This window comes from Rattus rattus, chromosome 1, assembly GCF_011064425.1.
Source record: "Rattus rattus isolate New Zealand chromosome 1, Rrattus_CSIRO_v1, whole genome shotgun sequence".
Lineage (NCBI taxonomy): Eukaryota > Metazoa > Chordata > Mammalia > Rodentia > Muridae > Rattus > Rattus rattus.
The window spans coordinates 119,198,074-119,448,981 of NC_046154.1; the positions used below are offsets into that span (position 1 = coordinate 119,198,074).

At 37.7% G+C, this 250,908-nt stretch overlaps 1 long non-coding RNA gene and 2 pseudogenes across 1 annotated transcript; 1 reads left to right on the top strand and 2 right to left on the bottom strand.

Moving 5' to 3' along the window:
• Positions 1 to 27,635: 27,635 nt before the first annotated feature.
• On the bottom strand, positions 27,636 to 28,400 carry LOC116900968 (annotated as a pseudogene).
• A 44,968-nt stretch (positions 28,401 to 73,368) lies between these two features.
• Positions 73,369 to 77,586, bottom strand: LOC116901070 (annotated as a pseudogene).
• A 132-nt stretch (positions 77,587 to 77,718) lies between these two features.
• Positions 77,719 to 243,553, top strand: LOC116902817. The gene is made up of 3 exons (XR_004388237.1): positions 77,719 to 77,818; positions 91,581 to 91,608; positions 243,239 to 243,553. It is a non-coding gene; the product is annotated as an uncharacterized LOC116902817 (long non-coding RNA).
• The last annotated feature ends 7,355 nt before the right edge of the window (positions 243,554 to 250,908 follow it).

The window sequence follows — 250,908 nt, forward strand, 5'->3', positions numbered from 1 at the left end:
AAGCACCCTGCAGTCCAGACACTATGTTCTGGGTTCTTAGCATGTTGCATGGTCACTGGCTCATAGTGTGATGTCTCTTACATGTAGGCAAAAAGTTGAGGATAGTATGGTTTGAACTGAAGGAAAGGTGGAAATGGGTGTACATGTAAAGCATGTAGAACACAATGGAGAAGGAAAGAAGGGGAACTAGAAAGATCAAAAATGAGAAGGGAAGACCATGGCTCTAGGAGAGACTGATGCAAGTTTATGACCAAGCTCTCAATAATTCCCATCTTCCGTCCCAGCCCCTGTGAAAGCATACACCTCCTAAAATGCAAACACTTTTCAATTAATATTTTTATTGTCTACTATGTTTCTCAGTCATCTTGACACCTGATTGAATATAATAATAGTAGTAGTAGTAGTAGTAGTAGTAGTAGTAGTAGTAGTAGTAGTAATAGCAGCTATGAATATAAGCAAGTTATGAATTGGAGTTAAACTTTAGAGTAATACAGGAGCAAAGCCTGAGTCCCAAGGTGTGTCTTTCTTCTTGCTTTGGTTTCCGCTCTTCAGTCTCCTCTCTTCTGAGCTGGGCTCTTAACTCACCATGACTTTGCTGCAGTCACAGCATCTATGACTGAGGACTGAGGAGAGCCAGGACTGCCAGCTACTTAACTAATGGATCTCATGACTCTTAACCTAATGAAGGAAGTGTGTTGTTATACCTAATTTGAAGAGACAGATACAATTTTCTTTATACTTTATAATTAATGTCTAAAGCAATAACTTTTACTTTTTATCCTTTGTGCTATTGATATTTTTGTTTGTTTAATTTCATTTGAAACAAAGCCTATGCTTTCACGGGACATGAAAATTTAAGTGTAAAGAATAAAAGAAAAAAAATTATGTGGTAAGCTACTCACCTTTACTTTCAGAAGCCTCAGATGATTTTTCTCTCTCATTCTGCTCACAAGTGCTAAAAGAACCTTTGTAAGTATCCCACAATAAATGAGCCATTGTTTTAACCAAAGAATAACGATCTGCCATGGTGAGAATTTATTGAATGTCCCCCCGGTGCCAGCCATTGTGGTAGGTGGCTTTGGGGAAGCAAATGCAAATATGCCCTTGTTAATAAACCAAAGACTTGTAAAAGTGTTTGGAACAAATGATGTAACACACACACACACACACACACACACACACACACACACACACCAGAATAATGAGAGTCAGGTAACAAAGGAACTATAAACAAAGAGAACTGTTGACTTTTTTTCACTTACAGGCGTTAAGGAGGAAATTATGCTTCTGACCAGGCAACACTTAAGTCTGGAAAAGAAAGAACATGGAGATGGCGTATGGTGCTCCCATAAGACATGCTCCGGAAGCCAGGGAAAGGTGTACTGGACACCCTGTTCAGGTCTTCTAGTACCACTAATGCATATTATACTCATTTTATATCTCCAGGGTTGTTTTGTGATCAGAACCTGAGCCATCCTACTATTGTAGCTTCAGGTACAACTGGAGATCCCTTGAATGACCAATCTTATCAATAATTTGTTTCTGTTCACATGGAAGTATTCTTTTAGAAATATAAGAATTTCATAATTTTGAAAAATGCCACTAGTTTAAAGTAAGTTTGTTGTAAACTATCTTTAAAAAATTCACAGAAAGAAAGGAAGGAAGGAAGAAAGAAAGGAAAGAAGGAAGGAAGGAAGAAAGAAAGAAAGAAAGAAAGGAAGGAAGGAAGGAAGGAAGAAAGAAAGAAAGAAAGAAAGAAAGGAAGAAAGAAAGGAAGGAAGGAACTCTGGGGAGATTATCAGTGGCTAATAGAACATACTGTGAAAGCAAGAAGACATGAGTTTAGGTCTTGACACCTTTATTACTATGTAGATCAGGGTTGATGGAAGCAGGTTGGAAATAAAAGAGAGCAGGCAGACATATCCAGAAGCAGAATTGTTCTGTTAATCAGAATAACCAAAGAGCTGCTGTCTCTTGCAGAAGTGGAGACTGTACACATGTGGGGGGCTGGAATTTGGGTATTGTTGGAAGCACCCACCTGCAGATCAGTTCCCCAATGTCTGGAAGTGGTTGAACCCAGCAGTGTTTGCTGTGTGGGTCTCCTTATCAGGACACCTTCCACAGGTGTCATCATTTAAGTCAACTCCTGTTCAGAGTTTCTGGCTTTTCAAGCTCTTAGGTCATTAAACCATCAGTGATAAGCTGGTTATGATCTCATAGGTGCTTGGACACAGGATGATTACTGGGACATGTGGGTCACAAGTGTAGATGAAAATTGTTGACTCCAGACCTGGCCTCAAAGGACTATCATAGAGAGTGATAGACAAGGACATTTGACCTATATTACTGGCTGCCATATGGGTGCATATACCATAGTCATACACTTCCTCTCCTTCCAAAAAAGGAAGCCTTGGACTGAGACTAGTTCAATGGTAGGGCGGGTTGCCTGGTGTGCATAAGACCCTAGGACATAACATCTAATATTAATGTTAGTAAGATCAAGATCAACTAGTGGGACTATAGTACTTTGCTATTATAGAAGCCATTGCCTTTAGGTAAACTTAAGAAGCCCTGCATTTGGGTTGGGGATTTAGCTCAGTGGTAGAGCGCTTGCCTAGCAAGCACAAGGCCCTGGGTTCGGTCCCCAACTCTGAAAAAAAGAAAAAAGAAAAAAAAAAGAAGCCCTGCATTTGATATAGAAAAGAACTATATTTCCAGTTTCTAAAAGTCTAACTAGAGTTCCTTGAAAAAGTGATCACAGTTAACAGAGTATTTGTAACACAAGCCCTCGATGTGGTGTGTTGTGGTATGATATGGTATGCAATATCATGTTATGAGATTCCTGTCAGGATTCGCATCATCAAAACTTTCTCTAGGTCATATACAATGAGTCATGGTTGCTGTGGAAAGAACAGAGGAACAATACCAGGTAAACATAAAGTGAGACCTGGATTGGATTGTGGAGCAGAGAGACTCATGGGAGAACTGGAGACATTGAAAAGATCTGCAAATTTGTTGATATTGTTGTACAAATGTGTGAGTTCCTGGTGTTGGTAATCATACAGAACCAGGTGTCAGATATTTGTTGACATTAATGGACCTGGGAAAAGTGCATAGAATGGTATTATTCTGTGCAACTTTGAAAAGACTAAAATTTCTCAATCAATTAAAAAAATCCTTATTTATAAATGCCATCCAAATACATAACCAAAATAAATTCAGTTTAACTTTTTGTACATTAATACTCTCAATGATTACATGTAGTCTATTTAAGTATAAAAGTATTTTGTATAAATGTGGGCAATATTGAGTTTTGAATAGTTTAAAATGTTATATTAACATGTATCTGTACTATGGCGTGGGCTCTGGCTACAGACTTTCCTCATATTTTCTGAATATTGCTCTAGAAATGCTGTTAACTTATTTACAATACAACATATTACAAAGAGTTGAAAGGCTTTGCTTTATGAATCAACTCTTTTGAGGATATTTGTAGATAAGCGTCTCTATAAATCCTTGAAAATACTGTTTTCAATATTGCTTGGCATAAGAAAAATGCTATGAACAGGTGAGAAATTGTTAAGAAAGCAAATTCAATTAGTCAAAAGATAATAGCTTGCTCTTTGGATTTAAGCGTGCACCTTGTCAGCCTCTCAGCCTTAGAAGCCCAATGCTCCTGTTTTACTGCCCTCTAGAGGCAGACTAGAGGGAACTTACATTGTTGTGGACTCCTAAATAGAAAACGCAGCTTGGAACTTTCTGTAGTTGGTGGAGATAAATGTGGTTTATTCACATGTACATTATTTTAACGAAGTATCACACTCTTAAATTTCATATCATACTGCTTGACTGTTGTTGCGAGGCTTAATGTTTATTTTAGCTCTGCCTGTCACACTAGCCTGGTGCCAAGTGTGTACACAAGACATAGCGGCCAAGGAAATTTCATCATCAATAGAAGTCTGCTCTCCAGATCTTTCCTCCCTTGCATGAAATCCTTCCGCCTCCGTAATACACAATCTTCCCTTAAGGCATCGAAGACTCTGTTTCTCTTTCCTTTACAGAAAAGAAAGGGAGGGGAGGGCAGAGAATGGCTAAACTCTACTTTAACACTCACGTGCTGCACATGGTGGAACTTTGAACGTATTCACATCAACTTATTTCCACTTGAACACTCCCTTTCTGAGCTCCAGTGTTAGCATCGCTGGCACGATGTTTGCATGGAATATCTTAATTAGCTTAAAAATCCATATATTTATATATACATGCATATATATGTAAATGTATATAAATATATCTTTGATTTTTTTAACGTTACACTTTTATTAGAACTACTAAGAATTTACCTTCTAAAATATAAAACAGATAGAATTTGTCGGGACTAACACGATATATTTTAAATCATGTAAAACTTCCCTGAAATAGTCTATGAATATTCAAAAAGAAGTATTCATTGATTAGTTTTATTTATTTATTTACTTATTTATTGATTTATTTTTAGATTAGACGTCAAGGTTAACGAGACTGACTAATGAGTTGAATGTTATTTTCAACGAGCATTTGCGATATGATCTTAAATTCTTTCCATTATTGTGACTATTATTTTTTCTTTTTTCTTTCTTTCTTTTTTTTGTTTTCTCTGAGGAGCACAAAGCTCACCACAATGGGGAACTGAATGGTTTCAATAGCTAATGACTGAACTTTTCACCTCAGGCTCCCCTTCACATTAGGCTGCAGTTTAAAGTGATTGACAGCCATTTCATAGTATCCTGCCAAAGAACTGGGGGCCAAAATCATCCAAATTATGGAGAGAAAATGCCCCTAATAGGAAAAAAAATAAAGGCAGAAGTAAAATGACCAGTGTAGCTGGAACTAATTGGCCCCCTTCCTGGCAAAGGAGTGAGCATGCACAAGGACTGAATAATCTCTTGAATTTGGTGGCAGATCCTTGCAGGTTGGAACTACGAATTGGCAGGTTAGCATAAGGGGAGGCCATATCCCCCTAGCATGTGACACTTCTGTTCTGTGAATTTCCATTCGGTGGAGCTGTCAATCTGTGGCTTTTGTAAGCCTTAAACTTTCTTTAGAAACAACATGACAAAAAAAAAAAAAAAAAAAAAAAAAAGAGAGAATGACCCCACCTCCTAAACCACCACATAAATCAGCTTGATTAGTAATCTCTATTAAGAGACACTGAGTTTTAAATAGACTGGGCATTTGAGATACAGAATGAAGGACTTGGCAGGGACAAACAGGCAAATCCGAACAGCATCTGCCCTGCCCCTTCCGAGCACTTGTATGAGTTTTAAGCCTATTCACAAATGCACTAAATTATAAAAGTACAAATTATAGCTGCCCGCAAAGCAGCCCTTCAGACAACATTGGGAGGCAATGTGTGAATGACCGTGTCTTTGCCTCTATATGTGTAACATCAGCATTTTATGAAAGACACAGGAATCTTGAGAAAACGTCTTGTGATAGGAGAGCCGAAGGTGGCAGTCCTTTAGATATGAGTCCGCTAACAGCAGCTCGCTGTGAGCATTCTTTTTCATGAACAGGAATTTGATCTTTTTTCATTTTTTTTCTACCCTGGATTTTTATTTTGAGTGCTGTGTACTAAAGCCACAGATGGGCTATTGCTGTGTCATTTCCCTGGCTTCATACAGATTACCAAATGTATGCAGCTGTCCCACAGCCCCTTAATAGACCCCCAGCTTTTCCATACGCCTTCCACTGATGGCATTTCTGTGGATAAACACCATCTCACAAAGAAACAAGCCATATGTCCTGCTGTACGCTCAGGTAGAGCAAAGCGCTGCTTTAGAAAGGTAGCCCTTGTCTCATAATGTCCTGCCAGGGCTTTTACATTTTTTTGATTATTTTTTAATTTAAATTATATATATAATTCTCTCCTTTTTATCCTACAGGTCCTTTGGGTATAAATTATGCCTTTCAATTTAGTGATTTTCTCAGATCCCTGAGTGTGTGAATGACCGTGTCTTTGCCTCTATATGTGTTTCTTGTGCCTTTTCCTGGGTTCTTTTTTCCACTGTTGATTTGTCTTGTACAATTCTGATATGATAGTCTTGTTGTATCTTATTGTAATATATCTTATTATCGTTTGTTAGACATCTGTTCTTTTCTAGTGAGAGACAGAAAGGGAGTGGACCTGGATGGGAGGGGAGGTGGGAAGGAACTGGGAGGAGTACAGGGAAGGAAACCCATAATCAGGACACATTAAGTGGAAAAAAAATATTTTCAATAAAAGGAAAAAGGTTAGAACGGCATTATTTATTAATTTAGAGGCTGATTTTTAGATACACATTAGAACCCAAAATCTGTTGGATGAAATAAGATATATCATAAGTAGTTTCTAATATGCTTGACCCTAAAAATCTCCTAGCACGTTCTTTTCTGGATCATAAGACTCAGTATTTTCTATCTTATTTTATATCTTAATGTCTCCTTCTGGGACACATAATCAATATCTCTGGCTACTAATAGGTAGTCTTTCATTGAGGTTAAACATTGCTAGATTATAGAGTTGGGACAAAAGCTCGGTGTTTATGATAAAGTGTTTGCTGTTCAAGTATGTGACCTGAATTCAGGTCTCCAGTAGCCATGTAAAAGCCTAGATTTGGTGGCATGTTTCTCTAATCCCAATGCTGGGGGTAGGGTGTGGAGACAGGGACACTCTCCAGCTAGTCTTCCTAGAGAGACCCTATCTCAACAATAAAAAAATAAGGCAGAAAGAGGGGTAGACACTTAAAAGCCCACCTCTGGCTTTAAAACTTGCAAACACAGGGTACTGCAACGGGTACACAGAGGTATGCGTGTATGCACACAGACACAATTGCTAGATCAGGAATGTGAAAAACAGGTGTGTGTGTGTGTGTGTGTGTGTGTGTGTTATTTCATTTAGTAAAGGAGTTTAGGAGTTACTCCTAACAACATGTTTAGATTTTATATTCCTAATGATAAAATGTATTATTTTCAAGTTTGCTATAGTTTTTCCATTAGGGGTCTGCAATAGAGGACCTAAATAAAAATAATATACCAGCAAGAGTAGTTAATCAAGACTGTCCCAATATCAGCATTTGATGTCCTTATACCCAATGCAACTATATTACACTCGAACATTTGAAGGCTACTGATGTGTGTCATCTTCTTTCTCTTTATTTTGTACATGACAACTTTTCTAAGGCTGCAAAATCCTTAAAATCTTTAACCGTAGGAATCGTGTGTCTCTTACCACTTTGAAAAGCCTATTGTCTAAGTCAATAGATGTTGGATTCATACCCCAATACAAAAATGATATATTAAACTCTCCAGTAAGGTACTTCACTTGTACCTCCAAGTGCTTATAGATTATGCAAATAACAGCATGGACATCAGTGTGAGGCAGTGAGCTGTGGTAGCTTGGTTGCTCCTCTCCGTGTGGAATGTACATTTTCACATTTCTTTGAAAAAATGGGATTTCTAAAAGCTGTTGAACTAATAGCTGATAAAGCCGACTCTTATGTGATCCACTGCTAAAGAAAATTGGTTGGGTAATACTCTCAAGTTTTTCAGAACCTCCAGACATCATTTAAAATACTCTGCGACATCACATAAACTAATCGTGTCTGCAGTGTTTATCCTAAGCAAAAAGAAAAAAGAATTGCAGTAAGAGGAGACAATGCCATTCTGGGGACAGTCATTTAAGATTACACTGGTTTTTGCTTGTTTGTTCGTTCTGTTTTAATTTAAAAAATGATACTATTACACTGGGTATGGGGGCACATGCCTGTAATCCTAGCTCTTGGGGATCTGAGGCAAGAAGGTTGTGAGTTTAAGTGTTTGGCTAGCCTAAGATTCATATAGTAAGAACCTGTCTCAAAACTTGTACAAGCACACACAGACACACAGACACACAGACACACAGACACACACACGGACACACACAGACACACGGACACACACAGACACACACTCACACACAGACACACACAAACAGACACACACAGACACACACACACACACACACACACACATACAGACACACACACACAGACACACACACATACACACACACACACACACACACACACACCACACACACACACACACACACACACACACACACACACACACACACACACACACACACAAACACACAAACACACACACACACACACACAGACACACACACACAGACAGACACAGACACACACACAGACACACACAGACACACAGGCACACAATATAGATAAAAAACCACAAAAACAAAAATAAAAACAAAGCAAGCAACAAGACATAATTTTTGAATCTTTAAATTTTTTTCGCACATACACTTTAAAGAAAGCTACATGAGATTTTAATCACATTTGAGATCACAAACTATTGTATATTTCCAATTTATATCCTACTCATAGCATTCATTATTATACTGTTCATTCAAATATACTGCCGTTTCAAAACATAGAAATGTTCACAGTTTGCTTTGCTGTCGGGCTTAGGAACTACAAATGAATGCTTGCAGTTCTGAATCTGGCAGATGTGTGGTTAGTTTTTCTGATCCATGGTGTGTGGCTGTCTCTGTTGGGACTGCTGTGTTTGCAGCCATGCTGTCAACATCCACCAGAGAGCAGAACAGCTCCGACACCCACATCTTTCACACTAGGAATAGATGGAGACAGTAACAAAGCCAGATCTTTGACCAAACAACCAGGAGTGCAGTTCATTTCAAAGGTCAGCGCATATTTAAGCCTGCTTCATTACTGCCACCTTTATGCCTGAGATTTTCATTAAAAAAAAAAAAAATCAGTTTACCCAGGCTCCTTTAGCAACAGGAAAATGAAAGTGCTGAGTCCTATTTTCATTTGGGGATATCAAAGTTTTATCAAATTATAGAGGTGGCGTTTCAGAGTATTTCATATCAGATCAAGAGAGAAATCCAAAAATAATTTTCTCTTTATTCAGGAGTCTTTGAGGCAGAAGGAATGTTTTATTTTTTATTTAATATTGTGCCCAACTCAATCATGTTGAATTCAGAGAGAAAATAGACATTTAAAAGCAATCTATAATAAAAAAATTTGGAGTTCAATATTTTTATTTACAGTTTTTAATGAAAACACCTCAATTTATCTTCTTTTGGCATTTACTTGCTGTTTTGTAAAATGAATAGATACTAGCTTTTGTTTTAAGGATGGCGAACAACTAAATCATTATAAATATTTACTTTTTATTTGCCTTTAAGATTAAAACAAGGATGCTTTATCTATTTTAAAACAAACCCTCATCTTTCTTACTTACTATATATATTCAGTATATATATACATATATATATACATATGGAAAAGATGATGTGAAATATATTTGAAATATAAATTAAATATATATATATATATATGAATTCCAAATGTGTTTTGTCAAAAATTTCTCTTTATACAGTGTTTATTTTAATTAGAACAGTTAATCATGGAAGAAGTTTTTCCTATCTTATTTGCAAAGACCAATCTAGAAAGTGAAAAGAAATTATCTGACCGTACAAGAGCAAAGCTGCAAACACAATGTTCTTAATCAAGGTGTATGATAACACAGTGAGGGGGGGTTGTTGGTAACTTGTTTGGAATGAAGTGCCTGTCAGGCTTCTTCAATAATGACAACATGTGTCGTGGAAAGTTTTAAAGCAGAGACTCTGTCTGTCATCTTTTTAGAACATGGAAATTCCTCAGAGAAACACACAACTCTCGAGTTGTGCACCAGAATGTGTGCACGTATATTGATGACACTTTAAGCTGGATTATTTTAGGTTTGGTATTCTTATATTCTTGAAATGAATAAATGTATTGTGAGTGAAAGAGGGAAATATATGTTTATATATACATACACACATATATGTGTATATATATATATATACTTGAATACTTTTAGATTTATAAATACATCTTGCAAAAGTATTAGGTATGTTGTTAACAATGTATCTATACACTATGTTGTAATAATGAGGAAACCATCATGGCTTAAGACCCAGTTATGTACTCTGAATCTGAACTATTTCCCTGGGTTCTGAAGGCTGCTTAGAACTGTTGCCTTCCTGTTTGATTTTAGGAGAATGCTCTGGTGAAAGACTATGAAAATGTTCTAGAAAATGTATTAACAGGGCTTTAGGCTAAAAAAAAAAAAGAAATGTAAAACATGACAAATCTGGCAGAAGCAGAACCTCGAAGTCCCTTTGGCTCTCTATCCCCGTACGTCCATCTACCTGAAGAAGTGTTGCTGCTCTCCTCTCCGACTGTTAAGTCCTGGATCTTTATAAACTGTAATGTGGCTATAATGTAGAAAATCTTTCCTAACATGGTTTTTCCTAAGAAAATCTTTCTTAAGTGCTATTTAAAACGACAAAAGGAAAAGAATGCATTGATTAGGAAGCTATATGAACCTGTTAAAGAAGGTAACCATTTATTGATTGATTGCTGCTTGCATAGCTATACCTTCTCACAGAACCATTCCGATGAGGCTGGGAGAGATGGGCGACCCAGGACACTTGGAGAGATTTGAGACTTACATCTTCAAAAGCTTAACTGGCGTCTCAGTTAACTAACCAGAACTTGGTCCTGGTTAGTTATCACATTACATTTCCTTTTATTCCCTCCCTGGTGTGTTTGAAATTCTTGTGCTTCCTTTGTGGGTATGTAATCAGTTACCTGCATTAAAAAAACAAACAACCTCCCATTCCCTTCCCACTAGTTGTTCATCCCAACACCGTTTTATCACTTGTAACAGGAAAACTTAAGCCATTTTTTTTGCAGGTATATTGCTCATGACTTGATTGCAAAAATGGAGGCTTTACATGTGAGAAATCAGTTTGTGCCAGTTTTGAATAACGGAGGTTATTCTCGTGATGTGATATTTAGTGACGATAGCAATAGGTATGTCAATCATGTTAGGGATAGAAATTATAACCAGATTGATGGTTCAAAACTCGAATTTAAAAAGTTTAGTGTGTAACCCAGACTGCAGAATTGCACTGTTATTTTTTTTTCTTCAAAATCAATTTCTGAGAGGTTCAAAGATCAAATACTAGAGGCAAAGAAAGTCAGGTGAGTCGGGCATTTCATTCTTTACTGTGGCTTTTCACTCCTTAAACCTAGCATGACCACGGTTTGAAATGACGCAAGTGAAAACAGTATTTCAAAGTCCGTTTCCTTTTCAAAGCTGAGAAATCCACTTCAAATGATGGCTTACAGGTAGAAGTGACCTCGAACCCTTTTTCAGAATTTGAGTTAGGTTCATACGTGCAGGTAGATGATCTTCGACTTCACTTTAGAATTCGGAGATTCTGGAAACTGAATAGCCCTTTATAACAGCTCAGCGCCTGCTACAGTGCAGCTGCCAGAGGCTGTGGATGGTGTTTTGCATCATATGCAATTGCTTATTAATCTGTGGTGCTTAGCTGTCCAGTTGGAAGATGACAATTTCCAAATGGTTATTTATGTGGACTGTGTTAAAATGCCCCACCGTCTTCAATGATCTGCACCTCCAGCTTCCAGTTTGAAAAATAAACACCTTAGGCTTCAAGCAACTTGATTATTTAATATAAGAATAAAGACAGAGCTGGAGTGTAGCTCGCTGGTAGAGGACTTGTTTAGCTTGCTCACAAATCCCCAGTAACAACAAAACAAGAGCAACCAGGGCAAATGGCGGGTTCCCCCACCCCCACTGTAACCCTTGCCTTTCACTGAGTTCTCAGGCCCCGTTAGCATTAAATTTGCCGCCATTCAAACGTCCTGTAAGCGCCATGATAAAAATCCGAATCACTGTGTGAAGGTTGTCAAGAAATCTGGCACAGAGAAGATAGATCTAACGTGTAGAATTTTAGAGGATTGGGACACTTCTACCTCAACCACGCAAAGACGAAGACAGACACGTTTGCAAGATATTGTTCAAGAGATACATTTACATTTGAGTTGATGCTATTTGAAGGTTTTTCACAGGCACGGAAATGATGTGTGTGCCTCACCACTCCAGGCCTCAGCAAACACGTCCCACGTAATGAAGTCGATGAAAGGAAGACAGGCACAGTGCACTTTCTTCTATATTAACACTTAAAATAAAAGGACACGGCATTGCTGCAGAGGCTTCGCGGATTCCCAGGAATCCACTCAAAAAGGGAAAGAACGTATTTTTAGGGAGAGCATTGGCTCTATCTCAGATGAAAACATATTTTAAATAATGCAGGGATTATACTTCTGAGGAATAAGAATTGGCCATTTTGGTGTTCGGCTTGACTTTCTAATACTTTGTATTTTTCCTCAAAATGAGTTAAATACGGCAGAATTCTTATTTATTCTTTCTTTATCAGAGTTCGTGCTTTTAGCTAAGAATCCTCATGTTGCTGTTTGAACGTTTAGGATTTTAAGTAATATATTTTTATCTTCTTAGCATATACTGAAATGTGGGCTCTTTCATTTGCAGGTCCCAACTAATTTTAGAATGGGAGTTTAAAATTTCACAGTGCATTATTAAACGGCGAGGCTCAACATCCGAGCTAGTGTTTGAACTATTAAAGAAATTCTGAGACCAAAATGGTCTTATCTGTAAGCACGATCTCTGTGGGTTCACTTTTAGAATCGCTTGTGGTTTGCAAGGGTTATTTTTAAGGGAAGTTCTTGCACAAAAGTTCAAGGAACTGATATTTACATGTCCCTTTTACATAGCACACCAACCTGATTTGTGAGGAAAGGAAGAAAATTTAAATTCAAGTGTTAGGCCATGAATGCAGAATCCCTGAGTATTTGCACATAGCACAGGGTCGGGGAAAATTTTAAAGTCACCCATATAGCAGTGGAACTTTTAATAAACAACAGTTGTAATGTAGTTTCTTGATGGAAACAGAGAATAGTATTTATGGGGTGACATTTTCAGTATGTTAAATAAGATAAAATAAGATTAGCTTTATTTTTCTATTATCCCACAGCCCTTTGGAGGTTTAGTGGCTGAATTACCTCTTCTAATTTGGTTTTCATTCCTGCGGGCATTTCATTAACCGGTTCCTGGCTCTGTAGCTGGTCTGCAGGGGAACCAGGCAGAAGGTTTTCTGAACAAGCTGGTGACAGTGTGCACCATCAAATGTGTTTCAGAGTCCAAGGGCACCATGATAACTTCTGCTACGGTCACACCAGAGTGTTAGAGATTTCATTTGGGTTAAATGGTATCATATAAGCTAACGCTATTTAATGACATTTAAGTAAAAGTTATGAAGTAGTGTTAGACTCTGAAATTATTTTGACGGCTTCAGATCTGGAATCGGACATCAACATTGAAGTGTGCTCCTAAATTTGGCTACTTACACAGTGAACTACTGGAAGTGTAAGTAAAACTTTTTGTAAAATGGTTGATTTCTCTCCAAATTAGGTGTAAGGCGCTCAGAGAAAGGGCTTAGAAATATTGTAAGCAGATGTAATCATACATTTCCCTGGGTGTAATAAAAACTTGCCCTTTCATTTATTAAAACTCTCAGTTATACGCTAGTAAAATAAAGCATATTAATAAAATTGGCGTTGAAGTGTGTAAAATAACTTTTCACATTAAACTTACTTTTAAAAATTATATTTCCTTCCAATTTTAGTTTTACATACTTGTATTCCTCAACAGAGCGTTTTGGTTCAGATGAGAGAATTTTTAAATGTGCGTTGGCTAAAAACAAACAAACACTTTTTGAATTTAAAATTTAAAAGCATTTCATAGTTGTGAGGAAGAGTCCAAGGCCAACTTTGAGTCTATAGTTGGAAACTAGTCTAGGCCCATGAGAGTATCTCAAAATAAATAAACAAACAAACAAACAAACAAACAAACAAACAAATAAATAAAGTAAGTAAGTAAGTAAGTAAAAAAAGGAGAGGGGAAAAAAAGCGGCATTTTGAAGTTCAACTTTCCAACCAACACCCACATTGAATTGAAGCATTGTGTTTCAAGTTTATTGGTTGTTAATGTTCTGAACGAGGAAGGGTGTGCTAACCACTGTGCACAGCAGCCTTTCCTGTGTCGGGATGTTGAAAGACACCAATTGCTTCTGTCCTTTGCTCATTTTGAGATTGTTGTCTTGCTTGCCAACTCATGTCAAGATCAAATCCACCTGGTAATAACTTTGATTTGCTAGTTTATGTTCTGCAGAATAAGAAGCTACTAGAATGTTACTCATTAAAGGGCCATCCTGTAAGGACCATGAAAACTCAGCTCTTGCTCCATTTCTTCATATTTACCCTTTGCTTCTCTGCTCTGATACAAGTTTTAGATAGAGTTCAGACACCTGTCCAGAAGGCCTGGCACTATATGTTGGAGTCATTTGTGGGAACAGGGAATGGGAATAAGAGAACAAGGGGTTGATATGCTTGCCGCTGTAAGCCCGCCATTGGATCCAATCGCTTGCCTTCACTTGACTTTCTTAGACTTGCTATGTTTGAGGTTTTTCTTTTTTAACCATCCCCAACTAGCTAACTAATGACCACTCTTTCTGTCTTTCCTCCTCTCCTCTCTCCCTTCTCCTCTCTGTCTTTCCCTATCCTCTTCAGTATTCATGGTTCTTCTTGCTGTGTTTTATCTTCTTTTCAGCCTTTGGCAGGACAGATCATACTTGCCCATTGTTTAAATTAATTCATTCCACGACAATTTCATACAATTATATAATACATTCTAGTCACACTCACCCTCCCCATCTCCTTATCCTCCTCTCACATCCCCAATCCTAGTTTTGTGTCTTTTTATTTTACTTTTGATTTCTCTTTTTCTTCTTTTCCTTTCCTTTCTTTTCTTTTCTTTTTCGCATTAGCTACTTTTCTTTCTTTTCCTCTTTTTTATTTTTTTATTGAATAGTTTATTTACATTTCAAATGTTATCCCTTTCCCCGCTTTCTCCATCTTCCATTCCCCCTCCCCTTGCTTCTATAAGGATGCTCCCCATTCCACCCAACCACTCCCACCTCAACATCCTAGCATTCCCCTACATTGGGGAAAAGAACCTTCACAGGACTAAGGGCTCTTCTTCTGGTTGATGCCACACAATGCCATCCTCTGCTACATATGCAGGTGGAGTCATGGGTTTCCCCATGTGTACTCTTTGGTTGGTGGTTCAGTCCCTGGGAGCTCTGGGGGGTCTGGTTGGTTGATATTGTTGCTCTTTCTATGGGGTTGTAAACCCCTCCAGCTCCTTCAATTCTTTCTCATACTCCTCTATTGGGGTCCCCGTGCGGAGTCTGATGGTTAGCTGCAAGCATCTTAATCTGTATCAGTAAGTTTAGGCCTGTCCTCGTGGGCATCAGTATGGAGCTATCTACAGGAACATGGTATCTTATCAGTGGCTACATCACTAAAGACAATGACTTCTTACTCAGCAGGCCTTGATGGCCAATGTCTCCCCTGCACAAGATGGAACCCCTTAAGACGTCCCCTTATCTGTGACTGAATGTTTAGGGACTCATTCTGGTGAAGACCTTATGAAGGTAACCTCTTATGAGTGAGCTCATGAGTGTTGCAGCCATGGCATGGTCATGAGACAAATCTTCACAGTCATTCTCTCTACCATGTGGCTCTTAAATTCTCCCCAGTTTCTCTTCCTTGATGTTCCCTTGGCCCCAGGGAAGGTGATATGTGAGTGCCTCACTGGACAGTCACTTGTTCTTAGCACCCTAACCAGTCTCAGATCTCTTCCATACACACCCTTTTTGAAGCAAGTTATTAATTTATAGGACACATTTTCACCAGTTAGCTGAGGGATTTTCCATTCTGCAGAAGGAACTCATGAACAGGCAGAGGCCTGCGCCCTTGGTATCAACAGCTTGTTGTGGGAGCGTCAGTTCTCCGTGTTTCAGTTTTGAGCTTGGGGTGCTCATACCCTCAGTGTTTAATGTCATAGCTGCTTGGCCGTTGGAGAAAGAAAGGCTTGGAAGCTTTCTGGTTTCTCTAGGTTTCATAATCCCCAGTTCTTTATGAACTTGGCCAAGAACACATGCATGCATACATGGGCTCACACATGTATGAAGTGAATGTATGGTGGAGACTGGTGTCTACTGGTCTGTTTCGGGGGCAGCATGAGGAGGGCTGCTTATTTATCCAGTCATACCTTCAGAGTAATTGTCGTTGGTAAGGAGGACTTCTTTTTCAGTGGACTCAGGATAGGTTCAAAAAAGTGTCAAAGCAGCTGGGGGTGGGGTGGGGAGAGGTTGTACCAGAGGGGCAACTGAAGTTCTCATAGCCTAAGTGCCTAGAATTTCTGATGGTGTGGCCATAACAGTCTCCTGAAGCAAAGTGGTGGTCATAAGACTGTCACTTTTGTGTCTGTAGCATGTCTCTTTGGGTGATCATGCTGGTTTGATATCTCTAGTATGGATTGGATGGCAGGAAGTTTCCTTCAGCAACCAGGAGATGTCTAAAGTGATGATAGTAGCATTGATGAAAACTGGATGAACTTCAAAACTAGCTGTTGCTTGACTGGCAGCTCCAGGAATTTTGACAAATGTGATGGAGGAGATGTGTGGCTGCTGCTTACCCTAGTGAACCTTGAGGAATGGCAGAAGCATCCACAAACTGACTGAATTTAGGGTCCCTGAAGATCTGAATGGAGGTTTTGACTTGGCCTCCATCCCTCCCACCTGGGTAGTTGTCCTGTTCTGTTTCTAGGCAAGTGCTAATAAGGAGAGGCAAGGGTCTGCCAAATTCAGCAGTCATTGACCATTTCAGTCATTCCAAAGTATAAAAAGTCAGGAGTGTTTAAAATAAAGGAGCACAAGATTAACATAGTCTTCAATACATTTTATTAAACAACTCCTAGACAAATAACCTTAGGGAGAACGGGGGCCTCCTCTCTGTCTCATTGGCCTCAGTTCTTGATTTACTGATCACTCTGTTTGTTCTCCGTTACCAATGCTTTTTCCTTTTCCAAGGCTCTATATGCCACAATATTCTGTTCTCTAGCCTCCTTATGTGTTCCTTGCCCTCCTCCTTCTCCACTTATACTTCCTGTGCAAGCTCAGCATTTTGTAATTTTAATGCAATCTTTAATCCACAACACTTGAGCCACTGATTATAAGGTTGATATCTGATGTACTATTATTCTCATACTACAAAAGGGGAAAGGCCTTCCAATTTTCTTGATAATACAACATTCATTGTAAAGGAAATTCCTACTTAAACATGATAAAAAATTTAAAATATCATTATTAATACAATATGGCAAATACCTTTACATTTATTCTGAGATGCACATAACTATGTAAATCTGTGTGCAAATCTCTCCACTGTTCTAATAAATGTATCAACTAATATTTCTTGGACATGCCCCTACTTTTCTTTTTGTGATAGGGTCTTGTTATTGTGCGCCTGTGTATATGTGATAACTTGTTCACTTAGACTTGATTTATCCCTACCCCAATTTAATTTTCCTAGAATGGACCCATCAATTAAACAAATCTCAATCTTAGATTTGAGTTTTCAGTTTTGTTGTAATTCTTATAATGAGCAAGCCATTTACTGTCAAAACACCTCCAGTCATTTGTACATTTCTTCTACCTTATAGCATTTCTGTACATGAATAGATCAAATTTATCACACATATATTTAACTGTGGGATGGAACAATGGTGCTGTGAATACTCATGCACATGACTTCTTTTTTGACCATTTGGGCACGAGCATTTATTTCTCAAATTTTCCTGGTGTTACCAAATTTCTCAGAGTCCTGTGATCTTCAGAAGTATAAGAAACCAACTAGTAATCCACATGATCAGAAAGTCTCACTTTTGTAAAGCTATTTTTCTTTTTGCTTATAAGGTGAGTATTAAATGATACTGCATCATTTAAATGTATGTTTCTATAATAATTTTTATATAATCATGGGTCACCCATCTTTCTCTTTGTTGTGCTCCTTTTGATTCCTTGCTAGTTTTCTTTTTTTTTTCATAATTTTCTTTTTTTTTTATTGGATTTTTTTTCTTTTTCTTTTTTATTAACTTGAATATTTCTTATATACATTTCGAGTGTTATTCCCTTTCCGGTTTCCGGGCAAACATGCCCTCCCCCTCCCCTTCCTTATGGGTGTTCCTCCCCACCCCCCCCATTGCCGCCCTCCCCCCAACAGTCTAGTTCACTGGGGGTTCAGTCTTAGCAGGACCCAGGGCTTCCCCCTCCACTGGTGCTCTTACTAGGATATTCATTGCTACCTATGAGGTCAGAGTCCAGGGTCAGTCCATGTATAGTCTTTAGGTAGTGGCTTAGTCCCTGGAAGCTCTGGTTGCTTGGCATTGTTGTACATATGGGGTCTCGAAGCCCCTTCAAGCTCTTCCAGTTCTTTCTCTGATTCCTTCAACGGGGTCCTATTCTCAGTTCAGTGGTTTGCTGCTGACATTAGCCTCTGTATTTGCTGTATTCTGGCTGTGTCTCTCAGGAGCGATCTACACTTCTGCACTTCTTTGCTTCATCCATCTTGTCTAATTGGGTGGCTGTATATATATGGGCCAAATGTGGGGCAGGCTCTGAATGGGTGTTCCTTCAGTCTCTGTTTTAATCTTTGCCTCTCTCTTCCCTGCCAAGGGTATTCTTGTTCCCCTTTTAAAGAAGGAGTGAAGCATTCACATTTTGATCATCCGTCTTGAGTTTCATTTGTTCTAGGCATCTAGGGTAATTCAGGCATTTGGGCTAATAGCCACTTATCAATGAGTGCATACCATGTATGTCTTTCTGTGATTGGGTTAGCTCACTCAGGATGATATTTTCCAGTTCCAACCATTTGCCTACAAATTTCATAAAGTCGTTGTTTTTGATAGCTGAGTAATATTCCATTGTGTAGATGTACCACATTTTCTGTATCCATTCCTCTGTTGAAGGGCATCTGGGTTCTTTCCAGCTTCTGGCTATTATAAATAAGGCTGCTATGAACATAGTGGAGCACGTGTCTTTTTTATATGTTGGGGCATCTTTTGGGTATATGCCCAAGAGAGGTATAGCTGGATCCTCAGGCAGTTTAATGTCCAATTTTCTGAGGAACCTCCAGACTGATTTCCAGAATGGTTGTACCAGTCTGCAATCCCACCAACAATGGAGGAGTGTTCCTCTTTCTCCACATCCTCGCCAGCATTTGCTGTCACCTGAGTTTTTGATCTTAGCCATTCTCACTGGTGTGAGGTGAAATCTCAGGGTTGTTTTGATTTGCATTTCCCTGATGACTAAAGATGTTGAACATTTCTTTAGGTGTTTCTCAGCCATTCGGCATTCCTCAGCTGTGAATTCTTTGTTTAGCTCTGAACCCCATTTTTTAATAGGGTTATTTGTCTCCCTCGGTCTAACTTTTTTGAGTTCTTTGTATATTTTGGATATAAGGCCTCTATCTGTTGTAGGATTGGTAAAGATCTTTTCCCAATCTGTTGGTTGCCGCTTTGTCCTAACCACAGTGTCCTTTGCCTTACAGAAGCTTTGCAGTTTTATGAGATCCCATTTGTCGATTCTTGATCTTAGAGCATAAGCCATTGGTGTTTTGTTCAGGAAATTTTTCCAGTGCCCATGTGTTCCAGACCTTGCTAGTTTTCTTAAGGGATCTACAACGTCATTTGTATTTATTCAAAAGTGATTTCTCCCCACACACTGATGTTTTTATTGTTGCTTAATATGTTGAAATTTTTACAGTACTTTTGATGAATAGTTGATGTTAACTTACAATTGCTCTATTGCTATATGAAGTATTTCTGCACATTGCATTAAGAATCATTTCCCTATTCTTATATTATTCTAAGTACTTTTAGTAATGTTCTGTACCTAATGCACATAAAAGCCCTTTTGTTTGGTAGAAAGCAACAGATTTTCATATGTAAAACCAACTCTCTTGGTATCATTTATTAAAGTACTCATCTCTTAAAATAAACTAACTCCATTCCAAGTTGCAATGTCCTACAGCTTGACTCTTTCTGAAATATTTTTCTGTCCTTGGGACATTCTGTGTGAATTTTATAATCATGTTTTCAGTTTAGTGTAAATACCTGTATACAGTATGATTGGAATATCATGAAATTTATTGATGACTATGACCATAATTAGCCCTCCTAGTTAAGTTCCCAAGCACGGCATCTCTACTATATTTTCCCAACAGAGACATCGATGTTCTGTCACAACTATTTGTTGTGGAAAGGAGTTGTAACACCTGTGACTTGGCCAGGAGTGACATCACTTTCTGTACTTTTTCTCATGACTAATTTTTTTTATTTCACTGTAAAAAAGTTTATCTGTGAACATAATATATACTGAGTCCTACATGGCTTTCAATTAGTACTTGGAATTCCTTCCACACTGGCATATTTGTCCATTGCACTTTCAGCTTTGACTTTATATTTTAATGTGTCTCTTGAGAAAGCTTTGTGTGGAGGGTTATTTAGTTCATCTCTTTGGGTATCATTCTTAAGGACCCTAGTTTTATTATATTCCCTGGATCTCCTCTGTTAATCCTCACCAAGCAAGGGACCCTGCCATGTACTTTCCACTGGAAACAAATATCTAGACAACAGGAGCTTCACAACAGTCATAAAATGTATCAGTCAATATTTATAAGCTGGCATACAGACTTTAGGTTCATAATTTCTCTTTTTACTTTTCTTCTGACAATCAATATTTCATACACATATTATTGCTATTCAGAGATTTCTGCTCTATTTAGACCTTCAGAAAGTCAGAGGGTTTTCAAAAATCATATTCTTTCCTGTCTTGTATTGCTTGATCATTTTAGGAGGACAGTGGACAATAGTAGATCTTTTATTTTCATATTTGCTGAAACAAGGAGGAAAACAATAATTAAATGTCAATTTCATGACTTCACCAATGTCTCTGTAGAACATTAATGTTTATCTAGAGAACTTTTAGCATTTTCTCAGGTCCCCTAAAAAAATCCAATATGGAGGTCCTAGTCATGTAAATTGTGCTTGCTATAACCTGTAGTTCAACTTGTTAAGTGAGCAAAACATGGGTGTGAGCATGACATGAATCTTTGGCTTTGTCCTTAGACAAAACAGTTATAGGAGACAATGGAGCTGTGGGATTAACTGAGGTCACATATATAACTCAGGGACTTGGCTAGCTTTTATTTTAGGATAATGAAGAAAGTATCTGAGGAATAGATATTTTCACTTGGGCTTGAGTTTTATGACTCAAATGTCTATTTCTACTGGAATTTCCAGAAAGTTCTTAGACTAAATTTTCAGATGTCCAATGTGATTTTAGGTCAATGGACAATTGTATTTGCACATTTTTTGATAGAGAAATTTTACAGCAGAAAAGATAATCAAATAGGTTACTTCATTGACCTTTGAGCACAGGACGAGCTGTTGAAAACCTTTCATGTGCCAGAGATCATCTTGGTTGTTTATGTTGTTATCTTATTTTGTACTTGGAAAACTCAGTGAAATTAAGCATATATATCTTTCACAGCTGAATAAATAAGACTCTGGCTAAGAAACCTCTTGAAAGCACACATTCTTTTCTTATAAACTTTACAAGTTAGATCACAGAATCAGCTCTGGAGCAAGGTAGGCCAGAACACCAGAAACTTATACACAGGAAAAACTGGACTAATTTAATAATTATATATACATATAATTTATATATACATATGAGAAAGAAATTCTATCTGGGCTTGTAATTAACTGTGGTTTGTCACATCATGGTGGAAGGCATGGTGGGAATTAGCTCCATGGTATTGGGAGCATATGGGAACTGCTTGCTCATGCCTTGCTTAGTAGGAAACCAGGGACGGATCACTTTAACTCTTCTGTCTTAGCTCAATGTAGACCTAGAAAGAAAGGCGAATGGAACTTACTGTGAGAACCAAGTGGATCCTCTGAGACTGGAGCCTGACCGCCTCAGTAGCATTAGAGCATACATAAATATGGGGAGGCATTTATAGCAGTCATTTGAGAACAGCAGGGGGAAGGATTCACAGGAAAGAACATTTGAACCAGACAGGATCATCTATCTCAGAAAACCGTTGCAAAGGATTCCTTTGCATATGACACTTGCTTGGGTCAAATAAAACCAAGAATTTTATAGCGTCTACCATCTTCTCAAAGAATACCTTTTGCATAAATTAGCTTACTCTATGGTGGAATGAAATAAATATAGAGAACAAATACCAAAGAGAGGGGTAACTAGTGAATAGATGGATTGAAGAGATCATAGCTCAATTCCAAGACTTCCCATTAATGAAAGTGTTAAAAGAAGAGACAGCAAATATTTTCAAAATGTCATATTACGTGGCAGATTTCATGAGAAAGCAATGTTTGGGCTAGTACACAAAGGTGAGTTGCAAAAGGAGGTAAAGCAATGATCAACAGAAAAATGATTCCACTTAGGATATGGCTTCCACAGACTAAGACAGACATAGTTGTCCCTGTCCACCCATTCTGCTTTCTTATCACAGCGGGACATTTATCCTACTCTGGAGGACAAAGGTTCTGATGCTTTGAATGTAGCTGTTCTCCTCTCTGCAGTTAAAGTAAACATAGTCTCGTCTCTAGTTTTAACATATTGCTTCCACAGCCACATTGATTGACATATGGCCTTTGACCAGTCAGCCCAATAAGATGTCCTGGGGTTCTAGTTCCCAGTGAAGTTCCTAAGCTAAGGATTGTATTCCTGCTGTATCAGGAACCATCACAAGGAAAGAGTCTTTCTAAAATCGAAATTTCCAAATAAAGCCAGAGCCAATGCTAGTCCAGAACTTAAGAGTGTGATTTTACTCATGTGATACAGAGCCTCTTCCCCTTTTACTAGAGTGTAAATAACATAAGGGAAATCCTGGCTTAGCATACTGGGGAAGGAGATTTCTGGTAGAAGTTGATGAATTAGGCAACGTTAAGCCTGGTGAGAAGTAAGATATTGTGATATAAGCTGACACAGCTCTGAGGATGAGATTGATATATTTTGAGCCATGAGTTAGTCCAGAGTTTCTTGGGCAATAGATTGACATAGTGAAGCATTTAATCTTTATCTTATGATAATTTCTTTAAAGCATTTGAGACTCCACCTTCTCTGTTCTGTTTTCAGATATATCCAGAGTGATAATTTTGTTCTTATGACTGTCTTCTATAGAACCTAGTTTGATTATGACTAAAAACCTGAGAATCCATGCCACTCTGAAAAAGGCAAGAAGAAATTCCTAAGGTTTATAGATAGCCAGTCCAACCACAACATGCTTCTCTCAATTGCACTCAATTTTTCCTCTTCCGAATTCACATATGCTGATTTAATATTTCTTATAAAAATATATCCAGTATAATTTGAGCTATTGTTATGTGGAAGCCTCTCTTCAAACTGCCCAGTGCATTTATGTCAGATTGTGACTTCCTTGGTGGGATGCTCCCAAACGTTATGCTTATTTTAGATTAGTTTTCCCCACCCACAGTATCAGTCCACTCTCTTAAATATAGCAGGTAGTCAAATGCTTATGGAGAAGTCTTGCTTTAAGTAGAACTGCTGTAACATTTCCATCAAGTCAGATATTGGCATCCATATTTTATTACTTTTTGAATGGTATAAGGATATAGAAGAGATTGTTTTGGATTTGTATCTATTTAATGTGAAAGGATGTGGTTATCACTAGTATAGGGGAACACCATTACTTTAATGGGTCAGAACAAAGCCTAAAATGGTTCTGGGATGCAATTTTCTTGTTTTTGTCATTTCTTCTTTTTTCTTTTCTCTTCTGTTACAAACAACCTTTTCAAATGTGAGTCTATTTGTATAGATGCTCCCTACCATAGGCAGTGCAGCTTAATTCTGCCCCATTGTTTTACCTCTCCATCCTTTTCTTTTGTGAGTGATATTGTTAAAGAGTTAGAGCGTTAGGGTCAAGCCTGGGCAACAAGAACAAGCCAGGCTAAGCTAATTGCCCTTAACAGATCAATTAAAGACACAGCTAATGGTGAAAATCAGATAAAGGTGATTTTTTTTTTCAGTGTAGCTACATTGGGAAGCTAGACGAAAGAAGTATAGTTCCTCCCATTCTGACATTAAGGTCTCGATGGAAATTTAGCTGTAAGTAGAAGGTAAGAGGCACATATGCATAGCTCAAGAGTTCTGGTCAAGGCACGTCCTGCCATCATTGCCCAGGAGGCTGCAGTCTCTTTGGTCTGACAGAAATGTTATAACTATGTGAAATCTCTTCCTGGGAGAAAGGTTCACCCTCTGCCTGACACTGGAGCTCTGTCTGTTTCCTTAACTCACTCTAAGACTTCTGGAGGAATTCCAACTTCTTGTGGTCAATTGTTTTGATGGTCTGATAGCCAAAGGAAGAGGTACAAATATCTGTATATAATATTTCCGTTCCTGACAGGATGGTTAAAAGACAGGCTTAATAGTTCACTTTTAAAGTGTAGAATAAACAAGGGAGAACAGTATAGTTATGTCCTGATTCCTAGTGAGCATCACCTTAACCAAGTCATGGGAACATCGCCACACACTGATGCCACCATGTGGTTGGCAAATGTCTCTAATACGATATGACCAAAGGGCATTTTACCTCAGTTGCCTCTTTTTCAAAGGACCATAGCTCCAATTTATCCATGAGAAAATATGGAAAAACACAAGAATAAAGGAATTTGTGGGATATTCGACCAGTACTATTTGAAGTTATGACAAACAAGGAAAGACTAAGGACCTGTCACAGACAAGGTGCATCCTGTGAGATCAGACAGCTGCAAACACTAGAAGAGTGTAGATGAGCTGAAGAAACAGAGGGAGACATTGATGGAGAAAACGGGAAAAGCCAACTAAAGCCTGGAGTTTAGTTAGTAGTTTATTATTTTCAGTTTCTCTATTTTGATAAACCAAACTAATGCAGGATATTAACTAATGTTAGAAGGGAAACGTGGGTGAAGGTAAGATGTTTACAACTTTCCCACAAGCCTGTTATTCCAAAACGTAAAAACATAATTGTTATGAAGTACTTATTGTGCAAAATTAAAAATGTAATTAGCACCAACTATCTTTCATCAAGTTTAAGAAAACTTCTATACTTAGTCTTCCGTGTGCATCTCTACAGTCTTGATAGAGTTATTTTTGTCACAGATTATTCTAAAGTGCCCTACGTTCTTTCTCTCTGTGTTTGTGGATCTGTGTGTGCTGGCCTATATGTGTACGTCAGTGTGTTCTTTTCTCTTGGTCATATGGTTTTGGATTTCATCTATAAGATTGATAAGTCCCACTGCAATAATTTCTTCAAAAAGTATTTTTCATCGTTTACCTACATGTCAGCCAAAGTCTTGGTGCTTGAGAAAGGTAGCAGGTCTGATATTCTGGATATCACTGTGCTTAGAGAGGGATATGTAAGAAGTGTCATTGAGAGATGAGTTCCACGATTGAGGCTGCAATGTGGATATTTGCTTTCACTTCTGTGTTTCTGATTGGCAAACTCTTAGAGGTTTTATCTTGATGTCTGGGAGACATGTTTTTGTTTTTGTTTTGTCTTTTTTTCATTGAACTAGTGTCTTAATTTACTGTTAGCTATAAGTACGATTTAAAGCTTGAAAGATTTCTCATGATGATTTGGATTTCTAATTTTTCCAGAAATTCTGCTTTTCCTGGGAGACTAGTCATGCATTACCACTAGGAGGAGAAAATGAACTGAGTGTCTCAGTGTACTCTAGCCTGTTCAAGAGAGTGCTGCTTAGCCTGGGAAGTTTGGCACACATGATCTGTGTACAAAATACACCCATTCTCCACATACACTGACGTGTTACCCTTCATACAACCTTCTCACTTACACAAATATCTGTTGTTATGGGTAGTGCCATTGCACAAAGGAGAGTGATACGTGTTTGCACCTATACATAGCCTGACACTTTCCATTCTACATGTATATTTGAAACTTTTTTTTATAAAAAAGAATAAAATCACTCCCTACAGATACACGAATCTGTATTTCTGTACTAAATATGTAGTTGATCTGCGGTATATTAGATACCTAATGCATGAATGATTTAGCTTTGTATGCTGAAATGACTTCAAGTATTTAATATCTCAGTTCCTATTTTCAGGATCTTCTATGGCCATCAAACACACACATGCATACATACATGTACATGCGAACACATACACACATACACACACACACACACACACACACAAATGATGTTGTAATTCAATGCATTTTTTAGCACCTGTTCTAAGCTAAGGATTTTCAGTGGTGCAGAGGAAAGCTCTTGGTGAATTAGACAATCCTTAGCCTTAGATAATGCTTAGAATGACTGGGCCGTGGTCCTCACCATGAGGAAGGATGTTGCAGGGTAGATGCGGATACTGCAATTCAGTTATTGCGGTGAAGTACAATCTAGGGAGATGCAGATTTACTGTGACACTAACAAGGCACAAGTGCCAGGGCTTCTCATTTGTGCTAGCTTTTGTGAATTCTGGTGGTCATGGGAAGTCTGAAGTGTTTCAAGTTGGAAGTATATATGAAGGATCGATGTTCCCATCAAGAATCATTTCTCTGTAATGCCTCAACTTTCTCAATGTGACCTGAATTTCTAAGACTTCACCATTTTTTTTTTTTGAGGTTTCTTGTGCCGGAGTTATATATTCTCATTGTGTCTAACTTTGATTAAAAATCTTGTACTCCTTTTTCTTAATATGACATCGTCATATTATAGCTTCAAGCTACTCGATTCAGGTGACTTTGGAGAATATTATACTTGTACCAATCTTTGACAAATTTGGATTCAGGTTTTATGGAACGGGACAGGAAATGAAATATTAACTGCCAGTGATGCCAGCATGGTGGCACAAGGTTGTCATTAGAGAGTCACAGATAATAGTAGGTGTAGAGCTGGGAAGTGATTTAATTTGAGTAGGAACTCTAGGCTTCGTGTCTCTCAGATGTGTTACTACGCATTCACAACATAGTATACGAAGGTAGTGTGGACCGCACGACTTGTTTACTAGACAAACTCCCCATATTTAGAAGATAATGTGCTAGAAGAGTCTTAATTAGAGGGAGCTGTTTAAAAAATTTTTGTAACTGTTGAATTGAGGAAATACATTTCGAGGGTAGGTGGTTCACATCCCAATTACCATGTCTGTGTTCCTTCAACCATCTGCACATTTTTAAATTTGAGTTCTGTTTTACACACACCTCCTACCTTTCTACAGCTCTAAAGGCATAGACTCTCCATTTCAGAGGTAGCTCTCACTGGGCAGAGAGTATTGGAGAATGCTACCATGTAACTGAACTTCTAGTTATGTCCATAGCCAGAGTGAATGGTAGGCAGCCAGGTAGGATTTCTAGCGGTGGCACCATGGCTGTTTATCAAGATTCTGTCATGAGTTCATCCGAAAGTACATTTGTCAAAGCTCCCAGTCTCTCATTTTGCCTAAACCCTTAGAAAGACTAGCATAGCAGAGCATACCCAAGGATTTATCTTTGACGAACTGAATTTCTCAGTCACAAGTTCTAGAAAATGCCAGTCTGTGAATATGCATGCAACCTGGTACTGAAGGAGGTCATGCAGTTATCACGTAGTTCATAGACATTGCAGTCATACCATCTCTTCTTTAAAATTATTTCTATTAATTCATTGTTACTTTTAAAAATTTTGTAATTATATCTATGTACGGAAAACTTAGTGCACATTTAACCAAGTTTAATGGCAAGTTCTTTAGTCTTTGCCTTTTCCAGCTTGGCAATATGAGTCACAGAATTAGGACCCAGGATGTTGCCTCTCCAGTGTAGGCGGATCTCATCATATCTGTCATTATAGTTGGTCCTGATAGTTTCCACCAGCTTAGCCAGAGCACCCAGTCTTCTGAGTTAACCCCGTGCATGTCTTCCTGTGAACCAGGCATCCCAGCCCGGCCTTTCCCTTGATGATGTAGTAGGGCACCCCCATCTTTCGACGTAGGGCAGGCAAGAAAACCACCAGCTCAATGGGGTCTACATCATGGGCAATCACCACCAGCTGAGCCTTCTTGTTCTCCACCAAGGTAGTGACTGTATTGACCCCTGCTTGGAAGACAGGTGGTCTCTTAGTTGGGATGTCCCCTTTGCCCGCAGCCTTCTTCTCAGTATGGGCCAGGAACCTTTGCCTCTTCTCTTGCCTTGTCTCTGGCCTGTACTTGTAGGCAAGCTTAAGCAGCTGAGTCGCTGTTTGCCTGTCCAGGGCCTGGGTGAACTGGTTAACAGCAGGAGGTACTTTGAGCTGCTTATAGAGGATGGCTCTTTGCCACTGTGGGGCCATTCGATGAGGCATGTGAGATCTCTTTTGGGCTGGATGTCCTGCACAGTGCCAAATTTCTTGTGCCTTTTCTCAAACAATGGATTGACTACATTTTTGGCCTCCTGTTTCTTGACATAGACGGGAGCTGGGACTACCTTCTTGGCCTTCTTTCCCTTGGGCATCTTGCTCAGCTGAAGGAGAGAGCAATTCCTTGTTATTTTATACAATGTATTTAAATAACATTTACGTATAGTCTTTTCCCCAATTCCTCCCAGATCAAACTCTACCACTCTACTTCCTAAATCACTGTTCTCTCATCCCTAATAACCTACCATGTCAAATTTGTGCTTCTGAGTATATTACTAGGTGTGGGACTATCCACTAGAGTGGAGTTGACCTATCAGCACTCACATTCTTTCTACTCCATGCTAGAATGTTACTGTCTTGACCTTCTGCAGGTCTTATGCAGCCAACCACAGGTGCTCTGAGCTCCTGAATGCATCCTTTGTATCATATCCAGAAGAGACACTGTTTTGCTCTGATCCTCCCTGATTCCTGGGTTTTTAGTCTTTTCATCCCCTCTTACAAGACTGACCCTGATCTTCTGTGTGTAGAATGGTGTAGATGTCCCATTTATGGCTGAGCATTCCTTACTCACTCATACTCTGCATGTCAATCAGCTGTGAGTTTTGGCCTTAACCCAAATCTGATCTGTAAAGGAACATTTTTAATGAGATCTGAAAGCTGCATTAATCTATAGGTATAGTGATATGAATTTAAAGTACAATATGACATAATCTCCATTTAGCAGAATAGTAGTGGTAGAATTGTCACTAGGGTCTATGAGATCCCCAACCATGGGCTTTGGATCAGATTTTCCATGCCAGCAAGCAGTCTCTATTTATTTATTGATAATAAATAGCTCAAGCATTGTCTTTGGAAGGCAGCTGTTCTTATCAGGGTCTTATTAAAATATAAAGCCTAAGAGATAATCCTATATTCTTAAAAAACAGATGGATATTATAGTTTTTAGTTATCTTTTGTAATATTCTAATCAGCAGAAGTTTAGGGTAAGAACTAATGAGTGATTAAATGAATGATGGGTAGTGTAAAGTTATACATATATATATATATATATATATCTTGTTTGAGTGACTTTTGCATGCTAGGTACTCAATGAATGTTTTTCATGAATTATCTTGATCTATTGTTAAGGTATTAACAAATTCATTGTACACACACACACACACACACACACACACACACACACACACACACACACACCTCTATCAGAAAAAGGATTTGGCAAGAAAGTATATCTTGCCAAAGCCATATAACCATAAAGAGAGATGGAATGTGAACTCAGATCTGAGGGACTCCCAATTCACTGTCTTTTTGATGTGTGGTCAACTGACTTATTGCATAAAGTATAATCTTCATTGGTTTGTCTTTACTGTTTATGACAATGAACAGTTTCTATAATTCCAAATATTGTATATTGATAAAGGATTAGAATTTATCAGGACCCATGGAAACCAGGAGAAAGTAATTTTTGTCAGTAGTACATTAGAAGTCCACAAGATTAGATGAGTTTATATGAAAGAACTCAGGGAAAAGGCAACACAGTTTTATCCTGATACACCTCTAGTCTACTAATGGGAGCCAGGTTTTTACTGGCCGGGAAGAAGCAAGTATATTAGGATCACTAATTAGATCCATCGAAGCATCAATCTAACTAAAGATGTTAACTCAGTTATCAAGACCCCTTATGGGCACATTCTAATTTACGTGGAAAGGAAAGTAACAGTGTGGTCGTGGTCAGTGAGATAGTTTCCTAAGGTTAACAGAGCGTGTCATTATGTGCCTGAATGTCGGCTCTGTCACTCTGCCAATTATTCCTTCAGGAAACATGTTTTTAGCACCACATCACTTGACTTACCTGCTGAAAGGTTTCAGAATAATCTTTTGGTTGTGTGTTGGGGCTACAGAAATATAATTACCCAAAGAGCTACAAACGTTGTCTTCCTACTGACTCTGAATGTGTTCTTGCTGACGTTAAAGATCATGGCACGGTTACAGAGCCATTTCCAGTGAAATGAAGCTGCCACTAAAGGCAGAAGATTGGCGTCTTCAAAATGCCATTGATCATACATTTAAAGCCATTCAACATGGCAGTACAGCCCAACACAGGATGGCCGTGCTCATGCTCTACTCACGCTTCTTTCTAGGTTTGTATTTCGTCAGTTTACAGGCTACAGGGCATCACGTTTAGCTACAGGTCGTTCTGTGTTCTCAGTTCTTAAAAGGACATGCGTTATTTTTCTTAGACCATCAAAGTGCAACTCCATTAAACAGCAGTCATCTGTAGAAGTCGAAGATAAGTAATGCGTAGCTCACTTTTGCAGCCCTTCCTCAAGGAGGTGAACAGAGAAATCCTAGAAACACCTACTGAGGCATTCTGAAGGCTGCTTTACAGTACTGCAGCCACGTAAGAAGAAAAATAAATGCTATCCAAAGCCAGATTCGTTCTAAAAATTTGGTAAAAACACCCTCAACCCCTATTTGGAGTTTCAAAAGGCAATATTTACCTGGTTTGCAAGAAAGCATTCCCAAGTACCCTGGTGGGTACCCTGAACTAGGAATTTCTTTTTGCTAAGTCTGTCACCCAGTACCTGGTATGCAGCAGGCTCTGTGAGGCAGACACACCAGTCAAACTGCCCAGTGTCTTCTGGGGTTATTCCGGAGTCCCTTAGCGTTTCCTTTGTATACTGTGAGATTTACATGGAGACACATGCACATTCATATTTACCCTTTTTCTCAGGGATAGTGCAGTGCTAAGTGGCCTCTGCACATACGATTAAATATTAATTAGGCTTCTAATATAAGCAAGTGAGTTCGCAGGCCCGAGTGTCACATGAATAATTTAAGAGGTACCCGAAGGCTCAGCCTGGAAAGCTGATTGGCCACTTTGGATTTGTATAATTACAAAGTTTCATTATTAACAGTGGAAGCAGTGGAGAGATTTGCTTAGCTTGAGGGACTTTGAAAGCATAAGCTGTCTCATTAGAGAAAAGGGAAATAAGGCAAAATATGCAAACTTGTTAGAAAGAAACAGGTGTGGCTGAGATTTAAGCCCAGCTTTCAAACGTGAGCGTGGTGTGTGTACGCTTTTAAAGTTTGACAATGAAATTGATATTCTGACCGGTAAGAATATTTGCTTAAAATGTTACTACCAAGAGCAATGCTTCAAACTTTTAATTTTAAATCGAAGGCTTAAGTCTTTAATATTTTACCAAAAAAACCCCACAGGTAGGCTAATAGGCCCAATGCAGTGAGAGGTTTGGAGGTAAAAGAATGCAGACAGTATAGGGCTCTTGCTTGAATGTGTGTTGTGCATGCAATTAAATCTCAAGGTCAAACAATTTACAGACAATTACTTTTCTAACATCTCCAGAAATGCCTGCTTACACGTCTTTAATTTTAAATGATACTGATATTCCAATTCTCCCCAAAGGTTAATGCTGACTAAATCCAGCTGTGACCTGACACGATGCGACAGCGCGGTGCCTAATTATCCTCTGGATAGTCATTTACTTGAAACCATTAAAGGAATAGACTGAGAGGAAGATTTAGGACCCTGAAAAAATGTTAGCCTGACTTCTTTCTTCTTGAGGATGGGATGGGCTGAAAAATAAAAATAAAATCCTGCTAAATGTTAGCCATTTGCTTTGATGGCAGAAAATTGTTCATCCCACTCTTGTTTTTTTACAGGTTAAATTGCTAACTAGTTCATTTTATCCATTGCCTACGGCTGGCGCTAAATGTCAGTGACAAATTTTGTACTTGTCTTGAAGAATGAATTAAGTTATGCACAGAAGCTATAGTGCTCTTTTAAGATGAGTGAATTGCAGAAGGGAAAAAAGTTGCTCTTTTGAAAAAGGATTATTTTGATTAAAGGGCTTTTCTATTGTAGCTGAAGACAGGTAGTGGTTTAAGATAATTCAGACACTTACCTCCCACAGAGGCCGCAGTCCTGTACTGAGGATTTCTCTAAGAGCAATTGTGTCAGATTATACACTGTGATTATTATCATAAGACCATTAGCGATGCTGAAAGATTACTAAAAAAAATAAAAATTAAAGTGAAAACACTTAGTTTTCATCAACTTGAGTTAAAAAAAAATCTCGATTTTTTTTCCCCTCCTATGGCATCAGCGTCCGTTACTGTCTGTAAGCTTTCACAGAGAGGGGCAGGGGAATTACAGAGCGAAAAACATATTCTCCAAAATGTTGCAAAAGGGAAACCCTAGAGTCTTCAACACATTTATAATAGGAAAATATGGCCCTGACTTTTAGCCACCTTCATTCTTCTTGATTTTTCTTGCTTGGTGGCAGAGGCCTGACTTATCATCTGCCACAGAAAGCTATCAGCATCTGCTGGTGTCCTATTTTCCAATGGTTTAGTCTCACCAGCTTCCATAAGACGAGAGCTATGTGGGTTTTTTTTTTTTATCCCTATGCTTCTCATTTTCTTGTAGAATGGATGCTCTTACTGAATTGATGAAGCTTAATAGGGGTAATTTTGTCACATTCTCGTTATATTTTAGCATCCTATAGACAAAATGAATCAAACAGAATTGCAATTTTAAGAACAACCTCACTCTAAAGGTAGCAAAGTTATATGTGCTCAAAAGGCTGTTCTACCCCCACTTTAAACTGATGGCTGTTTGTTAGGCTGGGGACAATGGCTTAGCTTTATAAGCTAGAAGAATGCGATTAATTTGTATTCTGTTAGTCCAAGAGGCTTATTTGATAAGGTAAAAATAGTTTTTGGTGAAGGAATAATGCAAGGCTATAGTTTGGTTTCAGTATGCTAAGGCACAAGTAAAGCTGTGTTTATTAATTGCACAGCACTCCAGCATACTGTGAAGAAATTGTTGAGAACGGCGCTGCCAAGAAAACTATACTGATTAGCTTAAAACCTTGTTTAGTTGCTTACTTGCTATCAGCTCTTTTAAGTCACATTTAAATTAATAAAACGAGCTGTCAGATCAGCTCTTAACCGAGTTTACAGATAAGTGTAGGTGTTTGAGCTTCTGTTATAATCCACCGTCCAACTTTGGCAAGAGATAGCTTTTGTGCCTGAATGGCTGTCTTTTTTTACCCCTAAGTCGCCCTCACCATGCGTCCTCTAACTACTGCAATCCTCTCCTATACTTATGAGTGGTGTGAATGGCCTCTCCCTCGGAGCTGCCATTAACTTTATCCTTCACAGCAAGAGTTCCAGTATGATGATGTAGCCCAAAATGTTGAGGAAGCCACCCAAGTAATAGAAAAAAAAAGTTCTTTTACATGTTACTCAGGACGTGTGTATGTGTTTGTGTGTGTGTGTGTGTGTGTGTGTGTGTGTGTGTGTGTGTGTGTGTCTATGTGTGCGCACATGCACACTTGCTGAAATGAACTAGAATTTTATCTAGAAAAATAATTCTTATGTGCTTTCCTGAGTATGGGCTTCCACAGGCTTCTAGCAAATTCTGCAAGAACCCTCTGCTCGATCACGTGTGTGTATGTGTGTGTGTGTGTGTGTGTGTGTGTGTGTGTGTGTGTGTGTGTGTGTGTGTGTGTGTGTGCCGTATTTACCTTGTTGGAGTAGAGTTCACAAATTTTGCGACAGTGAGGTTTGGATAGTACCTGAGTTCCTTTCTTTCTTTAAAATATTTTATGGCCCATATAATTTAAACAGCAAGCAGACAGGGTAAATGTTATTTAGTTTTTAATAAATATTTGTGTGATGAGTGCTTTTCGCATTGATTGGTATTCAAACTGCTCCCACTGTGACTTGTTGACATTAACAAGGTACTAGAACGATCAGAGAAGGAACATTGTTTTCCCTGACGGAAATCATCTGCACCGTCTTTATGCAAGTGGATGAGACCCGGTTCTAGAAGATATTTGATAGTTCAAGAGGTGTGTGATGAAGCCTGGAATATATTTTGGCATTTTTTGCTTCTGCATGCAGCTTCTTGTATAATCAATCCCACTGTGCTTACAGGTAAAACCTTATTATGTTTTTTTTTAATATATAAAGAAGGTGGAATTCATTTGAAATGCAGAAGCATGAAGAGTAAAGCATCTGTCAAAATGTAGACTGAAACCCCACATTTGGCATTTGGACATATAATAACAACAAATCTTTTTGTACTTTAGCTTTGAATTCTAACCAGTTTCATGTTGTCATGAGCTCACGTTTCTAGAAAGAGTGTTTTTTAAAGGTACTTAATATTCAACATAATATTAAGACATGTTATTCAAAAATATTTTTTCCACTCTATTTGACAAGGAATGTAAATTGTTTCTGTTGAAAGTATAAAGTGCATCTATACAGATTCACAACACTAAGTGTTTTCATCTCTGTCATATTCAGTACTGTTTTGTACTTCACATTTGATGTGGTCATGCGTAGGAACCACAGTTCCAAAGGATACACAGAATATCTATAGGCGGTGTGGTGTCCAGGACATATATTATCCAAAATCCTTTCGATTTTCATAGTTCTAAATTACACCTGGATTCCTCTTTAGATTAATTAATTTCCAGAGAGGCCATTCTCTTATCCCCTGGACTAATATTTAAATAATGTAATTTCAATGTTAGAGTTTTATCTTTGGAGAATTGTGTACTATATTTGATATTTCATTGTTTAAGTCTTAAACGCTCTATTGGTACTCATTTTTAATAGTCACTAAATTTAAATGATCTGCTTCTTCTTGTAGCACAAATACTTGTCCAGACAGCTTTTCATAGGTGATATGGTAAAGGAAAAAAACAGAGAAGGTGTGTCAGATCCCTAAAGGTGGCCTTCCTATGCAGACATACTAGAGCTGTCTGAACCAAACCTATATGTTATCATTGTTGCTCCAAGACCGTGCAATCCTGATTGCCATAAATAATCGTTATGAAATTCTATTAGACAAAATGAAACAAGAAATGAACCTCCTTCTCTGGTCTAAAATCATAGCTGTTTGCTTACTTGCTCCCATTTCAGAGGACCCAGGCAATGATATCTCAAAATGCAGAAGTCGTGCAGAATATGCAGCCTTGATTGACCTACTTTGATCTCTGTGTTCAACTCTGATACCTGTTTTTCTTATTTATGACATGGTATTTTGGAAAAGCCAAGTATCGTCTTTGTGAGGCTTAGATAGCTTGTTAAGGGATGCTCAACGAGAAGAGACAAATGGACCTAGGTGTTTTCTATCCACTTCCTAGTTATGTTATTATTTATGCTTGGGAAACTGAGACTGACTTAAGAATGTAGACATATTGCTTCAGACAGATCCAAGAGAGAAACCATGTGTGTTGTAGAACAGACCAGTTACTGGTTATTTTCTTCATAATACCAGAGAAAATGATAGCCGGAATCATCTTTTTTTGACATTGTTTGACTGTTAATGACATTTCTTGTGGGCCCACTTATGCACTGCAAGAGAGACTTTGCAGATGAGAGCTCTGTTGTTCTGGGTTACATGGTGTGCATTACACAAGGGGATCTGCTGTTGCTGTGTCATTGCCTTCTTGCCTTCACAGGTTAAAGAAAATGCGTGAGTATCTGGAGTGAGTGTTTGTGCGTGTTTTCCTTCCGAGAGTCTGGCTGTTGAAAGATTTCGCTGTGCACATGGGGACAGGCATCTGCCCATCAGATGTCTGTGATCATCACTGTGAATGAGGTCACTGAGAACTTGTAGAAATATTGCTTAGCATCCTGATTTTATTTGCTGTGGGAGACAAGTTGGCACGTTACTTTTTTGCTTTTTTTTTTTTTTTTAACTTGCAAAAACAAAACCCCTTAGTAAGTGCTACAGAAATTCATATTAACTTCGTTTTGGATGCCGTCTTCCAAGGCCTTCCTGGGATCTGATTTATGCCGATGCTGTGGGCACTACAGACACAATATGTTGCCATGCTCTTGCTCCTTGCCACCCCACTTCCCTTTCTAACCTAGTAAATCCTTTGAAGGTTTTATTATTCAGGGTGGGAAGATTGAAGTGAAAGCTACAGAATGATTTAACACTGTGGGAACTTAATCAATAAGAGTGTTGTGAGAGCTCCCAGGAAAGGGTGTTGTTTTCCATCCAGATGATAATGAGGCCTGGTGGTAGCAACCTCTGGAGGGGAGTGCTGGGGCAGCGATTCTTTGGTGGTGCTTTTGCTGGTTGCTAATTAATAGTTTTGAGGCCGGTGGGGCACCTTTTGGCCTTTCTGACATTTGCAAGCTTTTCTGTGGCTTGTCCCACATGTCTTTTCCACCATCAGGGGTCACTCTCAACTGGATTGGAGTCTGACAAGTCTAATTGGCTCGAATCTATGCAGATTTAAACATCTAGCCTACATGCCAAAAATCTGATGTTTTCTCATGCTGCTTCTGAGTTCCGGGCATTATGGGATCGGTGCATGCCTGAGTTATTATGTATCAGCTTACCCTCCTGTTAGCATGTTAAAGAGCAATTAGCTGGATGTGCTGTAGGAAGTAGGGGAAAGGGATTCAGTGCAGTTGAGTTGTAAATGTCTTTTATACTAAAAAACCTGTCAGACCATTGAGCATTCCTGGTTGGAAAGCAGATTGAATCGTATAGTCAAATTTTTTTAAAGAGTGAATAATTTCCCGAGAGTTGGTTTAAAAAAAAAAATGAAAAGATCCTTGCTGTGCAAACACACAGCTATGGTGTAATGTAAATCTCCCAAACACTCCTGCTTTCCTCGCTTTGTCCCCACTTCCTTCCCCAGTTGCACATCTCGCTCAAATTCTAAACTTTTACTGATTAAAAACCTCTGACTTCTTTCTGTTTAGTGGCGACTCGTAGATGAATTTTCTGATAGATGGCGCTTCCCATCTCTGAAAGATTACAGGATTCTGAATAAGTGGCAGTGTACAGAGCCTGATGCACTTACAGCCGACCAAGTCATATGAATAAGGCAATAAATTTGTACTTTTATTGGAAATAATTTATTCTAATTGACCGCCATCACATATGCAAAACAGTATAGTAACTAGGCAGAAACATTGCTTTATAGATTGCAAAATATTTTGTCTAGCTTAATGTTCCTAATAATTTTGATCATATGGTAGGTTGGGGTAGGTTCATATCTTTAAATTTATACATATAGGCTTCAAGAAATAGATGCCTTGTCCAACACAGTTGTACCACTGACACTATCACATTTCCATTGTAAAGTGCATTTTAACATCGTGCATGAAAATGCATTTTTTCTGTACAATACTTCATAAAATCTTTTTGACTGTAGGCTTCCTTGTAATTAAAAAACTGTGTTGATATAACTTTCAACCATTCAATAGGTTTATCGAAGATTACCATAAAATGATGAATAAACTTGCCTGTGTAATTTGAAGAGTTTTAAAGTAAAAGCTACAATGGAACTATTTCCACATTAAAAGGACCAAGTGCTAAAGGATTTTAGAGACCGCGTGAGCATCATTTGATTTCTGTTTTCTGAGTTTGATGTGTCATCTTTGGTAACTCACCTGCCATCATGAACTTTTTTGATATGTGCAAACGCGTATTAATTATTAAAACCTTACATTTTGAGAGGTTGGTATATAAAAGCATCTCTAGTGTGAATAATAATTTAAAGTTTCAATTCAGTGTGATTTTTAGCACTTTCCCTCCTCAAACAACCTGAGAAATCTGAGGGTTAATTTTTTTCCTTTTATCTGGAAAAATTCTTGATGTTTCAGAGTAACAGAGGTCTTTTCTGTCTCTCCATAGCTTATGAGTATCATAAAGTTTTGGAAAGAATAATGTAAGGTACAATGAGGCATACCTTCAGATAAAATGCATATAGTATGGCGACTTCATAGTATATTAAGAATTTTCTGGTAAAATTGCTTATATGAAATATGGTGGAACCGCAGCTTTTCTTGTTTTCAACTTCTACAATGTTAGATACCCATGGAATAAAAACATGGACTTTAAGATCAATTAAAAGAGAGCTTAGATTTCAATTCCTTTATGTCTGCATTGTTTAATTTTTTTAACTGTTTATCCAAGGCAACTAATTTGAGGATTAATAATACATATAGAAATCAAAAAAAATTTCTGTACCAATACCTCGCTGTCTTGCATGGAAATATTTATTTAGATGTCGTGTGGCTTTCATAATTTTCATAAGATGTATGACATTATTAAACATTAATTTGAGCAAATCAACACTTTAAAGAAATGGCTTAAAGAAACTATTACCAGATTAAGTAAAAGTTGAGGCAATTTGTAGTTCCCAAAGGGGAAAAGAATTCCAGCTTTAAACATAGCCACTATTTGTTCCACCAGATGAACAGAGATCCTAATTAGGGTGAGTGCAGGTTACCCTTGTCCTGCTTTGATATTACTGCTTGCTGTAGTTTTCATGTGAGTATATTAACTGAACGTACAACTTCTGTTCTATTTGCCAAAACATTTTTAATAGAAATAAGTTACCAGACGAAAATGGAACTGGACGTTGATTAGTTATGTCATTTAGGTCAAATGATTCACTTCTCCTGAAGTCAAGTTTCTTAGTAAAAAAGTAGAAACTGTGCCCTTTCATTATATAATACTTGCATTGTCCCATAACGTTCACAGATAATCTTTTAGCACATTTGAAGAGAAGTCTCACTATTAGTGACACTCCCAGAAAATTTCCTCCAAACTAACCAACCATCAATATACCAACCAACCACTTCACAACCCAGCCCTCTAGCCAGTCAGCAGCCAACTGACCACCCTCCACAAAGCAAATACAGACACATCATTCAAGGTGATTTCAAGACTTTACAGACTATAATGCCTTGAGTTATAGAGACCTTGATTTAAATACTGGCTTAGTCCCCCCCACCCCCACCTCCTGGAGCTGAGGACCCAACCCAGGGCCTTGGGCTTCCTAGGCAAGTGCTCTACCACTGAGCTAAATCCTCAACCCCTGGCTTAGTTCTTTTACTAAATATTATTTCTTAGGAAATTATATTGGAAAATAAATTTTTGTGGTGGTTTGGTTTTCACCTCAAAGAAAAGAGAGAGAGAGAGAGAGAGAGAGAGAGAGAGAAAGAAATGAGCCTCTCTGGTTCAGAACTGGTATGAGTCACCCACAAGATGATATCTCCTTACCCATTGCATGACAATATTGTATAAATGGATGTATAGTCAGGGAAATGTAGCTAGTATTGATGTTTTTATGGTAATGATAAAATACTGTGTTTCATCTGGCTTTGTTCCCTTGTTTAAATCCCTGTATATAAATCTTCTTTTTCATTATGCATTAGGAAGGACAAAGGCTGGCTTTTGACTCAGTATTATATGTATATCTTAAATGTAAATGACTCAATATTATAAGCAGATCTTATCTCAGAGAAGGAGCCTAAGAAAAGCTATGAAATATATTAACATCTTGTGCCAAAGAGATGCGGTTTTGATGGGTTTCAGTTTTAGAGGGAGAAATCAAAGTAAGAGTCTAGCTACCCATCTAGATATCACTGAGCAACTGCTTGGACAGAAGGCTGAGGAGGGATGTGAATTGTAATCTGGATACATCATTTTCTTTAGACAGATTTAATATATAGACTAGTCATGAGTAAGGAACTGTCTACATGGTTGAGCCTGGTGGAAAATTTCAGCATGAGCCTTGAGGAAAATTTCAGCATGGGTTTCAAGAGTCAAACTATGAAAAGTTCTAAGAGTTATGTTGAATCACTGGTGAATCTACCTTTATTATGAAGCACATTAGGAAAGAAATATAAAGGTAAATAAATGGAGAGTTGATATCTGTTGGCTTGTTTTTTTGGCAGTTTGTTATTTCAGATTACCATCACAAGTGTTAGCTAGGAGTTAATTATATGACTTTCTTTTGTACTAGGACACAAATGAATAGTCAGAACCAGCTTTTAGCAGAAGGATCAATATCAATCATGTTCTTTTACAAAGTTTATATTCTATTCAAATAATGTAGTTAAGAATAATTGTAAAATAATTATTATAATCATTTCCCTAAAAGGTGCTTGTAAAGAAAGAGATGCTTATAAGTGTGCCTAAATGACTACTTACTATATATTCAGAGTTTTCCTTTTCTGCAATAATATTCTCTCAAGCCCACAATCCGCTGTAACAATAGCCAAAACAGTAACAGTGGATGTACATTTTCAAAATTTAGGCCACTGTAAAGTATAGCTAAAAACAGTCATAATAAAAATCTCTTATCTATGTTTGTAGTAGTTATTCTGAGAACTAATAACTTCATTGGACATTGAACCCCAAATTCAATTTTATAGCTCACTGTCCCTATAAATAGAAAAAGTCTGCCAAAGCTGCCTTTATAAACACTAATGATTTCATGTTTTGTAGTATGAATTGGACTAGCAGAAATGAGAAGGGAAATTTGATATTTTTTCCCTTGCACAATAAACTCTTCTGTGTTTTCCTATAATGTTTAATTATTAGTTTCTACATTATTCAAAGGTAAATATCTGGAATTAGTTATTTCTATAAAGTTCATGAGTACTTAAAAATATTTGCTTCTTTCTCAAATGATAACTCAGCCTCCAGGATTTGAATAGACTGTCAGTCCTCATTTTCTAGTCATGGAGCAGCAAGGGTTAAAATGATCTACTCTTACCATATGGTTATTAGAAGGAAGTACATTGCTTACTTCCTGGCAGTGGACTTCACTTGAGATTCCTAGTTCCAAGGAGAAATTTACTGAATGAAACACAATGCTCAGGAAAAATATAAAGCTAGAAAGAGTATTCTGCCTCCCGCAAAGTGAGAAACTGGCAGCAGGAGGATTAGACTCTAATATTGATAGTTTTCAACATTATTTAGTAATATTTTCCAAGAAAAATTTTATTTTGTTTAGATAGTTTCATTTTTATTAAGCTTGTAACTTAAAAGTTAAATAGTTTTATCCACCAGATTTTTAATTGCTTACAAAAGATGTTAACTGGTTAGTTTAAAGTAGAACAACAATTTTTTAAAAGAATGATAGATATTACTAGGTATTAGAGGATTTATTTCATTATATTTATTTGCTTTTGTGTGTTACATGTTTTTACTTTTTTATTAATTAATTCTTTTATTTACTTCCCAAATATTGCCTCCTTCCGGTCCCTCTACAGAAGAGTTCTTCCCCCATCCCTCTCCCCTTTACCTCTGAAAGAGTGGCCCCAGGCATCTCCCCTCCCTTGAGCATCAAGTCTATACAGGATTAGGTATGTTTGCACATTTTTTGGTGTGTGTTCATGTGTATATGTAGTCCAGGGGTCAAGGTCAAATACCTTCCCCAATTGCTCTCAATCTCATTTTTATGAGACATGGTCTTTCAGCGAATCTGGGGTTCATTTATGATGTGAGATTAGCTAGTCAGCAGGCTCCAGATATTTTCCTGTCTCTGCCTTTTCAGGATCTGAATTCCAGTATTTATACTTGTACAAAGGCACTTTATGGACTGCTTTATCTTCCTGGTCCTTAAGAAGATTTTAAAGAAGCCTCTGGATAACTCATAGATTCAAGTGCAGCCTATATGGATGGACATATCTCAAAATTACTTCCTAAAATGTTTTGCTTGACCTAGACATTGTACTTTGAAGCCTGGACAATGCTCACTGGACTCAAAAGGCTGCTACTGTGCTTTATCTCTGTGGGCTTTTCAAGGAGTGGCTGCTGCCCTGTGTCCTTATCTCCACTAGAACACATTCTGCTGTGGACATTCACATATGCGATGCTTTAGGTTTTGACTGTGTTATCCATCTTGCCGTCCTTAGGCCAGGGCAGAGATTAAATCATTGAAAAATATAAACACTCATCCATCTAGTAGAGTTCACACCAGGTTAGCATATATTATGTAATTTTGGGGGCTATGGAGTAAGATCTCACTGTGTATCTCAGGTTGGGCTAAAACAGTTTAAGTCATGCACCACTGTGGCAAAGATATATTGTGGTATATCTTAAAGGAGATTTATTAATTGCATAGGGTTTGAACTAGACCAGGTTTAATTACTTGTTCAATTATTAGCTTAATCTGGGGAATTATAAAGTATATTTATACTCCAACTCGTTAATTTCCTTACCATCCACTTTTTTCCTACTTACAAGGCCATCTGCTGAAAACATATTCTGCAAATGACCATTTTCTTAGATACTCCCTGGTGAAGGTCAGATATCGTTTTTGACTAAAAACTTCCTTTCAGTTTTACACTCTAAATAGCCACTATTTCTGACTTAATAAGCCCCAAGATAATGATGATGAAAAACTATTATATATTTCATTCAATATGACAGATTGAAACCCCACAGGAAGATCAATATCAACTTACTGGACCAACCAGAGCTCCCAGAGACTAAACCATCAGCCAAAGAGTATACACAGAGGGGCCCATGGCTGCAGATACATATGTAGCGGAGGAAGGCCTTATCTGACGTCAATGGGAGGGGAGGCCCTTGGTCCTCTGGAGGCTGGATGCCCCAGGGTAGGGAAATGCTAGAGCAGTGAGGAAGGGGTGGGTGAGTGGGTGGAAGAGCATCCTCATAGAGGCAAAGGGGGGATGGGATGGGGGTTTGAGAAGGGGTAATCTGGAAGAGGGGTCATTTGAAATGTAAATGAATAAAATGATTAATAAAAAACTAACACACATTTATCTTTGTTCTGTGAGATGAATTATAGTGAAAATATTAGCAAATATATAACTATATCAGGACACAGGAGTAAAGAATCACAGGAAAGTAGATGAAAGATAATTTTTATGATGTGTTAGGGACCTTTATTTTTATTTCTTTTATTAAAAATAACGCTTGTTGCATACAATCTATTCTGATCATTGTTTCACTCTTCCTCAACTTTCTCTAGTTCCTTCTCATCTCTTCTCCTGTCTGAATCTACACCCATCTTATTAGAAAACAATCAGGCACCAAAAGCATAATAATAATATAATATATAATAAGGTATATCAAAACCAAACTAATTGGAATAGGACAAAACAAAGAAATGAGGCTAAGAAAAGCCACAAGAAACATATATAGATAGAGACATACTCATTTGCAACTCAGGAATCCCATAAAAGCACAAAGTGGAAGATATAATATACACATCCAATACATATAACCAATGTAGGGTAAGAAAGGACAAAAGTATACAAATAGAATAAATGTAAAGTTAAAGAAGAAAGCCCTGACATGACATTATGAGACAAGGAATCTCCAGAGACCTCTAAAGACACTACTGAATTTGTTTCCTGTTAGCCATCTGCTATGGGCATGCAACCTATTTTTTTTATTAACTTGAGTATTTCTTATTTACATTTCGAGTATTATTCCCCTTCCCGGTTTCCGGGCCAAAATCCCCCTAGCCCCTCCCCCTCCCCTTCTTTATGGCTGTTCCCCTCCCCATCCTCCCTCCAAGACTATGCATGCAACCTATTTTTAATAGAAAATTCTTTTCCCAGGGACACTCCCCTGGAAAAATATTAATTTTTTATTTGCAAGTGGTTATCAATCCGAGTTTTCTGGGTTAAAGGTAGGAGCTTGTGTCTACTTCTGTTTTCAGCTCTGTGCATGCGCCGCAGTTTCCGTTAGATCATACGATGTGTTGCTTGGTTTCCTTCATCTTACATTTTTCCTACTTCCTCTTCCATATTCTATGGAAGGGAGGGATTTGTTGGCGTTAGCCTGTTTAGGACTAAGAGTTCAAAAGTTACTCACTCTCTGCATATTGTCTGGCTGTGGGTCTCTGAACTTGTTTCCATGTATTCTTTGTGGAAGCCTCTCTAATGATGGTCGAAGAAGGCATTGACCTATGAATAAATCAGAGTGTCATGAGGAGTCGTTTGGTTGTAAAGTTCCCTTAGTAGAACAGCAGTAATTGGTTATCCTCAGGTTGACAGGGTGTCTAGTCTCAGGTTCTTGGTCACCCAAACAGAGTTTGGGATGAGTTCCATCTTATAGCGTGAGCTTAAAATCAAATGAAAAACTGGTGGGTTATTCTCACAGGCTTTGCACTATCACTGCGGTAGCATATCTTGGAGGCAGGACATCATTATACACTGAAGGGTTGGTGTTACTTTTCACATTTGGTAGCATGTAGAGTACATTGCTATACCAAAAGTAATGCTACAATGTAAGGGTAAAGGCTATATATAGGGGCACCATCTCAAGTTCTCCAGAGTCAATGAGTTGTGTTGGTGTTGTCTTCTGCCATGGGACCTTGCCATCAGTTTGTGGAGAGCAACCTACAACTTTTCCAACAGGCTGGGTTGTTTGGGGGTTCCCATGGGAACCCTTTGGCCAACAACTTAATTAGCTGTAACCTCTTTCTGGTACTAAAGCTACATTTGGTAATGAGAGATGTCCAGTTGGGTCTCTGTCTCCTCTAGTATTTTGAGATTTCATCTAGAGTCACATCATATATGTAAATAATTTAGGAAGCTTTTATTGCATTCAATTTTGATACTACTCCTCAAATGCCCTCAGTTTTAGTTGTCCCTTTCTGTATTTCCTTCCTCATTTCCCTCTGACCTCCCCCTCCCTTTGATCTTCCCCTTCTAGCCCCCCCACTTTTCATCTGTAAGTTGTCATTTCAAGATCTTAGAAGAATTATGGTTAATTTTGAAGGGGATTGCATTCAATCTGTACATTACTTTGGGTACAATGGCCATTTTTACTATGTTAATCCTGCTGATCCATGAGCATGGGAGATCTTTTCACCTTTGGTTTCTTATGTCTAAACCTTTTCCCAGTGTCTATTGTTTTGTTCTTTCCATATCTGAATTTGTTAATATAGATCTTCTCTCTGCCTTTAGTTAATCTGGATAAGGGTTTATCAATCTTAGTGACTTGCTCAAAAACCAATTCTCTTGTGTTCAATTCTTTTTTTTTTTTTTTGGTTTCTATTTCATCATTCATTTTATCCCTGAGTTTGATTATTTTTGCAGTCTACTCCTGTTATGTTATTTCTTCTTTTCATTCTAAAACTTTCAAGTGTGCTGTTAAGTTTCTAGTGTGAAATCTCTCCAGTCTTTTTATGTAGAGACTTAGCGTTCTAAATTTACCTCTAGGAACTTTCTTCATTGTGTCCCAAAACTTTAGGTATGCTCTGATTTCATTTTCATTAAACTTTAGGAAAACTAAAAATTGTGCTCTTAATTTTTGTCTTGACCCACTTTTCATTCAGTAGCGAGTTCTTCAGTTTCCATGAGTTTGTAAGTTTTCTATTGCTTCTGTTTGATACAGGGTGTTATTTCCAGTTACTTGTGTCTCCTGAGATTTGCTTTATGTTTGGGTGTGTGGTAAATTTTAGAGAACATCTCAAGAGATGCTGCTCTTGTATTTCATGAAATGCTCTGTAAACATCTGTTAGGTCCATTTGGTTTATGATGTTAGTTACCTTCCTCATTTAGTTTTTGTTTGGATTACCTGTCTTGTGACTAGAATAGATATAAAATAGAAATTTTCATAATTGTTAAATAATATGGACTAGATATTATAAATGCATATTATACATTTTAGTTTTCATATTGGTGAATAATTATATATATATATATTCAGGTTATAGTTGAAGAACAAGAGACTTTTATTGACAAAAGAAGGAGATGTAGACAAGATGTTTTTGTACACTGTATAAAGTTAGTTATTTTTGGGTTATTAAAATGATTTCTCTGCCCTCATATCTCCTTTCCATCTTGATACTACATTGTGTAATGCTTATACCAAGAGTCTCCTGTTTCATACTTACTTTCTGCCTTGTCAATAGATGATGATCACCCAATGGCAGGGCAGAATAGGATGGGGCATCCACCAACCAAAAGAAGGAGAGAAGGAGTATCAGGTCAGCTGGGAGGATAGAGGAATTGGAGCCATGAAGAAGGGGTCCAGAGAAATCATGGAAATGCACCTGAAGACCAAAAGTCAGATCAATATAATATGCAAGTATTAATGTATGACTGGGAGGTAGCCAAATTAGCATAGGAGGTAGAGGTAGAACATGTAACAGCTCAGCTATTGAGGTACAGTTTTAAATATATCTTGGTTTCTCTGTGTGGTTATTGGGGACCAGCATAAGGTAAATAAATGTGCTGCCAGATTAATTCACTGTTAATATTTATATTAAAACTCATTTACATCTTACTATTAGTGTGCCCTTGTGTTTGGGGCATAGCTTTTAAGAATTGCAATGTCCTCTTGATAATTTCCCCCCCTTTGATGAATATATGGTGGCTTTCACTGTCTCTTCTGATTAGTTTTGGATTGGTATATTTTATCAGATATTAAGCTAGCTACAGCAGTTTGCTTGTTAGACTCATTTTCTTGGAATGTCTCTTTCTGTTCTTGAACTCTGAGTTGGTGTTTATCTTGATGTTTAAGTATGCTGCTTGTTTGCACCAGAAAGAAATATTCTGATTTTGCATCCATTCTTTTATTCTGTGTGTTCTTATTGGGAAATTGAGACCATTGATGTTAAAAGTTATCGAAGAGCAGAATTTGTTGATTCCTGTTATTTTGTTCTTGTGGTGGGTTTCTCCACTTCTTTTATCTTTCTGCTCTTGGATTATTTGTTCCTGTGTTTCTTTGGTTGTAAGTCAACTACCTTAAGTTTTCCTTCTCGTACCTTCTGTAGTGCTATATTTATAGCTAGATAGTGCTTAAATTTAGTTTTATCAGGGAAATGTCTTCTTTTATCCTTTTATTTTCATTGAAAGTTTTGCTGGGCATAGTAGTCTGCTAGCATCTGTTGTCTCTTAGAGTTTGTAGAACATCTGTCCAGGCCTTCTGGCTTAAAGTCTCCATTGAGAAATCAGACATTATTCTAATAGGTCTGCCCTTATATGATACTTGTTACTTTTCTTCCTAGATTTTTAGTATTCTTCCTTTGTTCTGTTCATTTTAGTGATTTGATTGTTATGTGCTGTCTTAGGATTTTACTGCTGTGAACAGACCAAGGGTATCCCTATAAGGACAACATTTAAATGGGGCTGGCTTACAGGTTCAGAGGTTCAATCCAGTATCAATAAGGTGGGAACATGGCAGCATCTAGGCAGGCATGGTGCAGGAGGAGCAGAGAGGCTTACAACTTCATCTACTGGCCTTTAAGAGAAGACTGACTTCCAGAAAGCTAGGAGGTAGGTCCGACAGCCCACACCTACAGTCACACATCTACCCAACAGGGCCACGTCTTCTAATAATGCCACATCCCGGGCTGAGCATATGAAAGCCATCACACGTGCCAAGGCAACTTTCTTTCCTGGTCACGTCTATTTGGTATTCTGTATGCTTTTTATATGTTGGTAGGCACCTCTTTCTTTGGTTAGGAACCTTTTCTAACATGATTTCGTTGAAAACATTTTTCTGTGCCTTTGATCTAGCTTTCTTTTCCATATTTTCTATGCCTAAATTTGTAGATTTGGTCTTTTCATAGGGTCCAAGATTCTACTCCACTGATCAACCTGCCTGTTTTTATGCCAATACTATGCAGTTTTTACTACTATTGCTCTGTAGTATAGGATGAAATCAGATATGGTGATACCTCCAAAAGTTCTTTTATTATAAAGGACTGTGTTAGTTATCCTTTTTTTTTTTCATATGAAGATGACAATTGCTCTTTTAAGTCTGTAAAGAACTGTGTTGGAATTTTGATGGGGATTACATTGACTCTCTAAATTCCTTTTGGTAAGATGACCATTTTTACTGTGGCCGATCATTGTGCAGGGAAGATCTTTCCATCTTCTGATATATTCCTTAATGTTTTCTTCAGAGACGTGAAATTCTTGTCACTCAGGTCTTTCAGTTGCTTGGTTAGAATTATATTATGATCTATGATATTTTATATTATTTGGGCTATTGTAAAGGATGTTGTTTCTCTAATTTCTTTCTCAGCCTGTATATTGTTTGTATAAAGGAAGGCTACTGATTTCTTTTTTTAAAAAAATTTATTTTTCTTGGATATTTTATGTATTTACATTTTAAGTGTTATCCCCTTTCTCCCTCTCCTTTCCACCTGCTTCTATGAGGATGCTCTCACTCCCAACCACCCATTCCAACCTCAACACCCTGGCATTGCCCTACTTTGGGGAAATGAGTCTTCACAGGACCAAGGGCTTTTACTCCTATTGATGCTGGACAATGCCATCCTCTGCTAAATATGTGGCTAGAGTCGTGGGCCTCTCCATGCATCCTCATTGGTTGGTGGTTTAGTCCTTGGGAGCTCTGATGGGAAGGGCTAGTTGATATTTTTGTTCTTCCCATGGTGTTGCAAACCCCTTCAAGTCCTTCAGTCTTTTCTCTAACTCCTCCACCACAGTCCCCTTGTTCAGTCCAATGGTTAGCTGCAACCCTACTGATCTATATCAGTAGGGGTCTAACAGAGCCTCTCAGGAGACACTCATATCTGGTTCCTGTCAGCAAGCACTTCTTGGCATAAGCAGTAGTGACTGATTTCTTTGAGCTGATTTTTGTATCCAGACACTTTGCTGAAGATGTTTATTAGCAATAAGAGTTCTCTCGTAGAAATTTTGAGGTCACTTATGTTACTATCATATTATCTATGAATAAGGATACTTTGCCTTCTTCCTTTCCAATTTTTAATCCCCTCAGTTTCTTTTAGTTGTCTTATTGCTGTAGCTAGAACTTCAAATAATATATTAAAGAAACATGGAAAAAAGTGGACAGCCTTGTGTTATCCCTGATTTTAGTGGAATTACTTTAAGGTTCTTTCCATTTAATTTGATGTTGGCTATTGGCTTGCTATGTATTGCCTTTATTATGTTTAGGCGTGCATCTGAATCCCCATTCTCTCTAAGACTTTTAACGTGTTGTTGACTTGTCAAAGGCTTTTTCAGCATCTAATGAGATGATTATATGTTTTTTTTCAATTTGCTTGTAGAATTATATTGATGGATTTTTGTATATTGAACCATCCCTGCATCCTTGAAATGAAGCCTACTTGATAATGGTTGATAATGTTTTTGATGTGTTCTTGGATTTGGTTTTTGAGTATTTTATTGAGTATTTTTACATCAATATTCATAAGGGAAATTGGTATGAAAAATTCTTTCTTTGTTATGTCTTTGTTTAGTTTTAGTATCAGAGTGATTATAGCCTCAAGGTATGGTTTGCTAATGTTTCTTCTATTTCTATTTTTTGTAATTTTTCAAGAGGTATTGGTATTAGCTCTTTTTTTAAAAGTCTGGCAGAATTCTGCATTAAAACTATCTGGCCCTGGACTTTATTTGGTTGGGAGACTTTTAATGACTGCTTCTATTTCTTTAGGGTTTATATGACTATTTAAATAGTTTACTTGATCTTGTGGCATCTATCTTAAAAATCCTCTATTTTGTTTGGTTTTTCCAATTTTGTGGAGTTCAGGGTTTGAAGTAAGACCTAGTGATTCTTTGAATTTCCTCAGTGTTTGTTGTTATGTCTCCATTTTCATTTCTGATTTTGTTTATTTGGATACTGTGTGGTTTTTTTCTTTCTTTCTTTCTTTCTTTTTGTTAGTTTGCTAAAGATTTGCCTATCCTGTTGATTTTTTCAAAGAAAAATTCATTTTATTGCTTTCTGTTTCCAATTGATGGATTTTAGGCTTGATTCTGATTATTTCCTGTTTTATAAATATCTCTTAGATCTACTTGATTCATAACCTTGGTTAGTTTCATTGTTTCTCTGTTTAGTTTTTGTCTGGATGTCCTGCTAATTGGTGAGAGTGGGGTGCTAAATTTTCCTACTATTAATATATGGGTGTTGATGTATGATTTAAGTTTTAGTAGTGTTTCTTTTATGGATGTAGTTGCCCTTGCATGGGGGCTATGCATTTTCAGAATTGAGATGGTATCTTGGAGGATTTTTCTGTCGAAAGTATGAAATGTCCTCCATCATTTCTTTTGGTTGATTTTACTTGACAATCTATTTTATTAGATGTTAGAATGGTTTTGGAATCTTGAGGCCTTTGTCTGTTTGCTTGGTGTGCTTTTCCTAGCCATTTACTCTGAAGTAATAATACATCTTTGTTGCTATGAATCCTGTTTTCATATCCATTCTGTTAGCCTGTGCCATTTTATTGGGGGAAATAATGTTGAGAGATATTAATGGCTAATGATTATTAATTCCTGCTAGTGGTGGTGGTGGTGATGGTGGTGGTAGTGTGTGTGTGTGTGTGTGTGTGTGTGTGTATTTGTGTGCTTCCTTATTTTGTTTTCACTGGTGTAGAATTATTTCCTGAGTTTTCTTTTGTGTAGTTAATTTCCTTGTGTTGATTTTTTCCCTTAAGTATTTTCTATAAACCCGATTTGTGGCTAGATACTGTTTAAAATTTTTTCTTGGAATATTTTGTTAATTAATATATTCTGTTAATGTTGGGTGTAGTAGACTAGGATGGCATCTAAGGTTTCTTAGAAGCCGTAAGACCTTCCTCTTTTAGAATCTCTGTAGAGTTTTGTTGAGAAGTTGGGTGTAATTCTGACAGGTTTGCCTTTTTTATGTAACTTGGCCTTTTCCCCTTGGAGCTTTTAATATCCTTTTTTTTTTTTTTTTGGTTCTGTAGATGTCTTAGGGTTTCTATTTCTATGAAGAGATACCATGGCCAAAGCAACTTTTATTTATTTAATTTTCTTTGATGGCTCTGAACTGATTTTATTTTATGTGTTTACTAACAGGCACACTTTCTCCCCATTGGGAGGGAAAAGCAAGCAAGCAAGTCAACAAACAAACAAAAAACCAACAATACACTGAGGTAATAAAACAAGTAAAGACAGGTGTCTGATTTCATATCTTGATATTAGCTGAGTCTCCCGCTTTCTTTTTTCCTGCTTCCCTGGTAAAGACTCTGTCTATGGTTGGCCTGCCTGACTCTACTTTGATCTGTGAGGCAATGCCATACTCCAAGGCAACTTTTATAAGGACAACCTTTAATTGGAGATGGCTAACAGGTTCTGAGGTCCAGTCCGTTATCATCATGGTGGGAAGCATGGCACCACCAAGGCATGTATGGCACAGGAAGAGCTGGGAGTTCTACATCTTGTTCCGAAGGCAAACAGAAGACTGTCTTCCAGGCAGCTAGGAGGAGAGTCTCAAAACCCATTCCAACAGTGGCACACTTCCCTCAACAAGGCCATGCCTACTCTAATAAAGCCACATGTCTTAACAGTGTCACTCCCTGGGTCATGCATATTGCAGCTACCACAATAGATTTTGTTTTTGATTATTATGTGGCAAGAGACTTTTCTTTTCTGGTTCAATCTAATTGGTGTACTATAAGCTTCTTGTACATTTATACCTCTTTCTTTAGGTTGGGAAAATTTTCTTCCAGGATTTTGTTGAAAATATTTCCTGGTCCTTTTAACCTGGGACTCTTCATCTTCTTGTAATTCTATTATTCTTAGGTTAGATCTTTTCATACAGTACCAGAATTCCTGGATGTTTTGTTTCAGGCATTTTTTAGATTGAACATTTTCTTTGACTGATGTATCGTTTTTCTGTCATATTTACTATTCCCGAGGTTCTCTCTTTCATCTCTTGTCTTCTGTTGGTGATGCTTATGTCTTTTGTTGCTATGCTCTTCCCTAGGTTTTCCATCTTCAGGATTCCCCTAGATTGTGTTTTCTTTATTACTTCTATTTCCACTCTAAGGTCTTGAACAATTTTATTTATTTCCTGTTTTATTGCATTTTCTGTATTTCTTTATTACTTTCCACTTTAAAGGCCTCAACCTGTTTGATGGGATTTTCCTATCTTTCTTTGAGAGAACTATTAATTTCTTCTTTAAAGGTATCTATTATCTTTATAGGTTGGATTTAAGGCCATTTTCTTGTGCTTTGATTGTTTTAGTCCAACCAGGGCTTGCTGTAGTGGGATAGCTTTGCTCTGATGGAACACTGTTGCCCTGGGTCTTGCTGCTTATGGTCTTACACTGGTCTCTAGTTGTCCCTGGATATCCTTGTTGTAACAGGTATTAGGAAGCTGAGCCTAATCTGGATGCTCCCCATGAGGCAGGCCTCCTGTGGGCAGCCTTTGACTGAATGTTCTTGGTGTCGCAGGCCTAGATATCCCTTCTTTGGTGGCCTTGATGCAGGGTGGCTTAGCAGTGGCTAGATAATCCCCCGCTCTCACTGTTAGTAGTTCCACAAAAATACAAAGCTAACAGCCATAAGATTTATGCAGAGCTGGTACAGACTTTTGCCAGCCTCATACTTGCTGCTTCACTCTGTGAGCCCATGTGAAACCTGCTTAGTTCGTTCAGTGGGTCATCTTCTTCTGGTGACCTCTATTGTCAATGACTCTTACCATCTTTCCTACTCCTCTTCCACTGTGTTCCCAGGTAGAGGGACCCAGTAGAGACCTCCAATTTAAACTCTCTTTCTGCATAATATCTGTTTGTGGGACTCTGCACTGCCGCTGTGAAAATGACTGGACAGGGCACAGATCATTCTAACATTTCCTTTATCCAATTTTTTTTTTGTTAACTTGAGTATTTTTATATACATTTGAAAGTGTTATTCCCTTTCCCGGTTTCGGGCAAGCATCCCCTCCCCTCCTCTTCCTTAGGTGGTCCCTCCCAACCCTCCCCGTTGCCCCCTCCCCCAACAGTCCCTAGTTCACTGGGGTTCAGTCTTAGCAGGACCCAGGGGCTTCCCTCCACTGGTGCTCTTACTAGGGATATTCATTGCTACCTATGAGGTCAGAGTCCAGGGTCAGTCCATGTATAGTCTTTTGGTAGTGGCTTAGTCCCTGAGCTCTGGTTGCTTGGCATTGTTGTACATATGGGGGTCTGAGCCCCTTCAAGCTCTTCAGTTCTTTCTCTGATTCCTTCAACAGGGTCCTATTCTCAGTTCAGTGGTTTGCTGCTGGCATTAACCTCTGTATTTGCTGTATTCTGGCTGTCTCTCAGAGCGATCTACATCCGGCTCTGTCGGTCTGCACTTCTTTTTGCTTCATCCATCTTGTCTAATTGGATGGGCTGTATATGTATGGGCCACATGGGGGCAGGATCTGAATAGGTGTTCCTTCTGTGTCTGTTTTAATCTTTGCTCTCTCTATTCCCCTGCCAAGGGTATTCTTGTTCCTTTTTAAAGAAGGAGTGGAAGCATTCACATTTTGATCATCCGTCTTGAGTTTCATTTGTTCTAGGCATCTAGGGTAATTCAAGCATTTGGGCTAATAGCCACTTATCAATGAGTGCATACCATGTGTGTTTTTCTGTGATTGGGTTGGCTCACTCCAGGAGGATATTTTCCAGTTCCAACCATTTGCCTATGAATTTCATAAAGTCATTGTTTTTGATAGCTGAGTAATATTCCATTGTGTAGATGTACCACATTTTCTGTATCCATTCCTCCTGTTGAAGGGCATCTGGGTTCTTTTTCCCAGCTTCTGGCTATTATAAATAAGGCTGGCGAAACATGGTGGAGCACGTGTCTTTTTTATATGTTGGGGCATCTTTTGGGTATATGCCCAAGAGAGGTATAGCTGGATCCTCAGGCAGTTCAATGTCCAATTTTCTGAGGAACCTCAGACTGATTTCAGAATGGTTGTACCAGTCTGCAACCCTACCAACAATGGAGGAGTGTTCCTCTTTTTCTCCTCATCCTCTCCCAGCATCTACTGTCACCTGAGTTTTTGATCTTAGCCATTCTCACTGGTGTGAGGTGAAATCTCAGGGTTGTTTTGATTTGCATTTCCTTATGACTAAAGATGTTGAACATTTCTTTGGGTGTTTCTCAGTCATTCGCATTCCTCAGCTGTGAATTGTTTGTTTAGCTCTGAACCCCGTTTTTTAATAAGGTTATTTGTCTCCCTGCGGTCTAACTTTTTGAGTTCTTTGTATATTTTGGATATAAGGCCTCTATCTGTTGTAGGATTGGTAAAGATCTTTTCCCAATCTGTTGGTTGCCGTTTTGTCCTAACCACAGTGTCCTTTGCCTTACAGAAGCTTTGCAGTTTTATGAGATCCCATTTGTTGATTCTTGATCTTAGAGCATAAGCCATTGGCGTTTTGTTCAGGAAATTTTTTCCAGTGCCCATGTGTTCCAGATGCTTCCCTAGTTTTTCTTCTATTAGTTTGAGTGTGTCTGGTTTGATGTGGAGGTCCTTGATCCACTTGGACTTAAGCTTTGTACAGGGTGATAAGCATGGATCGATCTGCATTCTTCTACATGTTGACCTCCAGTTGGGCTGGAGAGATGGCTCAGCCGTTAAAGGCTAGGCTCACAACCAAAAATATCCAATTTTTTTATCCAATGTTTCTATATCAAGTTATTATATCTTGTCTTCTCTGCCTTAGATTCTTATTTATTTATTTATTTATTTATTCATTCATTCCATCTTTATTAAATTGGGTATTTCTTATTTACATTTCAAATGTTATTCCCTTTTCTGGTTTCTAGGCCAACATCCCCCTAACCCCTCCCTCTCCCCTTCTATATGGGTGTTCCCCTCCCAAACCTCCCCGTTACTGCCCTCCCCCCATGAAACCTGTTCACTTGGGGTCCAGCGTTTTTGCCTTAGATTCTTTCTTTTATTTTCTTGTATTCTGTTGGTGAGGCTTGCCTCTGAGGTTCTTGTTTAACTTCTTAATCTTTCGATTAAAGTTTGAAAAATCTTTCTTTTCCAGAATTCTCTCAGTTTGGGTTTTCTTTATCGATTCTATTTCTACTTTCAGGTGTTGAACTGCTTTATTCATTTTCTTCCCCTGTTGTGCAGTCATAATGTTTATCAGACATGTGAGAATATTCCAGTCTGCTATGGTAGAGTTGCTGGGCTTCAGTGGCAACATTTTTTTTCTGCCTGTTATTGATTTTTTTTTTTAATGCTGCCATCTAGGTGTCTGGGTTGGGGATGATTGTTAATCTAGATGCTGATATCTGTTTTTGGCTTTGTTGGGTGGATATTTTGTTTCTTGTTTTCTGTTGCTCTTTCTGATTCTTATGGGTGTGTGTTGGCTTTGTGGTGGCTGTATGGTAGGGAGTGATTCTGGGCTTCTGCTATGTATGGCCACTAGGAATTTTGTGTTTAATATTTTAATACGGATCAATTTTCATATAAGTGCTTATAAATGAGCTGTTCTATTGGAATGTGGTATGCTTGTAAGTGGTAGTTTATCTAGATATTCTGGGTTAGAATAAAAAAGCTATTAATGTGAAAAAACCTTATTTGTTAAAACTAATGATGATGTTAAAAAAATCAATAATGTTAGAAGGATCCTTTAAAGAAACTATTTTTTATGTAGGGAGGAGACTCGAAACTATAAAAAGAAAAAATTTCATATTCCTGAGAATTTTGTACATATATGTCATGAGATTTGATCATATCTCACATTTGCTTCTCCAACTATCCCCATATTCCTCCGACAACATATCCCTTTATCAACTTGAGCTTTTTTTTTGATAATTCAATTTATTTAATTAGTTATGCCCATGTATGAGATACCCTGAAACAGATATGATTCTTGCCTAGCATTGCTAATAGCTCCTAGGAAGGAGTGGGTCTGCAGAGTGCCTCCCACATCTATGCCAGAGTTTTGCCTGGCTTATTCTTATGGAGAATACTGGTTTTTTTTTTAACTATTGTGAGTTTATGATTGTGATATCTATGGCATGAGAAACTTTCCAATTTCCTTTGCTTTGTATTTTCTTCCCTTTCATGGCAAGGATCTGATTTAATTCTCTCTGGCTCCTTTACTGTACCCAAATGCCTAGTTTTAGAAGTTGCAATAGCAAACTAGGTTATGATAGGGGATCTATCTGTTCTTGATTTAACTGGTCTGTCTTCATAAGGTTTTAATAGTGCCATGCAGGCTGTTGGGGGATAAAATGCATAAGTGGCCTTCCCCAGTGATGAATATTCTATGCTACAGTACTAACCTGCCAGGAACAGACTGCAATAGTGGATGGCTGTTAGAGATAAGTAAGTGCTTTACTTCAGGTCTGATCCTGGTCAAAGAGTCATGGCTATGAAGGGCATAGAATACAGGGTAGAACCTAATATTGTTATTTTGTGAATGATCATGCTATCAAATTTCCCATAGACTTGAGCTTCTCTCAGCCTTCATCAGAGGAGCTTTTTCCCCCAGTGGGTGGCAGTTAGTGCCGAGATGGTCAATGTAGACAAGTGGTCAAAGTGTTGAGCATAAAAGACTGAGTGCTAAGCTCTAAGTCAGACATCTTTTCACAATGCAGAGATGGATAACTGATTAAAGTGTGGAGAACAAAAAACGGAATGCTAAACCCTAAATTATAAATCCTATCACTTCTTTTCCTCACCAAGACTTGGGAAATAGCATGGAAGGGGAGGCAGAAAAAATTATAAGAACCAGAAGTTGTAAAAAGCTGTCATCAGGACAAGATATGGCTATTATATTAATGAGTTCGCAGAAATTGTGGTTTCCTGTATGAGTCTGGACAAAACAGATCCAGTTGGGTTGAGCTGTTGATAATCTGTTTTTTTTGATGGTCATTTGATCCACTTCATATCCACTGTTCTGCATCCATAGATGCACTGGGTCAAAGGGTACATAAGGTTATGATGGTGCATCTATACTGAAAATATGTATGCTTGTTTTTCTGGTTAAATGATTTGAACAATACATCACAACTGATTACCCAGAATTTACATTGTATTAGGTATAATAAGTACAAAAGCTCTAGGAAAGTGTAGAGTTTTGTATTCGGATTGTTCAACTTGGGCAAATATTGCAAAATGTGAAAAAATGTGAAGTGTTAAACTCTTTGGTTTCAGATGTTTCAGAGAGGTGATGTTCAGCCTGTTATCCAAAAGATTTAAAGAGTGTGAAGGAGTCTAATGAAGAAGGTATATGCAGATACTATGCCATTTTATATATACAATTTTTGTGTTCTTTGAAGTCATTGAGCCTATGTCCTATGAAGAATATCTACTAGGAAGATTTAAAGGAACTCAGACTTTCTAAGCTAAGGCATCACACTGTGACAAGAAGAGACCCTGTGGATGATTTTATGAATTCAGATTCTAACTGAACAGCAGACATGGCAAGATATTGGGAAGGCATTTGAGGTCTGACTCTGGATTATTAACTAGCTGTGGTGTAATTTACTCATTAGGAAGTTGGAGGTAAATTCTGTTTCTTTCTTGTGGGAATGTTTGAAGGATTCTCCAGTACTAGGGACATAGAAACAAACCAAAAACAAACAACTAAGAAACCTTCTTTATTATTATTGTTCTTTCTTTTTCCTTTTTTTTTATACTCCAGATTTTATCCCGCTCCTGGTCCACCCTCCAACCATTCCACCTCCATACGTCATCTCTGATTCCCTGTTTCCACGAATATGTCCCCACTCCACCCACCCTACCCACCCCACCAGACCTCTAAACTTCCTGGGGCCTCCAGTCTCTGGAGGGTTAGGTGCATCATCTCTGACTGAATCCAGACCCGGCAGTCCTCTGCTGTATATATGTTGGGGGCCTCATATTAGCTGGTGTATGCTGCCTGGTTGGTAATCCAGTATCTGAAAGATCTCGGGGGTCCAAGTTAATTGAAACTGCTGGTCCTCCTCCTCCTCAGCTTCTTTCAGTGTTTCCCTAATTTAAGCACAGAGGGCAGCAGCTTCTGTTCATAGGTGGGGTGCACATATCTGCCTCTTTCAGATGCTTGTTGGGTCTTTTGGAAGACAGTCATAATAGGTTCCTTTTTGTGAGCATTCCATAGCCTAAGTAATAGTGTCAGGCCTTGGGGTCTCCCCTTGAGCTGGATCCCACTTTGGGCCTATTGTTGGACCTTCTTTTTCTCAGGCTCTTCTCCATTTCCATCAGGAAGAATTATGGGTCAGAGTCTTGACTGTGGGATGGCAACACCATCCTTCACTTGATGCCCTGTCTTTCTGTTGGAGGATGACTTTACAAATTCCCTCTCTCCACTGTAGGAAAATTCTCTTAAACATTGATACCATAGAGATGACCCATTTGACCAGTGGTAACATGGAGGTAGGCTGTCACGTAGGAAATCAAATTTCTGAATTCTAAACTTCTTGCATATCTTTTAAAAACCACCTTCTTTGGTTCTGAGGAAAGCAGCAAACAGTAGTTGCAAAGAGACGCCTATAACTCTTGGGTTAGCTTTAAGCTAAAGATCCTCCTGGCTCTGACTTCCAAGTTTTAGGATTAGAGATATGTGCTACAATGTACGTCTTTCTGTAATCTCTTCTTGCCAACAATTTCTTACTTTTTCTGTGTTGCATATGACATTAGTAATTTCGAAGCATATATATATATATATATATATATCAAGTATTGTATAAACTTCTTTGCATTTGATTCAGTTTAATGTTTCTCTTTGGCACATGTGTGTGCTCAGGAAAGTAGACAATACTACTGTAGTTTAAGTGACTTTTTCATTTCACAGTGTGATAAGATGTTTGATACCAATGTTGTATACTCATGTCTTAATTGTGATCCTTCAGTTGTCTACCAGCTATCTCCATTGTAAGCACTACTTTTCCCCCTTTCTCTTTGAACCTAGATCTCAAGTCCAGCCTACACGTAAGTGAAGGGAGATTAAGTTGTCGAGTTTATTTGTAGAGAAGCTCTTCAATTCATGAGGGAAAGTTGTCTATAACATTACTGTAGGTTGAAAATGCATCTTATAAACTGAGCCAACTAGGCACAGAAGGAAGATTAATATCACAGTATATTGTAGAATGTTGGTTTGCCCTCCTGATGGCATTGCTGACTGGGTCCTATAGCTTGTTTCTATAGTTCAGTACTGAAAAGAGAGCAGTGTATTAGTACAGTGTATTGCTTAGAAAAATATCCAAATTTAAGGTACTGTTTGTCTCTATACACATTACTTTCTTACCATAGTCAAGGTTTTAAGCTAAGAAGCATCATTCTGTCTGTCTGTCTATCTATCTATCTATCTATCTATCTATCTATCTATCTATCTATCTATCTATCTATCTATCTATCTAATCTTTTTAATTTCAATTTTCCTTCTCTTGTTGAAATTTGTTTTTTAAAAATTTATCCTTAATCTTTCTTTACAGTCCAGTCATTATCCCCTTCTTGGTCCACCCTCTGGCAGTTCTTCATTTTATCCCTTCTCCCCCATCTCCAAGAGGATCAGCGCACCACACCCTCACCTTACACTCCCTACTCCCCAAAAATTGTTTTATTTACATTTCAAATGTTGCCCCCTTTCTGGTCCCCCCTCCAAGAGTTCTTTACCCCATATCCATCCCTTTTGATTCTGTACCCCACACCCCCATCTTTTTTCACTCCCCTACTCGGGTCCTCTGCATTTCCCTTCCTTGGAGCATCAAGTCTCTACAAGATTAGGTGCAGCCTCTCCCACCGAGTCCAGATAAAGCTATCCTCTCCTATATACATCCCTGGGACCTAGGATCAGCCTATGTATGCTCTTTGGATGATGGCTTAGTCTTTTGGAGCTCCCAGTGGGGGTCTAGTTAGTGGATACTGTTCTTCTTCCTATGGGGTTTTCTATCCCCTTCAGCTCATTCAGTCCTTCCCCTAACTCTTCCATAGGGGTCCCCAACCTCAGTCCAGTGGTTGGCTGTAAGTATCTGCATCTGTCTCAGTCAGCTGGTGGTAAAGCATCTCAGAGGATAGACATGGTAGGCTCTTGTCTGTAAGTATAACATGGCGGCGGTAATAGTATCAGGGTTTGGGGCCCACCCCTGGGATGAATCCTGAGATAGCCAGTCACTGGATGGCATTTCCTTCAATCTCAATTCCATTTTTGTCCCTGTATTTCTTTTAAACAGGAACAATTCTGTGTCAAAACTTTTGAGCATATATTGGTGACCCTATCCCTCCACTGGGGGCCAAGTTTATCTACTGGAGGTGGGCTTTTCAGATTCCATCTTCTCACTGTTGGACATTTCTGCTAAGGTCATCTCCATTAAATTCCGGGAGCCTCTCACATCCGAGGTGTCTCGGACTTTCTAGAGATTCCCCTGCCCCCCACCTTCCTCAGGGGCATGTTTTTATTCATTCTCCTGCCTCTCTAGTCTTCTCTCCTGTCCTCCCCAATACCTGATCCTGTCCCTCTTTTTCCTCCCCCTCTCCTCTACTGCCCTCTTCCCTTCCTCCCTCTGCCTTCCATGATTATTTTGTTCTCCTTTCTAAATGTGATTGAAGCATCCACACTTGGACCTTCCTTCTTGTTAAACTTCTTATGACCTCTGGGTTGTATCATGGGTATTCTGTATTTTGGGGCCAATATCCACCTATCACTGAATACATACCATGAATGTCCTTTTAGGTTTGAATTACCTCATTCAGCATGATATTTTCTAGTTCCATCCATTTGCCTGCAAAATTCAAAATGTCCCTGTTTTTAACAGCTGAGTGGTATTCCATTGTGTAAATGAACCACATTTTGTATATTCATTCTTTGGTTGAGGAACATCTGGGTTTTTTCCAGATTCTGGCTATTACCAATAAGACTGCATTGAACATAGTGGAGCACATGTTCTTGTGGTCTGGTGCAGCATTTTTTGGATATGTGCCCAGGAGTGGTATAGCTGGGTCTTCATGTAGAATTATTTCCAATTTTCTGAGGAATCTCCAAACTGATTTCCAGTGGTTGTAACAATTTGCAATCCCACCATCATGGTGGAGTGTTCCTCTTTTCCTATATCCTTGCCAGCATGTGCTATCACTTGAGATTTTGTTCTTAGTCATTGTGATTGGTGTAAGGTGGAATCTCAAGGAATTTTGATTTTCATTTTCCTGATGACTAAAGATGTTATTTTAAGAATACTTTTTGTTTTCCTATTTCCTTGTCTTGTCATGTTATACTTTTAACATTTTATTTTACTTTATTATTAAATAATTAAAAATAAAGTATTTTATTTTGCATTATTAAAATTATTAAATTATTAAAAGTAAGAAATTGTAAAATAAGTGTATTGTATTTTATTTTAAAGGTATTTATTGTACTTGACTCACTAATACTCAGTTTTAGTATTAATACTGAGTATGTGTGATATTTAAGTAAATGTGCACCAATCAGATCATGGTTATTATGTCAGGCATACTCATGTGTGTGTGTGTGTGTGTGTGTGTGTGTGTGTGTGTATGTGTGTGTGTGTGTGCATGTGTCTATGTCTGTGTCTATGTAACAACAATTAAAGGGAAAGAGGTCAAAAATATGAATTTGAGAGATAGCAAGGGGCAAGTACATTGGAGGAGTTGGAAGGGAACAGAAAAAAACAAAAATTGATGTAATTATATAAAAAGTTGATGTACATGTAATTGATATAATTAAAATACATTGATTTCAACAATAGAATAGTATTCTTTTAGTACTGCTTTTGGTGCATTTCATAAGTTTCATATGCATATGTGTTTTCATTTTCTAAGACAATTTAGATTACCATTGTTTTTACTGGTTTTATTTTTAGATTTATTTATTTTATGTGTCTGAGTGTTTTGCCTGTATGTATGGATATACATCATGTCTGGTGCCCACAGAACTAAGTAGGGGCCATTAGATAATCTGGAATCAGTGTTATGGGCTACCATGTGGGTAGCTGGGTCTTTAAAATTAGTTTTTTATAAAAGCAACTTGTGCTCTTAACTGCTGAGCTAGCTGTCCAGCCAAACTGTTTCTGATTGTTTATGAGTGTAATTTCCATATATTTGTAAATTTTTATTTTTCTACGAGTAGTGATTTCTTATTCATTGCACTACATTCAGAAAAGTATCTGTCCATGTAAGCTGCTAGGGATTGTTGAACCCGTGTGTACAGAGAACTCACTTCCTTCAGTTCTGGTCTGATCTGATCATATGAAGTTGCCTGCTTCCAACTTAGCTGAATGTTTCTCCCCTGTGATACTTGGGCTATTTTATTCCTATAGCAATTTTGTTTTCAATCCAGGTCTTTATAGTACCCAGTTCCAGAATTTGGTTCTAGTCTTAATACTTTCTCGTTTGTCGATATGGTTACTACTTTGCTCATTTACTGCCTTCCTGATTTCATCTGTTCATCGTTGCCCTGTTTTAGAGAATGGGTTAAAAAAAAACAAAAACAAAAAACAAACAAACAAACAAACAAACAAACCCAAAAAAAACCCAAACAACAACTGACTATCTTCAATTGTTTTAAATGGAGATTTATGCATTTAAGAACAAAAATCTACTTCTCCCAATCTTCACTGACTAATTTCAGGAGGAAAGATTTCTGTCAGTCAGCCCAAGCGAAGACTCTGCGGAACCTTGAAATTAGCTTTGGAGGCTGCAGCTGCTCCAGTTGTGTGGGCATTATTGTCCAGATGGAGAGATTAGCAAGTGCTTCCTTTGTTTGCTCTTTGTAATGTCTGTCTGCAGTATACAGGTCCTGTATAGTAGAAACCTATCTCTCTTCCTTTTGTCTCAGTGGACTGAAGCTGTCCCAAGCATTATCCTTATCAACCCTCCAAAGCAGCTGAGAGTCATACCAGTCCTGTGTGTAGCCCACAGCAAGTAAGACAATGCCAAATCCAGTTTTCCTTTCTATACCAAGATGAAAGTTACAAATTAAACATAGTTTCCTAATTGCTCCAAGTCTTGAAGGTCCTGAGACAAAATTGTCTATACTGGTTTTGAGGAAGGATAAAATCAAATGGGTCTTCTTGTTCATGTGAATGTGCCCCTACTAGCCTTCTCTTCACCTGGGGTACTACAGTTTCTTAACTGTTTTCTGGAATTCTTACAAGAGAATTTTGGTTTCTACATTATTAATTCAGGGTCCTTTTAGGATAAAGAGCATAGAGTATTCCTATCCCTCTATCTATCAAATGCTTTATCAATTTTAAAATGAAGTTTTGTGCCTTAAAATTAACGGGAAGTTTCCATAAACCATCAAATGTCAAGAGACTTTCTTAAAGTGACTTGTTTTATACTAAAATTGCAGAAAATAATTTCCACAACTTATAACTTTTATTTAAAGGTAATTAGCTTGATATTTGTTTAATACAGATAGAGTAACTACTTAGTTTTTGTCAAACTTGCTCACTCTAGCTCTATTTGGCTTTGAACTTAACATCATCAGGGCAAACTATCTTTTGGTAGATTATCAGTGGCTAGTAAGAGAGCCCATGGGTCGCATGATGGAAAGGAAAGAGTGGGAAGAACACATCTTCATCAATTAGAGTACAAAGGACCCTGATTTCACATTTGAAAGCACACTACTAGTCTTGGTTTAAAATTTTACAATTCAATTTCTAGGAATTTTGTTCAGTAAAATAAAGGATGTAATGTAACACATGGTGAAGTCAACGGCTCGATTCCAATCACCAGCTGTTCTCATTAGCATTGTTTTGTAGTTTTTTTTGTCACCAGATAGTTTGACAATTTTAGCTGTTTCTTTGCTTTATATATTTTTTGCTCTTTTCTGGATACTTTGTGTTTCTGTACATAGTGAAGCATCCATTTCCCCTACTCAACATAGAATACCATTAGCGTTTTGAAGTAAATTGCTCTGAACACCATGAAAATTTTAATAACAGCTGTCTAAATCTTGATCTGTTTCATTAACAAGAACATATTTCATTATGTCTTTAATTTTTAAACAGTGAGTAGATTTACAATTTTTAGTGTATAGATTTTTCACCTTCATAGTTGAATTATTCTTAATTATTTTTGTTTATTTTTGTGCTATTGTAAATGGAAATGTTTTCTTGAGTACTTGTTTGGATAGCTGATAGGACATACAAATATTACTAATTTGTGTGTTGACTTTATCTTTATGACATTTTAGTTCTTACAGTTTTTGGTATCTTTATAGCTTTTCTATGTGGTATCACAAGCTCTGTAAAGAGTACATCTGACTTTGTTTTTTTTTTTTTTTTCTTATTTGGATTCTTTTTATTTGTTTTTCTTACCTGATAGCCCTGACTATGATTTTCATGAAAATATTAAATATAAATGGAAAAAGTCAGTCGTCAGTCTTGCCATGCCTCTGCCGTAAGTGAAGCCTATATATGACATTGGGTGTAAGGACTCATTTTTTTAACCTTTTATACCTAATTTGTTGTGATTTTTACTGACAGGACAATGAACTTTTGTCATAGGACTATTTGCATATATTAAAATAGCTATAGTGTTTTATTCCTCAGTACAGTAATGTGGTATATCATTTTTTAGTAAGTTCGAATACATTGAATTGTCCTTGACTCCTGAAATCCTATTGGATTACATTGACTGATCTTTTTGGTGTCTGTTAAATTTAGCTTGTCAGTATTTTGCTGGGGGTTTTTGCAGCGTGTTCATCAGAGAGACTAGCTTGTAGCTTCCCTTTCTAGGAATATATTTTCTTATGATTTAATCATGGTAACTATGATCTCATAAAACGAGTTTGGAAATTTTCTTTCTCTTCAACACTTGGAATAATTTAAGAAACATTTTTTCTAGCTCTTCAAATATGTAGCATCAGGCAGTGACATCATTAGGTCCTAAACTTCACCATGTGTGATTTTATTATAGATACAATCACCATATTTAGTCCCAATTCTTCATATTTTGTAGTCTTGATATGATATATAGCTAGAGGTTAATTTGTTTCATCTAAGTCATCAGATTTGTTGGTATGTATTTGTAAACAAAAACTACTTATGATTCTTAGTATTTCTGTGTCATCAGTTATAATGTGTCTTATCTAATTTTTATTTGATCAGAAACAACTCTTAGTGTTAAGGATCTTTTGAGATAGTTTTAATGTCTCTTATCATTCATTTATTTGCTTATATATTTCTGTTATGAGGTTAGTTATTAATCTGTGTTATATTTTGGAGACTTCCAAATATTGGCAGTTATGACTAATGCTATATGAACATTTAAGATATTATCTTTACCTAATTTGGGGGATATTTTTATTAAGGACATTAGAAAATATTGTATTATCTATCTTTTCAAAACTTGATCAAGTCATTGGGATACCTCATTTATTCACTAATTACACAAATGATTGTAACACTACACCGTCTAAATGACATTTTCTTTTTTCTGATAATTCTTCAACTCCAGCTATTTCGCTATCATAGCTAACTATTGGTAGGTGAACATGCTTCCATGCCAATTACCATTGACAGGAACATTTGTCAAAAATTGCAGTTAACTCTAAATTTGATTGTGTGCTTTGCATTATAGTTTTCTAACTATCTTCATTTTTTATTTAACTTTAAACTCCCCTACATGAATAGCATGATTCTAATTCTTATAGGCAACGAATCTGAACACAAAAGAAGTTTTGAAAATTACAAAAAGTCGCTCTGATAGACCACCAGTACATTTCTTTGGAAAAAGGTATGATAATTTTATTATGATCGAGAGGTTCAAAACTTTAGGTTGCTAAAACTTAAATTTTGAAAATGCTGCTCCTTTGAGTGTCACAATGTCTAAGCTGAGCTACATCTTCTTGGTAGATTCCCAGCGATTTCAGTGATGTCCTGAGGCCTCTGAGCTAACACATCATTGCACTTACTAAGCAACCCCACCTCTAATTGCTATATGTTTCTGCAATTTATTATTTACAATTGAATCTTGATAAAAGAATTTTTAAGCATTTGAAAGATTTTTTTTGGACTAAAGCTTTTTTTTTTCTTTATTTTTTTTTTTTTTATTTTTTTTTTTTTTTTTTTTTTTTTTCTGTTTTTTTTTTTTTTTTTTTATTATTATTAACTTGAGTATTTCTTATATACATTTCAGTGTTATTCCTTTCCCGGTTTCCGGGCAACATCCCCTCCCCCTCCCCTTCCTTTATATGGGTGTTCCTCCCAACTTCTCCCCATTGCTGCCCTCTCCCCAACAGTCTAGTTCACTAGGGGTTCAGTCTTAGCAGGACCCAGGGCTTCCCCTTCCACTGGTGCTCTTACTAGGATATTCATTGTAACCTACGAGGTCAGAGTCCAGGGTCAGTCCATGTATAGTCTTTGGGTAGTGGCTTAGTCCCTGGAAGCTCTGGTTGGTTGGCATTGCTGTACATATGGGGTCTTGAGCTCCTTCAAGCTCTTCCAGTTCTTTCTCTGATTCCTTCAACAGGGGTCCTGTTCTCAGTTCAGTGGTTTCCTGCTGGCATACGCCTCTGTATTTGCTGTATTCTGGCTGTGTCTCTCAGGAGCGATCTGCATTCACATTTTGATCATCCGTCTTGAGTTTCATTTGTTCTAGGCATCTAGGGTAATTCAAGCATTTGGGCTAATAGCCACTTATCAATGAGTACATACCATGTATGTCTTTCTGTGATTGGGTTAGCTCACTCAGGATGATAGTTTCCAGTTCCAACCATTTGCCTACGAATTTCACTAAGTCATTGTTTTTGATGGCTGAGTATTATTCAATTGTGTAGATGTACCACATTTTCTGTATCCATTCCTCTGTTGAAGGGCATCTGGGTTCTTTCCAGCTTCTGGCTATTATGAATAAGGCTTGAACATAGGGAGCACGTGTCTTTTTATATGTTGGGGCATCTTTTGGGTATATGCCCAAGAGGTATAGCTGGATCCTCAGGCAGTTCAATGTCCAATTTTCTGAGGAACCTCCAGACTGATTTCCAGAATGGTTGTAGCAGTCTGCAACCCCACCAACAATGGAGGAGTGTTCCCCTTTCCCCACATCCTCGCCAGCATTTGCTGTCACCTGAGTTTTTGATCTTAGCCATTCTCACTGGTGTGAGGTGAAATCTCAGGGTTGTTTTGATTTGCATTTCCCTTATGACTAACGATGTTGAACATTTCTTTAGGTGTTTCTCAGCCATTCGGCATTCCTCAGCTGTGAATTCTCTGTTTAGCTCTGAACCCCATTTTTTAATAGGGTTATTTGTCTCCCTGCGGTCTAACTTCTTCAGTTCTTTGTATATTTTTTGGATATAAGGCCTCTATCTGTTGTAGGATTGGTAAAGATCTTTTCCCAATCTGTTGGTTGCCGCTTTTGTCCTAACCACAGTGTCCTTTTGCCTTATGAAGCTTTGCAGTTTTATGAGATCCCATTTGTCGATTCTTGATCTTAGAGCATAAGCCATTGGTGTTTTGTTCAGGAAATTTTTTCCAGTGCCCATGTGTTCCAAATGCTTCCCTAGTTTTTTTTTCTATTAGTTTGAGTGTATCTGGTTTGATGTGGAGGTCCTTGATCCACTTGGACTTAAGCTTTGTACAGGGTGATAAGCATGGATCGATCTGCATTCTTCTACATGTTGACCTCCAGTTGAACCAGCACCATTTTGCTGAAAATGCTATCTTTTTCCATTGGATGGTTTTGGCTCCTTTGTCAAAAATCAAGTGCCCATAGGTGTGTGGGTTCATTTCTGGTCTTCAATTCGGTTCCATTGGTCTATCTGTCTGTCTCTGTACCAATACCATGCAGTTTTTATCACTATTGCTCTGTAATACTGCTTGAGATCTGGGATAGTGATTCCCCTGAAGTCCTTTTTATTGTTGAGGATAGTTTTAGCTATCCTGGGTTTTTGTTATTCAGATGAATTTGCAGATTGTTCTGTCTAACTCTTTGAAGAATTGGATTGGTATTTTGATGGGATTGCATTGAATCTGTAGATCGCTTTTGGTAAAATGGCCATTTTTACTATATTAATCCTGCCAATCCATGAGCATGGGAGATCTTTCCATCTTCTGAGATCTTCTTCAATTTCTTTCTTCAGAGTCTTGAAGTTCCTATTGTACAGATCTTTCCCTTGCTTGGTTAAAGTCACACCGAGGTACTTTAAATTATTTGGATCTATTATGAAGGGTGTCATTTCCCTAATTTCTTTCTCGGCCTGTTTCTCTTTTGTGTAGAGGAAGGCTACTGATTTATTTGAGTTAATTTTATACCCAGCTACTTTGCTGAAGTTGTCTATCAGCTTTAGTAGTTCTCTGGTGGAACTTTTGGGATCACTTAAATATACTATCATATCATCTGCAAATAGTGATATTTTGACTTCTTCTTTTCCGATCTGTATCCCTTGACCTCCTTTTGTTGTCTGATTGCTCTGGCTAGAACTTCAAGAACTATATTGAATAAGTAGGGAGAGAGTGGGCAGCCTTGTCTAGTCCCTGATTTTAGTGGGATTGCTTCAAGTTTCTCTCCATTTAGTTTAATGTTAGCAACTGGTTTGCTGTATATGGCTTTTACTATGTTTAGGTATGGGCCTTGAATTCCTATTCTTTCCAGGACTTTTATCATGAAGGGGTGTTGAATTTTGTCAAATGCTTTCTCAGCATCTAATGAAATGATCATGTGGTTTTGTTCTTTCAGTTTGTTTATATAATGGATCACGTTGATGGTTTTCCGTATATTAAACCATCCCTGCATGCCTGGGATGAAGCCTACTTGATCATGGTGGATGATTGTTTTGATGTGCTCTTGGATTCGGTTTGCCAGAATTTTATTGAGTATTTTTGCATCGATATTCATAAGGGAAATTGGTCTGAAGTTCTCTTTCTTTGTTGGGTCTTTGTGTGGTTTAGGTATAAGAGTAATTGTGGCTTCATAGAAGGAATTCGGTAGTGCTCCATCTGTTTCAATTTTGTGGAATAGTTTGGATAATATTGGTACGAGGTCTTCTATGAAGGTCTGATAGAATTCTGCACTAAACCCGTCTGGACCTGGGCTCTTTTTGGTTGGGAGACCTTTAATGACTTCTTCTATTTCCTTAGGAGTTATGGGGTTGTTTAACTGGTTTATCTGTTCCTGATTTAACTTCGGTACCTGGTATCTGTCTAGGAAATTGTCCATTTCCTGCAGATTTTCAAGTTTTGTTGAATATAGGCTTTTATAGTAAGATCTGATGATATTTTGAATTTCCTCTGAATCTGTAGTTATGTCTCCCTTTTCATTTCTGATTTTGTTAATTTGGACACACTCTCTGTGTCCTCTCGTTAGTCTGGCTAAGGGTTTATCTATCTTGTTGATTTTCTCAAAGAACCAACTTTTGGTTCTGTTGATTCTTTCTATGGTCCTTTTTGTTTCTACTTGGTTGATTTCAGCTCTGAGTTTGATTATTTCCTGCCTTCTACTCCTCCTGGGTGTATTTGCTTCTTTTTGTTCTAGAGCTTTTAGGTGTGCTGTCAAGCTGCTGACATATGCTCTTTCCTGTTTCTTGCAATTGAACCTTAAATTTTTTTCTTGAACTATCAAAGGTAATTACTTAACGGTCGATATATGATTTGAAATTGAATAATAATTCCCATTATTTTTCCGACTTTATCTAAGCACATTTGAGTTAGTTTGTATAGGCATGTCTACATGTCTTGACTTGACCACACAGATGAGTCACCTGGGAGCACTGCTGAACACAGATTCTGAATAAAAGGTCTGTGGCTGTATGGCAAGGCTGCACATCACAGATGACCCAAGACTTAGTTCACCTCTACTATTGACTTCATACCTCCTTCTGAGTAGCAGAAGCTAGTACCATGAAAATGTCATATTCACACTTAATAATGGCATCTGAAGACTATGGTGCTTCTACGGATATTGTGACTACTGTTCTGAGCCTGTTCTGGGCATTTGCTGCCTTCTGTGTGCAAATTTAGGTGCTGACTTTAATTCCCATTGTCACAAGTGGTTTGACTTACTGTCCTTGTAGTTTTGTGGTGATGGTAATGGTAGCTTGGCTTGAACCTGGGTGTGCTGGTGTATACTTTTTGGAAGGCTGTCAATTATATTGAAGGGACCTATCTTCACAGAGTGTTATGAAATGTTTCTTGTGACCTGCAGTACCTACATTTTCTAAGTTCCCAATTTCTGTCTTCAGATCCCAATCAAATGGCTGGAACAAATTGGGACACGGTGGTACAGTTTTATTATAATTGAAGATTATTTCATGCTTTGGCAATTGAAGGTTTTTGAAAGACTAAATAAAACAAAAATGGTATTTAAAAATTACACTATTTTTAAATCTATTATTTTCCTTTACCACTTTTTCTATTTTATACGTTATTTGCCCAAGTCACCCACAATAGAGCAAGGGGATGCATGGAAGGAGAAGGGACACAAAGAACCACTGTTTGCTCCAGATCCTTTTTAAGTTTAGACATGTCTGTTGTTGAAGCGATTGTTGAGACAAGCGTAGAGCCACATGGGGTTATAAGAAGTAACATAAAGGGATCTGCTTATACCATAGAAATGCAGCCCTGGAATGAGCATAGAATTATTGAAAGCTTGCCAGAAGAAGGGAATCAGCTATACCATCACTTTAATGCATTTGTCCAGGATTCAAAGTCAGAGGAGGGGTAGGGGAAAATTTAATGGTAAAAAGAATGAAAATGGTCTCAGGTGTGGCCTGACTGAAACCTAGTCAGCGGGAGGACACTGGAAATAGGTTAACTAGAGAGAGCCCTGGGGTGTGTTTGGAAGACATATTTGACTTTCTAGTTGATGGGAGTTGAAAGGAAGAAAACAAAATGAAACCCAGCCCAGTCTGAGCATTCTGAGTGTAGTGCTCCAGAGACTGAGTCAGGTTCTGGGGTCATACGTGATTTTTTTTCCATTGCCTTTGTATGTGTGGGCATTCAACAGTTCACCCAGTGTCTACCCATCTCATCACAACACACACACACACACACACACACACACACACACACACACACACACACACACACGACTATGTGATAATGATTACAACTTAACTTTTCAGGTTTCCTAGTCCTCAGTTGTGTCTGGTTGTGTGTTTAGGCACACCAAACACACAGTAAACTATCATAGAGCTAGTACATGTTCCACCGAACAGAGCATCTTCCTCACTGAATGATCCTGAGCTATTCCTTAATACTGTCACCTCACTGAGCTTCTTCCACACCCCATCCTCTACCTTTGGGAGCTACCAATCTGCGCTCCTTGTGTAAATATTTTAAAATGTTACCTAAATGGAATTACACAGTATGTGGTTTTCTTGAGATTTTCTTTTTTGTTTTAGCAAAACAAATTATCCCAATCTTCTAGAAAGTCTTTGCTTTTTAATTACCCAAGAAATAGTTGAATGAGCTCTCCTTATGCAACATTAAAACAGTAAAAATGAATTTAAAAATCCCGTTGCTAACACAGTCTCAAATTCAAGCTCATTCCTAAAAGTAATTAAATGTTGATTTAGCCCTTTTTATTGAAAATAATTATCTATTTCTTTTCATAGTTTTGCTATGATAAAAAGTCTTCAGTGAGCATTTTCTTGTACGTGTCTTCTTGTTTACATGTGTTAATTTTTCTTCTAGTTTTGGTACCTAAATGTGGCACTGCGGGTAGGTAGTAGAACTATACATTTACAGTCTAAATTTGAAGAGATATTATCAAAAGTTCTTTCTATGTTTCTATGCCCATGTATAGAATTAATAAGTAGAATAGACTTACTAGAACTTCCTAGTTTCTAATGCATATCAATGTGAGATTTTTTTCACCCAATTTTATAAGTGAGGGGTACTGACTCATTTTAGTATACATTTTATTGCTTATTTAATTTAAAGATATATTGCAATTGTTTTCGCTACTTGTAATTTCTGTTGTATTGCAATGCCTTGTGTTTATTAGTTGTTAATTTTCTTATTTTTATTCTAGATTTATGAAGAATTAATGTTTTTATGGATGTTTGTCATTTATGTAGTATGTATGTGCCTTATAAACACATCATGATATTCTTTTGGTTAAGTTCTTAATGTTGTACATGAGCCTTGTAACTTGACACTTAAAATTTTGATGTTCAGTTTATTACTTGGGTCATTTTGTTTTGAAAGAAAGTCTTCCCATCATTTATTTTAATCTTCTGTATTTTCAGAGTTACATGGTTTTTTAATTTTATGGTCTTGGGGCCATATTTTACCTGTCTCAGGCCTTTTCTCAGCTTGGTCATAACTTCACAACTTCTTTGTCTTGCATTGCTTTGGCCGTTTCTAAACAGCAAATCCTGATTGTTTATTATTATCAAAGCACTAGGTCCACCCTGCCATTGGCGCTTGAGATGATGTGGACAGTTCTACCTTCAATAAAGTCTGTGATTCTGAAAGTCCATGTGATCTTCAAGACAAAATGCTAGGAAACACAGATATACAAATAATACATTCCACACAGGGGCCAGTCCTCAACACAAATACAGACGACAATTCTGCCCAAGAGACGTTAATCCTGCCACATTTGGTCATTCTAGGTGCAACTGATATTTGGATGTTACTAGCCTCTTATCAGTTACCAGTCAAAATGAAAGCCGCATGACCCTGGCAATACATTTCACCGAAGAAAAAAACTTTCCCTGTAGCTCCCGGCCAAATACCTAGGGTCAGATGGAAAATTTTGGCAGCCTAGAACCTTGGAAATTTCCCAGAATTTAGCAGTGTTAGCATTTCAGCTAACACAATACATTTGGTGAGATAGAATAATGGCAAAAATGAAATGTAGTTTGGAATTTTAAAACATTTATTAAAAAATTACTTGCACACTACAATCATGCAATATAATATAGTTTGCTTAGTTTTCTTGCTATTAGATTTGTAGTTCTCTTCAAAAATTTTATTGTTGGGGTTGGGGATTTAGCTCAGTGGTAGAGCGCTTGCCTGGGAAGCGCAAGGCCCTGGGTTCGGTCCCCAGCTCCAAAAAAAAAAAAAAAATTTATTGTTTTTATTGTATGAATGCTTTGACTGTGTATATGTCAGTTTGACCGTGCTTGTTCCTGGTCCCTGTGGAGGTCACAAGAGGGCATTAGACCTCCTGGAATTCGAGTTATAGGTAGTTGTGAGCCACTATATTGGTGCTGAGAACTGATTCTCGTCCTCTGTAAGAGCAGTCTGGTGCTCTTAACCCCAGGCATCTCTCCGGCTCCTATATTTGTGATTCTTATGGAAGTATTTCAAGTGACAACAGGCTGCCAGTGAAAATCAACAGCAAAAGTCATTATAACAATTTTTGAGAAAAGTCCTTGTACTTAGACTAGTACTGTGGCCTTGCCTATATCAGTCCTCACAGTAGGGATTCAAAGTACTGCCCTTGCCTATGTGAGTCTTTTTTTTTTTTTTTCAATTATAAATTGGGCAGTGTTTTATTTTCCTTTACAATTTAATAAATGCTTCTTGATGATTGCACATGGGGTAAGGCTGATTGGTAGTTCAGAAAGATCACAGCGATGGTGTTTTCCTGACAGTGTGGAGTCTTCCATACTGAGTGGAATGACTTGTATGACGTCACTGTCAAACCAGCAAGACTGCATTTATGCACCCATCATTTTCAGGATTGTTGGTAAGTTGAGCGTATTTTCCCCAAGTCACCTTGCCTCTCTGTCACAAAGCCCAGCTCGCTCACATTCACTTCAGTGACTGTCCTTTTGGTGATCACACCCAGGGTTGTATATAATGGGGATGAGGGATTCTTTTTCACACCGAGTATAGGCAGGCAAAAGGTATCTTTCAGTTCAGGGTGTGTGACATGGGCTTTTTTGAAATGTTGACCCACTGACCTAATGACCTTTCATATTTAGGTGGTTTCCTTGTAAAACCATCACCAACAAAGCAGACTTTTGTAACCATTCTCTTCCATGCCTTCTCTTTTCTTTTTCCTGTTCGAATAACTTTCAATACTTCTGTTTCTCCTTGGGCACGAACTTTGGGTAGAGGGACCTCCCATTTTCCCGCCTTTTCCTTTCGTTTCCGTTTAATCATGTTGGAAAGTACTTTTGCTCTCGACTGCCCTCTCTGTCCACCAGGTAGGCAGGGACTGCTCCCTGTGGAGTCATCTTTCTGCTTGGTGTTTCTCTTTTCATGCATTTTAATGGTCTGTTTCATTTGTATTTTCTCAGCATGGCGCTGCTTATGGTAGAGTTTAGCCTTTTTTCCTTCTTTGAACGATCATGGGCTTCCTGACCTTCTTTCTTTTTCTTTTTCTCATGGTACTCCAATCGGTATCATATCATTTGTGGTACAATTCAATATACTCATTTTGTGTCACGACCTCCCGGGTTCCAAAAACTTCTTCTTTTTTCCTTTAGGCATTTCCTTCACCTACTCTGCATTTCACAGTCTGCTTCCATGGGGGACCTTTTGCAGACACTGCTCCTGTACAATTTTGCCCGCTGTAGATATGAGCGCTCTCTCTCTCTCTCTCTCTCTCTCTCTCTTTCATCTTTATTAACTTGGGTATTTCAATTGTTATTCCTGTTCCCAGTTTCCAGGCCAACATCCCCCTCCCCCTCCCCTTCTCTATGGGTGTTCCCCTCCCCATCCTCCTCCCATTACCACCCTCCCTCCAACAATCAGGTTCACTGGGGGTTCAGTCTTGGCAGGACCAAGGGCTTCCCCTTCCACCGGTGCCCTTACTAGGCTATTCATTGCTACCTATGAGGTTGGAGCCCAGGGTCAGTCCATGTATAGTCTTTGGGTAGTGGCTTAGTCCCTGGAAGCTCTGGTTGGTTGGCATTGTTGTACATATGGGGTCTCGAGCCCCTTCAAGCTCTTCCAGTCCTTTCCCTGATTCCTTCAACGGGGGTCCTGTTCTCAGTTCAGTGGTTTGATGCTGGCATTCACCTATGTATTTGCTGTATTCTGGGTGTGTCTCTCAGGAGAGATCTACATCCGGTTCCTGTCATCCTGCACTTCTTTGCTTCATCCATCTTATCTAGTTTGGTGGCTGTATATGTATGGGCCACATGTGGGGCAGGCTCTGAATGGGTGTTCCTTCTGCCTCTGTTCTAAACTTTGCCTCCCTACTCCCTCCCAAAGGTATTCTTGTTCCCCTTTTAAAGAAGGAGTGAAGCATTCACATTTTGGTCATCCTTCTTGAGTTTCATTTGTTCTAGGCATCTAGGGTAATTGAAGCATTTGGGCTAATAGCCACTTACCAATGAGTACTTACCAAGTGTGTTTTTCTGTGATTGGGTTACCTCACTCAGGATGATATTTTCCATTTCCATCCATTTGCCTATGAGTTTCATAAAGTCATTGTTTTTGATAGCTGAATAATATTCCATTGTGTAGATATATCACATTTTCTGTATCCATTCCTCTGTTGAAGGGCATCTGGGTTCTTGCCAGCCTCTGGCTATTATAAATAAGGCTGCGATGAACATAGTGGAGCATGTGTCTTTTTTATATGTTCTTAATTCCTGGGAATCACTGGCCCATGAACTTGCTTCACTCAGACCGGAACAGGAAACGCCTATGTCAGTCTTAACAGCACATATTGCTCTAAATACATTTGGACCTTGCATTTTTGCAAGCCCAACAGAAACAAACCTGAGGTAGGAAGATTACAAGTTCAAGGCCATTAATGGGAGAAGAAGCACCTAGCCTCACACAGACTTGAAATACCAGGGTTGGAGGATGAGGGGGGTACTACCTGCAAGGGAGAAGGGGAGAAGGGAAAGGGGAAGAATTAGGGAGGGAGTGACTGGGAGGGGGCAGTGATGAGGATGTAAAGTGAAATAAAAAATAGTAAAATTAAATAAAAAAATTAGTTCAAGGTCAGCTTACACTATATAACAACTTCTAAGATATAGCAAACGCTGTACAAATGTAAAACAGACACATTAGGATTGATTTACAATGTGGAACTCTTAATTAAATTTTGATTCTTTACTTCCTATCTTCAGTCTTTTGCTAAGTTCTTTTAGTCAGTTTCCTAAGTTTCTAAATTCTAATGTCTATTTTCTAAAATCACCCTCTTCATTCCCTTGTTAACTCTTGTTATCTGTCTTTTTTCTTTTTTGATCCCGAACTTCCTTGTAGCTATCTCTGCCCCACCCACAGTACTGGGGATTGAATCTAGGCTGTTACACACTCCAGGCAAGCACTCTTCTGCTGAGCTCTTCCTCTGTCTATTGCTACTATGCTGTCAGACTGGTTATAGGTTTAAGTTCTTGTTCCCTCTCTCACCATCCAACCTATTCCCACCACCCTTTTTTTGGTCTTCTCTCAAAGCAGACACCAATACCAAGGCTTTTTCTCTGTTAAGGTATTTGGGGATTGATTTGCAGGAACAGAGCTGAGAAAAGTGGAACAATTAAAATATGTTATCCACCTGGGTTCCCTCTGTAGCCCTGTGTGGTAAGTTTTTAGAATGGCACAGGGAAAAGACAGAAAAGGGGAACATTCTTTTTTTCTACCAACTTCAGTGTATACTGCTCAGGAGTTTCTCAGCAGCTGTTCACTTCCAGAGATAATTCAGCAGATAACTAACATGGGCTTGCGGCAAAGGCATTTGCAGAGACCAAGAGAACCTGGCTGGTTGTTAACTGTACACTCGAGAGGGCACAGAGATCGGACGATGTGATGCTTGGTTTAACCTTGTATTCTCACTCTTTGAAATCTATAATTATTTGTGCACAAAACATCTTGTGATTTTTTTCTTTCCACTAGGCACTATAAATTATGCAGTATGTTTTGGTACAGGAACACAGTGGCCCTGAGCTGTAGGGTTTGGGGGGTCAACCCTGAAGGCAACTGGCTCTCAGAGGAGAAGCTGTAGCAAAGAGGTGAATCAAGAGACTGTGAAACGGGGTCTAAAAGTGCTGCAGTACAAGTCCCATGTGTTGGTTCTATATATGTGCGTCCATTCTGCCCATGATACTCTTAAGCAATGATGACCCAGAAGAGGCCGGCAGACCTTCTGCATAATACAAAGCACATATTTCAACTTTATGCAGTCTGTGAACACGGGGCTTTTCTGCTCTGAGCGGTCTTTAAGGGTCGTGCTGGAGGCTATGATTTATGAGTGGCATGCTGGTCACTTAGATTAATGTGAGCATGAAGTTACAGGGTTTCTGAATAAGCAAGCCTCTCGCTTCCTAAGGTTCACCCTCAGCATTGGCTAGGAAGAATCTCCACCAATGTGAAGAAGTACAGATGGGGACCACTGTTGAAATCCTGAGCTTTTGGGGAAAGAAGGGGACATAATCAACAGAAGTGATTTAAGCCAGTTTTGCTTATTACTCTGTATCTGCATGCCTTAAGAACCACTATATGAGATCTAAATGAAAACGTGAGAGCTATCTGGGTATATGAGGTCACTCAAATGCATTGTGCCCCCATTTTCATTAGGAGACACTTCAGGAAAAACTAGAAAGCCTGGGGCGAACAGTTTAGCCTTCTCTTATATATTTAAGTGACAATCGTTTCCCAGGTTAGGGAGGCATCAAATCCTACTTGCTTTATGGTCAGGGGCGACCATACCAGGATTCAGAGGCATGCCAGGGTGAGCAACTTCGTAACCAGAGCAGGACGCGGTGTGAATGTGACCCTGTGGGTGTTCAGCTGAGTGAGCAGGTACTGTTTTGTTGGGGTGTTAGTAATACTGGAAATCACGTGACAACCGCCATTAATTAATTACGTTCTCCCTGCTTTTATTTTCTTTGATGTGCGACTATAAAGATGTTTGAGGATACAAATGATCGTTGTTCGAGGAGTAAGGAAAAACATGCCAGAATTCCCTTGTCAAAGGACGAAACTCGTTTTTGTTAGAGTGAGAAGATGGTCACGGTTGAAGATCTTCGTTTGTGTCACCCCTTGCTTAAGTGGATTCGGCTGAGCAAACCGCGAGGCTGAAGATGATTTCCTTTGTATAAATGTGTACAAGCCACGCCTCAGACACTAAGGTCACTGGATGTATGTGTGGGTACCTTGCAAGGAAAAGTAGGAATGGTTCAGGCAGGTGAGACGTTTTCAGTATTTTGTGTTCGTTATACCTTTTCAAGTGGCAAACGGTGGCACTCCAGGGAACACTGTACTTTCTTTTGTAAATCAATTCGCGAAAATCTTGACAACAGAGGACAAACTTTTTTATTTTGAAAAGCCAAAGCTTCGTTCATCATCATCGGCTGAGCTCAGTTACAGTGCAGATGGTGTTTCAAAATTCAGAGCTCTAAACTGAAATGTTTAAAAGGTAAAAACAGCAAAAACAAGCGATAAACAGCTTGCCTTTTCAGAGGTGGTGTGTGAGTGTGCCCATTTTTAATAAAGAAAACAAAGTCTGTGCCTGTTGGGGTCTTTTAGGCTCAGGTGACTGTACTCTGAGCTGCCTGGTCACTGTTCCTCAACCTGCTGCCAGGTGGCGCTGTGCGGCAGTGGGTACAGTGCGGTGCGAGGCATACAATGTGGACTTTTCAACCTGACGTTTTATTGTATTTCTGACCCAGTAACTGATTCTTCTGGAAGAGTGAACATCAACTCAGTTTTACGAATCTCCGGATCGCCTTTCCTTAACTGTAGTTAAATGGGGTTAATCTCCACTTTTGGTGAGACGCTTCTGTACTGGCAAACACATCTTGAGACTCAGCGTTTACTGGTACTTTATTGTCTTTCATTATAACTGGTGCTTATGTTCTTAAAAAACATTCTGGCTTGAGTGGAAAGCAACATAAAATTAAAACCTTTTGCCAGTAGATAATTTTTTTTTTTAATTTTACTTAGGAAGAGTAAGTGCAGAAGAGTTTAAAGGCAGTAGATAGATAAAATATACCATGGCTTAATGTGTAGTATAGACTTAGGCATAACAGGTTTTTTTCTTTTAGGAAAATCTGGGTAATGTTTTCCTTCAATGATTAGATTTTTGTCTGTCCCTTGCCCCCAATACAGTAATAGTCACTCTTAAAGTGATCAACTTTCTTGTGCTTTTTAAAATCCTGATTATGATATAATTTTCTGTTTTCCTTGCTAATTGAATAATCCTCCACAAAACCCATGAAAACGGTTGACAGTCACACTAAGACTGATCTGGTTTCCTGGTATTGCCATGATAAAATTTTGATCATTACATTTAACAATTATTGTTAAATGTGGCCCCTCTCCCTGGAAGTTTCCTCTATAAACCGTGGTCTTCTTAAGGTCATAATCAAGACTCAGGCACAATTTCTCTTTTCCTATTAACTACTGTAGGGGCCTAACTGACTTTCAAGCTACTTTTGAACTAATCTTCATATGGAAGTTTCCTAGCTCCACACAGGTGATACATACCAAATTGTTACAAATGTTTGCTTTCTACTGCAAATTTAAATCCTCCAAAATCCAAAATGTCAATGAAATTTTGAGTATGAAACATTGATAAGAAATATGTCTATGTCATTGCTTTGGAGTTTTAAATGAGAGTATTTCAAAGAAGCTAACAGTCTTGCAATCTAAATGAAGTGGAGCCATTTTTATATAGCTGTCAGCCTTCTTATATCTTCCTGTTAGAGCCACGTAGGCCCTACAGTGGTTAACAGGACTGCTGAATTTATGGATGTATTTTGGTTACAATACAGCTTAATTACATTCACATTATAGAGGAAACTACCAAGGAGAGAGGTCACATTTAACAATAATTATTAAATTTTCTATGCAAAATGAATCACACCAATATAAGGAAACCAGATCAGTATAGTATATGTGTGAGATCATGAGCTGTTGTTTCACAGGGTTTGTAAAGGGCAACTTTGAACTGAATGTCAATCAATACACACACTTTTAAAGGAGTTACTTGACTATTTACTGGAGCTTGACACACATGAACTCAAGGATGTTTTGGGTAAGAACTGTGGTTGCAAGGGTTTATTGCTTATGGGTGGAGAAAGTCTTAATTCAACAGTGCTCATGGAAGGAAAGGATGCTTACCTCAGAACTGCTGATTGCGGAGGGAGGATTTGAAACCAGGCCCTTTAGAAGTCAAAATCTAGGCCTTTCCCCCCTTTCTTTGTGGATTAGACTGTGCTCTTCTGAATGGAAGGGATTCATTTGCTCATCTCACTTTCTACCATTCATCATCATCACCACTGGGACTGGTGTTTTTGAGACAGAGTTTCGCTGTGTAGCCCTGGCTGTAACTAGCTCTGTAGACCAGGTTGGCGCTGAACTCAGAGGTCACCTACCTCTGCCTCCTGAGTGTGTGTGTCACGACTGCCTGACTCGAGACTCACTATTTTCAGGTGTGTATGAAAGACTGTGTGAGGTTGAGGTGATGCCCAGGCTTTGCTAATAGAAACCTACTGTTAATTTCTCCTAAATGGCTTATACTTCATTGAAAGTCAGACAAAGGAAACTGATAAGGTAAACTGCTGAGAGAGGGAACAGCCTGGAAATCGACCAGGCAAAGGCACTGTTTTTGTTGTTATTGTTAGCAAGTTCCGTATCACTTAATTTCACTCCCAAGACCCAGACGAACCTTTTAAATCACAAGTGAATAGGAATTGAGTGGGATTCCAGAGTCCTTCACATAACCGCAGACAGCAACATTTTTCTGCTGCTAAATTATAAATTTGGCTGGACAAAAATACATGCTAGCAGGTTTTAGAATTTTGGGAAATGTGTAAGTTCAGTTTGAAAGAAGATCCACATGAATATGATGAAAATACAAAGGAATTCATAGTGGCAGAATACTTATTGCTACAAAATAACCATGGACATTTAATGAAAGCAGTATTAGGTTAGAAAACAATTCATTACAGTGGGACCAAAGTAGAAATAATAGCATCTCATGAGAGGAGCATGGACCATGGATCTGAAAATACCTTGAGAGTATTCAGAGATCACAAACAGGAGTGAGGGAGTGTACTAGGCTGCTCTGTTCCCTGTGAATCCCTTTAAGCCACCCCCTACCCCCGCTTATGGGACACCATAATGGACTGCTGACTGGTTGAGTTCAAACAGTTTCCACATTATTGCCTGACTTACCTCATTATTGAAGCATAACCCTATGTGCTCCACAGAGCTTGAAACTGGAACTTGACCAAAATGATTTTCTAAGTTCATTTCATAATCAGTGATGCAATGCTTCGCATTCGTGTGCACAAATAGGAAAGGTCTTGGCGATTCTGCATGTAACTGATCCTACAGCCGTTAAATTTATGCAATTCATTTATTTTTGCGAAATATAAAAAAAAATGACCAGAATGATATAGAAACCCTGAAGAGCAGATTTCCCTTTTATTAGTACTGCTTTTGTCTTGGGTCTTCTACGGCACCCAATTTAGGGCAAAGACAAAACGAAAGTGTATCTTGAATATGCATCACAGGTTCCAAAAATGAAAAGAAATTGGATTTGGATAGCACTTACTAAATAGACAGATATGATACATGGTAAGAAGGTACACTGTCTGCCCTGTGATAGATTAAACTACTTTGTAGGAAAATTACTGTGAGCTAGTCACCACCACCACCGTGGCTAAATCTTTAATAAAATACTCTTCCATATTCAGGAGTGAGGTATGAAGTACACAATAAGCAAAGTGAAGTGGAGTGCCATTTATCAAACACCAGCCAGGTCTGTAATCCACTGTATCCTTTCTTTGTACTCTATTTGTCTTTTTGGTTACAGGGCGGGATATTTACCCAGAGCAATGGGCATGGGGCATGATAAGCCTCCTCTCCTCCTCTTCCCCTGTCTTATTCCTGTTGTCAGTCTTAGGGTAATTTGCTTCATTTCAGGCGGCCCTTTCATTGTTTAGCATTCCTTTCTGTCTTCCTCTCCTCTGCCTTACTTTAAAATAAGATCTTATGCTTCGGGAAATGACACCACAATGTGGGATTCAGTGGGAACGCTGGTGTCTACCATGGAGGACTGCCCAGGATGTATTTGGTAAGGACTTAGAAAGCCCCTTGACGAGACAGTGATGCAAAATGTTGTACCTAGCCCCTGGGTGGCAGTGTACAGCAAGTGCTGATGCCAACAAAAGCATTTTCAGGGTTAAGGCATATGTGCATTGTGTATGATTTATGTGTGTGCACATGTACTCATGTGCACATGCATAATGTTTGTGCAATGTGCATATAATAAATGTGTTCATCTGTTATGTGTACATGTATATATCAATGACATATATACATACATATATATTGTGTATGTTATGTATTTTGCATATATGCTACTTAGTTTCACAGTTGCTTCCAAAGTAAAGGGATTAATGAAAACTTTCTCTGAGTATTACTAACTCACTACTTTATCCCAGGATTCTCCCCTAAAACTATAATGACATCAACAAAAGTATCTAGTGCATTAGACTCTTATACTAAAAGTTTCTTGCTACACCAGCTAAGTAATGTCTGAGTTGCCATTGAAGCCATGGAAACATGTGGACATAAGTAGAAGAAGGGTCTGGAGTAGTGGAAATGGAGTTAGGGGTGTTTTGTGCCTTTCACTAAGGACACTACTGGATTAGGTAGTAACCTTGGGGCTGAATTATTTTTAGTACCATTCTAGCCCCTTTTTATTGTGTGAATGGCAATTTTATGACAAAGCACTTAGAATCCCTTCATACATCAGTAAAAGAGTGCAATCATGGAAATCTATAAGGCAACAATGTTAATAATAACTACATTTATAAATACAGAAGAAATTGAAATGGATGATCTTAAACAGACAGACAGCAGGTCTTTCTCTGAGCCTTGAACAGAGGTGGGCATGGTTCTTGTGGTAGAGGTGTTCTTGTTATTTGCTAAGAATTCTGTTCTTTGTGTTTTGCTCAGTCACTGTTTCTTCATTCCAGTGGTCATGATAGCATTGCTAAACATAAACACTCTGTTCACATTCACCAGTATTATTTTGTCACATTAGAATTCAATTAATTGCTTTCTCAACATGATAGTCCACTAAATTATAATTTCCTAAATATTTGTGAAGGTTTATTCTCATCTAATACTGCATTAATTCTCTTTTAAGAACCTCCAGTTCATGGAAAAAAAATTGTGAGGCAAGGGGTAGGAAGGCATAGATGATGTCAATTAAAATTCATAATTCAAGAAGGAGTGGTTGTTTTGCTGCCTGGTGCCAGGGGTTTGCATACACCTTATTATTTCTTCAATTTTCTTTATTTACAATGTTCCGCTTACAAGGTAAAATACAATTTCCCATTCACTTTAAAAATTAAGAACTATATGAAGTTGAGTATTGTTCTTTCAAGGTCTCTAAAGAACTGTATTGAAACTTTGATGAGAATTGTGTTGAATCTGTAGATTACTTTTGACAAGATGACCATTTTTACTATATTAATCCTACTTATTCATGAACGTGAGAGATCTTTCTACCTTCTGATATCTTCTCCAATTTCTTTTTTCTGAGGGAAAAGGGAGAGGGGGATGGAGAGACAGGAGATGAGAGGGAGGGACTGGGAGAAGAAGAGGGAAGGGAAGTTGCTATCCAGATATAAAGTAAAGAAATTAATTAGACATATTAGGACAATTTTGTTGATTAGTATATTGGGTACTACCTAATAACAAGAATGCTACTGTGTAGTTACATCTGTATACAGGAAACTAAAATTATAAAATATAGGTTAAAGAAGTATCTTTTCTTCACAAGGTCTCCGAAAATAATCTATACAATGCCCAATTCTGTATTTTGTCTTTCCTTATCCCTTTCCTTCTTCAGCAAAGTATCAAGAAAGGAAAAATTAATTTATTTATGTTTTGTCTTGTTTTCAAACGAATTTAAAATAACTTTAAAAAGACATGAAATAAATCCAACACTAAGCAAGGGCAATGTTCTGCAAGAAAGACAGGGGCCGAAGCAAAACTAGGAGCCTAAATGCCCTCGGCGAAGCCATGGATGACAGTAAGATGTGAGTTTCAGATCTAGTCCTCTCTCCTCTAGTAGTTCAAACAAAGAGGAACACAATTTCGAGAGATATCATGACAACGGCCAGCTTCCTCAGGAGATGGTAACTAGTTTTGGTACCTAGACTCATGGGAAACTTCTTACAGTGTCAGGCAGGTTCTTGTACAGAAAAAGAAAGACTATTCTTTATGTAGTATATGATAGACACACCCATTACTGTAGTAAAAAAGAGTTATAGATTAATGTAACATCTTGATAAATAAAATATCAGTGAAAGCAAGTTGTTGGCTATTCTTGTGTTTTGCATTTAGTCCTGTGTGTCTGGTGTCACAATCGGTTTGGAAGCCCCTGACCTTACAAAATTTACCATCTTACCTTGAAAATCAGCATTGATAAGTGAGAAACATGAGTGGTGGAACATCTTGAAAGTGGGTAATGTGAGAGTCCTGCAGTATCTGCAGACCAACCTAATCCATGGGTAGATGTCACAGTGGGTAGTTAAGTTTTGTGACTCCATAACATATCATTCAGACAGATGGTGATGTTTCCAGAGACAGGTTTCAATTTCTATTGTGTTGTGGTGAATTCATGATTTTGCTTCCTGTGCAGCTTGGAAAAGGAGTTGGTTTTTCTGTGTCTCATTTTAGAGGAAAGTCACATGCCACAGGTCAACTGGTTTGACGTTAGAAAGAAAAAAAAAATGGAGTTTCGTATATATTGCTCTTCTATTTATCTACATGAAGGATTTTGCCTGTTTAATCTGTCAATTAGAAATATCTTATCTTATGCAATGTATATTTTTGAAGCTTTATTTTTGAATTATAACTATCATATGAATCTATCATGTTTATTTTTTTATTATATTCTAGCAATAGTAACTGTTAAAAGCATTTTTCAGAAGTTGTTTAGAAGGCAGTAAAATATTTACATCATATTGGAAAAATAGTATTTTATGATATCAAGCATTGTATTAAAAGCTATAATTGCTCCTATTGGAGCAACTTGTCTAAATTATATTAATAATATCGAGCATGATTTTACTTTAAAATATGGAGATACAACATTTCAGGCAAGCTATCTTTTTGACTCTCTATCTGTCATGAAGGCCTTGATTCTTCCTTTAAATTATTTTCCTCATATAAATCATCTCTTCAAACAGTTTGTGTTTCCCCTTTTTGCAACTGCTTTTGAAAACACTGGGGAAAAGGAGGAAAATGTATCATACAAGGATGATGAATCTTGGATTAATAAGACAAAAATCTTCTCTGAAAATTCCAGACTCATGATATGCTAGAAAAGATATTTTATTCTTAGTAGATATTTTAGATGGCCAAACTACCTAATTTACAATGATGTCAATGGCTGTTTGACATCACTTTCTTTCATAGTATATGAAAGATCTGTCAACTCTTAAGAAAAATAATTGCCAGCTCCTACTATATGCACTCTCTTCCTTGAGTATGTCATATTCTTTGTTTTGGTTGGCTCCTTCTAGATCTAGCCTCATTTTACTTTACTAACTCAGTGTTCTAATTAAAAAAAAAGATTCTATCAAATTGAATTTGTGCTATCCATACACCTTTTTTATTTCTTTTTTACTTATTCACTTTACATCCTGCTCACTGCCCCCATCCCAATCACCCTCTCCTACAATCTTTCCCTCCAGCCTTTCTCCCCTTCTTTTCTGAGCTGGTAGGGACTCCTTGGGTATCACCCCAACCCTGGCACCTCAAGTCCTCAAGTGTAGACAGACACATCTTCTCCATCTCAGGCCAGACATGGCAGTTCAGCTAGAAGAACATAGTCCACCTGTAGGCAACGGCTTTTGGGATAGCCTCTGCTAGTTGTTCAGGACCCACATGAAGACCAAGCAGCACATCTGTTGCTGCTCTTCACCTTAATGCCTCGAAGCAGTGTCTCTCACTGAACCAAAGCCTACTCTTTTGTTTAGGATGGTTGGCCAGAAACATCACTGGACTTGTCTGTCTCTACCTTCCAACGCTGGTGTTAGGGTCCCAGGTTCTCATGCATGGTGGGGAATGTGAATTTGGGTCATCAGGCATTCCGAGAAAGCACTGTTACTGAATAAGTGACCTCCACAGCTTGTGAGACCTGTTTTGAAAATTCTTTTATTTAAAAAATGTGGGGACTATGAGGAATTACTCATACCTGATAAAAGGAATATGAGTAAAATAAGAATTAAATCTATGAAGCAGTCTGTGTTAAGACGTCAATAATGACAAGAAAAAGATTACAATTTCTTTTAAAAATTACAAGCAAAATAAATTAAGAAACAAAAGCACTTTAAGGTATATAATTTAAATGTAATGAAGATGATGTGATAAGCATTTTGAGTGGGGAGGTCATCTGACAGGAAAAGAATGTCTTCAGAGGTCAGGGTCCAGATTATTTTATAGGACTGAGAATGGGAGAGAACCACCAACCAGGAACTTATTCAGCCTGTTGGCTTGCCATTTTATAGTCAGGCAGGAGCACAGTATGGTCTCTGTCCTTGGGGAGCACTAGACCAGTAATACCATTTCTAAGACCAGGCCACTTGGTAGCACTAAAATTGCCTGCATAGCCATTCTCTAGTTATGCAGCCAGGGAAACGGCAGTGGGTTCTGTTTCTGCACTCCACTTGTCCTGGGAAGTCAGAAGTTGACTAGCCTTGTGTGGAAAAAAAATCAATAAAGCATTTATAGCCCTTCATGAAAGAAAAGATTTCTGAAAGGGGAATGTGTCGGTTACATGGAGAGATGACCCTGTGTGAAGGTGGGAAGGGTTAGTGTAAGCGGATTAAGCGGTAGTGACTACAGGGAACATGTGCCAGTATTTCTGATTTATGTTAGCGTTCACGTAGTGAGTGTTATCTGGAGAATAGTGATGCTTTTCAAACCCCATTGATGAAGGTCTGTTTACACAGCAGTGGCGTGAAGTTGCTGAAGTACCCTGTACTAAAGGATTCTTCTTTGCGTAGGTGATGAGGCTTTTGTTTCTTAAGGGAGAGATGCTGGTTCTCATTTGAGTAGGTGAATTTTTGGCTTTATCATCTGGCTCACAAAAGATGGCTAGTTATTTTTTTTACCATCAATTTCTGTACAGGCAAGTTTGTAATTGTCTCTCTTTTAGAATGGGGCATGAGAGTTTCAAGAGGAAATTGCCCCTTGCTTGCCTCCTAAGCAAAACTGTACTACTGTTCCTGCAAAGGTAACCTGCAATTGTTACCCAGTTATCCCCATGCTGCCAAAGCTAGAGTAGAGGTACCTTTAACAGACAAGTTCATTTTCAAATTGCCAGACTACTAAATCAAGTAGCCCCTTTTCTTCCCATTCACTGGTTTTCACTTTATTAAGGTTATTTGGAATAAGTTTAGTTTAGTTTTCATGGATGTTTTCAGTTATCAAATATATGACATAATTCACTTACTTTAATTTTAGCTAAAGTTTGCTTAATATTTTAACTGATTTGCCTTTTAACTTGTGCACCCTGAAATTTAAGGACTATCATTTCCAATGAAATAAATGACTCTACAGACATGTGGGGATTTTGTGAAAGGACATCTTTCTATTGATTAGTGTTAAGGTTTTAGGAACCGAGTATCTCTTCTCAAAGTATAAAAGGGTGGTATGAGCACTGTGGACGTGTGGGCATTTTGTCTTGATCTGCCTGTATAGCCCTCAAATCTTTATTGTTATGTTCTACATGATTTCTACTTCCAAAGCTACTTTGTAGGTCAAAGACTTAAAGATCAAAGGACTCCAATCCAATCTGACATAGACAGACACCATTTAAAGTCTAAATAATTCCCAATCCAAGAAGTTGCTTTCTGATTTATTTCCTCTTCCATTCACCATGAATCAGGATTCTTGCTCTCTTTCCAAGATAGGCATCTCTTTTATGCATTTTCTTAGTAACCTTAAAAAAATGCCCTTTTACTGCTTTACTTGATTTAGTAGTCTGGCTATTTGAAAATGAGCTTGTCTGTTAAAGTTAAAGCTTGTCTACAGCTTTGTCAGTGTACTGGCTGGTTTTGTGTGTCAACCTGACACAAGCTAGAGTTACCACAAAGGACCCTTGATGAAATGACTCCATGAGTTTCAGCTGTAAGTCATTTTCTCCGTTAGTGATCATGGGTGGGAGGACCTATTATGGTGGTGCCATCCCTGGACTGGTAGTCCTGGTTTCTATAAGAAAGCAAACTGAGCATGTCAGGGGAAGCAAGTCCAGTAAGCAACATCCCTCCATGGCCTCTGCATCAGCTCCTGTCTCCAAGTTCCTGTCCTGTGTGAGTTATTGTCCTGATTTTGGTTGGTGATGAACAGCAATGTGGAAGTGTAAGCTGAATAACTTCTTTCCTCCCCAACTTGATTCTTGGTCATGATATTTGTGCAGGATTATAAACACTAAGAAAAATTGGTGCCAGGATAGTGGGGCATTCCTGTGATATCCTGATCATGTTTTGGGGAGGACTGTGGAAGGACTTTGGAACTTTGGGCTAGAAGAGTCATTGGGTGTTAAGAGCTCTGGGGGATGTTCTATAGGAGCTTGGAAGATAATGTTGAAAAGAATGCAAAGGATAGAGGCCTGGCTTGTGAAACTTCAGAGGTGTTTAAAAGAAAGACTTTTTATCAGAGCCGTTGCTGTTTTGATTGTGAAGATTTTGTGGGTTTTTGTTAGCTGGGGCTGAAGAATAAACTGTGATTAACAAGGTACCAGAACTACTAAAGTGAAACCTTTGCATTACTTGGGTGATTTATGCTGGCTAGCTGGAGCTAAGGAATTAACAGTCATTAAGAAGAGACCAGCATCACCAAGGTGAAATCTTCTGGGAAGTGTTTTCTGAGAGCACTGAGGTGTGTTCCAGAAGCAACCACGATTGTACCTCATGTTGGTAGCCAGATTTGGTAATATACAAATCATCTGAGTGGTAGTGGTTTTGAAACATGAAGGGGTAGCAGCTGATGCTTGGCACTGTGAGAGACCAGGAGAGGCCATTGGTGAAGGTGCAGCCTCAGTGGCAGTTGAAGGCCCAGGACTGAAGGGGTCAGAGCAGTTGAGGCTTAGCACCATGAAAGGTGCTTCTGAGAGGCTATTTATGAAAGTGCAGTCCGGTTGCAGCAGAAGACAGCAGTGTTTTGGAGATGCCAGTACCGTGAGATGACCACCAAGAGCAGCAGCAGGCAGCTGGAGCTTAGAAGACAAGGTGTGTACGATAAAGGGCAAAGCAGGAGAAGTGACTCAACCTCTTGGAGAAGCTCAGTAGATCATGAGTGGATCCCAGACATTAAATGGTTAGAGTTTGATTTTTCTTCTGATTGTGACTGTGCCCTGATATTTTTCCCTCTTGAAGTAAGAAAGTATTTTGGTGGAGCCTACCATTAAGAGACTTTGAATTGTACAAAGACTTTGAATTTCCAAAGGGATTGGACATTTTAGAGAGATTGAAAGTTTAATATGTAAGAACTTGGTAGAGTGTCCCAATACAAGTAGGGGAGGGAGACAAGAACTCAAGGGTCTTGTTTGCCATAAGATGGATTTAAGGCTAGCCAGGGCTTCAAGAGACTCCAGATTTTTTAATGTACAATTGAGAGAGATGGGGGGATAACACTGATCTATAATTGTAACCTTTCCAACCTCAGTGGCTTGGATGCTTGCTGTTTTTTGTTGTGATCACGGACTCTGCATAGTTTGAAACAGTAATGCTATACGCTTCTACACCTCAAGCTTACACTGCCCTATTTCAAAGCCTTGAGCTTCCTCAAAGGCCTTTGAAGGAATTTGGATTAAGAAATCTTAAAACTTCTTAAATACTGCAACGAGTTGCAATAGTTGTTATAAAACGCGATGCTTTTCTATTTGAAGAAAATGTCTTTGTATGTGTCTTAAATTTTTCAATATTTTAGATGAGATTTTAAAAATTTGTCATTGTCATTACAAGGGATGACACACAGCTGGTCAACATCATCTGTATCCTACTGGTAGAGAGGGATCTTTAAAAAAACCAACCAAATTATGTAGATAATATGTTGTTTTGATTATATATTTAGTCTTGATAAGCTTCTAAAGCCTTCGCTGTGATTTAAACCCCTTGAATTTCAGTGTATGGAACAGAGTTTCTTTGGAACAAGCGCGACATGTTAAAATAGCAATTATTCTCGTAATTGCAAATAGCTGAAGCTTCCTGGATTTCTGATGCTCTTATTCTGGGCCTGATTTGCAATATGTTTTGATTGCCTTCCCTAAATTCTTTTTCATTTTCTGTAGTTACATATATATTTTTAAACCACGTTTTTACTCTAAAATTCATCTGAAAAAAGTTTTATAAAAAGGAAGTCCATAGAATAGTAAGGACAAGAAAGAAAGTATTCTCCAGTCTCTTAAAACGCTATCTGTATCTTTTGAGGAGCTTTGAAATGTCCCAAAGGAACATTTTCTTCACTATTTTATAATTAATATGTTAATAAAGCATCCTTGAGGCCTCTTTGCAAATACAAACCAAATTATAGCTAAAAGGGCTTTGCTTTGGGGACTGGAAAGGTAACTCAGTGAGTAAGCCAACTCACTGTACAAGTGTGAGGACCGGAGTTCAGGTCTCAGCATCCTGGAAAAGAAGTTGAGCATGGCTGTGCATGTGCCTGAAACCCCAGCACTGTGCAAAGCAGAGACAAGGGAGTCATGGAGGCTTACGGTGGGCTGCCACCTAGCTCCAGTTTCAATGACAGATTCCCTCTCAAGAGAATAAAACAAAGTGATGGAGAAGGATGCCCATGTCCTCTTCAGACCTTCACACATGCACCGGCATGTGGAGCCTTCATGCATATATATGTACAGCACAATAAATACACACACACACACACACACACACACACACACACACACAGACAGAGAGACAGAGACAGAGAGACAGAGAGAGACACACACAGAGAGAAACAATGCTTTCATTATGAAAAGAACAAGCTACTTTCTTATTCTCTAAAAATGACTATCTTGTGTTTCTCTACTATTCTGAGCTATTGGTAATTAGAAGTATAATACAGGATATAAAATTGTTCTCAGTGGTTACTGTTGTCCAAAATCTTTGGAGGTTATACAGGATACAAAGCCCTTATTAAAGGTTCTAGGTTCTCTCAGCTATGTCGTCACCTAATCATGGCCTTATATATTGACTGCATATTCTTAGCTACAATCCTGTTTCTCTAAGACAGTATGTTTTTAAATTCAAAGAGACTTTCGTATTGACTTCAATCAATATAGCATAAAATAGGAATTCTTAGACTCATTTGTGTGTGTGTGTGTGTGTGTGTGTGTTTTGTTCATAAATTATTTCAATATTTTATACTCAGTTGTTGCAGTGGATGGCACAAGATCACGGTTTTACAAACAGACTTGATAAACTTAATGCAACAGTATTAGAAATCAATAGCCTGTGCTTTACTGTACATTGTACCAAAATATACAATAGGGTGGCTTCCATAAATCATTTAGTCCCAGTCATGATTGATGACCTCATAACTCACGAGTGATGGGGCAAAGCAGAGCCCCAAACGAGTTATGAAATGTCATCAATAACAAGTGGAAACAAATGATTTATCCAGTGTCACAGCCCATTTTATGTTCAGTTTATGCAACAGCAGTTAATGATAAAAACACCCCACATGGGTGCAGCTTGTCTTATCTATCATGGACAAACTCACTCTTCCTACACTATTTCTCACTAGGTTAGTGGTGCTTACTGATCATGAACAAAATGATCTAGGTTTGAAGTAGGGATGTAAGTTGACAGAGAAGATACATGTGATCTTTATATATTTAAATTCTTTTGTAGTCTCCATTTAGATACTCGCTTCACCTCTTTTAAAACTGTCCTTTCTTTTCCTTTCCTGTACAGCAAAGAACACAGAAGACAATGTCTGCAGGTATGTAATTCATATTGTTTTTTCAATTGGCATTACTTTTTGGAGACAGGAAGTCCTTATACACTGTGGCCCTTTAGAAGCTGTAGGTCATTATGGGAAAACTAGGAAATGTTGTCATTTAGTATACGCTCTTTTTTCTGTGCGATTCTTCTCGTTAGCATATCCAGGGGATTTTATTTCAGAAGTTTTTATTGGCTTGATCAGGTTAGACACAAATTTATTTTAATGATGCGGAGCACATATTCAGTTGGTCACTGTCAAAGCTCATTCTGATAATTTCTGGTAGCTGTAATACTTAATATGTAATAACACATCCCGTGCTCCTTGAAGCTAAGTTTCTGTTACCTTCAGACTTTATCCGCTGACTTAAAGGGATGTATTTCAGTAGAACTCTGTTTGCCATCTTTCTTTCCTTTTTTCAGAAGATAGATGAAGCCATGTTAAGCATGTTGGTGTTTCATTGGCTGTTAATATAACAGTGCCCTTGTGAAGGGAATTGTGTTGGGCCTCAGAAAAATATGACTGAATTACATCTGATGAATTTATGCCATTTCAACTTTTTCTTTAATTTCCTTTGTAAACTACCAACCGATTTTTTAAAAACATTTATACCAACTTATAGCATACAACTGAATTTAGGTTTTAGGTTAGTAACTATATACATGCTGAGATTTGACAGAGGCTTGGAAGAAAATGTTGTATGGAATGATAACTATGAACTTCTCTTTACAAGAAAACAACCTAAAATGAGACCATTACAGAGTTTTCTTTTTTCGTTTACTTTTGCCTGTCTGGATGGAACCAGAGGCTAGATATCCCAGAGAGCCAGAATAGAACCAACCTGTCTGGAAACATTAATTAAATTATTCCTAATGATATTCTGCTATACTCATGTGTCAGTGCCTAGCCCAGTTTTCGTCAGAGATGTGTCATCTTGCAACAGATGGGAACAGAGGCAGAGCCTCCACAGCCAAACAGAGAAGGGGGGAAGGATTGAAGGAGCCAGAGGGGTTGAGTACACCAAGAGAACATGGTTCACAGAATAAACTCAGCAGGGCTTATAGGGGTTCACAGAGAATGAAGTGACAATCACAGCCACTGTATGAGTCTGAGTGAGGTTCTCTGCCTATATGCTATGGTTGTGTTGCTGGGTGTTCTCATGTGACTGATAGAAGTTGAAGTCAGGGAAGGGTGTCTTTGACTCTTTCCCATGCTCTTGGGACCCTTTTAGTCATGCTAGATTGTGTAACCCAGCCTTTGCATAAGGGTTTGTGCCTAGTTTTATTATAATGTGTTATGCCATATTCAGTTGATCTCTCGGGGAGGCCTGCACATTTTTCTGAAGGAAAACAGGAGGCGTAGATCTGGGGAAGAAGAGAGGGGTGTGGGGTAATAGTATTAGTGTGAGAAGGGGAAATTGCTTTTGGGATTTAATGTATAAAAGTAGGATAAAATTTTTAAGAAATGAAAAAAATAGATTTTTGTATCCTTCTCTCATTATATCCTGACCTCAGTTTCTCCTGCCTCCACTCTTTTCCCAGTTCTTCCCTGCACCTCCTATCTCTCCCAAGCCAGTTTTTCAAAATAACTGAAAAAAAAAACAAACAAACAAATAACAGACCTCCCAAGGATATCAAATGAACACTGCAAAACAAGTTACAATAATAACTAAGCATAAACCCTCATATCAAGGTTGGATGAGGCAACGCAGGGGGAGAAAAAGTGTCCCAAGAGCATGGAAAAGAGTCAGAGATACCCCTCACTCTCAGTATTAGGGGTACCACAAGAACAACAGGCCACGCAACCGTAATGTGTATAAAGAGGACCTAGCTCAGACCAATACAGAGTCCCTGTTTATTGCTTTAGTCTCTGTGATCCCTATGAGCTTAGTTCATTTCGTAGGCTGTGTTCCTGACATGTTCTTGAACCTGCTGGCTCCTGTAACCCACCCTCCTTTCTTTTGTGGGTTTTCCCTGGCTTTGCCTAGTGTTTGGCTGTGGTTCTCCACATCTACTTTCATCAATTGCTACATGATGCCTCTTTGATGACAATTGAATTAGGCACTATTATATACTCTATGAGTATAACAGGATATCATTAGTGATTATTTCATTAATTTTTCCCAAGTTTTGCTTGGTTCTATCCTGAGTCTTTGGACTCTGATTACTGGCCATCCAGGCAATGTCAAGTATTGCTCCCTCTCGTGCTATGGGCTTCAGGTTGGTTGGGACTAGCCATTGGTTTGTCTCTTCTACAAGTTCTGTGCCACCATTGCCATAGCCCATATTGGAGGCAGGTAAAATTATAGGTTGAAGTTCTTGTGGCTGGGTTGGTGTCCCAGTCCCACTGTATCATCCATTACTAAGAGTCTTTACTAGGGCCACCCCTGAATATTGCAGAATTTCTGCCACAATATGTTTCCACACAGGCCTGGAAATGTCCCCAATTCTAGTCATCTCTCTCAAAACTCTCTGTCTCCATTTATTTCTCCAGCCTACCTGATCCCTCCTCTTTCCATCCCCACATGCCCCCAGTCTATTCTCTAAATCTATTCTATTCCCCCTTCCCAGGGAAATCCATGTGTTTCCCCTTGAGCCCTCCTTTTTACATAGCCTCTCCAGGTCTGTGAATTATATTCTGATTATCCTTTACTTCATAAATAATATCTATTCATAAGTGAGTACACAGCATGTGTGTCATTTTGAGTCTGTATTCTCTCATTCATAATGAATTTTTTTCTTGTTCCATCCATTTCCATACAAATTTCACCATGCCATTGTTTTTAACAGCTACATTGTGTAAATGTATCACATTATTTATCCATTCTTAGGTAGAGAGACACCAAGGTTGATTCCAGTTTCTGGCTATTATGAATAAAGCCAGAGTTGAACAAGTGTTCTTGTGGTAGGATGAAGCATCCTTACAGTGTATGTCCAAGAGTGGTACAACTGGTATTGAAATAGATTGATTCCTAATTTTCTAAGGAACTGTCATGTTGATTTCCGTAGTGGCTATACAAGTTTGTACTTCCTCCAGCAATGAAGGAGTGTTCCTCCTGCTTCAATTCTTCCAGCATGAGCTGTCACTTGTGTTATTTATCTTAGTAATTTTGACAGGTGTAAGGTAGAATCTCAAAGTGATTTTGATTTACATTTCCCCAATGGCTAAAAATGTGGAACATTTCTTTAGGTGTTTCTCAGTCATTTGGGATTCCTCTGTTGAGAATTCTGTTTAGACTTGTACCCTATTTTTCAAGTTCAATTCCTTGGTTTGTTCTCTAATTTCTAGAGTTATTTATATTTTTTGGAACTTAGCCGCCTGACAGACGTGGAGTTGGTGAAAATTTTGTTCTACTAATGGTGTCCTTTGACTTACAGAAGATTTTTAGCCCCATTTATTAATTGTTAATCTTAGGACCTGCACTGTAGGTATTCTGCTTAAGATGTTGTCTCCTGTACTAATGCCTTCAAGGTTATTCTTTGCTTTTTCTTCTATCAGGTTCAGTGCATCTGGTTTTATTTTGAGGCTTTTGATCTACTTGGACTTGAGTTTTATGCAAGTCTTCCTAGGTATGTGGTTAAATGTCTGGGTCTTTGATTCAACTTCATTGATCAATCTGTCTACTTTTATGCCAGTACCATGTGGTTTGTGTTATTATAGAGTATACAGCAGCTTAAAATGAGAGATGGTGATACCTCTGGAGGTTTTTATTGTACATGATTGTTTTGAATATTTTTTCTTTTTTTATTGAACTTTTTTTATTTACATTTCAAATGTTATCCCCTTTCCTTAGTTCCTGTCCATAAATCCCCAATTCACTCTCCCTGCTTCTATGAGAGTGTCCGTCCACACATCTACTCTTTCCCACCTCCCTGTTTTGACATTCCCCTACACTGAGGCATCGAGCCTTAGCATGACCAATGGCTTCTCCTCCCGTCGATGCCCAAGAAGGACAACCTCTGCTACACATGGAGCTAGGGCCATGGGTCTGTCCATGTGTAGTCTTTGGGTAATAGTGGTTTAGACCCTGGGAGCTATGGTTGGTTGGTATTGTTGTTCTTATGGGGTTGCAAGCCCTTCAGCTCCTTTAATCCTTTCTCAAATTCCTCCAACAGGAACCCCATTTACAGTTCAATGGCTTTCTGCTAGCATTCATCTCTGTATTTGTCATGCTCTGACTGAGGCTCTCAGGAGGCAGCTTTATCAGGATCATGTCATGATGTACTTCTTGGCTTCATAGACACTATCTAATTTTGGTGGCTGTATATATATATATATATATATATATATATATTCACATATATATGTATACACACACACACACACACACACACACACACACATATATATATATATATATATATATATATATATATATATATATATATATATATGCTCTTTCCCCAGGTGGGGCAGGTTCTGAATGACCATTGCTTCAGTCTCTGCTCGAAACTTTGTCTCCATATTCCCTCCTATGAATATTTTCCCCCTTTTAAGAAGCATCCACACTTTGGTCATCCTTCTTCTTGAGCTTCATGTGGTCTGTGGATTGTATCTTGGGGCTAATATCCACTTATCAGTGAGTGCATAGCATGTATGTGTTTTTGTGATTGGGTTTTCTTACTGAGGATGATATTTTCTAGTTCAATCTACTTGCCTATGAATTTCATAAAGTCATTGTTTTTGATAGCAATCTATTGTGAGTATTGTGTAGATGTACCACATTTTCTGTATCCATTTCTCTGTTGAAGTGCATCTGGGTTCTTTCCAGTTTCTGGTTATTATAAATAAGGCTGCTATGAACATAGTGGAACATGTGTCTTTGTTGTATGTTGGAGCATCTTTTGAGTATATGCTCAAGAGAGGTATAGCTGGGTCCTCAGGTAGTTCAATGACCAATTTTCTGAGGAACCCCCAGACTGATTTCCAAAGTAGTTTTACCAGCTTGCAATCCCACTAACAATGGAGGAGTGTTCCTCTATCTCCACATCCTTTCCAGCATCTGCTGTCACCTGAGTTTTTATCTTAGCCATTCTGACTGGTGTGAGGTGGAATCTCAGGGTTGTTTTACTCTAAGGATGTTGAACATTTCTTTAGGTACTTCTCAGCCATTCGATATTCCTCAGTTGAGAATTCATTGTTTAGCTCTGCACCCTAGTTTTCATAGGGTTATTTGGTTCTCTGGAGTCTAACTTCTCAAGTTCTTTGTATATTTTGGATATTAGCTCTCTATCAGATGTAAGATTGGTAAAGATCTTTTCCCAATCTGTTGATTGCTGTTTTATCCTAATGACAGTGCCCTTTGCCTTACAGAAGCTTAGTAGTTTTCTGAGGTCCCATTTGTCGATTCTTGATCTTAGAGCATAAACCATTGGTGTTTTCATAGTGGATTATGTTGATGGATTTCTGTACATTGAACCATCCCTGCATCCCTGGGATGAAACCTACTTGATCATGATGGATGACTGTTTTGATTCGTTCTTGGATTTTGTTTGTGAGAATTTTATTGAGTGTTTTGCAGCGATATTCATAAGGGAAATTGGTCTGAAGTTCTCTTTCTTTGTTGGGTCTTTGTGTGGTTTATGTATATGTGTAACTGTGGCTTCATGGAAGGAATTGGGTAGTGCTCCTTCTGTTTCTATTTTGTGGAATAGTTTGGACACTATTGCTATGAATTCTTCTATGAAAGTCTGATAGAATTTCCCACTAAATTCTTCTGGTCCTCGGCTTTATTTGTTGGGAAATTTAATAACCGCTTCTATTCCTTTAGGAGTTATGGGAATATTTAGATGTTTTTTTTTTTTTTTTTGGTTCTTTTTTTCGGAGCTGGGGACCGAACCCAGGGCCTTGCACTTCCTAGGCAAGCGCTCTACCACTGAGCTAAATCCCCAACCCCTAGATGGTTTATCTGATCCTGATTTAACTTTGGTTCATGGTATCTGTCTAGAAAATTTTCCATTTCATCCAGATTATCCAGTTTTGTTGAACATAGGCTTTTGTAGTAGGATCTGGTAGGATCTGTTTTTTTTTTTTAATTTCCTCAGATTCTGTTGTCATCTCTCCCCTTTCATTTCTGATTTTGTTAATTTGGATATAATCCTTGTGCCCTTTGGTTAGTGTGGGTAAGGGTTTATCTATCTTGTTGATTTTCTCAAAGAACCAGCTCCTGGTTTTGTTGATTTTTTGTATAGTCCTTTTTGTTTCTACTTGGTTGATTTCAGCCCTGAGCTTAATTATTTCCTGTATTCTAGTCTTCTTCAGGATATTTCAGTCTTTTTGTTCTACAGCTTTTAGGTAAGCAGTCAAGCCACTAATTTATACTCTTTCCAGATTCTTTTCAGAGGTACTCAGAGCTATGAATTTTCCTCTTAGCACTGCTTCATTGAGCAGAGCGTTGTCCACCTTCCATGTATATGTGGGCTTTCTGTTGTTTTTGTTGTTAGTGAAGACTTGCCTTAGTCTGTTGTGATCTGATAGGATGCATGACATTGTTTCTATCTTCTTGTATCTGTTGAGGCCTGTTCTTTGGCCAATTATATGCTCAACTTTGGAGAAGGTACCATGAGATACTGAGAAAAAGGTATAATCTTTTGTTTTAGGATGGAATGTTCTATAAATATCTGTAAAAGCCATTTGGTTCATAACTTCTGTTAGTTTCTCTATTCTCTGTTTAATTTCTGTTTCCATGATCTGTCCATTGATGAGAGTGGGCTGTTGAAATCTCCCACTATTATTGTGTGAGGCGCAATGTGTGATTTGAGCTTTACTAAGGTTTCTTTTATGAATATAGGTGCCCTTGCATTTGAAGCATAGATATTTAAGACTGAGAATTCATCTTGCTGGATTCTTCCTTTGATGAATATAAAGTGTCCTTCCTTATCTATTTTGATAACTTTTGGTTGAAAGTCAATTTTATTCAATATTAAAATGGCTACTCCAGCTTTTTCCTTGGGGCCATTTGCTTGGAAAGTTGTTTTCCAGCCCTTTTCTGAAGTAGTGTCTGCCTTTGTCACTGAGGTGTGTTTCCTTTATGCAGCAAAATGCTGGGTCCTCTTTATGTAAGCAGTCTGTTAGTCTATGTCTTTTTATTGGGGAATTGAGTCCATTGAGGTTAAGAGATATTAAGGAATAGTGACTGTTGTTTCTGGTTATTTTTGTTGTTAGAGGTGGAATTATGTTTGTGTGTCCCTGTTTTTTAGGTTCATTGCAAGGAAATTACTTTATTGCTCTTTCTAGGGTGTAGTTTCCCTCCTTGTGTTGGAGTTTCCCATCTATTATCCTTTGTAGGGCTAGATTTTTATAAAGATATTATGTAAATTTGGTTTTGTTCTAGAATATCTTGATTTCTCCATCTATGTTAATTGAGCATTTTGTTGGATATAGTAGTCTGGGTTACTTTGTGTTATCTTAGGGTCTGTATGACATCTGCCCAGGAGCTTTTGGCTTTCATAGTCTCTGGTGAGAAATCTGGTGTAATTCTTATAGGTCTGCCTTTATACCTAGTATCCTTATGTTTGATCTTCTCATTGTGTCCTGGATTTCCTGAATGTTTTGCGTTACTTGCTTTTTGTGTTTTCCATTATCTTTGATGGTTGTATCAATGTTTTCTATGGTATCTTCTGCCCCTGAGATTCTCTTTTCTACCTTTTGTATTCTGTCCTTGATGCTTGCATATGTGACTCCTGATATCTTTCCTAGGTTTCCTATCTCTAGGTTTGTCTCCCTTTGTGCTTTCTTTATTTTTTCTATTTTCATTTTTAGATTCTGGATGGTTTTGTTCAATACCTTCACCTGTTTCTTGTTTTCCTGTATTTCTTTAAGGGAGTTATTTATGTCTTTTTTAAAGTCCTCTATCATCATCATGAGATGTGATTTTTAAATCCAAATCTTTCTTTTCCAGTGTGTTTGGATATCTAGTATTTGCTTTGGTGGGAGAACTGGCTTCTGATTGTGTCTTGGTTTATTTGCTTAGGTTTCTTTGCTTGCCTCTCACCATCAGGTTGTCTCTGGTGTTAGCTTGCCTTGCTGTCTCTGACAGTGACTTGACCCTCTTGTAAGCCTTTGTGTCAGCATGACTGTAGACTTGATTTCTTTCAACTGGATCTGGGAACAGAGAGCTGCTTCTGGGTTTATGTGTCCTAAAGTCTCCAGTCTGGTTGCTTGGAGTGGAAGGTTTGTCAGCACTCCAAGTGAATGTCTTTCAGTTCTGGGCTCATGCAGAAACCAGAAGGTTCCTGTTGCTGACTGCTCCTATATTTCCCTATTCAGAGGGAAGACACAAGGCAGGTTCCTCTAGTCTCCCGTGCTCTCAGGATTGTCCACACTTCTGAGAGTCAAACTCTCTTCCTCGGGGGACTTTGGAACAGAGGACTGTGGGAGCAGTTCAGCTCCAGTTGCAGCCAGAAACTGGAAGTGTCCTGTCCCAGAGGACTTCTGTCTTTCTGTATCCTGCAGCTAACGAGTGGGTTCCTTGAGCAGAAGAGTTTATCTTACCTCTGTTCTCAGGTGTGTTAGTGCTCTGGCGACTGACTTTCAGACTCCTTTCGGCCTTTGGCTCAGGCAGAAGAGTGGTTCTGCCTCTGACAGCTCTTAGGTTCCTGTGCCCAGAGGGCACAGAGGACACTAGGTGGGATCCTCTTTTTTTTTTTTTTTTTTTTTTTTTTTTTTTCGGAGCTGGGGACTGAACCCAGGGCCTTGCGCTTACTAGGCAAGCGCTCTTCCACTGAGCCAAATCCCCAACCCTAGGTGGGATCCTCTTGGTTCAGGAATATGGGGAGAAGTAGTTGTCTCCTCTGAGCTCTCAGGATTGTCTGCATTCTGTGACCTTTTTTTTTTTTTTTGACAATTATTGTTTTGATGATTATTCGCCTTTCCATATCAAGTATTTTCCTTTCAAAGTCTGTAAAACTTGTATTGGAATGTTGATGAGGATTGCATTTCGAATCTGTAGATTGCTTTTGTTAATATAGTCATTTTTTACCATGCTAACCCTGCTGATCCATGAGCATGGAAGATCTTTCTATCTTCTGATATCTTCAACTTTTTTCTTCAAAGGCATGAAGTTTTTATTGTCCAAGTCTTTCACATTCTTGGTTAGATTTACCCCAAGATATTTAATATTGTTTGGGATTACTGTGAAGGGTCTTATATTTCTGTTTTTTTTCTTAATCACTTGTTGTTTGTGTATAGGAGGGCTATTGGTTTGCTATTAGTTAATCATGTATCCAGCTACATTGCAGAAAATGTATAGCAGCTGTAGGAATTCCCTGGTAGAATTTTTTTAGGGTCACCATTTTCTATATACTACCATGCCATAATATATAGTATATATAATACATAGTCTATATTATTGCCCCTGCTAGACCTTTAAGTATTATATTGAATATATTTGAAAAGAGTGGACAGCCTTATTTTGTTTCTGAATTTAGTAGAATTGCTTTGTGTTTCTCTTCATTTACTTTGATGTTGTGCATAGGTGTGCTGAAAATTTTCTTTATTATATTAACATTTGTCTGTTGTATCTCTGATCTCTCCAAGGCTTTTGTCCTGAAGGAATGTTGGATTTTTGACCAAGGCTTTTACAGCATTGAATTAGATGATTGTGCGTGTGTGTGTGTGTGTGTGTGTGTGTGTGTGTGTGTGTGTGTGTGTGTGTTTTTATTTAAGGTTTTTGTTTGCCAGATTACTGTCTTAATTAGGGTTACCATTGCTGTGAAGAGACACCATGACCAATGCAACTCTTCTAAAGGACCACATTTACTTGATGTTGGCTTACTGGTTCAGATGTTCAGGCCATTATCATCAAGACTAGAGCATGGCAACATTCATGCAGGCATGGCTCAAGAAGAGCTGAGAGTTCTACATCTTGATCAGAATGCTGACAGAAGAAGACTGGCTTCCAGGCAGCAGGGGGAATGTCTCAAAGCCTATACCCACAGTGACAAACTTCCTTCAACAAGGTCACACCTCCTAATAGTGCTACTCCTGGACCAAGCATAATCAAACCACCACATTTACAATGAAAGATTTTTTTTAAAAATATTGAGCCTGCACAGCATCTCTGAGATGATGTGATTAAGTAATCATAGTGGCTGTTCTTTTTGATGTGTTCTTGGATTTGGTTTGCCAGTATTTTATTGAATATTTTTGCATCAATGTTCATGAGGGAAATTTGTAATTCCTCTTCTTTGTTGAGTCTTTGTGTGGTTTGGGTATCAGAGTTACTATGACCTCATTAAATGAATTTGACAAAGTTCTTTCTGTTCTATTTTGTGGAATAATTTGAAAACTATTGTCATTAACTCTTAGAAAATCTGATAGAATTTTGTGCTAAAACATCTACCAAACCTTTTTTTTCCTGGTTGGTATACTTTAAAATTTTTGTGTCTTAATACTTTATAAAAAATTAAGCTGTTACACACCCCCCTCCAGGGCTACCCTCCAACAGGTCCTCATCCTACTCATCCTATTCTTCCTCCTCCCTGTCTCCAAGAGGAGGTTCCTCTTTCCCCCACCACCAGACCCTCCATACTCCCTGTGGCCTCAAGTTTCTCTAGGGTTATGCCCATCTTCTCCTACTGAGGTGACCAGGCAGTCCTCTGCTTTATATGTGTTGGGGGCCTTGGGTCAGCTCTTGTATGCTGCCTAGTTGATGGCTCAGTGCCTGAGTGATCTCAGGAGTCCAGGTCAGTTGAGACTATTGTCTTCCTATGGGATAGTCCTCCTCTTCAGCATCTTCCATACTTTCCCTAATTCAACCACAGGTGTCCCTTAATTCAACCCAATGGTTAGGTGTAAGTATCTGCTTCTGTCTCACTCAACTGCTTGTTGAGCCTTTCAGCAGACAGCCATGTTAGGCCCCTGTCTGTAAGCACACCATAACATCAATAATATAGTGTTAGGCCATGAAGCCTCCCATTGAGATGGATCCCAATTTGGACTGCCTTTCCCTCAGTCTCTACTCCATTTTTGTCCCTGTAGTTCTTTTGGGCAGGAACAACTCTGGGTCAAAGATTTTGATTGGGATGGCAAACCTATCCCTCCATTGATGCCTTGTCTTTCTACTGGAGGTGGACTCTATGAATTTCCACGCCCCTACTGTTGTGCATTTCATCTAAGATCCCTCCATTTTAGTTCTAAGAGTCTCTTATCTCCCAGGTTTCTGGTACTTTCTAGAGGGTTCCCCTACCTCCTGCTCCTCAAGGTTGCATATGTTCATTCATTCTGCTGGCCCTTAGGGCTTCTCTTCTCCCCCCAAATATATGATCATCTTTCCCTTTTCCCCTTCCCTTCCCCTTTCCTACCCAGAACCCTCCCTACCTCTGCTTCCTCTGATTGCTTTCTTCTCCCCCTCAAGTGTGATTGAAACAGGGCCCTTTGACTTGTTAACCTTGAATTGTGTGGATTGTATTCTAGGCTTTTTGGCTAATATCCACTTATTAGTGAGTACATACCAGGCATGTCTTTTTGGGTCTGAGTTACGCCACTAAAACTAGATAAGATTGATAAACCTAAAAAATGCATGCTGAAATGGACTGGGTATAGATCTCTCTGGAGAGACCTATCCAGAGCATGTCCAATACAGAGGTCAATGCTAGCAGCAAACTACTGAACTGAGAATAGGAAGTATTGAGTTGAAGGAGCTTGCAACCCAATAAGAACAATAATGCCAACCAACCAGAGCATCCAGAGACTAAACCACTACTGAAAGACTATACATGGACTGACTCAGAGCTCCAACTGCATATGAAGCAGAGAATAGACTTGTTGGGGCATCAGTGGAAGGGGAAGCACTTGGTCCTGCTAAGGTTGGACCCCCAATGCAGGGGAATATGGGGGTGGGGCTGTAAAGGGGATAGATGGAAGGAATACCCATATGGGGGAGGGGAAGGGAATGGGGGCTTATGGACAGGAAACCAGGAAAGGGAATAACATTTGAAATGTAAGTAAAGAAATATATCTAATAAAAATAAAAAAGTAAAATCATCTTGGTGGATGTTTTCTTTGATAAGTATGAAGTGTCCTTCCCTATATCTTTTGATTAATTTTGGTTTGAATTTTATTTTTTAGATATTAGAATGGCTACACTAGCTCTTTTCCTAGGTCCATTTCCTTGGAAATATCCTTTTTTATCCTTTTAGTCTAAGGTAACTTCTTTCTTTCATGTTGAGACATGCTTTCTTGCATGTGGCACAGGGATGGGTCATACTTATGCACTCATTCTGTTTGTGTCTTTTTATTTAGGCTTTGAATCCATTGATATTGACATATATATATATTCCAATGAATGCTCATTTCATGAAGATGATAGAGGACTTTAAGAAGGACATAAATAGCTCCCTTAAAGAAATGCAGAAGAACACAAGTAAACAAGTAGAAATCCTTAAAGAGGAAACACTTAAATCCCTTAAAGAAATACAGGAGAACACAATAAAACTGGTGAAGGAATTGAACAAAACCATCCAGGATCTAAAAATGGAAATAGAATGATTAAAGAAAACTCAAAAGGAGACAGCCCTGGAGATGGAAAAATCTAGAAAAGAGAACAGAAATCACAGATACAAGCATTGCCACCAGAACACAAGAGATACAGTAGACAAATCTCAGTGGTAGAAGATACCGTAGAACACATTGACACAACAGTTAAGGAAAATACAAAAAACCCAAAAAACCCCTCATATCTCAAAACATTGAAGAAATTCAGGACACAATGAAAAGGCCAAATCTGAGAATAATAGGTATAGAGGACAGTGACGATTCCCAACTCAAAGGGCTGGCAAACATATTCAACAAAATTATAGAAGAAATCTAAAGAAAGAAATGCCTATAAACATGTAAGAAGCGTACAGAACACCAAATAGATGAGACTAGAAAAGAAATTCCTTCTGTCACATAGTAATTAAATGACCAAATGCACAGAACAAAGATTATTAAAATCAGTAAGGGAAAAAGGTCAAGTAACATAAAGGCAAACCTATCAGAATTACACCAGACTTCTCAGCATAGACTCTAAAAGACAAAAGATCTGGGCAGATGTCATACAGACCTTAAGAGAACAAAAATGCCAGCCCAGGCTACTATATCCAGCAAAAATCTCAATTAACATAGATGGAGAAGACAAGATATATTTCCATGACAAAACCAAATTTACACAATATCTTTCCACAGATCTTGTCCTACAAAAGATAATAGATAGAAAACTCTAACACAAGGAAGGAAACTTCATTCTAGAAAAAGCAAGAAAGTAATCTTCTTTCAACTAACCCAAAAGAAGATAGCCACACAAACATAATTCCACCTCTAACAACAAAATTAATGGGGAGCATCAATACTATTCTTTAATATCTCTTAATATCAATGGACTCAATTCCCCAATAAAAAGACAGACTAACAGACTGAATGTGTAAAGAAGACCCAGCATTTTGCTGCATGTAGGAAACTCACCTCAGAGTCAAACACAGACATTTCCTCAAAGTAAAAGAGTGGGGAAAAATTTTCCAAACAAATGGTCCCAAGAAACAAGCTGGAGTAGTCATTTTAATATCTAATAAAGTAGACCTTCAACGAAAACTTGTCAAAAAAGATGGGGAGGGACACTACATATACATTAAAGGAAAATACACCAAGATAAAGTCTCAATTCTGAACATCTATGCTGCAAATGCAAGGGCACCCACATCTGTAAAACAAACAAACAAACAAACAAACAAACAAAAAACCATTATTGAAGCTCAAAGCATGCATTGAACATCTCACAATAATAGTAGGAGATTTCAACACCTCATTCTCACCAATGGACAGATCATGGAAACAGAAACTAAACAGAGACCCAGTGAAATTAACTAATCATGTAGTTATGAACCACATGGATTTTACTGATCTCCCCAGAGCATTTTACCCTAAAACAAAAAAAAAATACCTTCTTTTCAACATCTCATGGTATCTTCTCAAAAATCAACTACACACTCAGACACAAAACAGGCCTCAATAGATACCAGAACATTGTATTAATCTCATGTATTCTATTGGACAACCACTGATACGACTGGTCTTCAAAGAAACAAACACAACAGAAAGCTGAACAACTATGTACTTGGTCAGGTAAGAAATAAAGAAATTAAAGACATTTTAAATTTAATGAAAATGAAGGCACGGTTTATCCAAACTTATGGGACACAATGAAAGCAGTGCTAAGAGGAAAACTCCTAGCTCTGAGTGCCTCCAAAAAGAAACAGGAGAGAGCAAACATCAGCTTGACCACACACCTGAAAACTCCAGAACCCAAAGAAGCAAATACACCCAAGAGGCGTACAGGGCAGGAAATCATCAAAATCAGAGCTGAAATCAACCAAGTAGAAATGAAAAGGACCATACAAAGAATCAAGAAAACCAGGAACTGGGGCTGGAGAGATGGTTAAGTGGTTAAGAGCACTGACTGCTCTTCCAAAGGACCTGAGTTCAATTCCCAGCAACCACATGGTGGCTCACAACCATCTGTAATGGGATCCTATCCCCTCTTCTGGTCTGTCCAAAGACAGTAACAGTGTACTCACAAATAAATAAGTCTTTAAAACAACAACAACAACAACAACAACAACAACAACAACAACAACAACACCAACACCCAGGAACTGACTCTTTGAGAAAACCAAAGAGGCAAACCCTTAGACTAACCAGAGGGCACAGAAACAGTAACCAAATTAACAAAATCAAATGAAAAGGAGCCATTACAAAAAACTGAGGAAAATAAAAAACAAACAGGATCCTACTATAAAAGTCTATTCTCAACAAAATTGGAAAACCTGGATAAAATGGATTATTTCCTAGACAGCTACCAGATACCAAGTTAAATCAGGATCAGATAAACCATCTAAACAGCTCCATAACCCCCAACAAAATACAGGTCATTAGAAGTCTCCCAACCAAAAAAAGCCTAGGTCTGGATGGTTTTAGTGCAGAATTCTATCAGATCTTCAAAAAGGACTGAATACCAAAACTCTTCAAACTATTCCATAAAATAAAAACAGAAGGAACACTACCCAATTCTTTCTATGAAGCCATAGTTACACAGATACCTAAGCCACAAAAAGACCTATCAAGAAACTACAGACCAATTTCCCTTATGAATACTGATGCAAAATATATAATAAATAATAAAGGCAAGAGCTGTTGCTTATATGTGGGATGTGTACTTCTACCTAGGCTGCCTTGTCTGGCCTCAGTGCAAAAGGATACACCTAGCCTCACAGACACTTGATGTGCCAAGGTTGGGGAGTATACCCAAGGGTGACCCCACCCACTCAGAGGAGAGGAGGAGGGGGAAATTCTGGGAGGGGGTGACTTAAGAGGGGGGCAGTGAGAGGGATGTGAAGCGAATAAATAAATTAATGAAAAAAATTCTCATAAACTGAATCCAAGAACATATCAAAATAATCATCCACCATGATCAAGTAAGCTTTTACCAGGAATGCAAGGAAGGTTCAAAATACAGAAACCTATCAATGTAATCAACTATATAAACAAAGTCAAAGAAAAAAAACACGTGATCTTCTCATTAGATGCTGAAAAAGCCTTTGACAAAATATAACACCCATTCATATTAAAAGTATTGGAGAGATCAGGCATTCAAGGTGCATACTTAAATGTAATAAAAGCAATATACAGCAAACCAATAGTTTACATCAAACTAAATGAAGAGAAACTCAGAGAAATCCTATTAAAATCTGGAACAAGACAAGGATACCCACTCTTTCCCTACCATTTCAATATAGTACTCAGAGTTCTAGCCAGGGCAATTAGACAACAAAAAGAGATCAAAAGGATACAAATGGGGAGGGAGGAAGTATATCACTATTTGAAAATGATATGATAGTATACATAAGCAACCCCCAAAAAATTCTACCAGAGAGTTCCTATAGCTGTTAAACAACTTCAGCAAAGTGGCTGGATATAAAATTAAATCAATAGCTTTTCTCTACTCAAAGGACAAAAGGGTGGAGAAAGAAATTAGGAAAACAGCACCCTTCACAATAGTCACAAATAATATAAAATATCTTGGTGTAACTTTAGCCAAGCAACTGAAAGGTCTATATGACAAGAACTTCAAATACCAGAAGAAAGAAATTGAAGACCTCAGAAGATGGAAAGATCTCCCATGATCATGGATTGGCAGGATTAATATAAAAGAAATGACCATCTTAGCAAATACAACCTATAGATTCAATGCAATCCCCATCAAATTTCCAACTCAATTCTTCAGAGTTAGAGCAATTCTCAAATTCATTTGGAATAACAAAAAACCTAGGATAGTGAAAACTATTCTCAACAATAAAAGAACTTCTTGAAGAATCACCACCCCTGACCTCAAGCTATACTGTAGAGCAATAGTGTTACAGAGACAGACAAGTAGATCAATGGAGTAGAACTGAAGACCCAGAAATGAATCCACACACCTATGGTCACCTGATCTTTGACAAAGAAGCTAAAACTAGCCAGTGGAAAACATACAGCATTTTGAACAAATGGTGCTGGTTCAACTGGAGGTCAGCATGTAGAAGAGTGCAAATTGATACATTCTGATCTTCTTGTACAAAGCTCAAGCCCAAGTGGATTTAGGACCTCCACATAAAACCAGGTATGCTAAATCTATAAAAGAAAAAGTGGTGAAGAACCTCTAATACTTGGACACAGGGGAAAACTTCCTGAACAGAACAACAATGGCTTATGGTCTAAGATCAACAATCAACAAATGGAATCTCATAACATTGAAAAGCTTCTGTAAATCAAAGGACACTGTCAGTAGGACAAAATGGCAACCAACAGATTGGGAAAAATCTTTACCAACTCTACATCTGATAGAGGGCTCATATCCAAAAATATACAAAGATTTCAAGAAGGTAGACTCCATAGAACCAAACAACCGTATGAAAAAGTGGAGTATAGATCTAAATGGAGACTTCTCAGCCAAGGAATCTTAAATGCCGAGAAGCACTTAAAGAAATGTACAACATCCCTGGTCATCAGAGAAATGCAAATCAAAACAACCCTGAGTTTCTACCTCACACTAGTCAGAATGGCTAAGATCAAAACTCAGGTGACAACAGACGCTGGTGAGGATGTGGAGAAAGAGGAACACTCCTCCATTGTTGGTGGGATTGCAAGCTGGTAAAACTACTTTGGAAATCAGTCTGGTGGTTCCTGAGAAAATTGGAAATAGTTCTACCTGAGGACCCAGCTATACCACTCCTGAGCATATATCCAAAAGATGCTCCAACATATAACCAGGATACGTGCTCTGCTATGTTCATAGCAGCCTTATTCATAATTCCCAGAAGCTGGAAAGAACCCAGATATTCCTCAACAGAAGATTGGATACTGAAAATATGGTACATATACACAATGGAGTACTACACAGTGATTAAAAACAATGACTACATGAAATTATTAGGCAAGTGAATGTAAGTAGAAAATATCACCTTGAGTGGGGTAACCCAGAATCGAAAGAACACACATGGTATGTACTCACTAATAGGTGAATGTTAGCCCCAAAGTCCACAATGCCCATAATACAAGTCACAGACCATATGGAGTGTAGAGGGAAGGAAGACCAGGGTGTGTATGCTCCAGTCCTGCATTGAGGGGGGCACAAGATGATCATGGGAGGTGGAGGGAGAGGGGGACCTGGAAGGAAAAGAGGAAGAAGTGGAAATAAGAGGGGCAGAATCAGGAACTGGAGGAGATGTGAGAGAGGTCAGGAAATCAAACAAAATATTCCGGATAGCCACTGGAGGGTCCCAGATACCAGGGAAACATCAGGCTCCTGGGACTCAGCAGAGATGACTTTAGCCAAAATGTGCAGAGAAGAGGGAAATAGTACCTGTAGAGACCACCTCCAGTAGATAGGCACAGCCCCTTGTTGAGGGATAGGGCCATCCACCCATCTCAAAATTTTTAAACCAGAAATATTCCTGTCCAAAGGAAGATCAGGAACAAAAAAAAATGGGCAGAGACTCAAGGAAGGGTCAACCAAGGACTCTTCCACTTGGGAATCCATCATGTCTTCAGATACCAAACCCAACACCATTGCAGTGGTCAAGAGGCGCTTGCTGACAGGAACCTAGTGTGGTACTTCTTTGGGAGGTCGGGCCAGTAACTGACCAATGCAGATGTGGATGTTTGGAGCAAACCAACAGACTGAACTCAGGGATCCTTATCGGGGAGCTGGCAAAAGGACTGGAGGAGCAGAGGGGAATTGCAACCCCATTGGAAGAACAATGTAGACTGTTCTGATCACTCAGTTCTCCCCGGGTCTAGACTCCCAACCATGGAGTGTACCTGGAGGGATCTTTGGCTCCAGATACATATGTAGCAGAGGATGGCCTTGCCTGACAGCAGTGGGAGGGAGGAAGGCCCTTGGTCCTGGCTTTCTTTGATTTCCCAGCATGGATTGGTGGGGTGGGAGAGTGTTGGTGGGTGGGGGTGCACCCTCACACAGGCAAAGGAGATGGGGAAGGGTGAATGGGGCTTGGGGGTTGCAAATACCCCATAATGGAGCAAAAGCCTTCTGCTGAGGTTGTGGATTCCTATTTGTTGAGGAGGGGAGGAGGAGTCGTTAGAGATAGATTGGGAAGACCGTGAGTGAGGGAAGTCCACTCATTTGCGCTCATTTGTGCGCGTGTGCATGCGTGTTGTTTTCTCTGGGGTTCTAGCTCCCGGGACAGCCTCTGGTGGAACGGGGGAGCATTGACTGGGGTGTGGCTATGTTGGGGTTTCTCAAAACTAGATTATTTTTCACATCATATCTTTTAATCTATTCTATTATTCACTTTACATCCAGATTGCAGCCCCTCTCCCTCTCCTTCCAGACCCACCATCGCAAATCCCTCCTCCCATTACCTTGTTCCCTTCTCTTCAGTGAAGGGAAGACCCCTAGAGTACCAACCTGCCCTGGGATGTCAAGTCGAACAGGAAAAAGTGCATCCTCTCTTACTGAGGCCTGACCAGGCAGTCCAGCAAGGGCGAGGGAATCCAACAGCAGGCAACAGAGTCAGAGACGATTGTTAGTGGATTCACATGAAAATTAAGTTGCATATGTGCTACAAATGTTTAGCGAGTCTAGGTATAGCCTCTGAATGTCTTTTGGTCGGTGGTTCAGTCTCTGAACCTGCATGGGCCCAGATTAGCTGATTCTGTAGGTTTCCTTGTGGAGTCCTTGATCCTACTGGCTTGCTCAATCCTATTTCCAACTCTTCCTCAAGACTCCTAGGTCTCCTTCTGATATTCAGGTGTGGGTCTTTGCATCTGTTTCCATTCTCTACTGGATGAAGCTTCTCAAGAAAGAAGCTAGGTTCCTGTTTGCAAACATAGCAGAATATCATTAATAGTGTGAGGAGTTGACTCTCTCCTATGGAATTCGTCTCTCCCATGAGATGATGGGCCAGTCATTGGTTGACCGTTCTCTTAATCTCTGCTCCATCTTTATCCCAGTGTGTCCTGTAGGCAGGACAAATTTTGGGTTGAAGATTTTGTGAATGAGCGAGGTAACCCAGACTCAGGAAGACATGAATGGTATATACTGATTTATGAGTGGACATTAGCTATAAAGTATAGGATAACCACGGTACAATCCACAGACCCAAAGAAACTAAGTAATAAGGAGGGCACAAGGAAGGATATGTGGATCTCACTCATAAAGAGCAATAACATAGACACTGGAAGTGGATGGAGAAAGGGACCTGAGTGGGAGAGGGCATGAGGAGGGGAGCAGGTATGGAAATCAGTTGTATGGAGAGGTGCGGGCCAAGAGACAGTTGTCAGAAAAGAAATCAGTGAGTGACATATCTGAGACTCGCCAGAGACCTGGGTTTAAGGGAATCTATGAGAGGAAGCTTCTTAGGAATCTATGAGGGTGACCACTTCCTGTAGTCAGGCAGAATTTCCAGTAGAGGGAGGGGGACACTACATCATATATCTCGATTACAGCTTCCCTTTTCTCTACTCCTCCAATTTGTTTCCTTTCTCCTTTCTCACCCAGATTCATTCCCGTTTTGTTTGTCATTAGAAAACCAACATCTAAGGAATAATAATAAAATATTATAAAATTAAATAAGGTTAAACAAAACTTAGCCCATTAGAACTGCACAAAACAAACAGAAGTGAGGAAGACAAGGAGAAGACAGAAAAGAGACCTACTCGTTTTCACACCTGGGAATCCTGTCAAAACAATAAACTGTAATCTATATGCAAAGGACCATTAGAGTAAAATGAGAAAAGACAATATGATAAAATTTAAAGAAAAAAGAGCCTAAGGAAAATCCTCCAAACAACACTGAGGCAATGAACTTTTGAAGATACCATTGACTTTGTTTTTTGTTGGTTATCTACGGCTGGACATTCAGCCTAACCTTAAAAGTGGTTTGTTTCCCTAGGAAGACTCCCTTGGAAGAAATTCATTTTCATTTGCAAGTGGTTATCATTGGGAATAGCTTCTGAGATAGGGGTGGGGACTAATTTTCACTTCGCCTTTCAGCTCTAGGGTCTTAATCAGTGCAGTTTCATGTAGCCCAGTGCATGCTGCCTCAGGCTGAGTGAGTCCATCTTATTGATTTAGAGGGCCTTGTTTTCTTGATATCTTCTACTCCTCCTTACATTCTGTCTTTTCTATAAGGTTGCCTGAGCCTTGAAGGGAGAGATTTGATGGAGACACCTTGTTTAGGGTTGAGCATTCCAAGGTCTCTCATATGCTGCATAATGTCCTGATGTTGGTCTCTGTATTTATTTGTGCCTGCTTTGGGGGCAACAGGGCCAAGCTTCTCTGATGATAGCTGAGCAAGGCACTGATCTATGAATATAATAAAATCTCTTAAGCCATTTTGTTAATTTTTCCTTTTAAAATTACTTTTATTCATTTATTTTATACAGTATTTGATTGTATTTAATTTATAAACCTATTATGATGATGATGACATATCTTCATTTTACATTCCATGCATTCCCCCTTTCTTTATTTTTATATATTTTTATTAGATATATTTCATTACTTATATTTCAAACATTATTCCCCTTCCCAGTTTCCTGTCCATAAGCCCCCATTCCCTCCCACTCCCCCTTATGGGTATTCCACCTATACATCCCCCTTACTGCCCCCCCATATTCCCCTGCACTGGGGGTCCAACTTTGGCAGGACCAAGGGCTTCTGTTTCCCCTGGTGCCCCAACACGGCTATTCTCTGCTACATATGCAGTTGGAGCCCTGGGTCAGTCCATGTATGGTCTTTTGGTAATGGTTTAGTCCCTGGAAGGTCTGGTTGGTTGGCATTGTTGCTTTTAAGGGGTTGTAAGCTCCTTCAACTCTTTCAATAATTCCTCTGATTCCCCCCAAGGGGGTCCTATTCTCAGTTCAGTGGTTTGCTGCTAGTGTTGACCTCTGTATTGGACATGCTATGGATGTGTCTCTCAGGAGAGACCTATATCCAGTCACTTTCAGCATGCATTTTCTAGCTTCACTAATCTTATCTCGTTTTGGTGGTTGTATATATATGGGCCACATGGGGTCAGGCTCTGAATGGCCGTTCCTTGAGTCGCTGCTCTAAACTTTGCTTCTATATCCCCTCCTATGGATATTTATTCCCCTTCTAAGAAGGAGTGGGAACATCCGCATTTAGGTCATCCTTCTTCTTGAGTTTCCTGTGGTCTGTGGATTGCTTCTTGGGTATTTCAAGCTTTTTGGCTAATATCCACTTATCAATGAGTGCATACCAAGTATGTATTTCTGTGATTGGGTTACTCCCACTTCAACACCCTGGCATTTCCCTACACCAGGAAAACCTTCATAGGACCAAAGGCTTCTTCTATTTATGCCAGACAATAACATCCTAGGTTACATATGCCTCTGGAGCCATGTGCCCCCCATGTATACTCTTTGGTTGGTGGTTTAGTCCCTGGGAGCTCTGGGAGGTCTGGTTGGTTAATATTGTTGCTCTTTCTATGGGGTTGCAAATCCCTTCAGCTCCTTCAGTCCTTTCTCTAACTCCTCCATTTGCCTGAGAATTTCATGAAGTCATTATTTTTTTTAAAGATTTATTTATTATTATATATGAGTACACTGTAGCTGTCTTCAGACACACCAGAAGAAGGCATCAGATCTCATTACAGATGGTTGTGAGCCACCATGTGGTTGCTGGGATTTGAACTCAGGACCTCTGGAAGAGCAGTCAGTGCTCTTAACCACTGAGCCATCTCTCCAGCCCGAAGTCATTATTTTTAAAGTACTCCATTGTGTAAATGTATCACATTTTCTGTATCCATTCCTTTGATGAGTGACATTTGGGTTCTTTATAGCTTCTGGCTATTATAAATAAGGCTGCTATGCATATAGTGGAGCATGTATCCTTTTTAAATGTTGGAGCATCTTTTGAGTATATGCCCAGGAGAGGTATAGCTGGATCCTCAGGTAGTACTATGTCCAATTTTCTGAGGAACCTCCAGACTAATTTCCAGAGTGGTTGTACCACCTTGCAATTCCACCAACAAGGGAGGAGTGTTCCTCTTTTTCCACATCCTCGCCAGCATCTGCTGTCACCTGAGTTTTTTTATCTTAGCCATTCTGAGTGGTGTGAGGTAGAATCTCAGAGTTGTTTTGATTTGCATTTCCCTGATGACTAAGGATGTTGAACATTTCTTTAGGTGCTTCATGGCCATTCTATATTCCTTAGTTGAGAACTCTTTGTTTAGCTCGGTACCCCATTTTAAATAGGATAATTTTGTTCTCTGGAGTCTAACTTCTTGAGTTCTTTGTATATATTAGATATTATCCCTCTATTGGATGTAGGATTGGTAAAGATCTTTTCCCAATCTGTTGATTGCCATTTTGTCTTATTGAGAGTGTCCTTTTCCTTACAGAAGTTTTGTAATTTTATGAGATCTCATTTGTCAATTCTTAGTGTATAAGCCATTGGCATTCTGTTCAGGAAATTTACCCCTGGGCTCCTGTGCTCAAGGATCTTCTCTACTGTTTCTTCTATTAGTTTTAGTGTATCTGGTTTTATGTGGAGGTCCTTGATTCACTTGCACTTGAGCTTTGTACAAGAAGATAAGAATGGATCAATTTGCATTCTTCTATTGCTGACTGCCAGTATAACCAGCACTATTTTTTGAAAATGCTATTTTCCCCCCACTGGATGGTTTTAGATTGTTTGTAAAAGATCAAATGACAATAGGGTGTGGGTTCATTTCTCTGTCTTCTTTTATTTCATTGATCAACCTGCCTTTCTCTACCAATACCATGCAGTTTTTATCATTATTGTTCTATAATACAGCTTGAGGCTAGGGATGATGAATCCCAACCCCCTGAAGTTCTTTTATTGTTGAGAATAGTTTTCACTATCCTAGGTTTTTTGTTATTTCAAATGACTTTGTAAATTACTCTTTCTAACTCTGAAGAATTGAGTTGGAATTTTGATGGGCATTGCATTGAATCTGTAGATTGCTTTTGACAGGATGGCCACTTTTATGACATTAATCCTGCCAATCCATGAGCATGGGAGATCTTTCAATCTTCTGAGGACTTTGATTTCTTTCTTCAGAGACTTGAAGTTCTTGTCATACAGAACTTACACACTTACTTTCTGGGTTAGAGTTACAAGGTATTTTATAGTATTTGTGACTATGTGAAGGGTGTCATTTCCTTAATTTCTTTCTCAGCGTGCTTATCCTTCAAGTAGAGGAAGTCTACAGATTTGTTTGAGTTAATTTTATACCCAGTCACTTTGCTGAAGTTGTTTATCAGGCTTAGTAGTTCTCTGGTGGAACTTTTTGAGGTCATTTAACTATACTATCATATCATCTGCAAATAGTGATATTTTGACTTCTTTCTTTCCAACTTGTATCCATTTGACCTCTTTTTGTTGTCTAATTGTTCTGGCTAGGACTTCAATTACTATATTGAGTATGTAGGAAGAGAATGGGCAGCCTTGTTTAGTCCCTGATTTTAGTGGGATTGTTTCAAGTGTTGAATTTTGTCAAATGCTTTCTTAGCATCTAATGAGATGATCATGTGCTTTTTTTGTTTGGGGTTTTGTTTATATAGTGGATTACATTGATGGATTTCATGGTGAATGATCATTTTAATGTGTTCTTGGATTCAACTTGAGTATTTTGCATTGATATTCATTAGGGAAATTGGTCTGAAGTTCTAGTTTTTGTAGGGTCTTTGTGTGGTTTAGGTACAAGTGTAATTGTGGCTTCAAAGAACATATTGGGTAAAATTCTTTCTGTTTCTATTTAGTAAAATAGTTTGAAGACTATTGGTAGTAGGTCTTCTTTGAAGGTCTCATAGAATTCTGCACTAAACCCATCTGGTCCTAGACTTTTATTTGTTGGAAGGCTTTTAATGACTGCTTCTATTTCTTTATGTCCTTCTTCAAATCCTTTATCATCAGCATGAGATGCGATTTTTAAATCCAAATCTTGCTTTTCCGGTGTGTTGGATACCTGCTGTGGTAGGAAAACTTCGTTCTGATGATGCCAAGTAGTCTTGGTTTCTGTTGCTTAGGTTCTTGTGGTTACCTCTTGCCATTTGTTTAGTTCTGGTGTTAGTTCAACTTGCTGTCTCTGACTGCAGCTTGTCCCTCTGTGGGCCTGTGAGCCTGTGATCTTAGAAGAGCAGTCCTGGGAGACCAGCTCTCTCTGGGCAGAATTTCAGCACGGAGGGCTGTTGGACAGCTCCTGTTCTGGGAGCAGATGGAGATACAAAATGATCCTGTTCCAGAGTGCTCTGCAGTTCCTATGCTCTGTCTGCTTCTAGTGGGTTCCTCTTTGGACAATTATTGGAGTGAACGTGATATCTCACCTGTGGGCCTAGGTGTTGGAACATTCGGGAAGACTAGCTCTTTCTAGGTAGGACTTGGGCATGGAGGGCTTCAGGACAACCCCAGCTCTGAGCACAGATGGAGACAGGAATGATCAGGTTGCAGGTTGCCCTTTGTATTATTTGATGACTTCACTTAGCTTACCTTTGTTTATATATGTATTTAGGAAACTTCTATTGTATTAAGCTTTTACATTACCCCTCAAATGGCCCATGATTTTAGCTGTCTTTATTGGCAGTCCCTTCTTTGTGCCCTGCTTCTCCTGCACACTTTATCATTCCATTCCCCCTACACTGTAGAGCCATAATTATTTCTTTTTCCTAAGGAGATCTATCTGTCTTCCCTAGTCCTTTACTCTGTACTCAACCTTTGTGGTTGTACTGACTGTAGCTTTATTATCATTGACTTAACAGCTAGTATCTACATATAAGCAAATACATAAGATCTGTCTGTCTGGGTCTGGGTTACTTCACTCAGCATGATGCTTTCTAGGCCCATCCTATTTCCTGTGATTTCCATTATTTCCTTTTTTAAAAACAGCTGAGTAATACTCCATCTTATAAATTCATTCCTTCTTTATTCATTCCTCTTGTGAGGGACATCTAGATTGTTTCCAATCTCTGGCTATTCTAAATAAAGCAAAAATCAACATGGCTGAGTAAGTATATTTGTGGTAGGATGTAGTGTCATTTGTGTTTATACCCAAGAGTACTGTAGATGGATCGTGAGGTGGATCAATTCTCATCATTCTTAGAAACTGCAATGATTTTCCCAGTGGTTGTACAAGTCTGTACTCCCAGAAGTACTGGATGAGTGTTTCCACATCCTTACCACCATGAGCTGACACTGTGTTATTGATCTTAGCCATTCTGACAGGTGCAAGAAGAAATTTCAAAGTGATTTTGGTTAGTATTTCTCTGATGGCTAAATGTTGAACATTACTTTAAGTATTTCTCAGCCCTCTAAGTTTCCTCCAGTGAGAATTATCTATTGAAATGTGTGCCCCATCTTAATTGAGTTATTTGTTTTCTTGTTATCTAATTTTTTAAATTCTTTATGCAACTGTGGATATTAGCCATGGAGTATACGACTCTCCAGTATTTCCATGTGGTATTTTGTGCTATAAACTTGCCTTTAAAACTGCCTTTATTGTGTCTCATAAGTTTTGGTATGCTGTATATTCATTTTCATTCATTCTAGGAAGTATTGGATTTTCTCTTGACCCATTTTAATTCAGTAGTTTGTTGTCCAGTTTTCATGAATTTGTATGATATTTTTTGTTGTTGATATCAAATTTGAATCTGTCGTGGTCAGATAATATGCAGGGTGTTATTTCCATTTTCTGGTACCTGTTGAGACTTGACTTGTTTTCTGTCCAAGTATGCAGTCAATTTTGGAGAAAGGTCCATGAGGAGTTGAGAAAATAGTATATTCTACTGTCGTCTTAGAAGAAAGTCTATGAAGAAACATCATGATCTTTATAAATCTTATAAAGAAAAACATTTAATTAGGACTAGCTTACAATTTTAAACCTTTAGTCCATTATTGTCATCGCAGGAAACATGGAGGTATACAGGTAGACGTGGTGCTAGAGAAGGGGCTGAGTATTATACACTAGTCTGCGTGAGGCAAAAGGGGACTATGTGCCACATTGGACAAGGCTTGAGCATATGAGACCCCAAAGCCCACCTCAACAGTGACACACTTTTTCCAATAAGGCCACACTCCCTAATAGTGCCACTCCTTATGGGATAAGCCTTCATATACATGAGTCTATTGGGACCACTCCTATTCAAACCATCACACACCATAAGAAAACATAACCAGAATCAACAAATACCATTCACTGATAATACTCACCATCAATGGTCTAAATTCTCGAATATAACAACATGAACTAACAGAATGTCCGTGGTCCTGCTGCATATGGGGTCTTTGTCAATATCTATAGCTCATGTTACCACCAAAGACCTTGTATAAGTCAGAGGTATGGTCTGCCACCTGAGACCATGTATTATCTGAGGGCCATGCTGCCAATTAGGCCATGGTGACATATGGGCCTATGCTACCACAGTGAGCCATGTCTGGGTACACGGTCCTATTGCAGTCAGGCTCTGCGTTGATGTCCAAGGTCTGTGTTACTATCAAGGGTCATGAGTATGCCCCTGGTCTAGACTGCTACCTGGAGCCAAGTTGATTTCTGAGCACTGCGCTGAGCTGAACCTGTTTCTTGTCTGAGCAACTTGGTATAGCTGGTCCTGGTGAGCAGGCACAGGGTAGTAGATGTTCTGACTAACTCAACGTCTAGCCAAAACCAGATCCAGGACTCTGAGTGGGCTTACTCCAACATTCACCCTATTTATGAACTAGAGCACATGAAGAAGCTAATGTCACAGACCCCAAACTTCACAATCTTCACGACACATAGCAACAATAGTCTATCTGAGAGGAGTCTAGTATTGATAATGTAGCAGAAGACCAATGACTCATTGCAATGAATATTTGCAAGTAATGCTGTTTCTACAAAAGGGTGTACTGTTTGACACACCATATCTCCCTTGGAAGGATGCTTTCTTTTTTAATCTTAATTAATATATTTGTATATATTTTATTGTTTTTATTGTTTGTTTTATTTAGCAGAGGAGATTTCAAGGGCTGAGGGCCAATATAAAGAGACAGGGAGATGAGTGTGATTGGGGTGCATGATGTGAAATTCACAAAGAATCAATAAAAAGATGAGAAGGACATTTATTTGTTTGTATTTTAGTTATGTATTTGTATCTATGCATGTATTAATGTTTCTGAGTAGTGTTCTCAGAAGCCAGAAGAGGGTATCTATCAGATCCCTATTGGTCGGAGTCACAAATGGGTGTAAGTCCCTTGATGTGGGTGCTGGGAACTGAACTCTGGTTATCTTCAAGAGCACTAAGCTATCTCTCTGGTCCTGATTTTTTTTTGTTTGTTTTTTATTTTTTATTCCATCCATCATCTTTTTTTTTATATATTTTTTATTATTATTAACTTGAGTATTTCTTATATACATTTCGAGTGTTATTCCCTTTCCCGGTTTCCGGGCAAACATCCCCCCCCCTCCCTTCCTTATGGGTGTTCCCCTCCCAACCTCCCCCTTTGCTTCCCTCTCCCCAACAGTCTAGTTCACTGGGGGTTCAGTCTTAGCAGGACCCAGGGCTTCCCCTTCCACTGGTGCTCTTACTAGGATATTCATTGCTACCTTATGAGGTCAGAGTCCAGGGTCAGTCCATGTATAGTCTTTGGGTAGTGGCTTAGTCCCTGGAAGCTCTGGTTGGTTGGCATTGCTGTACATATGGGGTCTCGAGCTCCTTCAAGCTCTTCCAGTTCTTTCTCTGATTCCTTCAACGGAGTCCTGTTCTCAGTTCAGTGGTTTCCTGATGGCATACGCCTCTGTATTTGCTGTATTCTGGCTGTGTCTCTCAGGAGCGATATGCATTCACATTTTGATCATCCGTCTTGAGTTTCATTTGTTCTAGGCATCTAGGGTAATTCAAGCATTTGGGCTAATAGCCACTTATCAATGAGTACATACCATGTATGTCTTTCTGTGATTGGGTTAGCTCACTCAGGATGATATTTTCCAGTTCCAACCATTTGCCTACGAATTTCATAAAGTCATTGTTTCTGATAGCTGAGTAATATTCCATTGTGTAGATGTACCACATTTTCTGTATCCATTCCTCTGTTGAAGGGCATCTGGGTTCTTTCCAGCTTCTGGCTATTATAAATAAGGCTGCGATGAACATAGTGGAGCACGTGTCTTTTTTATATGTTGGGGCATCTTTTGGGTATATGCCCAGGAGAGGTATAGCTGGATCCTCAGGCAGTTCAATGTCCAATTTTCTGAGGAACCTCCAGACTGATTTCCAGAATGGTTGTACCAGTCTGCAACCCCACCAACAATGGAGGAGTGTTCCTCTTTCTCCACATCCTCGCCAGCATTTGCTGTCACCTGAGTTTTTGATCTTAGCCATTCTCACTGGTGTGAGGTGAAATCTCAGGGTTGTTTTGATTTGCATTTCCCTTATGACTAACGATGTTGAACATTTCTTTAGGTGTTTCTCGGCCATTCGGTATTCCTCAGCTGTGAATTCTTTGTTTAGCTCTGAACCCCATTTTTTAATAGGGTTATTTGTCTCCCTGCGGTCTAACTTCTTGAGTTCTTTGTATATTTTGGATATAAGGCCTCTATCTGTTGTAGGATTGGTAAAGATCTTTTCCCAATCTGTTGGTTGCCGTTTCTTTCAGTGATCACACAAAAGAACTGGTTTCTTAGGACTCTTTCCACACACCATATACTCAACACACACTCTTCTGCTGACCCCTTTTTTGTTTCCAAATAGTCTGTCTTCCATTCCCTTCCACTTACACACACACACACACACACACACACACACACACACACACACACACACACACGTAATTTAGATTTCACACATGAGAAAGCTGTGGTATTTGTTCTTCTGAGGCTTGCTTTTTTCATTAACTTAATTATCTTCTGTTCCATACATTTTTCTACCAGAGACATAGTTTCTTTTTCTTTATGAATGAATAAAAATTCATTGTGGGTATGTGCCACTTCATTTACCTATTCATTTGTTTATGACTTTACCTCCAGTTTTTCTGTTGGCCAGTGTCAGAAGAGTTTTGTGCTCAATATGCTCACTTAACTTTATTTGTCATACAGTTCCTTGTACTGAAAAAGTTGCATTCTGATTTGGTAATTCCTGTAACATCTTGCACAATTATTGAATCTTCTCCATTTTTAAAATTAATTTTAGAATTCCGCAGTCACTGAGAGGATCCTGAGTAACAGCAAAGCACCCTGCTGCTGTCCTAAGAGGATTCTTACACTGTGTTTACGACAGCAGGTCTGAGAATATCTCTACTTATTCCCTATTTTTTTCCCCATTTTGTTTTATTTTTCCTCCCAGTTCCTATTCACCTTCCCTCACATCCATATTTACTCCCTATTTGTCTCTCATTAGAAAATACCCAGGCTTCTAAATCATATAATAAAATGAAATGAAATGAAAATATAATAGGATAAAATAATCACATCAGAGTTGGGCCAAACTAATCAACATACGGAAAGGAACTCAAGAGAAGGCACAAGAATCAAAACTTATCCATTTGCACACTCCGAAATTCCATGGGAGCACTAAACTGGAATTCATACTATATACAGGACCTAAAATAGACCCGTGTGAGTTTTCTATGTGCTGCCTCCGTATCTGTGAATTCATATGAGCTTTGCTTAGTTTATTCAGAGGGTCTTGTTTTCTTGGTGTCCTCCATTGCCTCTAAATCTTACACTCTTTCTGCTTCCTCTTCATAAGGGTTTCTTGAGCTCCGAATGGAGGGACTTGATGGAGATTTAGGACTGACTCACTCTCTGCCAATGTCTGGCTGTGGGTCTCTGTGTTTGCTTTCAAATGCATTACTTGGCTTCATAAAGATTGCCTTGTATATTTTTATAACATGTAAGAGAATAAGCAATGTAAGGTTCCATATATATATATGTATATATATATATATATATATGTAATAGCGAGTTTTCAAGTGCCAATCTCAAACCATAGTTCATAAATGGTGCCAAAATATTGACATGGTGTGCAATATAAAAGAAAAAATATATAAGTTTTAGCATTCTATAGATGATAGAGGTGAAAGACACCATGTAAGTTTTGCTATATAAATTTCTCATGTCATACCTGGAGTATGGAAAATCAGAGCTGAAGCAAATTGTTACTGGTTATAAACTGGGTAATTGTTAGTTTACTGATTCTGCTAGACTTGTTGGCTAGCAGGACCCAGGAGTGTTCTTGTCTACCTCTCCTCAGTGCTGGAATTTCAGGTGCAGCCAGCTGCGCAAGACTTTTTGTATGGGGGCTTGAGATTCAATATTAAGTCCTGAAACTTGAATGGCAAGCTCCTTACGGCTGAACTATCTCATTAAGCATTCACTTTTTAAGTTCTTAACTGTCTTCCCTTTAGGGCATGTCCCTTTCAAAGAGTTGAGGAAATAAAACATGTTAAAATAGGTTTGATATTGAAATATTTGCTGCTGTTTAGCATAAAAACTTTGAGGAAGACTTATAAATGTTATTTGCAGAATGGTTTGCTCCACAACGGCAGTGTATTAACACTTTTTAAATTTTTATTCTTTTCTTTTATTGCCCAATAACTCCTTTTTCATATTCATTGTAGTGGAGGAGAGGTGACATCTGGTGATTAATTAGTTCAGAAGTGTTAGTTCCCAAAGGATTGCCTGTTAGATACCTTCTAGGTCATTAAAAAAAAGAAATCTATTGCTTATGTTTACAGGTGGTGGCACACTGAATTTAGATTGGTTGTAAGGCACACATTGAATTTTCTACATCTGTAAGTCTCATTTCTGTTCCTCTCTTATTATAGTTCTCAGCATCAACTCTAGTTTGCATTTTAAATGGCCTTATGAACAGTTGCTTCTGATTCTATGTTCTGTTACACATTCCTTAGGTTTTCTCTTGATTCTTGTGATAACCTGAATCATTTAAGACATAACACTGTCTTAGCTTAAAGTTATTAAAGAAGTCACCCTCTTCCAAACCCTGAAGAATTTTGTTAGTTGGGTAACATTGAAAGTAGATGGCCTTAATCTTATGTGAGCATGGATTCTATCAGATTAAATAAGTCATTGAGGAACCTAAAATTTTCCCACAATATTGATATTGACTAATATAAAAGTTTACAATATTCTTTAAGACACTATATTTAAAAAAATATCTTTGAAAACTAATACTTGATATTGGTATTGGAAAATAGCTTGTCCAGGATAAAGTGAAGCAAAGACATCATTGACAGAGACCTAGATGGCAAGATAAAGAACATTCAGCGATGTATTCAGAGCACTGCTAAAGAAAACTTATGTAAAAGATTTGACCGTTTTTAAGGTTTAGAACCATCAAAACCTAGGATTTTTTTTTTTACGTGCCTCAGTGTAAAAGGACCAAGACTTGGGTTGAGTTGTAAAGACACCTATATATGTTTTGAGATCCTCACCTTACATGGTCCATCAGCTCAGATGATACATTCCCTTAGGGTCCTGCCTGTGACTCACGTCATGCAGAATAATCCAGGGAACTAGGAGGAGAAACAAAAAAGGCTATCACAGCACACCTAGGGAAGAAAGACATTCTTATGAACCTTTTGTGTCAGCTATAGTGAAGAGTGAATATGAATTTGTGAACAGCTATGATATATTCCAAACAATTGCAAATGCTTCTATACTAGTACTGAAATAGCTGTGGATACAATTATCATCAAAACCATGATTTGACCTTTATATTTTTTTTCTTATTTTTTTTTTTGTTACAAAAGGGAGGTCACACGAAAAAGATGCCCCGCTTAATTCTTAATTGCATCTATTATGCATTTATTGAGGTTCTCTAATTATAATCTTCAAAGTGTCAACTAAATAGATTAAAGACTGCCAATATTAATTTTATGTGATTCACTATTTTCAAATCTGTGAAGAGTTATTTCCTGTCTCTTGGAAAACAAAGACAGTGCTTCTGTATTATAAGCTGGCTTTTACCATTTTAATTCTGGTTCATCATATAACTACAGTGCCAGGTGATTTCTCAATGTCGTTGCTATAGAGAAAATGTGTTCTTTTGGTTTATTTCAAACCTAGATCTGTGATCTTCATAGCAAATCAGAGTTCCAGGTTTTAGGATATTGCAAAATGTATTACCCCATTCCCTCCCCACCCCCACCAAAAATGTAAAGTTCCTCATAACCATAACCATTACCACAGGCTATTGTACAAACCATCAATCTGCATTCAGTTATGTGCTGCGAAGTTAAAGTACTTATTTACTGACATGTATATTAATCCTCTCTTTGCCCCTAGCACAAAACTGTCTCAAGCTATCCAGATGTAATGAATTAAAACCACCATATGAACCTATTACGAGGTGGGACATTTTTACTGACCTCTTTGTTTCTCATCTCTGTCTTTGGATAGAGGGGAGAAGTTTCTTCTAAACGACTGACCAAACTTCGTCAGTCATTGTTTGGTATTCAGTCCTCATGCCTAATCTATTGCTTCTTCTTTACTCTGTTCACAAAGTCTCATACATTGGATTTCAATTAACTACAAATCCACCAGGGCATGAAGTCATTCTGGGGAAAACATGTCCTCAGAATAGCAGAAAGATAACCAATTAACAACAGAGCACCTAAGGGCAAAGGCATCATCATCATGTTGGGCACAACGTTTATGGGCACAGTGGTGCTCTTCAAGTGACACCCTAGGTCCCCATTCATGACAAGTAAGTTCTTTGTGAGTTCAGGAGGTTCTCCGGTGCTGGTCAGTAAGGATGTGCTCCAAATCAGAGTGAAGTGGTCTGGACCTTGAAAGCACACTGCTTAGCTTGTCACTAGTTAATTCTAAGGATTATGTATTCTCAGAAGCAGACTGATGAATGTGATAAATTTGGTGAATTCAGAAATGAATCATCAGATGGACGGTCCCGGAAATACACTGATTTGGAGACATACTGATACAGAGGTGGTCTAAACCACCATACTGATTTCAGCCTGAGTTGTCACAGTGCTTCAATTTGCCTTTCTCAACCTATAACTTTTTTTCTGTAACAGCTAGTGTGGGATTTCCAAAACCACCAGACATATTTTGTGTCTAAACCATTCACTCTTCTACCATTTCTCACTATAGGCTGGTCCTATCTGTATTAGAGTCTGCTGACCAACTAAGAACTACTTCAAGCTTGCAGAGGGAAGGGTTTTGATATATCTCATGTGAATTTACCAGGTCATCTGCTTACCTTTCTTGAGAGAAAGGTATTTGACTGAAAAATATTTAAGTGGACAAGAGATAAAAATTTTAAATTCAGATAGTAAACTGTGGGCTTTATTTTCAATATGAAAATAGAAAGAATTATTGAGCAGAGAGGCTCCATTTTTCAACGGATACCTTGAAAAGGTACCTATTTATAATCCAAAGAGCCCATTGAAATATGCAGTTCAGTACCTCATCTTGCTTGCCTCTCCATGAAAGGTCAAAAGAACTTCCTGCTGTGATGTGTTTGAATCCCTGAAAGATTGATTATATTTCTATATAATGCAGAATTTCTGAATCCAGTGAACCATAACTTATGTAATTTGTATTGTACTTTACCATTTACCTTTGAAGTGCTTAGGGATGAAACTTTCTTCAGTAGGCAATAGAGACTGGAGGAGGAGCACTTCTTTTCTTTGTGTTCCCTCAGTGGTTCATTTATCTTCAAATTTGGCATGGATTTCTTTCTTCCTTAGAAAATCCTCTCTCTCTCTCTCTCTCTCTCTCTCTCTCTCTCTCTCTCTCTCTCTCTCTCTCTCTCTCCTCCCCTGTGTATCTGTGTGCATGTTTGTGCATGTCTCTCTGTGTGTACCTGTGCATGCACATGCATGTGTGCATGTGTGGTACACATGAATACAGGGACTTGTGAATACCCAATGGGAATTCTTGATGATTTGGAACTGGAGTTACGGGCAGTTGTGAGCTATCTGGATGCTAGGAAATGAAGTTTTGTCTTCTAAGTCAGCAAGTGCTCTTAACCACTGGAGTTATCTCTCCAGCCCCTTGGATTTCTTAATAGGATACAAAAAAGACTTAATTTTGGCATTTAAGAAGGAGAGAGTTTGAGAACATGAAAGAGGTGTTTTATGATATTCAAGAAACATGTTTTCTTTACATATGATGCAAGTTTAGCCAGAGAGATAATGTTTTCCTTTAAGCGACTCAGAAAGCATCAATTGTGAACACTTTAAAATTTTTGTATAGTTTTGGAAAATCTATTATATCCCATAAACAGGACCCGTTCCTGCAGCAAAATTAGGGAAGTCAATGTTTGTAGTCTCCTCACTGCTATTCACTATATTCCCAGATGGGTGGCAAATACCTTCTCTTTCCTCCTCTGTTTTCAAGCACCACCACCACTTCCCCTCACTTGCAGATTGCCAAATGATTTGAAAGCTTGATGTAGGACAGTGACTAAACAATGTCAGGCTTCCAAGTGTTGGTCCTCCACACACGTGCATATTAGGTGAGGGGCTATGCAGATGAGAGTAATTCTTTTTTGAGCAGCAGAGCTGAGTCAGAAGTCCTTGAGGCTTTAGAGATACTCCTGGAACTTTTGGGAAAACTTCCAAAATCCTCCTCTACTCCCCCTACCATTCACTCCCCTGTCTCCATTTTCTATATTTCCCCTGTTCTTTACTGCAGTATCTGTCTATGTCTCTACTGTTTTCCATGTCTTCTGTAGAAACAAGCTTTTCAAAGATTATAACTAAACCTCATGAAACAGACTCCCCCATATCCTAGTCTTTTCTCCTAGTTAAATTCAATGTATTTCTCTGAAATAAATACAAATATCCCTCCCCCAGAAAAACCTGACTTGACTACATCAGCCCTGTCATCTGTTCTTGTATTACTTTTCTGATACTATAACTAACATAGCAGTTCTCAGCTGGTGGATTACAGTTATGAAGTAGCAACAAAAAATTATTTTATGACTGGCAGTCAATGAAACATGAGGAATCACACAGCATTAGGAAAGTTGAGGACTGCCTTAGTAGAACATGAATTTTTATCTCACAGCTTCTGAATATTAGTAGCCCACTTAGGGCTTACTGGGAACTTCTGCTCAGGTCTCAAAAGGGCACAGTCAAGTTGTTTTCTTGGGTGGTCTTGTTTAAGGTCTGGAGTTCTTTTGTACATGACCGTATTGGTGGGAAAATTTATTTCTTTGCAGGTGCATGACACAGGCTGACCTTTTTTGATGATCTGCTAGCCTGGGACTGCTCTTGGTGTCTGGAGTCTGCCTATGGTTCATAGGAGAATGCTCCAACACAGAAAGCATAATATAACTGTCAGTTCTCTTAAAGATGACCAAGAATGTAACTTCTGGTGTTTCTTTTTGTTTTAGACATCCTTTGATTAGGAACGACCCACTAGAATATTCTGAAAACAATACTTATTTTGCTGAGCTCAAAGCCAAATGTTTAGTAATCACAGGAGAGATGTTTTATAGAAAAGATATTTCATCATATTCACACCCTGTATTTATACTGAAGGAGAGAGGATTATCAGGGAAGTTACAGCAGGTGGCAGGGATCTGAGGCTGCCAAGAATCCTGCTTTCCCAAGAACCCCTCACATCATAAGTACTTACTCTCTTTTATCTCAGCATAGCTTCCCAATATACTCTTCTCCATGATTTTTCCATTCATGTAAGTCTTTCTTAATTACATTTCCAGCAGAACAGGGAATACAATTTAGGGAATGATGTCTTGGGTAACCAGTGAACCCTTGACTCTTAGCACAATTTAAGACTCTATTAATACTGAAATAAATTAGGAACATTATTGGGATAAAAAATATTGAACATTCTATAATAACTCCCTGACTTTAGATGTGCATTCTTGAATCTGTGCATTCCCTTTTTGCTATAATGAAAAGATAGAAGAGGAAGCCCTTGTGTTATAGATAAAGACTGAAGGGAATCTTTTTGACACTTCGATTATGAGGAGGACATTCTTATTCCATTTAAGCATTCAACTAATTAGTTGAAAGACATACATCATGGGGGTTAATCCACTTTATCCAAAATATACTGATTTAAATGTAAAGATTAGGGCTGGAAAGATGGTTCAGCAGGTAGAGGTGCATACTGACCAAGCCTAGTGTCCTGAGTTTATTCCTTGGAACCCTAATAAAGGGGGGGAGAACCAGCTGTACAGCTTGGTTTTGTAACCTCCACAGATGCCCTGATATGTGTGCTCACATGCAACGACATACATGACAATATATTTAAATTAATTTAAAGATTATCCAACATTTACTTTCAGAAATATTCCTAAATATTTGTCCAAGTATTTGGGCATTATGGCCTAGATAAATGAAGACATAAAATTGATCATCACAGTGCCCATATGATTTAATCTTGAATTTATAATTAAAATCACATATTTTTGAGAGGCTTAGATGTTACCTACTTTATTTATTTAAGAAATTATCACCATATATGTATGTGTACAGGGTATAGAAATGTAGGCTTATTTCCAAGGCATTTATGCATGGAGACCAGTGGACAACCTCCATTCCCATTTCCTGTTTTCCTCTCATTCCACTAGTCCTTCTCATATTTTCATGTTATTAATTTTGGTGACACAATGAATTTCAATATGGTTGCTTATAGGAACCTTACCTGTATCTATGTCACTAGAAAACTGTTTCACTCTGTCTCAGAGACTGTTAATTGGCTATAGATCCTCAGGGAGGGGTGACACCTCGAATACCATTTTCTCTTCTGTAACGGGACATTGAGGAACTCAGTCTTTGTCAGGTTTTGTGCAGGTACTTAACGGATGTGAATTCAAGAATAGAATGCTATGCCAATGTTGAAACACACAGTTTGCCAATACTCTACCTCTTCCTGTGGCTCTTAAGAGTCTTTCTAACCCTTTGCCAACTATGATCCCTGAGCGATAGAGGATGTGATATAAATGTCCCACTTACAGCTGAGCATTTAATAGATGTTTACTCTTAGCCCTCAGCCTAAGTATTAGTGCCTCAATCACACATATTCTAAGGTGTACAGAGAAGACTAGAATACTTTCTCCTGCAAGAAGAGAGATTACTTGGCAAGAATTCTTGCCATCAAGGGCTCAAGCTGGAACATTCAGCTTTTGAGACAAAAGTTCATGCTGGATAAAAAGTGATTTTAGCACCAAGGCAATATTCCCATGGACCTCAGGAGGTTTCTCTTGACTTTTCGGCTCCTATAGAATTTTCTATGTTCTGCCCACTCAATCATAAGATACACTGTTGTCAACAAATAATAAATGTTTTCTGAAAGTTGGAGAAGGTAGTAAGATAAATATATTGGCTTCTCTACAACTTCAGTTTTTAATAAATTCAAGCCTGTAAAAAAGTTGGAAGAAAATACAAACACCATCAAAGAAACATTTGATTCTAATTTCTCCTCATGGTCCAACTTCCCCTCCTTTCCTTTTTATTGGCACACAATATTATTATGGTGATAGCTGACTTCAAACTCCTGTGCTAAAGGAATCATCCTGCCTCAGCCTCCTCAGTATCTGAGAATTTAGGTATGTACCCTGTACCAGGTTACTTATTAACATTTCAACATATTTTGCAATTATCTATCTATCTATCTATCTATCTATCTATCTATCTATCTATCTATCTATCATCTTTCTTTATATTTGTAATTTGCCTGTAACAAAGAGAGGAAAGAAAGTTTGGTAAAACATTTTGAACTTATTTGCACATTTTCATTTCATATCATTTATGTTTCTACCTTGTAAATTTACAGGCTTAAAAATAATTATGACACTATTGCTAAGCCATCTATATCAATAAACAGAATTACCTAATATGTAACTCATATTTCAATTTCTCAATTAACTAAATAGTGTCCTTTGCATATTTTTATTTTAGCTTTGATCAGCCAATGAGTTTATTGGGGATGTTTATGAGAACATAGGTCCTTTACAGATATTTAATAATTACTTTAAAATATCAATATTTCAGGGCACTTAAAAATAAAACTAAGAGCACAAGATTCTATGATACCTTGAAGACAAGTGCTTAGAGAACACGTGTTTGTGCAATTAAAAAATTAGGTGTTTTCATCTTTTCAATAATGGGAAAATACAACAATCAATAAAGAATATATCAGAGTTTCTATATGCATAAGGGCAGCATGCACTTATTGGAATTACCGCAAACTTATTCCTTTATTTTAAACTGTGGCTTCATTTATTGAAAAGTAGCTTTCATATTTAAATTGTATTAATGCTTGATCTTTTGCCCAAAGCAGCAAGAGATTAGTTTAAAAAGTATGTTCTCCTTAATTTGAAGGCAGTGATTAAAAGAGATTCAGAGCTTTGAAACTGTTGTGAGCATCCTACTTAAGAAAATAAACACTAATTGAAAGAGCTAATCAAAACCCCATCATCCTGAAGAGCACTTGGATAGTTCACAAGTGTGCAGCTCTGGTAGACAAGGTGCTCTTAAGAGGACCACACTGTTCCAAGCAGAGGGACTGTGCACTAGAGCTCCTTGGGAATGAGGGGGACTGTTAGAACAATAGAATGTTCTGCCACAAATTTTCTCCATTTTGCAGAGTGACTCATCCTCATCTTTAGTCAATAAAACTATTAATACTATAATTCCTTCAAGAAAGCCTTGCTCTTGCCAATGTGTATGTATACTGCATTCACACAATGTCTGGGAACACTTGGATAAATAAACATTTTTGATAAACTCTTTAAAATTAGACTCCTAGTCTAATTTTTGTTGCTGTCACACAGACTCTCTCTGCCCCTGTAGTGCTTTCATTTGTATGACAATTCATTCCTGAGGTCCTAATAAAACTTCAGAGATGAAAAATGTACTTGAGAATGCTTTTTTCAGATAATTCTGATAATTCTAGAAGATTCACTTGTAATCTTCCCCCTTACAAAACCACAGATAATACAATTGACTACACAATCTATCTAGGTGACAAGGAGATCCTAATGACTGTTTTCTGATCAAAAGAATAGTTGCTGGTTTGGTAGAGGGAAAGGAGTGCAGCAAGCTTTGGAGAAGATAGGTTAGAGACGGTTGCTGTCACGGCTGTTTGGTCAGTTTCAATTGTCTGTGTTCAAGACAGGGTTGGTGAGCAAAGCTACAATGGTATTAATATATGGAGCCCACACAACCTCATGCGGATGCTTAAACTAGCATGGAAGAAGCCATACTCATTGTGTCTAAGCATAAAGTGTGACGATCTCCCTTCTTTTATTGGGTGATATTTTTTCCTTTGGTTCTGGAATTCCTTCTCACTGCGATGTCACTAAATTAAGCAAACCCAAGCAACTTTGTTTAATTTGACAAATTCTAAAAGAAAAGGGGCTACGAGTTTATATGTATGTATTTGCAGTATTGTTTTAGAAGCTGGTGCTACAATAATACTTAACAGGAATGGCAATCATTAGCTGTCATAATGACTAACTCAAAGAATACCTAATGATATTCTTTCATTTTACCAACGTCTTTAAGTTTGCTATAGGAGCATTGCTACTGGTTTGTATATGGTATGGAATCATCTCTCTTTCCCATAAACAAGTGTTTTATATCTCCAGGGAGGCCTTACACCTTTTCAAGTCTCTTGACACACAAACATGGTTGTCTTCACTCATTTGGACTGCTATATGAAAATACTATTTTTTATGTAGTTTATAAATAAAAGTTGGTTTATTTTTTATGGTTCTGGAAGCTGGGGAGTTCAAGAGAGAGGTTTTGATAAATTCGGTGTTTTTTAAGAATAAACTTGCTGGGTCAGAGTTAGCAAACTGTATCTGTGCCCTCACATGGTAGAAGGAATAGAGGTTGGCTATTTGGATGCTTTTTTTTTTTTTTAATAAGAACATTACTTGGGTCATAACACCTAAATATCAAAGTCACTAGGTAATGGCCTCTAATGTGTATTTAGGCTCCACCATCTTTGAGAACTTTCCTAAGCTCTGTCTAAAAAATTGTTTTTGAGTGGTAGAATGAAGGAATTTAGAATTTTGTGCCTGCAGTAGTTCCAAGTCTGAAAAGTTTTGCAGATAATATTGGTGACCTGCGTGAATCGATGAGAAGAAAAACTCTCAAAGCTAATCTCCACATTGGGTAACTTTCTCACCGCTGTGAAAAAAAAAATACCCGACGAAGTGAATTTAGGCAGGAAGTTTGGTTTATTTTGTCTTTCAGCTTGAAGCTGCATCATGGTGAGAATGTCACAGCAATAGGAGTTTGAGGCATCTGATCGCATTTCATCAGCCATCAGAAAGAAGAGACATGGACGCTGTTGCTTGGCTTGCTTTCTGCTCTGTATTTACATCAGTACCTCAGGCTTTAGAATGAGGTTGCTCACATTTCGGGTGAATCTTCTTACCTCAATTAACCCAGTCTGGAAACTCCCTCAATAGAAAGGCCCAGAGGCTTGGTTCCTAGGTTTTTCAATTAATGATATTAACTATAACCATCATATAGATCGATTGGTACTCTCTGCTTTTGAATTTCTTCTCTAAATCTTAAAGACAGGGAAAGGTAGGTTACTAGACTGTGACTGTACGACACTGCAGTCCAGGCTGTCTAGCTCTGACCTCTTCCTTTACTCCCTTACCCTACCCAATTGTTGAATCTCAGTGAGTAAGCCATGCATGTAGACTTTGGGTTGTTGGAATTAAAAAGCAGAAGTCATTATAATGCTCTGCCCATGGATGTGGGAAGGTGTTCAGAATGAAGGATTTTACACATTCATGAGTGGTAACCTGTGACACTTAGTCCATGAAGCTACCCTAGCAGATTTGATGATAAGTCAACAAGGCCACACTTAGTAGTGCCACTCACTCCTTGGGTCAAGCATATTCAAAACATCAGAGCCACCTCCAGTAGTTTATATTGTTAAAGATAGTTTAGTGCACAAGCCACCATAGCCGTGAAGAAGCCGATACTACCTATTGTATAGTGTTATTAATCTTGTTGTTTGACTCAGGGACCAAAGGGTGTGTGGGTTCTAATTTCTGTTCCATCTCCATGCATACTTTGACACAGACATTTTATTCTCAATTTCATTTTTCATATCTGTCATATTAGGAACCAATAGTGGATAATTATAAAACAAATATAAACAATTATGTTCATGTTAAATCATCTTCTAGTAGTTGTGTGAACAAGATTAATACCAATTTAAACCTTTAATCAATAAAAAGGGATGGATGCCATTTTGTATGGTTTCGTGCATTCTGAAAAGTGAAGGGCAATCAGTCAGATGCCTAGAATAATAAAAGAAGATAGGAACACACGAGATGTGTAGCTGGTTTGAACAGTGAGGTTTCTTAACAGGAAATTTCAACACTTTTTGAAGTGTACACATTTGTAATTTGTTCTTATAATTTGATAAGACTCTGTCAAACTTATTCTTCTACAATTTCATAATTGAAAAGCTTTTGCTTGCAATAGAGTGTCGAGTCAGATATACATCGGCTTAATGGACGTGCTATTTTAAAGATTGGGTAGAGCTTTTGCAAAATGCAGACAATCCTTACGATGTTTTTTAAAGGCTTCCTGCCACAAATTGCATTTACAGTTTTCATTTTGTCTTTAAATGTACAGTTAAGGCATCTCTCCTTATTTTTATTTTAAATTGGCCCTGCTGTTTCTCTCTTAGGAAGGTGCCTCAATGCATTCCTATTTCTCTCGGCTATTGTAATCTTTCCCACATAAATAAAAACAAAGTGGCTTATTTTAAAAAAAGAGTATTTAAAGAAAACTCCCTTGCAGTTATAAGGAAAATGCTTTAATCATTATCAGATTGAAAGAAGTAGGTAGTGAAGTTATAAAAGAGTTACCACTGAATGTTTTCCTTGATATTCTTGGATGCTTCCTCCCATATCCATTGCTGAAAAAGTTAACTCTGAAAAAAGTACAGGTAGAAAGAAGGGTGATTGATCAGGACAAAAATTACAATTGGGTGCCAGTGGCACACTCTTCTATATGTGGCCCACAGGAGTTCAGATACAAATTAATCGCTTCTGTTATTCTTAGACCTTCATCAATCAGATCAAAATTGTACCACTTACAATTGGCTCTTTCTGCTAGGGAGGTCCCCATGGAGAGTTGTTGACTGCCAGTTTCTATAGAGACAGCAGAGCAACAGCCCATCCCAGTTTCTGTGACACAGCACATGGATGCGGAGCTGAGTGTCAACAACAGTATTCTGATTTTGACCGTAGCAGCACCTTTTCAGGATTTTCCTTCAAAATACCAGAGACATTATTTTTAAACTAGGTATGCTTCTCAAAACTTGTGTGACCAAGGTACAATTTTTAAAATATGGCTTTAAACTAATCTAAGATTCCTAAAGCACAGGGCAACTAGAGGACAGCAAAAATAAAAATAATAGAAACAATATCGACCTCAAGACTGTTTAAGAAAAAAAGAAAAATAGATTTACAGACAGATTTTCTAAGATGTTGTGTATATCTTCAAAAGCAACAGTATTAATAATAGCAGATATTTAATTACAGGAACATTAATGACACCAGCCAGGAGAGACTATGACCATGTTTATAACTGAGTATTGAATTCACACCATTCCCCCACAAATGAAAGTTTTTCTTGTCATCACACCAATTTGCTTTGTCAAAACCTTGGCTTTGGTCGTTTATTAGATTGTACTTTAGAGGATTTCCTTGTTGTTGATAGGTCAATCTCTCCTTTACTGCCCAGCCTACTTCCTCTTTCTTTGCAGTCACAATTCTTATTTTATACGACTTGAGGAATATAAAAGTAAATGATTAATTGAGTTTATATTTGTGAAAATGCATAGTAGAGTCTGGTTTACAGTGGGTTCTGAATTAATATTAGCTGTTTAGGTTCTAGCTTTGTGTATGGAAATGGGTTCTGATGTTCAGGGCTTTCAACAAAGCTGTAATTTACCATACCACTGAATCTCTTAAATGTCCTGTGAACTGGATGAGAGGTGTTCCTTTTAAACTTTCCTTTACGAGAAATACTGGTGTCATCGTTTGAAAGTATGGAATGAGGGTATCTTCTACAGTTCAAAGAGACTGGGAACTTACTTGCCCTTGAGGAAAACTGGCTTGTAAGAAAGATGGGATAGATTTTAAGTACCTACTATGTTTGTAAGACATTTTGCTATTATTGGTTGGCCATGAGGAAGTAAGTGCTCATACTGAGAAGCCAAGGAAATACAAGTGACTTCTTGGAACTGGAGTCAGGCTGCAGTTGACAGCTGTAGGAAACAGAATTCTCAGGTCTATAACCCTAGGAAACTGAGTTCTGCTAGAGCCTTTTATCAAGAAGGTGGACCATTCTGCAGTTCGGCATCTGAATAAACCCCAGGTTTGGCCAACATCTTGTGAGAGCAAACAAAGGAACTGACTGAGACATACCTGGTTTCAGATTTATTAACATTATTATAGAACTATCTCTTGTTTTAAGTTAATCTCTTTGTGGCTATTTGTTACACAACAATAGATAACTGACAGTTTTTTCCCCTCCTCCAACATTAAAGTATAATAAATGCTTCTATGACAGTAGATTTTAGTTTAAGCTTCAATTTCTTCTTGGATTAGAATTTACCAATGATATATATGTCATTCTCTGAAAGAATGAGTTTGAATCAACTGCCTATTCGATGAGTGTGTTCTGAGTTTTTCTAAGTAAGTTTGACCTACCATACATACATAAATACATACATACATCACATATATAGATTGTTTTAAGGATTGTCTGACACAACTAAGAAAATGATTAGCACGATGTCAATTGGATAACAGATACACAATGTATAATAGTTCTTAATAATGATATATGCACTACTTATATTTTAAGAATTCGTTGAATGCTCATACAGAGGTCAGAGTGGAAGCAGTAGCTATTGGAACTTTCTTATAATTTAAAAATATTTTTATTAACATATTATAAAGGCAGGCTTTGCTGAAAAGATTTGATCCATTGATGTTTAATACAATAAACACAAAATGATTGTTCAAGAGATTGAATTTTAGATGAAGAGAGAAAACTAATGAGTGCAAGCTGCCAAATATACCACAGCATATGAAAGGCAACCACAGGTAGGAAGGGAAATCAAACCATTTTTGGAACTGTGTTCAGTATTCAAATGTCTGAATTCATCTAAATGAGCTCTCATCGTTCCCTTCTGACACTAGGTATTGCTGCAGACCTAGAGGAACTACTAGACAAATTCTGATGCTTCTTTTTAAAAACTTTTTTTTAACAGTACATGTAGCGCAATTTTCATACATTGTATTTCACAACAGGCTAAGAGATTTCATTTTCTATATATATTTATATCACTGACAACATACCTAAAATAATCTCCTTGTAATTCGGAAACTCCATCCATGCTTTCAGAGATTTGGGTCTGTGGTTGCTTTGTTCTGTTGCTTTGGGCCTATGACAACACAGTGTATTGTAACAGGCATGGTGATAAAGGAGAACCACATGTAATATTGTAGCTAGGAATCAAAGAGAAAAACAGGAATGAGCTAGGTCCTAATATCTCCATCAATGTCACATTCCCAATGTTTATGAAATTTCCACCTAGTACTTTTTTTCCCTTGAAACAATTTAATACTCACTAAAAGTGCTACCAACCTTTCAGAAGAAGGGCTTCTGGGAAATATTTATGATCAACCAAATTCCATGGTATGCCTCATGCCCAAGAATAGTTAGTTGACTATCCCCAAAAAGACTTCATTTTTTTTTATTGTTTTGTGTTTCAGTTTTTTTGGTTTAGCATTGTTTTGTTTTTAAGAGACAGGAGGAATTCGAACTTGAGTTGGTAGAAGTGGGTATATGGGAGGAGTTGGGGGAGAGGAAAGAAAATCAAAATAATTTGAATAAGAACTAAAAAATTAATTTTGAAAATATTGGTAGAGCGCTTGCCTAGCAAGCGCAAGGCCCTGGGTTCGATCCCCAGCTCTGAAAAAAGAAAAGAAAAAAAAAAGAAAGAAAAAAAGAAAGAAAATATTGAAGATGTAACATACTTCAGTTATGAAATAGAGTGTCGAAAAATTAAGTGATTTTTCCTCTTTGTTCTGTAACGCATCTAAGGATCCATTCTTTTAGGATATATGGTGCTGTGTTACATGCATCCTATATCCATAGAACCTTATCTATTCAGCTACTTTTCCATTTCTTATAATTACAGTTCTTCATGTAGCCCACGCGACATGTCCTTCCAGGTACTGTCTATGTAATAATGGAATTATAAGTGCTTGTTAGTACAGGTTGCCCCACTTTCTTAAAATTCAAGTGCCATTTTCCAACAGTAATTCAGGGCCTTGACTATGTTTACAAACCACATTAAGGACAGACATTTAGTTGTATTGCAAAGGAGACAGTTCAAGAAGTTGTTTTCTCTTACCCGAAAGTTAAACAAATACTAGCAAACAAGTAAGTATAAGTATTACACACACACACACACACACAATTGAGATTAATTAATACTATTTTGCATAGGCTTAAAATATATAATCAATCTTGTACTTTCCTCATGCATAAATATTTTCAAAACAAATATGCCACATATTCATGCATGGCTGATAATGATGTTCATGCATGGCTGATAACGATGTTCATGCATGGCTGATAACGATGTTCATGCATGGCTGATAACGATGTTCATGCATGGCTGATAACGATGTTCATGCATGGCTGATAATGATGCTCATGCTCTTGCTCAGTTTTGGTCATGGGACATATGAACTTGTCTAATACCTTAGATTTAACAGGAAGTTTATATCTCAATACCCATAAATGTCTAAATATATACTTCACATTGTCATGTGAATATGAACAGAAATCCTGATACATTAAATATTTTTTCAGACATGATACCTCAAGAACGAAAAATGTTATGGCAGTTATGACTTGAATATTAAATGTCCCATGTAGTAATGTAGCAAAGCCTTGCTTCTCAGCTTGTACTGCTATTTTGGGAGACAGAAACAGAAATGTTAGATGTAGAGAAAATACCTTATATATTGTATGGATACATCACCTGTCAATTAAAAAAATCATGGCCTATGGGAAAGGGTAGAATAGAAGGTGGAACATCCTGGAGGCAAAAGGAATTCTGGGATAGAGCCAAGTAGGGGAGATTCATCTAGAAAAATGTAATAAGACAGGTACAGGTCTACCTGAGTGATCAGAATGTACCTGAGCACAGGAAACTGGCCATGTGACAGAATGTAGTTTAGAATAAATGGGTTATTTAAGTTATGCTCTAGTCAGAGAGGAGCCTGGCTATATGACCAAGGTATTTGTAAATATAGAATCTGAGTCTTTTTTCTAGGAGCACGAGCTTGGGAGGAGGAATGACCAAAGTTCTATAGTTAGGAGGTTAAACATGGTGGTAAGGGTCACTAATGGTAGGTTCTTAAGGGCAACTTCTCCCCAGTCCCTTTCTGTCTTTCTCGTCTTCCCTGAGGAGATTGCTTCTTCCTTCCTTATGCTTCCACCACCCTGATGTTTTGTTTTGTCATGGACCCAGAACCAAAAGAACTGAGCCTATGTACCAAAACCTCTGGAGTTCTAATTCAGATAATCAGTCCCTTCAGTTATTTATTTCATATATACAGTCACAAAAATGAAATTATTAGTAAGCCCCGTTACTCTAAGAAATACTTTCTGTTTTTTCCTATCATTTATTTCCTTCCCAAAAGTTACACTTTCTACGTCACTGATGGCAGACTTATCGCGAGATTGGCTTCGGTCAGTGTATCATGGTGAAAACATTATGTACCACTTCCTGTCTGAGGCAGTAAGACCGTTTGTGGTATCCTGTCACGTTTTCCTCGTCCCACAGTCCAACATTTCTGTTAGAAGTTGTTCCTAACACACAGAAAAGGATAATTTTGATGGCTGCTACCAAGTCATGAATGATAAGTAATGTGAACAAGAAAGAAACATTTGTTGCTTGAAGTCACTGCGACTTGTTTATGTTGTTGTTACTACAGCATAATTTAGCACAGGCTGGAAAATGAAGACAAATGTAGTAAGGAGATTTGAATAGTTGTTCGAGGCAGAGAATGAAGCCTCTTCATTTCACTCTCATCGCCCATGATCTTCACAATCGTTTCATGTGTTACATTCACATCTCTGTTTCACAACTGAGAAAAATGCAGCTCATCAAATTTTCTCAGTTTCATCTAGTTAACAAGATATATGAAATATGGCTGGAAACATAAGTCTAGCTAATTTCCAAGTCTCACCCACAGGATCTTGCCACATGGAGCTTGAGAATTAGATGTCATATAGTACAATATGTTCTTTGTTCAGAAAAATAAACTCAGGCAATTGAAATCCCAAGTGCACAGTCCTACTGTTTGGATAAAAGCTACAACTGGAATCATTAATCTTCTTGACTGTGACTCTAATCCATGTACCTTTTTTATGGTATTTGTGTGTGTCATTACAGCTACATGTACTTCTTTAAAATTATATCCTTTCATCTACAGAATATATAGAACGCAATAGTTATATCTGTTTATATATCTAGCATCTATCTCATCTATCTATCTCATCTATTTCATCTATCTATCTATCTATCTATCTATCTATCTATCTATCTATCTATCTATCTATCTAAATATCTATATACCTGGCATCTATCATTTATTATATTTGAGATTAGACCAACCAACATTATAAAGTAAGAAATTGTAGCATGTACCTTTACTAGTAGAATAGTATAGTACCTAGACAAAAACTAAAAATATTTTAAGTTATGATTCTGTCTGTTATAGTTAAAGAGTCATTTTGGAAAATATTTTGATTATTTTATTGCTATTTTCTATTGTTGTCTTTTTTTTCTTGGCATTTAAAAATACGTATTAGGTAATCCTGTTTCCTAGGTGACTTGAAATTTCATCTTTAATTTCTTATATACCAGATGCTAAAATGACATATTTTCTATAATTTATACAATTAGAAATGATGTTATACCATATTCATAGAAATAATATGGCTTTATTAAATACCTAAATACCTAATTTTTTCTTAAATTAAGAGTATTTAAATAGAAGGGAAAGATTTTAAAATATGCCGTCTATAAAACCACGCCTCAGCAAACCTTGTAAATATATAAGTGTGCCATAAAGCCTATTAATAGGCACTTTGTTTACATATTTTTATCTCAATTATCTATGCCCATAGGGCTCATTCAATCAATTTTTCACTAAGTAGTTTTCAAAATATAATTACTCTTATGGGTAGGTCTATGAACAGCAGTGTCGTTTATGCTATCGTTCACTAATTGCACTTTGAAGCTATTATAATGAATTATACCAGTACATTCTTTAAGAAGATCAGTTAGTGCTAATCATTTGTATCGCGTATATCACTTAGAAGAGATCCATCCATAAAAGCCTTTCATTTACGGCCTCATTTCTTTTCAATTCTCTTGTAATGCATGCTATAGCTGTAAACATACACAACATGTGTTCTGCCTCCTATTAGCCTGGTAATCTGATTCTCAGTTAAGTACTGAGATTTGGAACCTGGTTACATTCTGTGTTAGTAGTGAAGCTATGTAAACCCTAGTGTAACAATTAGTTTTAAAAATTAAGTTATTGCGTAATATGTACATGGTCAACTTTGCTTAAAGTAATTAAAGGTTGATTTATAGGTCACTGCCAAAGTTTTTTCTTAGTGTGTGTGCAACCCTAGATTCAACCCCACTGTCATGTGTAAGTAAGTGAATGGTTGCATAAATGCTCTACCCCCTGCTCACCTTTCTACTCATATTCTTTTTTCTTTTTTGATTTTTTCATTGCTGTACTTTTTGGGTTGAAGTAGTACTTTATTTTATTGCTTATGTTAAAATTTAAAAATAGCCCTTATATTTTACTTTTGTGTTTTAGAGAATAATCATGCTATGGTCATGCCACACAGAGAAACCTCTTTTTGGTGATGGCAATGCAGTTTGTGTGTGTGTGTGTGTGTGTGTGTGTGTGTGTGTGTGTGTGTGTGTGCTGTATGTGTCCATGTATATGTACTGGTTACACTTAAAAATACTTATGTAAGTATATATCCACATGTATGTATATGGATAACTTTTAGAAAGCTTCTCACTTGCAGTAAATAAAAACTTTTATTTTGTATGGATATACACACTGAGAGCATTCATAGGAATCTGCAAATGAAATAATGGCTATAGAGGATATATGTTGTCTTAGGTTTTAGTTGCCCTGATAAATACGATGACCAAAGCTGTAGGAAAGAGCTTGTTTGGTGCTCATGGTTCAAGAGTGATAAGAGTCCATCCCCATCACAACTGGGAAGCATGGGAGCAGCCAGGCCTGGTGGCAGAAACTGCTGAGAGCTCACATTTCAAAGCCCATGCAGCAAACATAGAAAGCATACTCCGAATGGCTTTGGAACCTCAGAGCCTCCCAGTGACGCACTTCCTCCAGCAAGGACATACCACTTAACCTGTACCGAAGGACCACTCATTGTGAGCCAAATAGTTAGTGCCTGAGAACATGAAGGATATTTCATCCAAACTATCCTTTAAGTATATTGAAATTTTTAACTTTTTTTTCAAAATACATCCTAACCAGCAGGTGTAACTGTAGTTGTAGTAACATAGAAATATGTAGGGTTTTATTTTAGTGTGTAAAGGTCAGTAGTTCTGTAGCCTAAATCTTCTCTGTCTCTTTCTCTCTGTTTAAGATCCTCAACAAAGGTTATAATATATCTTTTGTAAAAGTCAAAAGCTATAAACTTTATTTATTCATCTTCTCCATATAGTTAAGTACTTTTGACGAGTATCCCTAAATATATGGGAAAGCAAGATACATTTTATGGAAGAAGCAAAATTTATAGTGACATAACTTGATATTGATAGAAAAGTTCTCTGAAGTATTTGTTTGGACTTTTAACTCCTATTGAACACTACGTCCTTTTATCAGTTCCAATTGCATCCCAATATTTTATTGCTTTAGTTTAACCTAAAAATATTTCCACTTTCTCTCCGGCATCCCCTTAGCTCCAGAGAGAAGTGGTTATGTCCTATGGTTGTTTTAGAACTTATCAGATAAGTTTTAACTAAAGCTAATAAAATATCATATACAGAGTTCTTAACCAGTCTTTGAGGGGAAAATGTCTGAGATGAAACATTAATTCCAGTATAAATGCAATAGTTATAAATAAAAACAGTAATGATTTTAAAACAGAAAGTAAAAAACAAAAACAAGTAAGTGAAAAAAATCAAAGCAATCAAATCTGTTAGGATTTGGCATCAAATGAGATGTTATCAAAGGGAAAATTTTTACTGAGAGGTAGGTTAATCTTTTTGTCTTTTGAGATATAATTTTATGTGTGTGTATATGTGTGGGTACATGTATATATGTGTGTATATGTATCTATGCATATATGTATGTATGTATGCATATGTATGTGTGTGCATGTATGTATACATTTGTGTATGTTTGCATATGTATGCATGTGTATATGTGTGTTTCTGTGCCCATGTATGTGTGTATGTGTGTTTGTGTTTATGTGTGTGTATTTGTGTATGTGCATGTGTGTGTTTATGTGTATATGTGTGTATGTGTGAGTGTGTGCACATACATGTATGCATATGTGTGTGTGTGTGTGTGTGTGTGTGTGTGTGAATGTATTTTGGAGAATGGAAGAAAAGGGTGTGAGGTGTGAGATCTTGTAGAGCTTTAAATTTGTACTTTGAATTATAGGTCATTCTGAGCTGCCATGTGGGTGCTAGGAACTAAACTAAGGTCTGGAAGATAAGCAAATGTTCTTATCAGTTGAGTCATCTCTTTGATTCTTGTCTTCTCTTTTTCTACACCCTCCCTCTGTCTCTGCTTCTGTCTCTTCTCTCTCTCTTTCTCTTCCATTCATACTTAGGGTAGGAGGCAACTCATATCATAGGAGTGTCAACATACTCAAAGTCCCTAATAAATAACATAGTAAATAGTAGACATCTAGTTTAGTGTTCAAAGTTTCAGAAGATGTTGTGTGGACAGTGCTTGTCTGTGAATGTTGACTCCTTATAATGTGATCATATAAAATGACTGGACAAGGTACCTTTGAGTTCTGAGAAGGAAGCAATTTAAAAGAGTTTAAATGTAGATAGGGTTGTTTAGCAGGCTTTTGTAGGAAAGATTCAACAACAATTCCACTATTATGCCATTTCTTTAATAATAGCACTTTTGTTACAAAACATCATCATTATAAAAATGTTATTGTAAGAAACGCTCTGTTATTCAGAATTGCTTCATCGATGAAAGTGCTAAAAACATCTTAGAGAAAATTATCACAAATTCTTCTTGCTTTGTAATGGAAAATTTTATTTCAAGTCTTATTTAATTCTCTTGGAAAATGGATCTCAAATTTTGTTCTGATGCCTCTGAGGCCTGGTCCAGATGGCAGCTGAGGACAGGAAATTGCTTGATAGACAAAAATCAGTTTGATCAAATATGCTGATATTTTAGCTGTCAGCGTCTAGCAAGTCAAATGCAGTTCACTTCTTTGCTTTACTATTTCTCAAATACTGTATATTTTGTCTTTCCAAACAAAAATACACTAATTTCTATAAAATATTCAAGGAACTGCTTTATTTAATTTGGGTGTTGTATCCGTTAATAAAAGAGTGACACAGTGTAATCATTAAATGTCATCAAGATTAAAGTATCTCTCACCAATAGTTAATATAGTGGTCAATGTAAACTTTAGCAATCTATATGTTCTAGAAAGCAAGTATGAACTAAGGAAAATAGATGTTTTAAAGGATAGATAAAGTTCTAAAATATAGCACTTGTTTTAGAATATTGAAACGTTGGCCTTATAGAAGCTTTTCTATTTTATTAGATCCCATTTGTTAATAGTTGATCTTTGAGCCTGAGCCATTAGTGTTCTGTTTAAGGAATTTTCTGCTGTGCCAATGTGTTTGAGGTTTTTTCCTAGTTTTTCTTCTATTAGATTCATCATATCAGATTTTATGTGGAGATTCTTGGTTCTCTTGGACTTGAGCTTTGTACAAAGAGATAAGAATGGATCTATTTGCATTCTTCTATATGCAGACCCCCAGTTGAACCAGCACCATTTGTTGAATATGCTGTCTTTTTTACCACCGGAGGGTTTTTGGCTTCTTTGTCAAAAACCAGGTGACCATAAATGTGTGGGTTTATTTCTTGCTCTTCAGTTCTGTTCCGTTGATCTACTTGTCTGTCTCTGTACCAAGAAATCTTAATGATTATGCAATAGCCTTCATACATATTTAAATAAAATTCCAAATAAGATTAAAAATGTTTCACTGTGCCTTCTGGATCAGCTTTGTCATTATTATATATTTGAGTGTTTGATTTTTAAAGAACATGAACTGTCTAACTAAGAATATGCACTGTCTGCCTCACAGTAAAATTGAGTGTGTGCTTACCATGTATCAAGGAAGACACCTGCCAGAATGATTCTTGAATAGGATGACTGGTGGTTCAGTAAAAAACACAGAGGTGTGTGTGTGTGTGTGTGTGTGTGTGTGTGTGTGTGTGTGTGTGTGTTCACATACACATGTATGCATTTGAATATGATTTTTTCAACTTTATTAAATTGGGTATTTCTTATTTACATTTCAAATGTTATTCCCCTTCCCGGTTTCAAGGCCAACATCCCCTAGCCCCTCCCCCTTCCCTTCTATATGGGTGTTCCCCTCCCCATTCTCACCCCATTATTGCCCTCTCCCCAAGAACCAGGTTCACTGGGGGTCCGGCCTTGGCAGGACCAAGGGCTTCCCCTTCCACTAGTGCTCTTACTAGGCTATTCATTGCTACCTATGACGTCAGAGTCCAGGGTCAGTCCATGTATAGTCTTTAGGTAGTGGCTTAGTCCCTGGAAGCTCTGATTGCTTGGCATTGTTGTTCATATGGGGTCTCAGGCCCCTTCAAGCTCTTCCAGTCCTTTCTCTGATTCCTTCAATGGGGGTCCGTTCTCAGTTCAGTGGTTTGCTGCTGGCATTCGCCTATGTATTTGCTGTATTCTGGCTGTGTCTCTCAGGAGAGATCTGCATCCGTTCCTGTCGGCCTGCACTTCTTTGCTTCATCCATCTTATCTAGTTTGGTGGCTGTGTATGTATGGGACACATGTGGGGAAGGCTCTGAATGGGTGTTCCTTCAGCCTCTGTTCTAAAGTTTGCCCCCAACCCCTCTTAAGGGTAATGTTATTCCCCTTTTAAAGAAGGAGTGAAGAATCTGCATTTTCGTCATCTTTCTTGAGTTTCATGTGTTCTGTGCATCTAGGGTAATTCGAGGATTTGGGCTAATATCCACGTACGAATGAATGCATGCCATGTGTGTTTTTCTGTGATTGGGTTGCCATTTCATCCTAAAAAACAGTGTTCTTTGCCTTATAGAAGCTTTGTAGTTTTATGAGATCCCATTTGTCAATTCTTGATCTTAGAGCATAAGCCATTGATGTTTTGTTCAGGAAGTTTTCTCCAGTGCCCGTATGTTCGAGATTCTTCCCCACATTTTCTTTTATTAGTTTGAGTATATCTGGTTTGATGTGGAGGTCCTTGATCCACTTGGACTTAAGTTTTGTACAGGGTGATAAGCATGGATCGATCTGCATTCTTCTACATGTTGACCTCCAGTTGAACCAGCACCATTTGCTGAAAATGCTATCTTTTTCCATTGGATGGTTTTGGCTACTTTTTTCAAAAATCAAGTGACCATAGGTGTGAGGGTTCATTTCTGGGTCTTCAATTCTATTCAACTGATCTATCTACCTGTCTCTGTACCAATACCATACAGTTTTTTTTTTTTTTTTTAATCACTATTTCTCTGTAATACTGCTTGAGTTCAGGGATAGTGATTTCCCCTGAAGTCCTTTTATTGTTGAGGATAGTTTTAGCTATCCTGGGTTTTTTATTATTCCAGATGAATTTGCAAATTGTTCTGTCTAACTCTTTGAAGAATTGGATTGGTATTTTGATGGGGATTGCATTGAATCTGTAGACTGCTTTTGGTAAAATGGCCATTTTTACTATGTTAATCCTGCCAATGCATGAGCATGGGAGATCTTTCCATCTTCTGAGGTCTTCTTCAATTTCCTTCTTTTTTTTTTTTTTTTTTCCCTGGAGCTGGGGACCGAACCCAGGGCCTTGCGCTTCCTAGGTAAGCCCTCTACCACTGAGCTAAATCCCCAGCCCCTTCAATTTCCTTCTTAAGAGGCTTGAAGTCCTTATAATACGGATCTCTGGCTTACTAGGGTAAAGTCACACTGAGGTATTTTATATCATTTGGAAATATTATGAAGGGTGTCATTTCCCTAATTTCTTTCACAGCTTGTTTCTCTTTTGTGTAGAGGAAGACTACTGATTTGAGTTAATTTTATACCCAGCCACTTTGTTGAAGGTGTTTATCAGGTTTAGTAGTTTTCTGGTGGAACTTTTGGGATCACTTAAATATACTATCATATCATCTTTAAATAGTGATATTTTGACTTCCTCTTTTCCAATCTGTATCGCTGTGATGTCCTTTTGTTGTCTGATTGCTTTGACTAGGAATTCGAGAACCATATTGAATAAGTAGGGAGAAAGTGGGCAGAGTTCTCTGGTCCCTGATTTTAGTGGGATTGCTTCAAGTTTCTTTCCATTTATTTTAATGGTAGCTACTGGTTTGCTGTATATGGCTTTTACTATGTTTAGGTATGGGCCTTGAATTACTGTTCTACCCAGGACTTTTATCATGAAGTGGTGTTGAATTTTGTCAAATGCTTTCTCAGTATCTAATGAAATGATCATGTGGTTTTTATCTTTCAGATTGTTTATATAGTGGATTACGTTGATGGTTTTCTGTATATTAAACCATCCCTGCATATCTGGGATGAAGCCTACTTGATCATGATGGATGATTGTTTTGATGTGCTCTTGGATTTGGTTTGCAAGAATTTTATTGAGCCTTTTTGCATAGATACTCATAAGGGAAACTGGTCTGAAGTTCTCTTCTTTGTAGGGTCTTTGTGTGGTTTAGGTATAAGAGTAATTGTGGCTTCATAGAAGGGATTTGGTAGTGCTCCATCTGTTTCAATTTTGTGGAATAGTTTGGATAGTATTGGTATGAGGTCTTCTATGAAGGTCCGATAGAATTCTGCACTGAATCCATCTGGACCTGGGCTCTTTTTGGTTGGGAGACTTTTAATGACTGCTTCTATTTCTTTAGGAGTTATGGGGTTGTTTAAATGGTTTATCTGTTCCTGATTTAACTTCGGTACCTGGTATCTGTCTAGGAAATTGTCCATTTCCTGCAGATTTTCAAGTTTTGTTGAATATAGGCTTTTGTAGTAGGATCTGATGATATTTTGAATTTCCTCTGATTTTGTTGTTATGTCTCCCTTTTCATTTGTGATTTTGTTAATTTGGACAGACTGTCTGTGTTCTCTGGTTAGTCTGGCTAAGGGTGATCTGTCTTGTTGATTTTCTCAAAGAACCAGCCTTTGGTTTTGTTGATTCTTTGTATGTCCTTTTTGTTTCTACTTGGTTGATTTCAACTCTGAGTTTGATTATTTCCTGCCTTCTACTCCTCCTGGGTGTATTTGCTTCCTTTTGTTCTAGAGCTTTTAGGTGTGCTGTCAAGCTGCTGATATCTGCTCTCTATCCAGTTTCTTTCTGCAGGCATTCAGAGCTATGAGTTTCCCTCTTAGCACAGCTTTCATTGTGTCCCATAAATTTGGGTATGTTGTACCTTCATTTTCATTAAATTCTAAGAAGTCTTTAATTTCTTTCTTCATTTCTTCATTGAGCAGGTTATCATTGATTACAGCATTGTTCAACTTCAATGTATGTGTGGCATTCCTTCCTTATTGTTATCGAAGACCAGTTTTAGTTCATGGTGTTCTGATAGGACACATGTGATTATTTCTATCTTTCTCTATTTATTGAGGCCTGTTTTGTACCCAATTATATGTTCCATTTTTGAGAGAGTACTATGAGGTGGTGAGAAGAAGGTATATCTTTTTGCTTTAGGATAGAATGTTCTATAAATATCTGTTAATTCTATTTGGTTCATAACTTCTGTTAGTCTGTCTATATCTCTATTTAATTTCCGTTTCCATGATCTGTCCATTGATGAGAGGTATTGAAATCTCCTACTATTATTGTGTGAGGTGCAATGTGTGTTTTGAGCTTTAGTAAGGTTTCTTTTATGAATGTAGGTGCCCTTGCATTTGGAGTATAGATATTTAGGATTGAGAGTTCATCTTGGAAGATTTTTCCTTTGATGAATATTAAGTGACTTCCTTATCTTTTTTGGTGTCTTTTGGTTGAAAATCTATTTTATTCAATATTAGAAAGGCTACTCCAGCTTGCTTCTTCAGACTATTTTCTTGGAAAGTTATTTTTCAGCCTTTACTCTGAGGTAGTATCTGTCTTTGTCTCTGAGGTGTGTTTCCTGTAGGCAGCAAAATGCTAGTCCTCGTTACATATCCAGTTTGTTAATCTGTGTCTTTTTATTGGGGAATTGAGTCCGCTGATGCTGAGAAATACTAAGGATTAGCGATTGGTGCCTCCTGTTATCTTCTTATTTGGAGGTAGGATTATGTTTGTGTGCTTGTCTTCTCTTTGTTTTGTTGCAAAATGATTAGTTTCTTGCTTTTTCTAGTGTGTAGCTTTCCTCCTTGTGTTGGGCTTTACCATTTATTATCCTTTGTAGGGCTGAATTTGTAGAAAGATATTGTGTAAATTTGGTTTTGTCATGGAATATCTTGGTTTCTCCACCTATGTTAATTGAGAGTTTTGGTTGATATAGTAACCTGGGCTTGCATTTGTGTTCTCTTAGGTTCTGTATGACATCTGTCCAGGATCTTCTGGCTTTCATAGTCTCTGGTGAGAAGTCTGGTGTACTTCTGATAGGTCTGCCTTTATTTGTTACTTGATCTTTTTCCCTTACTGTTTTTAATATTTTTATTTTTGTTTTCTGCATTTGGTGTTTTGACTATTATGTGATGGGAGGAGTTTCTTTTCTGGTCCAATCTATTTGGAGTTCTGTAGGCTTCTTGTATATTTATGGGCATCTCTTTCTTTAGGTTAGGGAAGTTTTCTTCTATGATTTTCTTGAAGATATTTACTGGTCCTTTGAGTTGTGAGTCTTCACTCTCTTCTATACCTATTATCCTTAGGTTTGATCTTCTCATTGTATCCTGGATTTCCTGTATGTTTTTGGCCAGTAGTCTTTTCCATTTTCCATTACCTTTGATCATTGTGTCAATGATTTCTATGGAATCTTCTGCTCCTGAGATTCTCTCTTCTATCTCTTGTATTCTGTTGGTGATGGTTATCTCTATGCTTCTTGTCTCTTCCTTTGGTTTCCTGTATCTAGGTTTGTCTCCCTTAGTGCTTTTTTTTATTGTTTCTATTTCCATTTTCAATTCTGTTACCTGTTTGATTGTGTTTTCCTGTAATTCTTTCAGGGATTTTTGTGTTTCCTCTCTAAGGGCTTCTACTTATTAACTTGTGTTTTCCTGTATTTCTCTATGGGAGTTCTTTATGTTTTTCTTTAAGTCCTCCATCATCATGATCAAATGTGATTTGAAATCTAGATCTTTCTTTTCTGGTGTGTTTGGATATTCAGTGTTTGTTTTGGTGGAAGAATTGGGCTCCCATGATGCCATGTAGTCTTGGTTTCTGTTGCTTGGGTTCCTGTGCTTGCCTCTCATCATCAGGTTGTCTCTGGTGTTAACTTTTTTGCTATTTGTGACAGTGGCTTGGCCGTCCTATAGGCCTGTGTGTCAGGAGTGCTGTTGACCTGTTTTCCTGTTTTCTTTCAGCCAGTTATGGGAACAGAGTGTTCTTCTTTCAGGCTGATAGTCATTCCTGTCCCTGTGGACAGGAATTTCAGCTGTCCCTGTGGGCAAGAACAAGAAGGGCCTGCCCCTACTTCTCCTGAGTTTCTGTGCACAGGGGCCCCAGATGGAGCTAAGAGTTTTCCTCTAGAATCAGAAATGTGGGTAGACAGTAGTCTCCTCTGGTTTCCCAGGTGTGTCTGCTCCTCTAAAAGTCTAGCTCTCTCTCCCACGGAATTTGCGTGCAGGGAGCTGTTAGACTGGGTCCATTCAGATCCAGGCACAGTCTGGACTGCAGGGCTCCTGCAGCTTGAGTGCCCCTATCTTCCTGTGCCCAGCGGCCCTATACAGTTTTCTCTTTGGACATGGATGTGGGTAAAGGTGGGCAGAAGTGGAGGTCTTTCCTGCCTTACAGTCTCAGGGGTGCCCACATGTCTGGGCGATCAGCTCTCTCTCTCCTACGGGGTTTGGGAGCAGGGAGCCGTGGGCCAAGATCAAAGAGGTTTGGGTGCTCTTGAATATGATTTTAATTGACCAATTTAAGCATGTTTTAAAAATCAAACTTATGTAAATAGATTAAGAGTACTTTCAGGATTGAATTAATATAAAGCATTCCTAAAGCACCAAGTTCTTATTTATTTTAATTTTTTTTTATTATTTTACTTATTCACATTACATCTCACTCACCTCTCCCTTTCTGATTTCCCTCTCCCACAATCCTTCCCCTGTCCCCCGACCCCTTCTCCTGTGAGCCAGGGGAGGTCCCATGGGTATCCTCAATCCTGGCTCATCAAGTCTCTCTGAGGCTAGGCATTCCTCTCCCACTGAGGCCAAGGAAGACAGCCCAGACAGAAAAACACATCCTACAGACATCTTTTGAGATAGTCCCCACTCCAGTTGTTTGGGACCACATGACGACCAAGCTGCATATCTGTTACATATGAAAACGCACCACAATCTAAGAAAAAAAATTCTTAAATAATTGCCCAAATTTGATGAGCCATCCAGTGTTTGAAACCATTCTGTAACATGTGGGATTAAATGGCACCAACACATATGAAACAACTTTAAGCAGAAAGAATCTTTGCACCCAAGGGCCCATGTATTTTGTCCTTTGAAAGAAAGCCCCTTTCTTTTTGTCCTTTCTGTTTTCATAATTTTAAATGTTCCACATTCTTTTCTTTAGGTTAACAGCAAACCAATCTTCATCTTATTATAGCATCAAATTGTTTTTATATTCAACTTCATCTCTTCATGACCAAAGTCCTGGAGGCTATAGATACAAGGGACAGCTAGCATCATCCTAAATGGAGAGAAACTCAGGATGTTTCTGCTAAAATCAGGAACAAGAACAAGTCCATTCTCTCCACATCTATATAATATAGTATTTAAAGTCTTAGCTAGAGCAATAAGGCAACTAAAGGGTATCAAGAAAATACAGCTAGAAAGCAAAGAAGCCATTATATCTTTATTTGCAGATGATATGATTTTAAAAATAAATGACCCTAAAGACCTGCTGGAAATCTTCTATAGATGATAAACCCTTTTAGTAAATTATCAGAATATTAAATTAACCCAGAAAAAATCAGCAGCTCTTACCTGGAGTCTCAATCAATATCTTTATCCCATTTCACTATTGTAATTTATTTTGGGTTTGTTTTCAATTGTCTGTTTTATTTTCTAAATGAATTACATAAGCCAAGGGGTTCCTTAAAATGGCTCCTTTGCTAAATATAGATTCAAGTACGGGTTGACTTCGCAGAATATAATAATTATTGATTTTTACATTTCAAAAACATAATTTACTACAAATATGATATCATTAATTATGTTATTCCTTCTACTTGAAATGATTGCTATAAAATTTGCTTCTTCTCAAATAATTGTATACTTTCCTATACCATGTGATGTTAGGCCTTTGGTATTAGGGGGATGCAAGATGGATAGCAATTTAATACATATTCACATAGTCTGACTTAGCCTATATATTTCAGATGAGTAATTTATGTTTATTTTTGCCACCCATCATTTTTTATGCAGCATGCAACATAAAATATATGCCCAATAAAAATATCTGTTTATTTAAGCAAACCTTTAGGGATAAATGATGAAATGGGTGATTTGGTCCTTTGGTTTCCAAATCTCTCCCTTAGGTATACTGTTGCTACTATGTTTCTAGCATATTCATCTTTATTATTACTTTATTAATTATAAAATTATATTTATGAATCCATGTTGTTATTTCCCTGGCACATTTATAAAACTGAGATAGTGCCCACTCCAGTTGTTTGGGACCCACATGAAGACCAAGCTGAATATCTGCTACTTCTGCCAACTAGTATTGTTAGAGACTGACACACAAATCAAAAATCAAAATGTCTGTATTAGTATGTGTTCTCTAGGCAGAACTATATATATATGAGATTTATTGTGCTAGTGCCGCGGTCGGCAATCTTGGAGGTTCCAAGGATCCGCGGGGGGACCCCTGTTGAGGACACGCGTGGAGCGGAGACGGGATGGCGAACAGAGACACAGACACAGAGAGAGTGTGGTCAACTGTTGCAACTTTACTGAGAGAGCATCAGACATTTATACACAATTTTCATTGCATAACAATCTTGGACCATGGCCAAGAATATTTGATTTTTCTGCAAAAAGGTACAGCTTGCTTTTTTATTTTCAGATGAGCCGCAATCAGCCAGCCTAGTCTAGTTTTCCGTTTTTCACACCAAGGAGGAAGTTTCAGGGGACCGCAAGTCTAGCATATCTTACGCCATCAGGTCTGTGCACCTAGTTCTAACGCTCTAGTTAACCCTTTGATCCCATCTTCGCTAGTCCTGTAGATGCACATCCAAGGCTTGGGGCAATAATATTGCATGTCTGATCCCTGTCTAAAGTGTCTGATGATCTGTGACCTCACCTCCCATTTCTCTTCCTCTGAGAACACACACCAAGGAGGACAGGCTCTTGTCAATCTTTCTGACCAAGGCAGTGACAAATACCTGACCCTATATCTATCCTTAATAACCCACCTATCAAAATTCAAATCATATTCTCCAGTAAATGGTAATGGAGCATCCGTTGGTCGATACACATATGGTCCCCTGTAAGTACCTGGTTGCCACCACCTGTTTCTATACTCTGTAAAATATTCATAGCCGACCCAAAGCTCAAGGAATCATTTCTCAACAATTCTACCAACACCATAATAAAAACATCACTATCCTTATAAGTATAATTCTTTGTTAAATCTTTGATTTCCTTATCTATAAGAAAACATAATCTACAACCTTGGAGTCCCCCCATCATCAGAGGCTCTGTCTGCTATAAAGAGGAAGTAGGAAAGCTTGTGGTATTAGTAAGCAAAAATAGATCAAGACCTTCTATCCTATTATTAGAGGAAGTCTCTGTCTTGCCAAGATCATACTCAGAATTAAACAAAAAAAAGGAATAAAGAAATAAGTGCTGACAATGATCTTTCCCATGACCCAGATGCCCATCAGCCCAGAGCCAAGTTTGCAGCAGGGGGCAAGTCCAGGTGCACATCTTCTTGGAGTCCGCCGCACGCAAGCAGAGGGCTTGACTGCGTCTGGTGTGAACCCTCGTACCGGCTCCCACTCAGTCATCATGTCTGCCCCGGAGCTCGGTTATCTCTGCTGCAGGCGCGGCATGCTAGTTTATATGTTATAGTCCAGCAAGTCCAACAATGGCACCCTGTGAAAGAAAATTACAAGAATTCAGTAGTTATTCAGTCCACAACTGTGGATGTCTCAAGTGCTCTTTAGTATATCTGTAATACCAAAGAAGCAGACTTTAATGAAACTGAAGGACTAGACTTTCTAAGAAAAGCAAGAACACACAGCAAAGAGAGAGAAAGAGAGTTTGTGTCCTTCTTTCACGTCCTTTATATAGTATGGTTCAAATTAAAGGTGGCCTTCCAATCTCGAGGGATATGTTTGAAAGTTTATCTTTCTGTATCAAAGATCCGAATTAGAAATGGGCCTTCTTCCTCCAAAGCGGGAAGTAGAGGGAGGTGGGACATTGGAGGGAGAGAGGAGGGGAAGGAAATAGAGGGTGCAGTATCAGGTACTGTAGCAGACAGGAGAGGGTCAGAAACTGAATAAAATATGTAGAGAAAGAACTGGAAGAGCTTGAAGGGCTCGAGACCCCATATGTACAACAATGCCAAGCAACCAGAGCTTCCAGGGACTAAGCCACTACCTAAAAGACTATACATGGACTGACCCTGACTCTGACCTCATAGGTAGCAATGAATATCCTAGTAAGACACCAGTGGAAGGGGAAGCCCTGGGTCCTGCTAAGACTGAACCCCCAGTGAACTAGATTGCTGAGGGAGGGGCAATGGGGGGAGGATGGGGAGGAACACCCCCAAAGAAGGGGAGGGGAGGATTAGGGGGATGTTTGTCTGGAAACCAGGAAAGGGAATAACACTCGAAATGTATATAAGAAATACTCAAGTTAATAAAAAAAAAAAGAAAGAAAGAAAAATATGTAGTAGGAAAGGATAAGGAAATGGGGATAGCCACTGGAGAGTTCCAGATGCTATAGAAACGAGAGGCTCCCAGGACCCAAGGAATGATTTTAGCAGAGAAGGGGAGATAGAACCTGTAGAGATCACCTCCAGTAGATAGGCACGGACTCTGGTTGAGGGATGGGGACAAAGACCCATCTCAAAATTTTTAACCCAGAAATGTTGACAAAAAGTGGATAGAGACTGAAGGAAGGCCCAACTGGGGACTACCTGACCAGGGGATTCATCATACCTGAAGACACCAAACCCAACACAGTTGCTGTTTCCAAGAGGCACTTGCTGACAGTAACCTCATGTGACTACTCCTTGGGAGGTTTAGCTATCATCAGGCTGAGCTCAGGGACCCTCGTCGGGGAGCAGGCAGAATAACTGGAGGAACTGAGGAGGATTGCAACCCCATTGGAAGAACAACATCAGCTGGCAGGACTACCCAGTGCTCCCAGGGACTAGACCACTAAGCAAGGAGTATACAGGGAGAGATCCATGGTTCCAGATATATATGTAGCAGAGGATGGCCCTGTCTGACATCAACTGGAGGGGAGGCCCTTGGTCCTGTGGAAGTTTGATGCCCCAGTGTAGGGAGATGCTGGAGGGGTAAGGCAGGAGAGGGTGCGTAGGGGAGCATCATCATAGAGGCAAAGGGGAGGAGGGAGAGGAAGTTTGTGGGGTGGGGGTTTGTGGAGGGGTAACTGGGAAGTGGGTTATCATTTGAGATGTAAATGAATGAAATGAGTAATTAAAAAACAAAAATATTAAAAAAGTCTCTCATTGAATAAGAGATTTGCTGGGGTCACTCTTGTAGTTCTGAGGGAATTTACACAGCATTAGGTTTCTATGTTGTCCCCCAATTCCAGTCATCTCTTCCAGCGCCTGAACTTGCCATCTTCTATAACTAAGTAAGACTCTCGGCAGTGGGATTGGAGCATCAATCCAGCAGGAAAAACTCCTACCTAAAATTTGTCCTACCTGCAAGATATGCTGGGGTAATGGTAGCGCATAATTTGTAGGAATGGCCAAAGAACGACTGGTCTTACTTGTGGGCAGAAACCAGAACAGGATTATCCAGAGAAGCAAGAACAAAAAGTAGTTATGACTGGAAAACAGTCAGTTAAATGATTCCTAATGATATTTTACTCTACTGATACCTTAGCATCTAGCTTAATTATCATCAGAAAGGCAACATTCAGCAACCAATGGGAACAGATACAAAAACCCAGAGCCAAACACTAGGTAGAAACAGGGGAAACACACAGAAGAGAAGGAAGCAGTGAAGGACCCCGGGTGGTCTAGGGTCCCATGAGATAAAGGCTCACATAATCAACTGGGCAGTGTTTATAGTAGACTGTTTATAGAGACAGATGTGACAGAGACCTTGTATGGGTCTGAGTTAGGGACTTTGCACATATGTTATGACTATGTAGCTTGGTGTTCTTGTGAGACTCCCCACAGTGAGAGTGAGGTCTGACTTTGATTCATTTGCCAGTGCTTGGGAACATTTTCCAACTGCATTGCCTCATCCAACCTTGGTTTATGCCTAGTCTTATTGTCACTTGTCAAGTTGATATCCCTTGGAGGCCTGCCCCTTTCTTTTTAAGGGAAATAGTAGAAGAGCAGATATTGGAGAGAAAGGAGGAATGGAGGGGGAGAACTGAGGTTGGGATATAATGTATGAGAGAAGAATAAATTAAAGAAGAAGGAGGAGGATGAGGCAGAAGAGGAGGAAGAGGAGGAGGAAGAGGAGGAGGAGGAGGAGGAGGAGGAGGAGGAGGAGGAGGAGGAGGAGGAGGAGGAGGAGGAGGAGGAGGAGGAGGAGGAGGAGGAGGAGAAGGAGAAGGAGAAGGAGAAGAAGAATAATCCCCAACAGAAACAGTCATGCCCATTTGGTTTAGTTAATTTCAGATGTGTCAAACAGCCCAAACAAACAAGAATAGCCCACAATGGAATTTAATTATTTCCAGTGCATTTGGTTCTAGAAATATCCATAGTCTATAGAATAGTTATATAGTTATGTAATTTCCCCACAGCCATTTTGGGGCTAAGATAAAATATGCTAAAAGCTGTAATAGAAGCTTAAACAACTGCAGAAAATATTATACCTAAGAATATGCAATAGTGACTGCATCAGGGGCAGATTTGCTCATTTTGTTCCACTTAAGCTAAGGTAGAATTTGTTCAACTGTCTTTGGGCTTGAAAGAAGAGAAAAAGTCCTGTGTTTGCTTTTTTAGCTGCTGGTATTTTACGTTGTCTGCAGTCTCTGGCTATACACAACTGTAATTTCCCCTAGATCAAGACAGTAAAACTTTTAAATTTGAAAATGCAATGCATTTATGTTCATTCACCTTACCTTGATTCACAACCCTACCTGTTACTAGATTTCTGGTGTTGGACACATTATTCAGCTCTCTTGACTTTAGTCTCATCATCCGTAAGGTAAGGAAAATAACATTAATTTAGAAAATAAACTATGACCTAATAAAACTATAGGTACATTCATAGTATTCCTCGTTGTCTCCCATCCTCTTGCTATGTTTCCTTCTTTTTATCTCTTTCCTTCTTTTCTTTCGTTTCTTTCTTCTTCCTTCTTCCCTCCATCCATCCCTCCCTTCCTTCTTTCCTCCTTTCTTCCATTTTTACTTAGTCCCTTTGTCCTTTTCTCTTTGTTCTAATATGTCACTCTCCAATTCCAGTTATGCTATTGTAAATATAGTCATAGTGCACCTATTTTGTATTTGAATATTTTCTTCTATCAACTCAAAATTCAACCCTGAATTTATCCACCCCATCATTTGTATGGTGACATTTTGGTATATATTGTGGTTCAGAGATTAAATTAAGTCAGCATTCATTTGGGGAAAAAGTAAAGTCTAAATAAAACATTAATTGATACAATTCCACTTTCATCTGTAATGAAAGCGGTTTGGATTTTTCTACTAGTGCAAGTAGCAATAAGCCAGAATGTAATAGGATCTGCCATGTTTATGCATTCCAAGGGTTTGTGTGGCTTTAACACAAAATATTTGGACCCATAAAGGAAGGACCAGGCTGGCACAAGCAATAGAGACCACATGGTGGACAGCACTGCATATCATATGTAGCAATCATCACTTTGCAAAAACGTGTTATAGTTAGAATGTTAGAAGAAGGCTACACAACATATCTTATATCTGTATGTTCCTTTGTTATGTTTTCTCTCTAGAGGAGAATCGCTTAGTGTGGCTCTCAAATCTGACTGCATGCTAGAATAACCCAGGTGGTTCCAAAGATTTACAGGAATCTTGAGATCTTAGCCCACTCCTAGATATTCCAAGTCAGCCATTGAAGGGCCTAGGGAAGGCAGTGACACGTTCAGTGACTGCTACAGTACTCTGGTTAGGTCTACATTGTTTGGTGTTTTTAGAATTCCCTCATATCTTTTCTCCTTTCTATCTGCAGAAAACCACATGTTACTTGGGAGATCTTATAGCAAGTCATATCATCTAACAAAATTGTGGCCCTAAGCGATGTAAATTAGATTACTGAGTTATATCTAACAGGGGAAGTGCAGAAGCTGATTGCAAAAGTCTAAAGTGAGATAGTAAGTAGAATAATTTTTAATATTTCTTTCTGAAGAAACAAAGTTTTACTCATGATTAAGCCCTAACAGATATTTCTCACTGGGGAGTGTTTTAGAGAGTGGATTTTAAAGAGGACTTCTGCATACATAAATTCTTTTATGTTTTTGCCCCCAGCTATATTTTTAGCAGTTACCCGTTAAAAGCTTTGAAACACTTTCTGAAAGTTGTTACACTGATATCCAACAGGGAGAGTGATGAAGTCACACCCACTACAGCTACAGTAGTGATGAAACTTGCTACCTGTGTATCTTGGCTCCAAGCAGCACAATACAAAGTGCTTTCTTTCCTCCATCATTTTGCACAGGTTCCAATGCTACTAAGTAAAAAAAAAATAACAAAAGATGTCAGTTCAAAACTAAAAGGGTTCCTGGTGTCTTATTCTTTTCTTGTTATTTTCTGTGAGCGATTGTGTGAACGAATAAGCATATCAATGGAATGTGCTGGGTTCATTTAGTGTGTTTGTAAATATAACTTTTAGGGCGGAACGTTTGGGATTGTGCAATCATTTAAGGTGTGTCTAACTGGGGAAGACCAATTTCTTTTCATCCAGTGGTTTTTAGGGATCTACAGCTCTTCATTTTAGGGATGAGGGCTCATATAATTCCCTCAATCCACATTGGCATTTCAGTTGGTATTATTGTTTAGGTCTTGTTTTAGTAGCTTTCATAGGAGTAACTTCTCCAAGTTATCTAGAAGACCTGATTTTGCAACAGACTTCCTAGTGTTCTGGCTGTCAGAGTATCTACCTTCTCTTCTGCCATATTCTGTGAGCCTTAGGTGGCAGGGTTGGGTTGTAGATGTATCAGTTGAGGCTGGACTTCCATAGTCAATTGCTCTCTGCATTTTGATGAATTGTGGCTTTTTCATCTGCATTGAAAAGAAGCTTCTTTGATGAAAGCTGAGAGCTACATTTACCTGAGGGTTTAGGGAGAAGTGTTTAAAGTCCAGTTAGGAAAATAGGACAGCAATAGGTTCTGCTTTAAGACCTATGACTTTGTTAGCCATGGGTGTTTGGCCAGGTTTGTAGTATAAGGTCTGGTTTCTCTCATTCAGCGGACCTTAGGTCTAATTATACAGATGTTGGTTACCACCAAGCTATAATTGCTATCGTTGCAGGGTATGACCATTGAATGCTTTGCTTCTATGGCAGGTGTGTACCAACTTTTGGTATTTAGCCCTCAGGGAGGTGGCTTTCAGGACAGATCCAGTGTGATTCCCCTGAGTGGTGTATCTAACCTGTGTGTGTGTCTTCAGCAATAGGGTCTTCAGCAGTGTGGGACACAGACAAGAGTGGGAGCAGTAGCCCTTATTTTCAGAGTCTCTTGGACTTCCCTGATTTACAACCCAAAAGAAATTTCTCATGCTTGCTTTCATACATGTGTGCGTGTGGGCATGCATGCATGCATGCCTGTGTGTGTGTGACAATCTATGGCTTGTGGGGAAACATTATCATGCCAAGTATTTTAATTTAAGTTACATGTATATGCATACTCATACATATGCATTTTATATTATTTTAGATAACTATAAAATAATGTGATTCTTGATAACTTTTCTAACATCCTTAGCATTGTTTATCCCTTCTTCCTCTTTCATCTTTATTGATATTTCTTCTGCTCTACAATTAAACCTTTCCCCACTTTTCCCATACCCCCAAATCATCTATCTATTCACTATAATCTCCACATGATAAGAGGGGAATCCACTTCCCCTCTTTTCATGTTCTCTTTCTATTTTTCTTTTCTTTTTTTTTTAAAGATTTATTTATTTTTATATGAACACACTGTGGATGTCTTCAGACACGCCAGAAGAGGGCATCAGATCTCATTACAGAGGGTTGTGAGCTACCATGTGGTGCTGGGAATTGAACCCAGGACCTCTGAAAGAGCACTCAGTGCTCTTAACCACTGAGCCATCTCTCCAGCTACCTCTTTCTACTTTCGTGGCATCTTTGGTTGCTCTATGTTATGTACTCGTATAAGGATGTGGAGTTGGGTACCACAGATTAGAGAAAACATGTAGTTTTTACTTTTCTGGTATGGGTTAACTCAATATAATATAACAAAAGGTTTCACCTATTCACCTGCAAAGTTCACAATCTCTGCTAAATAGAATTCCATTATGTGTGTCTACATATTTTTATTATCCATTTTTCAGTTAGAGGGCATTTAGGTTATTTTCATTTCTTAGCTATTATGAATAAAGCAGCAGTTATTGCTGGAGAGGTATTTGTGGGGAAGGGTGTCAAGTCCTTTTGGCATACATCTTTTAAAAAATTATGTGGTAGATTTATTTTGAGCTGTTAAATTCTACCTCACACCAGTCAGAATGGCTAATATTAAAAACTCAGGTGACAGTAGATGATGGTGAGGATTAGAAAAGGAACACTCCTCCATTGCTGGTAAACAACCACTCTGTGTCTGGCAGTTCCTCAATCTGGAACTTCCTGGGGAGAAAATATCATCCCATGTTCACTGAGGTTTAACCCATGTCTCTCAAAAGAACATAGATGGTATGCACTCACTGATAAGTGGATGCTAGCCAAAAAGAAGTTTGGAATATCTATGATATAACGCACAGACAATATGAAACCCAAGAAGAAGGAAGACCATATGTGGATGCTACAGTGCTACTCAGTAGTGGGAAGCGCATAATTTCTGGGAAGTAGAGGGAGAGAGGGATGTGGGAGGGAGAGAGGAGGGGGAGGGAAAACAGGGGGCCAGTTCAGATATGAGAGGAGATGGGAGATAACTACAGAGGGTAGAAATATGAAAGGAGATGTGTAGCAGTGGAGGAGGGTAAACTGGGGTAGCCATTAGAAAGTCCCAGATGCCAGGGACCCAAGAAGTTGCCAGGACCCAATAGGGAGAACTTCAGTCAAAATACCCAACAAAGGGGAGATAGAATCTGTAGAGACCATATCCAGTGGGTAGGTACAGCCCCCAGTTGAGGGATGGGGCCACCCACTCTCCTCAAACATATTAATCCAGAATTTCTCCTGTCAAAAGAAAATTCAGGGACAAGGAGTGGAGCAGACTGAAGGAAAGGCCATCCAGGAACTGCTCTACCTAGGGATCCATTCCATCAGCTGACACCAAACCCAGACTCTATTGCTGATGCCAAGAAGTGCTTACTGACAGGAGCTGGTATACCTATCCCCTGAGAGGCTCTGCCAGAGCTGGACCAATACAGATGTGGGTATACACAGTAAAACATTGGGCTGAGCGTGGGGACGCCAATAGGGAAGTTAGGGCAAGGACTGTAGGAGCTGAAGAGATTTGCGACCTTATAGGAAGAACAACAATATCAACCAACCAGACCTCCATGTCTCCCAGGGACTAAACCACCAACAAGGAGTACACCGAGGGTATACCCATGGCTCCCGCTGGATCCGTAACATGGATTGCCTTATCTGGCACCACTGGGAGGGGAGCCCCTTGATCCTGTGGAGGCTTAATGATCTAGGATAGTGGAATGCTAGGCCACTGAGGCAGGAGTGGGTTGGCAGGTGGGGGAGCACCCTCATAGGGGCAGGGGGAGGAGGGAATAGGCGGCTTGTCGTGGGGAAACAGGGAAGGGGGATAACATTTGAAATGTAAATAAATAAAATTACCAATAAAAATGAAAAGAAATTATCCACACTGAATCCAGATTAGCTACACCACTGTGCAATAGTGGATGAGGATTCCCCTTTTCTTCTATCGTTCCTTGCTAGCTATCTATGATGAACACTTGAGTTATATCTGAAGACATTTTATCTCGTTTTCTGAGAAATGTTTGTTCAGCTCTATAGCCTATTTTATTTATTATACCTTTCTTTACCCTTGAGAATTACACAAATATGTATACAAAATAGGATTATAGTCATCCTGTTTTCTTCTTCCTTATTCTCTAGCTCCCTTCACAACTTCATAACTTTTTTATACTTCTCTTTCTTTTCATATATGCTGTTCTATTGCTCTCCATAATCTAACTTTTAGATTCCCGAAGGAGACTTGTCTTTAGCTAAAATTCATTCTTTTAAATTTATTTTTTATCAATAATGGTGAAAACATTGCATTTAAATTGTTCTTTGAATATGCATTTATCTAAATTTATTTATTAGATATTTGATAATCTCTAATATATTTATTTTTTCAGTCTTATTTTTATTATATAAAACAATTTTAAATTTAAATCTATTTTTGACCATATTCTTCCCCTCTCCCCAAGTCCTTCTAAATCCCTCCTCATCACTACCCGCCCAACTTCATTTGTTCTAAGAACAAAACAAAAATCCAATACATTAGCCTAAAACCAAGAAAACATAATACATGCCTTCCCCCAAACCAAACAATACCAAACTAAATAAACGAAAGCATTATATATTAGTCAACTACTCCTGAGCATGAAGTCTGTCCTGGAGAGGTTGTTAAACCCATAGTCACTCTATTGGAGAAAATTGATTCACTCCCTCCATCAAGTGTAAGTTCAGTTGTTAACATTTACTCTTGTGGCCTAGTTTTTATCTATCCATCCATCTATCCATTAAGAATATAACAATAAAATTGAATAAGATAAAACAAAAGCTATCACATCAAAGTTGGAAAAGACAAGCCAACAGAAGGAAAAGAACCCAAGAGAAAGCACAAGGGTCAGAGACTCATTTGTTTGCTCACTCGGGAATCCTATAAAAACACTGAGCTGGAAACCATAATGTTAGTCCAGAGGACTTTGTGTAGATTCATGCAGGCTTCAAGCACGCTGTTTCAGTCTCTGAAATATTCTCTGAGTTCATGTAGGCTGACGTATGTTGGTTCAGAGGGTCTTTTTTCCCTGGTGTCCTCCACCCCCTCTGGCCTTTACGATTTTTTCTGCCTTCTCTAAGGGGAGGAATTTGATGTAGACATCTCACTTTGGAATGAGAATTCCAAGGTCTCAGACTTTCTGTATAATGTCTGACTGTGGGTCTCTATATTTGTTCTCATCTGCTGAAGGAGGAACTTCTCAGAAGAGAGCTGAACAAAGCCCTGATCTATGAGTATAGCAGAATAGTATTAGAAGCCATTTTATCACTATATTTTCTTTCGTATTTTTAGATCAGTATTATTTGGCTTTACTTAGGTCTCTGGACTCTCGAGTCTCAGGTAACTGGTTACCCAAGTAGTGTTGGTATGGGTTCCATCTTGTGTAGTGGGCCTTAAATCAAATCAGTTATTGGCCGGTTACTCCCACAAACTTCGTGCCACCATTACCCTTGCACATCTTTCAATCAGGAAAGCCACTGAGATAAAGGGTTTGTGGATATCTTGGTGTTGTGCTTCATCTTTGAGATCTTGCAGAATATTTTCTGTGCCAAAGACACTGGAACATAGGGGTGAATGCTCTCTTTAGGCACCGACATCTCCAACTTTAATGAGATGTAGAGTTGTCTTCAGCACCAGGGCCTTGCTGTCAGTTTGCGGACAGCCACCTGTCCTGGCAATAACCTAATTGGTTGGAGATTCTTTTGGGGCTTTGTTGGCCACCAATTCAATCAGATGTAACCCAATCCCAGCACTAGAAGTTTTGTTTGAGGATAAGAGATGTCCACTTGTGATTATGTTTCCCTGCTCTATTTGGAGATTCCATTTAGATTGCATCCATGTATGAATACAATGTATGAAACTTCTACTGCATTAGGTTTTTCATACTGCTACTCAAACACTCCTTAATTTTAGCTGTTTCTTCCTGCATTCCTTCACATCCTGTATCCTCACCTCCTCACCTGATCCTCCCTCTCCAGCCTCTGCCCATATATCCGTAGATAAGTATTCTATTTTACCTTCCTAATGAAATTTATCCATTCTATATAGTCCCATACTCTGAATCTACCCTCTGTGATTCTATGGGTGGTATTTTAGTTATCCTTGACTTCATAGCTAATATTCACATATAAGTCAATACATATAGATTAGTCTTTTTGAGTCTGAAATTATTGGGAATGATTATTTTCCTCTTTTCATTGGATATTTCTTTATTTACACTTCAAATGATATTCCCTTTCCAGGTTTCCTGCTGATAAGCCCCCTATCCCCTAACCCTTCCCTTCTTCTATAAGGGTGTTCCCCTCCCCATCCACCCACTCTTACCGCCCCCACAACAGCCCCCTACACGGGGTCCAGCCTTGGCAGGACCAAGGGCTTCTCCTTCCATTGCTGCCCTACAACGCTATTATCTGCTACATATGCAGTTGAAGCCATGGGTCAGTCCATGTATAGTCTTTGGGTAGTGGTTTAGTTCCTGGAAGCAATATTTGGTTGGCATTGCTGTTCTTATAGGGTGGCAAGCCCTTTCAGCTCTTTCAAACCGTTTTTCTAATTCCTCCAATGGGAGTCCCATTCTCAGTGGAGTGGTTTACTGCTAGCATTCGCCTCTGGACTTGACATGTCGTGGCTGTGTCTCTCAGGAGACATTTTATCAGGCTCCTGTCAGCAGGCACTTCTTAGCTTCATCAATCTTACCTAGTTTTGGTGAATATATATATATGTGGGGCAGGCTCTGAATGGCCATTCTTTAAGACTCTGCTCTAAACTTTGCTTCCATTTCCCCTCCCATGTACATTTTTTGTTCCCCTTTTTAAGAAGGAGTGAAGCACCCACATTTTGGTCATCCTTCTTCTTGAGCTTCATGTGGTCCATGGATTGCATCTTGGGTAATTTGAGCTTTTGGCTAATATCCTCTTATCAGTGAGTGCATACCATGTGTGTTTTTCTGTGATTGGGTTACCTCACTCAGGATGATATTTTCTAGTTCATTCCATTTGCCTGTGAATTTCATAAAGTCATTGCTTTTGATAGCTGAGCAGTACTCCATTGTATAGATATACCACAATTTCTGTATCCATTCCTCTGTTGAAGGGCATCTGGGTTCTTTCCAGCTTCTGGCTATTATAAATAAGGCTCCTATGAACATAGTGGAGCATGTGTCTTTGTTGTATGTTGGAGCATCTTTGGGTATATGACCCAGGAGTGGTATAGCTGGGTCCTTACATAGTATTATGATCTTAGAGCATAGGCCATTTGTTCAGGAAATTTTCCCCAGTTCCCATGTGGTCGAGACCCTTCCCCACTTTTTCTTCTATTAGTTTGAGTGTATTTGGTTTGATGTAGAGGCCCTTGATCCACTTGGACTTATGCTTCATACAGTGTGATAAGAATGGATCGATTTGCCTTCTTCTACATGCTGACCTTCAGTTGAACCAGCACCATTTGTTGAAAATGCTATCTTTTTTTCCATTGGATGGTTTTAGCTCCTTTGTCAAAGATCAAGTGACCATAGGTGTGCAGGTTCATTTCTGGGTCTTCAATTCTATTCCATGGATCTATCTGCCTGTCTCTGTACTAATACCATGCAGTTTTTATCACTATTGCTCTGTAATACTGCTTGTGGTCAGAATAGTGATTCTTGAAGAAGTTCTTTTATTGTTGAGTATAGTTTTCACTATCCTGAGTTATTTGTTATTCCAAATGATTTTGCAAATTGCTCTTTCTATCTCTATGAAGAATTGAGTTGAAATTTTGATGAGGATTGCATTGAATCTGTAGATTGCTTTTGGCAAAATGGTCATTTTTACTAGATTAATCCTGCCAATCTATGAGCAAGGGAGGTTTTTCCATCTTCTGAGATCTTCAAATTCTTTCTTCAGAGACTTTAAGTTCTTGTAATACAGACCTTTCACTTGCTTGGTTAAAGTCACACCAAGATATTTATATTATTTGGGATTATTGTGAAGGGTGTCATTTCCCTAATTTCTTTTTCAGCCTGTTTCTCCTATTGTATAGAGGAAGGCTACTGATTTATTTTAGTTAATCTTATACCCACCCACTTTGCTGAAGCTGTTTATCAGCTTTAGTTGTTCAGGTGGAACTTTTGGGATCACTTAAATATACTATCATATCATCTGCAAATAGTGATATTTTGACTTCTTCCTTTTCAATTTGTATCCCTTTGACCTCCTTTAGTTGTCTGATTGCTCTGGCTAGGACTTTGAGAACTATAATGAATAAGTAGGGAGAGAGTGGGCAGCCTTGTCTAGTTCCTGATTTTAGTGGGATTGCTTCAAGTTTCCCTCCACTTAGTTTGATGTTAGCTACTGGTTTGCCGTACATTGCTATGTTTAGGTATGGGCCTTGAATTCCTACTTCTTCCAATTTGCTTTAAAATTCATGATGTTATTTTGTAAACATCTGAGTAGTAATCCATTGTGTAAGTGTTCTGTATTCCTTCTTTTGTTAGGGGACATTTAAATTGTTTCCAACTTCTGGCTGTTGCTGTAAAGCAGCAATGAACATTTTTGAACGAGTTTCTTTGTGATAAGATTACTATAACTCCATGAAACTGAAATAATTTTGCATCACAGAAGATATCCTCCTTCACACACATCAAGAGTCTACAGAATGGAAAATGATTTTATCACCTACACATCCAATAGAAGGCTAAATTCACACTATATTAGGAACTCAATAAACTAGATATCTAAAAACAAATACAAATAGGCTACAGACGTTGACAGAGAATTCTCAATTGAGAAAACTCAAATGGATGAGAAACAAATGTTCTACACCCTTGGCTATCAGGGAAACGCAAATCAAATTATTTAGAAATTTCGTCTTACACCTGTTGGAATGGTTAAGCTCAATAAAACCAGTGATAGCTCATGCTTCCAAGCATTTGGCCTAAGCAGAAAGTTCATCCATTGGTGTTGGGAGTGCAAACTTGTGTACCACAATGAAAATCAGTGTAGTGGTTCCTCAGGAAGATGGGAATTGATCAATTTCAAGACCCAGTTATACCACTCTTTAGCACATAACTAAGGGATGCTTCATCCTATAACAGCATGTTTTTTAATTGGCTCATTTGTTTCCTTGAGTTTTAGTTGTTTTGAGTTCATACACTCTGTATATTAATTTTTTTGTCAGATATATAGCTGACAAAGATTCTCTTCTATTTCGTGGCTTTCTTTTTACTTGCCTTTTTGGTTGTGCTGAGTCTTTTTAATTTTATGATGTCTCACTTGTCAATTGTCTTTAATTTCTGAGCAAATGGAGTTCGATTCAGAAAGTCCTTCTCTATATTTTTTATCTATTTTTACATTTGTAGTCTTTAACATATTTGAATTTAATTTAAAGCAGAGTTGATAAAGGGGCTGTAATTTCTTTTTCTACATATCGACATCCAGTTTAAGCAGCAATATTTGTTGAAGATGACAATTGGTCTCCAGTGCATGATTTTGGCCTTATTTGTCAGATATCAAAGGGCTATCTTTAAATACACTCATGTTTGCTTCCTTTTTTGTTCTATTAATCTGCAAGTCTTGTTTGTGCCAATATCATATTGTTTTCAGTGTGTGTGTGTGTGTGTGTATGTGTGTGTGTGTGTGTGTGTGTGTATGTGTGTAATGTATCCTGAAATCTGCAATGATAATCCTTCCAAAATTGTTTAGCCTTCAGTTTTTGTGTCTCCATATGAATATTAAAATATTTTTACTATTTCTGTGAGGAACGTTGTGGGGATTTTGATTAGGTTTCTATCAGATCTGTAATTTCTCTGAGTAGAATTGTCATTTTCACAATAATATCTCTATTTTACCAGTTATTGATCATGGAATCAGTCAGTGATCATGGAATGACTCTCCTTTCTGGCATCATTCTCTCTCTTTGGAGTCATAAAATTTTCATTGTAGAAACCTTTTATATTTTTCTGTTAGTTTTATGAACTAACTGGAGTATGAGCAAGAACACTCTCTCAGTGTTCTTGGTGGTGTATAGAGGGCTATTAATTTTTTCCTGTTTATTTTGTATCTTGCCATTTGCCGATATTGTTGATTGCTTCTACATTTTTTCTGTTAGAATCTCTTACTCTGTTAGAATCTCGAATGGTGTCATATCATCTGCAAACAGGGATAGGTTTATTTATTCTTTTTAAATTTATATCCCTTTAATTTCTTTCTCTCAGTTTTTCCAAATAGTGTGTCAAATACTATAGTAAGTAGAGAGGAGAGTGGACAGCCTGTCTCATATATTTTAGTGAGAAATATTCAAGTTTTTCTCAATAAATTGAGACAATGCTAGTTCTGGGTGTGTCACACATATCTTGTATGGCCTAAATTGTGCTGAGATTTGTTTCCTCATCCCTACTTAGTCTAGGACTTTATCATGATGTTATATTAAGTTATGTCTTCTATTCTATGTGGTTTGTGTTTTAATCTTCAAACTAGCAATATTTTGCCTTTGTTCTGTGTATTCAGTGTTTTAACTATGATGGGGGAAGATTGTTTTGTTTTCAAACCATTTCTATTTGATGTTCTGTATGCTTTTTGCATTTGCATAGAAATATCTTTCCTTAGTTTGGAGAAATGTTCTTTTATAACATTGTTGAAGATCTGGTCTATGCCATTGACCTGGGATTGTTCTCCCTCCTGTATCTAAATTGGAAGGTTTTCTCTTTTTATGGTGTCTCTCAGTTCCCGCATGGTCCGTTGCTCTGTTTAAAAAAATAAATTCATATTCTTGGCATGTGTGGTCTACTCTCTCTAGCATGTCTTCAGGTCCTTATATTTTATCTTCTACTTGATCCATTCTCCTCATGTAGTTTTCCCCTGAGTTTTCAATAATGCAATTGTATTATTAAAAATTTCAATCTGATATGCATTTAGATTGAGTTATCTTCAGTATTTGTATTTTTGATTGAGTTTGATTTTCAAATTCTGTATTGAATTTGTCATGTTATTGAGCCTCGTGGCTGTGCTGCCTGCAGCGTCACTAGACATTTCTTCTCTGAGCCTATTCTGTTTATGTTTGTTCAGCTGTTCCTTCATTTGTATATTCAATAAACTCACTAAATTCTTTGACCAAAGGTCATTCTTGTTGTTCTGTGTCTTATAAATACACAAACCATCTAGTTATAAGTAAGTAAATAAATAAATAATCTAGTTAATTCCCATTGGAGATTATAAAATAGCTATATTTTTAGGGACAACCACACTGTCTTGACCTTTCATGTGTTTTTGTGATGAGATCTGGGTACTTGTGACTTACTGTTTGTGTTGTCATGATGTAGGTCTGATGTGGAGACAGCAGGCTTTGCTCATGTGCATGTACAGGAGCTGAAACCTGGTCTGAATGTGGAGATTAGGAAAGGGGTAGGCAGGGATCTCCAGGTTGAGCCAGTGCCTTCCTTGAGGTACCTGAAGTAGGTCTGGGAGTTGGGAGGGTCTTGGCAGGTAGGGTGAGTCAGATTCACCAGGCTGGGCCAGAGGGAAAGACATTTGGACTTGGCTTAGTGTGGAGGGCAGATTTGATGCCAGTATCTATGGGGTGACTACAGTGAAGAAGGGATGTGTGTGGGGCACAAGTAAGTTGCCTGTATTAACACAGTACATAGCTTGAGTACAGGGTCCCTGGGTTGAGAACTTTGGTGTTTTGAGAGTCTCAAAAGAAAAAGAGGGATAAGGTAGTCATGATCTCTGGCATTCAGCGGAGGGAAGATTGGAATTTGGAGGAACTGTGCTGTGAACCAAAGGTAGGTTACCTAGGCTCCATGTGTATGTGCTCTTTCTGGTACCACATTACTGCACATTACTGATATCTGGCAGTAGCCCATTACTTGGTATGTATCAGGTCCCTGACAAAGAGGAGAAAACAATTATCATGGCATATTGAATTAAATTTCTTCTCTTTTGCATATCTGTAATTTTATTATGGATAAAATCCTTCAGCTTTTGAAATATTTTGCTGTTTGAACAAAATGTATGGTAATTATGTAATCTAAAATGTCCTATACAAAATACTTTTATACTCTTTCTAATTATTTGGTTTGGTACAACATTAAGAGTTTAAGGACGTATTTGTCACTTGTGGTATATTACTAATTATGCTTTTACATGTGTTCTAACTCTATTCCAAATACTTAAAGGTGGAGGTGGTTTGAGTAGGCACTCTTTCTGAAGTGGAAATCCACATACACGTCATGATATAAGCAACAGATTGGAATTTTAAAATTATTTCCAAATATTGATTAGATTATTTACTCATTTGGAGTTTAATTATAATATTATATATACATATATATATATATTATTTCTGCATGTGTACCTATACACAGTGTGCACACATGACACCAGAAAAAGGCATCAGACCATCTGAAACTAGACTTAAATATGTCTGTTAACCACTATGTAAAATCTGGGAATCAGACCCTGGTCTTCTGAAAAACAGCCAGTGTTGTTGACCACACAACCATCATTTCAGGCTCCTGGCACTTTTACTTTTTCGTATATGTATATGAAAAATAGATATTCTGGATACTAAAAGATCTTGGGTATCAATCAAAGGTTAGATAAGCAGTCTGTCTAGATGTGCTTTCATTCTGTGGGGTGCTTCTTGGCTTTGTTAGTTGTTTCCTTTGCCACACTACCCTCTTTACTGTCATGTAGTCCCACTTGTCAGTTCACACTATTGCTCTCTGAGCAGCTGTAGTTCTAGTCAGGAACTTACTGCTTTGTCTAGGTCTTGGAGTATTTCAGCTGATTCTTTTTTAGTAATTTTCATATTTCAGGACTGAAACTAGAATCTATGTATTTGTATTGATTTTTTTTCAAGTCACAGAATAGGGATCTAGTTTCAGAACCCTATAGTCATATGAGCATCCCATTCTCCCAATTTGTACCCTTTGTGTAAGGGTGCAGTCTTTTTTCCTATATATTTTTTGAAACTTTGTTTTAAAAATCAGATGACTGTATCTTTGTGCATTGACTCCTGGGCCATTCTATACTACATCTATCTAAATGATCCTATAATTCTTTTGTTTTTGTCTCTATGTATTGTACTTACTACATTTATTGATTTGCATATGTTGGACCATCATTACATTCATGGTACTAATTCAAACTTGACACAGGGCTATGATGTTTTTAATGTGATACTATCTTTGGTTTGCAAGAATTTTGTTTTGGGCTTTTGAATCCATGTTCCTCAAAGGGATTCCTTTATAGTTTTCTTTTTTGTTGTTGTGCCCTGGTTTGGAAATACTGGGATAAATTAAAAATTATTATATCTTCTCCAAAAGTATGCTAGGATTCACCAGTGATTTTATCAAGTTCATGGCTTTTTAAAATTTAATTTTAGTTTTTTACTTATTCATCTTACGTCCTGCTCACTACCCTCCTCACAATCTCTTCCTCACACTATCCTTCCCCCATTTCCTCCTTTCTTCCCTGAGCCAACGGAGGCCCTCTGGGTGTCCTCCCATCCTGGCACTTCAAGTCTCTGTGAGGTGAGGCACTTCCTCTCTCACTGAGGCCAGACAAGGCAGCCCAGCTAGAACATATCCCACATACAGGCAACAGCTTTTGGAACAGACCCTGTTCCATTTGTTCGGGACCCACACAAATACCAAGCTGGACATCTGCTACATATGTGCAGGGAGGCTATGTCCAGCCCTTGTATGTTCTTCGGTTGGTTCTTTTGGTGAGGCTCCTTATTTCTGTGTCTGCCTCCCTCCACTGCAGGTATACTTAGGTTTTATTTCATTCTCTTCATTTAATATTTAATTTCCTCTTTGGTACATTCTCTTTTATGATTTTTCTTTTATTTTGTATCTGTCTGTTTCAATAAGCTCCTTTTCTTTCAGACAATAAATAGTTGGGATCTTAAAAAAAATCAGCCAGTCTGTATCTTAATTGGAAAGTCAGTATTTTTTTTCTTTTTTTTCTTCCTTCCTTCCTTCCTTCCTTCCTTCCTTCCTTCCTGCCTGCCTGCCTGCCTGCCTGCCTTCCTTCCTTCCTTCTTTTATTTCCTTTACTAGCTGTAATTTTGTTATTTTTTTCTCTCTACATTATTTGGTTGAATCCCTCTCCTTCATTCTTCTTAAGAGTTTGCTGTTTCACTGACCCGTGCAGTTTTCCTAGTTTTTAATTCCTTTTCACCTTTTTGAGGTTTAGTCTTTCAGTATCTTTTCTGCTGGTGATTGGCTTTCTTCCTCCTCAATGTGTAGTGTTCCTCTAAATATTTTTCTGGATTCTGAAATAGTGTTGTTTTAATTTCTTTAGTTGGTACATATCTTTGAATGTTTTTGTTTCTTCAATTTTAATTTGACTTTACTGGAAATAGTAATTTTGATTATTAGATATTTGTGGTTTATTTTTAGGGTATGAAATATTACACAGTTCCATGAGTTTTAGAGTTTCTGTTGAGAAATCTGATGCTGTTCTAATAAACTTGACTTTGAAAGAGAGGTTGCATTTTTTCTTACAATTTTAATATTGTTTCTTTGTTCCATACTGTTAGCATTTTGACTATGTATGATATGGTATGTCATTTTTTGGTCATGATTATTTGCAAGTTCTAATTGTTTTCTATCCTTGGATGTCCAAATTGTTCTGTGGATTTGGGAAATTTTTTCTCACTGTCTTTGGGAGTATTTTATGGGTTAGAAGAGCTAACTATGTAACTGCAGTACAAATATCTTCCTGTGAGGAAGAGTGGCTGGTAGAAAGTTTGCCAGCTATGCTTTAAAGAAACCAAGGATTAAAGAACAGGATAGGGTGCCTAGTTTGCCTGTAATATAAGGGAAACAATGTGACAAGAGTTTGTAGGACAGTTAACTGTCTGACAATAACTTGAGTTCATAATGCAAAGCAAATCCCTCAAACAGAATCTACAACCCATAAGAACAACAATATCAACAAACCAGACCCCACCAGATCTTCCAGGGACTAAACCACCAACCAAAGAGGGACCCATGGAAGGACCCATGGCTCCAGCCACATATGTAGCAGAGGATGGACTTGTAGGACATCTATGGGTGAGAGGTCCTTGGTCTTTGGAAGGCTTGATGTCCCAGTGTAGGGTTATGCCATGGCAGAGAGGCAAGAGTGGGTGGGTGAACACCCTCATAGAAGCAGGGGGAGGGAAGGTGGGATAAGGGGTTTCTGGAAGGGAAAATGGGTAAGGGGATAACATTTGAAATGTAAATAAATAAAATATCTAATAAAAAAGAAATGGATAGAATAGTGGGCTCATTGAATTGCATCATAAATTTGATGTCTTTGGTTTTCTCAGAGCCCTGTTTTTATTTCTCTAGATATCTGAGGACTGTATGTGTAGAGACTTCAGGATGTCAGCTTTTTGTCTCTGGTTTACACTACTAATTTGTAAATGCACCAAGGGGAAAATGAGTAGAGAATAAATTCTTCAAATCCAACTTGCTGGATTTCTTTTGTAAACTCTTTCACCCCCCTTCATCCCCTACCACTACCTTAAAAATGTTCTTCTGTGTCTGTTTTTAAGGACTGATATACATTCATTTTTGATCTTCTTGAGTTTCAATAAAAATACTATAATGTTACCTGCTATATATATTTTCAAGTCAACCATTTGATTAGTAAAAATTTCCATTGTAATGTGTACAGGCATTGGGTTCTTTGACTTCTGGCTAATGAACATAGGGTATGTCTTTGTTATATATGTTGGGGCATCTAAAATTAGTGGATCCTCAGTCAGTTCAATGTCCAATTTTCTGAGGACTGTACCAACTCATTGATATAAACAGTCTATCAGGACTAAAAGATTTGAACTTTCTGTCAATTCGGGCATTCCTCAGCTGTGAATTCTTTGTTTTAGCTCTGAACCCCATTTTTAGTTTGATTGCATTTGAAAAATCAATCTGTGGATATTTACCACATTAAAAATTTTAGGGGAGATCATTTGATTATTTTTTTTGTTCAGTAGAATTGACTTCTAAGATGTCTGGTTTGATGTCCTTTCATACATAATTTGAACAGGGATGGAAAATGGAACTTCTAAGTTAATTTGCTGACATTATATTACAAAAAGTCAGAGCTGGGTCACAATTCTGTCCGATTGTCTTAAAAGCACTAATGCTTTTGCAGAAGACCTATGTTTGCGCCTCAGTATTCATGCTGGTGGTTCACGACTGTCTGTAACTCTAGTTTCAGTGGATCTCATGTCATTCTCCAGATTACACCAGCACTTGCATGTTTGTGGTACACATGCATACTCAAAAGCTCACATAACCCCAAAAATAAATGAATAAATGAATAAGTAAATATTTAGAAAAAATCAAAAGTCTATAGAAATTATTCCTAATGGTGAAATGTACGTCTCAGCATGTGTGTGATTGCTGCTGTTCATGTTTCCTTGCTGGGTGTGCAACAGAGAAAGAAATATAAACAAAGAAAATAAGGCTCTAAAGGATTAAATGAACATTTTATTAACTATGATTGGAAAACTATCAAGTGAAATATATTTAAAATTTATCTGGGAAAAGTTGGAGGAGGTGAACCATGATCTGGGTATATTATATGAAAAAATATTTTCAGTTTAAAAAAGGAAGTAGTTTTGCACTAGTATTTGAATATAATAAAGTTCCAAAATACAAAATTCTTATCAAAATCTATTGTATCCATACATATATATATATATCAGTAGCAATCAGGAAAAATATAATTTATAATGTTTTTATAATTACATCAAATATCAGATGACTAAGCACATGAACAATGAAGGATGCATACCTAACATGAAATATCATGAAATAACCCTCAGAGAAGAACTTAGACATGGAAAAATATGGCAGAATTAAAAGATTTAATCATAAACCTATTAATTTGTCTCAAAGTTGTATTTGAATTCAATAAAATTAAATTCAAAATCCTAACATTAATTTTTGAACCCAATTAAAAGCTTTTGTAATGAGAGCTGAGTCTATTCCTAAATACTAGAGCACTTTCCTAGCATGGATGAAGGCATTCTGTTTGATAATGCTTCACTGCGTGGACCATATGTAGTGATGACCTAGAATACTCATACCTGTCTTCAGAAGGGGAAGCAGGAGAGCCTAAAATCAAGGTTATTTCAGATGTATAGAGAGTTGAAGGACAGTCAGAGATAGACATGGCCTGTCTCAAAAATAAAATAAAATAGTTAATACTAAAAGCAACATAAAAAATTGCAAAGTCTAGCCAAAACAAAACTCTGAGGCCCAGCAAGCTAGAAAGGCTATATCAGTAAGACTGCAGCATGGCTGGGACAAGCACATGGATGAATAGAGACCTAGATGCTGAGAAACATTGTTTGGGTTGGCTGTATCTGTACAACAGACCACAGTAATGACCACTTACACTCAGTCATGATTCTGTGGACTCAGTGGGATGGTCTCCTGTTGCAGTCACTGGAAATATCAACAAGATGGCACTCCCCAGATAGCTTATTTGTCCTTGAAAGTTGCTTTTCAGTAGTAGTTGCAAGTTTGTTAGACAAGTTGAACATGCAGTTCATATATTCTTCATTTGACTTTCTTATGTAGCATGAGCTTTTTATAAGATGGCAGGTGGCTATTGGTACCTCATCTCCCAGTACAGGGATACAGTGGTTTCCAATTCATCCAATGGTGCATGCGCAAAACATAGTATTTTGCTAATGAAAATATAGAAAACGGCTTAAAAATCTTTACTTTATTTTCCTTATGTTAATTTGTCAACTGGAATTTTCCTCAAGTTCAGATTGAGTTACACTTCAGCCATGTTCAATGAAGGGCAAAAATTGACTGGGCTGTTACCACCTGCTAAAAATATGATTAACGGTGATACACCTCAAACATCAACATTAGTCAGAGTTTACTTTGTGTCATGGTAACCCGAAGAATGGGGATAAGAATGTTGTCACTGATGAACAAACTCAGATAGCCACAGTGAGCTAGAGAATAGTAGAACTCATGTAGACTTGGCACCTACCTTGTCAACACTTCATAGATGTATGTTTAGAACAATTCACAGTTGTTATACCTCCCATTTCTCCTTTGGATGAGAGAGTCATCTCATGGGGGTACATGCTTCAGAAAGAATCATGTGCCAGCAGGTAGCAGGTTCCGAGCGCAGTAGACAACCCTTCTTGTTTCTCTGCTTTTTTGGGACCTTCTATAGTAAGATAGCATTTCCATATATTTTCTTTTTATCATCCTGTAAATATTTATTCTTGGTAAACAATATGTTGTAGAATGATTAGAAAGATAGGGCATTTCCTTGTGTCCAGGTATATGGTTAATGAAGGATTATTCCTCACTGGCCGGTTAGCTACCTACTCTTGAGGGATTACTTTGTGCCAGGACCTGGGTCAACACTAGACACAGAATAGAATTTATCATAGATGCTTTCATCTAGAAGCATAGTCTAATATAGAGACTGAAACATACACTGTGAGCCTTAACCAAACACCTCAAAATTCTGAATTCATTTTGGTTAAATAATATTTCTAATAACTGTATCAGCAGTAGAGGAAGAAACATAAACAACTATTGTTTGAGCCTTTTACTATGTGCCAGTCTCTACACATACACACAACAGATAATAGTATACTCTTCATAGCATGTACATTAAAACCAGGCATTGTTTATACTTTATACAAGGCTAGATTTGAGATATTAACTAATCGTCAACATCACAGAGCTTGTGGGCACTGCATCCCAGAACAGACCCAAAACGACTTTGGACTCTTGCATTACATGTCTGTCACAAGGAATCGGAAAGGAAATAATTGTGTTATTTATTGGGTAATTATACAGGTATATTCCTGGGAATTGATTGAATAGTGCCCTCTATCCTATCAGAGTCAGTGGCATATAATTATTAGGAGAAGCTTTAGGTTCTTTTTTTAGCCCTTCCTTGAGAACATGCCCATCTTAATTTATTGGTTGGCAGGCATTTTATCTGATACCCTTTAATATAGCACTAAAGAGACAATCCCCTGGACAACACAACTGCTAAATCTCACCTGGTCTTACTAGCCTTGACCTTCTGCTCTAATATAAACCTGTCTTCAGCACAATGGACAGATCCCAACAGCCAACCAGAAGACTAATGCTTAGAGTCCACAGAGAAATGCCTTACCAGGTGAATGTGCTATGAGGAGGTAATCTTTGCTCTTCATCACATTTATCCCACTGGCTCTCATTTTTATGGATAACCTGTCAATCACACTGTACCCATCCATGCATAATGCCTAAGGAAATAGAAGCAGTCATCAAAAGTCTCCCAACCAAAAAAAAAAAAAAAAAAAAAAAAAAAAAAAAAAAAGGCCCAGGACCAGATGGGTTTAGTGCAGAATTTAGGGCAGAATGTGCAGAATGGCCTTGTTGGGTACCAATATGAGGAGAGGTCCTTGGTCCTGCCAAGGCTGAACACCCCCAGTGTAGGAGAATGTCAGGGTGGGAGGCAAGAAGGAGTGGATGTTTGGAGGAAGGACACCCTCATAGGTGAAGGGGTGGTGGGGTGGGAAAGGGGCTTTGTGGACAGGAAACTGGGAAAGGGGATAACATTTGAAATGTAAATTAAAAAATATCCAATAAAAGTCTCAATCTGTATAAGAACAAAAAATCTCCCAACCACAAAAGCCTAGGACCATCTAGATGTAAATCCATCTGTGCAGAATTCTATCAGACTTTCAAAGAAGACCTAATACCAATACTCTTCAAACTATTCCACAAAAAGAAACAGAAGGAATACTACCAAATTTGTTCTTTGAAGCTGCAATTGCACTTATACTTAAACCACACAAAGACCTAACAAGAAAGAGAACTTAAGATCAATTTCACTCATGAATATCGGTGCAAAAATACTCAATAAAATTCTTGCAAACTGAATTAAAAACATATCAAAATAATCATTCACCATGATCAAGTAGGCTTCATCCCAGTGATACAAGGATGGTTCAATACATAGAAATCCATCAACATAATCTGCTATATAAGGAAACTCAAGGTTAAAAACCACATGATCATCTGATTAGATGCTGACAAAGCATTTGACAAAATTCAACACCCCTTCATGCTAAAATTCTTGATAATATCAGGAATTCAAGGCCCATGTAAAAGCCATATACAGCAAACCAGTAACCAACATCAAACTAAGTGAAAAGAAACTTGAAGCAATCCCATTAAAATCAGGGACTAGGCAAGGCTGCCCACTCTTTCCCTACTTATTCAATATAGTTCTTGAAGTCCTATCCAGAGCAATCAGACAACAAAAGGAGGTCAAAGGGATACAAATTGGAAAGGAAGAAGTCAAAATATCACTATTTGCAGATGATATGATCATATATTTAAGTGACTCCAAAAGTTCTACCAGAAAACTACTAAACCTGATAAACACCTTCAGCAAAGTGACTGGGTATAAAATTAACTCAAACAAGTCAATAGCCGTCCTCTACTCAAAGGATAAAGAGGCCAAGAAAGATATTAGGCAAATGACAAAAAAAAGCCACAAATAAGGTAAAATAAGGTGAGACTCTAACCAAGCAAGTGAAAGATCTGTATGATAAGAACTTCAAGTCTCTCAAGAAAGAAATTGAAGATCTCAGAAAATGGAAAGCTCTCCCATGCTCACAGATTGGCAGGATTAATCTAGTAAAAATGGCCATTTTGGCAAAATCAATCTACAGATTCAATGCAATCCCCATCAAAATTCCAACTCAGTTCTTCATAGAGATAGAAAGAGCAATTTGAAAATTCATTTAGAATAACAAAAAACCCAGGATAGCAAAACTATCCTCAACAATAAAAGAACTTCTTGGGGAATCACCTCCTGACCTCAAGCTGTATTACAGAGCAAGAGTTATAAAAACTGTATGGTATTGGTACAGAGATAGGCAGATAGATCAACAGAATAAAATTGAAGACCCAGAAATGAATCCACATACTTATAGTCACTTGATCCTTGACAAAGGAGCTAAAACTATGCAATGGAAAAAAGACAGCATTTTCAACAAATGGTGCTGGTTCAACTGGAGGTCAACATGTAGAAGAATTCAAATTGAACCATTCTTATCACCTTGTACAAAGCTCAAGTCCAAGTGGATCAAAGACCACCATATAAAACCAGATACACTGAAACTAATAGAAGGGAAAGTGGAGAAGAGCTTCAAACCCATAGCCACAGGGGAAAGTTTCCTAACCAGAACACCAATGACTTATGTGCTAAGATCAAGAAACACAAATGTGACCTCATAAAATTGCAAAGCTTCTGTAAGGCAAAGGACACTGTCAGTAGGACAAAATGTCAACCAACAGATTGGGAAAAGACGTTTTTACCAATCCTACAACCAATAGAGGGCTAATACCTAATATATACAAAGAACTCAAGAAGTAGTTAGACCACAGAGAATCTAATAATCCAATTAAAAATGGGGTACAGAGCTAAACAAAGACTTCAGCTGAGGAATATCGAATGCCTAAGAAGCACCTAAAGAAATGTTCAACATCCTTAGTCATCAGGGAAATGCAAATCAAAACAACTCTGAGATTCTACCTTACCCCAGTCAGAATGGCTAACATCACAACTCAGATCACAGTAGATGCTGGCGAGGATGTGGAGAAGTAGGAATACTCCTCCATTGTTAGTGGGATTGCAGGCTGGTGCAACCATTCTGGAAATCAGTTTGGCAGCTCCTCAGAAAATTGGACATAGTCCTGCCTGAGGACCCAGCTATACCACTCCCGGGAATTCACCCAAAAGATGCTCCAACATCTAACAAGGTCCCATGTTCTGCTATGTTCATAGCAGCCTTATTTATAATAGCCAGAAGCTGGAAAGAATCTGCTGTCCTTCAACAGAGGAATGGATATAGAAAATGTGGTTCATTTATACAATGGAGTACTACTCATTTGTTGAAAACAATGACTACATGAAATCCTTATGTAAATGGATGGGACTGGAAAATATCTTGAGTGAGGTTACCCAATCACAAAAGAACCCACATGGTATCCACTCACTGGTAAGTGGATATTAGCCTGAAAAACTTGGAATACTTAATGAAAAATTCACAGATCCCTAATTTTCTAATGGATATGTGGGTCATTTATGTGTTTGAAAAAAGTTTATACTGCAGTGGAAAATGTGTCCTCCACGTAATAATTATCTTGACAAGGTATCATGATTTTTGTGGGAAGAGTTCCTTGAAAATCATCTTCAAAGCCAGTTTTGTTCTGATAGGAAGAAGCCAAAGCATATCATCCAATTTCAACCAATCATATAGATAAATTTAGCTTTTCAAAATTTAAAACTTAATAAGAATAATTATACCCAGGTAAAATCACATGAATTGTGTGGGTTTCTTTAATGTTAAATTATGTAATCTAACATTTAACTGCATAGGAACATCAGGAAAAAACACTTGACCTATATAATATTTTTATAGGGTAAAAAATATATAGATTATGAAAGTTGTACACTAAAAATATGAATCAAACCCTAGAATTTTGTTCTGTATGTATAAAGTCAGGAAGGAAATCCTACTGTTTTACATACAGTCAGTCCAGTGACTGAAGTGAGAGTAAGAGAGGGGAAGAGGTGAGTGATTTCCAGAATGTGAAGGCCAACCCTTCCAAATGTGAGCCTCCTTTCTCTTCCTTTGAGCTTAGGTTAGGACTTTCCAGAAAAGTAGCTCTGAAGCCCCACCCCTTCCTGTTCACTAGCTGTTGATTGGCCCAGAGATCCTGCTGTCTCTAAACAGTAGTTACAGAAAAACATCTATCAAGTGAGCCCCGTCTGTCATGTTCATTTCACCTTATACTCAGTCTGTACCGTCTCTAAGGCGTAATGGCATTATTAGAAAGAATCTTCATTGACATTTATATTTACAGACAAACGGACAACAAACAAAAAACCTGACAGGTTGGTTTTTTTTTTTGTTTGTTTGTTTTCTCTAGGCCTCCTTGAAGCCACTTCCCTTAAATAGTTAAAGAACTTAATGGGAATGTTTTCTTTTTCAAGTTAGAAAATTAAAAAAAGTCTCATTTGAATTTTGTGATGCACAAAAAGAGATAAAAATGCCACCTGTCATTCTGTCCCCATTCTCCACAGCTCTTCAAACTTTACATGCTGCAAGACTTTTTTGATAGCTTGTATTCATACCAGCATCTACAGAAACACCATCATGTAAAATAAAGTCCTTCTTTTAAAAATATTTTTTTTATTATTAACTTGAGTATTTCTTATATACATTTCAATGTTATTCCCTTTCCCGGTTTCGGGCAAACATCCCCTCCCCCTCCCCCTTCCTTATGGTGTTCCCCTCCCAACCCCCCCCCCATTGCTGCCCTCCCCCCCACAGTCTAGTTCACTAGGGGTTCAGTCTTAGCAGGACCCAGGGCTTCCCCTTCCACTGGTGCTCTTACTAGGATATTCATTGCAACCTACGAGGTCAGAGTCCAGGGTCAGTCCATGTATAGTCTTTGGGTAGTGGCTTAGTCCCTGGAAGCTCTGGTTGGTTGGCATTGCTGTACATATGGGGTCTCGAGCTCCTTCAAGCTCTTCCAGTTCTTTCTCTGATTCCTTCAACAGGGGTCCCGTTCTCAGTTCAGTGGTTTCCTGCTGGCATACGCCTCTGTATTTGCTGTATTCTGGCTGTGTCTCTCATGAGCGATCTGCACTCACATTTTGATCATCCGTCTTGAGTTTCATTTGTTCTAGGCATCTAGGGTAACTCAAGCATTTACTCTGTGGGTTTGGTTCCTTTCATATTCTGCATTCTAATATATTCATATAAGTAAATTTCTTATATATTTTATATAATATACATTTTAAATAAAGACAAGAGAAAGGAAATGATTGTTGCAGTACCTTTCTAGACCCATTGTGTCTCAGATAACAGTTTATTAACATGGAGATATTATTTTTAACTTTTGTGCAATGCATTCAACGAAACAGAAAACTTTCAGAAAATTGTCATTAATTTCTTCAGCACACTATGCCAAATGATTACTAATAAACATATTTGAGGAATAAAAAGTTGACAGGAGGGTTTTAAGGAATACCATAGTATATAGAAGCACAGTGACTGTTCATTATGGTAACTGTCAGAAGTCACTTCACATTCCTGGTCACATATCAGTCTACAAAGGTTACAGGCCCATCTCATATTCAAAGGAGTGCAAAATATATTCTGATTGTCAAGGTGAGCAGCTTTGAAGTATAGCTTGGTGGTACAATTCTAGCACAGTAAAGTATACAGGCTTGTGGTCTGAACTACTTAGGACAGGGAGGCAGGAGGATCACTTAAACTACCCTAGACATCAATGTAGACCCTATGTTTTAAATATAATTTTCTTTAGTCCAAAGATATACATAATTGATTTCTACTATGGAAAAATGTAAAACTTGTATGTTATATTATGATGGAAAGAGATTTCTAGAGGAGGTATGTCAAAATGTCAGATCACAAAAAGAAAAGAAAAGAGAAAAAAAAACAAGAAAAAAGAAAAAAATCATTAGACCATGAACACAATGTAGAGGAATATATAAATGTGACTTTAGGTAGCAATTGTTTAATTATAGAGAGAAATATTGATAAATTCAGCTATAAGTTAGCTATTGCATGATGTCCATGTCTCATTCTCTTGTATTGTTTATTAGTTGTCATTTATTATCTCATAGTGTCTATCCATCAGCTGTGGCTAGTGGACAGACAATGCCATGGTGGCTCATATGCCTAATAATTCTCAAGTGCACAGTACATTTGGTTTCTGTTTCACAGCCTTATTCTAGATAGTTTCTTGACTACTATTTAACTCACCTTGGAATTCGGTATCAAGCCACTCAGCACAGGGAAAAAACATTGATACGTACTTCAGATAACTGACTTCAGACATAGAAGCTTGGCATTCACTTGCTACCATCCTCAAACAGTTTTGGTAGTATAGTGATAATGACAAGACTATTTCTTCTCCAATTCTCCCTATAATTCCCCCACCTGTTAATCTTTCCTAGATAAATTATTCAGTTTGTGATATGTTCATATTTTGATCTAGTTTCCATCCTTGGACATGTTCCTTTTGACATATTGTCTGTAATAACTAGACTGAAAACAATCCAAATATGTAATTGTTCTTAGAGACAAATACATATGGTGTAGAAAGTTCAGTTATATATAATACAGCAAAGAAAACAGATTAAGTGGTACAAACATATTACAAATTAATGCAGATTTAAACATAAAATGTGTGCTAATATTTTAATTAACATAAAGCCATTTTGTTTTGTAAGGCATACACAACAATGAAGATATAACAAGGCCTGTAATATGATAGACTTGGAGAAGTGGTTAAGAAAGAATGGATGTGGTTGGGAGTGGGCACTTTTCTTTTATAAACTGAACATCACAGCAAATAATTATGAGAAATTTTAAACACAAAAATAAATGAAAGTAAAACAATTTGATAAATTTCCACAGACTAGTTTGATTTTGTGGTCTATTATATTTTATTTCTGCTTTCCCATTCCCCAGCCTAAAACATGATCATGTTGAAGGAGGTACCACACATCATGCTGATATATGCATACCTATTTCTATGTTTCTATTATAAAGTATTTAAAACAAATCCAGGATACTTTTATCACAATGAGTGGTTCCAACCATTTTCTTTTTCTTTATTGTTTTTGTGGTTGAAAGAAAGTGAATCATTTGACAAACAATGTTGTTTACTGTCTCAGAATCTGACTTCTGTCACTATGGGCTTCTGTAATGTTTCCTTTACCCTGTGTGCTTCTGTAAATTGAAAGCAAGCTATAGTGTATACTGTCCTAGATTTTAGTATGTATCACTAAAATCACAGTCTCTTTGGAGCAGGGAGTAGGTGAAAACAATATTTTGTAGGTGAATGTTTTTTAAATTTCTGTTGGAAAGAATTTTTAAAAAATTCTTCCATCATTGTATTTCTGCACTTTTCCTCAATGAGAGTTAAAAAATAGTGTCAGAAAAACACACTTGGTGTTCACTCATTGATAAATGGATATTAGCCCAGAAGCTCTAAGCTCAAGAAGAAGGATGACCAAAATGTGGATGCCCCCATTCCTTAAAAGGGGGAAAATATCCAGAGGAGGGGAAATGGAAGCAAAATTTAGAGTAGCGACTGAAGGAACGGCCATTTAGAGCCTGCCCCACATGTGGCCCATATATATATGGCCACCAAAACTAGATAAGATTGATGAGGCTAAAACGTGCATGCTGAAAGAGACTGGATATAGATCTCTCCTGAGAGATACATCCACAGCATGTCCAATACAGAGGTCAATGCTAGCAGAAAACCATTGAACTGAGAACAGGACCCCCTTTGGGGGAATTAGAGGAGGGATTGAAAGAGCTGAAGGAGCTCACAACCCCATGTGAACAACAATGCCAACCAACCAGAGCTTCCAGGGACTAAACCACTACTGAAAGACTATACATGGACTGACCCAGGGCTCCAACTGCATATGCAGCAGAGAATAGCCTTCTTGGGGCACCAGTGGAAGGGGAAGCCCTTGGTCCTGCCAAGGTTGGACCCCCAGTACTGGGAGATGTGGGGGGGCGGTAAAGGGGATGTATGGGGGGGAATACCTGTATGGGGGAGGGGGAGGGGATTCAGACTTATGGACAGGAAACCAGAAAGGGAATACAATTTGAAATGTAAATAAAGAAATATATCTAATTAAAAAATAGTGTCATTAATAGTCTGTTGATCTAATAAACATTTAATGATCTTTATTATACTAGGTATAGTATAAAAATTCATAAACACACATGGTATGCACTTATCGATAAGTGGATATTAGCCCAAATGCTCGAATTACCCTAGATGCACAGAACACGTGAAACTCAAGAAGGATGACCAAAATGCGAATGCTTCACTCCTTCTTTAAAAGTGGCACAAGAATACCCTTAGGAGGGGATAGGGAGGCAAAGTTTAGAACAGAGACTGAAGGAACACCCATTCAGAGCCTACCCCATATGTGGCCCATACATATACAGCCACCAAACTAGATAAGATGGATGAAGCAAAGAAGTACAGGCCTACAGGAACCGGATGCAGATCTCTTCTGAGAGATACAGCCAGAATATGGCAAATACATAGGCGAATGCCAGCAGCAAACCACTGAACTGAGAACGGGACCCCCGTTGAAGGAATCAGAGAAAGGCCTGAAAGAGCTTGAAGGGGCTCGAGACCCCATATGAACAACAATGCCAAACAACCAGAGCTTCCAGGGACTAAGCCACTACCCAAAGACTATAAATGGACTGACCCTGGGCTCCAACTCCCTAGGTAGCAATGAATAGCCTAGTAAGAGCACCAGTGGAAGGGGAAGGCCTTGGTCCTGCCAAGGCTGAACCCCCAGTGAATGTGATTGTTATGGGGATGGCGGTAATGGGGGGGGATGGAGAGGGGTTAGGGGGATGTTGGCCTGCAAACCGGGAAGAGGAATAACATTTGAAATGTAGAGAAGAAATGCCCAATTTAATAAAGATGGGGGAAAAAAAGAATTCATTCATGTATCTATAGATTTTTTGCAAAAGTGTGGCTTTGTGAACATATCTAAAAGCATTTTACATATGTATATTGCCATAAGATAAACAAACAAATTTGGTGAGAAGTACTTTAAAATCATAACTATGAATTTTGTGTATATAAATATGGAAATAAGGAAAATAAATATCCCTTCATCTTCCACATTAAAATAATTTAACTAATATTGATAATTGACCTATAATTTAACTGTTGTCAGTGAGGTGGGGGATTGTGGGTGGTGAATAAGTTAATTCAAGTCACATGAGAGTTATCTGAATTTGCTTTTAATGTTGAAATAGCATGGTAAAGTAGCATATGACCATGGTGTACAGAGGTTGGAAGTCGTTTCTTAAGTAACATCTATTAGCATATATTATGATATTTGACAAATAATTAAGAGATACACCATTTTAAAATGCTAACTTAATGAGATTTTTATAAATAAAAACATACTTTTTTATTCAATTTGATAACTAAAGAGTGACTGTGTATTCTGTTTTTCACATGAAATTCATTCTAGATATTATCACTTAGGGCAGATTGACCAAACTAATACAAATAGATTTAAAAAATATACTGAAGTAATGAATCCCTCATAGCTAGTATAAAGATATTGAAAATCAAGCACCATTTTTATTGATAATGGAAAGGAGATTAAGAGTTTACAAGATTATTCCTAAGTAGGTATTATTATTTCCAAAAAAGTAATATTTGAATCATATTTCTAGGAATGCTATGCCACTTGTGAGAAATGTGAAGTAGACATGGTTAACAGCATTGGCTCTTGGGCAAATTTGCCATTGTTTTCTGGAGATATTTGAACTATCTGATTACTAATAGCCAAATAAAAGCTGCATAAAATGTCTTTAGAGTAGATTGTTATTTATCAATGATCTTGTGACTCATTTTAAAGTCTTTTTCTAAGCCACAATACCGATAACACATAAATGAAGAACACATAAATGAAGAACAACTCTGTTCTTCATTTAGTTTCTATTATTGCAACGATCTTTTCTACTTCATTAGTAGAGCATAGGAGTTGAAAAGACTGACATCTAAATACGAATTGGGTTAAATCACTTTTAGTTATGAAACCTTAAGCAGGTTATGTTGGTGCTTGTTTCCTCATCTACTGTATTATAGTAACCCTGTGACTGATGTATATGTTGTAATGTTTAATTCATATTGCACCTTTGACATGCACCCATGCATTCACAAATCCATAGATAAGAAACCCCTTTACTTATTCATATATTAAAGATTGTCACTACCTATTAACTTTTTCAGTATGTTGCAGAGCCCTTAAAATATCTCATTAGACTACAACATCTTTAAATTCTCTTTTCTTCTTCTAATATTTCTCCTTTTCTCTAATTTCTTAACATAGTCTTCCATTATAATTCCAGTGATTCCCAAATGTTGGTACTTAATATTCCAGAAATCATTGAGGCCACCCCATAATTATAAATTGACTTTCAAGAAAGACAGTTAAATAAAAAATAACATTATTTATTAAATAACATTTTAATAAGATATATATTTTGACACATAATTTTTTATTTAAAAATTAAAAATATTTTGTCACTAAAATAACATAAAAACAAAATAAAAAATTCATTTAAGTATTCTCAAATTTTCTTTGTATGAACCAGTGTCTCAGCAGAAGTCTCCATTGACCACATGGGTGTGCAAGATCTAATATTTAACAAATACTAAGTCTAATGAATACTTTTGAATGGATAAGAAAAGACCTCTATTAATAATTAATAACACATTGTCGACATATCGATTTGCATTCAGTTCTAAAGCACAAAGCCAATCGAACACGGCTTAGACTTTGTACTTTACATCTGCACCAACATTTAGAGTCAGATAAGGATGTGGACAGAGCTATTGATTGTACATGTGAGAAGATTTTCTTCAGTTTAGAGAAGTTTGGGCAGAGTTATGTCAGTATTCTTAGAGACAACATTTTAATCCCACTCAGATACTGATACTTCCTTGACAACCCTCTACTAGGATTTGGGCAAGGATTTAATTTTTAACGTTTCAATTTGAATACTCTTACTTTTTTTGTAATACACCTCTTTGTCTTATTTGAGCTCCCTTATGAAACTCCACTTACACTTAAATTTAATAAAGTAGAGTGTAGAGAATTCAAAATGAGGCCATAGGCTATGCAGCATATATCTTCTGACTTAAATAGTGTACACCACAATAATTCCAAATTTCTCTTTCAGCTTGTAGGCATGTTGGCCCTTTATAATTTGTACTTTTCAGCTCTCAGGTCTCCTGATTTCGAGCTGTGCCTCAGATACATAATAACAAAGCAGCAGACACATACATCAACACAAAAGAACTGAGGACCCATGGTTGCAGCCTCCTGAGTTGTAACAAAGAAGCTAAAATACATCTTGGAGAACCTGCATCTCATTCAAAAAATGGTACTAGGAAGTTGGATGTCTCTGTCTTTCATCTTACATAAATACCAACTCCAAATGAATCAAATACCTTAGAGTAGGACCTGGAACTTTAGAACTGTTGTAGTGAAAGTTATTGAAAACATTTGAGGATACAGACAAGGATTTTTCTTAATAGATTTTTCTTCAGTGGTGCAGGAAACCAAGCTGTCAGTTAATGAGAGAGAACTAATGAAACTGAGAACACTCTTGTGAAACAAGGAAACAGCAGAGTGAAGAGACAGCTCACAGACTGGAAAAGATTTTCTTACTCTACATCTGTAAGAAAATTAATACCTAGGATGTATAAATAATCAAATTTAATAAGAAGACAAATAACCCTATCAATAAAAGGATAACAAAATGAACAGTTAATTGACAAAAACTTACATATTACAATTAAACATCTGAAAAATATTCAGCCTCACTGTCCAACAGAGACATGCACATTAAAATTATATTGAGATTCCTCTTCATATCAGTCAGAATGGAAGTCATCTAAGCCTATTTCCTCATTTTTTTTCTATTAAATTCATGGTACCTGGTATTGTGTTCAGGTGTTTCATCCATCTGGAGTTGAGTTTTGTGCAGGGTGATAAAATGTGGACTTATTTTCTTTATTCTGCATGTAGCCGTCCATCCAGTTTGGCTACCAGGATTTGGTGAGGATACTGTCTTTTCTCCATTGTGTATTTTGCCTGTTGTTTTTGCATAAATAATGAGTCTAAAAGTGTGGGAAATTTTAATTGGGTAGTCACTTGATTCTATTGATCACTTAATAGATGCTCATCTAGAATCTTCATGCCTACTCACCAACATTCTTGTCACTGGGAGGTAGTCTGCATGCTAGCATGCTTCCAGAGGAGAAAAGCAATCATTACTACCAACCAGCTGCAAAACCTGTGACCTACAACAGTATATAACAGCACATAACAGTTATTGTATGCTGATATAATGGTGGCACAGAGGTAGTGAGACTAACAAACAACGGTTTGACTGGATTTAAGACTCACTTTGTGAGTTGGAATTCATTCTTGTCACTGCAAAAGTAGCCAAAAAAAATCAACCTGAGATTAGATAGATGATGGGCATAGGGAAAAATCTAATACTATTATTTGGCTAAAGGAACATTACAATTAAATGTGTCCTAATGAGATATTGCTATAGATATAAATCAGTGTATTATTCGACTCTCCTCAGACAGGCTCCACCTTCCAGTAGATTGGAACAAACACAGAGACCCACAAGTTGACAGTGTACAGAGAGTGAGAGACATTGGGGCACTCAGTGTTACATAGAATGTCTTTATCAAGCACCTTCCTTCAAGGCTCAGGGATCTATATAGAGGACATAGGACATTGTTAAAGTCAGAGGTTGTATGTGATTCAAGGAAGCAGTGTCTACAATAAGTATATGAACTCGCTGAGGCTATGACAGGATTGCACAAGATCTGTACATGTTCAAATTAGACAAAGTTCTAGAAATGAAAAAGGAAGTGGATGCAAATTCCCATATCTAACCAAGAAACGTTTAAATCCTATTTAAAACTACTGATGCCTGCTGTGAAAGGAAAATCAGTTTTCTCCAATGGATTGTCACAGGGTGTATTAACCACACTTCTAAGTAGGCTTCAAGCCAATGTGAAATGGATTTCATGGTGTGTGTGTGTGTGTGTGTGTGTGTGTGTCTGTGTGTGTGTGTGTATGTGTCTGTGTGTGTCTGTGTGCATGCGCACGCGTGTGTCTCTGTGTGTGTGAACTTTTGTATATTTTGGTACTGTTTTATCTTAATCTTTGTGTTTGATTTTCATTTTTCCCCCTCTTTTGGAGAGAGAGAACACATGAAGATGGGTGGGGATGGAGGTTGGGGATCTTGTGCGGGAGGAAATGTATGATCAAAATATATTGCCGGAAAAAGTTTTAAATAAAAAAAAACAAACAAAAACAAATGACAAATGCTGTCATAAGAATGTGGACACAAGGAAACCAATATACACTGTTAATAAGAATATAGGCTACTCTAGCTACTATGGAAACCAGGATAGAGGTTTCTCAAAACAAAAATAAAAACAAAAACAAAAAACAAAATAAAACAGTGTATCTTTCATCTAATTTACCTATACTAATAATGTGTCTCCCAGCCAATAGATCCCAGAGGTATTTTCATATCAGTGTTTTCTTGCAACAACATTCATAATCATTAATTTATGGTCCCAACTGTCTTAGTTAGGATTTCTATTGCTGTGACAAAACACAAATACTTTGTGGGGATGTGGGGGTGGGGTATTTGGCTTACACTTCTAGGTCAGAGTCCATCATTGGAGGAAGTCAAGAAAGAATTCAAGCAGGACAGGAACCTGAGAGCAGGAGCTGGTGCAGAGGTCGTGGAGTGGGCTGCTTGCTGGCTTGCTTCCCAGGGCTTGTTCAACCTGCTTTCTTGTAGGACTCAGGACTACCAGCCCATTGATGGCATACCCACAATAGACTGAGTTCTCATTCACTAATCATTAATTGAGATTCCTTTTTGGTTCTTTTTTTCGGAGCTGGGGACCGAACCCAGGGCCTTGCGCTTCCTAGGCAAGCGCTCTACCACTGAGCTAAATCCCCAACCCCTAATTGAGATTCTTAAAGCAGGATCTCATGGAGTCATTTTCTCAACTGGGGTTCCTTCTTTTCTGATGACTCTAACTTAGGTGAATTCACACATAAAGACCATCCAGTAATCAGCCTAGATGCATGATAAATAATATGTATTTATATAACAACAAAAATTCTTTGCAGTCATCAGGAAGAGTGAATTTGTTATTGGTAAGGAAATGTATCGATTGTATGAAACAAACTAAGTTTTGCCTCAATATGACAAATATCATATTTTCTTTCCTTGAGATTCCCAGATTTTATACAAATATCTTTTAAAAATGCATGTATATGTTACATGGAAGCAGAATTCAAACTGTTTATGGGACTCAATGTGACTCATGTTTTAGAAGGAGGGGTATTTGCTCATTACTGAATGTTTTTTCACCAATTTCTTTTAAACCAGTGCAAATAGAGTCTCTTAGGTAAAAAGAAAGATATTCTGTTTTAAATTAAAGCTTGGAGAGTGGGCCTTTTCAAGACAAAGCAAAACAAAATCTGAGATTAATTGGAAAATCGTAGGGATGCGTGGTGAGTAGGAGACAAGGGGAGGAGCCATGTCCCGTGCTGTCATCAGCTTGCTGACAATTCTCTTAGCTCAGAGAACTGTATTGAGCCACGAATCCTCTGTCCTGCACATGCTATGTGAATTTTAGGCCATTGCAGTGGTGCTGTCAAACCTGGTCAAAGATCAGCAATCAGGTAAATTGGTAATCCGAGACATAAATTCTACTAGTCAACATGGTTCCTACCATAGTATTAATAAGAACAGAGAGAGAGAAGAGAGGAGGAGGAAGGAGGAGGAGGAGGAGGAGGAAGGAGGAGGAGGGGAGGGAGAGAGAGGGAGAGCAAGAGAAGGATAGAGAGGGAGGGAGGAGAGAAGAGAGAGAGAGAGAGAGAGAGAGAGAGAATAGAAATGAAACAAGAAAGTAGGGCAAAGGAATCAATGAAAATGAAAAATAAAAATGCAAAAAAAATACCAACGAAATTGGATAAACATATGAAGGGGAACAAACACAATGTACAATCTACTGCTAAAATGAAATGAACCAAAACAGAGGTGTGCACAGACAAAATAGACAGGAATAAAGCAATGTCACAATACAGAGGCCTGGCAGGTTATTTCTTGGTCTCTGAAAAGTGTAGGCAGCTTGAAGGAGGAGCTCCATTGACCTTGTGAACTCTTATATTCCTTATTGTGTAACCGAGTGCTGAGCCCATGTATGACAGGAATCTGATGTCCGCATGGCTGTGTTTGCATTCCTCTTCTCCTATGTGTGTATGCTAAGGGTTCTTGTGTGCCACACTTAGTCTTGCAGTCTGTAAGCTGAACAGTTTATCTCATCATCTGCAGATTTCCTGGCATATACCTCCTTAGCAACTAATTTTCAGCTTGGGGGTGTCTTCTAAATTCCTCAGGGGTGTGGAAAAGAACCACAACATTGAGATATGCACAGATCTCTGGTTAGGGGGATGTTTCTGTTCCTTCTGACCATCTTGGAATTAATCACTCTGCTGACTCATGCAGCTGTGTTTCAAGGAGACTGGTGGAGTTTTGTTTTTAGTTGTACATTAGCATGACAGTTGATAGTTAGCTCCAGAGTTTGACTCACCCTGTGACCTCAGTTCCAGGGATCATAGCCCAGCTTTATTCTTAGTTGATTAGATCAGTTGCTGGAAACTGAGGTGGTGTACCTTTTCCTTTGCTCTACACTGCCCGAGTCAGGCTTCAGTGGGAGCAAGACCAACAATTGGCCTTCACACTTGCCACATTTTTCTTTTAACTACTTTAGGGGTATATGAGGGTTTCAAGCGAATGAAAGTTAACAGATACAAAAATTTACTTTACCTTTTAAAAATACTCTAAATCAGCATGAGGAAAGCTCTTATGAACTCACCACGATGGAATCACCAAGACCTGGTCCTGCATAGGTTACAGCAGGTCCTCTGTATAGCTTTCATTTTAGTCTTTTTTATGGGATTCCTGGATGAGAGATTGAGTGGGTCTCTGATTCTTATACTTTCTCTTGGGTACTTTTTGTTCTGTGGATCTGTCTAGTTCAATTCTGATGTGATAATTTTTGTTTTTACCATATTCTACTTTATTTTGTTATACTTAAAAAGATGGATGACAGAATGAAAATCTAGCTACTAGAGTAAAGATTAACAATTGAACCATCACTTATGTTTACTGGGAGAGACAAAATGAGTTTTCTCCAATAGAGTGACATTGGGTATATTAACCCCTACAGGACTGGTCTCATGTTGAGGAGTAGTTGCCCAACATATAATGGAATCCACTGGTTTTGTTTGATTTTATTTGACTACTCTGTGTGTGTGTGTGTGTATGTGTGTGTGTGTGTGTGTGTGTGTCTGTGTGTGTGTGTGTGCACATACACACTGTTCCTTCTTTTGGGATGTGGGTTTATTACCTTGGTTTGGGTTTCTTTATTCTATTATTGAATTTTGTTTGTTGTATGAGAAAGAACTTAAAGTTGGGTGGGTAGGGATGGTGAGAAAATCTAAAGGGATGAAGAAAATATAACATTAAATAATTAAAAAAATAAAAACTCTATATCAGGTACTGTGCTAAGTTGAATCCTTCTGAGAAGCAAGTGCTAGTGTTAGTTACACAGTTTCTTCAACAAATTTGAGTGCAACTCAGGTGATACTGCTCCTTAGCCTTGTCTTAGAAAAGTCTTCCTAGGGATTATTAGAGAGATGCCTGAGCAGTTAAGACTGCATAGTTTTACCAATGGTTTATGCTCTAAGATCAAGAATCGACAAATGGAATCTCATAGAGCTACAAAGCTTCTGCAAGGCAAAGGAAACTGTTGTTAGGACAAAATGACAACCAACAGATTGGGAAAAGATCTTTACCAATCCTACAACTGATAGAGGGCTTATAACCAAAATATACAAAAAACTCATGAAGTTAGACTGCAGGGAGACAAATAACCCTATAAAAAATGGGGTTCAGAGCTAAACAAAGAATTCACAGCTGAGGAATGCCAAATGGCTGAGAAGCACCTAAAGAAATGTTCAACATCTTTAGTCATAAGGGAAATGCAAATCAAAACAACCCTGAGATTCCACACCAGTCAAAATGGCTAAGATAAAAAACTCTGGCAACAGCAGATGCTGGTGAGGATGTGGAGAAAGAGGAACACTCTGCCACTGTTGGTGGGATTAGAGACTGGTAAAACCATTCTGGAAATCAGTCTGGAGGTTCCTCAGAAAATTGGACATTTCATTACTTGAGGACCCAGCTATATCTCTTTTGGGCATATACCCAAAAGATGCCCCAAGATATAACAAAGACACATGCTCCACTATGTTCATAGCAGCCTTATTTATAACAGCTAGAAGCTGGAAAGAAACCAGATGCCCTTCAACAGAGGAATGGATACAGAAAATGTGGTATATCTACATAATGGAATACTACTCAGCTATCAAAAACAATGACTTTATGAAATTCATATGCAAATGGATGGAACTGGAAAATATCATCCTGAGTGAGGTAACCCAATCACAGAGAAACACACATGGTATGCACTCATTGATAAGTGGATATTAGCCCAAATGCTCAAATTACCCTAAATACACAGAACACATGAAACTCAAGAAGGATGACCAAAATGTGAATGCTTCACTCCTTCTTTAAAAGGGGAACAAGAATACCCTTGGCAGGGAATAGGGAGACAAAGTTTAGAACAGAGACTGAAGGAACACCCATTCAGAGCCTGCCCCACATGTGGCCATACATATACAGCCACCAAACTAGATAAGATGGACGAATCAAAGAGGTGCAGGCTGACAGGAACCGGAGGTTTATCTCTCCTGAGAGACACAGGCAGAATATGGCAAATACATAGGCAAATGCCAGCAACAAACCACTGAACTGAGAACAGGACTCCCGTTGAAGGAATCAGAGAAAGAACTGAAAGAGCTTGAAGGGGCTCAAGACCCCATATGTACAACAATGCCAACTAACCAGAGCTTCCAGGGACTAAGCCACTACCCAAAGACTATACATGGACTGACCCTGGGCTCCAAATTCATAGGTAGAAATGAATAGCCTAGTAGGGGAACCAGTGGAAGGGGAAGCCCTTGGTCCTGCCAAGACTGGATCCCCAGTGAATGGGATTGTTGGGGGAGGGTGGTAATGGGGGGATCATGGGGAGGGGAACACCCACATAGAAGGGGAGGGGAGTGGTTAGGGGGATGTTGGCCTGTGATAACATTTGAAATGTAAATAAGAAATACCCAATTTAATAAATATGTAGAAAAAAAGAGTGCATAGTTTTTATACAGAGGATCCAAACTCAGTTTCCAGTACCTAACATCATGTGACTCATGGCCACCAGGAACTCCAGCAGCAGGAAATTCAATGCCTCTGGTCTCTGTGGCCCCTATATGTGTGAGCATATTTGCTCTCTATATAAATGATTGAAATGATCAAATAAATATTTTAAAAATATTCCTTTTGACAAAGAATTGACTCTCGCTATAAAGCTCATAAGATCTTTGAATGTGAATTCCGTAAGCACTGTATACTATTTTGAAGACCCTGTTTCCTTTGAAATAGAAAGTGTGACCCGCATAGTCACATTGCAGTTGAGTAACTTTTGATAAACGAAACTCAGTTTGGAATAGTGACCTGTGTTTGAAGGAAACCGAAGCAGAACAAAGCTTTATTTGGTGGTCTAGATTCTCTTTGTGATCTACTCAGAGTCCGTAAATCTCGGAATTGCTCCTGAGTCTGCAGAGACAGAATCTGGAGATGCTAATTTGTTGCCTTCTGTTATAGATGCCCTTGGTGAGTATCCCCTTGAGGAACCCAGTTCATCTCCAATCTGTCAGAATGCATACGAGATGACTGAGTCCTTATGTCCTGGGTCTGTGCATACACCGACATAAGAAGCGCAATTCCACTGTAATCCCAGGTTTTCTAAACTCTCTTTACAGTGGGTTTCCAATGATGCTGGGATGAGCTCACCTTGTAGCTTCAGGTGGAGGCATGTAATGTTTGGTCAAGGTTGGATTTGCTTTATTTGTGCAGACTCTTGTGCTACACAAAGTTATGATGAATAGGATTCTAAGAAAAACCCAAGAAATGTAACACATGGAGGAAATACTGTTTTCTAGTGTGGTTAGTGAATATCTTATGAATCACCAGCACAGTAGACCAGGTATTTATTCCCGTGGGAAGCTGTCCCCTTGCAGACTAGCATCCCCACTACACATTTAAAGGAGATAACAGCAAGGACACCCATCTGCCTCTAGCTAAGGTCACTTTCCTAGAGAAAGAAGTGCCAGCGATGGGATGCTTAGTGAAGGTAGTGGTCTCATCAACTTTAGACCCCATAGTAACCTTGTTTAGTTAATTTTCGAGTTATTGAATGTATTTCTGCCACATAAATATTAGCATAGATAGTCTTTTCCTTTTTTCAATCCCATAGACAGTGGGATTGGTCATGCTATGAAATCAGGCTTTCCGTTTTGATTTGCAGAGTTTCAGAGAGTAATTTTATCTTTCAGTTGGGAATTAATTGAATTATTTTTATCCTTTGAACACTTCATGGCTTGATGTGAAATAGAAGAGGGCTAAGTCACAAATTCATTAACTTGGGGGAAATGGCATCATTTAGTTATGTAGTCAAGATTGCCTTACTCATAATTTTAAGGGAGTTCAACTAACAAAGAATTTTTGTCTGAAAATTAGCTTTCTTTATTTTTCCTATATAGATATTTTTTTTAAGCTGGGTGCTGAGACTGATAGGCACCCCTGCTCTGTAATATAACTTTCTTCGCTTTTAATGACATCGAAGAAGGACAATTGCTTGTAATAGCCAGGTTTCTGGATAATGTTTAAATTCATGTGTCTAGCAAAACCAGAGAGCTTTGGGATTGGAGATATTTCCTTTTAAACCCACAACATCTTCTAGTAGGAATAAAAACATAATCAAATGCTTGTAATTCTAATTTAATCACTTTCCCTCATGTATACTTCTATATATTATAACGTAATATAGTAATGATATACCTTACATTTTACCACACATACCAATTAAACTTTATTTTATTGAGTAGGTAGTCAATTACAATGCAGAATTAGAGGCTTATTGAAAGATTCCAGAAGTCTCAGGAGCTCAGAACTTTTGGTCATTTTAGCTATTTTTATTCAGAAACAGAATTAACATGAGGTCTACTAAATCTCTTTCTGTGTGTTTCTCTCTCTCTCTCTCTCTCTCTCTCTCTCACACACACACACACACACACACACACACACACACACACACAAACACACACACACACACACACTCCCCAGGGACTTTCAGTTCCTCCAGACTAGCTTTCTCCAGTCCCATGCCTTCCTGGGGAGAGAGCAGTGCTCTTTTCTGGGATGTTAGTAAGAAAGTGTCCTGCGTTTTCACCATTCACCCTACCACTTTACATTTCACTCCCTGTCACTGAAGACATTGATCACTGTCGTTTCTAGAAACCTTTACATAAAGTCAACCTCTTAATTTTCATTGAAACCAGGAAAGGTATCTAACATCTAAAATTTCAAGCAAATTTTCTCCTCCCCTCCTTTTACACTTATACCTTCTGTCTTTAGATGAATACGTTATTTTTAGAAGTAACTGAGGTTTTCATATGCTTAGACTTTGGGGAGTGTTTGTTTGTTTCATACAGTATAGTTTTATTATGTCTTCCTCCTTTCCCAGATTCTTCCTACCTCCCCACCCAAATTAATGATCTCACATTAGCTAGAATAAGAGCTTTCATAAGGGAGGAAATGGGAAAAAAGGATAAAGGAGAGACTATATAGAGTTATAACTAGGAATAAAGGGCACATAAAAAGCCCAGGGAAATACCATTGCAGACACTTTCTAAAATATATACATATATATACATATATATGTGTGTGTGTATATGTATATATATATGTATATATATGTATATATATGTATATATATGTATATATATATGGAATCTAAATGGAGTTATCAAATTATAGGGAAGAGAGTGCTCAAAGTAGATGTTTTAAGCCCCCAAGTAAATTATCCAGGACCAGGACTGGCTTTTGATGTACAATTTTACCTGACTGCTGGCTGTCATTCTCTCAGGCCGAGGTTTCAGTTTTATTCGACTGACTAGGAAACTACTCTTTCATCTGCACTGCGATGCTTCAGGAACATTTTTGTGTTTGCATACCTGATTTCTTCTCCACCTATGTTACCTTCATTCCTGTGGGCTAAGGAATTTAATATTCTGTCGCTGTCTGCCGAGTCTGTGTATCACGATGAGGGATACGCGAATGCACGTGCCTACCGTCTTATCATTGATATGAAGCTTACAAAGCATTTTAAGATTGTATTAAGGCACGAAAAATATAGGGGCAGTTCTGCATGACATTAGTAGTATTTTAGATGATATCAATTTACTGCCACAGTTTCTGCAAGCAAAGGAAGGCTGAACTGCTCTGAAAGCCTGAAAGTCGGCCTCGCCCAGATTACGTGCTCTTCTCTCAGTGCAAGGGGTGATTCTGCTGTTACCTCTCCTGAACCTCCTGCCAGAGGTCCTGATGCACAGAACATTTGTCCTAATGCTCACTCCACGTCCCTCAAACCATTTGTTGATTCATCTTCTGTCAGTGAAACCCATGTGCAGTCATGCAGCTCCATGATTGTGCATACTACGCCATTTTAGTTTTTAATTTCTTCAGCTTAGCATAGAGTAGGTGTTCTGTGTATGCTTTATGAAAAATCATGGACTATGTTGATGATTTGCTTAGATTTTAGAGGATGTTTTCACATCCTCTAGCAGAAGTAATACTTTTCTATTTTTCCTCCTTAAGTTATTCTTTTACTCATTATATGAACTGAGCAGAACTCATATGTTCCTATGCATTTCTACGATTTACATAATTTTTTAAATTTTAATTGAGAATGTTTCAGCCTTTGGCGGTGTTTTAAAACTTTTTTTTTTTTACAAGAATGAAACAAGATATGTTGACCAATTGTTGACATTTATTCAAACATCCTGGCCTATGAGTATCAAGACAGCCAAGCTTAGACACAATTTTAATTTAATTGAAAAGTTATTTATTATTTAGGTAATACTGGTAGGACACTGATTTGTGTGGAAGTCAAAATAAGAAAGAAAATACCTGGCCATTGATGATTCAATGGTGCCTATGAAAAGAGATGGTTAAATGATCATCCCTTTAACCAAAGTAAGTTTCAGAGGAGTGGACAGCTCTTTCTGTGACAGTGTGGTTAAATGTCATTCCATTAAAAATCACTGTTAATATTTTTAAATATTTTTGTTACTGTAACAATTAAAAACATCAAGTATTTTTAGAGTTGTTTTCTCATGTGACCAATTAAAATTGTACTTATTATTGATCCCTATAGTGACTACTGTAGGAGATATTTATCTGGAATTGATAGACCTAAAACTTAAATCTTGGTTCTACCATTGCTAAGTGTTTATGTTTATATATATATATATATATATATATATATATATATATATATTTGTTATTTGTCTTTTTGTTAAATACAAAGAGATAATTTGCAGGATGTAGAAGGTTTCTCAATACAGTCTTGAAAGAATGTTTTTGAGGATCATTGCAAACTACAGTGAAAGAATTCACTTGATCTGAATTAGTAGATCTGGCTTTCTGTATTGGATTCAGTGCATCAGTTTTAATAATATTTGATATATTTCAAAATCTCTTCCCCTTTGTTTTACATTCTATGTTCTTTCCCTATATTTTTGATGTGTTATATGTGTGCCATCTTCTCTCTCTCTCTCTCTCTCTCTCTCTCTCTCTCTCTCTCTCTCTCTCTCTCTCTCTCTCGTGTATATGTGTGGATAAGAAGTAGATGGTTTGATCTCCATCTTATTTGGAACGTGACTTCTTACTGAACTTGGAGTGCATTGGCCTGGCAGGACTTGCTGTCCAAGTAGTTCCAGAAATATGCTGGTCTCCTGCTCCTACTCCTGGCTACTGCTACGTTTACATCTGCTCTATTGTGCTGGAAATTTTGTGTGGATACCAGGAATTTGAACTCAGTACATCAGGCATAGGTGGCAAACATTTTAAAAACAGAGATATCTTTCCAGACATTTTTTTTCTTATTTTAAGAATTAATTATTGAAATAGCAGGAGTTGACAATAATTTTATGGCTATAAAATGATAATAAAAGATTTTTTAATTTTTTTATTAAAAAAGCATGTTTATGAGCAATGATACAATTTAGAATTATATAGGGTAAAATAAACAGGATTTTTATTTAGCCAAATGAAGAATTTTAAATATAATCTTAACTTAAACTTGCTTTAAATTTGAGAGTATTGAGGGCTTCATAAAGTGTATCATCTTTTAGAGGTAACATAAATAAAAGAAGTTTTTTTGTAAGGTAGTAACTTTTGGATTGCAACATGCCTGGAAATCTCTCACTAGGAGACAAACAAAATTTTGATTCACAGCATTTAATCAAATACCATTTTTATAAAAGTCCACCATGGTCATATATTTCCTCTGTTGCTAGATTATGATTGCTTATAATTACCATAAAAGGCAGGCTTTCTCATGTGAATTTTAATATATTACATAGTTGTGTTAGTGTGTGTGACAAACAAGGGTCAGTTTTTTAAATATCCATTCACACATTTTAGTTCTTTATAATTAAAAATCATGCGCAAACTGTCCTCATCCCTTGCCATGTTCTGGGAAACTGTCCAAAATTTCTGTCAAGTTCCTTTTTTGCTTAGTATTGGTGACTGCAGCGAAAAATACCAAGAGTGGACACTTGCTAACTACGTACCGTGTGTCTAGGATGTGGTAAATGCATATATACTTTAAAACTCTCAAAACACCATTTTATGCTAAAAATCATGATCATTACCTTTTCAAAAAAAATTGAGGATCATAAAGCTAAGAGAAGTTAAATTACTGGCTCAAGGTCACATAGCTGGCGCATCTCAGAATTAGAATTTGGTCAAAGATTTTGTTTGTGTGTTCAGACTCTGTAAGGGTAATTTCCACAGTGCCAGAGCAGCGGAAACATACAGAATGACTCTTTTCCCCCATGTTCTGACACCTGGGTCATCATTCACGACAGCTTGATGACCGCTGACTGATTCCAAGTGTCAGTTGAGAATGGCTGAGGGAATGGCCCCACAGCATTCACATTTGTTGGAAAATTCCGTGTTGATCTTTATAAAAAAAAAAAAAAAAGAAAGAAAGAAAGAAAAGAAAAGTCGCTTCAGCTTCCAGAGTTGGATTTTTCGGTTGTGGTGCATAATTTTGAGAGTTGGGAAGCCGTCGCGCCCGAGGTGTGAAGATGATGATGTATTTCCTGTAGGCACGAAGGCACTTCGAAATAAAGCAAGGCATGGAGCTGTCATTTGTTGTTTCTTCTGCTCAGGCTTTTAAGAAAGAAATGAAGGTCAATTAACTGGGAAGCTTAACCTCTCGCAGTTTGTCTTTTCCTGCAAAGGCTTTTAGCCTTTTAAATAACTCATTTTCTCTTCTCTGCCTCCCAGCCCCCTATCTGTTGTGAACATGTTTTTGGATTTCTTGTGCTGGGCCTAAGGAGCAGACTGCTTATATTCAAGAATGATTTGGAGGGGATAAAGTGTGCAAGAGTTTGAATTCTTGCCATAAGTCCCTGGCAGACAGCCAGGCAGCCTCAGAGGAATAAGGCTAATGAAGGGAGGGTGAGGCCCGGGAGTGAGGCTGGTAATGCAGCATTCATTTAATTGGGAGCAGGTACCGGTGCTAACTTCTCCATTTTAATTGGAAAAAGGGAAGGAGATTGTTAAGGAAGAAGAAGAAGGAAAAAAAAAAGAATGCATAAAGTTTTCAGGTCTAGGAGCCAAAGGCAGTCCTGTCTATGCCAGAGAAAGAACTCAATTTAGGGCAATTTGCTCTGCAAGCCGGGCTTCAGCCTCTCCTGGGAATAGGGATGAGGAAGAAAATGAAACCAAAAGAGAACTTGATAAAATCACCTAGCACAGACAATCTCAGTAGAATAGGTTTTACTGAGTTAAATCTGCCCCAATCAATATGATTCTTTTCATATAAGTTACAAATAAAAAGCCACAAGATTACAATAAAAATCAAGACCGGAGCTCTGCTGAGGCCGCACCTGGGAGTCTTAAGAACTTGTTATGGAATATATGTTTTTGCAACTCCAATGCTTAGTTTTCCATTTCACCCTGGTCATTCGAATCAAGTCTTCCCTTTCCCTTCCTTATCCATCTAGGTTTATATATTGTTTATAAAACAAAGAAAGTCAGTTCCTTCATGTTAGTTTCCTTTGCCATAGAGGTTGGAGATCCATATATTTTGTTTGTGTTAAGATATATTGAATCTGTTATTGGGCTGATTTATCATAATAATGATATAAAAAGATTTTTTTCCCATTGTACAACTTGTGACATGAATGTTGAAAATATCAATATGACTGTAAAACAATTAAGAAGGTGACTCTATGGAAGAAACAATGTTTTTCTGATGTATAAAAACACTCAACAATCTTGCAATATCAATTTTAATAACAGCCAGTTCTTAATATTTGGCTAAATTACACGAATGGGGGTTAGCTAAAGATGTTTTCACTTTAATTTTAATCCTTACATGAAATGAAAGTCTATGCAAACATTTGTTTCACTTCTAGGGCCCTTGACTCACTAATGAAAATATTTGAGAGCATGTACTTATTTTAATACAGAAAAGCACATTTTTAAAGATACATGAAAAATACTTATTTAGATTTCAAGTTTCTTGTAAACTTCTGTTTTGTTCTTAAATTGGTGCAAAGCGTTTCTTGATAGATGGAGAAAAACCAACTGTACTGCCTGCTGGGGTAGGACCCATCTCGGTCTCACTTGTCATAATTACTGTGGGAAGCCTGGAAGATGATTTGACTTTTCTTGGTGATTATATTTATGAATTTGGAAATCTTTTTGTATTAAATAAGCAGACAGTGGCTGGCTTATTTGATTGTATCTGTTCCCAGAAATTGAAGGTTAGGAATGCAAAGAGACTTCTCTGGATAAAGCAAAAGGGTCACACTCAACATGGTGGGCAGAAGTCATCTACAGTTACCTATCCATACATGCAGAGCAAGAGATTCAGTTGATTCCCCTAAACATATTTGTACAGAAATATTTGTAGAGAGTTTCCATTCAATGATGTGGAATATGAAATATTGAAAATAAGAAATGTACATTCTTAATGGGAATGCCAGACTAAAATGCCAGTAGATGGACCACAGTGTCATATAGCTTGTGACAGGCTTGGAACTATCCATTGAACGCAATAATGCATGATTGCCTTGGGTTAAAAGGGCTGGAGAGATGGCACAGGGTTACTAACACTTGCTCCTCTTGCAAAGTACCTGAGTTCTATTCCCAGAACCCACAAGGGCAGATCACCACCATCCCAGATTCCAGTTCCAGAGGATGTTGACCTCTGTGACCTCCAAGGACACCAGGTACACACACATGTAGGCAAAACACTCATACTTAAAAAGAGAGAAGCAAATCATTTTAAGAAATAAAGGGCTGAAGAGCAGGCTGGAGGCTGTGCCACTTAGACACCTAATCAAGTTAAAGGACGAGGAAGAGTTAAGGAGGAAAAAACAGCCAGAACTTCCAATAGGTAATGGGCATTAGACTGTGCTTTGAAAGACTGAGGAGAATGGTTTATTTCCCATGCAGGACACACACATATGTTAAGATTGTTTTGTGTAGCTTTCTTTGCAGCAAGAATCTTCCAGGGAGAATGACTTAGTGGTGTAAATTTGAGGCCCCCACAATTGTTCACTATTCCATTTTTCACCCACTTGACTGTTATTTTCCTCCCAGTGTTATTCTCCTCTGAGGGAGATTCACACACAAAGCTGTGACCCAGTGCTCTGGTCTGTGCTCACAGAGTTTCTGCCAAGGGGAAGTGAGTACACACTAGGCCAGAGATAGCTACTCACCAATGGTTCATTATTACCTCTGGCTCTTAGACCTTCTCAAGATCACACTGAGAATCAGGTCAAGGAGAGAATGGGGCCTTCACTTCTTTCTTGACTCCATGGGCTGGATGGCTTCTGACATTAATGAAGTATTTCTTTTCTCCCTCAATGATAAAACAAAAGGTATATACAATGGATATAGGAAATGATATGTTTCATAGGAGTAAGTAAATGGAAAAGGGGTTGGTTCTTCTGTTAAGGCCAGCCCTCCAAAATGTTATGTGGCCCTGAATCTGTGATCTGCTGGTTTCACGATACAGCAGAACACCTGAGAATAAAGTTAATTCAGAAATTTTACTTAGTTTCTAATGTTTCCTTTCTAGAGCACTACCCTGATGCCATATTTAACTGCAAATAAGTAGATAACTGAAGTCAGGAGGAACTCTAATAGCCGGCCTTTTGTGTATGGAATTAATTCGTTAACGTCTTTTCCTTATCTCTATAAAGGGGATGGGAATGCATTTCTTTCTGCCATAACAGTTCTTAAATACATAGATTTATGCCTCTTCTGCTCATGCATAAGATTGTGTCCTGACAACCTTAGCAGATTTCTGGAAAACGGTAAAACTATTTACTTTGAGTTATTTGGAAGAAATTTCATGATTCCTGAACTGAAATTAGTGGGAATAAATATATTGCTTTGTAAATAAAATGGGAAGTTGTACTGGGTGTGCTTAGTTGTCTTGAATGAACTATTTATCATGTTTTAATTTCAGTGGTGTAGCTGATCACATTTTAGAGAAGTACATTCGTTTAAAAAAACTTCAAATGGGTCAAATATCAAGTTTTTAGTCGTTCACTTATGCCATCATACCTCATCCAAGAACTGTCTTTTTGTTGTTATTTAGATTTGTTTTGTAGCAGTTCTGGGAAGGACCTGACTATGAAGTTTGATATGTTCTTTCTTTTCTTTTTCTTTTTTTTTTTCGGGGCTGGGGATCGAACCCAGGACCTTGTGCTTCCTAGGCAAGCGCTCTACCATTGAGCCAAATCCCCAACCCCGATATGTTCTTTCTTTATACAGCTTAGATACCGTATTAATTTAGAAAAACTCACTGCTTTATTTAGGTGGTACTAGATTAAGGTTCAGCTAACATTATAGGGCCCGAATTCCACCTTCATATCGCATATTATCTATTACTTTCCATTCACTTCTTTGAATAAGGCATGAAGCAGGTGTTCCTCTCTGCAGTTTCAAGATGAGAAAGTGAAGTCTGTATGACATTATATCTAGTAATTAGTCGAAGTGGGTTTAAGCTGGGATTCCCTGATGCCACTGTGTACTTCAGAGATTGGTTAACATTGCGTTCACTGCCTTGATCACCTTTTCTTTCCTTCATTCTCTGTAGTAATTCTTCTACTACATAAGTATAGGTAGTATACTATGTATAAGTTCACATTCTTGCAAATTTCTGCTTTTGTAATCAGTGAGAGCAAAATATGAAGTAAATTCCTATTTATATTTTATTTTCTATGTGAAAAGGAATGTGAAAATGATTCTTTTATATTCTAAGGCAGTGTTAACTTGATTATAACTTTATCACTCTTCAGTTTTGTTTGCTTCAGCTTAAAATAAAAAATTTACAATTTCTAAAACAACATTCATTTTTCTCTCATCCATTACATTCTTTCCCCACCTGCCATCAGATCATCTTCTCCATTTCTCTTCAGAGAGAGAAGGGAGAGGAGGAGGGGAGGGAGGGGGGGGGAGGGAAAGGAGGGAGGGAAGGGGAGAGGGAGGATGAGGAGGGAGAGGGAGAATGAGAGGGAGGGAGGGAGAGGAGGAGAGGGAGAGGGAGGAGAGGAGGGGGGGGGGAAGGGGGGAGAGGGAGAGGGAGAGGGAGAGGGAGAGGGAGAGGGAGAGCACCAGCCTTCCAGGGATATCTACTGAATACAGCTTAACAAGATACGATAAGACTCAACACAAACACCTTTAAATCAAGGCTGTACAAGGCAATCCATCAGGATGGAAAGGGTCCCAATTGCATGCAAAATAATCAGAGCCCCCCCCCATGCTTATTGCTAATAGTCCTATAAGAACATGAAGCTCCACATCTGTAAGATATATGCAGACGACCTAGCTCAGACCCACCCAGAATCCCTGTTTGTCACTTCAGTCTCTGTGATCCCCTATGAGCCCTACTTAGTTGATTCTGTGGGTCATATTCTCATGGTGTCTTTGATTCCTCTGACTCCTATGACCTTACTCCGTCCCTTCTGTGAGATTTCTGCTTAATGTGTGGCTGTGTGTCTCTGCATCTGCTCCCATCGCCTTGTGGATGACACTTCTCTGATGACAACTGGGTTAGGCACCACTCTAGTGTAGAGTATAGAATATATCATTAGGGATCATTTTAATATTCTCTCTCTGTCAGCCATGTTGATTCTGTCCTAGGCCTCTGGACTGTACTGCTTCTGGTTCCTAATCACTCAGGCAGTGTCAGGCATGGGGTCCTCTGTGATGTAGACCTCAAGTTGGACCAGTTAATGGTTGACCACTCCATCATTACGCACATCTAGCACATCTTTCAGGCAGGACAGACTTTAGGTCAAAGGTTCACTGGCTTGATTGATGTTCCAATTCCATTGCTGGGAGTCTTGCCTGGCTATAGACGATAGTTAAGGCTCCATTTCCTCATTTTATGGAGACTTCAGTAGTGTCTCTTTCTAGATTTTAGGTAGTTTCCACTGTATTAAATTCGTGCATTACCTTCCAAAAGTCCTGAATACAGTTATCTCTTCTGGTTTGCTCTCCTTCTGTAATGTTGTGTCCCCCACTCTATGTCACTTGATTGCTCCCATTCCCATCCCCGTATGCCTCCAGTCCGCCCACAAAATCTGTTCCATTTCCCCTTCCCAAGGATATCCATGCATCACCTCTATGTACTCACTTATAGGTGGATATAAACAGGGATAGTCGTGCTAGAATCCACAGATTCAAAGTGACTAATAAAATAAAAATTTCTAAACTCTTCCACAAGAAGATTTTGCTTATTAAGTAATTACTAATTGCTCTCATTCTTGATAGAAGTTTTGCTTTGAAAAAAATGTCAAGTCTATAAATGAATGTAATGTGCTATATTCTGAACATTTACATGTTCTAGAGTGACTGACTCTCATCAGTACACAATTTGTAAACTGCATCACTGGGTTTTCTACATAGACATGTTTGCCGAGTCAATAGATAGTCACACAGAAATCACGAGAATTCACCTCTAAGCCCTAACCTTTAATCAAAGAGAGCTTTTCACCATGACCCAAATGATTAGATATATACCATGAAATTAAATGGTGTTTGGACAAATTAAAATTTCCAGAATTATCCAATGAGCACCTTTAAAATTAATTCTCTATTTTGTCTTCTGATTTCATTTATTTTTTGTTCAAAACAAGATAATTCATTTTAAAATTTAAATTGATCTTTAAGCTATCCATGTAAAATTGACATGCGAGTGGAATACCAGGTAGTGCTTACATTATATATATCTTCTTAAGAATTACCACCTGTGATAAAAGGTTCGAATCAGAAGCTCAGTGTATCAAATCAGTTTCAATGGATCCTTGATCTAGGTTTGATTCCCCCAAACCTGTGGTAGAAGAAAGAACAAGCTCATGAAAGTGACCTTCTGACCTCCATATCCCAGTGTTTAATGAGCGTACCTATGCTCTGCACAGTGTGAGTACAGCCTAGAAGACTTTTACAAAAGTTTCTAAGGCACACAAAAGAACAGAGGGTATAGTCATTTGTCCTGCGAGCTGAGCAGCCTCAGTTTGGTCCCCAGGACACAGATAAGATGGAAGGGGAGAAATGACTCCCCAAAGTTGTCCTCCGACTTCCATACCCATGTTCTGGCATTCTCTTTCCCCAGTGGTAATAATAAAGAAGTAAATTTTAAAATGTTTCCCATTGTTATGCTGCCATTCAAGAGCTCATCAGAATTTCTATTATCTCTAGTTTAATTCCTGTTGACAGCAGTCCCTCATCTCCCCTTCTCCCTCTTCCCAGCCTCTGGTAATCCCCACTTTCCTGATAATTTGGCTTGGGGGGGTGATTGAGATGATGTAGCAACTGTGATGTTGAATTTTCTTCCTCCTCTTAACACAGTTATGTCTCCTCCATCCAATTCACCCTGTCAGTGGCTGAGATGTACTCTACTATGTTTCCCTGTAACACATGTAATGTCCATCCACCTGAGAGACACTTGAGTTGTATCTATATGTTGCAGCCTACTGTGCACAGTGTTTCAATATCCATGGGAGTTCAGACTTACCTTCCATAGGATGATTTTATTTCTCTTGAGTCTATACATGAGTGATTGTTGAGTCATAGGGTAACCAAACATTTAATTTTTGTGGGTCCCTCGTGTCTTGTTCCTCGTTCCTTAATGGTTGTAACAGTTTACATTTCTTCAATATTATGCAGTGACTACCATTTTTTATTCATTGTGAACAACACTTGGTTTATTTCGCTTAAAAACAAGCAGACCTTCTTATGTCATGTCATGATATTTGATTTGATTTGCATTTCCCTGGTGAATAGAGGCTTTGTTGGTCACGAAGTTGATTTTCAACACATGATTCAATTACAGATCATTAAATATATTTGGTCATCTTACCTTTCTCTTTTATTATAAAACGTTTCCTTTTGGTGGCTGCTAGAACTTCAGACCTATGAAAAAATCAGTTTTTTCTTTTTTTAAATTCTGTGGCAATGAGGTATTCATATATTTTAAAATCAGATACTTCACTTTTGTTAAGAATTCCAAGTAAATGCTGTGTTTCCTTCACAGTGTATCTCTGGGTAACTTGCTCCAATGTTAGTGGTGCTTCTTAAAATAATTTAAGTATCTCTGAAACTCTTCCAATTTAAATGTAATTTTTCCCTGTGATTATAAAATGAAAAAATAATACTTTAAGTTCTTATTTTCATAAGATTTTCAACAAAATTACACTCAGTATTTTTATTACCAATGCTGATCTTTTTGATGAATATGCTATGATATTGATGCTTCCAAAATTACTTTTCTATGTAGTTTATTAATTTTATATTTACCAATATGCCTTCGTTAAGGGATCAGTTTTTCAGTTCTATATTTAATTAAAATTATTATTACATCTGTAGGGAATTTTACATTTGATGAGTTATAGCATTCCTTACTTTAGTACTGATTAATCCAGAAGTTATATCAAATATGTTTGGTGGAAGCCTTTCTGATTGGTAAGTCTGTCTTTTGGTATGTCCTTACCAGTATTTGAACTACGTTTTGTCTTTAGCTCTATAAGGTATTGCCAACATAACTTATGCTTTCCTTGCCAAGGACAAGGAAGCAGTCACTGTTCTGTGGAATCCTCCCTCTTTCGAGTAGAACAGCAGAGTGAACACTGAATGTGGGTTCATAGCTGATCATACTGTTTTATGCATTTTCCAGGAGATAGACCTAGAGAAAAAGTTCTGTGGGAAGCTTTCACCCTGATGCTACATCTCAGGGTTTATAGCACACTTTTTCCCCCAGGGCAGAGCTTCGGTTTTGCTTTTGGTACAGGAAGAAACTTGACTCAGCATCGATAGATTAATTTATCTAATGGATTTTACAATTCTTACCTAACATTCTCAGACTCATTACACTGCTAACTCTGTCAGCAGAAAATGTAGGTGAAAGGAATCTAAGTCTTTTTTTGTTTGTAAGTGATACTGTCTTGAGGTTCATACTCATAGGGATATTGCACTAAAATTACTTGTATTATACCTTCCAAAAGGATAATCAATATATTTTAGTAAAAATTCCATATTTTTCTTCATTATTTTATTCATCAAAAGTTTGTTTTGAGAATACCACTCTGTCTCTGTCTCTCTGTCTCTCTGTCTCTCTGTCTCTCTGTCTCTCTCTCTCTCTCTCACACACACACACACACACACACACATGCACACACACATACATGTATATACCATATTCTACTCCTCCTTATCCCACCAAACTTCATGCCCTCTCTTTATTTTTTTAAAAAGAACCTACTGTGTCCATACTTTAATAAGATAATTTTCCTCTTTTATAAAAAGACAATGTTCCTCTAAATATGTTTTTCACACCACGTATTTGCTTCCAAATTCTGACTTTTGGGTGGTTTCTTTTTTCCTTTTGCCTTAGAATCACTACATGTCAAGAGTCTATTACATTCCTGTGTATTAATATCTTTCACCTCTCCTGAATTTCATTTTGGTTTTGATCAGTCAATGACTTAATATTAACGTGTATCATCTGTTCAAATGGTATCTTGATTTTCATTATATATTGATTGCTTCCTCTTAACTGATATCATAGATGAATATTTCAGAAGCAGAGTTGTAACCAAATAGAAAGTTTTCATTTTTTTCTGACAACAGAGGTGGGCGTTAAGTGAGATATTGGCTTTAGGCTGTACATACACATGCTTCCCCTCTCACCCATAAATGCTTGCACAACATGCATTCTTATTATACCTTGGGTAGGTGTTGATATTTGATGAAGCATCTTTCCTCTTCTCAACATCTAATGACATTGAGTATGACAAAATCATATATTTTCCTGTTTAGATTATTCACATCAGAAAACATAATGAACAGCTTCAAAATGTTATAGTTCCCTTGTATTCAGACTAAATGCAACCTTACAATATGTTTTTGTCGTACTGTTGGTATCTTGAAAAAAAAGGTTTTTTTGATGTTTCATTTTGAACTACAGCAATGATGTTCAAGTTTAAAACTTGTATGTCTTTCCTTCCCTTAAACTTAGAGATTTGGGAAGATTTTCCTTTTGCGAACTACATTTACCTAACAGCCTTGGACTCAACTTTATCCTGGGAGCTCTATGGAAGCTTCTGAGGGAGACTGTATTGGTGCTCTGTACATGGAGTTATTTCTGTGTGCACTTTCATACTTCTGAAATAAACTTGATCAAACACTTTCTTAGAAAGCTATCCACTTCACCTATGTGCTCAGGTTTATTCCTATGGCCTTGTGCTTTAATTTTCTCTAGTGTAGTTTTTGTTGTTTGCCAACTACATGAATGAGTGGTTTAATATAGTCTTATACGTGTTGATGTGTACAGTTTGTTTTTCTGAATAAGGTTAGAGATTTGTCTTCATTTCTGTCTTTATGCTTAAGAATCTATTACCAGGAAGCTCTATGGTTTGGCTTAGAGTGGCCTGAAAATTATACTATATTACTGTATAATGTGTGGTCAAGTTTTTATATTTTCTTCATTACAGAATGTATTTAGAGCTGCTGAATTGTCTAATGATCCGTTTTCATGAATAGTCTGTGCGTCTACTTTTTATGCGACTGCTTTTTATGCGACCTTGGATTTGTTTGTTTGCCTTCTCTCCGTTTACCTATCCCGTCATTCATTGGCACCCAAGTTTTTATATCACCATTTATTCTTTTCTCCAATATTAAAAACAGAAAACGAAAATTAGAGATCACCTTTGAATTAAACACTTTCATCTCAGCTAGCTTAATTTGTGGTTCTGTTTCTAAAGTTGGACAGAATATTTTTGTTGCATAGACATTTATGCTTCCTATTATTATTTTGAACTTTGATCTTTAACATCATAAATATGGCATTCAAAAATACAGTTTGATATTCTTCTGGTCTGTCATGTGCCTTTTCTGTTTTTCAACCTGATTTCTATTTATGGAACTTGCTGCTGTGTCTTTGTCCATCTTTGTATTTTAGCATCTCTGAATCATCTTGTTCTAAGGTTAATATTGCAGACAATAGCTTTACATTTTATTTGTGAGCCTACAAGATATCCCTTTAAAATGCCAAGCCACTTACTACTTGATATAAATAATGTCACGTAATACCACTAACATTTTTATTTTAAAGGTGGTTAATAAAGTGCATATTTCATGTAACCGTATTTCAGATGTTTATTATACACACTTAAGCATATTTCATTTTGTCCAGTTGTACATGTCATATTATTTTACTTCTGTCTTTTAAATACAGTTATTTATAAGCTTATGTAATTTTTTTATCTTTCATCTTCCCCATATTAAATTGCCAAAATTATTCTTTATGATACCTATGTTTTTATAATTTTGTCTTCGGGATCTGATTACTTTTTTGTCTTAGATCTGTAATTTAATATATTGCTCATTTGTTTTTCTGTGATATTTTACGAACACTTCCACAGCAGATGAAGTTTCTGCACATGCTATCTCTGAGACTTTTCACACTCGATACGGCACAGTGATTTCATGAAAGTTTTCAAAATATAAAACTTTTGTCTTGTTTCATATTTTTCTGTGAGCATTTTTTCCTAGCTCTAAATTCATCCTGTCATAAGGTTCTTTATTATGATTTTTTTATTGAGACACCATGAAGAGCTGTTCTATGTTCATGAAATAAGCATTTTAGTCTATGTTTAAGCCAGCCCTTCTGTACAGTTTTTGTAAGGACACCTTGAGCCCTTTTAAAGAAATGTTGCTCGTGTCTCCTTACTTTGTACTTACTCTGTCTTCTATCCATCCAGTCCTATGTATAGGGAAATCTCACACTTCATGCCATTTACTTCTTCTTTTTTTTTTCTTTTTCTTTTTTTTTTCAGAGCTGGGGACCGAACCCAGGGCCTTGCGCTTGGTAGGCAAGCGCTCTACCACTGAGCTAAATCCCCAACCCCGCCATTTACTTCTTTAATCATTTTAAGATTATATGTCATTTTTACAGTGGGTTTGTATTACAGTTCATTATTTTTTTGTAGTATGTTTTGTGGTGTGTGTGTGTGTGTGTGTGTGTGTGTGTGTGTGTGTGTGTGTGTGTGTGTGTTTCAAAGGATGATGCCAGATACCCAGAGTATTTTATTATCATAGAATGTAACAAAACAATATCGAAATATAATTCTGACTAAATTTAAATTTTAATTCCTGGTCTTTTCTAGTATGTCTTCAACCATTTTTAGGGTGGTCTTCCTTTCTCCTCCTAATCTTGTAAGCTGCCTAAGCTTTGGCACACTTTGCTTCTTAAACATAATTTAGTAGATGTCTAAATTATTGGACTCTCATTTCTAACTAAGACTATTCTGTTGATGCTTTAGCCTCTCCTGATCTTGATGGTTTTAAAAATCTGACAACGTAATTTTTTATTTGTTTTAATACTGTGTTTAATTTTGTTGTTTCTATTTATCTGAAGGCTTACACAAAGTTTTAAACATTATAGTTATGATCAAATGTTATGAGAAGGATGGATGTTCTTCAGGTAGTACCTGGAGCAGGAAAGGTCTTTGGTCTGTGAGAGAAGGGCATGTGGCTGGAAGTGAACCAGAAGTCCTGACTTCTCTCGTGTCATTCTGTACTGTTGAGTCTGAAGACACACAATTAAACACTAGAGGCTTGATTTTATCATCTTGCCACAGCTAGGATCAGCTTGCTAGCAGAAGCATTCTCAGCTTCAGTTCCAGTTTGGTTTTTGTTTATTTTCTCTACCCATTCACATGTGTGTGATCATATTTCAAGAGAAGCTGCTTCAGGGAATCTTGACAAATAAACATTTATATTTAATCATAACCATTTTGTTATTTAGATGGTGCCTAAATGTTCCTTTAAGCCTGATATATATGTATCAGTCTTAAAGTAATTCTTTAAAGTGATTTTAAAATCACACATGTCCTTGCCTCCTTATGGAACTCTTATCTTAGTCATCGACCTTTTACACCATTTTTTTTTCATTTTAACTGAATGATATGGTAGTCTTTCCTGAATCAAGTGATAATTGGATAAATAAATTATTTTACCCTGAGAAACAGTTGGGAAACAGCCTGAGCAGGAAGAAAATCAAGAATTTTAAAGTTTTCGTATTATGTTCCTGTTTTGGATTCAGTAAGTGGCAGAGAATGTTACCTCCTAAAATGTAGTTCTGGTGTGTTATACAGTACATTAAAAAATTGCAGCTGGAAATGAGTTTTCAAAGTCTTATTTTCCCTAAAATACAAAGCGCACAGTATTTTTTTTATTAAGAAAGAAATCAGATACAAATATATCACTTAAACAATAAGATTGAATTTCAAGAGTTCTAAGCAAAATATTTTAATTTATAAATATAAGGTATATCAAATAAACATGTAAGTAGAGGTTACCAGTTGAAACATGTGCAATCCAGTTTGTACAGCTCTCTGAAGTGCCACACTCAGAGCTGTCAAGTGCCCGCCTGTCTTTAATGTGTGGCTTTAAGTCGCACAGTTCCTCATCTAGTAAAATCTCATTGTGGGTAACAGCCTGTGGTCACCTGTATTAAGAGGCAAAATGGGTCATTTCCTTATACTCTATTACAGTCCCTTTGGTTTCTTGTAAATGAGACCAAATTTTCCATCTGCCTTCATCCTCTGCTAATGAATTAAGCAAAGCCCATCACATCCTCTCCCTTTGAATTCTGCTACTCTAACCCTTGATTAAATGTCAGCTTTTTCTTTCCATTGTTTTACTTTCCCCCCTATTTACATTTTTGACAGCCTTCTCTCTCAACTGAATACTGTTATCACTTCTTTATTTTAATCCTCTCCCAAGCTGCCTATATTATCACCCCCGTGTTTCAGAAGTCAGGCTCTTCTCCCTTAATCCACTAATTGGCTTTTTACCCTGCTTGCCTTGCTGCGTCTTTGTATGTCTGACCCCTCTTTCTTCTGCACAACCTGCCCACTAGGCTTGAAGTCCTGCCAGATATCCATACCCTGTGCCCTCTTTCATCACCCAGAGGACTTTATTATTTTCTTTTATAATCTCCCTAAAGTTTCTATGAAGGCAACATCTACTAAGACCATTTTCTAGGGCAAACAGTATAGCTTCCCATTTTCCCAAATAATTTTTTAAAAAATATTCTATTTTATGAAGTCATTTTTTTTATTAAGGACATACATTGCATTTAACTGCTGGGAAAACATATGTAATTAAGACATTAATTTCATCACGTTTATTTCTATTTCCATTTTCCCTTTTGGGGGAGCAAGAATATATGCTTATTATTTGTTCAGTGGGTCATTTCCTATTTCAATAGAAATATAATAAAATTTTATTGTAAGAATTCTGATTTATACTACTTTTTGTGAGGTTGAATATGTCGCAAAATAAAAATGTATGAAAATGAACTAAGACAACGTTCTTACAAACTTTACATAGATATGAGGGCTGATGAATTTAAGTTGAACTATTGTAATACCATATTCATGATTTTACAGGGTAAGGCATAATTATGAATATAGGACAAATCATTCATATATATATATATGTATATATATATATGTATATATATATATACCAGGTGTTAAATGAAGTCACATTTTAAAAATGTGAAATTAAGCAATAATTTGAAATTTTGTTTTTCATGGACTTTTCAAAGTGTATTTTTTCTTGTTTTAATATCTTTTTGGGAGGAGGGAGGTCACATGCACAGTCTTTTAGGAACTAACAAACAATTTAGACTAGCTAACTTTATTACCTAAAACTTGATAAAAAGTTGTAGCCCAGTAACTCACAAGGAAAAGTCACAAAAGGGATTGAAGATTAACCAGGAGATCTAAGAAATGAAGTGTAGTGACAGAATAGGGAAACCGAAGGAAAGCAAGTGCAATGGTACAAAGTATCAGAGTGAGACTGTCATTATAGGTGAGTTACAGAGTGTCAGGATAGAAGAAGATAAGATGAGATCCCATCAGAAGTGTTCAAGGCACTGTTTACAAATTGAGAATTTAGAGTAATCACTCTCGGATCACACAGTAAAGTCAAAATAGCAATGACTTATAGAAAGGTACAAATAGTTTTGTAAAAAAAAAAAAAAAGACTTACATTATAATTTAGCAACTTGATTCCATAATTTTTCAATAGATTTAAAGAAAAATATAAAGACATGGAGAAAAACCTGTAGAATATCACCATTAGAAATAGCTTTTCCGCAAACATTCATAGTTCAAGTCTGCCTATAAATGGTAAATAAGTCACTACTACCTAACTATAAAAATTACGTGCAAGTTTTTTATAGTTTCACCAATAAAAATCCTTCAGTGAAGTATGTTCTGGTTAAATTCTAAACCTGGTCATTGAGGTTGCTCTTCAAATGCGTTTTCCTGGTATCTGGAATATTTTCTTCCTGATGGATAGGCACAGTTCGGTTAGAATGCTATAAGGACAGTAAAGCCTTTGGCTGCAGGAGGAGCTAGCAAAGTGGCGACCAGAGTGCGTTCTCTGCAGGAAGCCTTGTGCGTGCACGTAGAAGTTAGGCGGCCTACCCAGAGTAATAGGAGTGGGCCTGGAAATTGCACCTGAGTTTCAGTGTTAATGTCCATTGTGTCTAACATTTTAGCCACTGATCACAAGTTGCAACTTAGCAGTAGCAATGGGATTGATCTAAGTCAAGTGTGTTGTATGATACGCGTGCACATTGTGTTTTGGGGATGTGGTATAAAGTGAATGAAAAGTATTTCTTAAATCGTTTATGTTTATTTTATGTCGAGATGTATGAGTTAAATAAAGTATATAATTACAATTAACTCATTTCTCTTTTCCTTGTTTGTGGAATGTGGTTGCTAGAGAATTGAAGATGAATTATCTCCTGGTCCTACGTAGAGCCAGCAGAGAGGGCAGTTTCGATGCTCGCCAGATCTCTATGGAAGACTTTAACTTTATATGCTCTGGTTATTTAACATAGTGCCAAGGTTAGTTTAAGGGTTTTTTTTTGTATGTATGTTTTCAAGGATATCATGATACATTCTCAGAGGTATGTGTCTATGTATTTTCTCTTTAGGAAATATTTTCATAATTTTTAATGAATATGTGGCAGTCTAACCGAAATTAGATTAGCTTATCAGTGCCCCGATTTCTATCCCAGAGCATTCTTCCTCTGTGTTCTTTCTGGACCATTTGATCTCAATTCTCTGGAGTTGTGAAGAGTGAGACACTGACTGTCTCTGAGGGCGAATCATCATTGCAGTGGGAAGGGTTTGTGTAAGGGAGAGTCAAGAGCTCATGGGTAGGGTACTGAAGTGGCTTTCCAAATGTGGCAGGATGCCAGGAACCCGGGCAGGACAGTAGACTTCTGAGACACGCATTTGGAGAGAGTGTGATTGCAGTGGGTTTCCAAGTCTCTGAATTGAAGGCCTGCTATCATGCCCACCCGCTCAGAAGCATGCCTCCACACAGGTTTTTTTTTTTTTTTTCTTTTTTTTTTTCGGAGCTGGGGACTGAACCCAGGACCTTGAGCTTGCTAGGCAAGCGCTCTACCACTGAGCTAAATCCCCAACCCCTCCACACAGGTTTTTAAGCGAAAATACACTTTTCGTGTTTGTTGGTTTTTGTCTTGAGTTGTCATTCTGTGTCTTACTTTCTAGATAGTCTTTATGTGCCCTTCACCCTCCTTTTCTAAGAGTTGTTCAGAACTGGGACTTCAGTTTTCAAGTCTGTAAGGCTGTTTTTATGTCAAGCATATGAATATATCTGATTTTTGAAACACATTATATCTTTTTATCTTATAATTAAAGAAAATAAAACTTAACAAATTGACTGATTAGCCTATACTTACCTATTTTAGTTTTATTTTTATGTTTACCTTATCCTTACTATGCTCTGCAGTTGCTTGCCTGTAGAATTCTAAAAACATATAAGTTCATTACTCATGGCTTTATAAATAAAACGCATAGAGTTTTATATTGGTATTTGAAAATAGAATAAAACAGTTATTCCTTCTACCAAAGATGTTATGCTGCATAATTTTATCATGGATCTTTAAAAAGGGAATGTGTGTCATTCTCTGCGAAGTTATTCTTTCCAGTGTTTATGAAAAGTAATTTTGGCCAACAGAGGGTTAAGCAGCAGGAACTGCTGTGGTCTGTGCCCATGACTCTTGCTGATGTTGAAGCTTGCAGTCTGTTAGGAGCAGGTACTTTTTGTTCATGTGATATGTAAGTCTCCCAGCTCCTACCAGCAACTAGATAGGGATAGGCGTTTCATCTTAAAACAAAGGCCAAGAAAAAAATAATAATATGATAAAGTTATTCAAAGGATTTCAGAAACAGGTGCTCTAAGTCTAGGCTAATTGGATTTCAGTTAATTATACCTCTTACTTTAGGGAATATAAGTAAGAAATGTAAAAAATAAAACATGCCTGGAAACTTTACTGACAAGCTAATCGCTCTGACCATGCTTAATCTAGGCAGGAAAATAAGGGGCCAACTTAATGTGACCGAAGTCTTAATTACATTTTTCCTTCCTACCTTTCCAGTTACAAATTATAGGCTTTCTTTCTCCTATACTACACAGTACCAAATATTATGGCATATTCTAGTTCTTCTTATATATGTAATTTTAGCTTAATTTTTGTCTCATTTTGATATATGGAATTAAATTTATACAATTTAATGATTGCATCTCTCATTCACATCAAGGGAGACCAAATAAAATTTTCTTAGATAGGTAAGGTTATCTAAGCTATTTGATTTTTAGATAGTCCTTTTTAATTTCCTTTCTATTTTCAGAAGAGTTTCTAGATATATTTTACTGTGGCAAGCATTCCTAAAAAGTAGGACAAAAGTATAGTAATGGACTAGAAGCGTTGTTTGTAAAATAGTATACACATTTAGAATACAGAACTCAATAAGGGCTTGTTCAGTTGGCGCTGTTGCTCACAGGGGAAAAGCTGGTGCATAGTTTTTATACAAGTATTCTGTAGGTAAATGAGTCAATGAGTGAGACATTTTTGAAGCAAGCTAGGAATGACGACCAGACACAGGATGCCATGTCTTCTGAATGGGATAACTGGAAAGCTAGACACTAATAGCACAATTCTATGCATGTTGAGCTCTTTGTTCTTACTGCTGAAACATTTAGGAGTATGGCTTCCCGGTAAAGAAATCATATACTGCGTTAATTGGCAGAACTGGAGAGTTCAATAGCAAAGTAAAATAACCATGTGTTCATATGATATTCTAAATACTTAATAAATATTTGCTAAAACATATACATATATGCTTAATATAATGTATACAATATAATTTATATCATACCTATACTATCTATGTAATATAATCTATCAGATAGCTCAGTGAAAGTGATATATCCATATTTACGGTATTTTTTTCACCTCGCGAGTGCAGTGTCGACTACCTAGTTAATCTTCATAATTTTTAAAGGCCGTTTGTACCACTCCATTTAGTTTGCTTGCTTTCTTTTTTATACTTTTTACAGATAGAGTGTTCTGCCATGTAGAGATATCATGTAGCAAGGGTTAGCTCAGGAGTCTCTACATTGACTAGGCTTGATGTCAACTTAGAGTGATTTCCTGCGTTTGCTTTCTAATTGCTAGGACTTCAGGTATATGCCATCAAATATCAGCTTTGTACTCTGATGTGGCTGGGTGAGTATAGATTACTAATGTTGGGCTTTGTTGTAATCATGATACTCATTTTTATTTTTTATATTTATTTTGTTGTAACCAAAATTTAATATTTTTCATAAATCCTTAAACTTTTAGTATCAGATTGTTGTTAGGGGAAAGTTAGAATAGTGAGGAAACATGTTATTGTTGTTGAAAGTGCATGAGAACTTTTTCATGTTGTGATTCCGTCCCCTTGTTTTCAATAGACATTACTAATATTGGCACATGTGAAAATATTTCAAATAAATAAATGAAAGTTATTTTCCCTAAGGATTATGTCCTGTTTCAAAGGTAGTAAATTTACATCATGATCTGATTACCATTATATATTTTATTTTATCATGTATCATAGTTTTATCATTAATACTTTTGAAGAATTTATAAAGTTAACTCATCCTCCTTTCTTACTTCTAATAATCACTCCCTTGTTTAAGAGGGGGTTCTTGAACTAGTCATGCAGCCAATCTCACACTACTACTAACTCAGATTTCATACTACTGACCCTCTTGTCTCTTTTCCTCAAGCGCTAGGTGGGTGCCACTGTTCCTTGTATATGTGGCATAAGGTACTGCATCCTGGGTTTTCTTGTAACCTGGGGAAGCAGTTCACCAATTGAGCAGCAGTACCGCACCTTAAAATTTAAAAGTTACTAGTTTCCCATTGACAAAGTTTGAAGTGTAAGGCAGGGGTGGTCAGGGGCCATTGGGAGGACTGGAGGGAGGGGAAGCTGCAGTTGAGTTGCAGTGGACGAGAAAAGAATAAAGAAATAAAGTGGAAAATATGAAAAAGAAAACAAACAGGCTTCTAATGAAGGATAATAAAAGATAAGAAAATAAAGGGAAACCTAGCACATTGGAATTGACTTTGATCATATTTATCTTCTCTGTAAATTCCTCCCAGGTAGATCTACTTACCTACAACCTGGATCTGTGCCTTATTTATTTATTTATTTATTTATTTATTTATTTATTTATTTTCAGTAACTTTCCATCTCTGGCTCTTATAATTATTCTACTCTCACTTCCACAATGATAGCTGAGTCTCAGGACGAGGTAGTATAATATACATGTCCCATTTATAGCTAACACTTCTGTGGCGTTTTATTTATTTTTTGTACACTGACCATGTGGATTTCTGTATTAATCAACTTCTATTGAAATAAAAAGAACTTTTATAATGAAGTTTAGGGGATGCTCCAATATACAGGTATTTGTGTTACACTATGGTCCTTTAGCAGAATTAGAGCACTAGGTCTTCCTCTAAGGCCTATGACCTGTCTAGCCACAGATTCTTGCCCTGATAATGGTGCCAGGTATAAATTTCATTTTGTTGAGTGGGTCTTAAATGCAATCGGGAAAGTGCTTGGCTATTCTCTTGTCTTTCATACGTCTATTGTATCAGTAGGCCTGTCCTCTCTTGTTGCTAATTAATGTAGTTCAACTAGTTCACAGTTTGGTAAAATGGATGATGAAACAAGAAGAGTCATGATGTCTAAAATGTCTAGGAGTCTATGGGGTCTCATAGTCTGACAACGCTAAGGTATGTAACCAATTCGTAGTCTTTTATTTGTTTGTCTGTGATATCTAGTAAGGACATTCTTGTCATGTTATAAGTTAATGTTATTTAAACTCCTCTTATATAGTATATGTTTAGGAAGCTTTTATAGTAGTAGGTTCTATATGACTTTCTCCAAAGGCCTTTTTTCCCTGTTAGTTATCCCTCTATTATTAACCTCTCTGCGCCTCCTTCCCACCCCAGCTTCACTTACCCTTTCCTAGTCTATTTTTTCCAGCTTTTCCTTTACTTCATCATTCAATTTTAGATTTTCTCTGGGGTCAAATTCATTGTCTGATTCTACCCATACAGTTTGGCCCAGTAATACATGAAAAATCAAAATGGCAACTTCAGTTAGTTCCTTTTTTAAAAGACCAAAAATGTTGGTTTTGATATAGAATCAGGACACAATCCATTCTATTTTTAATGCCATTATTTCTCTAGCTAAATCGATTATACTATTATCCAAGTTACATTGCATAATTCCGGTATGGACTTCAACTCTAATGTATGTAGCATACTCATACAATTTAGGATTTAGCAAACTTGTCTATAAATGAACATTGTATATCCTTTCACCGGTGTGGGCCACATAATATCTATTCCTCTCACTATAATACACAAAACAGTCATGCATATGTGTAAAGAGAGCTGTAGGACTTTTTTCTAATAAATACTTTTATTTTTAATTCAAGAATCATCAGTCAGCTATATTTGACTTGATGCCCACTGCATATCTGCCCCTGTATGTATCAGGTAATACATGAACTCTGGAATCACACCTGAGCATTTCAGTAGAACAGTACATTCTAATGTTACCTTTGTGGTCTGAGGGAGTCATATAAGCTTCCGAGCATCAATTTTATCCACAAACAGAAAAAAGGATAAATTATCATTTAAACTTATGATAGTTTTTCAATGAGTACTCTGGAAACCAGTAGGATCTCATCAATGTAAAAATCTTGGTGCTTAGTATAAAATGATTTCCTGTAAAATGTTGCAGGTGATGTTGACTTTCAAGATAAAGAAGTAGATCGAAATTTAGTTTCAACTTACCCAGTTAAAGTTTGTCATTATATGTTTCTTAGTTCAGAAAGAAAACCTTTGATTCATATATTACACAATGAATAATGAATATGTTTCATGGGTCCCTTTATTGTGCTTAAATATTTTATTATCAATCCTTTTCCACTTTAGTTAGCTGAAATAAGGTCTAAAGTAAAATGTTCTTAAGACCTGCAAAATGTTTATCTCCATATGTAGAAAAATATAAAATTCCAAGGAAGCAACTCTACCATTTATAATGGTAATTACAACTGAACTCTTTTGGTTCATAAATATAACTTATTTTGAATGATTAAACCTAAATGATTTTAGAAGTGCTATTTAATGTATATGTAATCAAAATGTAATGTTGCTGGTGTAATTTAGAACAAAATAACATAAATATGTCAAATCCATGTTTAAATTTGAAGTAAACTCTTTATCGATCATTTCTTAAAGTAGTAAAATAATTTTTCCATTTTTCCCCAGAGCTTAAAATTTTCACTATCTTGCCGTAGTCATTTACCCAAATCTCACTTCCTCCATGTTCTCTCTCCCTCTCTCCGTTTCTCCCTCTCCCCTTCCTTCCCTCCCTCTCTTCTTTCCTTCTTCCCTTTCCCAACTTCCCACCCGTTTCTCCTTTGTTTTTCTCCATTCCAGAAACTGTTAATTTCTTCTTCTCTGGATTTAGTGAAAATCTTCTGGAGAATACTTGTTTCTACAGACCTCAGTTGTAAATATACACGTATTAATTTTGGTTCTGATTTTTTAAAAACAAGAGTAGCTCATCTTTAAATATGGTGTGGAGTTGCAAAGCTCCATTATAAATGCCAAGTAGAGCTTCCAGGGACTAAGCCACTACCCAAAGACTATACATGGACTGATCCTGGGCTCCAACCTCATAGGTAGCAATGAATAGCCTAGTAAGAGCACCAGTGGAAGGGGAAGCCCTTGGTCCTGCTAAAACTGAACCCCTAGTGAATGTGATTGTTGGGGGGAGGGCGGTAATGGGGGGAGGGTGGGGAGGGGAACACCCATAAAGAACGGGAGGGAGAGGGGTTAGGGGGATGTTGGCCCGGAAACCGGGAAAGGGAATAACATTCGAAATGTAAATAAGAAATACTCAAGTTAATAAAAAATGAATAAATAAAAAAATAAATGCCAAGTAGGTGCTCCCAGTATACCCACAAAACACAGACACATTCCTTGAACAAAGCTTGATTGCACCCTGGCCTTGGGCCTTGCCAGGAAAGGACCCAAGGACCCATGTCATGCTTGGACTCCTGCTGAGACACTGATGCATGACTCCACTGTTAAGACAGGAATAATACAAAGTATTTGCAATGTTTGCTCACCTGATGATGATTCAACTATCACTCCTCACTCTATGCCTCCTCTTGTCTCTATACCTTTTTTTAAATTAAATGCAGTAGTGGATTCTAAGGTTGCAAGATGTTTTTAAAAGGTTACAAGTACAACTCAACATTGTGGGTTTAAAATATAAAGCTGGAAGTGGTGTCACACATCTAAGATCGGTACTGAGCAGGCAGAGGCAGGCGGGTCTCTTGAGATTCTGAAGCCAACACCTTTACATAGTGAGTCCTAGGCCGGCCAGGACTACTTAGTAAGACCCTGTCTCCAAGGAAACAAACAACCAACCTGCCCCAAAATATAACTAAGACTAGATTGTCTCCTTGGGAAACTTTATATTCTAAAGGTGTCTTTGTATACTTTTATAAAAAGTTGGAACTTCAAATATTTCCAAACCAATAATAGCATAGAATTAAATACATTCTTATGTTTGTTGTTTAACTTTCTAACTTTGTATTTGTGATAAAAATTAATTTCAAATTGATACAGAGATTTTTTTTACTGTGTTTTAATTACCTGTCTTTTTTTCTTTCAAGACATTTAACAAGTTTTACATTTTGCTTTCTTATGTTCATTGTATCATTTTTGTAATCCCTGTGTGGTTGCTATTACCTTGTGGATATTTTAACCACTGGCCTCTTTTGTTAGGAAAGTTTACATAGTTTTAGTTAAAACAACCTTATAAGATACAGAGTCAAATTCATTATTTCCTGTTGTTTGCATGATTCCTGCCATCAGGAAAATAATAACAAAGCAAAACAAAATTTTGTATTCTGGGAAACTAAATAGCTTTATATGGTCTGTAATCATGTATAATTTTATAGAAAAATATTTCCAGGATCTTTAACCCTCCCTTTCAAGCAGTAATATTTATTATTTCAATAAGAGAAAGTCGTCACCCAGGAGAAAGAATTCTTACTAAAAAGTGTATATTTCGTATATTCCACTTGTAAAATATAGTAGGAGAAATATTTATGAGTGCCGTGAAGTAGGAAGCTGAATCTGCCATAATTTCTAAATGAAAATCATGTGACAGTTCATCAGTATTTAATGCTAACATTGCTGGGTGCGAGCATGAAGAATTTAGCAGCTGTTTGTCACTGCCCTGTGTGACTCCTCCTCTGACACCATAGAAGCGCGCCGAATGGCAACATGAGGCACAACTTCAGTGTAAGATATTAAGTAAATGAATGTGTTAATAATGTCGCCTTCATTTTTTTCTTATCTGAACTCTCCCTCCCTCCCTGCTCTCCTTCTGTGTTGTTCTTGCCATTGTTTCCCACATTCCTGTTAAAAGTGTTCTCCCACACCTTGGGTTCATTTTAATCCTCACTCTCATAAGCCATGGCTGGACTCCTTCACCAGATGCAGGTGTCCCCTTGTGCTGTCAGCAGGAATGATTAATGAGGGTTTGCCCTACTGAAAGCAGCCTTTGGAGTATTGTTCAGGGCATCTGTGGAACTGTCGGGGGAGACAAGCACACAAGTGAACAACCAATTATTTGGCCATCACTGAGGCAGCATGAAAAAGACATCAAATTGGACAGAGAAACCATGCTTTTGTTTGGAAATCAAATATTATTTTTTCAGGTGTTAATAGCAATATGAGATTTAGACCTTCAAGGAATCCTGATTAGAGTTAGATTTTCAACACGAAATAGATTTTTTCTTTAAAGCTAATTGAATTACTTGAAAGTGGTATAACAGGAGGACAATATCACAAAACGGCTTCATAGGTGGCTGGGTTGCCTGTGATGTGATGAGGTAACATTTAACTTCACTAACACTGGAAGCCGTGGACTATGTGCACAGTAAGGAGGAACCTCCATGCAGAGCTCCTAATTGCTGGTCAGATTCCAGAGAAAGAGGAGTTTATCAGGGATCAGAAGCATTGCTCTGGAATGCCAAACAGACAATGCTACAACAGCAGAAGCTAGGTAACACATCCCAGACTGCGACCACCCCTGGTGTGCTTCCTGCTCTCCACTATGATGTAACAGTTAAGTCCTAGGGGTAAAAATGATTTTTTTTTCAGACTGCTACTTTTCTTCAAGGTTTGTGATTTAAATGAAACATAAAGTAAAAAAGACTGATAGTTTTTTTGAGCATAATTCTAAACTGGATGATGAAGGCCTTTCAAGAAAACATTGTTTTTAATGCTATGTCCATTCAGATCTGCTGTCTTCAGGGTATTAATATTCCAAAGCTAAGCCCTGAAACCACTAAAAGTTGCAAATGGCAGATAACAACATATAACAAGCAATGGTGAATAGCCACCTAAATAAATGTGTCCTACATAACAATCGTAAACAACCAAAGGAAAACTCCAAACAAAATGAACCTAAATTTAAATATTTTAAAAGGGTGATATTCTTTTGGATTTTATTTTCCTTTATAAAAATTAGTGCAGTTACACGGTAAATTAAGGATAACATAAAGATTAAAGCAATGTGAAAGAGCATACGTAAATATAAAACAAATATCTGAAGAGAGATTGCTTTTCAAGTGATTTACAAGAAGATGTGTGATGTGATTGTTCAGTAATTTTATGTAGTATTTGAAAGACTGTATTGTATCTATTAAAATGTGTGCTTGGTCAATATTAGAATTGCACAATTTTCTTCACTTCTCAAGCCAATATGAATTTTTATTGTTAAACTATATATAACTAAAAATACTGCTCACATTAAAAAATGGGCCATTAGATAGCTTCATAAGTACATGAACAGAGGAAAAAGTGTTATACCTAAATCATGAGAATATTTTAAAATTTCTATGTCTGGCAACTTGAACATGATATACGGCTTTTATAGCAGAATTGAGCTCTCAGTGAAAACTAATACCTTCTCGTTTCTGTGTTCTAAACTGGTTCCTGTTTACTGTTCACGGTAAAATTGTATCACTACAATTACAAAGTAACTCAGTTATTTTTATTTTTAATGTTATTTTTAATGTGGTAAAAGAGGAACTAGAAATATATGGAGAGCTCCGCAGGCTAGAACATACACTGATTCTTCAGAAGACGAGTTTGGCTCCTAGCACTCAAGTATGGTTGTTCATAACTAAAGTCAACCCAAGCTCAAAAGACCCAATGCTCTGCCCTCCCAGGACACTCATGAGCACACGCCCACACAGAGACACGTAAGAACACATCATTAAAAAAGAAGTCTTAACAGAATGAGGTAAATGCTTTAGCAGATTCCTCGCCCTTAAAGAAATCAAAAGCACCGAATTTGGACTATGTTGGTCAGAAATATTAGATTAAAAAAAAGTTATGTAGTTTTTTTTCTGTGCCAGTTCTGTGAAATTTTAATTTTAAAATCAGCATTGCTGTCAGAAACTGACCTTCTTTCATTAGCTTAGAGATGGAGCCGACTCCCACTTCTTTCTATTTTTTTCTTTCTGGAATTCTTTTCTGGGCACTATCATATCACTTATTATATAGTCATTGAAATAATTGTAATGACTGGTCCACGGAGACTCTCGGGGGTGGGGGCTGCTAGTGATACCCCTGTGCTTTGGGAGAAACAGATGATGGCACTCTTTGAGCACAATGCATCACGTAGTCACAGGTCCAGTTCCAGCTAGCCTGAGATATGTAAGCCCTTGTCTTAAAGAGCAACTACAAACCCATGTTTTCTATGGGTATTTATAGCAAATATACAATAAGCAAAATCTGAAGCTATTTTGGGTCCTCTTTAACAGAAACATATTACCTTAGCTAAACCAGTATGCATTTTTTCATATCATGGGAACTATATGATCCCTGTAGCTTTCAATTCTTTTAGTTTGTTATTTATCTCTTGTATATGGGTTTTAATCCCTTTAGGGGTGTGTTTTTTGATGTTGGTAGCAAGTTTTTCTAGACCATCCCTTTTACTTTTTAAAGGATAAGTCTGTAATAGTTTGGCTTGATGACTCCTACTTTGAGAAATACCAAATAAATTTCTAATTTTGGCTCTCAATAGAGGTAAATATCACTCAAGAATATGGTTTTGCTTTTAGACACATTAGATTTAATTGGAAACTCGGTGTTTATTGATGTTGTGTTTGAGGTGCCTACAGATTCATGTGAAGTTTTAGGTACTTAAGCAGAGTGATCATGTCAGTCAGTTTCCCAAATGGGGCATTCATAAACCTATAGTACACATTTACTACCAGGAAGCGTCTACACATTAATTTGAATGTGCTGTTTCTACAGGAAGCCAGGGTGATGGTTTATTTGAAAAGCTCCCAGATGTGTTTCTGGTAACCAGTAGCAGGGAATCTTGCCTAGAGGACCAGAGCAGCAGGAGGGGAAGAAGCTAAGGGGGAGAGGGGAGGTTGAGGCCACATTGGAGAAAGGCCTAATATGCTAATATTGCTCTGTGGCTTAGTCTTGAGGAAGAGACACTTTGCAGTTTGAAGGAGGAATTCATTGAGGCTTTTCACTGAAAACTCTTCAGAGTCTGACCACCTGAAAGAATTTTGGATTCGAGGCTCCAAGTTGTAAGGCCAAAAGACCTTTATACAATATCCGCCTTTCACATTCTACAACTTTGCAACTTTAAATGAGAGAATAATATCTATCTTAGGGCTTTCACATAAATATTAGAAATTTAAAAGAATTCATATTTTCAGTCATCGTAGATAAATTCAATAAATTTTCTTTCATGTTGGCAGAAAAAGAATACAGTTTTAGCAACCACTGTTACCCTTTCCTAAAAGAAATACCTCCTTAAGAATCCTAGTAAGAATTCAGGAAAATAATTCAAAATTTGCATAGGTTATATTTATACTAAAAGTGGATTCATTGTTTATTTGAATCTATATCTACTTTTGGTAAAATTTGCTAGTCCAGTCACTACCAAGAAGTAAGAACCGAGTGACTATAACCATGATCTAAAGATTGATTTCAGCTCTTCCCTAGAACTTTCTAGAATAGTGTTATCAAATATTCTTCATTTTTAGTTTTTAGCTCTTAATCTTTTAATGTACAATTAAACTTAATTGAAATGTTACAAAGAGAATTTTGAAATTTATTTTTAAGTTTATAATTATACCCTTTCCCCCTTCTCTTTTTCCACTCGAATCCTCACATATATTTCTTCTTGTTCTTTTCAAACTCATGGCTTCTTTTTTCATTAATTATTACATGCATATAAAACTATGTTAAATATCTCTGTATGTGAAAGGTGTTAGAGTCATATTGCCTGGACTAATTGAAGGTCGTTTTAAACGGCTGGTTCTCCATACTTGAGAGATAGACATATTTGGTCTATGGTGGGATAACTAACGCCAACATTCCTCTAATGATAGAGAATTCCAGGAACTAGACCACCAACCAAGGAGTGTACACAGAGGGATCCATATCCCTCTGCAGATACATATGCAGCAGAGGATGGCCTTGTCTGACATCAATGGGAGAGGGGGTCCTTGGTCCTGTGGAGGTTTGATGCCCCAACATAGGGGGATTCTGGATGGGTAGGGTGGGAGAGAGTGGGCAAGGGAGCACCCTCACGGAGGCAAGGGGGAGGGAAGAGAGGGCAGATGGGATGGGGTGTGAGTGGAGGGGTATTGGGCAAGAGTGCTAACATTTGAGATGTAAATGAATGGAATGATTAATAAATAAAAATTGAAAGAAAAAAAGAATTCGAGGAGGAGGTTTCCTCACAGGTAACAAACAAAAGGTAAAAGGCAGGTTTGAAATCTACAAGGTAATCTGGCAAAGGGGGTAGGGCTCTCAATGAAAATCTGGTAATTCAGAATGTATGTACCAAGCTCAGATGAGAAACATGACTTCAGGCCCCATCGTAGCTGTACCAGGGGTTCTCAGGGCCTGGGTGCTCAGCTTGGCACCTGCCACTTTCGATTTTCAAAATACAGATTTGAAATAGCAATAACTTACTAGTCAGTTCTGTTATCATAGTAAGGCAAGTGAAATTTATTGTCAAATTTTATGATTATAAGCAAATTTTCACTAAAAGTGTCATTTCTTTTATATGTTTGCTAGATTATTTTAGGATTATCACACAGGATAATCATAAAATAGTTTTTTATTTTATTCTTACATTCATAATAGATACTTGAGAAATGTCAACACACAAATATAAAATAAATTTATTTTTAAAACATAAAGAAGAACTGTTACATTTTGATCACACTTTGCTCAGTGTTATTTGATAATTCTTTGTTATGCTAATATATAATACTTATATGGACAAGTAAATTTATTTTTTATACATTTAGTTTATAGCCCTTTTTTTCACTGCTGCTTCAGAATCAGAAATATAAAATGATAAGGGTAAGAAATATAAAATGATAGGTCTGTCTCTGTCTCTGTCTCTCTGTCTCTGTCTCTCTCTGTCTCTCTCTGTCTCTGTCTCTGTCTCTGTCTCTGTCTCTGTCTCTCTCTCTCTCCCCCCCCCTCATACATGCACACACACACAGAACTCACACATGTGTGCCATCCCTCCCCCCCAGACCCCCTCTCCCGGAGCTGACTCTACCACTGAGCTTCTCCTCCTGGCTTCACTCTCCCTCCCAATTTAGAATTATCTGGGGAGATGCAGCTCCCCACCTTTACAGATTCAGAACTTTGTTTTAAACAAGACTTATTTACCCAAGAGGTTAGAAGGGAGCTTCAGGGAGAAGCTTGTGGGGAAAATGGAGTCAGCTGTCTTTGTCCTGCGTCAACCTTAACAGCTATCTAGTGTACAGGGTAGAGATTGTCCATCCTTGTCAAGAGTCCTGCTTCAGTGAGTGGAACATTTTGCTTTGTAGTTTCTTATGAGCTTCATGGTGCTTTGCCAGTTCCTAGTCAGCTCCATAAACACCTTGTTATACTTTATTTCTTCAGGCCCTCCAGGAACCACACCCTTGGATGTTCAAGGCAAAAGCCTCAGATACAGTGAACTCTGGTTCTGTATTACAAAGGTGGATCAGGGACATTTCTCGTTAGTCCAAGTGCACTAGTTGCTTTTCTGTTGATGTCATAAATACCAAGACCAAAAAGCAACTTATAAAAAAAAAGATCTTATTTTGCTTATGGAGGAGAGAGAGAGAGAGAGAGAGAGAGAGAGAGAGAGAGAGAGAGAGAGAGAGTTTTCAAAATGGCAGGGAAGGGGAGGCGGCAGCACGTGGGGTGACTGGAGCAGTTTGGATGCGGAAGAATATTACAAACTTTCAAAGCCACGCCCCCTGTGATGCGTGTCTACCTGTAAGACTTTACCTCTTAAAGGTTCTCCACCAACTTCACCAGCACCACTAACAGGGAACAAAATGCCCCAATACCTGAGAAAATATATAACTGAGCTGTTAGATATTTTAAATAGAAAAGCACATTGGGCCCTCTTATTATCAAACAAACCGGAAGTACTCAGAAATCTCCAATCATCTTTTTCTGTGCCGTGTATGTCAAGTAAAGGAAAGTTAGCTATCATATCAATATTGCTATGTAAACTCCTGAGAATGACATGAGATTAAGAAACCTCTAAGCATATGTGGAGAATATTAGGCTTGGAAAAGAATAATAAACTGTACTTCAAAATCTACTTCTTAATTGTTTATGAAGTAACTTTATACTTTATCTTTCTTAACGTTCAGTAGTATTTTGAGGAAAATCAGGTATTATTTAATGTAAAAATATTTTAAAACCATCTGCATTGGTTCATATACTAGAAAACATGAGTTAAGTGTTACCAAACATTGAAAGAAGGATTAATTCCAACAGAAAGCTCAATTTTAGTAATTTATTTTTTTAAAGATTTATTTATTTTATGTATCTGTGTACACTGTATGTCGCTGCTGTCTTCAGACACACCAGAAGAGGGCATCAGATCCCATTACAGATGGTTGTGAGTCACCATGATGTTGCTGGGAATTGAACTCAGGAACTCTGGAAGAGCAGTCAGTGCTCTTAACCACTAAGCCATCTCTCCAGCCCAGTAATTTGTTTTTAACTACTTGTTTTGATACCTAAATTCCGAATAAATGTATAAACTAAAGAAGTGTGCATATGTGGGAATCTCAAAAGTTTACTTATATTTAAAGCAGAAAACTATTTTTTTAAAATTTACAGGTGCCTAGGCCTTGTATTTTATTTTTATTACTTAATTTATTTATTCACTTTACATCCTGATCAAAGCTCCCCTTACCTCCATGTTTCCCCCTTACACAGCCTTTCCCTTCATCCTCCCTTTCTCTTTTGAGAAGGTAGAAGCCCCCTCTCCTCCTGGTACCAACCCACCCCTGCACATCCTGTCTTTGTAAGACTGGCACATCCTCTCCCACTGCGGCCAGGTAAGGCAGCCCAGTTAGGGGAATGGGATTCACGCAGACGCTGAGTCGGGCAGTTCCTAGTCCATTTGTTGGAGGACTCCCCTGAAGATGGAGCTTCACTTAAAGCAGAAAACTATTAGTGGATAGTATTTACTTTCAGTGAAATTCGTTGGTTTTGCCATGTCTATGAATCGGACCTGAAGAGCAGCGTGAACACAGCCCTGATATTTTCTATCAAACACTAAAATATTTATAGTATTCATACCAGTTACTATTTATGTGTGGGTCATTATTTTGCTAACATACAGGATCTGTCCTGTTTTTAAGCAAGCATTAACACCTTACAACACGTTAGGTATTACTGCCACAGAGTAATTACCCTTAGCACTAGAGTTTTCGTGGCACACATCTCAAAAGACTTTCTAGTGATGGTTCAATCCACAGGGAGGCCAGCAGGCATTCTAAACTCAGGCACAGATATCCAAACTGTGGAATAAGATTGCATTGGAGTAGTTTTGCTGGTTTTTTAAGATTCAGCTAAGCTTAAAAATGTAAACTAAGTGGTTTGTGAGCATTTCTGTAATTTAATAATCAATAGTTTTCTTCAGAATAATTGATTACAAATCTGTTTATCATTTTTAGTCAAATAAAAATATCAATGACGTAATTGGCAGTTGTTGTTGAACAGCTTCAGAAAAATTTTATCCAAGTTATCCTAAAACACTGAACCAAGTTTTCTAACATGATGATTTCAAACAACATTAAATGTTTGAATGTAAAATGCTCATGTACTGGAAGTGATGGTGGGGCACTTCCGGGTTATTCCCTGTCCAGATGCTGAATGTTATGAGAAGTGATCCAAATATGCTTTCAGCTTTGGCATTTTATTATAAACTGTAAGAAAGCATTTCTCCAAACTGCAGTGGCTGAGACAGCCAGACAATCCTCAAAGCATTTGAAATTATTTTTTTTGTCTAATTTCTAAGAGAGCTGGCAGAGTAGGAAATTTAGAAGGAGAGGTGACTAAGGACAGACAGGCTGGTCAATTTCTTTCTCTTAACCTCAGATCCTCCAGGGGTGTCAGACCACTGATAACCGTCACTGCTTATGGGTACCTTACTATTACATACAATTTCATTATTTCAATGGCTTTTAAGTCAGTAACTAGTAAAAGACAACTCCTGTCCAGATTGATTTAATTGGTTTATTGGATGCTCAGAGCATGGACGTTTGTAACCACCTTGTTTCTGCCAGTTGTAGAGTCATAAATTAATGGTAAAGGTCCAAGTTAAAAAGATGATGGCTATTTTTTTTAACCTATTAGTATAGTTCCAAAGGGCTAGAAAGAAGTTTATGATCCACAGAGCCTTTCTTAACAGAACACTCACATCACATTCTGATGTCTTTCTTCTGCTATCCGCTCTAATTTATTTTTCACCCTTTACTAGCACATTTTTAGTTCTCTACTGAAAATTTAAGGGTGAATACATTACCTGGAAAGCACATTTTCAACACATTGAACATGGACCCATCTATTCTACATGTCATTTCAATTACCTGTAGATCAGTCTGTATCAGTTTTTACATCTATGTGTCTAAACTATATACTCATACAGATTTCTCTAGATTTGGGCACCATGCATTGCAAAGGATGTTTTCCCTATATTGAAATAGACGTAGTTTTAAATTGTTTTTAACTCAGTGAAGCAATGTAACACCTCATGGTTTTAGCCACTGCAATAGCGTTTGCTTACTCTTCCAATCATGAAGCAAAGGAAACTCACATTTTCTCCTTCAGAAAATTCTATTCCTCAAATGCAAATTAGTTTGAGATAAAACAAACAAAAAGAAACAGACGGGGACAAAGAAAGAGAATCTGGAAAGCCCTTGCCTCGTTTTTAGCATTGTTCAACGAGTAGACATAGTCACTATTCCCACCATGATTTTTAGAAAATGTGACAAGAGCCATCCACATTCTTTTGTGCATGGCCAGTGGCACATTTGTGAGATGACCAGCAGGGGTTGAGGCTGTGTCTAGGAGCAGCTTTCTTTTTGTGAAGTTAATGGGCACATATGGGGAACGAACAAGCTTTACTGTTCTTAGGGGCACCTCCTTTTCCCTGGTCATGAATTTGAAATATTGCCATTGAGACTAGAACCAGAGTTCTTCTGACCTTGCATTTTCACATCTTCTATTTTTGTCTATATAGAACAGGCCAGCCCTGTAACAATGGCATGGGCAATAAGGCCTCTGCTGCTACTTTTAGTTTTTCTCTTTATGTGTTTACCATCTTCAGCTTCTTATAGTGTATGATATCCTTTCAGACCTTGTTGACGTCACTTGAGATGGGAATACCTTGTGGGATAGCATACTGTTTTAGAATAGAAAATAAAATTAATACCCCAGTTTTACAGCTTCTGGGGTTGAGAGAATAAGCCATTAGAGGGAAGTGAATTCTGGGTGTGTCGTGACAACCACGTCTACATCTGCTAGACGTGATCCCTTCCTGTTTTCCACTTTGAAGGGGGAATAATTCATATACTAGTCTTGGAAATATAGAACACTAAATAGTAATGTGGAAAATAGAGGGGGTACAGTCTTCTGCAATGCTAACAAGGGCTCCTAAGTTGAATTTTGTACAAAGTTTAACAGAACAGATTTCTTACTTTTTAGTTGGTATCTATGCATAATATTGTACCTGTCCTGATTGTCTTTTATTCCACTGTTATCAGGTTAGCAGAAATGATATTTTGACTTTATTCTAAATTGAGATGATTTGTGTTAATATTCAATATGACTGAATCTAGATGAAATTACTTTATATTGAGAGCAAATTCTCTCTCTCTCTAAATCCATTGTAAAACAGAATATCTAGGTCTCTACACAGATCTGTTTGCTGATAACCTGGTTGCCAGCATCGTAGCACCTGCTCGCCTTAATGCCTGCTTAACTTTTGAATGGTTTACTGTGAGTCTTTGGAGAAGTAAGTGGAAATGACATTTATGGGAGGCTTGCTACAAGCTATACAATGTCCCTAAAATTCTATATACACAATCTAATATTTATCATATAGCACCTTGTGGTATTTTTTTCTCAAGTTACAGTATAAAGAGTTATCTTTGGGCTAAGTAATTCAAGGTGAAATTATCTAAGACTCCATGGTTATTAAATAAAAGACTTAGTCTTTATGAACCTAAAACCCATGTATTATGTCATAGCTTGAATTCTGTGTTCCAGTCATCAAATGTTATTTCAGCTATCTTATCATAACAATACTTTCTCAGGATTATGAGAGGATATTAACATAGGCAGGGCATTTTGCTAATATTTGTTTAAAATAAAAGAGCTGAATATTTTTATTCTCCCATATCTAGTAATTTATAAATAGATAACAATCAAGAAGTAATCTCAGCCAAGCAAGAGTTTCCTTGAGGGAAACTTTATAATATCCATGTATCCTAAAAGGGACACAGAGAGCAGGGAGGACACCAGGGTGGCAAGTGGAAAATACTGGTACTGAAAAGTCAACAGTGCTGTATAAAATCAAGGCACTCCAAACTTTGAACATTAAATATTTACCAAAAATTAATGGAGCATACTTATCGTCTCATTTCATCCTTAAAACCCAAAGGATACCCAGGGCCCTTTTAACAGGTCCTCAGGATTGGGGACTTCTGATGCAGTTAATAGATCCCACAGAGAAGAGGGCTGTCATGGGCGTGGGCAGTGTGTGAAGTCAGAGTCGGTTAGGTTTAGTTAGGTACGTTCTAAATTAAATCTTCCTGACCTTGATACCAAGAATTTGGTTATCATCGATAATCCATTCAAATGATATTCCATGAAATCTTAGGCTTTTTAACCTAAAGAATACTACAGAAAGTGTGAGATATTGTCATCGGATGACAAAGGGGGTGGCGCCCTCTGTGTCTGTAGTAGGTCTATTATCATTGCAAGAATGTGTTGAGAGACTCCATTGGCATGGTAACAGAACACTACTTTAGTATTAATCCATGCATAAAGGACCAAGAGAGATGATATGGCAGAGAATGAATGAATTCTGGATTGCCTCCATCTTGCTATTTATGTGGGAAAAATAAACGCCAAATATTAAATTATAATGTTTAAAGATGAAAAAAAAGAAAATCTGTAATGTTAAAATGCACTTGAATCAAGTTAATGTTAATTTTTTTATTTAAGAGTGTCCAATTTTATTTATATTCAAAAGAGATGCAGAATTGTAAATACAGGGCAGTTGTAATATTCTAAGCACATATTTTAGGGACTTCCTCCTTTTCCAAATCTCACTCAAGTGGAACATACACTCATTTCTGTAACAAAAATTCTTTCTACTCTATTGGCAAAATGAATAGCATCAACTCAAAATATTTAAAAATTTAGTCACATCCACATCCTGCAGCCTATAAGGAGCTTTCACGCTTTTGGGCTCGCTTTAGATCTTTAATACCCTTTCCTTTTGTGTCAAGGAGCTCACGAGGCGTAAAGAAGCACAGATAAACCCACTTAGATCCCTTCCTGGGCCGTCACCTCTCTCTGCCAAGCGGCTTTAGGTGGTAACTGATCTGTGACAGGCTGCCAGTCAAACAGAGCATTTCTGAAAGCTGACACAAAAGACTGAACGCTGGAGAATGGATAGGAAAAAATAAGAAAAGGGTCCAAACTGTATCAGCGCCCCCCACTCCACCTCGGTCTGTTCCATTTCACTACAGCCCCCGCCCTCCGGCCCACCCTACTCCTCCCTAACCTTTTGGGGTCTGTTTCTGGCTCTTTTCTTCTGGGTTCCCTCCCCTCCCAGCTGCCCGCCCCTTCCCTCCCTCTGTGCTGTGGCTCGCCCTGGCCGGCTGCTGCTGCTTTGGCGCAATCAGGTTCATGGCAAGGCCAGCTCAGCGCAGATAGAGATCAGCAGCCTTTAGCAGTGGCTGCCCCAGTGCACTGCTGATAATAGAGGCAGAAGCCAGAGTGACAGTCAGATGGAAACTGACACAGGCCTTCTGTCAATGCCACCTCTGCCCCTGGGACTGAGCAGGGAAGAGAGTGGGGGAGCAGAGCTGAAATGTCAGTGCCTGTAACTGCAGCCACCTTTTATTCTTCTGTGTAGGTCTTGAGCTGTTCAGTGCTGAAGGAAAGGGTTTTTGCCATTTCCCTTCGGCTGGTGTGGGTGCGGGAACAGAGCTGCCGTGTATTTGGTGACTTCGCCACGTAATTTCTTCTGCTGCTATGGAGCCTCTGTGCCATAACTGTGTTTGACAGTTTCTGTTCTCGCAAGCTTTTGAGCGTGTTAAGGATTGATAAATCTTGTCATATGAAAACCTGAGTGATGCCTGGGTCTTTTACATTCTCACAGCTACAGATCATTCTCGTGTTTTGTTGCATTAAAGTAAGGCTAAAAAAAATGTCTAACCAAGGAATAGAGGTAGTGGGCCTTTTTTTTCTGCTCAGGAGTGGAATTCATTGCAGACGCCCCTAACAAGTGACTTTGGAAGTGTCTTTGGCAGTCCTTTTGAAATAAATGAAAGGTAGTTTTATTTTCTGTATACCTGGTATCCTGATTTCCAGACGTCTGGACAATACCACAGTTGATCAGTAGATTCGACATGTAGGAAACTGTTCTGTATTAATTGGCCAGAGTTCTCCCCTCTCTCTCATCACTCTCAAGGGATGGAGAATAAATAGGCCCTGAAGAGGAGATAACTATTGTTTTAGAGACAAACATGGTGGTTACACAGCACAAAGATAGCTCTGTCTTGCAGACTTCCTTCTTTAACATCTCTGAACACTCAGTCTGTCAAAGGCAGAGCAGCTGGCCTTGGGGTGTTCACACTGTAAGGAGTATCTCCTGACATTTTGCCCCAGCTCCACTCATTATAAATCATTTTTCCATTTTCTTCAGAATAAGTCACCGAACAAGCTTCCACTCAACACTAAATGCGGATAGGCTCTGAAAAAAGTTCATTTCACCTGATAATTAATATGATGGATGAAAGAAAAATTACTAACATAGTGATGACATCTTTCTAGGATGTTACATTACAGGGGCATTACCAACCTACTCACAACATCGAACCTACTCTCAAATACATCTACATCTGCCATACACACATACATTCTACATACTCACACAATACTCTATACACACACACACCCCACACACATATTCTACATACACACATGTCCTACACACATACACACACATTCTACATACACACATCCTAACACACACATACCTTACACATACACACATATAGTTACATACCTATACACACACCCTACATATACACACAAAGATACATATCCTATACACATATATACACTACACAAAAACACGCACCCTTCATAGACACATACACATATATATACACTCTACACATATACATACATAGACGCATACACTACGCATACATACTCTACATATTCATATACACTCTACACATACATACCCTACACATAGATACAAACACACACACACACACACACACACACACACAAACATACACACAGAGTGAGGTATCATGAGAGAGTGAAATACTGATTACTGATTACTTTTGATGGCCCAATCTAGCCTCTCACTTTGTTTTTTATGTCTTTTTCCTCTTAAGTAAATATTTAGGTATATGCTTTATTCACATTACAAATCACTAAGAAGTACAGCCTCAGAGAGTAAAATTTAGTGCATATAGAAAATATGAATAAATATTATTGTTAGAACTACAAAATCTTATACTTTGGGATTAGTAGAAATTTGATACCATCTGTTAGATATCATTCCCCAAATCCCTGTTTCATTCACACATTCAGGAATCTCATCAAAACATTAAATTTGAAGTCATAATAAATACACAAGCTTTGTGCTGCCATTGCCCTAGCATATTTTGCAGGCAGGCCATCTTTGTAGAACAAAGAGTTTGTGCTTAATTTGCTGTTTACTATTCCCGTTTGGGATCATGCAGAGTTCCTTTCTATACCAGAGATACTAGAATGTAGACGTGAAGACAGGGTAGGCATCAGGTCAACTTCTGCATGTTCAGTGTGTGTGTAGGTGTTGTCTTTAGTAATGGGTTCTATTGTCAGTTTGAGGAAAGCAACCTGTTATCTTGGAAATAGACTGGGTTGTTTTGAGGTTCCCCTGGGACCACTTCTCCCTACAACTCAATTAGATGTGAATCAATCCCAGTATGGGAGGCTTCATTTGGTAACCAAGCAATGGCCAGTTGGGACTCTATCTCCTCTATTATTTTTCAATTTTATTTAAATCAGCTTCATATTTTACATATTTTTAGAAAGTCTCTATTGTATTACATTTCCATATGATCCTTCAAATGGCTCTCACTTTTGGCTGTACCTCCTCATATTTTCTTCTTCATCGTCTCATTCAGTCTCCTATTCCACCTGATCCTCCCCTTCCAGCCCCACCCTCACCCATTCATGATTATCTATTCTACTTCCATTTCATAATGAGAACAATCTGTACCCTCTAAACCATTACTAAGCACATGCCCTCTGTGGTTCAGTGGATTGGAGTTTGGTTATTATTGACATAATTCACATGTAAGTGAATACGTACTACATTTGTTTTTCTGGATCTAGGTTACCTTCCTCATGATGATATTCCTCTGGTTCCATTGATTTGCCCACAACCTTCATGATGCCATTTTTTAAATGGCCGAATAATATGTCATTGTGTAAATGTACCACATTTTCTTTTGTTTTTATAGTGTGTGTTTATTTTTGTCTTCTATGTCAAAAATCAGGTGTCTATAAACATGTGGATTAATATCTGAGTCTTCAATTTAATTCAATTAATCAATATCTATTTTTTGTACAAATACCATGCTATTTTCATTATTATAGCTTTGTAGCACAACTTGAAATCAGGAATAGTGACGTATCCAGAAGTTCTATTATTTAGGATTGTTTTAGCTATTCTCTCTCTCTCTCTCTCTCTCTCTCTCTCTCTCTCTCTCTCTCTCTCTCTCTCTGTGTGTGTGTGTGTGTGTGTGTGTGTACAGGTTTACACATGAACCTGAAAATTAGCCTTTCAAGATCTGAGAATTATGTTGCAACTGTAATGTGGATTTCACTGACTCTATAGCTTGATGATGAACATAGAAAACTATGTTCATCCCACTGACTGAACAACAAGCATAGATTTTTCCATCTATTCAGATCCTTTTCAATTTCAGTCTTCAATGACTTGAAAATTTAATTACACATTTCTTTTATTTGCTTGGTTCGTTTCCCCAGGATATTCTATAATATTTAAGGCTATCTTGGCAAGAATTAAATCTATGAATTCTTTCTCAGTTTGCTTTTCATTTTTATAAAGGGAAGCTACTAATTTTTTGAGTTAATTTTGTATTCACTTACATTGCAGATAGTTTTTTAAAAAATTTTGAAATTTATTTAATTTACACTCCAGAATTTATTCCCTTCCCGATCCATCCCCCTCCTGGACAATTCCACATCCCATACTTCCTCTCTCCCCCTATGTCTCCACAAACCTCACCAAACCTCTAAACATCTTGGGGTCTCCAGTCTCTTGAGGGTTAGGTGCAGAACCCAGACCCGGGAGTCTTCCGTTTATATGTGTTGGGGACCTCATCTCAGCTGGTTTACGCTGCCTGGTTGGTGATCTTGTGTCTGAGAGGTCTCGGGGTGGGGGGTAGGTTAACTGAGACTGTTGGTCCTCCTACAGTCCACAGCTTCCTTCAGCTTTCCCCTAATTCAACTAGAGGGATCAGCAACTTCTGTTCATTAGTTGGCTGTAAGAGTCTGCATCTACTCGTTGGGCTTTTTGGAAGACAGTCGTGATAGGTCCCTTTCTGTGAAGGCCCTATAGCCTCAGTAATGGTGTTAGGTCTTGGGGCCTCCTGTCGAGTTGGATCTTACTTTGGGCCTGTCACTGGACCTTCTTTACCTCAGGCTCTTTTCCATTTCCATCCATGCATTTCATTCAGACAGGAAGAATTATGGGTCAGAGCTTTGACTGTGGGATAGTGACCTCATCCCTCACTTGATGCCCTATTTTTCTGCTGGAGGTTGGTTCAATAAATTCACTCTCCCTACTGTAAGGCATTTCACCAACAACCCTCCCACCCCCACCGAGTCCTGACAATCTCTTACTTCCTAGGTCTCCGGTACATTCTGGAGGTTCTTCCCAACATCCTTCCTCCCAAAGTCTACTGTTTCCATTTTCTGCTGGCCCTCAAGGCTTCAGCTTCAGTCCTTTTACCCCACCCGATATCAGATCATGTTCCCACTTTCTCCCCACTCCATCCCCATTCCCCCACAGGTACCTCCCTCTCTTCATCTCTGCTTGTTTCTTCTTCTGAAGTGGGATTGAGGAGTCCTCACTTGGGACATTCAGCTTATTGACCTTTTTGAGTTCTGTGACCTTTTTTTTTTTTTTTTTTTTTTTTTGCTAATATCCACTTATTAGTGAGAACATACCACGCATGTTGTTTTGAGTCTGGGTTACCTCACTCGGGATGATATTTTCTAGTTTCATCCATTCGTCTGCAAAATTCATGATGTCCTTGTTCCATTGTAGTATTCCATTGTGTAAATGAACCACATTTTCTGTACCCATTCTTCTGTTGTGGGACTTCTAGGTTGTTTCCAGCTTCTGGGTATCACAAATAAGGCTGCTATGGACATAATGGAACATGTGCCCTAGTTATATGTTGGATCATCTTTTGAGTCTATTCCCAAGAGTGGTATTGTTGGGTCTTTAGGTAGACCTCTTTCCAATTTTTTGAGGACCTCCAAATTGATTTCCAGAGTGCTTGTGAGTTTGCAATCCCACCAGCAATGGAGGAGTGTTCTTCTTTTCTCCACATCCTTGTCACCTGAGGTTTTGATCTTAGCCATTCTGACTGGTATAAGGTAGAATTTCAGGGTTGTTATGATTTGCATTTCTCTGACCACTAAACACTTTGAACATTTTTTTAGGTGCTTCTCCACCATTCAAAATTTCTCTGTTGTGAATTCTCAGTTTAGTTCTACACCACATTTTTGATTGGGTTGTTTGTTTTTTTGGTGGTTAGCTTCTTGAGTTATTTATATATTTTGAATATTAGCTCTCTATCGGATGTGGGGTTAGTAAAGATTTTTTCCAATATTTAGGTTGCCAATTTGTCTTATTGACTATTTCCTTTGCCTTACATAAGATTTCCAGTTTCCTGAGGTCCCACTTATCAATTCTTGATCTTAGAGTGTGGGCCATTAGAGTTCTGTTTAGGGATTTCCCCCTGTGTCAATGATTTCAAGGCTTTTTTCTACTTTTTTTTCTACTAGACTGAGTATATCTGGATTTTGTTGAGGTCTTGACCCACTTGGACTTGAACTTTGTGCATGGTGAAAAATATGTGTCTATTTTTATTTTTTTACAATCAGACATCTAGTTAAACCAGCACCATTTATTGAAGAGACTTTCTTTTTTCCACTGTATATTTTTTGGCGTCTTTGTGAAAGATCAAATGTCCATAAGTCTGGTTCTATTTCTGGGTCTTTAATTCTATTTAATTTTATTCCATTGATCAATCTGGTATCCTTATGGGATATGGATCCGTTTAGATAGTTTACTGCTCTTGATTTAACTTTGGTATGTGATATCTGACTAGAGAATCATTCATTTCATCTATATTTTCCAGTTTTGTTGAGTATAGGCATTTGTTGTAGGATCTGATGATTTTTTAGAATTCCCTCCATTTCTGTTGTTATGTCTCCCTTTTCATTTCTGATTTTGTTAATTTGGATACTGCCTCTGGACCTTTTAATTAGTTTGGCTAAGGATTTTTCTATCTGGTTGATTCTTTCAAAGAACCAGCTTTTGGTTTTGCTCATTATTTGTATTGTTCTCTTTGTTTCTATTTGGTTGATTTCAGGCCTGAGTTTGACTATTCCCTCAGCCTACTCTTTTTTGGTGAGTTTGCTTCTTTTCATTCTAGAGCTCTCAGGTATGCTAAAAAGTTGCTAATTTAAGATCTTTCCAGTTTCTGTACTGGTTCACTTAGTGCTATAAATTTTTCTCTTGGCACTGTTTTCATTGTGTCCCATAAATTTGGGTATGATGTGACAACATTTTCATTAAATTCCAGGAAGTCTTTAATTTCTTTCTTCATTTCATCCCTGACCAAATTATTATTGAGTAGAGAGTTGTTCAGTTTCCACTTTTATGTGAGTTTTCTGTTGCTTTTGCTGTTATTGAAAACCAGCTTTAGGCCATAGTGGTCTGATAGGATGTACAGGATTATTTCGATCTTTTTGTACAGGTTGTGGGTTGTTTTGTGACTAATTATATGGTTGATTTTGGAAAAGGTACCATAAGGTGTTGAAAAGAAGGTGTATTCTTTTGTTTTAGGGTGAGATGTTCTGTAGATATCTGTTAAATCCATTTGGTTCATAACCTCTATCAGTTTCATTGTGTCTCTGTTTAGTTTCTGTTTCAATGACGTGTCCATTCATCTGAGTGGGGTGTTGAAGTCTCCCATTATTATTGTGTGGGTTTCAATGTGTGCTTTGAGTTTTAGTTAAGTTTCTTTTATGAATATAGGTACTCTTGCATTTGGAGCATAGATATTCAGGATTGAGAGTTCATCTTGGTGGATTTTTCCTTTGATGAACATGAAGTGTCCTTCCTCATCATATCATCTGCCAGTAAAAATACTTTGACTTCTTTTCCAAATTGTATCTCCTTGATCTTCAGTTTTCTTATTGCTTTAGTAAGACTTCAAATACTGTATAGAATACATATGGAGAGAATAGACAACTTTGTCTTGTAATTACTTTGAGTTTATGTTTATTTAAAATGATGTTAAGTATAAATGATGTATGCTATAAATCACCTTAATTATGTCAAGGTTTGTCCTTTGTATCCCCTACAGTTCAAAAGACATTTATGATGAAAGGTTTTGGAATTTTGTCAATGGACTTTTGTGCATCTAGTGAGATTATCGTGTGGTTTTTGTTTTTCAGTTTATTTATATGGTGGATTACACTTAATGGATTATGGTTGTTGGACCACCTGTGAATCTCTGGAATGAAGCCTACTTAATCATGCTGGATATTTTTTTGATGTGTTCCTGGATTTTGTGTGTAAGTAATTTATTGAGAATTTTTGCATCTATGTTCATAAGGGAAATTGGTTTGTAATCTTTTGTTGAGTTTTTATGTGGTTTGCTTACCAAAGTAACTATGGTCTCATTATAAATTGGTCAATGTTTCTCCTGTTTTTCTTTGGTGGAATAATTTGAGAAGTATTGGTTTTATATCTTACTTGAAAGTCTTGTAGTATACTATGCTAAAAACATCTGACCCTGGACTTTTTTCTTTTCAGTTTTGAAGAAGTTTATTTTTTTTTTCAGTTTTAAAGACAATTTTAGAGATGGCTTTTACTTTCTTGAAAGTTATATGTCTACTTAAATTCTTTATGTATTCTTGACTTAACTTTAGCAAATGATATACATTGAAGAAATTATCCATTTCCTTAAATTTCCTAATTTGGTGGAGTACAGATTTTTAAACCATGTCCTTATGATTCTCTGGATTTTGTCAGTTTCTGTTTTTTTTCCCGTTTTCATTTCCAATTTTTAAAATTATGATATTATTTTTGTACCTTTTAGGTAATTTGGGTAGGGTTTTGTAAATCTATTTTATTTTATCAAAGAACCAGCTCTTTGTTTCATTGATTGTTCTGTATTGTGTACTGTTTGTAGTAGTTGCTTCTATGATTTGATTTAAGCCCTCACGTTGATTGTTTCTTGCTGTGTATTCCTTTGGCTATGATTTCTTTTTTTCTTTTTTCTTTTTCCTTTTTTTTTTTTTGTTCTAGAACTTTCAGTTACACTGTTAAAGTTGCTAGTATAATAATCCCCTCCTTTAACAAACTACATATTTAGTGCTGTGAAGTTACCATTTAGAACAGCTTTCCCTGTGTCCCATAAGTTTGGGTTTGTTGTATATTCATTTTGGTTCAATTCTAGGAGGTATTTCTATTCTTTCCTAAGTTTTGTTTTTACCCATTTATCATTCAGCAGAAAGCAGTTCTGTTCTCATGAATTTTTAAGTTTTCTGTTGCTGCTGTTGCTGCTGGTATCCAGCTTTAATCTTTAGTGATCTGATAGATTTCTGGATGTCATTTAAATTTTTGGTATCTGTCTAGATGCTTTGGGTGAAGTATGTGCTCAATATTTGAGAAAGTTTCTTGAGGTGCTGAAAAGAAGGTATATTCTTTTGTGTTACCTTAAAATTTTTTGTAGATATCTATTAAGTCCATTTGATGTATCATGTCTACTAGCTTGAGCACTTTTCTATTTAGTTTTTTGTCTGGATAGTCTGTGTATTGGATAATATGAGGTACCGAAATCTCCCAGTATCAGTGCATGATTTTCAATATATGATTTAAACTGTAGCAGTGTTTCTTTACAAACTTGTTTATCGTTTGGGGCACAGATGTTAAACACTGAAATACTATCTTGGTGGATTTTTTTCATTAGTTTTAGTTTGTATTATACTTTGATAGATTATCGAAATGGCTATACCTGCTAGTATTGTGTTTAATCATCAATTCTTTAAGTTTGTGTCTTTTTATTGGGAAATTGAGACCACCGATGTTAAGATATATATCAATGAGAAGGGATTGTTGAATCCTATGATTATTACTTTTGTTGTTGTTATTTTGTATCTATGTTTTGCCTTCTTTTATTTCTAATGATCTGATACAATTTATTTCCTGTGCTTCTAGTGTTGCAGTTAACCTCTTTAGGATGAAATTTTCCTTCTATCACTTTTTGTAGGGCTTAGTTTATAGATATACTGTCTATGCTTGATTTAATCTTGGAACATCTTATTTCTCCATCTATGGTGATTAAAGTTTTACTGGATATAGTCGTCTGGGTAGATTCTGTGGTCTCAAAACTCTGAAGCATATTTGTTCAGGCCCTTCTAGCTTTTAGATTATTCAATGAGAAATCAGATATAGTTCTATATAGGTCGACCCTTATATGCTAATGGTTATTTTTTCTTTGTATCTCTCAATTTTTTATTTGTTCTATACCTTAGTATTTTGGTTATCATGGGCTGAGTTGAACTTTTTCAGTCTTCTCATAATGCCCCAGGCTTCCTATTTTGTTTTGTTTTGCATATTTTGTTTAACATTTACCATTAACTTTGACTGTTATATCCATTTTTTTCTGTTGTGTTGTCAAGGACCTTGAAGTCCTCTCTTCTGTCTCCTGTATTCTTTTGGTGAAGCTTGCCTCTGTGGTTCCTCTGTTCTAGTTCCTAAATCTTTTCTTTCTAGATTTCCCTTAGTTTGGGTTCTCTTTGTTGATTCTATTTCTACTTTCAGACCTTGACTGTTTTATTACCATCTACTGTTTTTTTAAATATATTTTGAAAATGCATTTATCCATTTATTTCCTCTTAAAAGACTTTTATCATATTAAGAAAGGGTCCTTTAAAGTATTTTTCTTATGTTTCAGCTATGATTTAATATTCAGGGTCTGCTGTGATAGGGTTTCTAGGCTACAGTAAAGACTTATTGTCCTGTGTGTTTTTAATTGTACTTTTACACTGACTTCTAGGGATCCATGATTGGGAAGATTATAATTTTAGGTGCTGATATCTGGTCTATCATTATTGGGTGGGTGTTTTGTTCCCTGGTTTCTGTTTCTTCTCTGGTTAGGAGAGCATTATGCTTGTGTGCTGCCTGTGCTGAAATTTTTCTGTGTTTCTAATAGTTGAGATGACTGAGGGGTCCAGGCAAAGAGTGTTTTGGCTCTTGGGACCTGATACTTAGGAACGTTGATGAGCTTAGGGGCTGCTAAAGAGGTTGACGAGAGGGAGGAAATCAGGATGTCCCACCAGGATTTTCTTAGTTTCTTCCCTTGGAATTAGGACCAGAGAGTGATGAGAGACCCACAGCAGAAAGTCTACTACAGAGTAGGGAATGAGATTGATATATTAGACTTGGAAGAATGGAGAGACAGGTGAAGATCTGCTGTTAGCTTACTTGCTTCTCTAATCAAAGTAACCTGCGAATTTCTAGAGAAGGCCTTATGGATTTGGATGAAGCAAGGGTTGGGGGAGGGGAATTTGGGTGGGAAGATATATGTGATCCACTGGAGATGGATGCAGGTTTGGGGTGCAGAGGGTGCAGCTGATATTCTGTTGCTGAATTGGGCATCAGACTTGGAGATCGAATTTGGAGGAACAGAGCAAGAGGTAAAAATCTGCAGTTAGTCTACATGCTTCTCCGGCATGAGTGCACATACTATTGTTAATGTATAGTGACATGGTGGAAGTTGACAGATTTTGAATTTTTAACAAAATATTCTTGTCTCAAATGTGACTTTACATTTTATAATCAGGCAAAATAAGTCATGTTTATTTCAAAAATATATATTATAAATTTAACAATAATTGCTTTTAAAAATTGCAAGAAGTTTTAGACTTATTATTCAGATTCTTGACTGTGAGTATAGAGGTTTTGTCTGTGTGAGCAGGTCTCAGTTTTTGGACTCAGCAATTCTAACAATGTATGGTACTAGAATCCATGTCCTCCTAGGCCAGCTGTTTTAGTTACTTTTCTATTGCTCTGACAACACAATGACTAAGGTAAAATATATGTGTAGGAATACTTTGCTATATCAGAAACCATATAACCCTATATTTGATTGATTGTGTGTGTGTGTGTGTGTGTGTGTGTGAGAGAGAGAGAGAGAGAGAGAGAGAGAGAGAGAGATTTTGAGTTTCATTAGATTTGCTTACATAATATGGATCAGCTAGTCAAAAGAGTGATTGTCTTCACAATGGAAAGGCTGAGAACCTAGTGGCTGCTAAGTTTATAAGCCTGAATACCTCAACAGTCTCAAATAACATCCAAATACCCATTAGATCCCTGAAGAGCTGCTGGTTTCTAGTCCTCATGGGAGGGTCAAAGGAGCTGGATGATGATGTTATTGAAAATGGCACCAACAGAGTATATGTGCTTAGTAACAAGGAGCATGTGTGACCAGGCAGGAGTTCTTTCCCTCAGACCACTTTTTATCTTCTGCCATCAAAGTCAGGTACAGAGGTACAGTCTTTTCTGCATGTACTTTTTCTGCCTCCGTTAGTCCTTCCAGGGAAATACTCCATAGACCAATCAGAGGAAAGTACATTAGCTGACTTAAGATCTAGTCAGGCTAATAACCATGATTTACCATTGTTTCTCTAAACTTTTACAACCTTAAAATCTAGGTAATTAAATAGCTTCATGGTCACCCTAAAGAATTTCAGTGTATTGATTTAAACAATGGATATTAATATTAATCTTTTGTTTTAAACATTAAAATATTTTAGGAAAGATATGGTTTATGTATACCTATTGTGTAATAGACTCACCTCTTTTTGGAGTAAGGTATAATAAAATAAATTAACAGAAGAGTGTAAATGAACAGGACCATTCATTTGGAAGGAATAATGATTTATCTTGATGGCCACATTTTTGTCTTTCCATTTTGTCCATGCAGAAAAATATATAGAAATCATAAGACTCTTAGATTGAAGGAAAGGGAAGTTAGATTCAGAAGAATGGACCTGGAAATTTTGACCCAAGTCTCTTCTCAGGTCACATTTTACTCTCTAGATGACTCTCACTATAACAAGTTTTCTTCTCAGCCATTGTTCAGCAAAAGTATTTTGAGTGCTGTGTTCTATACACTGGAGAATTAATCATGGGAGACTGAAAAATAAGGACCCTCTTTTCTAGTTCACCTTGTGTTGGAGATTTAGAAGGGATGTATGACTGGTTTGAGATGTTTAACTAACTGTATTTTTTACTGGCATTTCGGTGACTTCTGGACTCTTTCTGAATTCTAACATCCATTCTTTTGGGTTGTCTTGAGATATTGTATAATAGAAGCTTCCATGACTTGTCTTTATGGTTAAAAAAGCATTGCATACATAAGTCAAAGTATGCGCAGGCAATGCCAGACATATTAAATGTTTTACTTTTTTGTAGGTAATTTATTGAATAAAAACCCCAGACTGTTTAGAGATGAAAATACTGAAGATAAAAAAATCAAATACCTCTACTGTAATATTTTGCTATAAATACTAAAAATGAAACTGTTCAAGACAATAGTGTTGAGATGCTAGAAGATTTTCTCTGTATATAAATCAAATGATTGGTTACAATATAATTATGGTAGTTACATTAAATAACTAAACTCTGTAGTGGAATTTATTGTATCTTTGGCTGGTTTAGTTAGTCTGTTTACCATCTATGCTGTACAGATGTTGCAAATCCCGGCTCCATGTGTCCATTATCCGTATATATGTAGATTCAGAAAAATTTTTATTTTCATACAAACTGAACATGTTTTTGTATTTTCCAAAAATTAAGAATATAGAGTTTATATTTTTTTCAAAAGCACATATAATTCATCGTAAGTTTTGTGTGACTTCAGAAGGACACAGGATGTATAAGAAATTGCTAAAGTCAATTTTGAATAATTATTCAATAACCATTTAAGCAGTGGTCTAATAATCAGTACCCTTCTTACTTAAAAACATTTAGTTCGTGAATAACAGAAGGAATTCATTTGACTGAAAAGAACGTTTGGTTGCTTCACTTTTGGAGGAGATCTTATATATTTTAATAATTGTAATGTTTTTATTTGAGAATAAATTCATTTCTGACATCCATGGTAGATGCTGCAGTTTACTACTATTGAGTTTCTTCAAGGTTTTTAATGTTATTCAGATTGGAAGAATATGATTCCCAACAATGAAAGTGTTCTTTTGTTGGTTGATGTTCTTAGTAGGCAATGCTGACAGGGATGCTGGAGTTTTCACAGAATGCTCACTTAACTGGAGCCTCTGTTTCACTGAATTGCTCGCACAGGTTTAAAATATCAGGCAATAATAAGATTTTTAAAAAATTTGACTTCTTATTTTCTTATAATTTTAAAAGACAATAACTCACACAAACTCTTCTACTGTGATCTATAATTAAAAATTATCACTTCAACAAGTAAAGTAAGCAAACCTTCCTTATTTTTAGTACAAATAACAACAGCAAAAACAACCACAGCAGAAAACAACACTAAGAAGTTTACCAAACAATTGTGTAAATGGTTCTTCCAGTGACGTGTAAATGGTTCTTCCAGTGACGTGTAAATGGTACCATATACATTAATAGGAGAAAGACAATATTTCTTTTAAAGTCTGAAGTGTTTGAAAGGGAGAAGTCTTAATAGTTATAATTTCCACAGTTTTTATCCTTGCTATAGAGTTATTCAAAAAAATTAATGTGGGCTCATCTCTATCCAGAGACCTTCCTGCAAGTCCTGGAGACATCACAGTTATCTTGTGTTATTAAGCTTTCTTTAGAAAGTGTAAGATTAACATTACTTTTAATTGAAAGATTGAACAGAAACACTGACATCCATTCAACCAAATCAATAACTAACACTCCATATGGACAATAAAGAACACCTAATTTATCCAATTAAAATAATTTCTGTGCTCTTCAAAGGTGTATTGCCATAACAAGAAATGAACCACTTGTTAATAATGTCACACTGTGTTCTCTTGACTTTAATAGAAAAGAGGTATTTTAGTTTATAGACTAGATAACTGATGTCTAAGTCTATGCTTCATATTATAAAAGAAAATAATAGATTTATAAAATAATGCTCTGCAAGAATTTACACATACATACACACACACACACACTTTGTCTTTTTGGTTCACATGAATAATTTTATTCGCAGGTTTATTTATTAATTATCCAGAGAGGGTTTTGGGATGTTTAACCAAGCCTACTTGAATAATAGATAATGTAGTCTCTCCCAGTAAGTCCACCAGGGATATTCCAAGTTATTCCTCAATAACAAGAAATAATTATTCTTAGACAGATGCAGTCTATGAAAAATATCTGAAATATTAATTCAGGTAATATATTAATATAAAAGTCAATTTTATCATTTTAAATAAACTGTGGAAAAGCACAAGAAAACTGAACAGCAGAGAGATGGTTTGTAGCTCCAGGAAATCTCTAATGTAAAGTACCAGAACAGTGATCCTTCCTGTTATTTTCAAAATAAGTTGCTGTTCCAGTATTTAAAAAAGGAAAAAGTAAATTGATAATCTGAGTATATATGTGTTTACTCATTTAGGTTGATTCAACTCTTTTTAACACTGATAAGATTTTATAAGTAACATTTTATAAAAATAGAAATGATAGAAGATTATAATTTTAATTTCTTCATGGTTTTCAAAATAAGAAATGTAACTTTTCATTCTAGATGCATTCAACTACATAAGTAGTTTACTGTATGAATTTCCTCAATCGAGGAATATCAAATGGCTGAGAAACACTCTAAAGAAATGTTCCACATCCCATAATCAGTGAAATGCAATCAAAAACAACCTTGAGATTCCACCTCATGCAGCCAGAATGGCTAAGGTCAAACTCAGGTGACAATAGATGTTGGTGAGGGGATGAGGAGAAAGAGGAGCACTCCTCCATTGTTGGTGGGATTGCAAGCTGGTACAATCACTGTTGGAGTCAGTCTGAGGTTTCTCAGAAAATATATAGTACTGTTACGAGGACTCAGCTATGAGCAACAGCTGCAACTGAAACGAAGCACACTGAT